Source organism: Leptodactylus fuscus, chromosome 8 (genome assembly GCF_031893055.1).
Source record: "Leptodactylus fuscus isolate aLepFus1 chromosome 8, aLepFus1.hap2, whole genome shotgun sequence".
Taxonomy (NCBI): domain Eukaryota; kingdom Metazoa; phylum Chordata; class Amphibia; order Anura; family Leptodactylidae; genus Leptodactylus; species Leptodactylus fuscus.
In genome coordinates, this window is record NC_134272.1 from 76,462,686 (window position 1) to 76,751,043 (window position 288,358).

Consider the following 288,358-nt stretch of genomic DNA (forward strand, 5'->3'; position numbering starts at 1 on the left):
TGGTCAGGGGCCCTGGTTGTCAGAACCATCCTAAGGATAAGTCATCAATTTGTTTTTTTTCTCCAGAAAACCCTTTTAAGCCGTCTGTACATCTGAGACCTTTATCGTTTCTGATCCACCCATTCATATGAAGGCTAGGCTGGAAAGGGGAACAAGAAGAAGACACTGTCTTCTGAGAACGAAATGATCGGGCATGTTGTAATCGAACAGCCTGATCCGTTTACTCCATAGTAATGTTTGGCCGCATTCAGCAAACATTAATGTACCATGTATAGCCAGCGGTCATGAACCCTTCCCTATACAATGCAACGAGGAGCAGCTAGGCAAGAATGGCGAACCTTCTGCAAACTGGCTCAGTAATGTGAAGCCTCTTCCAGTCACTGGAACATGTCCGGGCAGCCCCAGACATTCCTGATTTATACACCCGGGTGCAGGCTCTTAGATCAGTGGTGGGCGACGTAGAGACCCCACATCACCGCTTACCATGTAGTAATGGAGACAACAGGACAGGGGTTGGTGCAAGGTTTTTGATCTCATGCACCAGTTGTATAGCATCACTGGCGTCAGATGAATATATGATCTTAAGTGAGCAGAGTTTCACGGAGCGGCACCCAAAATAAATCCAACCCGTATTTCCATGGCGGAACTTCTTGCATTTCTTCTGAGGAGGCATCGCTGGGTGGTCATAGGAGAACGTGTCCCATTATCATTCTATTCCTTGTATTTTCCAACCCGAATCCACACACTACTTATTTCTACACTTGGTTTATTTTTCTTTGTAGCACGGACAAGGATCCTTAAAGGGATTGTCCAGTTTCTAGTATTGACATCCTATCTTTAGAATAGGCCATCGATAGAAGATTCGGAGGGTCTGACACGTAGGCCCCCCATAAATCGGCTGTCCTGGGACATTGCACTTCTCTGGATCACTCACCACACACACACACACACTGTAGGTACAGTAGGGCGGTCATACACTACTATGGGGCTGGGCCTACCTCCCATCATTTACCGTCAAGGCCAACCAGGAAGTCAAAATCGGGGAGAGCCCTGAAATTACCAGAACAGGCACCGTGAGACATAGATGCCGATCATTTTTTAGGACACTGACGCTTTTTGCAAAATATTTCACCTGTTTACAGTGATAACATACAGGACTCGTGGGGGCGCAGCTGGCTCTTCTGCAAACTCTTAGGCCAGGTTCACACCTGTGCGGTTTTGGTCCATTGTAGGAACAGAAGAACAAGATCAGACAACAACAGATCCCGAGGGACCAAGCGGATCACAATGGAAGCCATCAGGTATCTGTTTCGGCCTGGAGTCTAGACCCTGCCCCAGATGTGCACATACCCTTAGCTGTGGCACCTCGGTTTTGCCCCACCAGCCCTATGATGGGGTAGAAGGGGAAGGGGCAATCATCAGGGATGTGAAGCTGTGTTCCATATGTGTCTAGGGGGCGGTATACACCGACACAGCCCCTATAGTAGCAGGTACTGACATCCAGCCCGCAGCCATGCTACACCCAGTCTACAAGGAGCCTCATCTGGCTATGGAGAGCCAATCACACCTACACAAGCCCCTGCTGGGGGCCCCCAGTCCGCCATGTGGCCGCACAACTCCCCCCCGCCGCCCATCACTTACTCCTCCATATCCGGGATAGGCCATGATGTAGTCGCTGTGGTCGCTGCAGTCGGGGCCGCTCTCCGTTATCTCTCCGCTGCACTTACTACGTGTTATCTCCAATCTGGGAAGTGCACGGAATAGAACACAGCAGCGACTGTCAGAGCTCGCCTCTGATTGGTCCACCTCCTCCCCTGGGTGTGGCGGGGCCTTTTCCGATTGGGTAACCCCCTCCCCTAAGGCGTGGTCTGTAGCTTTCCCTAGTGTAAAGCTCCACCCATCTGCCCGGTGACGTCATTCCCCCCCACCCGCTCCGCTCTCAGCATCTTTCTACCAGTGTAAACTGGTCCTGCAGCTGCTGCTCTGCTATTGGCTGCCGGGAGATCACGTGACGTCTGTGAGCGCAAAAATGTCTCTGAAGTGGTGGCTGCGCTGACTGACGTGGTGTCCGGTTACCGGAGTGCGAGGGGCGGGGAGAGGCCTTGTGTCCTGGTAACCGGCGACTGCGGGAAATGTGCGCGCTAAACAGACATGAAGGAGTGTGTGTAATGTCAGTCAGGGGGGGCTGTAAGGCGGTGGTCACATGGAACGTCTTACAGGGGGAACATTACAATATCACTTCTTCAGAAAAATTAGGAAATCTGCACAATCAGTTTGGCTACAAGTATTTTTATAGTTGTATCTTTTTTCCCATTGAATCATTGTAGGAAACTTAGATGTGTGTGAGCTGTGATAGCGCCAATGTCTGACGCACAGCACACCACAAGTCTCAGCAGACCCAGGAACTGGAATCACTTACAGGAAAACCTCCAGAGGCAGGAGAAAGGTCTAAGCGTGCAGGAGGTGACAACAGTACAACAATAGAGTAGGTGGTCAATCCTAGTCATCAGCGCAGTACAGAGGGGTAATCCAGGAGAAAGGCCAAAGAGAGTAGAGCAGGACCCAATCGTAATCAAGGAGCAGGAGTTTAAAGGGATTCTACTAGTAAAACTTTTTTTTGTGGATAATGTCGGAATAGCCTTTAGAAAGGCTACTCGTCTCTTACCTTTAGATGTGATCTTTGCCGCACCATTCCTTAGAAATACCGGTTTTTATCGGTATGCAAATGAGTTCTCCTGCAGCGATGGGGGCGGGCCTCAATGCTCAAACAGCGATGAGGGCGTCCCCACCGCTGCCAGAGAAGTGTCTCCAAGCGCCGCCTCCTTCTTCATCTGCCACATCATCTTCAATGTCTTCCGGCGCAGGCTCGTAACTTCGAGCAGAGCAGACTGCGCAGGCGCACAGTATTGTTAGCCATTTTCCCGTGGCCTGTGCGCAGTCTGCTCTGTTCTGCTCGAAGTTACAAGCCTGCGCCAGAAGAAGACATTGAACATGACGTGGCAGACGAAGAAGGAGGCGGCGCTTGGAGACACTTCTCTGGCAGCGGTGGGGGGTGCCCTCATTGCTGTTTGAGCACTGGGACCCGCCCCCATCGCTGCAGGAGAACTCATTTGCATACTGGTAAAAAACAGTATTTCTGAGGAACAGCACGGCGGAGACCACGTCTAAAGGTAAGAGACGAATAGCCTTTCTAAAGGCTATTCCGACGTCTTATCTACAAAAATAAAAAAAACAAAATTTAATGGTAGAAGCCCTTTAAAGGCAAGCAGAGGTTTTAACAGAAGGAGGTACAAAATCAGGAGACGAGGGCAGTCAGGGACAAAACCAAGAAGTCAGGCAAGAGATACATGGAACACAAGAGAGGAGAGCTAACATCAAGAAAAGACCGAATAGCCAGTGGTGAATGGGAGCGGAAGGGAAAAATAAATAGATTCCGATAACACCAACATTAACCCTTCACCGGAACCCCTCGGCATCCATTAGGAGAAGACCGCCAACCCAAGCATCACTGCTGCAGAAGCTCCGGCCCTACTACCAAAAATAGCAATTGTGTAGAACACATGTAGTGATGGTGGAGAGGACATAGTAATGGAGAAGAGAACAAGTCTAGTAAATTATGTGGAACACGTAGTGATGGTGGAGAAGAGAGCACGTGTTGTAATGGTGGAGGGGTGAACACACGTAGAGATGGTAGAGAGGACATGTAGTAATGCTATAGACCAGACCTGGGCAGTGAGCGGGGCCACATCCGGCCCTCTGACTGCTTCTGTCCGGCCCGCATAACTAGTGGAAGTTTTATCAAGGACCTGTGATGATGTCATCACAGCCTATCACCAGGATAGGCTATGACTCGTTAATGGGCGGAGCCACACGAGACTGTGCTTGCTGCAAGCTGCCGGCAATGGAGGCTGCAGGATGATAAAGAGAGAAGAGACAGCATGTGTGAGCAAGAGGGGGGAACTAGGGGCAGATGTTGGGGGGCAGTTAAAATGAATGCAGATGGAAGGGGGACATTAAACTGGGGCAGCTGGAGGAGGATATTAAACCATGGGGGGTAGCTGGAGGAGGATATTAAACCATGGGGGGTAGCTGGAGGGGGACATGTCTACCTCTAGTTGCCACCAGTTTAATGTCCCCCTCCAGCTGCCCCAGTTTAATGTCCCCTCTAGTTTCTGCTGGTTTATACTGGGGCACCAGGAGAGGGACTTAATACTGTGGGATATTTGGAGGGAAACGTTATAATGTGGGGGTGTATAATGTTAGGGTGACTGTAGGAGGATTTTACTTTGTGGGGCACATGGAAAAATGATTGAGAATGGGCGGAGTCAGCGGAGAAGTGGGTGGGGCTAAATTTGCAGCGGCGCACATGGCCCTCTAGAACCGTTACAATTTCTCATGTGGCCCCATGGGAAAATTAAATGCCCACCCCTGCTATAGAGTATAGCATGTTTAGTAATGGTGAAGAAGAGCGCACATGTAGTGATGGTGGAGAGGACATGTAGAAATGATGTTGAGGACATGTAATAATGGTGGAGCGGAGAGCACATTAAGAGATGGTGGAGAGGACATGTAATAATGGTGGAGAGGAGAGCACATGTAGAGATGGTGGAGAGGACATGTAATAATGGTGGAGAGGAGAGCACATGTAGAAATGATGTTGAGGACATGTAATAATGGTGGAGAGGAGAGCACATGTAGAGATGGTGGAGAGGACATGTAATAATGGTGGAGAGGAGAGCACATGTAGAAATGATGTTGAGGACATGTAATAATGGTGGAGCGGAGAGCACATGTAGAGATGGTGGAGAGGACATGTAATAATGGTGGAGAGGAGAGCACATGTAGAGATGGTGGAGAGGACATGTAATAATGGTGGAGAGGAGAGCACATGTAGAAATGATGTTGAGGACATGTAATAATGGTGGAGAGGAGAGCACATGTAGAGATGGTGGAGAGGACATGTAATAATGGTGGAGCGGAGAGCACATGTAGAGATGGTGGAGAGGACATGTAATAATGGTGGAGAGGAGAGCACATGTAGAGATGGTGGAGAGGACATGTAATAATGGTGGAGAGGAGAGCACATGTAGAGATGGTGGAGAGGACATGTAATAATGGTGGAGAGGAGAGCACATGTAGAAATGATGTTGAGGACATGTAATAAGGGTGGAGAGGAGAGCACGTGTGGAAATGCCAGTCACACAGGAGCCGTTGTAAGGTTTTGCCCACGGATCAGCTCTTAGAAGCGGCAGCCCTTGCACTTGTCAGGCCATGTGACGTCACGTTCATTATTCACATGATGTGATTGCAGCTCAGCCCCGTTGACGTGAACGCCATGATATTCAACCAATTCAGAAGGCGGTATGTGGGGCGCGGCAGTGCTGAGCTCTATAGCAATGTTCACACGTATACTGGTTATATATAAATGCTGGCAGTGTTCAGAGAATGTGAAGCGCGGTAGAGAGAAGCTGACAGACTGGCTGTGCGAGTTATATCGGGATAGACGCTAAGGATTTCCTGTAACTTCCCTGACAATGCGTCTCTGAAAAAAAAACAAAAAAAAACAGTGCTCCGTCGTATGGGTAATGTAAGAACGCAGAGAAATAGGAACTCTGTGTCCGGTACGACAGTGACATAACTGTGCGCTCCAAGTGCATTGGCCCCCTTTTTTCGCTGACCTGTGGGTGTCCCGGGTGTGTCGGACCGTTCCCTGGTACACAGTGATGGGTTATACTAACGCGAGACCTCCAATACACATTCCTGGAGAATCCCTTTAACTCACAACTTTCCTTATTAATTCAATAAACTCTGGAATCTGTGAGCAGTAAGTGTGGTTTCTTCTGGGACCCCCCCTCCCATACATCTTTGTTGTCCGATTTATGAATAAACCTATCACATGACCTTTACCATCAGTTATGTCATTCACCTTTCCTGATCACTACAACACAACAGTGACAGCCGCCACCTTTCCCTCTGAGTCAAACCTCGCAACCCTGACATGTATCTGAAGCTTCCCTTTATACATCTACTGTTACCGTTCTGTTACTAGGACGTTGTTGTCACACGGGTTCATCTGGTTTTGTAAGGGCCTGGCCCAGAAGGTAAAGAATCCTGTTGGAAGATACGCCAGTGTTCACACTGACACAAACTTGATGTGGAGGTTATAATGGGATTGTCAGAAGAATTTACTACACAGTCCAGTCATATTAATGTGACCACCGCCTACTTTTGACGTCAGCGTTAAATAACCAATGGCAGAAGGCACGTGTCATCAGCCATTGGGTGCACTCATCATTGTGGAAGGCACGATGGATCAGCACAAGTATGCATCTATCCTAGCGGACCATGTTCACCCCTACATGCGAATTGTTTTTCCTCAGGATGATAGCATCTACCAGCAGGACAATGCGACGTGTCATAAAGCTCGCAGTGTACGTGCGTGGTTGGAGGAGCACCAGGATGAGTTTACCGTACTCCTTTGGCCAGCAAATTCCCCAGACTTGAATCCAATTGAGAATCTGTGGGACCACCTCCATCGGGTTGTTCATGCCATGGATGCTCAACCGCGTAACCTAGCGCAGCTGGCCACGGCACTGGAGTCGGCATGGCTCAACATCCCAGTGATCATCATCACAACATCCCCTCTCTCCCTGCACATCTCGCAGCGGTCCGCTCTGCCAAAGGGGGTTACTCTGGATTTTGACAGGACTGTGTATAACTTCCCTGACAACCAGTCACTCAAAGGAAAAGAGAAGATGACAACGCTACAAAGTGTGGATAATGTAGGAACGCAGAGAAACTGCTCACCGGGTGAAACAGCAGAGCGAGCACAATATGGCGGTCGGTCTAGTATAAAGCCTTAGTCAGGATTCCACCACTGCCCAATGTAACTGAATATGTTTGTGGACCTAATAGCCAGAAATCCCAGGTCACCGCCAGCATTGATTGGTAGAGAGGTATAGACCAACATGGTGACATTAAAGCAGACCAAACCTTTTAGAATTTTAATAAATGTAATACACACTCATTGACAACAAAATAGTACACCAAGAAGACGATGGACTCGAATAAAACTTTATATGTGTGACTAATGATGATATACCGCCACAGTTTATTGGGGAAAACTACAAGTGAGTGCAGACTTTAGGACCCTGTTGGCGCCTGGTAGTCTGGATACAAGATGAGATACGGCAGGACATGGAGGTATATACAGGTTCTGTAGCTAGGTTCACACCTGCGTTCGGGTTTCTATTCTAGGTCTGCTTGGGGACCCTCCTCCATCTGCCTCAGCTTTATGGACCTCCCCCGCCCCCATTTTAATGTCCCCCCTTTCATCTGCCACCAGTTTAACATAATAAGTGCATGATACTCACCTCTCCTCGCTCCCCTGCCACTCTGAAGTGTCTTACAACAGGTGGAGTCTCATACTAACTGTCACAGTAGGCAGCGCCACCTACTGGATCCACAGCATACAAAGCAGCGCCTGATTTTAACCCTTCCATTCTAGCATCTACCAAACATCTTGTTGATGTGGCTTTTTACATAGCTTCATGTACTCTGGGGAGCCCTGTAGAGAAGTCCCACACTGGACACTCGGGAGGGCCAAATAGGACATCCGAAATGATGAGGGATTGGCTGAGCAGTGTATCAAGGGGAGCCAGTATGCAGAGCCTGGAGGGAAATCTGCTCAGTAGGGCGACAGGCACAATAGTGTCAGTAAGATATGAAGGTTTCAATGTTTTTGCAGTATTTTGAGCCTGTTTAAAAAAAAAATGTAGACAGAAAACTCCTATATCTAGATAGTCCTGACCCGTTTATTCCTACGACAGTACGATTAATATAGCATATCTCCTGCTGGGGGGAGGAGGGGGCTACTGGAAGGTCAACACAAGCAGTCTGGAATTTCCTTTGTGGTTTTTTTTTTTGATGAGATAAGGTGAGGCGCTCCAGAGATACACGCCTGACAGTCCCTTAAATCATTAAACACGTGCACATACTCCACAAAGGACCAGCTAACACTAGGGATGACTACGGGACGTCATCTACTACAGAGAATTTGCCCCCAATTGTCATCGACTACAACAGAACTCGTGAAAATAAAGGTGATCCTGCTAGTAAGTCGTGGGATCCAATTGGGATTTCTCTATGAGTGTCTCTGGGGTCACGTCCATTACACTATACAGTATAGAGGTCCGCTGTTCCCTTCACATCTCATGTTCCAAGGCGTGTACACCCAGGCCCACTTAAATTCTCAACCCCTGGGATGAACCTAGCCTTTTTGCCGCCTGAGGCGGACGACAGAAAGCCTCCACCCACCACCCGCCGTCCCCAATCCCCGCCCCCCCCCCCCCCCACGGCAAAAAGGCTAGGTTCACCCCTGACTACACAGCATGTAGTCCAAAAATTGTTTCAATTTTTGGACCCCTTGCTGTGTAGTGATTAACCCCCTTCCCCCCGCCGGTGTCCGCTTACCTGCAGCTCCCTGTTCTTCTTGGTCCGGTCCTCTGTCCGGTCTTCAGAGCGCCCCCCCCCCCTCCCGTGTAGGAGGCAGGCACATGTCGGGTGCGGGCCTGATTACGTAGCCACGTCACTCGGTGTGTGGGGAGGAGGGGGCGGCATTAGTAGGCAGGGAGTGGACCTGCTAAGCGTGAGGGGCGGCCGCTGGGGCAGCGCTGCTAATATGTAAGTTAAAGCAGCACTGCGTCCACAGGGCCTCCCCAATCTACCGCTCGCTTCCCGTGCCGGGCTGCTGAGACGGTGAAGCTAAGCCAGTCCAGGACAGCTTGTCCTGGACTGGCTTAGGCCAGTAAAAATGCTGCCCCCTCGGGGCCCCGGCATAGGGCCGCCTGAAGCGGTCGCTTCAGGTCGCCTCATGAGAGGTGCGGCGCTGCCTGTGCTCCAAATGTGGTTGTCCAGAAGCTGGACCTTTGGGAGCCACTGTAGGATCCTCTGGTAGCTTCTGTGCAGGGTTATAATGCAGTATTTCTTACCACTGAGAACCATACAATTTACTGCAAATCCGTCTTGGCACATGCAGGCTCCAGCCCAGCCTCTTCATACAAGCATACGATTCTTATTCCAAGGACTCATGCCACTGAAGTCTATGAGAGATCAGTGAAATCAGGTCCCAGACAGGTACAGCCATTTCTCTCCACAGTAATATAAACATAGCCTTAGACCAATGGTTTTATTATCGTGGCTGGTTACTACATATCCCACTCATACATGAAATAAAAAGTTGCACATGTTACATCAATCTGCCCCATCAACATGCATTGAAAGAATTGTCCAGGTTTAGAATGAGTGGTCTTATTTTTCCCATAAACAGCGCCACTCTTGTCCATGGGCTTAGTCTGTTATTGCAGGACAGCTAAATTCACTTGAATGGTGAATGACTGTAACTCCACATACAGCCTATAGACAAAAGAGAGGCAGTATATGGTAAAAAAAAGAATATAAAAATCACATTCCTTTTATTTATTTCTGGACAATCCCCTTAAAGGGTTTGTCCTGGACTAGAAGATAATAGAGACCAATGAATTATCCAGTTGTCTTTGGGCACTGGAAGCTATGAAGATGGAAAGAGCCTTGATCGCAGCCTCACAGCCCTGTGCACGTCCCTTTACAAGCGATTCTTACAAGTGATCCTCCGCATGTCCCTTTTCCTTCTCTTGAAGACACAGAGTACACCATAGGACACCCCGAATATCCACAGCAGGACAACCTCGGATATCAGGAGATATCAACCAGTGGTGTAACTAGGAATGGCGGGGCCCCGTGGCGAACTTTTGAAATGCCCCCCCACCGACGCCGAAGACCTCGACCGACCCCCTCCCCATAGTGGCCCCTTCACACAGTATTATCCCCCATAGTGGCCCCTTCACACAGAATTATCCCCCATAGTGGCCCCTTCACACAGAATTATCCCCCATAGTGGCCCCTGCACACAGTATTATCCCCCATAGTGGCCCCTGCACATAGTATTATCCCCCATAGTGGCCCCTGCACATAGTATTATCCCCCATAGTGGCCCCTGCACACAGTATTATCCCCCATAGTGGCCCCTGCACACAGTATTATCCCCCATAGTGGCCCCTGCACACAGTATTATCCCCCATAGTGGCTCGTGCACACAGTATTATGCCCCATAGTGGTTCGTGCACACAGTATTATCCCCCATAGTGGCTCCTGCACACAGTATTATCCCCCATAGTGGCCCCTGCACACAGTATTATCCCCCATAGTAGCCCCTGTACACAGTATTATCCCCAATAGTGGCCCCTGCACACAGTATTATCCCCCATAGTGGCCCCTGCACACATTATTACCCCCCATAGTGGCTCCTGCACACAGTATTATCCCCAATAGTGGCCCCTGCACACAGTATTACCCCCCATAGTGGCTCCTGCACACACTATTATGTCCCACTGTGGACACCCATAAACACTGAGCATGTTGTCTAGGACACGGATCACCTGAAGTATTTTTCAGACCCAGAGTATAATAATCGGAGACCCGGGGGAATAAAAACATAAAAAACCTACTGTTTCTTACCTGTCCCCCGGCTCCTACGCTGTCGGCCTCCGCTGCCGTCCTTGTTCAATGACGTCGGCCGTCACATGACCCGGGACACAGGCTGGGTTCATATGACGTCAGAGACGTCAGGAAGGAGGCCTGGCAGGATCGTGGAGAGGTAATTAACAGTGGTTTTTATGTTTCTTACCTCTCCCGGTCTGAAAAGACCCCCGAGTATAATGATAGCAGCGGTAGCGGCTGTGACCGGGCCCCTAATGACACGGGCCCTGTGGCAGCTGCCTCTGCTGCTATGGCGGGAGTTACGCCACTAATATCAACCTGTATAATGTCCAGCTTCAGACCATAAAAAGTTCCTGCATTCATGGTCGGATTTATTGGTGACCGATCAAGACAACAGACTAATGGTCTGAGAAAATTTTTAAAACTCTGCAAAATGTATAATTATTTATATTTGCAAAAATGTTTAACTTTTACTTGTCAACAAATTGCCATAAGGTGATGTTCATGGGAAACCCCTGGAAACTATCAAAGGACTTGCATAATATCTGTTGATTAGAATAGAAACTGCGCTTCCCTGACACACTTTTAGTTTCCAGCTTGTGAGTCAGCAGTCAGTGACAGCCCTGGCTGAGAACAGGGGGCAGGACTTCAGAGGAAACGTAACAGAGAAACGAAACTGAAAATCAAGATTCCTCTTCCATATAAGCCGGGAGGTGGGAGATCAGAAACAGAGGCTGCAACATTGCCGCAGATGCATTGGACTGGACTATCTGCACAGCAGGACTCTGCAGAAGCTTTGACAGTATCTTATACAATTCATAGCTATTAAGACGCAGCCATGCAGCAAGACAACAGCGAGGAAATCCATGTCAACATGGTAGCAATATTCAGATCCAGGATCTGCAGTCACATGCAAGTGATCCCTGTCCTGGACAACATGCTCAGTCTGGATCAGGAGTTCAAAGAAGTATTAAGTGCTAAAGCCGCCACCGAGAACCAGGCGGCAGCCAGAATGCTGCTCGATAAGATCACATCAGAACCCAGGAAGCTCGGATGGTTTGAAGAGTTTGTCAGTGCTCTTAGGGCCGCAGAATGTACCCAAGCTGCCATGTATCTGAGCCCTGAAAACCTGCCGTCCACCAGGGAAGATGTCAAGCACGACCACTGTGAGCAGCTGATAACTCTGTTATATCCGCAGCTGCTTCAAAAACTAGATTCCAGAGATACGACGGCAAAGTGCCATAGCAAAGGAATCATCAGCAGGGAGGATCTGGACGTTGTGAGTATAAGGGCTAGTTCAAACAGAGTTTATTAGCAGCGGATTTTGACGCGGAATCCGCCTCAAAATCCGCTGCCAAAAACGGCATTGATTTCAATGGGAGTCGCTAGCTAGTAGAGGAAAAAAAAGCGACGTGTCCTATCTTACCGCAGATTCCGCAGCGTCAGACTCCCGATTAGGCCCATTCATTCAGGCCTAATCCGTAGCTGGATGCCGGTGCACTGCATCAGTATACCATGCAGCTAGCTGCCACAGAATGTTCACACCCGGAATCCATTTTCCACCGCGTGAACATACCCTAAGGGGGCATTCACACGGAGTAACGCCGGGCGTGTATCACAGCCGTACACGCCGGCGTTACGGCAGACTGCCAAACACTTCCCATTCACTTCAATGGGAGAGCTCGTAACAGCGGCGTTTACGAGCGCTCCCATTGAAGTGAATGGGAAGTGTTCGGCAGTCTGCCGTAACGCCGGCGTGTACGGCTGTGATACACGCCCGGCGTTACTCCGTGTGAATGCCCCCTTATAGGAAAAAGAGCACCTTATATTTTGGGGTTTTGATCCAGGACTTTATTCCAGTTGGAAGAACTATTATTCTCTTAGGCTAAGGCCCCACGTAGCGAGCCGCAACTAAAAATCTCCGCAGAAAAGATCGCTGTGGCTTGTTTTCCGCAAAGTTTTTCACAAGAGTCTGCAGAGGTTTCCTCTGCAGACTTCCTGCTTCTATTATGCCTATACGGAAAACACCAGCGTTCCCGCAGGTATAATTCACATGCTGCAATTCCCTCACAGATCTTCAGTTGATGACTGATCCTAAGGATCAGTCATCAACTGCAGGGTGGAGAGTGTGTGTTTGTGTTGTACTGTTTGTGTGAGTATCATTATCCTGGGGGCAGAGATGGAGAGAAGGACATGAAACTGGGGGGCAGATGGAGGGGGATATAAAACTGGGGGAGAGATTGAGGGGGAGATGAAACTGGGGGTAGATGAAGGGGGGTACTTAAACTGGGTGGACATTAAACTTGGGACAACTGGAGGGGGGCTTTAAACTGTGGGAGTAGCTGGAGGGGGACCTGTCTGCCTCTAGTTGCCCCCAGCCTAATGTCACCCTCCAGCTGCTAGAGTTTAATGTCCCCCTCTAGCTGCCCCCAGTTTCATGTCCAACTCCAGCTGCCATTAATTTATTGCCCCCTCCAACTACCTCCATGTTTAATGTCCCCGTCTAGCTGCCCCCAGTTTCATGTCCCCTCTAGTTTCCCCCAGTCTATACTGGGGCACCAGGAGAGGGACTTAATACTATGGGGCAGTTGGAAGGGGACATTATAACATGGGGCATACAGCCCTATGAAAAAGTTTGGGCACCCCTATTAATCTTAATAATTTTTAGTTATAAATATTTTGGTGTTTGCAGCAGCCATTTCAGTTTGATATATCTAATAACTGATGGACACAGTAATATTTCAGGATTGAAATGAGGTTTATTGTACTAACAGAAAATGTGTAATATGCATTAAACCAAAATTTGACCGGTGCAAAAATATGGGCACCTCAACAGAAAAGTGACATTAATATTTAGTAGATCCTCCTTTTGCAAAGATAACAGCCTCTAGTGGCTTCCTGTAGCTTTTAATCAGTTCCTGGATCCTGGATGAAGGTATTTTGGACCATTCCTCTTACAAAACAATTCAAGTTCAGTTAAGTTTAATGGTCGCCGAGCATGGACAGCCCGCTTCAAATCATCCCACAGATGCTCAATGATATTCAGGTTTGGGGACTGGGATGGCCATTCCAGAACATTGTAATTGTTCCTCTGCATGAATGCCTGAGTCGATTTGGAGCTGTGTTTTGGATCATTGTCTTGCTGAAATATCCATCCCCGGCGTAACTTCAACTTCGTCACTGATTCTTGAACATTATTCTCAAGAATCTGCTGATACTGAGTGGAATCCATGCGACCATCAACTTTAACAAGATTCCCGGTGCCGACATTGGCCACACAGCCCCAAAGCATGATGGAACCTCCACCAAATTTTACAGTGGGTAGCAAGTGTTTTTCTTGGAAAGCTGTTTTTTTGGATGCCATGCATAACGCCTTTTTGTATGACCAAACAACTCAATCTTTGTTTCATCAGTCCACAGGACCTTCTTCCAAGATGAAGTTGCCTTGTCCAAATGTGCTTTTGCATACCTCAGGCAACTCTATTTGTGGCATGCTTGCAGAAATGGCTTCTTTCTCATCACTCTCCCATTCAGCTTCTCCTTGTGCAAAGTGTGCTGTATTGTTGACCGATGCACAGTGACACCATCTGCAGCAAGATGATGCTGCAGCTCTTTGGAGGTGGTCTGTGGATTGTCCTTGACTGTCCTCACCATTCTTCTTCTCTGCCTTTCTGATATTTTTCTTGGCCTGCCACTTCTGGGCTTGACAAGAACTGTCCCTGTGGTCTTCCATTTACTTACTATGTTCCTCACAGTGGAAACTGACAGGTTAAGTCTCTGAGACAACTTTTTGTATCCTTCCCCTGAACAACTATGTTGAACAATCTTTGTTTTCAGATCATTTGAGAGCGGGCTGTCCATGCTCGGCGACCATCAAACTTAACTGAACTTGAATTGTTTAGTAAAGAGGAATGGTCCAAAATACCTTCATCCAGGATCCAGGAACTGATTAAAGAGGACCTTTCACCACTTTTGGGCACATGCAGTGTTATATACTGCTGGAAAGCTGACAGTGCGCTGAATTCAGCGCACTGTCGGCTTTCCCGATCCGTGCCCGGTGTAAAGAGCTTACGGTGCCGGTACCGTAGTGCTCTATGGTCAGAAGGGCGTTTCTGACCATTAGCCAGGAACGTCCTTCTGCCTCGTGGCGCCTATCGCGCTGTGCTGTGGAGCGGGGAGGAACGCCCCCTCCCTCTCCTGATAATGCTCGTCTATGGACGAGCTGTGTGAGCAGAGGGAGGGGGTGTTCCTCCCCGCTCCACAGCACAGCGTGATTGGCGCCGCGAGGCAGAAGGACGTTCTTGGCTAATGGTCAGAAACGCCCTTCTGACCATAGAGCACTACGGTACCGGCACCGTAAGCTCTTTACACCGGGCACAGATCGGGAAAGCCGACAGTGCGCTGAATTCAGCGCACTGTCAGCTTTCCAGCAGTATATAACACTGCATGTGCCCAAAAGTGGTGAAAGGTCCTCTTTAAAAGCTACAGGAAGCGACTAGAGGCTGTTATCTTTGCAAAAGGAGGATCTACTAAATATTAATGTCACTTTTCTGTTGAGGTGCCCATACTTTTGCACCGGTCAAATTTTGGTTTAATGCATATTGCACATTTTCTATTAATACAATAAACCTCATTTCAATCCTGAAATATTACTGTGTCCATCAGTTATTAGATATATCAAACTGAAATGGCTGTTGCAAATACCAAAATATTTAGAACTAAAAATTATTAAGATTAATAGGGGTGCCCAAACTTTTTCATAGGACTGTATAATGCACAGGTGACTGTAGGAGGATTATACTGTGTGGGGGCACATGGTAAATGAATGGGAATGGGCAGAACTAAATTTGCGCTGCACATTTGGCCCTCTTTCTGTTCTTCAAAAGTTGGGATGTATGTATGGGGGTTATGTTTTTTTGTTTTTTTTTCAGTATGATAGTCTGCAGTAATCATGATGACCAGCAGATGCCGCTGTTTCCAAATAGATTCTGCAGTCTGCACTGTTGCTTTTTTTTCTCAATACACACGAGGGTGCGTTCACACAGTGCTTTTTTTTGCCACAGAGCTGTGTGTCATTTTTAATTGCAGTAATGAGTAGCACAGGTTACTCTGCATTGCTTCCGTGTGATAACAGCCATTAAGCTGAAATCTGCTCCATTCTAGCACCAGGTTCTGTTTGCAGTGGTCTATAGAGTATATCAGGGTTTGGTGAATGGCGGTCTTAGGCCCCCTTTGTATGTATACATTCTATATGTATGTATTATTTATGTATATATCATATAAGTATGTATTATTTCTGTATACACTAGATTTGTATATATTCTATATGTATATATTATGTATACAGTACAGACCAAACGTTGGACACATCTTCTCATTCAAAGAGTTTTTTGTATTTTCATGACAATGACAATTGTAGATTCACACTGAAGGCATCAAAACTATGAAGTAACACATGTGGAATTATATACTTAACAAAAAAGTGTGAAACAACTGAAAATCTGTTTTATATTCTCGGTTCTTCACAGTAGTCACCTTTTGCATTGATTCCTGCTTTGCACACATTGGCATTCTCTTGATGAGCTTCATGAGGTAGTCACCGGAAATGGTTTTCACTTCCCAGGTGTGCCCTGTGAGGTTTAATAAGTGGGATTTCTTGCCTTATAAATGGGGTTGGGACCATCAGTTGTGTTGTGCAGAAGTCAGGTGGATACACAGCTGATAGTCCTACTGAATAGACTGTTAGAATTCGTATTATGGCAAGAAAAAAGCAGCTAAGTAAAGAAAAACGAGTGGCCATCATTACTTTAAGGAATGAAAGTCAGTCAGTCCGAAAAATTGGGAAAACTTTGAAAGTGTCTCCAAGTGCAGTTGCAAAAACCATCAAGCGCTACAAAGAAACTGGCTCACATGAGGACCGCCCCAAGAAAGGAAGACCAAGAGTCACCTCTGCTGCGGAGGATAAGGACCGCCCCAGGAAAGGAAGACCAAGAGTCACCTCTGCTGCGGAGGATAAGTTCATGCGAGTCACCAGCCTCAGAAATCGCAGGTTAACAGAAGCTCAGATTAGAGAGCAGGTCAATGCCACACAGAGATCTAGGAGCAGACACATCTCTACAACAACTGTTAAGAGGAGACTTTGTGCAGCAGCAGGCCTTCATGGTAAAATAGCTGCTAGAAAACCTCTGCTAAGGACAGGCAACAAGCAGAAGAGACTTGTTTGGTCTAAAGAACTCAAGGAATGGACATCAGACCAGTGGAAATCTAATGAATCCAAATTTGAGATCTTTGGTTTCAACCACCGTGTCTTTATGCGACGCAGAAAAGGTGACCAGGTGGAATCTACATGCCTGGTTCCCACCGTGAAGCATGGAGGAGGAGGTGTGATGGTGCCAAGCTGGTGACACTGTTGGGGATTTATTCAAAATTGAAGGCATACTGAACCAGCATGGCTACCACAGCATTTTGCAGCGGCATGCTATTCCATCCGGTTTGTGTTTAGTTGGACCATCATTTATTTTTCAACAGGACAATGACCCCAAACACCTCCAGGCTGTGTAAGGGCTATTTGACCAAGAAGGAGAGTGATGGGGTGCTACACCAGATGACCTGGCCTCCACAGTCACCAGACTTGAACCCAATCCAGATGGTTTGGGGTGAGCTGGACCGCAGAGTGAAGGCAAAAGAGCCAACAAGTGCTAAGCATCTCTGGGAACTCCTTCAAGACTGTTGGACGACCATTTCAGGTGACTACCTTTTGAAGCTCATCAAGAGAATGCCAAGAGTGTGCAAAGCAGGAATCAAAGCATAAGGTGGCTACTTTGAAGTACCGAAATATAAGACAGATTGTCAGTGTTTTTTCACACTTTTTTGTTAAGTCTATAATTCCACATGTGTTACTTCATAGTTTTGATCCCTTCAGTGTGAATCTAGAATTGTCATAGTCAGGAAAATACAGAAAACTCTTAGAATGAGAAGGTGCGTCCTAACTTTTGGTCTGTACTGTATATTATATATGCATTACTGTGATTTATTCCAGATTAACGGAAAGCAAAGTAACCACGAAGCCAACAGGGAACTTCTCAGCAGGATCACTAAGAAGAAGAATTGGTTCCGATTCTTTGTGGAGGTGTTACATGAAATGGGAAAGAACAAGCTCATTGAAGAGTTTACAGGAGGAACATATGAAGAGTTTCTAGGTAACCTTGTATTTTATTATGTAGATTGTGAGCCCCCATATAGAGCTCACAATGTACTTTTTTTTCCATATCTTTGGAATATGGGAGGAAATCCACACAAACACGGGGAGAACATACAAACTCCTTGCAGGTGTTTTGTCCTTGACAGGATTCGAACCTGGGACTCCAGTGCTGCAATGTTAGCCACTGAGCCACTATTTTGCCCTGGTTACCTCGTATTTGTAGTGTTTTTATTTTTAGTGTTATCTCGGACCAGCCATTGAGTCACTTTTTCAGACTCTTGATCATGTATAGGGGGTCTCCAGACTCTCCCCCAGTGGTAGATGTCGGAGGAGAGAAGGATCAGGATTGGGCCGGGTGATTTCTGTTTTTTTTTTTTTTGCTTATCAAAACTTGAGTTGGCACAGGAAGGAGTCATATATAGGTGATGGCGACTTTGTCATCTTACCACCTAGTGCAATCAGAATACAAGCCTAGTATGCACAGTGTGGAGTGAGTTAGGAGTAGAGATGAGCGAGTACTGTTCGGATCAGCCGATCCAAACAGCATGCTCCATAGAAATGAATGGATGCACCTGGTACTTCCGCTTTGACGGCGGCCGGCCGCTTAACCCCTCGCGTGCCGGCTACGTCCATTCATTTCTATGCGAGCGTGCTGTTCGGATCGGCTGATCCGAACAGTACTCGCTCATCTCTAGTTAGGAGATGTAGGATCGGAAGCCGCAGTGCATGGAATTGCCACGAGACCAGTAAACCCTCAGCATAGTTATAATTCATCTCATCTAGAGATGAGCGAACACTAAAATGTTCGAGGTTCGAAATTCGATTCGAACAGCCGCTCAATGTTCGTGTGTTCGAACGGGTTTCGAACCCCATTATAGTCTATGGGGAACAGATACTCGTTAAGGGGGAAACCCAAATCCGTGTCTGGAGGGTCACCAAGAACACTATGACACCCCAGGAAATGATGCCAACACCTCTGGAATGACACTGGGACAGCAGGGGAAGCATGTCTGGGGGCATCTAACACACCAAAGACCCTCTATTACCCCAACATCACAGCCTAACAACTACACACTTTACACACTCAATACCACCTCTCTGACAGTAGGAAAACACCTTGAAACATGTGTATTTGGCACTTGCAGTGAGGAGAGCTTGTCACCAGCAGTGAATTTGGCCCTTGTAGTAAGTTGAGGTTGGCACCAACATTTGTTTTGAAAATCAGGGTGGATTGAGCCTCTAACCAGCAGAGTTTGGGCAAATTCATGGTGGAGGGAGCCTCTAAAAACCCCAGTTTGGACCAATTCATGGTGGAGGGAGACTCTAACCAGCCCAGTTTGGGCAAATTCATGGTGGAGGGAGCCTCTAAAAAACCCAGTTTGGACCAATTCATGGTGGAGGGAGCCTCTAACCAGCCCAGTTTGGGCAAATTCATGGTGGAGGGAGCCTCTAACCAGCCCAGTTTGGACCAATTAATGGTGGAGGGAGCCTCTAACCAGCCCAGTTTGGACCAATTAATGGTGGAGGGAGCCTCTAACCACCCCAGTTTGGACCAATTCATGGTGGAGGGAGCCTCTAAACAGCCCAGTTTGGGCAAATTCATGGTGGAGGGAGCCTCTAAAAAACCCAGTTTGGACCAATTCATGGTGGAGGGAGCCTCTAACCAGCCCAGTTTGGACCAATTAATGGTGGAGGGAGCCTCTAAACAGCCAAGTTTGGACCAATTCATGGTGGAGGGAGCCTCTAAAAACCCCAGTTTGGACCAATTCATGGTGGAGGGAGCCTCTAACCAGCCCAGTTTGGGCAAATTCATGGTGGAGGGAGCCTCTAAACAGCCCAGTTTGGGCAAATTCATGGTGGAGGGAGCCTCTAACCAGCCCAGTTTGGACCAATTAATGGTGGAGGGAGCCTCTAACCAGCCCAGTTTGGACCAATTAATGGTGGAGGGAGCCTCTAACCACCCCAGTTTGGACCAATTCATGGTGGAGGGAGCCTCTAACCAGCCCAGTTTGGACCAATTCATGGTGGAGGGAGCCTCTAAAAAACCCAGTTTGGACCAATTCATGGTGGAGGGAGCCTCTAAACAGCCCAGTTTGGGCAAATTCATGGTGGAGGGAGCCTCTAAAAACCCCAGTTTGGACCAATTCATGGTGGAGGGAGCCTCTAACCAGCCCAGTTTGGGCAAATTCATGGTGGAGGGAGCCTCTAACCAGCCCAGTTTGGACCAATTAATGGTGGAGGGAGCCTCTAACCAGCCCAGTTTGGACCAATTAATGGTGGAGGGAGCCTCTAACCACCCCAGTTTGGACCAATTCATGGTGGAGGGAGCCTCTAAACAGCCCAGTTTGGGCAAATTCATGGTGGAGGGAGCCTCTAAAAAACCCAGTTTGGACCAATTCATGGTGGAGGGAGCCTCTAACCAGCCCAGTTTGGACCAATTAATGGTGGAGGGAGCCTCTAAACAGCCAAGTTTGGACCAATTCATGGTGGAGGGAGCCTCTAAAAACCCCAGTTTGGACCAATTCATGGTGGAGGGAGCCTCTAACCAGCCCAGTTTGGGCAAATTCATGGTGGAGGGAGCCTCTAAACAGCCCAGTTTGGGCAAATTCATGGTGGAGGGAGCCTCTAACCAGCCCAGTTTGGACCAATTAATGGTGGAGGGAGCCTCTAACCAGCCCAGTTTGGACCAATTAATGGTGGAGGGAGCCTCTAACCAGCCCAGTTTGGACCAATTAATGGTGGAGGGAGCCTCTAACCACCCCAGTTTGGACCAATTCATGGTGGAGGGAGCCTCTAAACAGCCCAGTTTGGGCAAATTCATGGTGGAGGGAGCCTCTAAAAAACCCAGTTTGGACCAATTCATGGTGGAGGGAGCCTCTAACCAGCCCAGTTTGGACCAATTAATGGTGGAGGGAGCCTCTAAACAGCCAAGTTTGGACCAATTCATGGTGGAGGGAGCCTCTAAAAACCCCAGTTTGGACCAATTCATGGTGGAGGGAGCCTCTAACCAGCCCAGTTTGGACCAATTAATGGTGGAGGGAGCCTCTAACCAGCCCAGTTTGGACCAATTAATGGTGGAGGGAGCCTCTAACCACCCCAGTTTGGACCAATTCATGGTGGAGGGAGCCTCTAAACAGCCCAGTTTGGGCAAATTCATGGTGGAGGGAGCCTCTAAAAAACCCAGTTTGGACCAATTCATGGTGGAGGGAGCCTCTAACCAGCCCAGTTTGGACCAATTAATGGTGGAGGGAGCCTCTAAACAGCCAAGTTTGGACCAATTCATGGTGGAGGGAGCCTCTAAAAACCCCAGTTTGGACCAATTCATGGTGGAGGGAGCCTCTAACCAGCCCAGTTTGGACCAATTAATGGTGGAGGGAGCCTCTAACCAGCCCAGTTTGGACCAATTAATGGTGGAGGGAGCCTCTAACCACCCCAGTTTGGACCAATTCATGGTGGAGGGAGCCTCTAAACAGCCCAGTTTGGGCAAATTCATGGTGGATGGAGCCTCTAAAAAACCCAGTTTGGAGCAATTCATGGTGGAGGGAGCCTCTAACCAGCCCAGTTTGGACCAATTAATGGTGGAGGGAGCCTCTAAACAGCCAAGTTTGGACCAATTCATGGTGGAGGGAGCCTCTAAAAACCCCAGTTTGGACCAATTCATGGTGGAGGGAGCCTCTAACCAGCCCAGTTTGGGCAAATTCATGGTGGAGGGAGCCTCTAAACAGCCCAGTTTGGGCAAATTCATGGTGGAGGGAGCCTCTAACCAGCCCAGTTTGGACCAATTAATGGTGGAGGGAGCCTCTAACAGCCCAGTTTGGACCAATTCATGGTGGAGGGAGCCTCTAACCAGCCCAGTTTGGACCAATTAATGGTGGAGGGAGCCTCTAACCACCCCAGTTTGGACCAATTCATGGTGGAGGGAGCCTCTAACCAGCCCAGTTTGGACCAATTCATGGTGGAGGGAGCCTCTAAAAAACCCAGTTTGGACCAATTCATGGTGGAGGGAGCCTCTAAACAGCCCAGTTTGGGCAAATTCATGGTGGAGGGAGCCTCTAAAAAACCCAGTTTGGACCAATTCATGGTGGAGGGAGCCTCTAACCAGCCCAGTTTGGACCAATTAATGGTGGAGGGAGCCTCTAAACAGCCAAGTTTGGACCAATTCATGGTGGAGGGAGCCTCTAAAAACCCCAGTTTGGACCAATTCATGGTGGAGGGAGCCTCTAACCAGCCCAGTTTGGACCAATTAATGGTGGAGGGAGCCTCTAACCAGCCCAGTTTGGACCAATTAATGGTGGAGGGAGCCTCTAACCACCCCAGTTTGGACCAATTCATGGTGGAGGGAGCCTCTAAACAGCCAAGTTTGGACCAATTCATGGTGAAGGGAGCCTCTAAAAACCCGTTTGGACCAATTCATGGTGGAGGGAGCCTCTAACCAGCCCAGTTTGGGCAAATTCATGGTGGAGGGAGCCTCTAAACAGCCAAGTTTGGGCAAATTCATGGTGGAGGGAGCCTCTAACCAGCCCAGTTTGGACCAATTAATGGTGGAGGGAGCCTCTAACCAGCCCAGTTTGGACCAATTAATGGTGGAGGGAGCCTCTAACCACCCCAGTTTGGACCAATTCATGGTGGAGGGAGCCTCTAAACAGCCAAGTTTGGACCAATTCATGGTGGAGGGAGCCTCTAAAAACCCCAGTTTGGACCAATTCATGGTGGAGGGAGCCTCTAACCAGCCCAGTTTGGACCAATTAATGGTGGAGGGAGCCTCTAAACAGCCAAGTTTTGGGAAATTCATGGTGGAGGGAGCCTCTAACCAGCCCAGTTTGGACCAATTCATGGTGGAGGGAGCCTCTAAACAGCCCAGTTTGGGCAAATTCATGGTGGAGGGAGCCTCTAAAAAACCCAGTTTGGACCAATTCATGGTGGAGGGAGCCTCTAACCAGCCCAGTTTGGACCAATTAATGGTGGAGGGAGCCTCTAACCAGCCCAGTTTGGACCAATTAATGGTGGAGGGAGCCTCTAACCACCCCAGTTTGGACCAATTCATGGTGGAGGGAGCCTCTAAACAGCCAAGTTTGGACCAATTCATGGTGGAGGGAGCCTCTAAAAACCCCAGTTTGGACCAATTCATGGTGGAGGGAGCCTCTAACCAGCCCAGTTTGGGCAAATTCATGGTGGAGGGAGCCTCTAAACAGCCCAGTTTGGGCAAATTCATGGTGGAGGGAGCCTCTAAAAAACCCAGTTTGGACCAATTCATGGTGGAGGGAGCCTCTAAACAGCCAAGTTTGGACCAATTCATGGTGAAGGGAGCCTCTAAAAACCCGTTTGGACCAATTCATGGTGGAGGGAGCCTCTAACCAGCCCAGTTTGGGCAAATTCATGGTGGAGGGAGCCTCTAAACAGCCCAGTTTGGGCAAATTCATGGTGGAGGGAGCCTCTAACCAGCCCAGTTTGGACCAATTAATGGTGGAGGGAGCCTCTAACCAGCCCAGTTTGGACCAATTAATGGTGGAGGGAGCCTCTAACCACCCCAGTTTGGACCAATTCATGGTGGAGGGAGCCTCTAAACAGCCAAGTTTGGACCAATTCATGGTGGAGGGAGCCTCTAAAAACCCCAGTTTGGACCAATTCATGGTGGAGGGAGCCTCTAACCAGCCCAGTTTGGACCAATTAATGGTGGAGGGAGCCTCTAAACAGCCAAGTTTTGGGAAATTCATGGTGGAGGGAGCCTCTAACCAGCCCAGTTTGGACCAATTCATGGTGGAGGGAGCCTCTAAACAGCCCAGTTTGGGCAAATTCATGGTGGAGGGAGCCTCTAAAAAACCCAGTTTGGACCAATTCATGGTGGAGGGAGCCTCTAACCAGCCCAGTTTGGACCAATTAATGGTGGAGGGAGCCTCTAACCAGCCCAGTTTGGACCAATTAATGGTGGAGGGAGCCTCTAACCACCCCAGTTTGGACCAATTCATGGTGGAGGGAGCCTCTAAACAGCCAAGTTTGGACCAATTCATGGTGGAGGGAGCCTCTAAAAACCCCAGTTTGGACCAATTCATGGTGGAGGGAGCCTCTAACCACCCCAGTTTGGGCAAATTCATGGTGGAGGGAGCCTCTAAACAGCCCAGTTTGGGCAAATTCATGGTGGAGGGAGCCTCTAAAAAACCCAGTTTGGACCAATTCATGGTGGAGGGAGCCTCTAACCAGCCCAGTTTGGACCAATTAATGGTGGAGGGAGCCTCTAAACAGCCAAGTTTGGACCAATTCATGGTGGAGGGAGCCTCTAAAAACCCCAGTTTGGACCAATTCATGGTGGAGGGAGCCTCTAACCAGCCCAGTTTGGGCAAATTCATGGTGGAGGGAGCCTCTAAACAGCCCAGTTTGGGCAAATTCATGGTGGAGGGAGCCTCTAACCAGCCCAGTTTGGACCAATTAATGGTGGAGGGAGCCTCTAACCAGCCCAGTTTGGACCAATTAATGGTGGAGGGAGCCTCTAACCAGCCCAGTTTGGACCAATTAATGGTGGAGGGAGCCTCTAACCACCCCAGTTTGGATCAATTCATGGTGGAGGGAGCCTCTAACCAGCCCAGTTTGGACCAATTCATGGTGGAGGGAGCCTCTAAAAAACCCAGTTTGGACCAATTCATGGTGGAGGGAGCCTCTAAACAGCCCAGTTTGGGCAAATTCATGGTGGAGGGAGCCTCTAAACAGCCCAGTTTGGGCAAATTCATGGTGGAGGGAGCCTCTAACCAGCCCAGTTTGGACCAATTAATGGTGGAGGGAGCCTCTAACCAGCCCAGTTTGGACCAATTCATGGTGGAGGGAGCCTCTAAAAAACCCAGTTTGGACCAATTCATGGTGGAGGGAGCCTCTAAACAGCCCAGTTTGGGCAAATTCATGGTGGAGGGAGCCTCTAAACAGCCCAGTTTGGGCAAATTCATGGTGGAGGGAGCCTCTAACCAGCCCAGTTTGGACCAATTAATGGTGGAGGGAGCCTCTAACCAGCCCAGTTTGGACCAATTCATGGTGGAGGGAGCCTCTAAACAGCCCAGTTTTGGCAAATTCATGGTGGAAGGAGCCTCTAACCAGCAGAGTTGTGGGAAAGCAGGGTGGAGGGAGCCTCTAACCAGCAGAGTTGGTGGAAATCAGGGTGGAGGGAGCCTCTAACCAGCAGAGTTGGGGGAAATCATGTTGGAGGGAGCCTAGTATTAGCAGAATTGTGCAACGCTTATGGTGGATGAGTATGAGGATGCGGAGGAATTGGAGAGGTTGAGTACAGACATGGAGTTTCATGTTGGGGTGCTTTACACAGGTGGGCACAAAAATGAAGGCTCTATCCAGTGGTGGTTCATTTTTATCAAAGTGAGCCGGTCGGCACTCTCAGCTGACAGACGGGTGCGCTTGTCAGTGATGATGCCACCGGCTGCACTGAACACCCTCTCAGATAGGACGCTGGCGGCAGGACAGGACAGCACCTCCAAGGCATATAGGGCAAGTTCAAGCCACAGGTCCAACTTCGACACCCAATACGTGTAGGGCGCAGAGGGGTCGGAGAGGACAGGGCTGTGGTCGGAAAGGTATTCCCGCAACATGCGCCTATACTTCTCACGCCTGGTGACACTAGGACCCTCCGTGGTGGCACTTTGGCGAGGGGGTGCCATCAAGGTGTCCCAGACCTTAGACAGTGTGCCCCTCGTTTGTGTGGACCGGTGAGAACTTGGTTGCCTACTGGAGGAACTGCCCTCCCTGCCGCCAACGTCACATGCTGGAAACATCTCCATCATATTCTGCACCAATTGCCTGTGGCAAGCATTGATGCGATTGGCCCTCCCCTCTACCGGAATAAAAGACGAGATGTTGTTTTTATACCGGGGGTCAAGGATAGCAAAGATCCAGTACTGGTTGTCCTCCATGATTTTGACAATACGCTTGTCGGTTGTAAAGCACCCCAACATGAACTCAGCCATGTCTGCCACAGTGTTAGTTGGCATGACTCCTCTGGCCCCACCGGAAAGTTCAATCTCCATTTCCTCCTCATCCTCCATGTCTACCCATCCGCGCTGCAACAATGGGACGATTCGAAGTTGCCCGGAAGCCTCCTGTATCACCATCACATCATCGGACAACTCTTCTTCCTCCTCCTCCTCCTCCTCCTCCTCCATTAAACGCAGTGAAGCGGACAGATGTGTGGACCTACTCTCCAGCTGTGACGGATCGGATGCTATCCCTAACTCCTCTGTGTGATCTGAGTTATCCCTGATGTCAATCAGGGATTCTCTCAGAACACACAAGAGCGGGATTGTAAGGCTCACCATCGCATCCTCAGAGCTCACCCTCCTTGTGGACTCCTCAAAGACCCGTAGGATGTCACAAAGGTCTCTCATCCATGGCCACTCATGGATGTGAAACTGAGGCAGCTGACTTTGTGGCACCCTAGGGTTTTGTAGCTGGTATTCCATCAAAGGTCTCTGCTGCTCAACCACTCTATTCAACATCTGAAACGTTGAGTTCCAGCGTGTGGGGACGTCGCACAAAAGCCGGTGTTGTGGCACATGCAGGCGTTGCTGGAGAGATTTTAAGCTAGCAGCGGCTACTGTCGACTTGCGAAAGTGGGCGCACATGCGCCGCACTTTCACCAGTAGCTCTGGAACATTGGGGTAGCTCTTTAGGAAACGTTGCACCACTAGGTTGAAGACGTGGGCCAGGCATGGAACATGTTGGAGTCCGGCAAGCTCCAGAGCTGCTACCAGGTTCCGGCCGTTATCACAAACGACCATGCCTGGGCCCAGGTGCAGCGGCTCAAACCATATTGCCGTCTCATCGAGGAGGGCATCCCTCACCTCGGAGGCAGTGTGCTGTCTGTCCCCCAAGCTGATCAGCTTCAGCACAGCCTGCTGACGTCTACCAACGCCAGTGCTGCAACGTTTCCAACTCGTAGCTGGGGTCAATCTAACAGCGGAGGAGGAGGCGGTGGCGGAGGAGGAGGCGGTGGCGGAGGAGGAGGCGGTAGAGGAGGAGGAGGAGGGGGGTGTTCTTCTCGTGTCCCTGCCAGGAATGTTAGGCGGGGAGACGAGGTACACCGGGCCAGTTTGGGAAGCAGTCCCAGCCTCAACTACATTCACCCAGTGTGCCGTCAGTGAAATGTAGCGTCCCTGTCCGCATGCACTTGTCCACGCGTCGGTGGTCAAGTGGACCTTTGTGCAAAGCGCGGAACTAAGGGCCCGCCTGATGTTGAGTGACACGTGCTGGTGCAAGGCGGGGACGGCACACCGGGAGAAGTAGTGACGGCTAGGGACGGCATAGCGAGGTGCCGCAGTTGCCATCAGGTCCAGGAAGGCGGGAGTTTCAACAAGCCGGAACGCCAACATCTCCTGGGCCAGCAGTTTAGCGATGTTGGCGTTCAAGGCTTGCGCGTGTGGGTGGTTAGCAGTGTATTTCTGCCGCCGCTCCAATGTCTGAGAGATGGTGGGTTGTTGTAAAGAAACGCCTGATGGTGCCTTTGATGGTGCAGGAGAAGGAGATAAGACAGGACCAGGGGAGGATGAGGTAGAAGTCAACAAAGTGGCGGAGGCAGATGAAGTGGTGTCCTGGCTCGTCCTCTGGAGTGCATCGCCAGCACAGTCAGCAGTGGCAGTGGCAGAGGCAGAGGCAGTGGCAGAGGCAGTGGCAGTGGCGTGAACGGCAGGCGGCCTTTGTCCTGCCGTTGCTGCCTGCCACTGATTCCAGTGCTTGGATTCCAAATGACGGCGCATTGAAGTGGTGGACAGGTTGCTCTTCTCAGAGCCCCTAATCAATTTCGAGAGGCAAATTGTGCAGACAACACTATATCTGTCCTCGGCGCATTCCTTGAAAAAACTCCACACCTTCGAGAAACGTGCCCTCGAGGTGGGAGTTTTTCGGGGCTGGGTACGAACTGGAACATCTTGGGAGATTCCGGGTGTGGCCTGGCTTCGCCTAAGCTGCTGACCTCTGCCTCTAGCTACCCTTTTTGGTGCTGCACCTGCCTCAACATCCACACTACTTTCCCCGCTTGACATCCCCCCTGTCCAGGTCGGGTCAGTGTCCTCATCATCCACCACTTCCTCTTCCAACTCCTGTCTCATCTCCTCCTCCCGCACAATGCGCCGGTCAACTGGATGCCCTGACGGCAACTGCGTCACATCATCGTCGATGAGGGTGGGTTGCTGGTCATCCACCACCAAATCGAACGGAGATGGAGGAGACTCTAGTGTTTGAGCATCTGGACACAGATGCTCCTCTGTTAGGTTCGTGGAATCGTGACGTGGAGAGGCAGGTTGAGGGACAATGAAAGGAGCGGAGAACAGCTCTGGGGAGCAGGGACAGTTTGGGTTATTGTTCTGTAAAGCTTCGGAATTTTGGGAGGAAGGAAGACAAGACTGTTGGGTAATAGGAGGAGAGGAGGCAGAGTCTGACTGGCTGCTGGACAATGTGCTGTAAGCGTTCTCTGACAGCCATTGCAAGACCTGTTCCTGGTTCTCGGGCCTACTAAGGTTTGTACCCTGCAGTTTAGTTAATGTGGCAAGCAACCCTGGCACTGTGGAGTGGCGCAATGCTTGCTGCCCCACAGGAGTAGGCACGGGACGCCCTGTGGCTTCACTGCTACCTTGCTCCCCAGAACCATTCCCCCGACCTCGCCCACGGCCTCGTCCACGTCCCTTTCCGGGAGCCTTGCGCATTTTGAATTCCTAGTTAGAAATTGGCACTGTATACCAGTAGTAAAAATTGTGGGTGCACGTAACCCCAATATATTCTTTGAATTCCCAGTCAGACACTGGCACTATATGGCAGTAGCAAGAAATGAGGGTATTTGTATTCCCAATATACTCTTTGAATTCCCAGTCAGACAATGGCACTGTATACCAGTAGTAAAAATTGTGGGTGCACGTAACCCCAATATATTCTTTGAATTCCCAGTCAGAAACTGGCACTATATGGCAGTAGCAAGAAATGAGGGTATTTGTATTCCCAATATACTCTTTGAATTCCCAGTCAGACAATGGCACTGTATACCAGTAGTAAAAATTGTGGGTGCACGTAACCCCAATATATTCTTTGAATTACCAGTCAGAAACTGGCACTATATGGCAGTAGCAAGAAATGAGGGTATTTATAACCCCAATATATTCTTTGAATTCCCAGTCAGACAATGGCACTGTATACCAGTAGTAAAAATTGTGGGTGCACGTAACCCCAATATATTCTTTGAATTCCCAGTCAGAAACTGGCACTATATGGCAGTAGCAAGAAATGAGGGTATTTATAACCCCAATATATTCTTTGAATTCCCAGTCAGACAATGGCACTGTATACCAGTAGTAAAAATTGTGGGTGCACGTAACCCCAATATATTCTTTGAATTACCAGTCAGAAACTGGCACTATATGGCAGTAGCAAGAAATGAGGGTATTTGTATTCCCAATATACTCTTTGAATTCCCAGTCAGACAATGGCACTGTATACCAGTAGTAAAAATTGTGGGTGCACGTAACCCCAATATATTCTTTGAATTACCAGTCAGAAACTGGCACTATATGGCAGTAGCAAGAAATGAGGGTATTTATAACCCCAATATATTCTTTGAATTCCCAGTCAGACAATGGCACTGTATACCAGTAGTAAAAATTGTGGGTGCACGTAACCCCAATATATTCTTTGAATTACCAGTCAGAAACTGGCACTATATGGCAGTAGCAAGAAATGAGGGTATTTGTATTCCCAATATACTCTTTGAATTCCCAGTCAGACAATGGCACTGTATACCAGTAGTAAAAATTGTGGGTGCACGTAACCCCAATATATTCTTTGAATTACCAGTCAGAAACTGGCACTATATGGCAGTAGCAAGAAATGAGGGTATTTGTATTCCCAATATACTCTTTGAATTCCCAGTCAGACAATGGCACTGTATACCAGTAGTAAAAATTGTGGGTGCACGTAACCCCAATATATTCTTTGAATTACCAGTCAGAAACTGGCACTATATGGCAGTAGCAAGAAATGAGGGTATTTGTATTCCCAATATACTCTTTGAATTCCCAGTCAGACAATGGCACTGTATACCAGTAGTAAAAATTGTGGGTGCACGTAACCCCAATATATTCTTTGAATTACCAGTCAGAAACTGGCACTATATGGCAGTAGCAAGAAATGAGGGTATTTGTATTCCCAATATACTCTTTGAATTCCCAGTCAAACAATGGCACTGTATACCAGTAGTAAAAATTGTGGGTGCACGTAACCCCAATATATTCTTTGAATTACCAGTCAGAAACTGGCACTATATGGCAGTAGCAAGAAATGAGGGTATTTATAACCCCAATATATTCTTTGAATTCCCAGTCAGACAATGGCACTGTATACCAGTAGTAAAAATTGTGGGTGCACGTAACCCCAATATATTCTTTGAATTCCCAGTCAGACACTGGCACTATATGGCAGTAGCAAGAAATGAGGGTATTTGTATTCCCAATATATTCTTTGAATTCCCAGTCAGACAATGGCACTGTATACCAGTAGTAAAAATTGTGGGTGCACGTAACCCCAATATATTCTTTGAATTACCAGTCAGAAACTGGCACTATATGGCAGTAGCAAGAAATGAGGGTATTTGTATTCCCAATATATTCTTTGAATTCCCAGTCAGACAATGGCACTGTATACCAGTAGTAAAAATTGTGGGTGTATATAGCCCCAATTCTATTGCTAGGGGACTTGCAGGGTATTTCTGGGGTGAAGGTGGGGGGGCACACCGTTGGAACGGGTATCGGGGTATATATCGGGTATACGGGAATACACTGACAGTGTATTCCATTCAGGATCCTGGGAAAGCTGGGTTGCGGCGATTGAGCCCGTCAGTGCCACGTTACACTGACAAGCTTCTCCCTGGAATTTAGCTCTTACAAGAGCTGTTGGTTGTCTTCTCCTTCCTATCCTAGCCTGTCCCTGCCTACCCAGAATCTAAGCCCTAGCTAGCTGGACGGAAACCTCCGTCCTCGGTGAATTGCAAGCTCAGAATGACGCGAACCTGGGCGGCGCTGTTCTTTTAAATTAGAGGTCACATGTATTCGGCAGCCAATGGGTTTTGCCTACTTTTTTCAACGTCACCGGTGTCGTAGTTCCTGTCCCACCTACCCTGCGCTGTTATTGGAGCAAAAAAGGCGCCAGGGAAGGTGGGAGGGGAATCGAGTAATGGCGCACTTTACCACGCGGTGTTCGATTCGATTCGAACATGCCGAACAGCCTAATATCCGATCGAACATGAGTTCGATAGAACACTGTTCGCTCATCTCTAATCTCATCCACAAAAATCCTTTAACCGCCATATTGTTTGCTTAACAGAAGGGACTGAGAACATGGAGGACGCCTGTGCAAATCATGAAAGCAACTGCCTGGATGACAGCGTGACAATCCAGCAAAACGGGAGCCCTGAAGTGACCGCCGACAGCAGCTCACCCCACACATCTGCTCAGTCAGGTGAGGAGCGGCTCATACACACACAGCAGTTTTACAGAAATAGGGCAGCGCAGTTTCTAATGCACTTTACTGAACCGTCCCATCCCCTTTAAATTAAAATCCATAGACGGGCGCGGATGTGAACGCAATGGAAGAAGGAAGCTGGAGTGTAGATAGGCAAGCAAAATCCAGATCATGGAGGATTTATGCAGGACTTTATGTTATATTTTAAATACAGAGAGAGAGGGGCACCGAGCCGACCAATGTGTAGAAATGATGGGTGAAAGGTAGGTAAGCAGAAAATTGGCCGCTCACCTGGAAGAGTTGTGTGTGACACAACAACTCTATGACGTATAATATTGGAAGCAACAGGGACACGGGCAGCAGCTGGAAGGAACGCCTGCAAGACGTCAAAGCAATGAAGCGAAAGAGGGACCGTCCTCCTTGTGGAAGATGAAAGGAAAACCGCGAGCGAGCGCGGTTTTCCTTTCATCTTCCACAAGGAGGACGGTCCCTCTTTCGCTTCATTTATGTTATAGTAGTAATATATTGGCGCTATATAAATAAAATGTATTATTATTATTATGATAGGTCTATAGGAACACACCTGGAACACAAGAACTTCACATCTGTCCATGACACAAACCACCTGACACCATTAACCATACTGGGCACCACTGTGTTTCCGTCAGGGAGTCTTGCATTTTACTGGACAACGTTAATGGGATCTGCAATGGAGGCTCCAACATACATGTCAATAAGGCCGCAGATTGTGATATGCAGAAATATATAGACAATATGTAGATAGTGTAATGTACCAGCAGGTGGCGATGTTTCCAAACTTTAGAGGTAAAAGTATAGTCAGACCAGGAGAAGACGACAGCATATAGCATGTGAGCCAATGTATAGATTTTGGGTCACACACAGGTACAGTATACCGTAGTAGTCGGTCGTGTATAACCGGGACCCTGCACCCAGCTGTTGCACATGTCCATCCAGCCTGCCATATATAAAGTATCAGTAGAGGTCTCAGCCCCGCTATCACCCAAGCGATACCCAATAATCTTTATTATAAGTCAATGAGTTATTTTGGGCATTGATGGTGTCGGTCATGTGACAGATCTAGTGATACAGCACAGTCTCCATCAGAAACTAAAACACAGCCTCGACCAGATCCTTAAGAAATAGCAGAAAACCAAATGCATAGTTGTTTCCAGCAGATGGCGCAAGTGTCCATAAAAATGCCAAAATACATCCGTCTACTTTTTTACTGAAAAGTTGATATTGTCATTGATGCACCTCAGCAATATATGGAAAATCTGAGACTCCTCCAATGTCTCGACCTCAAAATGTCCCAACCTGAAGTTAAAGGAAACCTGTCGGGGCAATTTGGGAAACTAAAACATCCACAGGTCCTTATCAACCAGGGGTTTGAATTATACTCTGCTCCTGCACTGCTGGCGCCTGCGCAGCTTCACCGAAGTCACAGGAGGATTTGTCAGCTTCAGTGCGCATGAACTAGACCTGTCAGGATATCAGGATATCATATCATCTCTTCCCCTATAGCGTCTCTTCCCCCATAGTTTATCTTCCCCTATAACTCCCCCATACCTTCTCTTGCCCTATAGTTTCTTAAAAGAAGGAAGACTTCAGGATCATTTAGTTCTCCGTGCGGAGCATAGCTGATCTCTTTTCAGCACTGTCTTTGTCCTTCGTTCTTGTCTTTTACTCTTTAATTGTAACCCAAATGTGTTTGGATTTAGATTTGGATGAAAGTATTAACAAGTCAACGGAAAGCCGAGAACACTGCGGAGACTCAGGTAAGACTTCCTGTCACTACAAGCACATCGACCATTACATAGCAGGGCACGGGGCCAAGAAAATAGTCATCTGAGTTCTCATCATATGGGGCAGAAAAATGGAACTTCTAATAGGGACGTATCCCTTATACATGATATTTATCTATAGATATACAGTATATCAGTTTTCAAGTAATAGCATGCCCTTGTATGCTTATCTTCCACTATAGCTTCTCTTCCCCATAGTATATTTCCCTCATATCTTCTCGTCCCCTATAGCTTCTCTTCCCTCATAGCTTCTCTCTCTTCCCCTATAGTTCCTCTTCCCCACATAGTCTCTTCCCCTATAGTTCCTCTTCCCCCATATAGTCTCTTCCCCTATAGTTCCTCTTCCCCCACATAGTCTCTTCCCCTATAGTTCCTCTTCCCCCACATAGTCTCTTCCCCTATAGTTCCTCTTCCCCATATAGTCTCTTCCCCTATAGTTCCTCTTCCCCCGCATAGTCTCTTCCCCTATAGTTCCTCTTCCCCCATATAGTCTCTTCCCCTATAGTTCCTCTTCCCCATATAGTCTCTTCCCCTATAGTTCCTCTTCCCCATATAGTCTCTTCCCCTATAGTTCCTCTTCCCCATATAGTCTCTTCCCCTATAGTTCCTCTTCCCCCATATAGTCTCTTCCCCTATAGTTCCTCTTCCCCCATATAGTCTCTTCCCCTATAGTTCCTCTTCCCCCACATAGTCTCTTCCCCTATAGTTCCTCTTCCCACATATAGTCTCTTCCCCTGTAGTTTCTCTTCCCCATATAGTCTCTTCCCCTATAGTTCCTCTTCCCCATATAGTCTCTTCCCCTATAGTTCCTCTTCCCCCATATAGTCTCTTCCCCTATAGTTCCTCTTCCCCCACATAGTTTCTTCCCCTGTAGTTCCTCTTCTCCCATATAGTCTCTTCCCCTGTAGTTCCTCTTCCCCATATAGTCTCTTCCCCTATAGTTCCTCTTCCCCCACATAGTTTCTTCTCCTGTAGTTCCTCTTCTCCCATATAGTCTCTTCCCCTGTAGTTCCTCTTCCCCATATAGTCTCTTCCCCTATAGTTCCTCTTCCCCCATATAGTCTCTTCCCCTATAGTTCCTCTTCCCCCACATAGTTTCTTCCCCTGTAGTTCCTCTTCTCCCATATAGTCTCTTCCCCTGAAGTTCCTCTTCCCCATATAGTCTCTTCCCCTATAGTTCCTCTTCCCCATATAGTCTCTTCCCCTGTAGTTCCTCTTCCCCCATATAGTCTCTTCCCCTATAGTTCCTCTTCCCCATATAGTCTCTTCCCCTATAGTTCCTCTTCCCCCATATAGTCTCTTCCCCTATAGTTCCTCTTCCCCCATATAGTCTCTTCCCCTATAGTTCCTCTTCCCCCATATAGTCTCTTCCCCTATAGTTCCTCTTCCCCCACATAGTTTCTTCTCCTGTAGTTCCTCTTCTCCCATATAGTCTCTTCCCCTATAGTTCCTCTTCCCCCACATAGTTTCTTCCCCTGTAGTTCCTCTTCTCCCATATAGTCTCTTCCCCTGTAGTTCCTCTTCCCCATATAGTCTCTTCCCCTATAGTTCCTCTTCCCCCACATAGTTTCTTCTCCTGTAGTTCCTCTTCTCCCATATAGTCTCTTCCCCTGTAGTTCCTCTTCCCCCATATAGTCTCTTCCCCTATAGTTCCTCTTCCCCCATATAGTCTCTTCCCCTATAGTTCCTCTTCCCCCATATAGTCTCTTCCCCTATAGTTCCTCTTCCCCCACATAGTTTCTTCCCCTGTAGTTCCTCTTCTCCCATATAGTCTCTTCCCCTGTAGTTCCTCTTCCCCATATAGTCTCTTCCCCTATAGTTCCTCTTCCCCCACATAGTTTCTTCCCCTATAGTTCCTCTTCCCCCATATAGTCTCTTCCCCTATAATTCCTCTTCCCCATATAGTCTCTTCCCCTGTAGTTCCTCTTCCCCATATAGTCTCTTCCCCTGTAGTTCCTCTTCCCCCATATAGTCTCTTCCCCTATAGTTCCTCTTCCCCCATATAGTCTCTTCCCCTATAATTCCTCTTCCCCATATAGTCTCTTCCCCTGTAGTTCCTCTTCCCCATATAGTCTCTTCCCCTGTAGTTCCTCTTCCCCCATATAGTCTCTTCCCCTATAGTTCCTCTTCCCCCACATAGTTTCTTCCCCTGTAGTTCCTCTTCTCCCATACAGTCTCTTCCCCTGTAGTTCCTCTTCCCCATATAGTCTCTTCCCCTATAGTTCCTCTTCCCCCATATAGTCTCTTCCCCTATAGTTCCTCTTCCCCCATATAGTCTCTTCCCCTATAGTTCCTCTTCCCCCATATAGTCTCTTCCCCTATAGTTCCTCTTCCCCCATATAGTCTCTTCCCCTATAGTTCCTCTTCCCCCACATAGTTTCTTCTCCTGTAGTTCCTCTTCTCCCATATAGTCTCTTCCCCTATAGTTCCTCTTCCCCCATATAGTCTCTTCCCCTATAGTTCCTCTTCCCCATATAGTCTCTTCCCCTATAGTTCCTCTTCCCCATATAGTCTCTTCCCCTATAGTTCCTCTTCCCCCATATAGTCTCTTCCCCTATAGTTCCTCTTCCCCCATATAGTCTCTTCCCCTATAGTTCCTCTTCCCCCACATAGTTTCTTCTCCTGTAGTTCCTCTTCTCCCATATAGTCTCTTCCCCTATAGTTCCTCTTCCCCCATATAGTCTCTTCCCCTATAGTTCCTCTTCCCCATATAGTCTCTTCCCCTATAGTTCCTCTTCCCCATATAGTCTCTTCCCCTGTAGTTCCTCTTCTCCCATATAGTCTCTTCCCCTGTAGTTCCTCTTCCCCCACATAGTTTCTTCCCCTATAGTTCCTCTTCCCCCATATAGTCTCTTCCCCTATAGTTCCTCTTCCCCATATAGTCTCTTCCCCTGTAGTTCCTCTTCCCCCATATAGTCTCTTCCCCTATAGTTCCTCTTCTCCCATATAGTCTCTTCCCCCATATAGTCTCTTCCCCTATAGTTCCTCTTCCCCCATATAGTCTCTTCCCCTATAGTTCCTCTTCCCCATATAGTCTCTTCCCCTGTAGTTCCTCTTCCCCATATAGTCTCTTCCCCTGTAGTTCCTCTTCCCCCATATAGTCTCTTCCCCTATAGTTCCTCTTCTCCCATATAGTCTCTTCCCCCATATAGTCTCTTCCCCTATAGTTCCTCTTCCCCCATATAGTCTCTTCCCCTATAGTTCCTCTTCCCCATATAGTCTCTTCCCCTATAGTTTCTCTCCCCCCATATAGTCTCTTCCCCTATAGTTCCTCTTCCCCCATATAGTCTCATCCCCTATAGCTGCCCTCTTTTCAGTGCTGTCCTTGTCCTTTGTTCTATTATTTTACTCTTTAGTTGCAAATCAAATGTTTTTGGTTTCAGATTTGGATGAAAGTATTAACAAGTCAACAGAAAGCCAAGAAAACTGCGGAGACTCAGGTAAGACTTCCTGTCACTACAAGTACATCGACCATTACATAGCAGGGAAAGAAGCCATAGAAAAGAAGCCAATAAAATAATCATCTGAGTTTCTCTTCATATGGGGAAGAAAAATGGAGTTTCTAATGGGGCCGTGTCCCTTATACATGATATTTATATATAGATATATATCATTTTTTAATTAATAGCATGCCCTTGTATGTCTGGTATTAAAGCTGAAGTCATAGCTTTGTGAATGGAGCTGAGGTGCAATACCAGGCACGTCCTATGCATAATAGTGGCGCTATTTATTTTTTAAAAAAAAGGCAGGTTCTATTTTTTATTATTATGAAACCCCTTAACCTAGCATAACTCCTGTACTCACTATGCTTATCAAAGAAAACTTGTGTCCCTCAGGGCTTGTACCTACCATCACATATTTTATATCAGTTATGTCATGGGCTTATCAGTACCAAAAATAAACCTGCGTATCAAGTGCCATAGAGTGTAAGATCAGATGTGTAGAAATGGAAAGATAGAATAATCTTGTGAATCACTCTGTCACACAATATCTTGAATAATCTTGTGAATCACAGTGCCCTTAATAATTCTGTGAATCACTCCGCCACACAGTACCCTGAATAATTCTGTGAATCAGTCCGCCACACAGTGCCCTGAATAATTCTGTGAATCACACACAGTGCCCTGAATAATTCTGTGAATCACTCTGCCACACAGTGTCCTAAATAATTTTGTGAATCACTCCACCACACAGTGCCCATAATAATTCTGTGAATCACACACAGTGTCCTAAATAATTTTGTGAATCACTCCACCACACAGTGCCCTAAATAATTCTGTGAATCACACACAGTGCCCTGAATAATTCTGTGAATCACTCCGCCACACAGTGCCCTGAATAAATCTAGGGTTAAGGGGATATCGTCACTCCTTAGGGAGAGACCACCAGGTGTGTGGAGTCTTATTAAGCCATAGATGCTCCACTGTGAAGAGGATCATGGGAATAATATGGAAATCTGTTTTCCATGCTGTAAATAGGAAGACAGTGCCTCAGTCATGCAGCCCAATAGAGGGCGCTCCCTTTAACATCATGCCCGACCTTTCCAGAGGCCTTTGCTGCAAATGATGTGGGATTTTACCAAGCCAGTCTTCTCAGCTGAGGACAACTGTTTTGATCTGATTGAATCTCATCAGCCTGAAACAGAGAAGACTGACTTGGCAGAGGTGAGAGGCTTCTAGACAGGGTTAAGGGGATATCCTCTATTCGGCTGCATGACTGAGGCACTGTCTTCCTATTTACATCATGGAAGACAGATTTGCGTCTTCTTCCCATGATCCTAAATAATTCTGTGAATCACTTCGCCACACAGTGCCCTGAATAATTTTGTGAATCACTCCGCCACACAGTGCCCTAAACAATTCTGTGAATCACACACAGTGTCCTCAATAATTCTGTGAATCACTCCGCCACACAGTGTCCTAAACAATTTTGTGAATCACATATCACAGTGCCCTGAATAATTATGTAAATCACACCGCCTCAGTGTCCCAGATAATTCTGTGCATCCCCCAGTGGGACTCATTTTTCGCACAGAGTCCTTGGCAAATGATATAATAAAATAGTAACAATAATATCAATAAACCTTTTTCCGAAATGTTCCAGATCTTCCTCTAGCTGAGGATATTCTGTTATCTTCCAGCTGAATTACACTGGACTATAAATCTATCACCACTTTCTTTCGCACAATGACCCATGGGATTGATGACGCAACGCTTTCCACCAGATTTTCTGCTTGCAATAAATTACTTTATTATATACACATCTTAGCCTTTTGCTTTTGGCTACCTTCATTGGACATGTCAGTGATGTGAACATTATACCCGTCATTATAGAAGGCTGAACCTGTATTAAATGTAGGTTAGCCAGAAATTATGTATATCTTGTACTGCTCCCTCTCCCCTCCCACAGCATACAGTCTCAGACACCCACAGAGAGAAGTGCTGCAGCTGCATCCCCCTCCTTCTCCTCATCATTTTTTTAGAACTTTTTAGCAGATTGATAAATTTTCTCAGTAACAAAGAAGTGTTTCGATTGCCACCAACTTTAGTTGATGGTCGACTGTATAGAACTAATGTTTGTAGGTTTATGTACGAGTCGAATGTTCTAAGTCTGACAGGTCAGTGGTCAAAAGTGAGATGTGTACGGCCAGCTTAAGGGGCAACACTCCCCTAACTTAGGTATTATATATATTTCTGCTTATGTCTTATTAGTTCTAGAATGTTCAGTTTACAATAAGTCATCAGTGCAGAGGTCCGCTGGGCAGAAATATCTGTAACCTCTGGAGAGAATTGCAAAACCACATAAAAATGTAAGCGAGTTAGGAAACAGGAGGAGGTGTATACTGTGCCGTGAAGTGTCCGACCTCAGATCCTCTCCTTATATCCCCGGCGTCTCTTCAGGACGTCTTCTGGATGAAGTTGCTTATTCAGCAATGTCATTTCTTACCTCGGTTTTGCAACAGTAATATCATTTGTTTTCCGGATATTATTCTTTTAAGACCAGAGTTTTACTGCAGATCAGATTATAAAATGGATTCTAAAAATTTACTGAGTCTTCAAAAAATTGAATTCCGACGCGACAGAAAACATCCACATATCCACATGGCATATCTATTGGGTATCTATGGATAAACCCTTGAAGATTATGGGCTAAATCTTGCTGTGGATTTCACACTGTGAAAATCTGCTACATAATAATAAACATGCTAGACGTGGAGTAACAAATCCACCACATGTGAACACGGTCTTAAAGAAGTTTATGAGAGTAGAACTATGTTGGCTTTTTTTTAAAGGAACAGCGCCTCTCCTCTCCATGGACATGTATTGCAACTAAATATCAGTCAATGAATGAGTTGCAATACCATTTACAGCCTGTGAGCTGCACGGTGGTGCTGTTTCCTTATTTTTGTAATGTGAGACAGTAGAGTGTAAGGGTAAGTTCACGCGGGGTTTTTTGGTCAGGGATTTGAGGCTGTATCCGCCAAAAAGATGGCTCCCATTGAAATCAATGGGAGCCAGTCAGGTGCTTCTTCCGGAAGCCAGTTTGTTCCAGCTCTCAGAAACAGAAGCGAGGTGCTCATTCTTCAAGCCGTTTCGCCTCGTGATTCGGCCTGAAGACACTCCCTCCTCCCGACTAGACCCATTCATTGGGCCTAATCTGGAGCAGAGTGCGCAACTGGATGCTGGTGCAGTGCACCGGCATTCAGTCGCGGCTACCCGTATTTTGGACCGGAACCTAAGGCAGCCTCTGCTTCAGGTTCCGGCCCAAAAAACTCTGTGTGAACTTAAGGGTGGAGGTCTACCACATAAATAATCATATATATGGGGTTGTACACAGACTTAAGGGTTCACTGACTGTCGGTGTTCCTTGTTGTATGGATTTATAGGTTAAAAGTGTACCAAGCACCTGGTGTACAATATGGTCACCAGTCCCGCCAGACCTGTTTGATCTCAAAAGAAGTGAATGTGAAGTAGACCACGAGGTCTTGACAGACAACACAGATGTGTGAAGTGTTATCTACATAAAAACACAATCCGTGGCTCAATACTGGATGTGGTAAATAGTGCAGAAGACTATGCGGAGTCCTGTGTGTGTGACTCACGCTCCAGCCCGTGTTGTGGGGGTGATAATAATTCCAGCCCGTCATCTCTGTCCACGTGCGTCCTCTGTAAGGTTAATGTCAATGCACAAGGCGTAAAGCTTGCACAGCCTACACATCAGTTTATGATCCTTCCGCCCTTGTCAATGTTTAGCAGCCGCAACGCTTGAAGATAATGGACAGGTCGTACAAGTGACAGCTCGGTGTGCGGCTTCCCGAAAACTTTAGTATTCAAGATCATAATCTATTAAACCAAGTCGTCAAGTGTCGAAGTTTTTTATTTTATATAAATTACACTAAACTTGGCCTGACACTAGATAGCTGTTGGCTAAATACTGTCAGTGAGCGGCTACGACTTTTTTTTTTTTTTTAATGTAGATTGTGAGCCCCATATAGGGATCACAACGTACATCTTTTTTCTCCTATCAGTATGTCTTTGTAGAATGGGAGGAAATCCACACAAACACGGGAGAAGATACAAACTCCTTGCAGATGTTGTTCCTGGTGGGATTCAAACCCAGGACTCCAGTGCTGTAGTGCTAACCACTGAGCCACCATGTTGCCTCAAGCAGCTACGACTTTCTAAACCCCATGGTACACATGCATGCTCGGCTCAACTAGGCGTGCTTACGTTGTGAATTTGGAGTGGGAGAAATCCTCAGACACCTCTACCTTACCTATCTACCTTGAGGACTAAAGGATGAGATGGATGTCACAAGAGTGTCAGGATGGCCCTAGACATGTTAGATGTAGGGTTGAGCAATAGGGATCAGGAAAGATCGGATCCCGATCGGCAATCGAGCAAATTTCTCGATTGCAATCAGGATTGGCTGGAAAATTGGATTTTGAAACCTTAGGATCAGCTCAACCCTGCTGTGTATATATAATATAAAATTAGGGTTGATCAATCGGGATTGGGAAAGATCGGATCCCAATTGTCGATCGAGCAAATTTCATGATCGCAATTGGGATCGGCTGGAAAATGATCGGAAATCTGGTTTTAAAATCGATCCTGAAATCTCAAGATCGGCTCAACCCTAGTTAGATGCCGTGATGTAATAATGTTCGTTCAGCCATATCTGCTATTACTTTCGATTAGATGTCATGGGTAACTTTGGGACTTTTTGACTTTATAACATCAAATAATTGTCTTTCACAGCAGAGGAAGATGAGCCCAGTACAAGCAAAGACCGAGCCTCTCCAGTTCCTGAAATGACACTTCGAGATTACCAGACGGAAGTGGCCAGACCCGCTCTAAATGGCGAAAATATCATCATATGCTTACCTACAGGAAGTGGCAAGACCAGAGTAGCGGTGTACATTGCAAGGCACCATCTGGATGAAAGGAGGAGCAAAGACCTTCCAGCAAAAGTCATTGTCTTGGTCAACAAGGTACAAAATATTCAAATTTCTTGTGAGTTGTGTACAAAAACCATGATGGATCACCAAGATCATGACTGTGACCTATGAGAAGCTATGTACCCAAACCACTAAGGATATATCTTTGCAGGTTCCTTTGGTTGACCAGCATTTCCGCAGTGAGTTTCATCCATACTTGAAGGATCGCTATGAAGTCACCAAAATAAGTGGAGACTGTCAACTGAAGATTTCATTCCCTGAAGTTGTGGGGAAGAATGATGTCATTATATGCACAGCCCAGATACTGGAAAATTCCTTAATGCAGGCAGAAGAAGATGAAGAAGAAGGGGTCAAATTATCTGGTATGTCAGTAATCTTGCTCAAATTAAAGGAGTTTTCCAGGATATTAAAAGATATAGTGTCCCTATGTGATAACCCAGACATGATGTCCTTATTGTGGTCGGGTTATCTTCTCAGACATGTAGTGTCCTCCTGATAACCAGCCATGATGTCCTTATTGTGGTCAGGTTATCTTCTCATACATGTAGTGTCCTCCTGATAACCAGCCATGATGTCCTTATTGTGGTCAGGTTATCTTCTCATATATGTAGTGTCCTCCTGATAACCAGCCGTGATGTCCTTATTGTGGTCAGGTTATCTTCTCATACATGTAGTGTCCTCCTGATAACCAGCCATGATGTCCTTATTGTGGTCAGGTTATCTTCTCATACATGTAGTGTCCTCCTGATAACCAGCCATGATGTCCTTATTATGGTCCGGTTATCTTCTCATACATGTAGTGTCCTCCTGATAACCAGCCGTGATGTCCTTATTGTGGTCAGGTTATCTTCTCATACATGTAGTGTCCTGCTGATAACCAGCCATGATGTCCTTATTGTGGTCAGGTTATCTTCTCATACATGTAGTGTCCTCCTGATAACCAGCCATGATGTCCTTATTGTGGTCAGGTTATCTTCTCATATATGTAGTGTCCTCCTGATAACCAGCCATGATGTCCTTATTGTGGTCAGGTTATCTTCTCATACATGTAGTGTCCTCCTGATAACCAGCCATGATGTCCTTATTGTGGTCAGGTTATCTTCTCATACATGTAGTGTCCCCTCCTGATAACCAGCCATGATGTCTTTATTGTGGTCGGGTTATCTTCTCATACATATAGTGCCCTACTGAAAACCCATTTTCATATGTTCATCAGGGTATTTGGCATGGCCCATTGGGACCTTTCCTTACTGTGTCAGGCCCAGTCCATATATTACATATTTAGCCTCGGAGTATGAGCAGCACGGTTCTATACTGACATTATGCAGACATGTCCACGCTCCGTCTATACAACATGACAAATTGCCACTTTTGTATTAAGTTCCAGACTTTGTGTTTCAGATTTCTCCCTCCTCATCATTGATGAATGTCACCACACCCAGAAGGGCGGGGTGTATAATAACATCATGATACGCTACATACGACAGAAAAACAAGAACAAAAAGTTGAAGAAGTTGCACGAGTCGGAGGTCCCACTTCCTCAGATCCTGGGATTGACGGCTTCACCGGGTGTGGGCGGAGCCAAAAATAGCAAGAAAGCCGAGGAGCACATCTTAAAAGTGAGTATATGCAGATTGTGTCCACCTTTAAAACAGTTTTCCAGTCTACATATAGAAGGATTCTACATATAGAGGGGAATAAGTTTGTAAATACACATTGGGGCATATAAACTAAAACTGTCTGAGTTCTAGACAGTGCAAAGTTAGACCAGACGGTCTGAAAGTACACCAGATTTTAGAAAGTGTCTGATGCTGTTTGATAATCTGGTGCACTTTTAGACGGTCCAGTCTAACTTTACACCACTAAATATTTGGCTTAGTTTACTTTTCAACAAGCCCCGCCCACATGTCTAACAAGGAGGACAAACTGTTTGAAACACATAGACATTTCTAGACATGCTCTGTGGTTGGAGGGAGGGCAGATAAGTTGTGACATCATCTATAGTCAGTATTGATGCAATGATGGGTCAGTGGTGTTATCTTCCATTGTAATCCTGTCTGTGATGCAAAAAAAGAGGACTGTTAAAAAGAAAACCCCTAAAGAATTGGCAACTTGTCCCTGGCACGGGACTCGCTCACCTCCATAATGTTGTATTATGGCACAAATAAGCTGCCGTCCATCGGTCTACACGTGTAATATATATATATTATCATTTCTTCTATCAGATCTGCGCCAACCTCGATTCCCGGATCAAGACTGTACAAGAAAATATTGCTCAGTTAGAGAACCAAGTGAAACAACCCTACAAGAAAGTGGAGATAGCGGAAGATAAGAACAAGGTGATCCTATGGTCATGGTGATGTCCCAGTCACGTAGATATATACTTAGGGCACGTTCACATTAAAGGTTCTACATCCAATGAGCAGATCCGTATGATGGATGAAAAAACAGGTGCAAAAAAGATGGCCATTCATTTACACATATTATGTAGGTCCCAAAAATGTTTGTGCCCAAAAAATTGACAAAAAAAGAGTCAGTTTGTTTTACATTGATCGCTATGTAAATGGAAGGCCATCTGTATTTACTGAATCCATTTCTCTGGATAAATTCCATATCACGTTTACTCTATAAGGACTAGTTTACACAGAGGTTTTTTGCAGGTGGATTTTGATTCAGAAAAGGCTCCCATTCGTTTCCCTATTTTTTTATTTTTTATATCATCACATTCTATTATTATATTTGCAATTTTTTACAACTTTTTTTGGTCAAACATTCCAAATACCACTTTTACTGTAGAGAATCCTTTGATGTCGTATATAGTGTAGAGCAGCTTAATATACAGTGCCCTGAGTACTTGGACGTGAGGACCGGCCACAATCCAGTTCTCTGGGACTGCTGGAGATAACTGAGCTCTGTCTTGCTTTGGCTTCATAGAGGTGAATGGGGTGGAATGCATAAACCCAAGTGACACGTCATTGCAATAGGACCCCTCAGGACCCCAGTTCATTTGACTCATGGAGATCCCATTGGTTGGACCCCACTGATCTAGCAGCTATCCCCTATACTTACCGGTTACTCTGTTAATCCAGTGGCTTGATGCATGACTTGTTTTAGGGTATGTTCACACTGCTCTTTTGTCAAGCTGAAAAAAACCTGTCTCAATAATTTTCATCACTATTTTGAATGCATTTTTTTAAGTAGTGCATTTTTTCTGGGACATGGCTGTTGCTTCCTATTTATTTCAATGGGAATTTAAGTGCTATTTTAACTCAAGGTAGGGCAGGATGCCTTAAGGTAGGGCAGGATGCCTCAAGGTAGGCCAGGATGCTTCAAGGTAGGGCAGGATGCCTTAAGGTAGGCCAGGATGCCTCAAGGTAGGCCAGGATGCTTCAAGGTAGGGCAGGATGCCTTAAGCTAGGCCAGGATGCCTCAAGGTAGGCCAGGATGCTTCAAGGTAGGGCAGGATGCCTTAAGGTAGGCCAAGATGCCTCAAGGTAGGGCAGGATGCCTTAAGGTAGGGCAAGATCCCTCAAGGTAGGGCAGGATGCTTCAAGGTAGGGCAGGAGGCCTTAAGGTAGGGCAGGATGCCTTAAGGTAGGCCAGGATGCCTCAAGGTAGGGCAGGATGCCTTAAGGTAGGGTAGGATGCCCCAAGATAAGGCAGAATGCCTTAAAGTAGGGCAGGATTCCTCACGGTAGGCCAGGATGGCTCAAGATTATGCAGGGTGCCTCAAGGTAGGACAGGATGCCTACATATAAGGCAGGATGCCTCCAGATAAAGCCCAATGCCTCAAGGCAGGCCAGGATGCCTTCACATAAGCCAGGATGTCTCAAGGTAGGGCAGGATGTCTCAAGGTAGGCTAGGATGCCATCACATAAGCCAGGATGTCTCAAGGTAGGGCAGGATGTCTCAAGGTAGGGCAGGATGCCCCAAGGTAGGCCAGGATGCCTCAAGGTAGGGCAGGATGCCTCCATATAAGGCAGGATGTCACAAGGTAGGGCAGAATCCCTCATGGTATCGTAGGATGCTTTTCTTCAGTTAGCAAAAAAAGCCCAAACTTCCGCTGTTCTTATTTATTAACACCACATCCTGAAGCTCCCTAAGGCAATCCGTTTGTCTATGTAATGTGTTATAAAGTCTGAGATGTCACATTGACATTTTTATGTGGATTGCATTAAAAAAATCTCTGCAAACTTGGATTCTGTATATATGAAAAGTGCAGGATGAATGTGACTGAGATCCAATAATCCTTCCATAATTCCGACCATCTCCAATGTACTATTACCAGGCCACGGTTACCTGCGCCGTGGAGCTCTGTTTCTTTTTTATTTTCTAGTTTCTCAAACTGAAATCTATGAAAGTTAGATATCAGCTGTTTATCATAAATATGAGGCAGAAAAAGGCTTAAAATTCAGCAATAAAAACACAGTGTGAACATATCCCTATGACATGTAGTGCAGACAAGAGATTATTCACGGTAACCAGTCAGATCCCGGCTTTACTTTTCTAACCTGAGCTGGAATTGGATTGGCCACAGTGGGTAGCACAACTGACTTTTTGTCGGAATTTGTTATACTTTGACACGTGCACGGTCCGGATCCTGCTTCATGCGCCTTTATTTTTTACAGAGCCCATTTGGTGATAAGATCAAAGATATGATGATAAGTATTGAAGGTTTTAGTGGCTTGTACCCACCAAATGATCACGGATCCCAGTCTTACGAGCAGTGGGTGGTTCAGAAAGAAAAAACTGGTAAGTGCTGTGGAATAAGAGAGACAATATTTCTCGTTAAATGTTATTAATTATTATTATTTTTAATATTTTGGGTTTTAAAGGTTTTCTTTAACCATCTTAGTGGTGACATCTGTTTTGCTGTTCGGAGGGTTATTTAGTGTCCTCCTGATAACCAGCCATGATGTCCTTATTGTGGTCAGGTTATCTTCTCATACATGTAGTGTCCTCCTGATAACCAGCCATGATGTCCTTATTGTGGTCAGGTTATCTTCTCATACATCTAGTGTCCTCCTGATACCCAGCCATGATGTCCTTATTGTGGTCAGGTTATTTTTTCATACATGTAGTGTCCCTCCTGATAACCAGCCATGATGTCCTTATTGTGGTCAGGTTATCTTCTCATACATGTAGTGTCCTCCTGATAACCAGCCATGATGTCCTTATTGTGGTCAGGTTATTTTCTCATACATGTAGTGTCCTCCTCATACCCAGCCATGATGTCCTTATTGTGGTCAGGTTATTTTCTCATACATGTAGTGTCCCCTCCTGATAACCAGCCATGATGCCCTTATTGTGGCCAGGTTATCTTCTCATACATGTAGTGTCCTCCTGATAACCAGCCATGATGTCCTTATTGTGGTCAGGTTATCTTCTCATACATGTAGTATCCTCCTGATAACCAGCCATGATGTCCTTATTGTGGTCAGGTTATCTTCTCATACATGTAGTGTCCTCCTGATAACCAGCCATGATGTCCTTATTGTGGTCAGGTTATCTTCTCATACATGTAGTATCCTCCTGATAACCAGCCATGATGTCCTTATTGTGGTCAGGTTATCTTCTCATACATGTAGTGTCGTCCTGATAACCAGCCATGATGTCCTTATTGTGGTCAGGTTATCTTCTCATACATGTAGTATCCTCCTGATAACCAGCCATGATGTCCTTATTGTGGTCAGGTTATCTTCTCATATATGCAGTGTCCCTCCTGATAACCTTATTGTGGTTGGATTATCTTCTCATACATGTAGTGTCCCCTCCTGATAACCAGCCACGATGTCCTTATTGTGGTCAGGTTATCTTCTCATACATGTAGTGTCCTCCTGATAACCAGCCATGATGTCCTTATTGTGGTCAGGTTATCTTCTCATACATGTAGTGTCCTCCTGATAACCAGCCATGATGTCCTTATTGTGGTCAGGTTATCTTCTCATATATGTAGTGTCCTTCTGATAACCAGCCATGATGTCCTTATTGTGGTCAGGTTATCTTCTCATATATGTAGTGTCCTCCTGATAACCAGCCATGATCTCCTTATTGTGGTCAGGTTATCTTCTCATACATGTAGTGTCCTCCTGATAACCAGCCATGATGTCCTTATTGTGGTCGGGTTATCTTCTCATACATGTAGTGTCCTCCTGATAACCAGCCATGATCTCCTTATTGTGGTCGGGTTATCTTCTCATACATGTAGTGTCCTCCTGATAACCAGCCATGATGTCCTTATTGTGGTCGGGTTATCTTCTCATACATGTAGTGTCCTCCTGATAACCAGCCATGATGTCCTTATTGTGGTTGGGTTATCTTCTCATACATGTAGTGTCCTCCTGATAACCAGCCATGATGTCCTTATTGTGTTTTTAATGGGCTTGTAATGAAATCTCAATATCTCTTTGTAATTTTCTATGTAGCTGCCAAGGAAGAGAATCGTAGGCAGCATGTCTGTGCCCTGCATCTGAAGAAATACAATGACGCCTTGCAGATCTATGACACAATCCGCATGAACGACGCATTAACCCATCTGATGAAGTTCTATGATGAGGAGAAGAAAAAGGCACTTATGTTGAACGAGTCTGATGGAGGTCCTCTCTCTGAAAAAATTGATGAGACGGATAGATTTCTGATGGAATTATTCTTTGGTAAGCCCCGAGCTGCCTGTTTGATCTATATCGGAATGGAAAGTACAATGGTGGGTCAAGCGAATATTGTAGCTAATGCAGATAACACCATCTTGGCTGTCCTGTGCTGACTGAGTAGTGGTGTTGCCCCCTAGGGACAGCCCCCCTAACATCATGCATGACTCAGTTAATAAGCCTACTGACATGATGCGGGGTTTATTGCCAAATTAGTATTTCTATTCCAAAAGGAACAGATTCCCAGCTATGGACAGCGCTGTTTCGGTCTTTTGGACCTCCTCAGCATAGCGTAGGGATACTGATTTGGCAGAGTGAGAGACTATAGACCAGGGGATAATCATACACATCAGGGAGAGTATGTGCTTACATAGGCATACTGAGACTTACAAATCATTCCTGCTCCGCTAGGGATTCTGGGTAAAAAATATGCAAATCTATGCTCCAGGATGTAATTAAGAGAATAATCTCCTAATTACATACTGGAGAATAGGCACACACTCTCCCTAATGTGTATGATTATCCCCTGACCCTGAGTAGTGGTGGTTTAGGTAAGTGCACCTTAAAGGAACACTAAACCTAAATATAAGAACACCATTGAACAGGAGATACTTGTGTCCACGCTATACACTCATCGGCCACTTTATTAGGTACACCATGCTAGTAACGGGTTGGACCCCCTTTTGCCTTCAGAACTGCCTCAATTCTTCGTGGCATAGATTCAACAAGGTGCTGGAAGCATTCCTCAGAGATTTTGGTCCATATTGACATGATGGTATCATACAGTTGCTGCAGATTTGTCGGCTGCACATCCATGATGCGAATCTCCCGTTCCACCACATCCCAAAGATGCTCTATTGGATTGAGATCTGGTGACTGTGGAGGCCATTGGAGTACAGTGAACTCATTGTCATGTTCAAGAAACCAGTCTGAGATGATTCCAGCTTTATGACATGGCATTGCATTATCCTGCTGAAAGTAGCCATCAGATGTTGGGTACATTGTGGTCATAAAGGGATGGACATGGTCAGCAACAATACTCAGGTAGGCTTTGGCGTTGCAACGATGCTCAATTGGTACCAAGGGACCCAAAGAGTGCCAAGAAAATATTCCCCACACCATGACACCACCACCACCAGCCTGAACCGTTGATACAAGGCAGGATGGATCCATGCTTTCATGTTGTTGACGCCAAATTCTGACCCTACCATCCGAATGTCGCAGCAGAAATCGAGACTCATCAGACCAGGCAACGTTTTTCCAATCTTCAATTGTCCAATTTCGATGAGCTTGTGCAAATTGTAGCCTCAGTTTCCTGTTCTTAGCTGAAAGGAGTGGCACCCGGTGTGGTCTTCTGCTGCTGTAGCCCATCTGCCTCAAAGTTCGACGTACTGTGCGTTCAGAGATGCTCTTCTGGCTACCTTGGTTGTAACGGGTGGCTATTTGAGTCACTGTTGCCTTTCTATCAGCTCGAACCAGTCTGGCCATTCTCCTCTGACCTCTGGCATCAACAACGCATTTCCGCCCACAGAACTCCGCTCACTGGATGTTTTTTCTTTTTCGGACCATTCTCTGTAAACCCTAGAGATAGTTGTGCGTGAAAATCCCAGTAGATCAGCAGTTTCTGAAATACTCAGACCAGCCCTTCTGGCACCAACAACCATGCCACGTTCAAAGGCACTCAAATCACCTTTCTTCCTCATACTGATGCTCGGTTTGAACTGCAGGAGATTGTCTTGACCATGTCTACATGCCTAAATGCACTGAGTTGCCGCCATGTGATTGGCTGATTAGAAATTAAGTGTTAACGAGCAGTTGGACAGGTGTACCTAATAAAGTGGCCGGTGAGTGTATGTCCATTGGCAGGACTTGAAACATTCTTGGAGAAAGCCTGCAAAGAATAAAGCTATTTATTATTTGCAGATCAGTGTCATATTAAGATTGTAAACTGGATTGGCGGGCTTTAGCAATCCATGGATCTGAGGCACAGAGGGGAGGGGAGGCTTCTGCTGCAGCCAGTTGTCTTACGCCTGGGCTTCACAATTGTGTGGTTTCTAAGTCCATTTTCATAGAACGTGGTTCAGATTACTTATCCCCAATTCATTCAAATGCCGACTCTTCTGCGGCTCGCCCAATTTCCCCATCAGCAATGCCAAGAGGTGCAAGGGTCCCTAACAGGGAAAAGCATGACAGCCAATACCAGAAACCTCTGGCAGTATCTTATCTCCCCAAAAATAAGAGGATCTCCCCCAAACATATGACACCGGTCACCTTTAAATGGTCACGTCCAGCAAATAATAAACACATATATTTATCCAGAGCGCAAGAAAGAACTAGAAGAACTGTCCGAGAGAGAAGAATACGAGAACGAGAAGCTCACTAAACTACGACGAGCCATAATGGAAGAGTTTACCAGGAATAGCAAAGCCAGAGGAATTATATTCACCAAGACTCGGCAAAGTGCTGTTGCTCTCTGTCAGTGGATTGATGACAATGAAAAATTCAAAGAAGTCGGGGTTCGGGCTCACTACATTATTGGAGCGGGGTCCAACAGTGACATCAAATCCATGACTCAGGTAATGGTCCAGTATGGAGATGTTCAATGCCATGGACACAGTTTACGAGGTCGATTGTCCTTTCTACAGGTCCCTAGTCAGATGTGGCAGCCATGATTCTGGGATAGCCAAATGACAACTGTTAACAGTATTGGCAGCCATATTGGTTATCCTCCACCTAGAATAGAAAGTCATAAGAAAAAGTAAAATGAGCCGTATTGCTTGACTCACTACACAACTTTAATGAAATCCCAGAACTGTGGTGATGCGTCAGATGGTGACTTTATAATTGTCCAGCTGTTTTATAAGGTACTTGGTCTGGTTTGAGGTGTGAGGTTCCCTTTAAATATAGACAGAGATATGGAAATATCTATCTATCTATCTATCTATCTATCTATCTATCTATCTATCGATCTATCACTCTCATATCTATCATATCTATCTATCTATCTATATCTATTTGTCTCAAAACATGTTGTTAATTTCAGAATGAACAAAAGAAAGTGATTCAGAAATTTAAAACCGGAGAGCTGAACCTTTTGATTGCAACAAGTGTGGCGGAGGAGGGGCTTGATATCAAGGAGTGTAACATAGTTATCATATATGGCTTAATCCATAATGAAATAGCAATGGTGCAGGTAATTAATAGTATATACATACAGTATGTGTATTCATTGCAGATGTATCTGTATACAATGTATACTGTGTAAAAAAAATAATTCCATTTTTCTGTATAATCTAATTCTATTTGTTTATCTATTTCATATCTATTTGTCATCTATCTATCTATCTATCTATCTCATGTCTATCTATCTATCTATCTATCTATCTATCAATCTATCTATCTATCTACATGCCTACTACTATCTATCTGATCTATCTATCTATCTATCTATCTATCTATCTATCTCTCTATCTACCTACATGTATCTATCTATCTATCTATCTATCTATCTACATGCCTACTACTATCTATCTATCTATCTATCTCCTATCTATCTATCTATCTATCTATCTATCTATCTATCTATCTATCTATCTATCTATCTATCTCTCTCTCTCTCTCTCTCTCTCTCTCTCTCTCTCTCTATCTATCTATCTATCTATCTCTCTATCTACCTACATGTATCTATCTATCTATCTATCTCCTATCTATCTATCTATCTATCTATCTATCTATCTATCTATCTATCTATCTATCTAGTAAGTATAACGTCCAAGTACAAGTTTAGTTACCTAAGTGTTACCGTGATACTAACTTCACCAAAATGGACCAAAGTAACCCCTGATGCTTTATGTTTTTCTATACAAGTTTGTTCTTCATTTGGTCATTGTATAATTTGGGCTTTGTTCTTCCTGTGACCACTAGGCCCGTGGCCGAGCCAGAGCTGATGAGAGTGCCCTTGTTTTGGTGGCTTCCAGGTCATCCGGGGCTATCGATCACGACACTGTTAACGTTTACCGAGAAGGCTTGATGCACAAAGCTATCCAAAAGGTGCAGAATATGGATCCCTATATGTTTGCCGAAAAGGTAATTTGCAACTTGTCTATGCAGGGAAATGCGATTCTGTTTGGTGACCCTTCGTGACCACGGGGTCTTCATGGCTTTGTTTTGTTTCAAAGATCCAAGAATTCCAGAAACAAACGATTGTAGAGAGAAAAGTGAGGAAGAAGAAAGACCTGCAGAAAGTCTACCAGAAGAATCCGTCCAAAGTGACCTTCTTGTGTAAAAAGTGTCAGAGCCTTGTTTGTTCTGGACTTGACATTCGTGTGATAGAAGACATGCATCATGTTGTTCCCAACCCAAAGTTCAAGTACGTATGTTCTACATCTCTTGTGTATCATCAATTTCATTAGGGGTCTTATACAATGGGACAGACTAGCGGCCATAAAAGCTTTTGTTCCCCATCGGCAGAAAATGACCGAGCATAACCTGGGGATGTGTTGGCAGTAGAGATGAGCGAACACTAAAATGTTCGAGGTTCGAAATTCGATTCGAACAGCCGCTCACTGTTCGAGTGTTCGAATGGGTTTCGAACCCCATTATAGTCTATGGGGAACATAAACTCGTTAAGGGGGAAACCCAAATTCGTGTCTGGAGGGTCACCTAGTCCACTATGACACCCCAGGAAATGATACCAACACCCTGGAATGACACTGGGACAGCAGGGGAAGCATGTCTGGGGGCATAAAAGTCACTTTATTTCATGGAAATCCCTGTCAGTTTGCAATTTTCGCAAGCTAACTTTTCCCCATAGAAATGCATTGGCCAGTGCTGATTGGCCAGAGTACGGAACTCGACCAATCAGCGCTGGCTCTGCTGGAGGAGGCGGAGTCTAAGATCGCTCCACACCAGTCTCCATTCAGGTCCGACCTTAGACTCCGCCTCCTCCGGCAGAGCCAGCGCTGATTGGCCGAAGGCTGGCCAATGCATTCCTATGCGAATGCAGAGACTTAGCAGTGCTGAGTCAGTTTTGCTCAACTACACATCTGATGCACACTCGGCACTGCTACATCAGATGTAGCAATCTGATGTAGCAGAGCCGAGGGTGCACTAGAACCCCTGTGCAAACTCAGTTCACGCTAATAGAATGCATTGGCCAGCGCTGATTGGCCAATGCATTCTATTAGCCCGATGAAGTAGAGCTGAATGTGTGTGCTAAGCACACACATTCAGCACTGCTTCATCAAGCCAATACAATGCATTAGCCAGTGCTGATTAGCCAGAGTACGGAATTCGGCCAATCAGCGCTGGCTCTGCTGGAGGAGGCGGAGTCTAAGGTCGGACCTGAATGGAGACTGGTGTGGAGCGATCTTAGACTCCGCCTCCTCCAGCAGAGCCAGCACTGATTGGCCGAATTCCGTACTCTGGCCAATCAGCGCTGGCCAATGCATTCTATTAGCCCGATGAAGTAGAGCTGAATGTGTGTGCTTAGCACACACATTCAGCTCTACTTCATCGGGCTAATAGAATGCATTGGCCAATCAGCGCTGGCCAATGCATTCTATTAGCTTGATGAAGCAGAGTGTGCACAAGGGTTCAAGCGCACCCTCGGCTCTGATGTAGCAGAGCCGAGGGTGCACAAGGGTTCAAGTGCACCCTCGGCTCTCCTACATCAGAGCCGAGGGTGCGCTTGAACCCTTGTGCAGCCTCGGCTCTGCTACATCAGAGCCGAGGGTGCGCTTGAACCCTTGTGCACACTCTGCTTCATCAAGCTAATAGAATGCATTGGCCAGCACTGATTGGCCAGAGTACGGAATTCGGCCAATCAGCGCTGGCCAATGCATCCCTATGGGAAAAAGTTTATCTCACAAAAATCATAATTACACACCCGATAGAGCCCCAAAAAGTTATTTTTAATAACATTCCCCCCTAAATAAAGGTTATCCCTAGCTATCCCTGCCTGTACAGCTATCCCTGTCTCATAGTCACAAAGTTCACATTCTCATATGACCCGGATTTGAAATCCACTATTCGTCTAAAATGGAGGTCACCTGATTTCGGCAGCCAATGACTTTTTCCAATTTTTTTCAATGCCCCCGGTGTCGTAGTTCCTGTCCCACCTCCCCTGCGCTGTTATTGGTGCAAAAAAGGCGTCAGGGAAGGTGGGAGGGGAATCGAATTTTGGCGCACTTTACCACGCGGTGTTCGATTCGATTCGAACATGGCGAACACCCTGATATCCGATCGAACATGTGTTCGATAGAACACTGTTCGCTCATCTCTAGTTGGCAGCAATGATGCAAATTGTAAGGGGACTGCATGTTGTTAAAGGGGTTGTTGGACCTCTACCAATGAAATATTTAGGATAGGCCATAATTAAAAAAAAAAAATTGATGATCCCTTTAATTAAAGAGCCAATGTAAAGGCCCTTTTAAATTTAGCTCTGACCAGCTTGTTTTATCGTTGATCTTCACTTGTTTTTGGCATAAATTGACCTTTACTTTGTGAAATATTCAGTTTGTACTTCCTGAGCCTGGCATACATGTGGCTTTCCTAACTTGCTTCTAAATCAGAATATGTTGGACTCATGGCTTAGTGGCCTGTGAATCAGGCACATGTCCCCATTATCCATTACATGAGGGGACGCAGTACTATCTGCTCCCACATTTACAGAGAAGGGCAGGTAAGCAATACTGTCTGATATAGGATGACAGTACTGTAATAATATAATTTACAGTAAGAGACAGGACGGCATTACTACCTGCGCCTACAAAATTAATAGGTAGAGACAATGAGCCAGTACTATCTGTGCCCACATAAAACAAGGAGAGACAATGAGACGGTTCTATCTTTTCCTATAACATTATATGGAGAGACAGAGAGGCAGTACTATCTGTGCCCACATGGCTTACAGGGAGAAGTGTCATGGCATGTTTAGTCAGAAAGAAGGGTTTCTAATGAGTCTCTAGAGATCTTCTTAGGCTAGGTTCACACCTGCGTCTACATTCTGTTCAGGACAGCGCCGATCAGATTTTGTATGTCATTGGGCTTATCACACCTGGTGACAGCGCCAATCAGATGATGTATGTCATTGGACTGTTCATACCTGGTGACAGCGCCGATCAGATGTTGTGTGTCATTGGACTGTTCACACCTGGTGACATCACCGATCAGATGATGTATTCATTGGACTGTTCATACCTGGTGACAGCGCTGATCAGATGATGTATGTCATTGGGATTATCACACCTGGTGACAGCGCCAATCAGATGTTGTATGTCATTGGGATTATCACACCTGGTGACAGCGCCAATCAGATGTTGTATGTCATTGGGATTATCATACCTGGTGACAGCGCCAATCAGATGTTGTATGTCATTGGGATTATCATACCTGGTGACAGCGCCAATCAGATGTTGTATGTCATTGGGATTATCACACCTGGTGACAGCGCTGATCAGATCATGTATGTCATTGGGATTATCACACCCGGTGACAGCGCCGATCAGATGTTGTATGTTATTGGACTGTTCATACCTGGTGACAGCGCCGATCAGATGATGTATGCCATTGGGATTATCATACTTGGTGACATCACCGATCAGATGATGTATTCATTGGACTGTTCATACCTGGTGACAGCGCCGATCAGATGTTGTATGTCATTGGGATTATCACACCTGGTGACAGCGCCGATCAGATGTTGTATGTCATTGGGATTATCACACCTGGTGACAGCGCCGATCAGATGTTGTATGTCATTGGGATTATCACACGTGGTGACAGCGCCGATCAGATGTTGTGTGTCATTGGACTGTTCACACCTGGTGACATCACCGATCAGATGATGTATTCATTGGACTGTTCATACCTCGTGACAGCGCCGATCAGATGTTGTATGTCATTGGGATTATCACACCTGGTGACAGCGCCGATCAGATGTTGTATGTCATTGGGATTATCACACCTGGTGACAGCGCCGATCAGATGTTGTATGTCATTGGGATTATCATACCTGGTCACATCGCCAATCAGATGTTGTATGTCATTGGGATTATCACACCTGGTGACAGCGCTGATCAGATTATGTATGTCATTGGGATTATCACACCCGGTGACAGCGCCGATCAGATGTTGTATGTTATTGGACTGTTCATACCTGGTGACAGCGCTGATCACATGATGTATGTCATTGGAATTCTCACACCTGGTGACAGCACCGATCAGATTATGTATGTCATTGGGATTATCATACTTGGTGACATGTCATCAGGCTTTTCTGACCTGGTCACGGGACCTCATTAAAAGTGTTGGGTCAATATAGGGTTAAAAGTCACAAAAATTTTATATTTTTAATTGCCTCTTATGGAAAATCTATTATTTTTCTTTTAGGGAACGCTACAAAAAAGGAGAAAATAAAACTCTTCAGGAGAAATTTGCAGATTACCAAACAAATGGCGAAATCATTTGCAATAACTGTGGTCGGGTAAGTTATTTCTGGTGTCCTTTGAATAATATTCAGGATGTTTGACAATCATTTCTATTAATCACATGAAGATTTCCACATTTACAAAGTCCCCAATATGGTGATCTATAACGGTGTAATCTGGAACTTAAAGGGAACCTGTTACATAAATGTGGTGGCGGGTGATAGGGCTGGGGGCACTGAGTGGATTGAGGTATAGCTGGCTGGAAAGAGTAACTTGTATATTTCCATATTCAGGAGTCCAGTGGGCGGTCCTACATGGTAACTGACAACTATCTCTGTATGCACAGTGAGGCAGGGGAGTCTGTCAATCCCTGATGGGCCGGTCTGTGTACTGAGGGTACTCCCTTCCTTCTGTCTAACCGCACTCTTTGTTTTTGTTCCACAGACATGGGGCACTATCATGGTGCACCGGGGCTCCGAGCTTCCCTGCCTAAAAATCCGTAACTTTGTCATCAAATATGAGGATGAGAACATGACCAAGGCCACTTTGGATGTTTGGAGAGATCTCCCCATAAAGTTCCCTGCATTCACCTATCTAACTGACGATGACAGTGACGATGATTAATTTCCCAATAACATAAGACTGATGAATTGTTTCTTCTTTTACTTGTCCATTTACCCACAAGACGGACTCTATGTGAGAATATACATATATATATATATATATATATATATATATATATATATATATAGTGTGTGTGTATATATATATATATATATATATATATATATATATATATATATATATATATATTATTTCTTATAAGATGATGGATTCCTGCTTATAGAGCTTGAATTGACTGGGAAGAGGAAAATTATTAGGTTAAGAAGTGGATGCCCAAAGTGGGGGTTATATGCTGGTTTCTGGTGACAGACTCCCTTTAAATTACACATACATTTGCTCTGAAGCTACTACATCGTGTATAGTACAGTATATAGTCATTTGTCACACACAGTATTTTTGTGATTTTCCCAAATCTAACTCATCACCCTCGGATACAGAGGACAAATCCAGTTCAGGCCGTTACTCTCTGTCTATATTTCCGTCATTAACATCATGCATATTTGGGTATAGGGTGACATCAGTGACCCCAGCTGTGATAAAGTTGTTTTGGTTTATTTGGTATATGGATTGATTTATGGCCTTTTTTGCACATCACCCACTAATACCGGGTGGAGCCGGAGGAATCTGCCGCTGATTTCATAGCCCTGCGGCCATCAGTTATCAAAACAGGAAAAAACTGTCTTGGTTACCCATAATAAGGTAATAGAGCGTAGCTTTCATTACTTATAGGGTTGTCCTCAGATTAACCCCTTACATTATTTTACCAGATCACACAAAACAGAACATTCTTCAATTGCATTCACTGCTATAAACTTGCTATGGCGCCCCCCGGCTCTTCCGTTCAATCCTTCTTTGAACCTGATGTGTCCAGCACTGGTGAGAAGAAGAAGCTCCTAGTGCACTGGTTCTTATGGTCGGGCCTGTACTTCTGTATAGAAGAGGATCCGGTGGTACTGAGCATGTGTGACCACCAACACTGGACATATTAGGTGCAGGATCTGATAGGGCAGTGGTCCTCAACCTTGTTTGCATCAGGGACTGGCTTCAAGCAAGACCATTATTCCATGGCCCGACAGGGTGGGGTGGGACTGGACTTTGGTCACATTGGTGCAGGGTTATCGGCAAACTCCACCATGTGGATGGGAAGGATCTCTGCTGGGATGCTCTGCGGAGCATGACATGGCGAATCGCTAGACACCAAGGCTGGATATTTTGCACTAGGCCGCATTGCTATCCTTAGCAGCTACAGGACACCACACTACTCGATAGTTTACACATTACCACAGCAATGTGGCCTAGCACAATGTATCCCGCTAAGACTGAGCCCTGTCCTGGACTGGCAAAATACCCCCTAAGGCCTGATCCTGGTCCTTGGAACGGTGGTAGGGAGCTGAAAGAACATCAGGGGCTGCCATAAAAATGATATCTAGACAGAGGGGCATTGTTATGTTTTGCATTACAGGACTATAGGATGGTTACTCATGAAATAGCCCTTTAAGGCCTGGGCCCCATGTAGCTCACACACCACACCGTTTTACAGTACCGGCAAAGTGGAAGCGAGTCTGGCTAATCCCATCCACACATTGCAGACATGCTACGATTTTTGGAAAATCCAATATGACATTTATACCTACGGAAACGCCGGTGTTTCCCTATAGGTGTCATTGAAGCTGAAAGCCTATAGACGAAAATCTGCAGATGGCCTTAGCCCTAACTAGAACTTTCTGACTGGTGCTATACTACGGGCCTGACAAATGATCCGGATCCTTCGGATAACATTGACTACTAGTTTTGGTAATACAATCAATACAATTAGGACTAATTTTAGCAATCCCTGTTGTGTCTCATCGGCCTGAATGTGATGTCCTATAAGTTATTGTGATGAATTATTGTATTATATGCTTAATAAAGTTGATCTCGGATCTGTTTACAATTTTACTTATGGAAGAGATCAATTCTGCTCCGTCTATGAACTGGACGATAGGACCAAGATGGTGGAACTTCAACTTTACTGGTACTTTAGATCACTGGAGTTATCACTGAGACAATCTTAAGACTTCTGTACGTTCCTTCTATAAAAATGGACTCAATAATAAGAAATATGTGACAAGATTACAACAACTCTTGGATTTTTGTTGCGTTGGGAGTCGGGGATGAGGCAGACGCCGTATTCACTGACAGATGGTTTTCTACCCTTCATGACCAGATCAGTTTTCACTTTGTCAAACAACCAGGAATAACTTTATTTCATAACCTTCCCAAATTTATTAAATATTGTGTTCTTTGTATATTTAATGGAATCGTATCCATTCCCGAGACTTCTCCAAGCACTGACCAGTTGACTCATCTCATCTTCTGTCTGTTCTCATTCCTTGGTTGGACTTATTTGTATGTGGATAGTAGATATGGAGGCAACTCTAATGGGAATCTATCCCCCCGCCCCTGATATACCTTCTGAACCACCTATATACTGCTGTAGGGCTGGTTAGGGACATAGTCAACATGACCTGTATGGGTTCAGTCTGGCGCTCCATTAGGATTAGCATTGACAGGTCCCGAATTGCAGCGAGCCAAGGCAAAACCAGGAGCTCTGACCGATACGGCGGCATCCCCTAAATTATTACATTAGAACTAAAGGTGGATTTTCTCAATAGTAAGATGGCACTTTTGGCGAGTCTGGATTCTCTTTAAGCTTTTATGTTCAGCATACTTTATACTCTGGGACAATATACAGATATAGGCAGCCATCATATACACCTTAAATACACAAATGTAATCTATATATTTGCAATTGTCACATATAGGCCGCTACTGTAAAATAAATATCCAAGAGTCCATGTATAGGGCCCATGGTGTGGAAACATTTCCTATTGCATGCACCAAAGATGAAATGGCCATACACCTTAGCTGAAGGGCAAATTTTTTTTGACAGCTATTCCTCCTGATCCCACATACACATGCACACTCAGCCAAGCATGCATGTGTTCTAAATGGGGAGGGTAATGGGCAGCTGTCAGACACTTTGGGGCAGCTTGTTTCTCTTAATTAAGGGATCAGACATGTTCATATTCCTTCATTGCCTCGATTTCTAAGGTTGGGGGAGTCAAGACACATTAGATAACCATCCATTCTTTATATATATATATATATATATATATATATATATATATATATATACACACACACAATGATGATATATACTGACATACAGATTATGTAAGAATATGGGGAGCTAAGTGTGCTTGTGCATATACGAATAGGGGGAACCAAGGGTGCAGGTACACAAGAATATGGGGTGCCAAATGTGTTAGTGCATACACACACACACACGTATGGTAAGCCAAGTTTGTCAATGTAAACACACACGAAACTATGGCGAGCCAGTGTGCTGGTATATACACACAGAAGAATATGGGGAGCCAAGTGTGCTGGTATGTACACACACAGATGAATATGGGGAGCCAAGTGTGCTGGTATATACACACACAAGAATATGGGGAGCCAAGTGTGCTGGTATATACACACACAAGAATATGGGGAGCCAAGTGTGCTGGTATACACACACAAGAATATAGGGAGCCAAGTGTGCTGGTATATACACACAGAGAAGAATATGGGGAGCCAGTGTGCTGGTATATACACACACACAAGAATATGGGGAGCCAAGAGTGCTGGTATATACAGACAGAAGAATATGGGGAGCCAGTGTGCTGGTATATACACACACACAGAAGAATATGGGGAGCCAGTGTGCTGGTATATACACACACAAGAATATGGGGAGCCAAGAGTGCTGGTATATACACACACAGAAGAATATAGGGAGCCAGTGTGCCTTCCTATACATCCACCTTCCATATGGTCTGTGACCTTAACTGTCCACTGTGCATTATTCTGTGCTCATTCCTTTGCAGTATCCTATGACATGCAATCCCTTTTCTTGCAGGAAATGAATCATAAAAAGAAGCAGACACAAACTTTTTCTTCTAAAGTGCAGGCCACTTGCTGGGATTTCTCAGGTTACCTTTTGAAGTCGCACTAGACCTTGCACATTTGTGTGGTAGATTTCATCTACTTGCACATTTTTCGGTAGGACTTGTTGAGTCACACATAGGTGGACGGGAAGTTTAACGTGACTTGTGCTGGACGCGGAGGTTCAGATCCAGCCTGGAGCCACCCCCTGTTCTTCCAAAAAGCAAAATACGCCCAGAAAATCTGGTTTCAATTCCTTTTTTTTTTTTTTTTTAAATCTGCAAAGGTTGCCAAATGTTTCAAAGTATTGAGCAAAATCTTCAGTGTTTTGAAGGAATTCTGAATCAAAAGAAAACTTCCTGCACTTTGGCACTTCACAACCATTCAGAAGCTGTTCTCAGCAGCCACTGACCTTCCTCTAGTTCTAGTAAAGATGAAGGTGAGTCCTACAAGACAATACTTTTTTAAGGATTGACCTCTTTACTGCTGGTCTTTGAGATTTGTAAATTTCTAGAATTACTTTTGGAAAATATTAATGTAAATCAAATCATTCTAGAGGGAATTGTATCTGAATCAATGGCAGATGCCGAGCACTTGACTTTTTAGATACTTTATGTGGCTTATTGTTTCCTTGTAGCTGATTTTAGGATTTCTTTTTGCAGCCTCAATTAAAGGTGATTATTGTCATCGCCGCTGCTATCGTTCTGATAGTGCCCATCATAATGATTGTACTTCTGAAACCGGGTAAGTGGTTTTATGATGTATAACATTTTATATACAAAATAGATAAATAGATAGATAGATAGATAGATATAAATAAATAAATAATACAGATATGATATAGATTGATAGATAATAGATAGATAGATACATTTGATATAAAGATACAGATAGATAGATAGATAGATAGATAGATAGATAGATAGATAGATATGATATAGATAAATAGATAGATGATAGATCGATAGATAGATACGATTGATATAAAGATAGAGATAGATAGATAGATATGAGATAGATAGATGATAGATAGATAGATAGATAGATAGATAGATATGAGATAGATAGATAGATAGATAGATAGATAGATAGATAGATAGATAGATAGGAGATAGATAGATAGATAGATATGATATAGATTGATAGATAATAGATAGATATGATATAGATAAATAGATAGCAGATAGATAGATAGATAGATAGATAGATACATTTGATATAAAGATAGAGACAGATAGACAGATATGATATAGATAAATAGATAGATGATAGATAGATAGATAGATAGATAGATAGATACGATTGATATAAAGATAGAGATAGATAGAGAGATAGATATGAGATAGATAGATAGATAGATAGATAGATAGATAGATATGATATGATATAGAATGATAGATAATAGATAGATATGATATAGATAAATAGATAGCAGATAGATAGATAGATAGATAGGAGATAGATAGATAGATAGATAGATAGATAGATAGGAGATAGATAGATAGATAGATAGATGATAGATAGATATGAGATAGATGATAGATAGATAGATAGATAGATAGCAGATAGATAGATAGATAGATAGATAGATAGATAGATAGGAGATAGATAGATAGATAGATAGGAGATAGATGATAGATAGATAGATGATAGATAGATAGATAGATAGATAGATAGATAGATAGATATGAGATAGATGATAGATAGATAGATAGATAGATAGATAGATAGATAGATGATAGATAGATAGATAGATAGATAGAATAAAATTATTCTTTCATCATTCCTTCTTCATTACATAATTTGGTTGTACACATGAGACATTTTTAGGCTGATGATCTTAAGATTTTATTTGTTTGGCTCAGACATGTGCGTAGTAATTCCTGTGACGCAGGGAGTCACCATTTTCATCTGTCGTCACTTCTCGGGGGAACACAATAGAATCAGCTGTGAAATTGACCAATCCCTCCTCCGTCAGGGGTCTGGCAGACCCTGGATTTCCAGCAGCTGGAAGGATTGTGAGTCTTCACAGCACTGCAGTAATTCAATACCCTGGAAATATTAGACTAGAATTATAGCTCTACAACCACATTGTATCTGCCGCTACAGACATAATAGGGGATGTATCAAGAACACAGCCTGTTCTACATGACTTATTAGACTACATGGACATCATAGGGGGGTCTACCACTGCAGACCCCTGCTATGAACAAGACTAGACGGTGGCTCTGTAATAGCATCTCCCAATCTGGAGGACCCCAGCTGTTCTTGTATTATTATCTGAATGACCGCCATGTCATACACATTAGCTGTAAGGCCCTGGTGCTGCTATCATGTAGGGTCTTCAGGGGCTGCTGCACGTTACGTCCAGACACTAACAGGTCAGACCATCATGTGTCATCTCTGGGGACATGCTTTTCCTTGGGTTGCATGTTGGGGAGCGGCACCCCTGACTTTATACAATGAGTTCTGCTTCTGGAACCTTCTGTGATCCTTAGACTAATGTGGTCACGTCTTGTAATAAGATAAGTAGGGCTGGGACCCCTTTCTACAAAGGTCCTACTAACAAGAATGTGCTGCATGAAGGACAATGGAGAGGAGAAGTCCACCTGGCCCAGGAAGTGGTAGTGTTACCCAGCACCAGCAGGGGGCACTGTTATAACCGTTGCCATATCACTGCTGATATACTGTATGAATGAAGCTGAATAATAATGTCGTATGTCCGTCTCACAGCGGGGCGAGGTAGGACATAGTATATATGAGTTCTTGGATATTAGAGAGCTCAGACGAAGGGACAATCCCAGACAGCAGTTGTTGTTAAGGTTTTACTTCTCTTCTCTTCACACAGTCTCCACAGCTATCACATACAGTACATGAGTCTTTCATAACAGATATCACTGTATACTGGCAGTTGTACTTATCACTGGGAAAGATGGATGTCTCAATCAGTTCTGGCCTTCAGCTGCTCAGCTAAACTCCCTTCTGTTATCACTGTTCTGTTCTACAGTCCAGAGTTTCTAGCTTTGCTTCAGGACCAACATGGTGTCTCTTCCCTTTTCCTATTTACTCCCCTGGATCACTGTCTCCCTCCCAGCACACCCTGCTGTGTCAGTGACCACTTCCTGTGTCTCTTGTTAGAGCTTTAACTCCACAGGTGCTGGATGATTTTACATCACGGCTGCAGTCTGTCTCTACCTGCAGTCTGTCTCTACCTGCAGTCTGTCTCTACCTGTCACACTCTCCCCCGCTAATTTCATGTCGTCCCTGACATTGGCCCATAAATATGACCTACGTATGGTTAATTTGGACCCAATTGGAACTGTCCTTAATCAAAGGTCAACACCCATTTTTCCCGATTGTAGGACGTCTCCCACATCCAGGATCCCAGTATCTAACTGGTGGATGTCTCCATTGTCCCTTCTACTGTCCTTAGTGAAGAGATGTGAGACAGTGTCTATAGTACTTCCCTCAACATTAACACATCAATGATAACCATAACCTGACTAAACATAACATTAACAATAACCTTTTTTTCATTCTTCAGCTGGAGCTCTTCCTCCGTCTTCAACCAGCTCTGAACAACTATCCTCAAAGTAGGTTGACTCTAATCACAATAACCAAACCAGTCTATTCATCACAGTTAAAGTCCTCAGTAAAGTAGATTGTTGGTAGATACCACTCTGGTCGGTTTACCTGATCCTTAGGTGTCCACACCTTTCTGAACTGGACAGTTCTTGGTACTTCTCTTGGTTCTCCTAGAGTGTCATACGTCAGGATCACCGGTTTTCTTACTTCTCTACTTGATGCTTTCCTGCTGGGTAGTTCTCTTGATGATTCAGTCCTAGCAGCTCCAATAGTCTCTGCTTCCATGTCGCTTGTTAGTTCATTCTCTGATGTGTTCGGAACTGCATCTGTAGGTCCTTGCTCTTCCATTGGACAACCTATTTCTGCATCCTCTAGGGGTTCCTCTGCTCTTACCTCTTCAACCATTTCTTCAGTAACTGGTGACGGATCATCTGAGACCATACAGTTATTGGGTGCATTTTGAGGTACAAACTCAGGAGCCTCAGGACATAACTCACTTTGTTGAGGAATGTTGGTTCCGCATCTGTTCGGTATACGGAATACAAGGGTTTGATTTTCCTCATCTGAACTCTCACTGTCATCACTTCCATCAATAACTTCCTTCCTACGTCGTTGTCTGAGAGGTTTTGATCGACGTTTATCAACTTCCTGAATGGCTTGCTGTGGTGGCAGGTAATCACATGGTAGGAGTAGATTTCGGTGCAATATTCTTGTTTTATTATCTCCTATTTCTGTTCTTACTTCATAAACAGGGCTGTCATCAGATTTTCTCCTCACAACCACATAAACCTTCTCTTCCCAATATGATCGAAGTTTTCCTGGACCCCCTTTCTCTCGTAGGTTTCTGACTAACACACGACTTCCCGGTGTCAATTCTGCTCCATGACATCTTCTGTCATAGTATTCTTTGCTTTTTTTCTGCTCTTCCGCATTCACTTTTGATGCTATGTTGTATGCTTCATTCATACGTTCCCTCCATACCCGGACATACTCAGGATACGTCTTGTATGTTTCTGAAACTGGGGTATCGAACATAATATCAATGGGTAGCCTTGGGGATCGACCAAACAAAAAGGAAGAATGGCGAGTAACCTGTTGCTTCACTCTTGGTGCAGTTATAGGCATGTACCATTTTTGTTAAGGAATTCTTCCAATCTCTTTTCTCAGCAGTTGTCAGAGTCCTCAACATTGACAGTAATGTCCTATTGAAGCGTTCTACTTGTCCGTTTCCTTCTGGGTGATAGGGCGTAGTGTGCGATCTTTGGATTCTACAGTATTTCCCTAACTTGGCAAAGAGTTGGTTCTCAAACTCTCTTCCTTGGTCATGATGTAACTTGGTAGGAAATCCAAACTTCAGAGCAAAATCATTGAAGATCTTTTCTGCTGCTGTCCTGCCTGATTTATTAGTAGTGGCATACGCTTGAGCAAATCGAGTAAAATGGTCCATTACCACTAGGATGTATTCATATCCACCCTTGCACTGCTCCAGGTGTAGGAAGTCTATTGAAACCATTTCAAACGGATAAGTAGTTTGGATGTGGCCCATGGGTGCTCTGGTCGCCTTGTTAGGATGTTTGTCTTTCAAACATCCACATTTTCTGGTCACAAAACTTTCGATATCTCTTTGCATATAGGGCCAGAAGAACCGTTCACGAATTAGGTTCACCGTTCTTTCTACTCCCAGGTGTCCCATTTCCTCATGGAGTTCTTTGAAAGCCAATCTGTGGTATACTCTGGGTAACACTAACTGTTGGTTCGGTCCTCTCTGACGGTATAAGATACCGTCTGAGCTGAAGTATAGCTTTGACCATTCTCTCAGTAAAGTAGTTACTTCTGGTGATTCTGACTCCCTCTCTCGTCTTCCTGGAACCCTGTTCTGGTCCATATACTGGAGGACTCTTCCAATTGTTTCATCTTCTTGTTGCGCTTTCCTGATAGATTCTTTTGACAGTTGTTGGAGGGACATGGAGGTATAATCTTGTTCCCTCACTTCCATAGCGCTTGCTACTGTCAATGGACACCACAGTGGTGTATATTCCTGCTTCTGAATTTCTATCGTCTGAGTGGTGCTCATAATGGTTCCCGGGCAGATTTCCTCTGAGCAAGCTTGCATAAATTCTTCAGGCTCTAACGGCATCCTAGACAATCCATCTGCATCAGCATTGCATCTTCCTGGCCTGTACTTAATACTGAAGTTGAAGTCAGCCAGTTCTGCTACCCACCTCTGACCAGTCGCGTTCAGTTTTGCTGTCGTGAGGACATAGGTCAAAGGATTATTATCAGTGTAGACCTCAAACTCTTGACTGTAATACAGATAATCCCTAAATCGTTCGCAGATAGCCCACTTCATTGCAAGGAACTCGAGTTTCCCAGAATGCTTTCTCCCAATTAGTGTCGGCTGTTCTCTCTGTCAAAGATGATTTGGTGTGCACCGCATGTGTAGGAGAATCTTCTCGCCTACCTTCCGGCTGATCACTAGACATATTCATTTTCAGCTGGCTCAGCTTGGTCATTTTAGTTATAGAGCCCTTCTTTAACTTTTGTTCACTCTCTGACTCTAAGCTAGCTGCCTCGTTCATCTTCTCAATTAAGATTTCATCTGGAATGTTAGGATCTTCCAGGTACTGCTTCATTTGCAACTTTATGTCTTTACTTATTAACCCGGTTCCTAAAGATCTCAAAAACTTCTTCTGTACTAGTCCTGCATCAAACCTTTCCTCTGCATCTACTTCGCTGGATGCAAACAACAGCTTGTCTTTGAGTTCTATGGCTCTGAACAAGAAGCTTTGAGGAGATTCCTTGGTATCCTGAGAGATGTTGATGAGTCTATGGAACAGCTCTGAGGTGTTTTCTTCTTTGTAGTGCCCTTTTAAGATCATTTTCAGTTGTGGTAAGGTCAAGTGACTTTTCATTTCTAGCATGTTCCGCAAATTCAGTCCTGGGCTGATAGCTTTTACCACTGCCTCGATAATTTCTTCCGGCAGATAGCCTTTCTGCAATCCTGCCTCTATCTGGTGCATCAGGTTTGTGTAAGACAGTTTCTCTTTTTGTTCACATTCTCCAATCTGTCCCAGGATCTTGAAATCTTTCCTGATGGTGATTTGTGATGCTAGAGAGGTCTGTTGTCTTGACTTCCCTAACCTGGGTGGGCTACAAGTTCTGCTGGGTTCTGCTGCTTGTTCAGGGGTTTTGGTAGATTCTTGCACAGCTCTCTTCAATGCTACCAATTGCTCTTTCAATTCCTGCAGCTCAGTCTGTGGGAGGGATTTCTCCCTCTCAGTGTCCTGCAATGCCTCTTTATACCCCGGTCTCAAGCTGGTGATGAACTTCATTAAATCATTAAGGAATGTGCACAAGACATCCTCCTCCTCACTATCCCCTAGCTCATCCATCTGCTTGTTGATGGCTGTTAGGAGCTGTCTGTGGTTGCATGTCTTAGAGACCTGTTCTTCTGACACTTTCACATGTGCAGCTACAGCACCCAGTTCCTCATAAGTCAATTGAAGGAGCAACTTACTGATGCTGTTAAGCCGTGTCTCAACATCCATAGCTGTCTGTTTGATACTGAGTCTTTAATTGTTGTGGCAGTCTTTACCCAGAATCCCACTGCTGGCAGTCTGATCTTGTCTCTAAATATCCCCGTACGGGCCACCAATGTCGTATGTCCGTCTCACAGCGGGGCGAGGTAGGACATAGTATATATGAGTTCTTGGATATTAGAGAGCTCAGACGAAGGGACAATCCCAGACAGCAGTTGTTGTTAAGGTTTTACTTCTCTTCTCTTCACACAGTCTCCACAGCTATCACATACAGTACATGAGTCTTTCATAACAGATATCACTGTATACTGGCAGTTGTACTTATCACTGGGAAAGATGGATGTCTCAATCAGTTCTGGCCTTCAGCTGCTCAGCTAAACTCCCTTCTGTTATCACTGTTCTGTTCTGTTCTACAGTCCAGAGTTTCTAGCTTTGCTTCAGGACCAACATGGTGTCTCTTCCCTTTTCCTATTTACTCCCCTGGATCACTGTCTCCCTCCCAGCACACCCTGCTGTGTCAGTGACCACTTCCTGTGTCTCTTGTTAGAGCTTTAACTCCACAGGTGCTGGATGATTTTACATCACGGCTGCAGTCTGTCTCTACCTGCAGTCTGTCTCTACCTGCAGTCTGTCTCTACCTGCAGTCTGTCTCTACCTGTCACAATAATTCTCTATAAATCCAGCATTTCTTCCTTTTCACACAATGGCCGTTCCAGGCTGATTTCTGTGGCCGAGGTTCTGTCAGCTCATAAAAATGTTGGAATTTACCCAAAAGACATTTTACTGTAAGCCTTATGTTAATGATTATAGGGAAAATCAGCCTGAAGTGATGCGTGATTCCTGGGCCAAGGACAGAGCCGACCCTAGTGCACACAATAGATCGGGGCGTTTATATGGTGCACACAATAGATCTGGGGGTTTATATGGTGCACACAATAGATGCGGGGGGTTTATATGGTGCACACAATAGATCGGGGCATTTATATGGTGCACACAATAGATCGGGGCGTTTATATAGTGCACACAATAGATCTGGGGGTTTATATGGTGCACACAATAGATGCGGGGGGTTTATATGGTGCACACAATAGATCGGGGCATTTATATGGTGCACACAATAGATCGGGGCGTTTATATGGTGCACACAATAGATCTGGGGGTTTATATGGTGCACACAATAGATGCGGGGGGTTTATATGGTGCACACAATAGATCGGGGCATTTATATGGTGCACACAATAGATCGGGGCGTTTATATAGTGCACACAATAGATCAGGGCATTTATATGGTGCACACAATAGATGCGGGGGGTTTATATGGTACACACAATAGATCGGGGGGTTTATATGGTACACACAATAGATCGGGGGGTTTATATGGTGCACACAATAGATCGGGGGGTTTATATGGTACACACAATAGATCGGGGGGTTTATATGGTGCACACAATAGATCGGGGGGTTTATATGGTGCACACAATAGATCGGGGGGGGTTATATGGTGCACACAATAGATCGGGGGGGGGGGGGGTTATATGGTGCACACAATAGATCGGGGGGTTATATGGTGCACACAATAGATCGGGGGGTTTATATGGTGCACACAATAGATCGGGGGGTTTATATGGTGCACACAATAGATCGGGGGGTTATATGGTGCACACAATAGATCGGGGGGTTATATGGTGCACACAATAGATCGGGGGGCTTATATGGTGCACACAATAGATTGGGGGGTTTATATGGTGCACACAGTAGATCGGGGGGTTTATATGGTGCACACAATAGATTGGGGTGTGTATATGGTGCACACAATAGATCGGGGGGTTATATGGTGCACACAATAGATCGGGGGGCTTATATGGTGCACACAATAGATTGGGGGGTTTATATGGTGCACACAATAGATCGGGGGGTTTATATGGTGCACACAATAGATCGGGGCATTTATATGGTGCACACAATAGATTGGGGGGTTTATATGGTGCACACAATAGATCGGGGGGTTATATGGTGCACACAATAGATTGGGGGGTTTATATGGTGCACACAATAGATCGGGGGGTTATATGGTGCACACAATAGATCGGGGGGTTTATATGGTGCACACAATAGATCGGGGGGGTTATATGGTGCACACAATAGATCGGGGGGTTTATATAGTGCACACAATAGATCGGGGGGGTTATATGGTGCACACAATAGATTGGGGCGTTTATATGGTGCACACAATAGATAGGGGGGTTTATATGATGCACACAATAGATCTGGGCTTTTATATGGTGCACACAATAGATCGGGGGGCTTATATGGTGCACACAATAGATCGGGGGGTTTATATGATGCACACAATAGATCGGGGGGTTTATATGGTGCACACAATAAATCGGGGGGTTTATATGATGCACACAATAGATCGGGGGGTTTATATGGTGCACACAATAGATCGGGGGGTTTATATGATGCACACAATAGATCGGGGGGCTTATATGCAGCACAATTTCTGCTGTTCCTATAATGAATTCGCGCTGCGGAATATGTTGGCGCTATATAAATAAAATTTATTCTTATTATATTACTATGTTCTAGTTCTCCAGTGTCCATCTACAGGATCTTGTCCTCACTAAGAGGTCATTCATGATGCCTGATGTCATGGCAGGAAAATCTTACTCATGTAGCTACAGCGACGTTAGTCAGTGAGTGCGAGCGATGAATAACATTATGTTTAGTGTAAAATAAATTACTAATGAATAATGGAGAACTATTGTTGTGTGTACAAGGTCTGAAAGGCCGAATCTGCGACTAGGGATGTGTGAAAAATAGTAAGAAGGCTTAGTAGTGTATTTTATTAAGTGAATGAAGAAAAGAGAAAAGTAAATCCCATCAATATTTGGTGTGACTTTCCCCCTTTGCCTTCTTCTCCGTACGGACAGGTTTTCACAGAACTTGGCAGGGAGGTTGTTCCCGTCACCATCTTGGAGAACTAAGCCCAGATCTTGTGTGGATGCAGGCTTACTCCAATCCTTCTGTCTCTTCATGTCATCCCAGACAGACTGGATGAGGATGAGATCAGGGCTATATCTATGGGGGCCGGATCATCACTTTCAGGACTCCTTATTAGAGATGAGCGAACACTAAAATGTTCGAGGTTCGAAATTCGATTCGAACAGCCGCTCACTGTTCGAGTGTTCGAATGGGTTTCGAACCCCATTATAGTCTATGGGGAACATAAACTCGTTAAGGGGGAAACCCAAATTCGTGTCTGGAGGGTCACCAAGTCCACTATGACACCCCAGGAAATGATACCAACACCCTGGAATGACACTGGGACAGCAGGGGAAGCATGTCTGGGGGCATAAAAGTCACTTTATTTCATGGAAATCCCTGTCAGTTTGCGATTTTCGCAAGCTAACTTTTCCCCATAGAAATGCATTGGCCAGTGCTGATTGGCCAGAGTACGGAACTCGACCAATCAGCGCTGGCTCTGCTGGAGGAGGCGGAGTCTAAGATCGCTCCACACCAGTCTCCATTCAGGTCCGACCTTAGACTCCGCCTCCTCCGGCAGAGCCAGCGCTGATTGGCCGAAGGCTGGCCAATGCATTCCTATGCGAATGCAGACTTAGCAGTGCTGAGTCAGTTTTGCTCAACTACACATCTGATGCACACTCGGCACTGCTACATCAGATGTAGCAATCTGATGTAGCAGAGCCGAGGGTGCACTAGAACCCCTGTGCAAACTCAGTTCACGCTAATAGAATGCATTGGCCAGCGCTGATTGGCCAATGCATTCTATTAGCCCGATGAAGTAGAGCTGAATGTGTGTGCTAAGCACACACATTCAGCACTGCTTCATCACGCCAATACAATGCATTAGCCAGTGCTGATTGGCCAGAGTACGGAACTCGACCAATCAGCGCTGGCTCTGCTGGAGGAGGCGGAGTCTAAGATCGCTCCACACCAGTCTCCATTCAGGTCCGACCTTAGACTCCGCCTCCTCCGGCAGAGCCAGCGCTGATTGGCCGAATTCCATACTCTGGCCAATCAGCACTGGCTAATGCATTGTATTGGCGTGATGAAGCAGTGCTGAATGTGTGTGCTTAGCACACACATTCAGCTCTACTTCATCGGGCTAATAGAATGCATTGGCTAATCAGCGCTGGCCAATGCATTCTATTAGCTTGATGAAGCAGAGTGTGCACAAGGGTTCAAGCGCACCCTCGGCTCTGATGTAGCAGAGCCGAGGGTGCACAAGGTGTAGTTGAGCTAAACACACACATTCAGCACTGCTTCATCACGCCAACAGAATGCATTGGCCAGCACTGATTGGCCAGAGTACGGAATTCGGCCAATCAGCGCTGGCCAATGCATCCCTATGGGAAAAAGTTTATCTCACAAAAATCACAATTACACACCCGATAGAGCCCCAAAAAGTTATTTTTAATAACATTCCCCCCTAAATAAAGGTTATCCCTAGCTATCCCTGCCTGTACAGCTATCCCTGCCTCATAGTCACAAAGTTCACATTCTCATATGACCCGGATTTGAAATCCACTATTCGTCTAAAATGGAGGTCACCTGATTTCGGCAGCCAATGACTTTTTCCAATTTTTTTCAATGCCCCCGGTGTCGTAGTTCCTGTCCCACCTCCCCATGCACTGTTATTGGTGCAAAAAAGGCGCCAGGGAAGGTGGGAGGGGAATCAAATTTTGGCGCACTTTACCACGCGGTGTTCGATTCGATTCGAACATGGCGAACACCCTGATATCCGATCGAACATGTGTTCGATAGAACACTGTTCGCTCATCTCTACTCCTTATCCCTTCTATTTCTGAACAGGTGCAGGATTAGGGAGACAGAGCGGAGGAAAAACTCATAGTTTTACAAGTTCTCAGCTAGGGAGTTAAACAGCTGATGCAACAATATAACACAAATAATTCTGGCAAACTCAGAAGGGTCAGCTTCATATTTATTTCCTTAATATAACGGGATAATACACACAGTGATGTCACAGTACAGGATAATACACACAGTGATGTCACAGTATAGGGATAATACACACAGTGATGTCACAGTACAGAGATAATACACACAGTGATGTCACAGTACAGAGATAATACACACAGTGATGTCACAGTACAGGATAATACACACAGTGATGTCACAGTATAGGGATAATACACACAGTGATGTCACAGTACAGGGATAATACACACAGTGATGTCACAGTACAGGGATAATACACACAGTGATGTCACAGTACAGAGATAATACACACAGTGATGTCACAGTACAGGATAATACACACAGTGATGTCACAGTACAGAGATAATACACACAGTGATGTCACAGTACAGATAATACACACAGTGATGTCACAGTACAGAGATAATACACACAGTGATGTCACAGTACAGAGGTAATACACACAGTGATGTCACAGTACAGGGATAATACACACAGTGATGTCACAGTACAGAGATAATACACACAGTGATGTCACAGTACAGAGATAATACACACAGTGATGTCACAGTACAGGGATAATACACACAGTGATGTCACAGTACAGGATAATACACACAATGATGTCACAGTACAGGGATAATACACACAGTGATGTCACAGTACAGAGATAATACACACAGTGATGTCATAGTACAGAGATAATACACACAGTGATGTCACAGTACAGATAATACACACAGTGATGTCATAGTACAGAGATAATACACACAGTGATGTCACAGTACAGGATAATACACACAGTGATGTCACAGTACAGGGATAATACACACAGTGATGTCACAGTACAGGATAATACACACAGTGATGTCACAGTATAGGATAATACACACAGTGATGTCACAGTACAGAGATAATACACACAGTGGTGTCACAGTACAGAGATAATACACACAGTGATGTCACAGTACAGGATAATACACACAGTGATGTCACAGTACAGAGATAATACACACAGTGATGTCACAGTACAGAGATAATACACACAGTGATGTCACAGTACAGGGATAATACACACAGTGATGTCACAGTACAGAGATAATACACACAGTGATGTCACAGTACAGAGATAATACACAGTGATGTCACAGTACAGAGATAATACACACAGTGATGTCACAGTACAGGGATAATACACACAGTGATGTCACAGTACAGGGATAATACACACAGTGATGTCACAGTACAGGGATAATACACACAGTGATGTCACAGTACAGGATAATACACACAGTGATGTCACAGTACAGAGATAATACACAGTGATGTCACAGTACAGAGATAATACACACAGTGGTGTCACAGTACAGAGATAGTGCACACAGTGATGTCACAGTACAGGGATAATACACACAGTGATGTCACAGTACAGGGATAATACACACAGTGATGTCACAGTACAGAGATAATACACACAGTGATGTCATAGTACAGAGATAATACACACAGTGATGTCACAGTACAGATAATACACACAGTGATGTCATAGTACAGAGATAATACACACAGTGATGTCACAGTACAGGATAATACACACAGTGATGTCACAGTACAGGGATAATACACACAGTGATGTCACAGTACAGGATAATACACACAGTGATGTCACAGTATAGGATAATACACACAGTGATGTCACAGTACAGAGATAATACACACAGTGATGTCACAGTACAGAGATAATACACACAGTGGTGTCACAGTACAGGGATAATACACACAGTGATGTCACAGTACAGGATAATACACACAGTGATGTCACAGGATAATACACACAGTGGTGTCACAGTACAGAGATAATACACACAGTGATGTCACAGTACAGGGATAATACACACAGTGATGTCACAGTACAGAGATAATACACACAGTGATGTCACAGTACAGGGATAATACACAGTGATGTCACAGTACAGAGATAATACACACAGTGATGTCACAGTACAGGGATAATACACACAGTGATGTCACAGTACAGGATAATACACACAGTGATGTCACAGTACAGAGATAATACACAGTGATGTCACAGTACAGAGATAATACACACAGTGGTGTCACAGTACAGAGATAATACACACAGTGATGTCACAGTACAGGGATAATACACACAGTGATGTCACAGTACAGAGATAATACACACAGTGATGTCACAGTACAGGGATAATACACACAGTGATGTCACAGTACAGAGATAATATACACAGTGATGTCACAGTACAGGGATAATACACACAGTGATGTCACAGTACAGGGATAATACACACAGTGATGTCACAGTACAGGGATAATACACATAGTTTCACGTCATCCTAATCCCAATTGCACCCCTGATCTCAGTAGAAGTGGGTGGGCCATTTTAGCTGTATCTATTACATTGGTAGTTACACCCAGGGTTACAAGCTGGTTTATAGAGTAAATTTTTGTATCTAGGGGAATCGCTGACCCAGGGGGTTGAATTACCACAACTTTACAGAAATGTTATTCTTCTTTACCGCCAGAACTTCTCTCTCATAAATGACAATACATTTCTCACGCCATCAGGCTATGTTCACATCTACGTTGGATATTTTGGCGCAGCGTGCGACCAAATTCACAGAGGAACAATCTGAAGCTCCTGAGCCCCAGGACAAAAACTGTAAGAGGGTCTCCTGAGGCCCCAGAACCCGGGGGTGACTATTACCTCCCCACCCACTATAGTTACATCCCTAGATAGCAACGCTCGGTTATTGGTCCTGTTGCCAAATGTTTTGCGCCTCTCTGTCCAGCTGTCGCTGTCGTTGTCACTCGGCAGACATGTTGGAAATATCGGATGCTCCTTAGCAAGTCCTATTTCCATGGAAACTGACAGTGGTGTGAAGTAGCGGCTCGCTGGTTATAGATGATGATCAGACATGTCAGATATTTACAATGTGCCTGCCAAATGACAGCGAGCGGCCTGACTACATCTGTCGCCTGACATTTTTGTGTAGCCGTTCTATTTTCGGTAAGATTTGCTATTCCAGTAAGGAGTGGTAATGATTTTAATTACGGGGATATTTCGGGCCCTTTTTCGCGGAGTCATCCCACAGAACGCTGCGTCTGACAAATGTGTTTAGTCTACAATCAATCAACGTGAATAACATCAGATCCAGTCGCTGCTGCTTCACATCCCGGCCTTGTCCTCCATTGATTTCAGCGCTGTATAGTTGCAGTCACCTTTTACACATCGGGGTGCTGATAGGATATAGCGCCACCCACAGTACCAGCCCTGTACTAACCGTCCATGCACCATGTACAAAACATTACAAACTTGACTGGAACAGATATGTCTTCAGTCACGAGAAGGGTCACCCCCTGCAACCCCCATCCTGCCAAAGGCATTTTTCGATTTTCGTTTTTGACTAGACTCCTTCCATCCCCCATAACTTTTTTAGCTTAGTGTTTGCAGGTCACATTGTGATTCATAGTGGTACCATTTATTATTCGGGAAGCTGGAAAAAAAATCAGAATGGGGTAGAATTGGAGAAAAATTGCATTTGTGCGACGTTCTTACAGGCTTCGTTTTTATGGCGTTCACTGCGCAACCAAAATGACATGTCACCTATATTCTATGTTTCGGTATGAATCCGGGGATACCAAATTTAGGGTGCGTTCACATGGAGTAATGTGCCGCGTGATGTGGCACGTATACGGCGTGTGAGACTTTGCGCTCCGTATACGCTCCCATTGATTTCAATGGGAGCCAGGATCGTATACGCCGTGTTATTTTGCGGCTGTGATTTTGCGGCTGCAAAATCACGGCCGCAAAATAACGCGGTGTATACGATCCGAACTCCCATTGAATTCAATGGGAGCTTTTACGGCGCGCAAAGTCTCACATGCCGTATGTGTGCCACATCACACGGCACGTTACTCCGTGTGAATGCACCCTTATATAGTTTTATTTACATTTTAACCCCTTAACAAAAATCCAAAACTTTGCAAAAAAAAAAAAAACTAAATAAATTCTTAACGTCGCCACATTCCGACACGCATAATTTTTTTCAATATTTCCGTGGACGGGAATACATAGGGCATCTCTTATGCAATACCAGGTGTACTTTTTCGTGTTTTGGGGAATGTCCATGGCTTTCACCACTTTTTATTCAATTTTTTTGCAAAAGTGAAATAGCAAGAAAAAATTTAAAAAAATGGCTATTTGACACTTTTGATTTGTTTGTTTTTTTCTCCTGCAAATGTATGGGAAAAAAGATCCGGCAGCTATGGTGGTCGCTCAGCTCCTGAGTCACCGCCATATTTAAATACTAGAGATGAGCAAACACTGTTCGGATCAGCCGATCCAAACAGCACGCTCCCATAGAAATGAATGGAAGCACCTTGCACGCAGACTTTGCCGGCCGCTTAACCCCCTGCGTGCCAGCCGCTTCCATTCATTTCTATGGGAGCGTGCTGTTCGGAACGGCTGTTCCGAACAGTGTTCGCTCATCTCTAATAAATACCTATAGTAGTACGACGGATGTCAGGAAAGGGTTAAATAGAACTGTCACTCAATTCTTATTGGATGTCCATTATTAAGGTCCCTTAGATCCGCCAAAAACATCAGTGTTGTGTGAATAAGGTTTAAGTCTTTGGGGTTTTTTTCTTTCAATTCGCCCATTTTTATCACCTGTGAAACTAAACAATGGGCGTTGAAAACTGACGCCATGGTCAGTGAGGCCATAAGAACAGACAAAGATAGGACGTTTGGCAGGAATAGGAAACGGAATTCATTCTCAGTTAAATATACAGACTTATGTATGTCCCCATTGATCCTCATGAAGGTGTAATGGACGTTAAAAAACTTTCAAGTCGCGTGCTTGGGGCCTCCTACTGAATGTTCTTCCCTTATGACCTCCATCCAGCTCCTCTCGCTCCATCTTATACATACAGGTCCGTCACATTTGCTCTGGATTCTTTACTCCAACTACAATGGTGAACGTACTGTATAAGTAAGTTTTTAGAAATCTGCAGATTCAATTTGTTCTAGGAACTGGGATTACCGCAAGCACCGTGGTGGAATTCATATGTGACCTCAGAAAATGTGCTGAAGATAGAAAAGTTTCTGTGGTCAGGAGTGCATGCACAGGCGTACGAGAATCCCCCCGAGTATTGCACTACTAAGAGGAAAAATAATAAGGAAGCTCCGGGAGCAGAAAACTGGATGTTCCAGATTAAAAAATAACATGGCTGCTTTCTTCCAAAAACACCCTCGTTGCCACCCTTGTCGCAAGGCTATGCCTAGTACTGAATATTCGGCCTAATTCACCTGTACGGCCAGACACAGACCTGGGACATGAGCGCTGCTGTTTTTGGAAAGGAGTGACCAAGTGTTTGTGACCGAACAAAAGACCCTTTAGGCTGCGGGAAAAAGCACAGTGGCAATGCATCACGGTTTTTACCGCAGCGCTTTTCACAGAAAGTCCGCAGAGGTTTCTTTACTTCGTGTTTCCGTAGGTATAATTGACATGTTGCAACTTCCAAAATCATGCTGGAATTTTTTCCATATTTCAATATCCTTGGTGGTCTATTGTAGAGAAAGTGTTAAAGGGGCTTTCCAGGGGAGTATTTGTTATTTTCTCACTGGTCGGGTTCTTTATATATGGAACCTCGAGCTTCCGGATTGGCTCGGACGCCAGGTCATGTGATCAGATTCAGCACCCAACTTCCTCCTCATCTGCTCTCCAGTATGTGCATATAGTTAGTAAACCCCATATAAATGTCATATCATTCATAATGGAGCGGAGGGAGGAGAAAGAGGCAGTCGGTGCGGGCTCTGATCATATGACCTGGTGTCAGAATCAGCCCCGAAGCTCAAGGTTCCTTTCATAAGGAATCAGGGCAGTAAATAAGTAAACCCCTCTGATCTAGGGCAGTGAAGGGGTCAATGATACATACCCTTTATTGTAGCCAGTTCTCAGTATGTGGACTACCCCTTTAAATTGTGCAGGCCGTGCTCTGGAAATATATTTTTGTGGGGAATATAAATAGACAAAACGATTTAATAGAAACCACGAGACGTAACCGCGTAACCACAGCTCTTCCTCATATTGTGTGTCACCGTAGACATGGAGAAGGTTCCTGCCAGTAGTAATAAGCAGAATGTAATACTATGGCGGAGACGTCTTCAGCTCATTCTCTTCTGGTATAAACTTCAGGTTATCATTAGATACAATGTCACTGATAAGTCTTATAAACTCTGACTCTTATGTATCGTGTCTGTAGAGATCCTAGTGTAAGCATGCCTGATGTTCCATGAGGTTCGCCAGGGTGTAACCACGAGGCACAAAGAGCAATTTCCAAATAATGCCCGGTCAAGATTATTCCTAGAACTCCTAAGCAGTGCACTCGTGTGTTAGGGTTACCTTCACAACTGATCTCTCCTTTAATCCATATACTGAATCATTTACCTGCTTATATCTCCTGTCCCTCAAAAATATTTCCCAAATCTGCCATTTTTGCAGTGTGGAAATGGACAGACCCCTTACTGTTACCCCAATTCATTCCCAGCTCAGTTAGTGCAACTAAGATCTTATCGGTCTCCATTTATCCAATCTTCTGAATCTAGACGGCTGCAATCAGCAATCTTCTGTCCACTTACTTTAGTGATTTCTCGGCTCTGTGCCGGTCCCTGCATTGGTCGTTCGTCCAATATAGAATACAATAAAAATTTTTGTCTCACCCGAAAAACTTTCCACCCTGCGTCACCCAACTCATCTCTCCCGACTACTCTGAGCTCTATGTTTGGCCAATGATTTGGAATTATCCTTCTCCTCGATCCTAACCTGCCATCTCCTCTCCTAGCAGTGACTTACCCACAGTGACCTACAGGTAATGATTGAAGCCATTCTCCTTACCTCTCTTCTCCAACTTGTCCAGACCATCTTGACGACTCCTCCCAGCAGAAACAGATCAAATACTGCCCAGATATCTTTGCTTCCTCATTTTTGTAGCACACCGTACCCCTTACCCCTATTGTAAGTGCTATACACAATGTCCACACTGAAGAGATAATTTGCCATACTATGCACCCTGAAAAAAATTAATTGCTCTGTGCCCCCTCAATTGCTCCCTCAATAATACGTCATCACATTGTGTCCCTCAATGTAACAACTCCGACGCCCCAGAATATTTACCGCCCTCCAGCCGCTGCATTAGGCCCCTGCAGGACAACACATGTGGTGCGACGACACCGATTTGTGGCTGTCAGAATTGGTAATTGCACAAAACTGTCGTATAATTGCGGGTAATTTGGTGTTTGGGTTCGGCGGCTTTACTAATTTACACATAATTACTTGTGCCAATCAGGAGCCAGCGTCATAAATCTCAGTTATACAATGTATCACATTTCAAGTAATGGAGGTGACTCGTAAATAAGGATTTACAGTATAGACACTCAATGAGAGAAAAAATAACACGCTAAGAGACAGCTGCCGTCCTGTCCTCCGTGTGACTGTGATGGTGATCTAAGGAAGGGATGACAATATTACAGCCAAAGGACAAGGTTATTGGGCAGACTGGACTACTGGGCACAGGCTCTAGGACCCTGTTGGCACCTGGATACAAGATGAGATACAGCAGGACATGGAGGTATACTGTACAGGTTCCATATGGACAGACAGAAGAAATTACCTAGGAACCATTGGATCCTGAGCTGAAAATTTGAGAGTCAAATAGAATTTCTAGTAGCCAAATTTAAATTTGAATTTGAATATGTGTAATATAATATATATGCTGTATATCATATATCACAGCTGATTATATACTTGGCAGTACTGTATATATATATGAAGTCAAGTGTATCCATAACGCAGGAAACCTCTGTAGTAACTTATGCCTCTGTAGGGCGTAATGCCAAGGCCCGGGGGCCGCAGCTCCAAAAGTAAAGTTTGGGACCAATAGAAGCCGCAGATGTGGGGGAGGGTAAAGTATAATAATGGAGTACCCCGGAGTATAATAATTGGAGGTCCAGCAGAGGTGATGACACTTGTAGAAATGTCAGCAGGCAACAAATCTTTCATATGTGAATATACCTTTACATGACCATGTGCGAGAGAATTGTAAAGTCTTCTAGGAATGTGTGTAGATGTTACTGACAATGGATTGACTGACGGGTCTAATGAGAATGTTGGGTAATGTCTTATTACTAATAATTACACATTTCCAGAATTGTGACTGATCCGGTATCAAGGGCAGAGATTTTCAGACGGTGCCTCCAAATTACTAATGAAATGACAAGATTTAATATAGTCACAATTTCTGAGCCGCACATCACGCTGTCACATTCCTCTTAATCATGACTTCCCTCCAAAAAGAGGATATATGGGTCATGGAAGCGAGGAAGCGTCAGACACAAGCGAATTATATCTGCCGAGTACCAAGAGACGCAAGAAATACTGTAGACCCATAAAAATCCTCCAACAGAGGTCAAAGCAAAAGATTCCTGTTATCTGGGGCAAGATTCAGGTAACTGCCCTAGTATTGTATCTAAATACCCCACCCAAAGGTCAATCTCCTACCTAGTAGCTAGATATTGTAGCACAGACCCTTGGGTCAAAGTGATGAGGGGTCTTACAGATCATATACTAAGCAGGTGACACATGGCAGAATTTGGTGTCCAATTTGGAGGTGAATTCTGTCCAATTTCCCTCCAATTCTTCTTAATGTGAGGCAGAGATTGAAGCAAAAAAAAAAAAAAAATTGACCTGCTCACTCTTAGTGTTGATTCCACAGTGCGAGCCACTACAAAGAGTGTGCCCATTCGTGTAATCCTAATCACCAAGGGCAAGCCATGGCGGAACTCTGTTGTCTTCATTGGTTACCAATGGATATGACCATGAATGCAGGAACTTTCTTTGGTCTGGGTCGGGAAGCAGCCATGATGCCTTTTTTGTGGTCACATTATCTTCTCATACATGTAGTGTCCTGATAACCAGCCATGATGTCCTTATTGTGGTCAGGTTAACTTCTCATACATGTAGTGTCCTCCTGATAACCAGCCATGATGTCCTTATTGTGGTCAGGTTATCTTCTCATACATGTAGTGTCCTCCTGATAACCAGCCATGATGTCCTTATTGTGATCAGGTTATCTTCTCATACATGTAGCGTCCTCCTGATAACCAGCCATGATGTCCTTATTGTGGTCGGGTTATCTTCTCATACATGTAGTGTCCTCCTGATAACCAGCCATGATGTCCTTATTGTGGTCAGGTTATCTTCTCATACATGTAGTGTCCTCCTGATAACCAGCCATGATGTCCTTATTGTGGTCGGGTTATCTTCTCATACATGTAGTGCCCTCCTGATAACTAGCCATGATGTCCTTATTGTGGTCGGGTTATCTTCTCATACATGTAGTGTCCTCCTGATAACCAGCCATGATGTCCTTATTGTGGTCGGGTTATCTTCTCATACATGTAGTGTCCTCCTGATAACCAGCCATGATGTCCTTATTGTGGTCAAGTTATCTTCTCATACATGTAATGTCCACCTGGTAACCAGCCATGATGTCCTTATTGTGGTCAGGTTATCTTCTCATACATGTAGTGTCCTCCTGATAACCAGCCATGATGTCCTTATTGTGGTCAGGTTATCTTCCTTCTGATAACCAGCCATGATGTCCTTATTGTGGTCGGGTTATCTTCTCATACATGTAGTGTCCTACTGATAACTAGCCATGATGTCCTTATTGTGGTCAGGTTAACTTCTCATACATGTAGTGTCCTCCTGATAACCAGCCATGATGTCCTTATTGTGGTCAGGTTATCTTCTCATACATGTAGTGTCCTCCTGATAACCAGCCATGATGTCCTTATTGTGGTCAGGTTATCTTCTCATACATGTAGTGTCCTCCTGATAACCAGCCACAATAAGGAAATCATGGCTGGATTTCTGACAAGTCCCAGACCAAAGAAAGTTCCTGGATTTACTGGCAACCTATCAAGACAACAAGATCAGTATAGGTTGTATAATGCTGCATGAGTATGAGTTGCAGGATAACATTTGGGCGACACTAGTCAGGTGATAGTTGTGATCCCTGGAATGCTTTCAGTTGAAATCTACTAAAATTGTTCCCATCTTTAGTTCATTCTACAAGCCAGTATATAACACATACCCCAGCCTAATCTACAAGTCACCATTCTGCCCAACCACTGGTTACCGTAGACTTGGGCAGCATTCATATGACTCCCATTTTGCTTTATAGGTGTATAATGATGTCGCCATCTTTTTCTCCACTATATAACCTAATAATGGACCGTGTTTAATAAACGCTCATAATCTCCTTCTCAGACTTCTCTTTTTCCATAGTACGGAGGCAAACAAGCATGAATAGTGACAAATGTAAAAGGCTTTTATCTCCTTCCTGGACGGCTTGGATGTGATGGGGTTTAGCTCTCCGCCCGAGTGACTATTACTTACAGCACAGTTCACATGTCAGCTCCACTATTGATACTGGTCAGTGCCAAAGGAAACTGTCAGGCAGATTAAGTGTGAACGACTGTAAATAAATATCCATTTCAAAGCAAATATTTACTGTGGTGACACTGCCGAGCGCTCTCTGCAAAGTTCACGCAGGAAAGATCTGCTCTGAATTCTGCAGGAACATGTGAAGCAAAGGTATCGAAATGTGGGGAATATAAGACTGTATAAAGCTGGTGCTAGAGCAATTCTCTATAGTCCTGAGCATGTCTAGCTAGAAGAAGGCCACGGCAATAAAGACGCTTCAAAGGCATCTTATCTGACCAGTTACTGGATGGGTTGAGAATTGACAATATGTCGGAATACCAAGGGACAGCCAATTTGTGTATTAGTCTATTGACTCAATGCATCCTAAGACTGGCCATACACAAGAGAGACCTGTTGTGAATTGAGAGAGGGGTGGTTATATGTTCGCCAATAAAGGCACTGGACATGTTGAGTGAGGAGGCCCCATAAGCATTAGGTGGACAGTAAGTTCCAACAAAATCAACAAGTTCGGTCAATAAACATCTAATGTATATGGCTACCCTTAGAGCTCATGCACACAGGTGAATTATGACCCCGTACAGTTATAACAAGGTTTGGCTGACACTACAGGATGTGTTCACACCTGTGTTGCGTCATCCATTGCTAAGGGCGGGTTCACATCTGCGCCCAGTCTCCGCTTTCGGGTTTACATCTTCTGCCAAGAGAAACTGGACAGGAATCGGAAACCCGGCTGTCAGTTTACAAACCCATTCACTTGAATGGGTTTGCAAAGTGACCGCCCATGAGCGTCTTCTGCCTCTCTGCGGCAAAACCGTTGTTTTTTAACTGGACTCACCTACATGTCCGACTTTGTGTCCAGTAAAAAAAATGGTCTCGCCGCGGAGAGGCAGAAGATGCTCATGGGCAAACTGAATGCGTTACAGAAAAGCAGCTTTTTTTTGTTAAAGATTTTGCTGCGGTTTTTTGAGCCAAAGCCAAGAGTGGATTGAGCAGAAGGGAGAAGTATATGTACTTTTTATATATTTCCCATTCCTTTTGTAGCCATTCTTGGCTTTGACTCAAAAAACCGCAGCAAAATCTGCAACAAAAAAAGCTGCATTTCCGCAATGTGGGGCCTTGACTTAAAAAATGCAGGCAGGACTTTTCTCTCCGCATTTTTCCACCTTGTTCACCTAACGAACACCATTATAGTCTATGGGGATCCGCAGGATTCTACAGGTAACTGCTTTTTGGGCTGGGCGTTTTACAGTCACAGTAAAGTGGATGAGATTCCAGAAAATCCCATCCGCACTTTGTGTTAAAATGCGCTCTGTAGACACGCATCAATTTCCAAAACTGTCACGGTTTTGGAAATCGAAGTATATCCATTATACTTACGTAAACACCGGCGGTTTCCCTATACGTATAATGGAAGCAGAATGTCCGCGTAGGAAAACTCTGTCAAAAGCTGGACGCCACATGGGACGTAAAGTGGATTAGGTTTACGGATACCAGAACGTACATGTGAACCCAGCTTCCGGAGTTTAATATAATAAGCTGTACTTTACTATATACGAAAAATAAACATAAAAAAATCAAAACCTATTAAACAGTTTTTTTTCCCCTTGAGCATAAAAATACATTTGTACGTAGCGCGGGGTATCGGGTGACTCACGGCGCTGTTTTTCTGTTTTCATGTTGCGCTTTAATACACATTCCATATGCAGTTTGTTCCCTTGCAGTTGACAGGAACAGAACTCCTGCCACCCAGATGGCCAGTGCCTACATTTTATATCATGATTTTTTTTTTTGCATAGCCAGCCCTAATATTTCACTTTCTGACGCTTAACAGATGGGGCCAATCACCACCTTTACTGACGGACAGTCACATGGAAAAGAGCAATATGGAACATTTAATTAATTGCCACTAATAGGAAGATTGAACAAATGCCAACTATAAAATTATTTCCATTGGTGTTAGTCTGAGATGATACCCGAGAATCAAGGCCTGATACTGAAGATGAGGTTTCTTGATTTTTTTTTTTTCTTAAGCACAGAGATTGAACTCTTCATAAGTCATACAAGTTTGTAATGGTGTCTGTACAGAAGACGCTCAGGCGGAAGAAAAAAAAAAAATCTTTCCATGTTCTGCTTGACTTGTTTTGTAGCTATATTACGCGATACATTATGTTCTTACAATGTCGTCTGGAGAGTGAAAAAGCAGACGCTGACAGAATATTCCAGCCCGGTTTTTTTTTTATTCTTAGTTTCTCTCCTGTCTGTAAGAAAATTAGCAAAATATTTTAGAATCATTTCATATTCCGAAATTTGTTAAAAGGAACCTGTCTCGTTGAAGAAGAAGCTCAGTCAGCAGGAAGTGTCATAGAGAAGATTAGTATATGCTTTCACGGGGAAAAAAATAAGTGCAAGGCTCCATGTAGCGGGCCGCAACCAAAAAGTGTTGCGGGGAAAACTGCGTTGGCATGTGTAAAGGGCTGATATCCGCTGTACTATTACATCAGATTTCGGCAAAGGGTTAAATCTCTGCCCATTCTTGGAATGAGGGGATATCATCACTCCATAGGGAGAGAACCACCATTTAGGTGTGTAGAGTCTTATTAAGCCTAAACCTATGGTGGTCTCTCCCTATGGAGTGACAATAATCCCTCAACCCTGTCTAAGCCTCTCACCTCTGCCAGATCAGTCCTCTCTGCGCCAAGCTGATGAGATGCAAATACATCGAAACGGCTGTCCTTGGCTGAGAGACCGTATCTGGTAAAATCCCAACATCATTGCAAACAAAGGCCTCTGAGAAGGTCGGCATGATGTTAAAGGGAGCGCCCTCTATAGGTTTGGTTGACTGAGACTCTGTCTTCCTAATTACATCATGGAAGATAGACTTGCACATTCTCAGTTAGCGCCCTCTATTGGTGTGCATACTTGAGGCACTGGCATCCTAATTACATCATGGAAGTCAGATTTGCATATTCTTCCCATATTCTTGGATTAGAAGTCCTATTCAATGATTGACAGTCTTCCCTAGATAACTTTACATACAGAGATCATTGTCAGTCATTGAATACGACCGCACACCGGACTGCAACTCCAAGGATGATATTGTATCGAAACTCTAATAACAGAGCTGTCTATCAATATGCACCGCTCCTCCTGCTCTATAACAGGCCGATCACACTGTATCTACAATGCGACAGGGTTTTATTTTAGAAGTAAAATTGCAGTTCTGTGTATTTGTATCCAAACCTAAGGCAGATAATAGCTCAGATACACTTTATAGAATTAGCTTAAAGGTGTTCTAGGACTATTTGTTGTATTGGAGATGTCCTGAGTATGTACAGGAATAATAATATGAGAGCTAGAGCCAAGGAGTCTGATGCCATATATGTCTTGTATTTCAGGTCCTACGAAGAGAAATGACGGCCTGCGCACCTTTACATTTGAAGATGTGTTCAATAGTACATATTACACCCAGAGTTATTATCATACATGGATTTCAGGTGAGAATTATTAGCAATATTATTACTGTTATTATTATCATCAGTATTATTACTATTAGAATTATTGCCAAAATTATTATTATTATTATTAATAATAATAATAATAATATCAATATTATCTATCAATCCATCTCACTGTCTATCTACAGTATGTATCTAACTCACATATACTCTATTTACAGTATCTATCTATCTATATATTAATTAATATATCTATCTGTCTGACTGTCTGTCTGTCTATACAATAAGGACGACAACACAGACTGGGATTTATCTATTCTATTATCTATCTATCTATCTATCTATCTATCTATCTATCTATCTATCTATCTATCTACAGTATGTATCTATTTATTTACAGTCTATCTATCTATCTATCTATCTATCTATCTATCTATGTATTATCTATCTATTTATTTATCTATGTATTATCTATCTATCTATTTATTTAATATCTATCTATCTGCGTATTATCTATCTATCTATCTATCTATCTATCTATCTACAGTATGTATCTATTTATTTACAGTCTATCTATCTATGTATTATCTATCTATCTATCTATTAATTTATTTAATATCTATCTATCTATCTATCTATCTATCATCTATCTATCTAGGTCTATCTAGGTCTATCTTTCTATCTACAGTATCTATCTATCTATTTACAGTCTATCTATCTATCTATCTATCTATCTATCTATTTATCTATCTATAGTATGTCTTTCTATCTGTCTATCTATCTATCTATCTATCTATCTATCTAATATCTATCTATCTATGTATCTATCTATCTATCTATCTATATATCTATCTACAGTATCTATATATTTACAATCTATCTATCTATCTATCTATCTATCTATCTATCTATCTATCTATCTATAGTATGTCTTTCTATCTATCTATCTATCTATCTAATATCTATCTATCTATCTATCTACAGTATCTATCTATTTACAATCTATCTATCTATCTATCTATCTATCTATCTATCTATCTATCTATCGTATGTATTTCTATCTGTCTATCCATCCATTAATATATCTATCTATCTACAGTCTTTCTTTCTACCTGTCTATCTATCGGTCTGTCTATCCTTCCCTATCTCTGTTTCTCACTTGTATCCATCAATCCTATTAGACAATAAAGGCGACATCACAGACTGATATCGATGTAAAGTGTAAACTGTTTTCTTTTATAAACCTGGATTATGTTCAGATTTATTTTTGCAGATTTCTGACACTAGCAGATGTTCAGTTTGATGAAGTAGGTGCTAATAAATAGATGAACATGTCCTTCTAAAAAGTTTCACAATAAATACTTATTAATCTACATTATAGAATTTCCTGGGTAAATACATATGTTTTAGGGCAGTTAGCACATGTGGAAAATTCTCTGGCACAGAACCAAAGTGAGAATTTACATCTGTTCTTTAGGCAGCGGATAAATATTGGTTATTCCGACAAACTAATGAAAGTCTTTTGGGAGCGCTCCCTCCCTTGCTTACGTTGGGGACACTCTGTTTTGGGAACCTCTACAAAGTGTTTCACGTCTTTCGGTAAAGAGCATAAAAACGAGATATTCTGTAATAAAGTGGCGATATTACAAGTCCTGTTGAGTCGTAGATTCTCTAGGATGTGAAATTTTATTCATTTCCTGCACCTGTTATACCGGCGATACCCAAAAGTTTGGATGAGGGCTAGTAACCTGACTGGTTGTTGTAGGCAACTCTTCCACGTTTTTGATAACTCTCAGTTTTCTCCCTTCTGAAGGTTTCTATAAGTGTTGACATTTTTGTGCCACATCCTGAACATAGACAATTCTTGTTTAGGCAGATGAAGATAACAGGACATAGGATCAAGAAGATCAGAGAGGACATTTTTGGCTCAAACCATAAGACCTTAGTAGTAAGTGAAGCCAATGGCAGCTTCGTTGGTGGATCCTCCAATAATCTTCTACAAATCATCACATATTAAGGGTATTCACAATTATAGGCTTTTAGGTATAATCCTACAGATGGAAGCTTCTCCCATTGGTTTCTCATTCATGTACATACTCCAAAAGCACTGCACCGGCATCCAGTCGAGCAATCTGCTCCGGATTAGGCCCAATGAATGGACCTAGTCCAGAGGAGGGAGCGTCTTCAGGCCGAATCGTGAGGCAAAGCAGCCTGAAGAATGAGCATCTCACTTCTTTTTCCGGGAGCTGGCACAAACTCCTGAGCGGCTCCCATTGATTTCAATGGGAGCCATCTTTTAGGTCAGGATTTTGAGATGAATACAACCTCAAAATCCTAACCAAAAAACTCTGTGTGATCTTACCCTTATAGGAAGGAGACGATGAAAGGGCAGGAGAATATTTGCATTCAATAACAGACATATTGAAATCCAGCATGTTCAATATGTCTTTCTCTCAATATCTGCCATTGGGGGAAATCTGCAAGATGGTCATACACATTACATCACTGGGCAATTCCCCTGGAACCATCAAGATAGGAAGAATTTGTGTGGTCAACTTTACTCTTCTATAAGGAATCTATAAAGACAGAACCTACCAAACTAAGGCTCTGTCCACATGTGTATGATAGATGGAAACCACAGCCAGATCACCAGTGATGGACAAAGTCTATGAGGTCCATTTGGGTTTTCTTGTGGTATCCATAGTTTTGCATGCAGTGAAATATGATGGAATCTGCAATGGTAGTGGAGTTGTGAACATCTAGATGTGAACATAGCCTAAATAAGACGTCCCAGAGGACATAGAACTTAATACTAGGTGGAGAACAAGAGTTTCTGTAACCTAATAACATTTTGACTGAATTTGGTATCTCGACAGAGACTTCATTTAGCCCCAAATATACAAGATTTAGATTTGTTTTCATATTTGTTCTTTTTCTGGTCTGTGTTCTCTGGGTGTGTGATCGCTCCATCCCCTCCTAGTCCCCCTGCTCTATACATACTTCACATTCAAGATTAATGACATCACATTACAGAACTCGCTTCAGTATTACAATTCACTATCTTACACTTGTATAGTAGGCAGCTGCAAAAACATTAAGGGAACCCGTCAAGGTAAACCTATAGGCGTATCTGCCGGGCGCCGGTTATAGAGCAGGAGGAGCGGAGCAGATTGATATATAGGACTGTGGGAAAGATTCAGTAGAATTTATTGGTTGAAATCTTCCAGTTCTTGGGAGTCCAATGGATGGTTCTCACCTATTGCCAGTTGTCTGTGTGTCTATTCTCATACAAGGATGGAAGTTGGTCATTGAGTGAAACCGCCCACTGGACTCCTAAGCAGAATGAGCAGGGATTCAATCAATAAGTTACAGGTTATACTGAATCTTTCCCAAAAACTATATATCAATTGCCTGAGCTCCTCCTGTTCTTTAACCTGATGATAGGACACTGTCACCTGAAGATATTACTGTGTTTTTTAAAACAGCACCACACTTGTTCACAGGTTGTGTGTGGTATTACAGCAGAGCCCCGTTCACCTAAATTAAGCCAAATTGCAATACCAGACACCATTTAACACAAATATAATCTGGTCTCTGGAAGAAAACATCCATGTCCTCTTAATGTTGAAGAACCCCTTTCAGACAAGAGCCACCATCCTTGATTCATCCAATCTGAGCCATATTATGGATACATGTAAAGCTTCTGTATCACTCATGTACAGTCTCATAGAAGGAAATTCACAAGTATTGTTTTCATTGTGTTTTTCTAATGCAATTTGTCATCTTTTTCAAACAGAAAATGAATATCTTCACAGAAATGAAGATGGAAATGTCTTACTTTATAATATGGACACTGGTAGGGCATCTGTAATTCTGAAGAACACAACATTTGTAAGTATGCAGATCGCAGTAGTCAGGCCAGATTTCTTTCCTGGTCTATCTATCTATCTATCTATCTATCTATCTATCTATCTATCTATCTATCTATCTCCTATCCTTTCTCTCTCCTATCTATCTATCTATCTATCTGTCTGTCTGTCTGTCTGTCTGTCTGTCTGTCTGTCTGTCTATCTATCTATCTATCTATCTATCTATCTATCTATCTATCTATCGTATCTATCTCCTATCCTTTCTCTCTCTCTCCTATCTATCTATCTATCTATCTATCTCCTATCCTTTCTCTCTCCTATCTATCTATCTATCTATCTATCTATCTATCATCTATCGTATCTATCTATCTATCTATCTATCTATCTATCTATCTATCTCTCTATCTCATATCTATCTATCTATCTATCTATCTATCTATCTCCTATCTATTTATCTATCTATCTTCTATCTATCTATCTATCTATCTATCTATCATCTATCTATCTATCTATCTATCTATCTATCTATCTCCTATCCTTTCTCTCTCCTATCTATCTATCTATCTATCTATCTATCTATCTATCTATCTATCTATTTCCTATCCTCTCTCTCTCTCCTATCTCTCTATCTCATATCTATCTATCTATCTATCTATCTATCTATCTATCTATCTATCTATCTATCTATCTATCTATCGTATCTATCTCCTATCCTTTCTCTCTCTCTCCTATCTATCTATCTATCTATCTATCTATCTATCTATCTATCTATCTATCTATCTATCTATCTCCTATCCTTTCTCTCTCCTATCTATCTATCTATCTATCTATCTATCTATCTATCTCCTATCCTTTCTCTCTCCTGTCTATCTATCTATCTATCTATCTATCTATCTATCTGTCTGTCTGTCTGTCTGTCTGTCTGTCCGTCTGTCTATCTATCTATCTCCTATCTATCTATCTATCTATCTATCTATCTATCTATCTATCTATCTATCTCCTATCTATCTATCTATCTCCTATCTATCTATCTATCTATCTATCTCCTATCTATCTATCTATCTATCTATCTATCTATCTCCTATCTATCTATCTATCTATCTATCTATCTCCTATCTATCTATCTATCTCCTATCTATCTATCTATCTATCTATCTCCTATCTATCTATCTATCTATCTATCTATCTATCTATCTATCTATCTATCATCTATCTATCTATCTATCTATCTATCTATCATCTATCTCCTATCTATCTATTTATCTATCTATATCTGTCTATTTCTCTATATCTAAAGATATAATAAACTAGTAAATCAATCTTCATGTTTTTTTCAGGACGATGTGAATGCCACAAATTATTTTTTATCACCGGATAGAAAGTTTGCTGCCTTCGAAAGCAATTACAAAAAAGTAATTTTATTTTTGCAATTCAATGTCTCTCACCAGATTTACATAATCACTCTGCTACTTGTGACTCAATACCGACGTATTGTATCCATCTATAGCAATGCCTTGGGACCTTTATTAGCACTTGAGATGTCACTAGTAATATTATAGTAAATGCATAGAGATTATATTTTTCCCTGGGCCCTCACAGGTCTGCTGAAGTGCTGTCTATATAAAAATGTCAAATTTTCCTTTGTTTCATGTTGAAGCTTTTACTAATGGCGACTATTGCAGATTTGCACATTCTGAGAGTTTCTGGTATGATGGCGGTCACTAGTCCGGCCAGTGGCGAACCTAGCCCCTCTGCTGCCTGAGACGGTCGATCAAAAGACGCCCCCTCCGGACTGAAGACCGGGGGGGGTGGGGGGTGGTGGAGCGATTAGGTTTTTCTTTTGATCATCCGCATCAGGTAGCGGGGAGATAGATAGACAGATAGATAGATAGATAGATAGATAGATAGATAGATATGAGATAGATAGATAGATAGATAATGTAAAGATAGATAGATAGATAGCTAGATAGATAGATAGATAGATAGATATGAGATAGATAGATAGATAGATAGATAGATAGATAATGTAAAGATAGATAGATAGATAGATAGATAGATAGATATGAGATAGATAAATAGGAGATAGATAGATAGATAGATAGATAGATAGATAGATAGATAGATAGATAGATAGGAGATAGATAGATAGATAGATAGATAGATAGATAGGAGATAGATAGATAGATAGATAGATAGATAGATAGATAGGAGATAGATAGATAGATAGATAGATAGATAGGAGATAGATAGATAGATAGGAGATAGATAGAAAGATAGATAGATAGATAGATAGATAGATAGATAGATAGATAGATAGGAGATATATAGATAGATAGACAGACAGATAGATAGATAGGAGATAGATAGACAGATAGATAGATAGATAGATAGATAGATAGATAGATAGATAGGAGATAGGAGGTAGATAGATAGATAGATAGATAGATAGATAGGAGATAGATAGATAGATAGATAATGGATAGATAGGTAGATAGACATATTTAGAGAGAGAAAGGTGAGGTTGTTAGATCTCCACATGCCCTTCTAATGTCTATGATGGTGTCCCGAATTTCTCTTGACACTCTGGGTCAGGGACAGTACAATGTTACATGAAGATTCAGGAATTTCCAAAAAAATTTCAATTCACATCTAATACCCAAGTGTAAGTGAAAAGCAGCAAAACTCGTGTTCAGAATCTCAAGGATTAAGAAAGGATTTGGTAGCTTTGAGAAGGCAGTAAAATCGTTCCACATAAAACATTCAGAAAGGTAGAATGACCTCATCACGGCTCATCTCAAGGAGGTCTAGAATGCATTTTATGAGAGGCGTAACCTCTGGCCCACAATGGGCCCTCTGTCAGTAAGGGTGGAGTCGCTTGCAGGACTTTAGCCAATGATGGAGTCAACTAATGCAATAGAAATGTGTCGTCAATAGACAGCGGCTTGTGGAGATGCCAAGGCTGCACATGTAGATGGCACAGAGTTCACGTCATGTAACACTGGACAAATCTGCTAGAAAATAATCCTGTAGAATTAAAGTATCCTGACAACTGCTTTTATAGAAGGTACAGGCTTCAGTCGGCCATATTAATCTCGAACTCCACCACTTGACTGTCCATTTTTTTAAGTGGGAAATTTACATGTAGGAATCCAGAATGCCCAATCCTTTCTGCCCCCGATATCTGAACTTCAAGGAAAATCAAGAGGTTCCCATATGTATTAGATTGTTGAACCCACTAAATTTGGTTGTTTTGACTGCTTTATCCAATGGGTATGGCCTCTTTATGTGTGCAGTCTCTGCCATCAGAACGTATGTGCTCATTATAGTACCACAGCCCATGGCTTCAATAAGTTGGTAGTAGTCCAAACCCATGGATTCCACCAGCATGAACTTCTGCCAGGTATCACGTAGCCCGCCCTTTGGAGCCTCATGGGTTTTTTTGCCTTCCCTGGATAAAAACAGTAGGGGATTGTAGGGTTATAGGTTGGACTTGATGGACTGATGTCTTCATCCAACCTCATCTACTATGTAACTAAACTTAGATATACATGAGGTTCTATAAGATATTCCTTTAATAGTCCCACAATGGGGAAATTTCAGTGATACAGTTTCATAGATGGTACAGTAGTATATAACAAGAGAGAAACACATAGAAGCTCATGGCAGATAGAGAAATCCTAGGAATCATAGCAACTAAAAAAGAAAGAAACACAGACACACTGCAGGATCATTTAGTTCTATGTGCAGATTGATGTTAATAATAATAATAATAATAATAATAATAATAATAATAATAATACAGCCGACTTGGTTGTAGGACACGAGGAGGGGGGTCACAGCATGTGGATATAACAAGCAGAAATTTTTGCAGAGGTGGGGGACATAAGCAGCTATCATGATAACATGTGGCAGTTCCTTTGGTAGGTGGTGAGATCTCCTGCTCACAGCTGATAGTTCGGTATCTTGCATCAGCACTATTGTCCTTTTAACCACAAAAAATGCCCCAAATGTCCTTCATCACAAGCCCTCCTCCTCCTCCTTACCACAGTGTTCTACTGCCCCAAGGAAGTCAGAGACCATCCAGGTATACATGGTGCTGCTCTCTTGCCAAGCTTCCATAACTCCTGGGGTAGGTGGGTGATGTTAGGTTCCCAGGTTGTAACAGTGTCCCACGTGTCCACAGTAATAGAAAGAAATACCAGTCAGCTGTAGCATCTTCACACATCAGCAATTGACGCCAGAAATCATCTCCTTGAACGAAGAAGTCCGCATTTCCATGTAGGTTTTCCTCCATGCCGCATGTTGAGCCATGCTGTCCTAGCTGGGGGGGATGGTAACAGGCACATGTGGAAACCAGCTGAACCAGGTCTTGAGTCCATGCTTTACAATGGAAACAAAAGGAACAAAAAACTCCACAGGGTCTTCCATTCGATTTATAGTTGCTAAATTCATAGTGCTAGATTGCTTGGTTACCGGATTCTTGAAGATATAGAGAAAAAGAGTGAAAAAGGAAAGAAAAAGTTTGCTCCCAGCTTGGAGCACTGCATCAAGGCAGCCAGCCTCTCAGGGAACGGCGCCAAAAAAAAAAAAAAAAAAAAAAAAAAAAAAATGGTGATCTAAGTTCAGTTCAGCCCCATGCCTAGGTGTTGTGATTGTAATTAGTGTCGGACTAAGGATCCTTGGACCTACCATATAATGATCTTAGGTACCCACTTTCCACAACCCCTAGAAGAAAGAAAATTGTCCTTAAATTTTGACAATTTAGGTGGACCATTATTGTGTTAGAGAATGAACCCCTGGAGGATCCTCTGTTACTCTGGTGGGCCAGTCCTACACGGATTGTACTATGGATCTAACATTCACCTACCTAATGGTCTGTAGATCATTAAATTTAACGTAAGGGTGACAAAGTGATATCAACCTGGCCAAAACCTGGCCAAAGCTTCCCAGCATGAGGTCAAATAAGCTAGTCAACAAGTCTGATCCAGAACATAGTACTAGACGAGAACAATGAAGTGCTTTACCAACTCTGGACATCCTTAAGGTAAGGGTGAGACAAAGTTTTAACATCTTCAACATAGTAATTGTAAAATTTGCAAAATTTTGTAAAAATAAGTCATATTCTAAAAATATACCTTTACCCTCTTTGTCTTTTCAGCAATGGAGATACTCTTATACGGCAACCTACCACATTTATGATCTAGAAAACAGGTGAGCGCTGATACCTTCTACTCTCTAGAGACATATCATTACTTTGTATATCTTTGTCATTGACACAATTTTTGATTTATTTACCAGAGTATTTATAAGAACAAACGAACTACCTCATAATATTCAGCACATATCCTGGTCTCCAGCCGGCCACAAGTTGGTAAGTAGAACTTATGTTGCCCAATTTAGGGACCAACCCTGTGGACCCTCCAGTCCCTTATTTTCTTTTAGGTTTCCGATCTGGATAATAATACTTATTTCTCGTCTTTTTAGGTGTATGTTGTGGATAATAATATTTATTTAAGACATGAACCTGGACAGTCGTCCATTCAACTAACAAATGATGGGAAAGAAAATGAAATATTTAATGGAATTCCAGATTGGGTCTACGAAGGTGAATTTAGATACAAATTATATCTTGAATCGCAACAATTGTATTCATTACCACCTATATGCCAGACTTTACCTTCTAAAGTGAGGCACGCTCTATGGAAACTGTATATGGGCTCCATGGAGGCAAGTGAGATACTTAAAAGGGTTGGAGTTATCTCCTGTGGAAAAATTCATGATAATAGGGGGTCCAGCTGACTCAGCTACCCCCGGCGCTCCCGTAATGGATGAAATGAGCGGCAGGGCACATGCTCAATCTGGCACACCATCAGGATGGGGAAACCAGGCCCCTATTCTCAGTGAGATCCCAGTGGTCAAACCCCAATCAGTCATAAGGTTATTCCCTATCCTATCTATAGGAGATAACTTCAGCCCTTGGTGGGTGATGGAAGACTACTGTCAAGTATACACCAGTGCTATGCTGTGTAATAGTCAGCAGAAGCCAAAAATATCTAGAAAATTATATTATTGGTGCCGTGGGCAGATATCATAATCCTCATATAATCCTGATAAAATACCATGAATATTTTTTCTTTATTTTAGAGGAAATGCTCGGATCGAAATATGCTCTCTGGTGGTCCCCAAATAGCAAGTTTATTGCCTACGTTCAGTTTAATGATAAAGATGTACCGCTAATAGAATATTCTCTCTATGGTGAAGACCAGTATCCAAAAACTGCCAAAATACCGTATCCAAAGGTATAAATATATATCTATATAGTGTATGGACAGCATCGTCTGATCAATACATTGTGGATCATAGTTTTCTACTATCATTTAATACAGGGAATTATATCTATCTGCCTATCTATCTATCTATCTATCTATCTCCTATCTATCTATCTATCTATCTATCTATCTATCTATCTATTATCTATCTATCATCTATCTATCTATCTATCTATCTATCTCCTATCTATCTATCTATCTATCTATCTCCTATCTATCTATCTATCTATCTATCTATCTATCTATCTATCTATTTATCTATCTATCTATCTATCTATCTATCTATCTATCTATTATCTATCTATCTATCTGCCTATCTATCTATCTATCTCCTATCTATCTATCTATCTATCTATCTATCTATCTATCTATCTATTATCTATCTATCATCTATCTATCTATCTATCTATCTATCTCCTATCTATCTATCTATCTATCTATCTATCTATCTATCTATCTATTTATCTATCTATCTATCTATCTATCTATCTATCTATCTATCTATCTATCTTTCTATCTATCTATCTATCTATCTATCTATCTATCTATCTATCTATCTATCTATCATCTATTTATATCTATCTATCTATCTATCTATCTATCTATCTATCTATCTATCTATCTATCATCTATCTATCTATCTATCTATCTATCTATCTATCATCTATTTATCTATCTATCTATCTATCTATCTCCTATCTCTCTCTCTATCTATCTAATATCTATCTATCTATCTCTATCTTTCTCTCTCTATATCTATCTATCTATCTATCTATCTATCTATCTATCTAATATCTATCTATCTATCTATCTATCTATCTATCCTGTTTTAGTAAAACAGGCTGGGAAAAGTTATCCATATTGAACATTGGGTAAGTGGTAGACATACAATATACATAATATGTGAACTACAGATGGCAGAATTATGTTTCGATGTGTTGGAATTATTTATATTTTTCTACTTAAAAGGCAGGAGCGAAAAATCCAACAGTAAAGGTTTTTATTGTAAACATTGAGGACCCATCATATGCCAAAATCGAAGTGCCCGTCCCTTCACTCATTTCTTCAAGGTAAAAAGATACAAAAAAACTATCATTTCATATTTTCATATCATCTAATGGGGGAGAGTGTCAGGTGTCAGCCCCCCACCATCCTGATAGTGAGGACCTATCCTTACAATAGCTCATCTATATTTAAGGTTCCAGACTTGCAGCAGGTTACAATACCAGAGAAATGATGGATATTTTACTCAGACTCATCCACACACTGCTGAAAGAATCTGAACCAATATTTGCTATGCGGTGCCGGTGTGGATTATTACTGCTGATTTCACCAGTTGTACTGCACATGCACAAGTTGGCGGAGTTTTTTTTGCTGAGATATGATGTGCATTTTCCATGACTAAAAATCTGCAACATATCAGTCCTGTGTGAACATATCCAAAAGTTATGACACCCGCTGAGTAACTTTACATCTACTCCAGCAGCAATAATATAATAAAGCATCCTAAATGCAATATACAGGTGGTTACTATCAGGTGCCGCACATGGTGTGAACCAGGCTATATACATTACAGGATGTCGTCTAACAACGTCCTATGTGCTTCATCCACAGCGACTACTGCTTCAGCTGGGTGACATGGATACTGGATGAGCGTGTCAGCGTACAGTGGGTGACCAGAATACAGAACATTTCTATTATATCTATATGTAACTATGAGGAGCAGAGATCTGATAGATGGAACTGTCCAAAGGTATATCATGTCTGTCCGTCTCTATCTATCTATCTATCTATCTATCTATCTATCTATCTATCTATCTATCTCCTATCTATCTAATTATCTATCTATCTTCTTTCTATCTATCTATCTATCTATCTATCTATCTATCTATCTATCTATCTATCTATCTATCTATCTATCCATCCATCCATCCATCCATCCATCCATCCATCTATCTATCTATCTATCTATCTATCTATCTATCTATCTATCTATCTCCTATCTATCTATCTAATTATCTATCTATCTTCTATCTATCTATCTATCTATCTATCTATCTATCTATCTATCTATCTATCTAATTATCTATCTATCTATCTATCTAATTATCTATCTATCTATCTAATTATCTATCTATCTATCTATCTATCTATCTATCTATCATCTATCTAGTTTATGCTATATTTCCTATAAATTAACTTTCAGTACATGAATGTATTTTCTAAAAAATTTTTTTTTTCTTAAGAATCGTCAGTTTGTTGAAGTCAGTAACACAGGCTGGGTTGGTGTGGTAAGTATTGTATATCATGTATGTAAGAATAAATCCTTCATCCTACATAAACAGTAAGGCTGGTCTTACACAACTGTAGTGGTTTTTGCAGTCCACAATTTGCGGATCCGCAACACAAATTTCCCTCTAAAAACTCATTCCGCAGACGTCCGTGCCCAACCACAAAGTGCATCCGCAATGCTCCGTGTGTATCAGTATTATGCAGATCCGCAAAAAACAAAACACACCCAACCCACCCAGCGTCGCAATGTTGACATCCGCTGATGCGGATATACACTGATGTATGTTGAGTGTATAAACGCATAACTGCACGCGCCCATAGACTTGTATGGGACAGTCCGTGCCGTAAAAACACGGCCATTACGGACATGCGGTATACTATCCGGACCACGGAAAAAACCTACGGTGGTGTAAGAGGCCGCATAGAAAACAGTGGGTCCACAAATGGTCCCTAATTTAAAACCCACAATTGCGGACCATTTACGGTCTTAAACTATAGTCGTGTAAGACCAGCCTGATGTTACTGGGAGGTCCAGGCTGAATCTACTTGGAGATTGGAGGGGTTCTGCTGGCGGAATTTTCACAAGAAAAAGAAACATCTGTGGTGGATTCCGCTGTGTGAACTTGGCCTTACCTCTGAATATGCCCCAGATGTTATCACAGTGGCTGATACTTGCTGATAACACTGGTGCATCTTCAGACCATGTGGTCTATGTTTCTACCACCATTACGTGGCCCGTCATGCCCTTTACTTTACCCTAAAGCCTTCTTGTCTAGTGTGAAAAATTTTGCCTAAAAATAGATGCTGAAAAACTTTGCCCCATTTTACTCCATAGGTTAATAGTAAATGTGCCCCATTGTGAAAGCAGCTTAATTTGGGCATATATGGCACGCCATAAAGTGGGGGGAGGGGGGTGAAAGCGCATTACGGCCCTGGGCACCTCTGCTATTAACCCTTTGTGTTCCTGTGCTGTATATGTCACATTTTATACTGTTCCATTCTATATTCTCCAATGACAAGGTCGGCCATCTCCCCCCCATCGATGACCGTAGATCTCCTATGCCAATTGTTAATTTTCTGCCCATGTACCCGTTTGTCACTCAGAGATAATTGCTGTCTGTTCGTCGCCGCTACGTGCTGAGGGGACTTTTTTACACTAATTAGTGCAATTTGCAAATACTGGTCTAATGACTTGTCTGAACAGCGCTAGAGACATAAACTTAATTATCGCCGTGTTAGCATGGGCTGCGTTCAAGTAAATTGATCATTTGGCGTTGGGAATGTCTTGACTCATGATCCTCGCATACCGCAGATACAAGCGCGTCTACTAAGTGAACATCTGTGTTTTACTTACTCATTCTGCTATTTAAGTAGAAGACGAGTGAATCTTAATACAAAATATTCTGGAAATAAGGAGCGATGAGAACTCATCAATATAATTGTGGCTTATTAAAATAATTCTAGATTATTGCTTCTTGCCGTGCGCTGATATAATATATGCTAATATATGGATTTCTAATTGCCTGTGTTTGGAGATGTATATACAGCAAGAAGCCCATCCAGAGGCTTCACTATGGCCGGGGTCTACAGTTACCTTGTTTTGTTAATTAGCTTATTAGGTTTCTTAATTCTGTCATGAAATTGAGGTAGATATCTTAAAGGGAACCTTTCACCATCTTCACTTGCATCCTTCCATAGACTCCACTGATTCCAGCACAGTTGGATTTTTTTCTCTACCCCTTCCGTTCCTGAGCAATCAATGCCGTTAGTGTCATCACTCAATGTACTAATTAGACTCTTTATTCTTAGGTGGGCGGTCTTGAGTTGGGGTAGATAGACCACCCACCTGACATTAGAGAGTCTAATTAGCATATCGGCATAACTCACAACTTTCAAAGAACAGAAAGAGGGAGAGAATGGGTGTCCACAGACGGCAGGGGCTGTCCACGGATGGCTCCTGCTTCACTGCCGTATTTAACTTATCTATGTCCTGAGAGAACGCAGATAAATTGAAGCCGGGACATACTGCCCGCCGATCGGAACAGCGGGACGGGACCCAGAATCCGAGGCTGTCCCGCTGAATCTGGGACAGTTGGAAAGTATGTATTGGGTGCCAAAACTGACTGCACTAATTGCTCAGGAATGGTGGGGGTAAAAGAACACTAAACACAGAAATTCACAAAAAGCATGCAACATTAGTAAAAATGTCCACCCTTAAGCTCTCACTTTGGTCCTATTTTATGTTATACTACAATTCCTGCTCCTCCCTGTGCTGTGTCTGGCCAGAACAGGAGACTCCCTGCTGTGTCCTGGCTGCATTAAGACAAAAGCTCCATCCCCTCTAACAGGCAACCCGAAAATCAATCAAATTAATAGATTAACCCTTGTATACTCAGCAGCATTTCTACAAACTGTTTGTTTCAGGATCATGTAGAAATTCCTGCAGATTGGCAGACAGAGCTTCCATATTCCTAGATTAGTTTTATGATTCGTTTCCATGTTCTAATTTTTTGTCAATTCTCTTTTCCAGTTCTTTCCTTCTCTTCCAGTTTTCACATCAGATAGTATATCCTACTACCAAATCCTGAGTGACCCGGAGGGCTACAAACATATCCATTATATCAATGACACTATGGTAGGTGACGCTGCTTATACTCGTACATACAATCATACTGCTAGGCCTACTCTATAGCACCCAATGTCCAGTCATACAATATTATGTCATATTTAAAAATTTTATATTAAAGAGAGCCTGTCACCCAGGCCCAATGACATTCATCATCTGATCGGTGCTGTTTCCCCAGAGGATTTTGGTGTTTTGTTTCTCCCAAATCCATTCAGCTATTCCTAAGATATAAGCCCTGCTGTGTTAACAGAATACACCTAATCTAGCAGAACGGGAGTCAAGGGCTCCCCAATGATCCCATAGTTGGGGATTCCAAAGCTGTAATGGTTTATACAAGTGTCAAACCCTTCAATGGTTCAGAAGTTCAATGACAATAAGGTTTTGTGGGTGCTCCATGACTCAAATCCGGGATCAGATTGGCCGCTCAGCTTTTATTAACTCCACTATCTCCAGCATCTGACCTTTCAATTTCACTTTATTCCCTGATAGGACAATGCTATCCAGATTACGAGAGGACGCTGGGAGGCGGTTTATATAATATATGTTACGGACAAAGCTATGTAAGTGGATCATGTATATTTCTTCTATGGGTTACGCTATACTAGAGCTGGACGAACCTCTTAGGATTTGTTTCATTTTTAGGCAATTCAGTCCCAAAATTTCTTTCAGCCAGAATAAATGTATTCCAAATCTACAGCAAACCAGCCGGGGGTGTAACAAGCAACCCCGGAGCCCAATGCCAAAATTTGTATTGGGTCCCCTTTACACACAGGGGTAAAACACATAGTGATTCACAAACAGTGGTGTCCCAGTACAGGGATAATACACACAGTGATGTCACAGTACAGGGATAATACACACAGTGATGTCACAGTACAGATATAATACACACAGTGATGTCACAGTACAGGGATAATACACACAGTGATGTCACAGTACAGGGATAATACACACAGTGATGTCACAGTACAGGGATAATACACACAGTGATGTCACAGTACAGGGATAATACACACAGTGATGTCACAGTACAGGGATAATACACACAGTGATGTCACAGTACAGGGATAATACACACAGTGATGTCACAGTACAGAGATAATACACACAGTGATGTCACAGTACAGGATAATACACACAGTGATGTCACAGTACAGGATAATACACACAGTGATGTCACAGTACAGGATAATACACACAGTGATGTCACAGTACAGGATAATACACACAGTGATGTCACAGTACAGAGATAATACACACAGTGATGTCACAGTACAGAGATAATACACACAGTGATGTCACAGTACAGGATAATACACACAGTGATGTCACAGTACAGGATAATACACACAGTGATGTCACAGTACAGGATAATACACACAGTGATGTCACAGTACAGAGATAATACACACAGTGATGTCACAGTACAGGAGTAATACATCAGTGATGTCACAGTACAGAGATAATACACACAGTGATGTCACAGTACAGGATAATACACACAGTGATGTCACAGTACAGGGATATAATACACACAGCGATGTCACAGTACAGAGATAATACACACAGTGATGTCACAGTACAGAGATAATACACACAGTGATGTCACAGTACAGGGATAATACACACAGTGATGTCACAGTACAGGGATAATACACACAGTGATGTCACAGTACAGGGATAATACACACAGTGATGTCACAGTACAGGGATAATACACACAGTGATGTCACAGTACAGGATAATACACACAGTGATGTCACAGTACAGGGATAATACACACAGTGATGTCACAGTACAGAGATAATACACACAGTGATGTCACAGTACAGGGATAATACACACAGTGATGTCACAGTACAGGGATAATACACACAGTGATGTCACAGTACAGGGGTAATACACACAGTGATGTCACAGTACAGAGATAATACACACAGTGATGTCACAGTACAGAGATAATACACACAGTGATGTCACAGTACAGGATAATACACACAGTGATGTCACAGTACAGAGATAATACACACAGTGATGTCACAGTACAGAGATAATACACACAGTGATGTCACAGTACAGAGATAATACACACAGTGATGTCACAGTACAGGGATAATACACACAGTGATGTCACAGTACAGGGATAATACACACAGTGATGTCACAGTACAGGATAATACACACAGTGATGTCACAGTACAGGATAATACACACAGTGATGTCACAGTACAGAGATAATACACAGTGATGTCACAGTACAGGGATAATACACACAGTGATGTCACAGTACAGGGATAATACACACAGTGATGTCACAGTACAGAGATAATACACACAGTGATGTCACAGTACAGGGATAATACACACAGTGATGTCACGGTACAGGATAATACACACAGTGATGTCACAGTACAGAGATAATACACACAGTGATGTCACAGTACAGAGATAATACACAGCGATGTCACAGTACAGGGATAATACACACAGTGATGTCACAGTACAGAGATAATACACAGCGATGTCACAGTACAGGGATAATACACACAGTGATGTCACGGTACAGGATAATACACACAGTGATGTCACAGTACAGAGATAATACACACAGTGATGTCACAGTACAGAGATAATACACACAGTGATGTCACAGTACAGAGATAATACACACAGTGATGTCACAGTACAGAGATAATACACACAGTGATGTCACAGTACAGAGATAATACACACAGTGATGTCACAGTACAGGGATAATACACAGCGATGTCACAGTACAGGGATAATACACACAGTGATGTCACAGTACAGAGATAATACACACAGTGATGTCACAGTACAGGGATAATACACACAGTGATGTCACAGTACAGGATAATACACACAGTGATGACACAGTACAGGGATAATACATACAGTGATGTCACAGTACAGGGATAATACAAAGTGATGTCACAGTACAGGGATAATACACACAGTGATGTCACAGTACAGAGATAATACACACAGTGATGTCACAGTACAGGGATAATACACACAGTGATGTCACAGTACAGGGATAATACACACAGTGATATCACAGTACAGAGATAATACACACAGTGATGTCACAGTACAGGATAATACACACAGTGATGACACAGTACAGGGATAATACACACAGTGATGTCACAGTACAGGGATAATACACACAGTGATGTCACAGTACAGAGATAATACACACAGTGATGTCACAGTACAGAGATAATACACACAGTGATGTCACAGTACAGAGATAATACACACAGTGATGTCACAGTACAGGGATAATACACACAGTGATGTCACAGTACAGGATAATACACACAGTGATGTCACAGTACAGAGATAATACACACAGTGATGTCACAGTACAGGGATAATACACACAGCGATGTCACAGTACAGGGATAATACACACAGTGATGTCACAGTACAGGGATAATACACACAGTGATGTCACAGTACAGAGATAATACACACAGTGATGTCACAGTACAGAGATAATACACACAGTGATGTCACAGTACAGGATAATACACACAGTGATGTCACAGTACAGGGATAATACACACAGTGATGTCACAGTACAGGATAATACACACAGTGATGTCACAGTACAGAGATAATACACACAGTGATGTCACAGTACAGGAGTAATACATCAGTGATGTCACAGTACAGAGATAATACACACAGTGATGTCACAGTACAGGATAATACACACAGTGATGTCACAGTACAGAGATAATACACACAGTGATGTCACAGTACAGGGATAATACACACAGTGATGTCACAGTACAGGGATAATACACACAGTGATGTCACAGTACAGGGATAATACACACAGTGATGTCACAGTACAGGGATAATACACACAGTGATGTCACAGTACAGGATAATACACACAGTGATGTCACAGTACAGGGATAATACACACAGTGATGTCACAGTACAGAGATAATACACACAGTGATGTCACAGTACAGGGATAATACACACAGTGATGTCACAGTACAGGGATAATACACACAGTGATGTCACAGTACAGGGGTAATACACACAGTGATGTCACAGTACAGAGATAATACACACAGTGATGTCACAGTACAGAGATAATACACACAGTGATGTCACAGTAAAGGATAATACACACAGTGATGTCACAGTACAGAGATAATACACACAGTGATGTCACAGTACAGAGATAATACACACAGTGATGTCACAGTACAGAGATAATACACACAGTGATGTCACAGTACAGGGATAATACACACAGTGATGTCACAGTACAGGGATAATACACACAGTGATGTCACAGTACAGGATAATACACACAGTGATGTCACAGTACAGGATAATACACACAGTGATGTCACAGTACAGAGATAATACACAGTGATGTCACAGTACAGGGATAATACACACAGTGATGTCACAGTACAGGGATAATACACACAGTGATGTCACAGTACAGAGATAATACACACAGTGATGTCACAGTACAGGGATAATACACACAGTGATGTCACGGTACAGGATAATACACACAGTGATGTCACAGTACAGAGATAATACACACAGTGATGTCTCAGTACAGAGATAATACACAGTGATGTCACAGTACAGGATAATACACACAGTGATGTCACAGTACAGGATAATACACACAGTGATGTCACAGTACAGAGATAATACACAGTGATGTCACAGTACAGGGATAATACACACAGTGATGTCACAGTACAGGGATAATACACACAGTGATGTCACAGTACAGAGATAATACACACAGTGATGTCACAGTACAGGGATAATACACACAGTGATGTCACGGTACAGGATAATACACACAGTGATGTCACAGTACAGAGATAATACACACAGTGATGTCACAGTACAGAGATAATACACAGCGATGTCACAGTACAGGGATAATACACACAGTGATGTCACAGTACAGAGATAATACACAGCGATGTCACAGTACAGGGATAATACACACAGTGATGTCACGGTACAGGATAATACACACAGTGATGTCACAGTACAGAGATAATACACACAGTGATGTCACAGTACAGAGATAATACACACAGTGATGTCACAGTACAGAGATAATACACACAGTGATGTCACAGTACAGAGATAATACACACAGTGATGTCACAGTACAGAGATAATACACACAGTGATGTCACAGTACAGGGATAATACACAGCGATGTCACAGTACAGGGATAATACACACAGTGATGTCACAGTACAGAGATAATACACACAGTGATGTCACAGTACAGGGATAATACACACAGTGATGTCACAGTACAGGATAATACACACAGTGATGACACAGTACAGGGATAATACATACAGTGATGTCACAGTACAGGGATAATACACAGTGATGTCACAGTACAGGGATAATACACACAGTGATGTCACAGTACAGAGATAATACACACAGTGATGTCACAGTACAGGAGAATACACACAGTGATGTCACAGTACAGAGATAATACACACAGTGATGTCACAGTACAGAGATAATACACACAGTGATGTCACAGTACAGAGATAATACACACAGTGATGTCACAGTACAGAGATAATACACACAGTGATGTCACAGTACAGAGATAATACACACAGTGATGTCACAGTACAGAGATAATACACACAGTGATGTCACAGTACAGAGATAATACACACAGTGATGTCACAGTACAGAGATAATACACACAGTGATGTCACAGTACAGAGATAATACACACAGTGATGTCACAGTACAGAGATAATACACACAGTGATGTCACAGTACAGAGATAATACACACAGTGATGTCACAGTACAGGGATAATACACAGCGATGTCACAGTACAGGGATAATACACACAGTGATGTCACAGTACAGAGATAATACACACAGTGATGTCACAGTACAGGGATAATACACACAGTGATGTCACAGTACAGGATAATACACACAGTGATGACACAGTACAGGGATAATACATACAGTGATGTCACAGTACAGGGATAATACAAAGTGATGTCACAGTACAGGGATAATACACACAGTGATGTCACAGTACAGAGATAATACACACAGTGATGTCACAGTACAGGGATAATACACACAGTGATGTCACAGTACAGGGATAATACACACAGTGATATCACAGTACAGAGATAATACACACAGTGATGTCACAGTACAGGATAATACACACAGTGATGACACAGTACAGGGATAATACACACAGTGATGTCACAGTACAGGGATAATACACACAGTGATGTCACAGTACAGAGATAATACACACAGTGATGTCACAGTACAGAGATAATACACACAGTGATGTCACAGTACAGAGATAATACACACAGTGATGTCACAGTACAGGGATAATACACACAGTGATGTCACAGTACAGGATAATACACACAGTGATGTCACAGTACAGAGATAATACACACAGTGATGTCACAGTACAGGGATAATACACACAGCGATGTCACAGTACAGGGATAATACACACAGTGATGTCACAGTACAGGGATAATACACACAGTGATGTCACAGTACAGAGATAATACACACAGTGATGTCACAGTACAGAGATAATACACACAGTGATGTCACAGTACAGGATAATACACACAGTGATGTCACAGTACAGGGATAATACACACAGTGATGTCACAGTACAGGATAATACACACAGTGATGTCACAGTACAGAGATAATACACACAGTGATGTCACAGTACAGGAGTAATACATCAGTGATGTCACAGTATAGAGATAATACACACAGTGATGTCACAGTACAGGATAATACACACAGTGATGTCACAGTACAGAGATAATACACACAGTGATGTCACAGTACAGGGATAATACACACAGTGATGTCACAGTACAGGGATAATACACACAGTGATGTCACAGTACAGGGATAATACACACAGTGATGTCACAGTACAGGGATAATACACACAGTGATGTCACAGTACAGGATAATACACACAGTGATGTCACAGTACAGGGATAATACACACAGTGATGTCACAGTACAGAGATAATACACACAGTGATGTCACAGTACAGGGATAATACACACAGTGATGTCACAGTACAGGGATAATACACACAGTGATGTCACAGTACAGGGGTAATACACACAGTGATGTCACAGTACAGAGATAATACACACAGTGATGTCACAGTACAGAGATAATACACACAGTGATGTCACAGTACAGGATAATACACACAGTGATGTCACAGTACAGAGATAATACACACAGTGATGTCACAGTACAGAGATAATACACACAGTGATGTCACAGTACAGAGATAATACACACAGTGATGTCACAGTACAGGGATAATACACACAGTGATGTCACAGTACAGGGATAATACACACAGTGATGTCACAGTACAGGATAATACACACAGTGATGTCACAGTACAGGATAATACACACAGTGATGTCACAGTACAGAGATAATACACAGTGATGTCACAGTACAGGGATAATACACACAGTGATGTCACAGTACAGGGATAATACACACAGTGATGTCACAGTACAGAGATAATACACACAGTGATGTCACAGTACAGGGATAATACACACAGTGATGTCACGGTACAGGATAATACACACAGTGATGTCACAGTACAGAGATAATACACACAGTGATGTCACAGTACAGAGATAATACACAGCGATGTCACAGTACAGGGATAATACACACAGTGATGTCACGGTACAGGATAATACACACAGTGATGTCACAGTACAGAGATAATACACACAGTGATGTCACAGTACAGAGATAATACACACAGTGATGTCACAGTACAGAGATAATACACACAGTGATGTCACAGTACAGAGATAATACACACAGTGATGTCACAGTACAGAGATAATACACACAGTGATGTCACAGTACAGGGATAATACACAGCGATGTCACAGTACAGGGATAATACACACAGTGATGTCACAGTACAGAGATAATACACACAGTGATGTCACAGTACAGGGATAATACACACAGTGATGTCACAGTACAGGATAATACACACAGTGATGACACAGTACAGGGATAATACATACAGTGATGTCACAGTACAGGGATAATACACAGTGATGTCACAGTACAGGGATAATACACACAGTGATGTCACAGTACAGAGATAATACACACAGTGATGTCACAGTACAGGAGAATACACACAGTGATGTCACAGTACAGAGATAATACACACAGTGATGTCACAGTACAGAGATAATACACACAGTGATGTCACAGTACAGAGATAATACACACAGTGATGTCACAGTACAGAGATAATACACACAGTGATGTCACAGTACAGAGATAATACACACAGTGATGTCACAGTACAGAGATAATACACACAGTGATGTCACAGTACAGGAGAATACACACAGTGATGTCACAGTACAGAGATAATACACACAGTGATGTCACAGTACAGAGATAATACACACAGTGATGTCACAGTACAGAGATAATACACACAGTGATGTCACAGTACAGAGATAATACACACAGTGATGTCACAGTACAGAGCTAATACACACAGTGATGTCACAGTACAGAGATAATACACACAGTGATGTCACAGTACAGAGATAATACACACAGTGATGTCACAGTACAGAGATAATACACACAGTGATGTCACAGTACAGGGATAATACACAGCGATGTCACAGTACAGGGATAATACACACAGTGATGTCACAGTACAGAGATAATACACACAGTGATGTCACAGTACAGGGATAATACACACAGTGATGTCACAGTACAGGATAATACACACAGTGATGACACAGTACAGGGATAATACATACAGTGATGTCACAGTACAGGGATAATACACAGTGATGTCACAGTACAGGGATAATACACACAGTGATGTCACAGTACAGAGATAATACACACAGTGATGTCACAGTACAGAGATAATACACACAGTGATGTCACAGTACAGGAGAATACACACAGTGATGACACAGTACAGGGATAATACACACAGTGATGTCACAGTACAGAGATAATACACACAGTGATGTCACAGTACAGAGATAATACACACAGTGATGTCACAGTACAGAGATAATACACACAGTGATGTCACAGTACAGAGATAATACACACAGTGATGTCACAGTACAGAGATAATACACACAGTGATGTCACAGTACAGGGATAATACACAGCGATGTCACAGTACAGGGATAATACACACAGTGATGTCACAGTACAGAGATAATACACACAGTGATGTCACAGTACAGGGATAATACACACAGTGATGTCACAGTACAGGATAATACACACAGTGATGACACAGTACAGGGATAATACATACAGTGATGTCACAGTACAGGGATAATACACAGTGATGTCACAGTACAGGGATAATACACACAGTGATGTCACAGTACAGAGATAATACACACAGTGATGTCACAGTACAGAGACAATACACACAGTGATGTCACAGTACAGGAGAATACATACAGTGATATCACAGTACAGAGATAATACACACAGTGATGTCACAGTACAGGATAATACACACAGTGATGACACAGTACAGGGATAATACACACAGTGATGTCACAGTACAGAGATAATACACACAGTGATGTCACAGTACAGAGATAATACACACAGTGATGTCACAGTACAGAGATAATACACACAGTGATGTCACAGTACAGGGATAATACACACAGTGATGTCACAGTACAGGATAATACACACAGTGATGTCACAGTACAGAGATAATACACACAGTGATGTCACAGTACAGGGATAATACACACAGCGATGTCACAGTACAGGATAATACACACAGTGATGTCACAGTACAGGGATAATACACACAGTGATGTCACAGTACAGGGATAATACACACAGTGATGTCACAGTACAGAGATAATACACACAGTGATGTCACAGTACAGGAGAATACATACAGTGATATCACAGTACAGAGATAATACACACAGTGATGTCACAGTACAGGATAATACACACAGTGATGACACAGTACAGGGATAATACACACAGTGATGTCACAGTACAGAGATAATACACACAGTGATGTCACAGTACAGGGATAATACACACAGTGATGTCACAGTACAGAGATAATACACACAGTGATGTCACAGTACAGAGATAATACACAGTGATGTCACAGTACAGGGATAATACACACAGTGATGTCACAGTACAGGGATAATACACAGTGATGTCACAGTACAGGGATAATACACACAGTGATGTCACAATACAGAGATTTTCATTGTATTTACCAATTTGCTGTTATGAAGAAGCGCTCTCCCCATCCCCCGGTATATTTACATGGCTGATGACCAAGTGATTTTCTGTCTTTGTCCTCCAGATATTACACAAGTAATGAATTTGAAGGATTTCCCGGAAGGAGGAATGTTTATCGGTAATTTCTCACGCACTCTCTTCTGTATCAATATTTCTTGTGCAAAAATCACAATAATTTCTATTAGAAATATCCATTGATAAGCTAAATGTAGGGGTCCTGCTGTCTGGACCCCTAAAGGTCAACTGTAATTTGTAAGATTTCAGTTTGCCTGCAGCACCTCCACAGGACAAGTGAAGTATTGCACAGTTGTCATTGAAACCAATGCGTTGCCTGTACAATGCAGGGACATGGCAGGTCCTCCAGCGATAGAAATGCTCTTTGTAGCTGCTTTCTTGAATGGAGGGTCTTCCACTACTACACCAGAGAACCTATGTAAGGTATATATTAAATGATTACAAAAAAAAGTGATTTCATTGCAGAATATCCCTCCAAGGAAACCGAGAAAAGAAATGCCTTTCCTGCACTTTAAGGAAGGATCGGTGCCAGTATTACTATGCCAAGTTTAGTACCAATGCTAAGTACTACACCCTCAGCTGTTATGGTGAGACCATCAAACTGTCCACTATAGAAATGATATTGACCATTAGAATTTGGGAAAATAATTCATTGTTTCGTTTTGCAGGTCCGGGCCTTCCCATACATACAATTCACAATGGTGCTACTGATAAAGGTATTACTAGTCCATTCCTTTAGTGCGATGATTCCTTAGTGTCCTGCTATACCTTTCTTGTTAGCACAACATAGATGGGGCTGGATAACCAGCTTTGAAAATAACCTGATTTTGTGATACTCTGTGGGGAGATGGATACATCTCTGGGTGGCCGCCCCCAGTGGTTGTGTTGTGAATTGCAGCCTGTCTTTTGTAATGTATTCCATGTATGGACACTTCCGTATAGCCTGCAGCATTCCTTCTTTCCCCATTATCTGTATGTTTTGTGGAAAATACTTATTATTACATTTGGTTTAGAACTTCAGATCCTACAAGACAACGCCAAACTGGAATCCAATCTTCGCCCAATACATATGCCAACAGAGAAGATCGGGAACCTTAAGCAGAATGGAATGAGTATGATCCGATTCTTTATCAATCTTATGTTTACCCAAGATAATATCTTTATTGGTTGTTTCGCATGTTATATTAGAAATATTCTATCTTTAGACTTTGATAACAAGTACAGATGACATTTAATGGGTTCCATGACTGATGGTTTTATAGCGGTGACACATTAATAAAGTGGGGTAATAAGAGAGGTTATAAAATTAAGAATGGAAAATCCCTGCTATAGGCACATGCACTCTCCGTACTGACCCCTAGGTGGCAGTATAGACTGAAACAACTATAAGGGTGGATTCACACATAGAAGGTTTTGTTGCAGAAAAGTTGCAACTGGAAGTCCATTCCATTTAACTTAATGGGGTGATAAGTGCAGAGGTGACAATTGTGGGGACAAGTGCAGCGATTTCTGCAAGTTCCGTTTAGATCAATATGACATTATATTCTACTTCTGAATTCCTGCTTCTACAAATCTCGCCGTACAGCGCCATGAATTCATATTTAGTATCAATATCCAGAATCTGGTCCTGTCCTTGGTTCTCTACATGAGGCTACAGCCATGGGAACTCGAAGAGATAACAAATCTAATATCCACGTGTCCATTATGCATCTATATGTCAGCCATAGTCACAGATCCGTATAAAGACTTGGATGATATCATACACTGGTATAGGCGAGTCTGTACATATAGATATGAACAGGACATGCTCCATATTGCCTGATGGTTCTAGTCTTAGACACTGATCGGTACCGTCTACAGATGATGGTATGGGGCCCTAGGAATGGATAGGCTCATATACTATCTACCATTGTGGGTCTGTAATTGTGGATAGAACAGGGACAACTATGGTTGTGTATGGGGGACTCTACTGTTAGTCTCTTCTTTGAAAGACAGGGACCGTACCATGCAGCCATAGAACTGCTCCAACTTTTATTTCCTGGGGGATTCTGTTTATCCTTGAGACGTAACACGTTGGCTTAGGGAGTTTTATAGGCCCTTCAAATATAAAGGATTCGGATTTGTGCCCCACCACGAGCAAGTCTGACTTTCTAGTGCCACCTTTCAGAGACTACTACCCTATAAGTCAATGCCTGAGCCTTTAACAAGTCTTGCAACATGACTAAGAATATTAGACGAACCAGATGGGTCTTTATTCTATTTGGAGAAGGCTCTTATCCATTATGACTTACTTGTAATACGTAGGGTTGAACTGATCTTGAGTTTTCAGGATCGATTTTAAAATCTGATTTCCGATCATTTTCCAGCTGATCCTGATCGCGATCATGAAATTTGCTTGATCGCCGATCGGGATCCAATCTTTCCCGATCCCGATCGCTCAACCCTAGTCAATGCTTCTCTATGGGAAAGGTCACTTTTAGGGTTGAGTCGATCTTGAGATTTCAAAATCCAATTTCCGATCATTTTACATCTGATCCCGATCGCTCAACCCTAGCATTATGTTATAGCTGGCGGGTTGTACTTTTTGTTTTTACTATATCTATGCACAGCCAAAGCTTAGGTCCGGTTTGCATCTGCGTTGTGGCCATTCCATTCCCCTCTCCTGCAAGCAGTAGCCACACGTACCCATTATAGTCTATGGGGTCAGTGGTTTTCCAGAAGAAACTAAATCCAACAGAAAAAGCAGAAGAATCATGTCTTGTACCCTTCCCTTGTAATTCTCATACACATCTTACAGATCCTCAATGTTACTTGACTTTGGTTTGTTACTGGGATGTTATTTAGCTAAAATGTTACATTTATCTTTCTTTCCTTTCCTAGCGTTCTGGTACAAGATGACGTTACCTCCACGCTTTGATAAATCCCGGAAGTATCCCCTTCTCCTCTATGTGTATGTACATAACCAGACATGACTTATACTGCTCCTGACTCGGGTGTCAGAAATTATGGCCCAGGGGAAAATTACATCTTTTTGGCCTCCAAGAAGAATTCAGCTTCAATTTTCTAAAATTCATTAGAGAAGGATAGAAAGGAATCTGATCAGTGTGAATAACAAGGCACGTTCCATCTATGGGGGGTGGTGGGTGGTTCACGCTAGTTTTATGGTGTACGAGTGGCACATTCGTAGCACATTACCCTGATTTTAAAGGTAGGTCCTGTCCCCATTACTACTACATGGTAAGAACCTGTCTAGAACAGTCCTCTCTAGAGGAACGAGCAATGGGTTGGTGAATTGGTCGAAGAGTCAAGTTGAGGGTGAAACAAACCCCAGACCCTTCTGTCTCCATTGTGACGTCAATTGTTCAGTTTAGTTAAAAACAAAACAATTTGGAATATCCATGTCGAATACAGCTCGGAACAAATCATTCACCCATCCCTACCTTCATGAGTAGCAGTATATGTGTAGCTGTAACTGTATATAGCAAATTTAGTCAGTCACTGGGTAGAACCTCTCATTGGACTCTTAAAGGAATCCTATCATTGGATACCCTTTTTTTGGACTATCACGTAGGAATAGCCTTAAGAAAGGCTATTCTTCTCCTGCCTTTAGATGTCTTCGCTGGTCGGTAGAAATCTGGGTTTTCTTCGGTATGCAATGAGTTCTCTTGCAGCACTAGGGGTGGTCGTCAGCGTTCAAACAGCACTAGGGGCGTCCCCAATGCTGTGAGAGAACTCTCCAGTGCCGCCTCCATCTTCTTCTGGAACGGCCTCTCCCTGCGTCTTCTTCCATCCCGGGTTTCAATCTTCTAGGCCTTGGGCAGAGCCGACTGCGTATGAAGCCATTTTCTTGTGGCCACTTACACATTAAGCTGGTGTAAGCGGCCATTTTCTGCTTAATTTCCATATTATGACATATCGCAACATTGTATACTATAGAATGACATTTTATTAACACGACAATCACTTTCTGCTATATTATTATCACCTCTGTCGTCCCGGCAGCGTCTAAGTTCTGTCTCTCTCTCAGGTATGGCGGCCCCTCCAGTCAGGAGGTACAGCACACATTTTTTATTAGCTGGAGAACCTATTTGGCGAGTACAGAGGACATCATTGTCGCCTCAGTGGACGGCAGAGGAACGGCGTACCAAGGGGACAAGTTCATGCACGCTGTGTATAAAAAGCTCGGGACGCTGGAGATTGAAGATCAAATATTTGCAGTAAAGTGAGTGCATTAGGTTTGTCATGGGTCAATCCTTTTTGTCACTTTGCCACTACAGATTCATCCAACAGAAGATTAAAGGGAGTGTCAGCAGTAAAGAGAGTCTGTCAGCATTAAAGGGAATGTCAGCAGTAAAGGGAGTCTGTCAGCAGTAAATTCATCATAGCCCTAATCCTAGTATCTAGTAGACAATGTGATTCTTGCGATTCTTCACTTTCACCGTTTTGTCTGTGTTATGCATATTTAGCCCCATTTTCTTGCAAATCGCTGTTTTACTCATATGTAAATGAGGGATAATGGTATTTGTCTAGGAATCTGAGACCAAAGCCCGGGCAAGCTAAGACGCCCTGAAAGCACTTTTCCCCCTCATTTGCATATGACTAAAACAGTACCATGGCCAATTCATTCTTCTGTATCAGTGGGGTAAGAAGGGTTTGACCCCACTCACTGATAAAGCATTCAAAGGGCAGGTCATGTATGTTCATATACGTCCAATATGCTTCTGGGCCCCAGCCGATTCCCAAAACAACCCCGTCCTCCATATCAGATGTCATGCTCTCTGTTCATTGACTACTGGGATTTCCCATTCCCCTTGTCTATACACAGACACTGTCCAGCCATTACTGGTAGTATCTCACTGAATAAGGACACTTCCTAGTAACAAGGGAAGAGCTAAGACCAACTTGTCAATTAGATCACCTCAAAGTGCCCTGGACCCAATTTTGTTAATTAATATTAGGACTCCATTAATAATAGGGCCCTCGTTCAGGTCAGATGGGATGGCTTCTGGATTAGGTGTAGGTTTGACCCTGTTTCGGGCCCCTGACAGCAGTAGCACCTGTACACCCCCCCGATGGCGGCCGCACCTATATGCGTACCAGGCAGTAACGTGCAGATTCTAGATATATAATGAAATATGTCGCTCTGTACTTTGTCACAATTATGTAATTGCATCGGTTAAATATTACAGCTTCCTGCATCATCATCCTTTTGCAGCCCTGGTGATGGGAAGCAATAAAAATCCTCATCAAGTGTAACAACGTTACAAGGATTAACATTCAGGCCAATGTGTCTAATAAAACGGAGCCTTCAGCACTAAATGCCTGGAGAAATCAAAGTAATTCTCTATATTATAGGATAAAATATCACCAGCCCTTTAATTGTTCTCTTAGGCAAGTTAAAGATTCTGTTCAGATGTGTTTTTATGCCCCGCCCTGCGGGGGTTCGGTTGGATTTGCTGTCACTTTGCAGCCATTTTTTGATCTTAAGGTGGACTTTGCACAAGTTGTTCAGACCTGCACGTACCTGTAGTACCTGCAAGTACCCGCAAGTAGGGGAATCTTGAATGTCAACATTTATACATCTATTTCCACTTCTATTCCATAATACAGATCAAGCCGTCTCTGGTGGGGGCTTCCGACAAACCCTGTGCTGCAGATGTGAATGTAGCCTGCGTTACTTATACGAGTATATTGCAATTTGCTATTTATTGTCACTTTCCACAATCCGTTTCTTGCATTCGTTCTAGTTTGCTGGAACTCTAAGAAATCTTTTAACACTTGAAATTTTGTGGTGGTTAAAATTTCACAATTTAAATAGGGAAGTTCAGAAAATATTCTCCATAGCCGAGGCTGCCAATCTTTATTAGGCGGCATCCGGGCTGAGGTTTCAGGGGTTGTATCAGATAACGGTTGGTCGGGGTGAGGGATTTGTGGAAAGGTGGGGAAGATTATGGAGAATAATACTGGATTTAGCAAAGTTTCCACTCAGCCTAAGTGGAATTATTTTTTCCAGGAAATAGAATAAGAAGTGATTTTGTTTTTTTTTGGGAATCCAATAGCAGATCGGTGCAATGTGCCTAAGTGATATAGCGGTCAGCTTTTAGACCTTAATTCCAGGGAATCCGTCACATTCGCTACTGAGAACCTCAGTGCATGAAGTTCAGAACATAGTGGTTCAGGTTGGATGAAGACGCAGGTGCATCAAGTTTAAACTATAACCCTATAGTGTTGATCCAGAAGAAGACAAAAAATTCCTTTCCAGTTCCAAATCTGGCAATCGGTATAAAACCGATGAATTGGCCTAGTTGGGAAGGGAGTGTCGCGCCGGGGACTCTGTGGCGGATTCCACAGCTGAATCTGTGGCAAGTAAGGGCAGGTTTCTTCTTTATTCCACGATCAGGAACAAACCACTTGCGGAAAAAGAAAGTGAACGGCTCCCATTGAAGTCAATAGGAGGTGTTTTTTTTGGACCAGATACTGAGGCGGAGTCCACGACAAAATCCGGTCCCAATATCCCCATGTGAACCCAGCCTAAGAGTCCAGTGGGTGGTCCTACTCAGTAACTGCCTGCCTCCCAGCATGAGTGTTCTTACAAAATAGCTGTCAATCTTGTATAGGACCGCCCCCTGGACTCCGACACATAGAATGGAAGTAGAGAATGAATAAGTTACAAGTTATACTGAACCTTTCTGCTCCGCTCCCCCTGCGCTATAACAGGCTGCCTATGAATAGACATCCTCATTGTGACGGGTTTCCCTTTAACCTCTAATTGAATGGAAACCCCTTTAAGAAGTGTTTATTATATATCAGCAATGTCAGCAAGTGAGAAGGAATACGCTAATAAGTAACATATTTAATAACCGCTTATAAAACAGCCGATCCGACTGTGAGTACACGGATTACGTGAGCGGGCTGTATAATCTCAAGTGTGCAGTAGAAGTGTCATAAGAGTTCCTTGAAGATTAGGGGGATGAGGTGTTGTGGAAGAGCCCGCAGTGCACACCCAGCACTATACAAGTGACTATGACATAGATAGGATAAGGGAAGACAAATACCCATAACCTTAAACTCTTTACATCCTTTGCTGCTCCGCTGATTCCAGCACAGTTGGGATTTTTTCTCTACCCCCGTTCCTGAACTATTGGTGCTCTTAAATTCAGCATCTAAGATGTTAACTAGTCTCTCTACTCTCAGGTGGGCAGTCCTGGACTGGAGCACAAAGTCTGGGGCTACCCTTCTGACAGTTGACAGTCTAATAGGATATTGGGTGCTGAAACCCTTTAGGATTGCACTGGAAAGGTACAGGATACAGAATCAATGGAGTGGCACCTATTATAGGATGGAAGCACGTGAAGTTGGTAGACATGGTGGAAAATCTACTTTAAAGGGATTCTACCATTAAAATCGAATGTTTTGTCCCTAAGACATAGGAATAGCCTTAAGAAAGGCTATTCATCTCCTACCTCCCAGTTTTTGCAGGTATGCAAATGAGTTATCTCCAGCGCCGCCACCATCTTCTTCAGGAACGGGTCTTCCTTGCGTCTTCTGCTGGCAGTGGTTTCAAACTTCTAGGCCTCGGGCAGCCGACTGCGCATGCCTGCTGGCCACAAGAAAATGGCCGCTTACAATACTGTGTAAGCAACCATTTTCTTGTGGTTGGCGGGCATGCACAGTCGGCTAGGCCTAGAAGTTTGAAGCCAACCCCCAGAAGAAGCTGCGAAGAAGACCCATTCCAGAAGAAGATGGAGGCATCACTGGAGAGTTCTCTTGCAGCATTGCGGACGCCCCCAGTGCTGTTTGATTGCTGGGGCCCACCCACAGTGCTGTGAGAGAACTCATTTGCCTACTGACGAAAACCAGGATTTCTACGGAACCGCGGGGTGGAGAAGACATCTAATGGTAGGAGATGAATAGCCTTTCTTAAGGCTATTCCTACATGTTAGGGACAAAAAATTCTATTTTAAGGGTAGAATCCCTTTAAGTAAAGCATCTAACAATAGCAGGGAGAAAGTAAAGGGTTGCAGTAATTCAAGGCTCCTCCCATTGTGCCCCCATATTCATATGAATTGTGTGTACTCTGCAAGTAAATGACTCTAATAAGCAGCAAAGAACACAAATCTTAGACTAGAACATGAATTTAGACACTATGGTCCATATTCTAAAAGGTTTTTGGAGAAAAATTATATATAAACTGGAGGGTGCAAGGTTTAGATTTTTACATGTACGTGTAGCTTGCTGTATACAGGGAGCCGTGTGCTATCCATATGTTATCCATCATCCAAATATTTGGCCTGTCCCTCATTATCAGACCCTGTGTATATAGTAAATCCACACTTTACCTTAGGAGTAAGAAGAAGATATTCAGCTGTGCCGATGGTCCCTCCAATGAATACCGCTCTGTTCTCCTCTAAATCTGATACCGCTCCAATGTTCTTAAGCAAACTGTAGAGTTACATTAAGTAACCAACATTTCAACACTTGGGTGTTAAGATCAGTAAGGTCACCGGATCGCTCCTCAGTAAAGTGTAATGTAACGTTGAAACATATGGACTCCATTTACGATTTGGAACGAGAAGATTATAGAATAACAAAGTAACAACGTCATCCAAACAACATCCAACATCATAAAATACGTCACCATGTCATTAATATACAATTAATACGGACATACACGCTACAATGTATCACGTTAGGAACAAAAATGTCCAACTTTTTCCAAACTCGGTGTCATAAGGAAGGTGTTGTTAGAAACTGAATGACACTTCAAAGGAAATACAATCGGGTTATGTATGAAGGAATCTGCGTGTCCTGGATCTGATATCAGTAGAGCTCCGATGTGCTAAAGGGCTGTCCATGAGGGGATTGAGAGGGGAGGGGGGGGCAGTATTTTTGGATATTTTATGTTCCATGACTTTCTTTCCTTTGGAAAGATATTTCTTTGTAGTTTTCCATCTATGTGGAATATGATATATAATATTCCCACTGTATAGATTGTCAATCCGTGTAAATGTGATGCAGATGATAACGGCAACCTTATTATTTTAGAAAATTCATTGAAATGGGATTCATTGATGAACAACGGATTGCTATTTGGGGCTGGGTAAGTCAAATTCTACAATATATAACACTTTCGCTTTATTGTTTAAGGAGTTATCCAAATTTGTAAAGATGATCTTAAAGGGATCCTATCATACAAGCCCATTTTTTTCTGAGTAACATGTAGGAATAGCCTTAAGAAAAGCTATTCTTCTCCTACCTTTCGTTGTCTTCTCCGTGCTGCCGTTCTGTAGGAATCCCTATTCTTGTCGGTATGCAAATGAGTTCTCTGACAGCACTGGGGGCGGGCCCCAGCGCTCAAACAGCACTGGGGGCGTCTCTCTCCAGTGCCGCCTCCATCTTCATCAGCAGTGTTCTCTTCATCCTCTTCTTCCGGTGGTGGCTTGTAACTTCTAGGCCTCAGGCAGAGCAGACTGTGCATGCCCACAGGTCACTAGAAAATGGCCGCTTACACAGTATTCCAGGACCACCCACCTGACAGTATAGAGACTAGTATATGGTTGAAAACTAGAGATGAGCGAGTACTAGTTTCGAATAGCACGCACCCATAGGAATGAATGGATGCAGCCGGCGGGCAGATGGTTAAGCGGCAGGACGCCGGCCCCGTCTGGCCGGCTGGCTCCATTCATTGCTATGGGTGTGTGCTATTCGAAACTACTGTTTCGAATACTACTCGCTCATCTCTAGTTGAAACTAACAACATGGATTGCTCAGGAATGGTGGGGGATAGAGAAAAAGTTCCAACTGTGTCAGAATCAGAGAAGTGGTGCCTAGTGAAGGATGAAAAGAGTTAGGAGGTGGCGAAATGTTCTTTTTAATCGAAATCCTTTTTTTTTTTTTTTACTGTGCAGCCACTAATGCAGAATAAATATTCCACTCCATATCAGTTATTTGCAGAGAACATATAATATATAGAGATGAGCGAACAGTGTTCTATCGAACTCATGTTCGATCGGATATTAGGCTGTTCGGCATGTTCGAATCGAATCGAACACCGCGTGGTAAAGTGCGCCATTACTCGATTCCCCTCCCACCTTCCCTGGCGCCTTTTTTGCTCCAATAACAGCGCTGGGTAGGTGGGACAGGAACTACGACACCGGTGACGTTGAAAAAAGTAGGCAAAACCCATTGGCTGCCGAAAACATGTGACCTCTAATTTAAAAGAACAGCGACGCCCAGCTTCGCGTCATTCTGAGCTTGCAATTCACCGAGGACGGAGGTTTCCGTCCAGCTAGCTAGGGCTTAGATTCTGGGTAGGCAGGGACAGGCTAGGATAGGAAGGAGAAGACAACCAACAGCTCTTGTAAGAGCTAAATTCCAGGGAGAAGCTTGTCAGTGTAACGTGGCACTGACGGGCTCAATCGCCGCAACCCAGCTTTCCCAGGATCCTGAATGGAATACACTGTCAGTGTATTCCCGTATACCCGATATATACCCCGATACCCGTTCCAACGGTGTGCCCCCCCACCTTCACCCCAGAAATACCCTGCAAGTCCCCTAGCAATAGAATTGGGGCTATATACACCCACAATTTTTACTACTGGTATACAGTGCCATTGTCTGACTGGGAATTCAAAGAATATATTGGGAATACAAATACCCTCATTTCTTGCTACTGCCATATAGTGCCAGTTTCTGACTGGTAATTCAAAGAATATATTGGGGTTACGTGCACCCACAATTTTTACTACTGGTATACAGTGCCATTGTCTGACTGGGAATTCAAAGAATATATTGGGAATACAAATACCCTCATTTCTTGCTACTGCCATATAGTGCCAGTGTCTGACTGGGAATTCAAAGAATATATTGGGGTTACGTGCACCCACAATTTTTACTACTGGTATACAGTGCCATTGTCTGACTGGGAATTCAAAGAGTATATTGGGAATACAAATACCCTCATTTCTTGCTACTGCCATATAGTGCCAGTTTCTGACTGGGAATTCAAAGAATATATTGGGGTTACGTGCACCCACAATTTTTACTACTGGTATACAGTGCCATTGTCTGACTGGGAATTCAAAGAGTATATTGGGAATACAAATACCCTCATTTCTTGCTACTGCCATATAGTGCCAGTTTCTGACTGGGAATTCAAAGAATATATTGGGGTTACGTGCACCCACAATTTTTACTACTGGTATACAGTGCCATTGTCTGACTGGGAATTCAAAGAATATATTGGGGTTATAAATACCCTCATTTCTTGCTACTGCCATATAGTGCCAGTTTCTGACTGGTAATTCAAAGAATATATTGGGGTTACGTGCACCCACAATTTTTACTACTGGTATACAGTGCCATTGTCTGACTGGGAATTCAAAGAGTATATTGGGAATACAAATACCCTCATTTCTTGCTACTGCCATATAGTGCCAGTTTCTGACTGGGAATTCAAAGAATATATTGGGGTTACGTGCACCCACAATTTTTACTACTGGTATACAGTGCCATTGTCTGACTGGGAATTCAAAGAGTATATTGGGAATACAAATACCCTCATTTCTTGCTACTGCCATATAGTGCCAGTTTCTGACTGGGAATTCAAAGAATATATTGGGGTTACGTGCACCCACAATTTTTACTACTGGTATACAGTGCCATTGTTTGACTGGGAATTCAAAGAGTATATTGGGAATACAAATACCCTCATTTCTTGCTACTGCCATATAGTGCCAGTTTCTGACTGGTAATTCAAAGAATATATTGGGGTTACGTGCACCCACAATTTTTACTACTGGTATACAGTGCCATTGTCTGACTGGGAATTCAAAGAGTATATTGGGAATACAAATACCCTCATTTCTTGCTACTGCCATATAGTGCCAGTTTCTGACTGGGAATTCAAAGAATATATTGGGGTTACGTGCACCCACAATTTTTACTACTGGTATACAGTGCCATTGTCTGACTGGGAATTCAAAGAGTATATTGGGAATACAAATACCCTCATTTCTTGCTACTGCCATATAGTGCCAGTTTCTGACTGGGAATTCAAAGAATATATTGGGGTTACGTGCACCCACAATTTTTACTACTGGTATACAGTGCCATTGTCTGACTGGGAATTCAAAGAATATATTGGGGTTATAAATACCCTCATTTCTTGCTACTGCCATATAGTGCCAGTTTCTGACTGGTAATTCAAAGAATATATTGGGGTTACGTGCACCCACAATTTTTACTACTGGTATACAGTGCCATTGTCTGACTGGGAATTCAAAGAGTATATTGGGAATACAAATACCCTCATTTCTTGCTACTGCCATATAGTGCCAGTTTCTGACTGGGAATTCAAAGAATATATTGGGGTTACGTGCACCCACAATTTTTACTACTGGTATACAGTGCCATTGTCTGACTGGGAATTCAAAGAGTATATTGGGAATACAAATACCCTCATTTCTTGCTACTGCCATATAGTGCCAGTTTCTGACTGGGAATTCAAAGAATATATTGGGGTTACGTGCACCCACAATTTTTACTACTGGTATACAGTGCCATTGTCTGACTGGGAATTCAAAGAGTATATTGGGAATACAAATACCCTCATTTCTTGCTACTGCCATATAGTGCCAGTTTCTGACTGGGAATTCAAAGAATATATTGGGGTTACGTGCACCCACAATTTTTACTACTGGTATACAGTGCCATTGTCTGACTGGGAATTCAAAGAGTATATTGGGAATACAAATACCCTCATTTCTTGCTACTGCCATATAGTGCCAGTTTCTGACTGGGAATTCAAAGAATATATTGGGGTTACGTGCACCCACAATTTTTACTACTGGTATACAGTGCCATTGTCTGACTGGGAATTCAAAGAGTATATTGGGAATACAAATACCCTCATTTCTTGCTACTGCCATATAGTGCCAGTTTCTGACTGGGAATTCAAAGAATATATTGGGGTTACGTGCACCCACAATTTTTACTACTGGTATACAGTGCCATTGTCTGACTGGGAATTCAAAGAGTATATTGGGAATACAAATACCCTCATTTCTTGCTACTGCCATATAGTGCCAGTTTCTGACTGGGAATTCAAAGAATATATTGGGGTTACGTGCACCCACAATTTTTACTACTGGTATACAGTGCCATTGTCTGACTGGGAATTCAAAGAGTATATTGGGAATACAAATACCCTCATTTCTTGCTACTGCCATATAGTGCCAGTTTCTGACTGGGAATTCAAAGAATATATTGGGGTTACGTGCACCCACAATTTTTACTACTGGTATACAGTGCCATTGTCTGACTGGGAATTCAAAGAGTATATTGGGAATACAAATACCCTCATTTCTTGCTACTGCCATATAGTGCCAGTTTCTGACTGGGAATTCAAAGAATATATTGGGGTTACGTGCACCCACAATTTTTACTACTGGTATACAGTGCCATTGTCTGACTGGGAATTCAAAGAGTATATTGGGAATACAAATACCCTCATTTCTTGCTACTGCCATATAGTGCCAGTTTCTGACTGGGAATTCAAAGAATATATTGGGGTTACGTGCACCCACAATTTTTACTACTGGTATACAGTGCCAATTTCTAACTAGGAATTCAAAATGCGCAAGGCTCCCGGAAAGGGACGTGGACGAGGCCGTGGGCGAGGTCGGGGGAATGGTTCTGGGGAGCAAGGTAGCAGTGAAGCCACAGGGCGTCCCGTGCCTACTCCTGTGGGGCAGCAAGCATTGCGCCACTCCACAGTGCCAGGGTTGCTTGCCACATTAACTAAACTGCAGGGTACAAACCTTAGTAGGCCCGAGAACCAGGAACAGGTCTTGCAATGGCTGTCAGAGAACGCTTACAGCACATTGTCCAGCAGCCAGTCAGACTCTGCCTCCTCTCCTCCTATTACCCAACAGTCTTGTCTTCCTTCCTCCCAAAATTCCGAAGCTTTACAGAACAATAACCCAAACTGTCCCTGCTCCCCAGAGCTGTTCTCCGCTCCTTTCATTGTCCCTCAACCTGCCTCTCCACGTCACGATTCCACGAACCTAACAGAGGAGCATCTGTGTCCAGATGCTCAAACACTAGAGTCTCCTCCATCTCTGTTCGATTTGGTGGTGGATGACCAGCAACCCACCCTCATCGACGATGATGTGACGCAGTTGCCGTCAGGGCATCCAGTTGACCGGCGCATTGTGCGGGAGGAGGAGATGAGACAGGAGTTGGAAGAGGAAGTGGTGGATGATGAGGACACTGACCCGACCTGGACAGGGGGGATGTCAAGCGGGGAAAGTAGTGTGGATGTTGAGGCAGGTGCAGCACCAAAAAGGGTAGCTAGAGGCAGAGGCAGAGGTCAGCAGCTTAGGCGAAGCCAGGCCACACCCGGAATCTCCCAAGATGTTCCAGTTCGTACCCAGCCCCGAAAAACTCCCACCTCGAGGGCACGTTTCTCGAAGGTGTGGAGTTTTTTCAAGGAATGCGCCGAGGACAGATATAGTGTTGTCTGCACAATTTGCCTCTCGAAATTGATTAGGGGCTCTGAGAAGAGCAACCTGTCCACCACTTCAATGCGCCGTCATTTGGAATCCAAGCACTGGAATCAGTGGCAGGCAGCAACGGCAGGACAAAGGCCGCCTGCCGTTCACGCCACTGCCACTGCCTCTGCCTCTGCCACTGCCACTGCTGACTGTGCTGGCGATGCACTCCAGAGGACGAGCCAGGACACCACTTCATCTGCCTCCGCCACTTTGTTGACTTCTACCTCATCCTCCCCTGGTCCTGTCTTATCTCCTTCTCCTGCACCATCAAAGGCACCATCAGGCGTTTCTTTACAACAACCCACCATCTCTCAGACATTGGAGCGGCGGCAGAAATACACTGCTAACCACCCACACGCGCAAGCCTTGAACGCCAACATCGCTAAACTGCTGGCCCAGGAGATGTTGGCGTTCCGGCTTGTTGAAACTCCCGCCTTCCTGGACCTGATGGCAACTGCGGCACCTCGCTATGCCGTCCCTAGCCGTCACTACTTCTCCCGGTGTGCCGTCCCCGCCTTGCACCAGCACGTGTCACTCAACATCAGGCGGGCCCTTAGTTCCGCGCTTTGCACAAAGGTCCACTTGACCACCGACGCGTGGACAAGTGCATGCGGACAGGGACGCTACATTTCACTGACGGCACACTGGGTGAATGTAGTTGAGGCTGGGACTGCTTCCCAAACTGGCCCGGTGTACCTCGTCTCCCCGCCTAACATTCCTGGCAGGGACACGAGAAGAACACCCCCCTCCTCCTCCTCCTCTACCGCCTCCTCCTCCGCCACCGCCTCCTCCTCCGCCACCGCCTCCTCCTCCGCTGTTAGATTGACCCCAGCTACGAGTTGGAAACGTTGCAGCACTGGCGTTGGTAGACGTCAGCAGGCTGTGCTGAAGCTGATCAGCTTGGGGGACAGACAGCACACTGCCTCCGAGGTGAGGGATGCCCTCCTCGATGAGACGGCAATATGGTTTGAGCCGCTGCACCTGGGCCCAGGCATGGTCGTTTGTGATAACGGCCGGAACCTGGTAGCAGCTCTGGAGCTTGCCGGACTCCAACATGTTCCATGCCTGGCCCACGTCTTCAACCTAGTGGTGCAACGTTTCCTAAAGAGCTACCCCAATGTTCCAGAGCTACTGGTGAAAGTGCGGCGCATGTGCGCCCACTTTCGCAAGTCGACAGTAGCCGCTGCTAGCTTAAAATCTCTCCAGCAACGCCTGCATGTGCCACAACACCGGCTTTTGTGCGACGTCCCCACACGCTGGAACTCAACGTTTCAGATGTTGAATAGAGTGGTTGAGCAGCAGAGACCTTTGATGGAATACCAGCTACAAAACCCTAGGGTGCCACAAAGTCAGCTGCCTCAGTTTCACATCCATGAGTGGCCATGGATGAGAGACCTTTGTGACATCCTACGGGTCTTTGAGGAGTCCACAAGGAGGGTGAGCTCTGAGGATGCGATGGTGAGCCTTACAATCCCGCTCTTGTGTGTTCTGAGAGAATCCCTGATTGACATCAGGGATAACTCAGATCACACAGAGGAGTTAGGGATAGCATCCGATCCGTCACAGCTGGAGAGTAGGTCCACACATCTGTCCGCTTCACTGCGTTTAATGGAGGAGGAGGAGGAGGAGGAGGAGGAAGAAGAGTTGTCCGATGATGTGATGGTGATACAGGAGGCTTCCGGGCAACTTCGAATCGTCCCATTGTTGCAGCGCGGATGGGTAGACATGGAGGATGAGGAGGAAATGGAGATTGAACTTTCCGGTGGGGCCAGAGGAGTCATGCCAACTAACACTGTGGCAGACATGGCTGAGTTCATGTTGGGGTGCTTTACAACCGACAAGCGTATTGTCAAAATCATGGAGGACAACCAGTACTGGATCTTTGCTATCCTTGACCCCCGGTATAAAAACAACATCTCGTCTTTTATTCCGGTAGAGGGGAGGGCCAATCGCATCAATGCTTGCCACAGGCAATTGGTGCAGAATATGATGGAGATGTTTCCAGCATGTGACGTTGGCGGCAGGGAGGGCAGTTCCTCCAGTAGGCAACCAAGTTCTCACCGGTCCACACAAACGAGGGGCACACTGTCTAAGGTCTGGGACACCTTGATGGCACCCCCTCGCCAAAGTGCCGCCACGGAGGGTCCTAGTGTCACCAGGCGTGAGAAGTATAGGCGCATGTTGCGGGAATACCTTTCCGACCACAGCCCTGTCCTCTCCGACCCCTCTGCGCCCTACACGTATTGGGTGTCGAAGTTGGACCTGTGGCTTGAACTTGCCCTATATGCCTTGGAGGTGCTGTCCTGTCCTGCCGCCAGCGTCCTATCTGAGAGGGTGTTCAGTGCAGCCGGTGGCATCATCACTGACAAGCGCACCCGTCTGTCAGCTGAGAGTGCCGACCGGCTCACTTTGATAAAAATGAACCACCACTGGATAGAGCCTTCATTTTTGTGCCCACCTGTGTAAAGCACCCCAACATGAAACTCCATGTCTGTACTCAACCTCTCCAATTCCTCCGCATCCTCATACTCATCCACCATAAGCGTTGCACAATTCTGCTAATACTAGGCTCCCTCCAACATGATTTCCCCCAACTCTGCTGGTTAGAGGCTCCCTCCACCCTGATTTCCACCAACTCTGCTGGTTAGAGGCTCCCTCCACCCTGCTTTCCCACAACTCTGCTGGTTAGAGGCTCCTTCCACCATGAATTTGCCCAAACTGGGCTGTTTAGAGGCTCCCTCCACCATGAATTGGTCCAAACTGGGTTTTTTAGAGGCTCCCTCCACCATGAATTGGTCCAAACTGGGCTGGTTAGAGGCTCCCTCCACCATGAATTGGTCCAAACTGGGCTGGTTAGAGGCTCCCTCCACCATGAATTTGCCCAAACTGGGCTGGTTAGAGGCTCCCTCCACAATTAATTGGTCCAAACTGGGCTAATTAGAGGCTCCCTCCACCATGAATTGGTCCAAACTGGGTTTTTTAGAGGCTCCCTCCACCATGAATTTGCCCAAACTGGGCTGTTTAGAGGCTCCCTCCACCATGAATTGGTCCAAACTGGGCTGGTTAGAGGCTCCCTCCACCATGAATTTCCCAAAACTTGGCTGTTTAGAGGCTCCCTCCACCATTAATTGGTCCAAACTGGGCTGGTTAGAGGCTCCCTCCACCATGAATTTGCCCAAACTGGGGTGGTTAGAGGCTCCCTCCACCATTAATTGGTCCAAACTGGGCTGGTTAGAGGCTCCCTCCACAATTAATTGGTCCAAACTGGGCTAATTAGAGGCTCCCTCCACCATGAATTGGTCCAAACTGGGTTTTTTAGAGGCTCCCTCCACCATGAATTTGCCCAAACTGGGCTGTTTAGAGGCTCCCTCCACCATGAATTGGTCCAAACTGGGCTGGTTAGAGGCTCCCTCCACCATGAATTGGTCCAAACTGGGCTGGTTAGAGGCTCCCTCCACCATGAATTTCCCAAAACTTGGCTGTTTAGAGGCTCCCTCCACCATTAATTGGTCCAAACTGGGCTGGTTAGAGGCTCCCTCCACCATGAATTTGCCCAAACTGGGCTGTTTAGAGGCTCCCTCCACCATGAATTTGCCCAAACTGGGCTGGTTAGAGGCTCCCTCCACCATGAATTGGTCCAAACTGGGCTGGTTAGAGGCTCCCTCCACCATGAATTTGCCCAAACTGGGCTGTTTAGAGGCTCCCTCCACCATGAATTTGCCCAAACTGGGCTGGTTAGAGGCTCCCTCCACCATGAATTGGTCCAAACGGGTTTTTAGAGGCTCCCTTCACCATGAATTGGTCCAAACTTGGCTGTTTAGAGGCTCCCTCCACCATGAATTTGCCCAAACTGGGCTGTTTAGAGGCTCCCTCCACCATGAATTGGTCCAAACTGGGCTGGTTAGAGGCTCCCTCCACCATGAATTTCCCAAAACTTGGCTGTTTAGAGGCTCCCTCCACCATTAATTGGTCCAAACTGGGCTGGTTAGAGGCTCCCTCCACCATGAATTTGCCCAAACTGGGCTGTTTAGAGGCTCCCTCCACCATGAATTTGCCCAAACTGGGCTGGTTAGAGGCTCCCTCCACCATGAATTGGTCCAAACTGGGCTGGTTAGAGGCTCCCTCCACAATTAATTGGTCCAAACTGGGCTAATTAGAGGCTCCCTCCACCATGAATTGGTCCAAACTGGGTTTTTTAGAGGCTCCCTCCACCATGAATTTGCCCAAACTGGGCTGTTTAGAGGCTCCCTCCACCATGAATTGGTCCAAACTGGGCTGGTTAGAGGCTCCCTCCACCATGAATTTCCCAAAACTTGGCTGTTTAGAGGCTCCCTCCACCATTAATTGGTCCAAACTGGGCTGGTTAGAGGCTCCCTCCACCATGAATTTGCCCAAACTGGGGTGGTTAGAGGCTCCCTCCACCATTAATTGGTCCAAACTGGGCTGGTTAGAGGCTCCCTCCACAATTAATTGGTCCAAACTGGGCTAATTAGAGGCTCCCTCCACCATGAATTGGTCCAAACTGGGTTTTTTAGAGGCTCCCTCCACCATGAATTTGCCCAAACTGGGCTGTTTAGAGGCTCCCTCCACCATGAATTGGTCCAAACTGGGCTGGTTAGAGGCTCCCTCCACCATGAATTGGTCCAAACTGGGCTGGTTAGAGGCTCCCTCCACCATGAATTTCCCAAAACTTGGCTGTTTAGAGGCTCCCTCCACCATTAATTGGTCCAAACTGGGCTGGTTAGAGGCTCCCTCCACCATGAATTTGCCCAAACTGGGCTGTTTAGAGGCTCCCTCCACCATGAATTTGCCCAAACTGGGCTGGTTAGAGGCTCCCTCCACCATGAATTGGTCCAAACTGGGCTGGTTAGAGGCTCCCTCCACCATGAATTTGCCCAAACTGGGCTGTTTAGAGGCTCCCTCCACCATGAATTTGCCCAAACTGGGCTGGTTAGAGGCTCCCTCCACCATGAATTGGTCCAAACGGGTTTTTAGAGGCTCCCTTCACCATGAATTGGTCCAAACTTGGCTGTTTAGAGGCTCCCTCCACCATGAATTTGCCCAAACTGGGCTGTTTAGAGGCTCCCTCCACCATGAATTGGTCCAAACTGGGCTGGTTAGAGGCTCCCTCCACCATGAATTTCCCAAAACTTGGCTGTTTAGAGGCTCCCTCCACCATTAATTGGTCCAAACTGGGCTGGTTAGAGGCTCCCTCCACCATGAATTTGCCCAAACTGGGCTGTTTAGAGGCTCCCTCCACCATGAATTTGCCCAAACTGGGCTGGTTAGAGGCTCCCTCCACCATGAATTGGTCCAAACTGGGCTGGTTAGAGGCTCCCTCCACCATGAATTTGCCCAAACTGGGCTGTTTAGAGGCTCCCTCCACCATGAATTTGCCCAAACTGGGCTGGTTAGAGGCTCCCTCCACCATTAATTGGTCCAAACTGGGCTGGTTAGAGGCTCCCTCCACCATGAATTTGCCCAAACTGGGCTGTTTAGAGGCTCCCTCCACCATGAATTTGCCCAAACTGGGCTGGTTAGAGGCTCCCTCCACCATGAATTGGTCCAAACTGGGCTGGTTAGAGGCTCCCTCCACCATGAATTTGCCCAAACTGGGCTGTTTAGAGGCTCCCTCCACCATGAATTTGCCCAAACTGGGCTGGTTAGAGGCTCCCTCCACCATGAATTGGTCCAAACGGGTTTTTAGAGGCTCCCTTCACCATGAATTGGTCCAAACTTGGCTGGTTAGAGGCTCCCTCCACCATGAATTTGCCCAAACTGGGCTGTTTAGAGGCTCCCTCCACCATGAATTGGTCCAAACTGGGCTGGTTAGAGGCTCCCTCCACCATGAATTTCCCAAAACTTGGCTGTTTAGAGGCTCCCTCCACCATTAATTGGTCCAAACTGGGCTGGTTAGAGGCTCCCTCCACCATGAATTTGCCCAAACTGGGGTGGTTAGAGGCTCCCTCCACCATTAATTGGTCCAAACTGGGCTGGTTAGAGGCTCCCTCCACAATTAATTGGTCCAAACTGGGCTAATTAGAGGCTCCCTCCACCATGAATTGGTCCAAACTGGGTTTTTTAGAGGCTCCCTCCACCATGAATTTGCCCAAACTGGGCTGTTTAGAGGCTCCCTCCACCATGAATTGGTCCAAACTGGGCTGGTTAGAGGCTCCCTCCACCATGAATTGGTCCAAACTGGGCTGGTTAGAGGCTCCCTCCACCATGAATTTCCCAAAACTTGGCTGTTTAGAGGCTCCCTCCACCATTAATTGGTCCAAACTGGGCTGGTTAGAGGCTCCCTCCACCATGAATTTGCCCAAACTGGGCTGTTTAGAGGCTCCCTCCACCATGAATTTGCCCAAACTGGGCTGGTTAGAGGCTCCCTCCACCATGAATTGGTCCAAACTGGGCTGGTTAGAGGCTCCCTCCACCATGAATTTGCCCAAACTGGGCTGTTTAGAGGCTCCCTCCACCATGAATTTGCCCAAACTGGGCTGGTTAGAGGCTCCCTCCACCATGAATTGGTCCAAACTGGGCTGGTTAGAGGCTCCCTCCACCATGAATTTGCCCAAACTGGGCTGTTTAGAGGCTCCCTCCACCATGAATTTGCCCAAACTGGGCTGGTTAGAGGCTCCCTCCACCATGAATTGGTCCAAACGGGTTTTTAGAGGCTCCCTTCACCATGAATTGGTCCAAACTTGGCTGTTTAGAGGCTCCCTCCACCATGAATTGGTCCAAACTGGGGTGGTTAGAGGCTCCCTCCACCATGAATTTGCCCAAACTGGGCTGTTTAGAGGCTCCCTCCACCATGAATTGGTCCAAACTGGGTTTTTTAGAGGCTCCCTCCACCATGAATTGGTCCAAACTGGGCTGGTTAGAGGCTCCCTCCACCATGAATTGGTCCAAACTGGGGTGGTTAGAGGCTCCCTCCACCATTAATTGGTCCAAACTGGGCTGGTTAGAGGCTCCCTCCACCATTAATTGGTCCAAACTGGGCTGGTTAGAGGCTCCCTCCACCATGAATTTGCCCAAACTGGGCTGGTTAGAGGCTCCCTCCACCATGAATTGGTCCAAACTGGGGTTTTTAGAGGCTCCCTCCACCATGAATTGGTCCAAACTGGGGTTTTTAGAGTCTCCCTCCACCATGAATTGGTCCAAACTGGGGTTTTTAGAGGCTCCCTCCACCATGAATTTGCCCAAACTCTGCTGGTTAGAGGCTCAATCCACCCTGATTTTCAAAACAAATGTTGGTGCCAACCTCAACTTACTACAAGGGCCAAATTCACTGCTGGTGACAAGCTCTCCTCACTGCAAGTGCCAAATACACATGTTTCAAGGTGTTTTCCTACTGTCAGAGAGGTGGTATTGAGTGTGTAAAGTGTGTAGTTGTTAGGCTGTGATGTTGGGGTAATAGAGGGTCTTTGGTGTGTTAGATGCCCCCAGACATGCTTCCCCTGCTGTCCCAGTGTGATTCCAGAGGTGTTGGCATCATTTCCTGGGGTGTCATAGTGGACTTGGTGACCCTCCAGACACGGATTTGGGTTTCCCCCTTAACGAGTATCTGTTCCCCATAGACTATAATGGGGTTCGAAACCCGTTCGAACACACGAACATTGAGCGGCTGTTCGAATCGAATTTCGAACCTCGAACATTTTAGTGTTCGCTCATCTCTAATAATATATACTGATAACCAGACATGGCACTAAGTTACTGAGTCTCCGCTTCCCATACCACATCACACTGAATCCTCATGTGATTGTCATATTTCATGTTTGTGGCCAAGTGCCTTATGATATTGCGGTGTCTATGTCTATTATTTTCCCAAGCAGCTTTATGTTATTTGCTTTGCAGCCTTTATTGACTAGGCAGGAAGTGAGATCAGACCTGAGATCTGCACTAATGTATCGGTGACAGCTGTCATGTATTGTATGTGTATGTGCGCCATGAACCTGCTGTACATGTCTGCTTGTCACATGATATGGCACTTCTGGCAAAGGTTCTGTTAATATATTGAGTTGTCTATTGTGCCCAAAACTGGATTACAACCATTGTCGTGTTTTAGACACTTTTTTTGTGGCTCGCTAGAAAACGAAGGGTGGCTCAGTGGAAAAGTTGCATGGATTAGCAAAAAGATTGAAGTTAAGGGGAGTCTGTCATCAGAATCAAGCATATCACCCCAGCCCTGCAGATAGATAGGTTAGTGTCACCAGAACCAGTATATTACCCCAGCCCTGAAGATAGATAGGTTAGTGTCACCAGAGCCAGCACATCACCCCAGCCCTGCAGATAGATAGGTTACTGTCACCAGAACCAGCATATCACCTCAGCCCTGCAGATAGATAGGTTACTGTCACCAGAACCAGCATATCACCCCAGCCCTGCAGATAGATAGGTTAGTGTCACCAGAGCCAGCACATCACCCCAGACCTGCAGATAGATAGGTTAGTGTCACCAGAACCAGCATATCACCCCAGCCCTGCAGATAGATAGGTTAGTGTCACCAGAACCAGCATATCACCCCAGCCCTGCAGATAGATAGGTTAGTGTCACCAGAACCAGCATATCACCCCAGCCCTGCAGATAGATAGGTTAGTGTCACCAGAACCAGCATATCACCTCAGCCCTGCAGATAGATAGGTTAGTGTTACATTGGAGAGCTGAACAAGCTGGGTATGGCTCAGGGCTAGGAGTATGTATATGTTTGCCTGCACATTCACAGCACTTTTGCCCCTTTATCTTAGCAATTGTTGGGATTCTCAGTACCCAACCTCCACTTCTAAGACGCTAGTATGACATATGAAAAGTTTTGTGACAATGTAATCAAACATTAAATATTTTTATTAATCATATTTTATTCAGGAATTTTTTGCCCCCTCTTGCACAATACACTTAGACATGGAATAAACATATCATTATCGTCTTGGTCTTGTTTCCTGTGTTCAGACTTTTCTTGCTTTTCCAAAATGTTTATTCTTCATATCTATTAGTTTTTGTGACTGTTCAGTTTCAAAGCCGATGACTCTCATGTTACATTGTATCTATTTATCTACTTTATGATTAATCTGAACCATCTAAAAATAAAAGCTAATGTAACACCAAATTCCTGAGGCTTACAAACCCATTATTGCCTTGAACAAAGTGCGAGGATTTACTACTCCTTCATTGTATGTCATGCAGTAAACCAAGTAAAACATTGTTAATCTCACAGCGCTGCAGCAATCCTCGAGGCCTTTGGCACTCATACATGAGAGGAAGGATAGTCTTTACTAGAGATGAGCGAACACTAAAATGTTCGAGGTTCGAAATTCGATTCGAACAGCCGCTCACTGTTCGAGTGTTCGAATGGGTTTCGAACCCCATTATAGTCTATGGGGAACATAAACTCGTTAAGGGGGAAACCCAAATTCGTGTCTGGAGGGTCACCAAGTCCACTATGACACCCCAGGAAATGATACCAACACCCTGGAATGACACTGGGACAGCAGCGGAAGCATGTCTGGGGGCATAAAAGTCACTTTATTTCATGGAAATCCCTGTCAGTTTGCGATTTTCGCAAGCTAACTTTTCCCCATAGAAATGCATTGGCCAATGCTGATTGGCCAGAGTACGGAACTCGACCAATCAGCGCTGGCTCTGCTGGAGGAGGCGGAGTCTAAGATAGCTCCACACCAGTCTCCATTCAGGTCCGACCTTAGACTCCGCTTCCTCCGGCAGAGCCAGCGCTGATTGGCCGAAGGCTGGCCAATGCATTCCTATGCGAATGCAGACTTAGCAGTGCTGAGTCAGTTTTGCTCAACTACACATCTGATGCACACTCGGCACTGCTACATCAGATGTAGCAATCTGATGTAGCAGAGCCGAGGGTGCACTAGAACCCCTGTGCAAACTCAGTTCACGCTAATAGAATGCATTGGCCAGCGCTGATTGGCCAATGCATTCTATTAGCCCGATGAAGTAGAGCTGAATGTGTGTGCTAAGCACACTCATTCAGCACTGCTTCATCACGCCAATACAATGCATTAGCCAGTGCTGATTGGCCAGAGTACGGAATTCGGCCAATCAGCGCTGGCTCTGCTGGAGGAGGCGGAGTCTAAGATCGCTCCACACCAGTCTCCATTCAGGTCCGACCTTAGACTCCGCCTCCTCCGGCAGAGCCAGCGCTGATTGGCCGAAGGCTGGCCAATGCATTCCTATGCGAATGCAGACTTAGCAGTGCTGAGTCAGTTTTGCTCAACTACACATCTGATGCACACTCGGCACTGCTACATCAGATGTAGCAATCTGATGTAGCAGAGCCGAGGGTGCACTAGAACCCCTGTGCAAACTCAGTTCACGCTAATAGAATGCATTGGCCAGCGCTGATTGGCCAATGCATTCTATTAGCCCGATGAAGTAGAGCTGAATGTGTGTGCTTAGCACACACATTCAGCTCTACTTCATCAGGCTAATAGAATACATTGGCCAATCAGCGCTGGCCAATGCATTCTATTAGCTTGATGAAGCAGAGTGTGCACAAGGGTTCAAGCGCACCCTCGGCTCTGATGTAGCAGAGCTGAGGGTGAACAAGGGTTCAAGTGCACCCTCGGCTCTCCTACATCAGAGCCGAGGGTGCGCTTGAACCCTTGTGCAGCCTCGGCTCTGCTACATCAGAGCCGAGGGTGCGCTTGAACCCTTGTGCACACTCTGCTTCATCAAGCTAATAGAATGCATTGGCCAGCACTGATTGGCCAGAGTACGGAATTCGGCCAATCAGCGCTGGCCAATGCATCCCTATGGGAAAAAGTTTATCTCACAAAAATCACAATTACACACCCGATAGAGCCCCAAAAAGTTATTTTTAATAACATTCCCCCCTAAATAAAGGTTATCCCTAGCTATCCCTGCCTGTACAGCTATCCCTGTCTCATAGTCACAAAGTTCACATTCTCATATGACCCGGATTTGAAATCCACTATTCGTCTAAAATGGAGGTCACCTGATTTCGGCAGCCAATGACTTTTTCCAATTTTTTTCAATGCCCCCGGTGTCGTAGTTCCTGTCCCACCTCCCCTGCGCTGTTATTGGTGCAAAAAAGGCGCCAGGGAAGGTGGGAGGGGAATCGAATTTTGGCGCACTTTACCACGTGGTGTTCGATTCGATTCGAACATGGCGAACACCCTGATATCCGATCGAACATGTGTTCGATAGAACACTGTTCGCTCATCTCTAGTCTTTACCTTTATCAAAAAAAATGTTCTTTAGTTTAATGAACAGTAATATCTGTCAACCCCCAAGTGGTAAATGTTAACCTGAAATAATAACATAGACCAAGGGGCTATTGGACATTAAAGAGGGTTTTCAGGAGCGTAATGGCATACCCCACCGACATATGACCATGTCAGGCAATCACTGGTCCTGTATCCAGTCTTTGTAACAAGAACCAAGAATCTGCAGGGCTGGGGTGATATGCTGGTTTTGGTGACACTAACCTATCTATCTGCAGGGCTGGGGTGATATGCTGGTTCTGGTGACACTAACCTATCTATCTGCAGGACTGGGGTGATATGCTGGTTCTGGTGACACTAACCTATCTCTCTGCAGGGTGGGGGTGATATGCTGGTTCTGGTGACAGTAACCTATCTATCTGCAGGACTGGGGTGATATGCTGGTTCTGGTGACACTAACCTATCTATCTGCAGGGCTGGGGTGATATGCTGGTTCCGATGACACTAACCTATCTATCTGCAGGGCTGGGTTGATATACTGGTTCTGGTGACACTAACCTATGTATCTGCAGGGCTGGGGTGATATGCTGGTTCTGGTGACTGTAACCTATCTATCTGCAGGGCTGGGGTGATATGCTGGGGTCTGGTGACACTAACCTATCTATCTGCAGGGCTGGGGTGATATTCTGGTTCTGGTGACATTAACCTATCTATCTGCAGGGCTGGGGTGATATGCTGGCTCTGGTGACACTAACCTATCTATCTGCAGGGCTGGGGTGATATGCTGGTTCTGGTGACACTAACCTATCTATCTGCAGGGCTGGGGTGATATGCTGGCTCTGGTGACACTAACCTATCTATCTGCAGGGCTGGGGTGATATGCTGGTTCTGGTGACACTACCCTATCTATCTGCAGGGCTGGGGTGATATTCTGGTTCTGGTGACACTAACCTATCTATCTGCAGGACTGGGGTGATATGCTGGTTCTGGTGACACTAACCTATCTATCTGCAGGGCTGGGGTGATATGCTGGTTCTGGTGACACTAACCTATCTATCTGCAGGGTGGGGGTGATATGCTGGTTCTGGTGACAGTAACCTATCTATCTGCAGGACTGGGGTGATATGCTGGTTCTGGTGACACTAACCTATCTATCTGCAGGGCTGGAGTGATATGCTGGTTCTGGTGAGACTAACCTATCTATCTGCAGGGCTGGGGTGATATGCTGGTTCCGATGACACTAACCTATCTATCTGCGGGGCTGGGGTGATATGCTGGTTCCGATGACACTAACCTATCTATCTGCAGGGCTGGGTTGATATACTGGTTCTGGTGACACTAACCTATCTATCTGCAGGGCTGGGTTGATATACTGGTTCTGGTGACACTAACCTATCTATCTGCAGGGCTGGGTTGATATACTGGTTCTGGTGACACTAACCTATGTATCTGCAGGGCTGGGGTGATATGCTGGTTCTGGTGACTGTAACCTATCTATCTGCAGGGCTAGGGTGATATGCTGGTTCTGGTGACACTAACCTATCTATCTGCAGGGCTGGGGTGATATGCTGGTTCTGGTGACACTAGCCTATCTATCTGCAGTACTGGAGTGATATGCTGGTTCTGGTGACAGTAACCTATCTATCTGCAGGGCTGGGGTGATATGCTGGTTCTGGTGACAGTAACCTATCTATCTGCAGTACTGGGGTGATATGCTGGTTCTGGTGACACTAACCTATCTATCTGCAGGGCTGGGGTGATATGCTGGTTCTGGTGACACTAACCTATCTATCTGTAGGGCTGGGGTGATATGCTGGTTCTGGTGACACTAGCCTATCTATCTGCAGTACTGGGGTGATATGCTGGTTCTGGTGACACTAGCCTATCTATCTGCAGTACTGGGGTGATATGCTGGTTCTGGTGTATATGCTTCTAAAAAACTTCAACATCATTATAGTAAGAGGATTATCTCACAACTAGATAGTAGAGCATATGGGCACAAAGTCTCCCCCACCCCCAAGACGTCATGGAGCACATAACCCTCCTATGTATTACATGGACAGCAGTTTATCTGATTGATTGACATTTCCCCTAAAATCTTTGACACTTGGTATCAAATATGTCCCAATGTCATTTACAGACTAGATCACATGTCCATACATTCCAAGTCTCCTCGTAGCAATTTATGTACATTATGTCTATCATGCTGGATATTCCATCTGGATCCAGATAGATTTCTGAGAAGATGCCTTTTATAATAAAATCTGACATCTCCATTTCATCTGCTCCTGGTTCCAAGAAGTCTATGTGTATTTCTACTATAATTTTGTCCAGCTGCCTCTTAAAATACTATCTCAAGCTGGCTTCATATTACACGGACAATCCTTCACCAACTGTGTGCCAGGACTGGGACCAGGGGCGATCGGCTGATCACTCCAGGGACCACATTTTGGATTGGGTTGTCTCTAACGGAACGAATTATCCTTTAACCTATTTTCAGAATGTGTATACAGCACATGTATCTGATAGATGGGCAACAAATTTCAAAGTAGAACATTATAGATTGCCATGTCTCTAAATAGAAGGAGATGGGGTGATATGCTGGGTCTTCCTACTATGGGGTTGAGTTCTCCGGCCTTAGGAGATTCTTGTCTTGAGGTGAGATGTTTCCTATACTGTATACTCTCTTGGAGCGTCAGCATCTACTCTTAGAAGCTTTGCAGAATTATACGTCGGGACTTTATAATCTGCAAGCGACAAGTTCTACTTGCGTTCCCTTGTATGTAATCTGGGCCAAATGAAATAGATGTCTCCAACTTAGATAATGTGTGACTTCAGTGGGCGACCTTCATTAATACGATGGAGGATGTCGGAGTTGCACTTGTCCCCTGGTTGGATATGATAGAACAGCCTTGCCCCATCCAATTCAGTGGTCCTGCATTCAGATACCAGACATAACCCGTGAACAGGTCTGTGGTTACTGCTACAAAATACGGTACATTGGACAACCCCGTAAGAACATCAGGGCACTTGTACCATTGCTATTTCTCTAGGACTTATTCCTTATTATTTACTGTCAATTGTACTAACTAGTGTGTGTTTCCCTCTTCAGTCCTACGGGGGTTATGTCACATCCATGGTCCTCGGCCAAGGTACCGGCCTTTTTAAATGTGGGATGGCTGTGGCTCCTGTTTCTAATTGGGAATATTATGGTAAGTAATATATACTGTATGTAAATCACCTACAAAACCTTTTAGATCCCATACACATTATGCAATCTTTGGGATTTATTGCTGATTTACAGATTCTGGATAGGTATTTATCCTGCATGTCAAACTAGGTAGAAAGCAGATGTATATAATAGGTGCATATAACAGGTATACAGTATATTGCAGATGTATATAGCAGGTGTAGACGTTCGGACAGTCACCTTCGGACAGTCCCTCCTAAATATCAGCTAATCCCATAGATATAGAGCACTGGAGAGACCACAAATGGAATACTGTGTTCAATTCTGGAGACCCCATTTACAAATAGACATAGATGAAATGGAACCAGTGTAATGGTGGGCAGCCTAACTGGTGGCGATCATAAGACACATCTTGCAGCCTCAAACTACTCACTAAACATTCTTCTCAACCTCGCCCAAGATAAACAAATATGCCATCTTTGCACTTGTTCACCGACATGATAGCACGTGCTAAGGTTCCCACCATACCTGCCGACAAGGGGAAGTCAGGATTCCACCCATAAACATTAGATGATCAGGTGGTCTCCATGAAATTGGTGGTCTCCGCAGACCTTACTCTAACTTATAGAACCAGAAATACTTTGTTTGGAGTTTTTACTCATCCTCAGTATTAACTCTTTATTCCTTGCAGCATCCATCTATACAGAGCGGTACATGGGACTTCCGACAAAATCAGACAACCTTCAAAATTATCAGGTATCAGGAAATAGTCATTGCAGTGTGTGAGGCTGTGCCATGTCTCCAGATTGTCCGGGTTATGCTGCATGGATCAGATCTTGTGGCTTCCTACGATGTCTTGGCCAGCCAAATTCTGAAAGTGAAATAAAAGTTTGACAACAGTGCTGAAATTGTTACAGATGAAGAATAAAACATTTAGATTCGTGCCTGCATAGAGAGAACCGAGTCACCACTAAGACCACCAGTATAAGTATGTAACTATGGTTTAGTTTTAGCCATATGTTAGTTATACAGGGGTCTTGTAGTGATCCTGTAAGGGCTAGTGAGGCCTACTATGAAGATTATACAGTCGGAGCAGCTGAGCACATTGCACATAGTGTTGTATCTCCTATCTGCATAGAACTGTTGCATTTTTTGGATATGTATAAGGGCTATACACAATTGTCTTCTTATAACATTAGAATTGTTGCTCACCCTATTCTATTAAACAGAGTTGTGTTGCAGTCCCCCTGTGACTTATCGTCTATTTGCAGGATAGGTGACAAGCATTTATTGTTGCGATCTGACTGCTGGGCCCCTCACAATTATGGGAACAAGGGTCCCAGGTAGGGTTGAGCCGATCTTGAGATTTCAGAATCCATTTTAAAAATCCGATTTCCGATCATTTTCCAGATTGTGAAATTTGCTCGATCGCCGATTGGGATCCGATCTTTCCCGATCCCAATCACTCAACCCTAGTCAATGCTTCTCTCTGGGAAAAGTCACTTTTAGGGTTGATCCGATCTTGAGATTTGAAAATCCGGTTTCTGATCATTTTCCAGCCAATCCCGATCGTGAAATTTGCTCGATCGTCGATTGGGATCCGATCTTTCCCGATCCCCATCGCTCAACCCTAGTCCCGGGGGCTTCATTTTAATGGAATAGTAGCTGCTTGAGCATGACCACTGCCGGAACCATTCAGACCTTATGGGATTGCTAGAGATAGCAGCGTTATGTCCTAAGCTACATCTTCATCACTTCCATAGACCATGAATGGAGCAGCAATACAACTGTGGTTTCCCCATTCTGCTAATTTTTATATCTATGTAATAGTTTCCCATCCAGCCTTATCTTGTCACAATTTTATTCCATTTTTATTGTTCCTGAACAAGTGGCCGGGGTCACCGAGTTGGCTCAGACAGTGGAAAAATTGGAATATTCCGATCCAAAGTTTCCAAAGGCAAACGAAAGCGTAGACAGAAAAGCAATTTTATAGTCTTGTATAAGAGCTAATGCTGTCACCAAACACAAGCCTTTTTATATTAGTTGTGCATCAGAAATCACGTCTAATGAATGACTTCTCCTTCCTTTTCAGAATTCGACGGTGATGTCCAGGGCAGAGAATTTCGGGAAGGTAGATTACCTCCTCATTCACGGAACAGCAGATGGTAGGTGCTATCAAGGGCCAATCTGCAGGGTAAACAACAGGGCAGAATCTGAGAATAACTCCGTGTGATAAGCAATAAGCACACTACTTAGTTTCTGATAGACAATCGTACGTGAAAGTGTGTACGTTGTAGCGCTCCGCCAGCCGCGATGATGCTATCATTTCTATCAATAGGCACTTAAGAGCGTCATCTAAGTCTAATGCATTCTGGCCAAACCGTCAAATATTTATCCATTTTTCAGATACGGTCCACAAACATCTCTCATTATCCGTTTCCTCCTAGATAATGTACATTTCCAGCAAGCCGCTCAGATTTCCAAAGCCTTGGTTGACGCACAAGTGGATTTTGAAGCAATGGTAAATTCCCATGTTTTATAGGGTTTGGTGGCAGATTTATCATTTATTACATGCTAGTCAATGATTGTACGGTATGCCATAAAGTAAGAGAATGGTATCAAGATAAAAGGGTTAATAGATTATTTTAGGAAGTGAATGAAGAAAGGAGAAGTGTAAACGCCGTCAATATTTGATGTGACCTTTGCCCGTTGCAAGTACGGTACAGTACAGTAGTTTCTCGGTACAGACAGTTTTTGGCAGAACTGGGCAGGGAGGTTGTTCCCGCCGCCATCTTGGGGAACCAAGCCCAGATCTTCTGTGGATGTAGGCTTGCTCCAATCCGTCTGTCTCTTCGTGTCATCCAAGATAGGCTGGATGATGTTGAGATCAGGGGTTTTTAATGCATATACTAAAACATGTAATAACACACATGTACCAAAAAGGGCTAAAAAAATTGATTGAGTGTCCAACACCTCCCAGGCCACACCAACTACAACCCCACAGTGGTGTCCACCAGAGTACCAGATGGTTGGGAAACATCAGACACACAGCGCACCACAAGTCACAGTAGAACCAGAAACTGGTAATGGTTACAGCAGACCCTCAAGGTAATGGTGCAGATCTAATAAACCAGAAGGCAGCAGCAGGTGGCAGCAGAGAGTCAAAGCGTAGTCGTTCAGTCCGAATCATCAACAAGAGGGTAGCGCAGTACGGAGGGTAATATGGAGGGAAGGACAGGCCGAGTCGGTAACAGGAGCAGTGGAGCAGTACAAAAATGGGCTCAGGAAGCAGAGGTCTAAAGGCAAGCCGGGGTCGTCAACAGGAGCAGACACAGTACACAATCAGGAGGCAAAGGCAGGGTCAGAGGTCAAAGGAAGGGGTCATAAACACAGTCAATTAGATAACAGGAGAAACACTTACTATCAGGAACCAGGAAAGAACACTGAGTAGCCAGTGGTAGTCTGGAGCCAGAGCCATCCTTAAATAGGCTCCGGCCCGCTGCTAGGCCAAAAAAAACGGAAGTCCCCTGTCCGACTCAGGAGGAAACTGGCAACTCCCACAATCACTGCAGAGGTTGCAGCCTGCCTCCTGAAACCCGGAAGCAGGGAACGCGGGAGCGCAGGGAGGAGAGGGCCAAAAACCACAGAGAGGCTCCGGCCCTACTCCTAACAGCTCACCAGCCATGGCAAGGTGAACTCTCTTAGACTATGCACCTATACAACAGAAGGCTAAACCTGGTCATATCCATTACATGCATATTGGCTGCATTAGTTGATTTTAGTGAGACCAGCAGACCACCTACTGTGTTCAGGGCTCCCCCAACGCTCTTCTATGGGCAGATATTGGGACAGAGATAGATCTAGCTGTTGGATTTCAATATGCCTGATATCTTTGTTCTTCCATCAAACATATTGAGATGGTAGCAAAACACTCAAATATAAACCATATGCCCAATACTGTGCAAGCAGAAGTTACATGATACTCTGACCGTGAAAGATATCATGTAATAAACTGCATGCGTACTAAATCATTTCCATATATTTATGTCCTATTACAAACTGTACGTATAACAGGGAGCTTGATAAATTTATTGGATCCCTGGAGGAATTCCCAAATCACAGGATACAATCAGTATACATATGTATACATGTTACAGGGCTGGGGTATCCTTCATAGTCATAATGTAGATAGATCTAGATGCACCAAACATGGCCTCCTGCAGCAGTAACAGGGTTGTTCTTGTACGTATGACATGTATGGAATATATTATTATTATTATTATTATTATTATTATATTATTATTATTATTATTATTATTATTATTATTATTATTATTATTATTTATGCAAATCGTAATTGTTATTGTTATTATGAATATTATTGTGATTATTCATTAATATATATTGATATTAATTATTATTATTATTATTATTTATGATTTTTTTTTATTTTCAGTGGTATACAGACAAAGATCATTCAATTGGCGGATCTGGAAGAAAACATCTATACAATCACATGACTCACTTTTTAAAGAAATGTTTCTCCCTGTCATGAGTTACAGTCACTGAACTCTCAATATATTATATTTTTTTGACAAATGATAATTCACTGCGTGGACGAATCTTGAGGACGCCTTCCCTGTGTCGAATCTGTTTGTATCTCATTTATTATAATCATGTATATAGTACAAAACTACTATTTCTGCTAAATAAATAAACTTTACAGGTGGGTGTAGACTTGCCCTCTCCTTCTTTGTATTATTGTATTGGCCAGCAATCTGAATGACCGCCATGTAAGGGTAAATTCAGACAACTCTCCTATTCCCATTCTCTTCAATACAAGGTTTGGACAGAATCCACCCAAAGATCAGACTGGGCACTTGTTTTTTTCCAGCAGTGGGAAGTGAAGTTTCTGCCTCCTACTGAACTGAATAAGAAGCAGATTTTTTGCTGTGGATTTTGCAGCAACAATTCCATGGCGTGATCTTACCCTAATATTACACATTCATTGCAGTGGCTTCGGCGGGCCTGTCTCAGTTTCCCATTATCAGGCCATTGTTATATTGGAAAATCCCTTTACATGTCCTGGACTTACTTTATCGACTGGAGCATTGAGTTCTGGGGTAGCCCGAGCATTACATTAGGTGCCCGGCCATGTCACCAGATGCCAGTAACAAGATCCCAGTATGATCAAGTTGTCATTGGAGACCCGCTCAATGAGAACAACCCCTTATATAATATAAATGTATGTGCATTATACAGCAAACAAGGCTCAGATGTATATGCACACCTCATTATACATGAGATAGATAGATAGATAGATAGATAGATAGATAGATAGATAGGAGATCGATAGATATATGATAGATAGATAGATAGATAGATAGATAGATAGATAGATAGATAGGAGATAGATAGATATATGATAGATAGATAGATAGATAGATAGATAGATAGATAGATAGATAGGAGATGGTAGGTAGATAGATAGATAGATAGATAGATAGATAGATAGATAGATAGATAGATAGGAGATCGATAGATATATGATAGATAGATAGATAGATAGATAGATAGATAGATAGATAGATAGATAGGAGATGGTAGGTAGATAGATAGATAGATAGATAGATAGATAGATAGATAGATAGATAGAGCTATACATATAATGAGTCATGTATAATACAAGGGGTTGTCTGGGTCTATACATATATGTAGATAGATAGATAGATAGATAGATAGATAGATAGACTTATTTATACAGTATACATATTATACAGTATACATAGCTCATTTGATATAGACTTATTTATACAGTATACATATTATGCAGTATACATGGCTCAGTATATTTACTATTACTCATAGTGCCGTTGGCAGAAATAATGCCGCGTATGGCTCCCGCACTGTTTAGATGCACTAGTTGTATTGTGCGTCATCAGATACATCTTATTTCAGTTCATTTGGTACAAGCTCACACCGTACACCTTCAGTCCTGTCACCGCTCATATTAATCAAAGCTACAACTCCTCAGGAGATGTGCCGGAGACTCCAATGTGACCCAATAACCAGTCTGCACTTTGTCCATGTGAGACAGATGAAGCCGCTCTGTGCACTGGATTTTGTGCACATTAAGGCCGGGGACACATGTGGGGCGATCGCAGCGGGTTAGCCACCATAAACACTCGACTACCATGGCTGGCCTGTCTGGAAGCTCCTCTGCTGTCTGTATCTGATATACTGTCCACTGGCTGGCATATCTAGTAGGCTCGAGGTGGCTACATAAAGACTGTAATGCTTTCTAGTTTACAATGTAATAATACTTGTGTATAGAACTATTTATCCATATGCTTCACCCTCTGGGCCCCTGTGCAGACACTAAATCTGAGCCCACCAATCATAGATTGACTGGTCAGCGGGGTGCCTGAGGATCTTCTAGTGGAGCCCAGTACAAGAGGAGATTGCTCCCCTAGCACAGCATATACTGTGGGTGTAGTGAGAGCAGTCACACATTCATCATGGTGTCTGAGAAGCCCCAAATATCTGGAAAGACATCAGTGTTATAAATGGCCCATTGGTTGTCCAAGGCTCAATCATTTAGAATAGGTCATCCATATGAGATCAGTAGAGGTCCAACACCCAGCACCCTCAGCAATATGTGCACAGTGTACTGAGCAGGAAGCAGATGGCTCTGAACACTGCAGAGTGACTGTGCTGCACTGTACAGCATGGCCATTATAGTGTGCAAAGTTCCTGTTTAAGGCTCGTACACTGTGCCACGAACAACTGACCGGTGCGAGTGTTGGACGCCCACAGATCTGCTATTGATGACAAATGTTAAGGATATGCCATTCATTTGCAGTCTTGGAGAACCCTTTAAAAAATGCCCCCCCCCCAAAAAAAAATGTAGTGAAGGGAACCTTCTTACTGGTGGCTGCAAACATCATTGCGGTCCTCAGCTGTGTCATGTAACCAGTAATAAGACTAATTGCAGAGCTTCTTAAGTGGGATTGAACGTGTTTCTCTGTTCGTTCCTATGAGACTTTGAGACTATCATAGGAATAAATCGGGAACGGACTTCCCTGCACTACAAATTATATCATATCACTTTCTAACAGGTGCACATGAAAAATTTAGCTTTAAACCCCCTCTGCCTATATATATACATATACATATACATATATACATATATATATATATATATATATATATATATATATAGTATGTTCTAGCACTTTGTGTCCGTAGCCACAAAAGAAGCCATATTGAGCATATTGAGCCCCAGTGCCTGTGTCAGGCCATCTCCATATAAAGCATTGTATTATATGGCTATAGTCCGGGAGCTGTGATTCCTCCTCATCATATTGTGGATAAGCGAATATCCATATTATAGTTTTTTGTAATGGATACATATGACGACCCGGGCTCGGCGCTCAAATACAGATGTCAGTAATTGCGACAATGTTCTTGGAGTCTTCTAATGAAATAGTAAATTACCAGAGTATATTTAGCTCATTGAGCAGCAGAGCAGATTAACATTGTGAGATACATTGACATTCTATATTATAATCACAGACTTCATCCTTAAAGGCAGTGTCACCGGGGTGAAGCATAGTCAGGTCAGGCTCACCTGAACGTGATGCTTTTATGTGCCCTCCTTCCACCCTTTCTTCATTTTGAGGTGTTATTCACATGCAAATGAAGGGAAATGCCTTTCCCGGGAATCTAGATGTAAGATTACAGCCCGGGCGAGCTAAGACACGCCCTCAAAGCACCCCTCATTTACATATTAATAGTAAAAGCAGTTTACATGCTAATGGGGCTCCTAAGCGGTATAACAGAGACATATGTGTGCCCTTCAATAGGTCATAGTAGATGTTTGGGGGGCACTTTCACGTTGATTTACGCTGATACTTTAGGGTTAGGCTGATACATTAGCCCCAGTTACAGGAGGGAGCAGTATCCTTGTATACACTGCAGAGCTGATCTGCGTCCTACTGCAACCCCAGCTTGTACAATTCTCCAAAGTCCTGCAGATCACGTGATTGATAGGCTGCATTAAGGTAGCTTCCATAGCTATATACACAGCAGCCTTTCAGCAATGTATATACAGGGATAAATCCCCCTGGCCTTATCATTGGGGTGTCTGGCCGTCACTGTTTTTATATTATATACTTCTTAAAGATGACCTTTCACCACCTCCAACGCATTGCACTTCTCAATGATTCCAGTGCAGTTGCAATTTTTTTCTCTACCCTCCATCAGTCCTGTTAATTTCAGCAACCAATACTCAAATTAGGTTCTGTACTGTCATGTAAGTGGTCCTTGTCTATCCAGCCTAGGACCACCCAACAATGGACAGACTAATAAGTATACTGGGTATACCGATTGCTCAGGACTGGTGGGGGCAAGAAAATACCTCCAACTGTGCTGGAATCAGTGAAGCTGAGTCTATTGAAGGATGGAAAGTGGTGAAGGTGGTGGAAGGTCCTTTTTTAGGCCAGCATCCCACATGGCCATGGTCAAAAAAACGCTGTAAAGTGGATGGCTATTCCTATTTACACATTGCTAAAAAAAATTGCAATTTCAAAAACGCCCCTGTTTTTGTAAATCACAGCATGTGAATACCTATGCCGCAATTGAGGCAGAAAGTCCACAACGTATTTCTGCTGCAGACTTTTCTGCAGCGATTTCCTACGTGGAGCCTTGGCCTTAAGGCAATGATATATTTGCATAGAGATAAGATATTAAAAATGAAAACGTTGACTATTCAATGATATAAAATGTTTTAATCACGTTAAAGAAACGAGAGCGAATCATTGAAAACCAGTTTGTAAATGGGGAGAATTGAAGAAAACTGCAAAGTGTATTTCCATCTGTATGATAGAGAAGAGAAGATAAGTGAATCAGGACGGGTTCATCTAATCCTCATCGGACATTGCATTATACCTGCACTGAGAAGGAAGCACTTGTACATGTGCGAGGATTCGCCAGCCGTCTCTAATGTGTAAATTAAACAAAAGGCAGTCAGTCATACAAAAGCATCGGCAATCACATAATCATCTGTGTCACAACTAATGCAGATAATGCGTCCTCACTATGCTCAATGAAGCCGAAAAGAGTATAAAATGTGGTGCAAGCAGTGGGAAGCAGCAGCACAAAAGACCTGAAAGTTGCTTTGGTGAGAGCAGCACTTGGTCCATCTTCAGACATACACATCGCAGTAAGTACCATGCCTTACTAGAAGGTAAAGCAAAGCAAGGGGTGTACTGAAATATGTTATTTGGATAGTGCTATATTCTATATTATTATTATTTTATAATATTTTTTTATTATTTTATATTTATTTTTTATAATACTCATTTTATTACATATTGACTTTACAGATATTTTTATATATATTTTTTTTCCTATTTTCCAAAATTTACCAAACTACTAATATATATATATATATATATATATATATATATATATATATATATATATATATATATGGATTTAAACCGTAAAACCTATTTTACGTTAGTTATTTTTTATGTTTTATACTTTTTTATTTTGGATTTTTTTTTAATTTACTTCAATAATGTTGGTTTTAAAATGGACTCACTTTACATCAATTCTACTTATAATTAAATCAGGATATTTCCAAGTACAACCTTAAATTAAACTAAGACTATAAACCTATAAAGTTTCACTTAAATGGAATAAAATAAAAAATAAAATATATATAAATACTTATGCTTACTTTTAATCACCTTCTATCAATAAATTTCTTTCTTTTTTATGTAGATTGTGAGCCCCACATTATTAATTTTTATTATTATTTTGTATTTATAATACTCATTTTATTACAGGGGCTCACAGGGGCCCCTATCAGTATGTCTTTGGAATATGGGATGGAAATCCATGCAAACACAGGGACAACATACCAAACTCCTTGCAGATAGTTTTTTGCCCTTGGTGGGATTTGAACCCAGGACTCCAGCGCTGCAGGGCTGCAGTGCTAACCACTGAGCCACCGTGTGGGCCCTCTGTACAAGTAAAAAAAAGAATATTATAATAAATTGATAATCGTTTTATTTTTATATATTTTTTGTTTTTTTACATTTTTTTTATAAATGTTGTTTGTACAGTTTTAGCTAATAAAAAAATATTAGAATTTACAATAAATGTTTTAAGAGCGTAATGAAATTCTAATTTTGTTTCTGCCTTCCCAATCGAGTCTATTACTTCAGCATTTAGAAAATCACGTAAAAAATATTACATTTTTCTATACAATTTTTATTTCCTACTCGGCTAAAGATAATTCGAATTATACAAATATTTTAAAAATTACAAATTAAAAAAAAGTCAATTGTTGTAAAAAAAAAAATGAAATAAATAACATTCTACATCTTTTCCAGAAAATCATGAAAAGCGTTTACTATATGTTGGGGCTCCTTTTCATGTTACTTCAAGGAAGTTTCCAAAGTCCAATCCAGGAAACAGAAGGCAAATCCAGGTAAGTGCTAAGACTGTACTAGAAAAGGAATTCTCTTAAAACGTCTTATATATGGAAATACACATGAATAATAGACAACACCTTCATAGAAAATGAACCGACTTATTCATTCCATTACAAAAAGTTATGGGATTGATAAGATTTTTGAAACAATTCAATGTTTTGAAGTAAATCTAACTGTAAATCTTCAGAACTCCTAATGGTAGACTCTTCATACTGTGCGGACTCTTTCCAAGGTTTCCACTCTCTGCTTCTGAATTCCTTTATGAAGTGTGAGATGTAGTCTACATTATTTCCATTACGCTATATTAGAATTTTAAGAGACCTTAGCATAACTTTCCCCATTTTTTGTTAAGCTTATTAAGGTTTTTAAAAAAATTTCTATGCTAGGATGGGTTGTCATAAGAAAAAAGTGAGATTTGTGTCACTTACAGGGTCTTCTGGTACACCCAATAATTCTCAGAACTGATCAGAGCTGCTTCTTCACAAATTTACTTTAATGATGGACACTCTCTTGGTAAAAAAATTTTTTTACTAATACCAAGAAATTTTGTGTTCTGTGAAATGTTGGAGTCTGATATCCTAAATGTCAAACATTACCGATATAAAGTTAGGGTATTGCTTACAACTACAACAATCCTCTTTTAAAGGGGTTTTTAGCCCCTTAGGTGTTTTTTTTTTAACACTGATGACCTATCCCCATGAGCTGCATCATCCTACTCTATAGGTGTTACGTTGGGGTATTGCATCTATGCACCTATGACTTCTGGTTTCATTGCCTGCATTGGATTGCTTTGCCCTTGATCAATGTAGAGTTCATATGTTGGACCCCCAACTATGGATAGGTCATCAGTATAAAGAAAACTCCACCTGGTGTCCAGAAGACCCTTTCAATCATGGACAATTTTTTCATAGTTGATCTCATCAAAGACAATGAGGTCAGATTTGTTGTGAAAAGTGACAAAGAACCATAAATTGGGGGTTTTAGTATTATCTCAATGGATAGTGGAATGGAGAGAATTAGGAAGAAAAAAAATCCCATAGGTCAGATTATCTGTTTAATGGAAAAAACATGTGTACCATGTCCTATTCCTATACTGAATGTTCTGAACAGATGAAGTCATGTAAACCACATGTTCTTCGCCCCTGTAGACAAAGCATTTCTGAGAATTCTGTAGATCACTGCAGCATGGTAGCAATAGTCGGGAACGTTAGACCTGTATAACGGGAATCTATAAGGACAGTGGTAACGTCCGTTTAACATCCCAAAAATTAGCTCTTTTCCCGAATATAAAAAGCATCTAAAATATATTTTCCTCCTGCCTATCAAGTAAGAACAGCTCATGGAATATTAATATACATATTCATAATATTTGTAACAAAAATTATTCTAAGTATAATATGTAAACTAATTTATTGGAAATTTTTTTCCTTTGTGTTTTCTTCTACAACCTGTAGTCTTAGGAGTTAGGAGAGGATTGGTAGCTCATTGGTCTACCTGAATGAAGGTACCACACAAGGGCAGGGCTGACAACTTTATAAGACTGCTCATGTTACTGACCAACACTTTTATTCACGCCTCCATTTTTATATAAAAAAACCCATAACCCATAACATATATTAAAAAAGTAACTAACACTTTATACAGGACCTAAAAGTAACTTCACGCAAGTCCAAGCACCAGGTTCTACCAACAAAGGCATCCAAGGAATGACCACATAACCAAACGACTCCTTTATATTTTGGTTTTTGCCCGTGAAATATCACAAGGTGTTCAGTATGGCATACAGGTGTAGACCTCAGCGCAGTACCCCCCTCCCCCCCACAGGTTTTTGATAGATACTTACATCGCAAATTAAAAAATTGTATACGCAGATCAGTCAAAGCTGCAAGGACTGAAGCACTAGATGATTCAGATCACCACAATGAAGTTAAACGTCACTCACAAGGCACATTTACTAGTGATTACAGCAAGTACCTAGACTCCAGGCGGGCTCAAGACTTTGTCCAGTGGTTAATGAACTCAAAAAGGAGCGGGTAAGAAATCCGGAGTCCACGTAGTTTACCCTTTGTTTTAGATAACCCAAATACGAGTCCGTACCCTTGAGTAGTTTTGTATGTTTTTGCCACTCTTCGTCAGTCCTGTTTGTCCACTCAACCTCACCATCAATGTCCAGAAACCCCAACTGTGTCTTCTTGTTTGATTATTTGTCCTTTGTAAACAGTAGTTTTTGTGGTGTTACGTACAATGTCATGATACACTGAAGATATCTCAGCTTGTCCTTCCTTACCTTCCTTCTTCAATTGAGATACCCCGAGATGAGTGAAATCAAAGAAATTTGAGTAATGCAAAAGTTGTTTTTTTTCAAAGATGGTCATTTTGAGATACCTTGAACTAAGAGGAAAGGTAAGGAGGGGCCACATATGTACACGATATTTCGGTGGTAAGATTTTCAATCCATTCTACTAGCATTGAATCTGTTGAGTCCTAAAATCTATCAGCAATAGTAATCTTAAAGTGGGTTTCCATAAGCATTTAAATTTGGGGGAAGAGAAAGATTGAGACTCTGGTGAGATTGAGGTTCTGGTGTGAGCCAAGGTGATACCACAATATAAATGCCTCAGATATTGAGACTGAGATAGACTGGGAGTAACTGGGCTTTAAACTCACTACATGCACCATTTGTCATTTTATTAATGGCAATTAAAAGTTATAGTTTAGGCAAATTATGTTGTATTTAAATTTTCAGACAATTGAAGATTAAACATTTTTGCAAATATCAATAATTTGAAATTTTGCAGAGTTTTATCGATTTTCTCTAACCATCTTGGTAGTGCCATCTGTTGTCTTGACGTGTTTTCATAGGATATGACTATGTATGTGGGAACTTTCTGTGGTCTAGAACTTGTCAATCGATTCTAGATTTTAAGGACACGTTGATCCAGGGTTTTTATACTGACTGCCAGATTGGAGTCGTGAACGATTTTTTCCCCTGTAATGGGGCAATTGGCACGAACCTCTTGGGGTTTTTTTGCCTTCCCCTGGATCAACACTGTAGGGGATTGTAGGGTTAAAGGTTGGACTTGATGGACTGATGTCTTCATCCAACCTCATCTACTTTGTAACTCAGCCATGATTTCTTATTGTGGACAAAACTCTGCATAAATTTTGATTACTTATATTTGCAAAAATATTTCCTCTTAATTGTCTACAGATTTATATCTGGTTATGTTTATGGGAAACCCCTTTAACTACAAAGTTTTTTTCTTTCTGGAACAATTGCTTAGTTGGTCTCTTTTAGGCTGCAGTTGATATTGCCCATTATGGTAAGTAAGTATACCCTGTGGTACAGTAGAAATCACCCCTTGAAAATATAGTTTTTCTGAAAAAAATTTAATCTAACAAGTAAAGAATAAACCACAAATTTTCAAAATTTATTTATGGATGACTTCAACCTATGAGAGAATGTAAGAGTAACCTTTAAAGAATGAGATGCTACATTTCCCTTTTGCACAATCCAAGCACTTGGTTAGTTATCAACAAACCTTAATCACTATAATTACCTGCTAATATAACTAGTTTATGGCATCTGGAATGAGAGAGAAGCTGGTAATGTTTATGGGATGTGTAAAGTTCATAAAACTTGCGATATCCTTCCAGTACGAAGCATGTGATGACCATCCTTTAGAACAGTCCTGCCAGATAGATCCAGTCATTTATGAGCCATTGACTATACCCAGTACTATCTCATCACATCAAATACATATTATTTAAAGAGTTGTTTGTGGTCTTTTTTCCAAAGATAGTGCCACTCTTCTGCATGGACCATGCTGGACCAAAAAGACCAGAGTTCGTTCACTAGAACTTTGATAGTCCATGGAACTTGGCTATGGGTTCACCAGAAGACCTTTAAAGTATGAATAGTCTACTAGTCTCAACCTGACTGTGGATTCTTGGTCTAGGAACAATCAAAGCAGTCAACAAATGTGTCTAGACGACTATAGAGTTAAAAATACTATACGTGTTCTTACACCAAGTATCTTTGAGGGAGGGTTAAGAGTGGAAGTTCTATAGGTGTTACCCCACCAGTTGGATTGAAGTCTTGGCTTTATAACCTGAATTTGTATTTGTTGCCTTTTGCCTAACTTGGTAAATCTGGGATCTTCAGTTTAAGCAAAGGACTGTCTATAAAACTTGACTCTCGATAGTTCTATGACCTGGATCAGGGACGTACATGAAGGTGATAGGGTCCATACTGAAGATTAGAATAAGGTCTTCTTCTGCTACTAGTTAGTATAACCTGAGACTTCTATTTGTCCTATCTCTGGAACATTTTTGTAGGGCTTACTCTCCAATCCATTACTAACTTTGGAGAGGAGACATCTGCACAGGTTCTTATCACCCTATGGTATATACATTTAGGCTTCGGAACTAAGCTCTTATTATTACATGTTTTTTTGAGAAATCTCTCTTTAATATATTGTGTTGAGTGTTTTTTGTTGACCATCCTAGGCGAGTAGTAAAACTTTCACTCTTCCATTTGGTTTTGTAGAGGATTGTCAAGACGTAATGTTCAGTTTGAAAGGCATGCGGAAGGAACCTATACCAATGACGTAACCCAATTCTTGGAAGAAAAGGCAGCCAAAGAATTTATTGATTGGTTGATAAAAGGAAAACCAAAGAAACAGTAAGAATAATATTCAGCGTCCATGACTCATTAAGATTTCTTTCAATTTCAATTTCCAGTCGGCTACTTAGAACCCATGAAAATTTTCATTTCCACTTTTCATTTTTCTAAATTCTGGACCCTAAAATACAAGTTTCTTTATAATAAATAGTATATTAATTTATTGCCTCCTTCCTTAAATCCAATTATTTCTTAGTGTTTCAAATATCTATACAAGGAGGGCCAAACTTCACATAAGCTTCTGGGTGGAAACATAGATATAGAATACATAGTCCAAAAGAAATTCCCTTTATGCCTATCTTTACTGTTTTTTTAACAATCGTAATTCCTCAGCCCCCAAAAAATTACATTTTAAAAAAGTTGCTACATTGAAATTTTTCAAATATTTTCCAAATTAAAGGCATTTTTTATTGTCCAGGAGACTCTCAAGGCACGCAGAGGGAACTTTCACTAGTGATATGACCAGCTTTTTGGAAGAAAAAGCAGCCAAAGAATTTGTTGATTGGTTAATTAAAGGAAGACCAAAGAGAAAGTAAGAATTTAAGATTTTTTTTTTCACGTAATATACACAGAATACTTTACATGAATGATGGCTTACTAGCATTATATCATTACTTTTATCTGTATGCTTTAAAGATAAAAAGAGGAATGGACAAATAGATTATAGCCAAAAATATAGGACAATATTACAAGTTATCGTTATTGGAGCAAGATTAGCTTAACCCCCAGATATAGATAAAGGTATGGTAAAAGAAAGTAAAGGAAGGAACGCGAAAATAGTATTTCAAAAAGTTGGTTCGTTTTCCAAGACTTGGAATTATATGCAGTAACATGAATTAAATTTTTTTTTACATATGACAGACATTACAGTAGGTGCCCCCTTTAAGAAACAAACAACAAACTTATTTCTGGGGATCTTTATCTATATATTTAAGAATGTAGACTTAGCCCGAAGAAACTTGTATTTTTGTTCCGTTACAGTCTGTAAATTATTATCCTGATGAGTATTTGGCAATGTATTCTATGATTTTGCTGTTTTTGATTATTTTAATGGCTTTTTGATGACGCGTTTATTTCTATTTTTAGTTTCGCAGACGTTTCTGATGCAGATGACATGGACAGAAGACACGCCGATGGCAGTTTTACTAGTGACTTCAACAAAGCCCTTGATATTAAGGCTGCTCAAGAGTTTTTGGATTGGATCATCAACACCCCAGTTAAGGAAAGGTAACTCATGGAGACAATTATACAGAATCCACATTGTAACATTATTTACTCTATAATTAACATAAAAAAATAATAAGTTCAACTTTTTAACTTTGTGTTTGATAAAAAATTGGTCAAGACAACTGATCATACTCTGTCTATTTCTTTAAAATTGACTAGAACCCCATTTCTTGCAATGGAAAAATGACTATTTTGACATACATGTGGAAAAAGCAGCCTCAGTTTTTAGATTTCAAGATTCAGCTATATCAGGGTTTAGACCAATGGATGAGAAATGTACATGTACAGCCACCACTCCATTGGCTTGTAGAACTGGGGTTGGTCAACTCTGTTTTCATGATAGTGTTCAGTCCCTGTTTATTACATATCTTGTATGATAATATTTGACCCACTGGGCTGTTCCTGACCTTTAGGTTAGGGGTAAATGTCAAGTTTGGCCTCGACGACCATTGTGCCACCAAAGAACACTATTTTGCCTTTAGACTCTTTCACTCATGTTAATAAATTGTGTAGCATTGCGACCCCAAGGGTGGCAGGACCATGACTTCTGGTCGCAAAGGTTGAAATGCTCAACTATTTTGCAACAGTCGCACCACCCTCAGGTCACATTAAGACTCTATTCATTAACCTGAATGATGGACACCCAGGGCAACATGGTGATCTTCAGTCACACAACAAGAGTCACCATTTTAAGAACCAGATGTACTTCCATCTACAAAGCCAAAAATGTAAGATTTAATTTGTCTACTAAGAGAACTCTTTTTGGAAACAAAGTTTCCTGTAGTTCTTTGGGATGTTCTGCCCCTGTAGTTATAATAGAGATGTCTTCTCATGTGGCAGAGATGTCTTTGGACCTCCTTATTCTCCACTGACTGGATGCTACTGCTATATCTGAACCCACCAACATATCTGATATCCATTTCGATAAGAACATATTTTGCTATATTTGTAGAGATTACAGGTATAGACTATTCAGCAAATATTCCTAGTATTATTGTACTTATGTACTTATGTGATAACACAATGTCACTTGTGTGACCTTTATATGGCACAGCATAGTGCAAAGAACATAACGGGAGCCAATGACATTATTGTAGCAACAAGGGGTTGTCTTACACAATATCTGTTCCTAGGAATCATATAATTGTATCAGTCACTTACTGGATTGTTTAAAGGAGAACTCTGGCCTTGTCCTGCCGGTATTAAAATAAATATTTCTGGACCATTTCTTCTCCTTTCTACAATTCGGAAGTTCCTCTGTTAGGCTACATGCACCCAACTAACCATAAAAATGGATGAAGTGGTCCATCCAAGGGGTAGATGTTTTTATGGATCCATCAAGAGACAAAAATAGGGCAAGTCCGATTTTATCACAATGCATTAAAACGGACTAAACCAAATTTCAAAGCAGTAGCTCCATTGGATTCAAAGGGTTGACTTTATTAACCCATCTCCACCCATTTTCTGGCAAAGATGGGTGTTAATGTGGGGCATCTTTGGCCTATGGTCCTTTCTTGTACCAAAGATGCACCACATTCTTCATTTTATGTCATTTTATGTCTTGCTCATCACTTTTTTGAAAAAAATGGGTTTCGCTGGATGGCCCGTGAACATTTATCACATCTCTCACCAAAAAATTGGAGCCATGACGGTTCGTGCGAACAAACTACAGAATGAATAGAAAATCTGGAGATTTTAGAGGAATTGTTCATCATGACCCCTCTTTCTTTGTCTTTAAGGGATTTGCTGGATGAACAATAGGAAAACTGAAGATCTTCAACAAGGAACCGCCCGGCCGTCACTTGAAAATGATGAATTTGTGTTGTGTAAATTGAAGCAGGTGTATCATAAAGCCATACAGTATAGCTTTGCATGCAAAGTCAATGAAACTTACAATAGTGTTTTCTTGTTGGGGAATGACACTTTGAGCAGATTCTACTAAAAAAAATACACGTCAACCATAAAAGGTTTAACACTTTCAGCAATGGCTGGACTAGTATTGTACTAAGCACAGATGCTTTGGCTGTCCTTCCAGAACTGTCAGGGCTTAAATCCAAAAGTGCCATTTTCGTGTCCAATTATTTCAAGAAAAAAAAAAAAAGATGAAAAAACCAAAAAAAATATATAGTTCTGAAAAAATATAACTTGTTTAAATGAAAAAAGATATAACTTATTTTTCTATGAAGATAAACTGTACATAGAACTTACTCCAATCGTGTCAGGAAAGGGTTACCCTGTTGGAAATGTTTATTACGGAAGTGATAAAGCTTCTGAGATATTAACTAGCAGCCTTAAATAAAGTTTTTCAAGCGTCATCTTATTGTTTATGGATTTGTAATTCTCTGCAAACAACTGAGGACACACGTTGGGGAAAAAAAATGGTATTTGTGTTGCAAAATTTTCTGCAGTCAGGGGCAGAAGGGAGAAGTCTAAGAAGGTTCTTATAGATTTCCCAGTCATTTTGCAACCACTCTTGGCTTTGGCTCCAAAAAAATCACAGCAAAAAACTCTACAACAAATGAGATTTCCAGTAATGACATCAGCCATCCATGTTCCAAGAGTTGAGTCGATCCCTTGTACAGGAGCTCCTTCGTATCCCATCACACGGGTTATTCAAGTCTGTTTTGGTTCACCCGACAGATTAAGATGAAGCCCCTCTTGGGTTTCAAGGCAGTCCAGTGTACAACATCTTGTCATCTCAACTTTTTTCTGTTGATAAACCCATATTCCGTCACTGGGTCCAACTATTGATGCCTGTTTTACTGCATTCAACTTCCTTATCCTCTATCGACAAACAATGGTCTTCTACTCTGCTGCTGTCTTGACCTTTCTTCTCCACTCCTCCAATGAAGAGACCAAAACCTCTGCCCCTGGACTCTCTCCTCCAACACTTGCAAAGATCCCTCCTGAACTTTTGTCTGGGACAGAGTTCTTTTATCACATTACTTGGTTCTTCTTGGCTTACTCCACCACTGTCCTCACCCATAGAGTCCTGATGACTATTCCATTTGTAGGGTGGTGTCGCACAAGTAGTTCCTCTTTTAGAAGACTAGATTGTTTAACTTTACTAAACACAACTGCAAACACATTGGTGCAGGATCATAGCTGTTACTATCACATTTAGGGCCCGTTCAGATTCCTCTCCGTTTTCTGGCTTTCACTTGATGACTAGCCCCAGATAGATGGCCATAGTCAAGAAATTGTCTCACACCACCTCAAAACCAGAAACAAACTCCAAAAGGTGAACATACCCAAAAATGTCTCAATCCAAACTGTAATGGTACAGTCACACACAGGGAGGCGCTATTACTTAAATGTTTAGCATAAATAGAATATTCCAAAGAACAGTGATTTTGTAAGTGTCAGAGAAGTCGATATATGGAGGGCAACAGAGGACAACCGGCCTAGGGCCTCTAAAGAGATCCATTACTGGGGATGACCATCCATTCCCCATGACACTAGTGGCAGCCTCATGTATCTAACTCGTGAATCCATTCCCAAAACCACATAAAAGTCAATTGAAAAGGGCCGTGCCACTTTATAAAATGCTTTTTTTAATACACCAATGTAAAACCCGCCTGCACCTCGCTCAAAAAAGTGGGAAGATGGTTTGCAAATTGTTGACCAAGATATTTGCCAGAGGCTTATAATCGAGATTAAGCAATGATATCGGCCCTTAGGATTGGACCAACAAAGGTTCTTTATCTGGCTTTGGCAATACTGCCATCCGGGACTCAGCAAATCTGTGAATCTCCCCTCCAAATATAGTATTACACAAATGAGTGAGGAAAGGGACCAACTAATATTTGGAGGAGTAACCACCTGGGCCCGTTGATTTACCATTGGATGTAACAGTAATTACCTGAAGGACCTTCTTTCAGTCCAGGAAGGTCCTACGAGAGTGTAGGTAAAGCCACAGAGTCCAGAAAAGAGTCACTATCCGCAGGATTGCAGGGATCAGCTCTATAATATATCCTCATACAATTTATTAAACAAGTAATGCATCTCTGGTCAGTGGTGACTGAATCCGTCTCCGGATCCTGTAAAGACAAGACGGACCTGGACTAATATGGGGAATAATTTTTTTTACACAGCAGCCTATTTTTTTTGCACAGTACTGTAGATACTTCTATGTGTGCCTGTCTGCTTTAACAACATATAGTTAACTTGACACTACACAGTTAATGGCCATTGAATTGATAAAATCGACATCCTGGTGAGAATAGGAACAGGATCCAGCTACAGACATTAACTTGATAATCTCCTCATGTCTTTGTTTCTTTTGTTTCTGATTCTTTGACTTCCCGGTCCTGGATTTTCTCCCCTGCATTGTATAGGAGGAGAGCAGTCCCATCTGGTCCTTGGTGGGTGACAGTGCCAATGGTTCCTCTGCCCCATAAGAAGACATCGCTGATATAAATGCCACTTGGTGGGGGGGTTGCATTGGAGCTTTATTTATAGGCTGAGTATCCAGAGAGCTTTTCCCATCCTAAAAGTTATCAGTACTAACCATCGGCGCACAGCACAAGTTATTTTCTATCTTTGTTCTGTCCCTACTTGACATTTATAGTCCACCCCACAGCACACGGCACCCAAGGGACACATCTTTATAAGTTGCCAACGTAACAAGCTGAGTTTTCTGGGTCATATGCTGATGGCTCATGATTGTTACATTCTTTCCACAAAGGGTGAAGCAGTTCACGACGGTCATCGCGGCAGCGTAGAAATACTGAGTAAACTTTCCCTGGTCGTGTCAGGATTATTCAGAACATAACATGTGATATTCATATAACAGATGACGTAGTAATGAAGGGGGGGGGGGGGCATCCAAACTCAGAGAGATGCTGTCCTGTTCATTGGCGTAACTAGCAAAGACTGGGCCCCCCAGCAAACTTTTGACTTAGTGCCCCCCCATGGCATAACACCCCCTTTCCTGGCCACCACACAGCATAACACCCCATTTACCTCCACAAAGTATAATGTCATGGCCCCTGCACACAACCTATTATTCCCCATAGTGGCCCCTGCACACGCTATTATGACCCATAGTGGCCTCAGCACACAGTATTATTCCCCATAGTGGCCCCTGCACACAGTATTATGCCCCATAGTGGCCCCTAAACACAGTATTATGCCCCATAGTGGACCACCCAGACCCCAGGGTATGATTGGAGACCCAGGGGAGGATACTAGCAGAAAAAAAACACTGTTACTTACCTCTCCTGGGCTCCAGTGCACTCCCCGCTACTTTCTGCCCTCTTCAATGTTGGTACAGATGTCACGTGAAACAGGCTTGCATCGCAATGCATAATGATGCTGGCTTGGCCCACGTGACGTCTGGGACGTCACAGAGCGCAGAAGAGGTAAGTAACAGTGTTTTTATGTTCCCTCAACTCCCCTGGCCCTCTGATGATTATACTTGACCATGTGAAAAGAGCCCAGAATATAATGATAGCAGTCTTTGTTAGGGTATGTGGGCCTGTGGCCTCACTTACCGAGCCCCTGCTCCTTCTCACAGCTGCCATGAGCAAGAGCGAGGATCAACAAGTAAAGAGCGCCCGTGACCTGCTTGGGGTTACTTTGGCAGGTAATGGCCTATTAAAAAATTTTTTTTTAAAAAAGCATCAGGGGCCCGACAAGCCCTCTAATGTCCTGGGCCCTGTGGCAGCGGAGAGGAAAGTAGTTCTTAAAGTACTTTTCTCTCTGCAGGACTGGTGCGGACACCACGCGGAAAACACACAGACCTCATTACAGTCTATGGTGTCCGTGTGCTTTCATTGCTCACCGCTTGTCAATGCGTTTGGTATTCCATTCGGGTTTCTGGAGCCAAAGCAAAGAGTGGATTGAGCAGAAAGGATTATAAGTAGAGATGAGCGAGTACTGTTCGGATCAGCCGATCCGAACAGCAAGCTTGCATAGAAATGAATGGACGTAGCCGGCACGCGGGGGGTTAAGCGGCCGGCCGCCGTCAAAGCGGAAGTACCAGGTGCTTCCATTCATTTCTATGGAGCGTGCTGTTCGGATCGGCTCATCTCTAATTATAAGCGATGTATAAGCTATATATTTCCCATTCCTTCTGTATCCACTCCTGGCTTTGGCTCAAAAAACGCAACAAAACCTGCAACATAAAAAGCAGCTTTTCTGCAACGTGAGGCCAAAGACAGTACTTTTTTTTTTGTACAAGCACGTGTATTTTTTTTTTTAGGTATATGTTTTGTGGAACAAATCCCTATGTCCACCCCCCTCAGGATACTGCCGCATGGGGTCCTTGGCGCAGCAGAGCTGCAACAAGTTCGGCGGCCCGGGGGGCTGGTTACAGGTATAGTCGCCTCCAAGTACAACATATGGCACCACCTTTAGGTAGGTTTATTCACTAAGTTACACACTAGCATTGGCTTCTCTTCATTGGTGGCCGCAATACTGACTATGAGCCAGAACCCAAACAAGGAAAAGCCTGAAGACTGCCATGTTCTAAGCAGCAGAACAGGTTTGAGGAGTTGGGCTGAACCTTGCAACAGGTGCTGTCTGAATCAATCATTGCTCTCATTTCAGCATGTTCCCAACGGAGTCTGCGGCAGAGCTGGTTTAGCTCCAAATTTTGGGTCAGAATGGCTTATACTCCACTCAACAGAGATCCCCTTGGCGAGTATGGTGAGTGAACCCAGAAAACTCCAGGGGTATTGAGCTGGTTTCCTTGTATTAGTCTGTGTTTATACTGATGCTTCTAGGTCAGGACTCTGCTTATGTTGCACAATGTCGGGACCTGAAGCAAACTCAGGAAAGACTTTTTTTTGTTTGTCGCAACTTGCATTGGATAGAAGCCCAAATAACAGGTCTAGCCTGTCATATGTACCAGCCCTGTGATGTGGATGGGATTAACCCACGGTGTGTGAATATCTATAGACTTATAAGCCCCATTGCAAAATCACTAACTCGATCTCATAGTTGCTGTGTGTCATTTATAGTTTTCTTATGGGGCAGAGCCATCTTTGGGTCCCGGATGTCAGGGCCCAGGCGTGCCTGCTACCTGTGCGCTCCCCTCTAGCTACATCCAGAATAAAGGTTCATTAGGGCCCCTTCACATGGAGTTTACGCTCTGTGTATACTGTCTACGCGCTGTGTATTCTGTACATTTTACACGTGTAAAAATAAAATAAAATGTAGTTAGCCATTGAGTTCAATGGCATTTTCGTATAACGCGTGCACGCAAAAAGACGCGCGTTATACTAACATGCCATTGAACTCAATGGCTAACTACATTTTATTTTATTTTTATACGTGTAAAATGTACAGAATTCATGGGGAAGTATAAGGGTATCTACACACGTAGGAATGGGGCCACATGGCAGTGGATCCTACCCTCAAATCTGCCTCTGATTGTTTTCAATGGAATACAGGGATGGACGTAGCTTGGCTCCTGCACAGGAAGCACACGGACCCCATTATAGTCTATGGGGTCTGTGTGCTTTCACTGCACATCACTTGCCAATGCGTTCAGTAGCTCATTTGGGGGGGTCCACCTGTGGACTCCCTGAACAAATTACCGAACACAGATGTGAACCAGGCCTTAGGCTTCACATTGTGGAAATGCTGCTTTTTTGTTGCAGATTTTACAGCGGTTTTTCAGCCAGGACCAGCTACAACAGTAATGGGAAATCTATAGCGAGCTTCTTATATTTCTCCCTTCTGCCAAATCCACTCCTGGTTTTGACTTAAGACTGCAACAAAATCTGCTCTAAAAGCACAACTTTTCTGTAATGTGTGCCTGAGCCTTGCAAGAAAGCCGCTTTTTTTGTTGCAGATTTTGCAGCATTTTTTTGAGCCTAAGCCAAAAGTGGCTACAAAAGGAATGGAAAATATATAGGAAACTTCTTACAGTTTTCCCTTCTGGCTAATCCACTCTTGGCTTTGGCTCAAAGACAAGCAGCAAAATCTGCAACAAAAAAGCTGCATTTTCACAATATGAGGCCTCAGCCTTAGGCCCCACGTTGCGGGCCTCAGAAAAATCTGCAGCGGGAAAAACTCCATCAGCAATGCATGGCAGTTTTTCCCGCAGCACTTTTTACAGAAAGTCTGCAGAGGTTTTCCATTATACCTATACGGAAATCGTCAGCGTTTGTAAAGGTATAACTCACATGCTGCAGCGAAACTGCGGCGTTTATGTCATGTTCGGCCCTGGCCTTAAGCAATTTTTTAAAAATGTCTTCAGTATTTGTCCAATTTTGTCACGCAGCTTTTTGAGCCAAAACCAAAGTGAATTCAAAAGGGATAAAAAATCTTAAGTAATGATGTCTACTTCTTCTTCGTGCTGGCTCAAAAACTGCAGTAATGTTTTTCCAAAAACTGCACTGTGTGAAAGTATGTCAACCGCAAAGGTTGAAAGTCGGGGCCAGGTGCCTGGAAATCACAGCTGAAAACCACGGCGAAAAACAACTGTTTTGTTCAGAGGTGGATATATCAAAGTGCACATAAGCGTGTATGCGTCACCTGGTCATGGATGGCACATGGATGGTATTTGTGTGCTGCCTGTGCCTCCATGGCACCATTCACTGAGGTCGGTGAGCTCGGGCTGTAAGGGTCTGTTCACACAGAGTTTTTTTTGTCAGCAAAATCCACCTCAAAATCCGTTGCCAAAAACGGCCATTGACTTCAATGGGAGCCACTCGCTGCTTTTTTCCGCTAGCTAGTAGTAGAAAAAAAGAAGCGAGCTGCCCTATCTTGTGGCTGACTCAGTTACAGCGCGAGGCTCCCTCCCGATTAGGCCCATTCTTTGTGCCTAAACCAGACTGTAATGGCGTGACGGTATGCCAGTGCTGCAGCTAGCCGCGCGGAATGTTCACACGCGGAATGCAAATTCCGCCGTGTGAACATACCCTAAAACAGGCAGGATCTATTTCCTCTAGGCTCATGGCCCCATACCCGAGACATTGAAAATACACAGTCGTGTATATATGGCCACAGAAATGAGTGGTACAGCTCACCGACAATACATATGGTCATGTGCATGAGGCTTTAGGCTAAGGCCACACTTTGCAGCAATGCAGCAGTTAATATGATGTGAGCGACTCCTCGTAACTTAGGTGCAGTGCAGAGTCCATGTGCCAAAACATAAATCTATACTAGCGCCTTTCTACTGAACATTTATGGCATAAATCTGGCGTTAAGTGATGATAAACTTGCCAAGGCTGATAGTCCTGTCCCACCATGCCCCTTATGAGGAATGTGTCGTGCATGGGGGGAAAATACTCCAAAAAGTACAAAATTTGTACAATATTCCTACTTGTGCAAAACATCTGTGACCGGTTACTCAGCTCGTGCACTAGTTTCCTGGCACACAACCGTGATCAGTCCGCTCCTGTGTCATTAGACTGACCCGCAAATTTGCACCAAAAGCCACAATAAAAGCTAAACTGTTGTGACACCAAAATTGCAGAAAAATACATAAGTGAGTGGCAGCAGATGTGGCCGAAGACCTCACCACATGACTAGACATCAGAGAACGGAGACAATGAAGCTGGTCAGGGACTGGAACTGGAGTAAGGGTGGCTGTAAGGTGGAGAGTGTGACTTATAGTTTTACACCACCCCCAGAACAAATGCACTGCAGCCACGAGACCCTTCCACCTTCTAAACTATAAGATCTCATTGTCCATTACTCCGACCTCAGTCCTCAATTTAATCTGTAACTTGCAAGTTCATTCTAAACTTTAGGCCCATGAAAGGAGCGGAGTTGGAAATATAACGTAATCGGCTGTCCGGCCAAGTGGCATTGTGTTTTACTGTGCTGGGAAGGAAGGATTCGAGGTTTAACCCCAATGTTGCCAGAAACCATTACACTAAATGGAAGCGTTCCCTGTTCAGCTCAGACCAAATAGAATTCAATAGTATTAATAAATATATATATATATATATATATATATATATATATATATATTCTATGGTTATTTTTTTTGTTTTTTAGCATGATGATGTATTTCCTGGCATACTGAGTCATAGGCAAGAGTAAGGTTTACAACATGATATTTATACAAAAAATGGCGGACATGTTACGTGAGTGGGTTACAGTCAAGTTACATTGAAATCCCTTCGAGCAAAGTTGCTTGCATCTGGCAACCCATGACCAAAAATTTAGGATTTCTTGACTCTGTTGAATGTCACAATGGCATTCATTACATCTTCGTGTCACCGTTTACTATAGGGGTAAGGCCGCCTCAGGTTCCGGTCCAAAATACGGGTAGCCGCGACTGAATGCTGGTGCACTGCACCGGCATCCAGTCGTGCACTCCGCTCCAGCTTAGGGCCAATGAATGGGCCTAGTTGGGAGGAGGGAGTGTCTTCGGGCTGAAACGGCCTGAGGAAGGAGCATCTGGCTCATGAAGAACTGCCCGGCTCCCACTGATTTCAATGGGAGCCATCTTTTTGGTCAGGATTTTGAGGCTGATACGGACCTAAAAACCCAGTGTGAACTTACCCTTACAGCGCGCGGGGTTTCGTCTACTTCAATGAACACATTAATCCGATAGCATCAAACCTCCTCCAGACTGGTACATGTAACATTGTCCGAATATATCATAGTCAGAGTCAAATTTTTGTTGTCACATTTTTAATTTTCCTCCTAATTTGTGGTTTGCACAACTTCCTTCCGTCAGTTTACTTGGTGACCACATCCCATGAACAGGCGGTTAACGTTCCCTGCACTCTGATATCTGTCACCCCTCCCCCTCCCCCAACCCAATGTGGGTGCAATATATAGAAATCCTTGCAGTGGTCTTGTTGAGGGCTTTGGGGTGAGCACATCCCGTGCACCACCTGTAGTTATACCCCGGATTATACTAACATTGCAAGTGGAATAAGAGGATTATGTACATTTTATGGACAATATTCTGGATGGTTAGTTGAGATGGAAAACAGAAGTTAAGTTTCCACCCTTGACGCTTTGCCAGCTGCTTTATGAACGAACATGACGACGTGCCAGGAGTTGGAGGTGGAGGAACAGGGTATCCTGAAATTGTCATCTGATCACAGCGTAGAAGGGTTTGTTATTTTAAAGAAATTGTTCACGCAGACACTTGTGGGAGTCCTGGACACGAGACGTTGTGAGCGGCGGAGGATCGGGGAGGTGAGTATATTAACTATAGTTTTACAGCCTGGTCAGCTAATATGGTTGTAAATAATATTGGCTCAACTGCCAAACCCTCCGATGAATTCAAAGGGAGTCTGTCAGCAGGAAAATTGGGATCAGATTTCGACACTTTCCATAGGTACCTTTCTTATTCTGCATTGCAGCTCCATTTACATGAAAATCAGGATTCTATTCTTATGCAAATTAACTGAATAGGCCTTTAGGGTCGTGACCTCTCCTGCTGGGTCTTCGCTCTCCGCTCTAGATAATGGCCCCTCGGTACTGCCCACCTCTTTCCCTTTCCCCCCATTGTTTGAGTGACATCTCCCACTTTATCACACTTTGTCTGGAGAAAGGGACCATCTATCTAGAGCACCCCCGTAGTAGAGGACTCACCCCTAAAGCCCTTTTCAGATAATTTGCATACGTATAAGAATCAAATTTTCAAGAAAATGGAGCCTCAATGCAGAATAAGAAAGACATCATTGGAAAATGTAGAAGCCGCCTACAAGGTGCTGTCATTAGTTTAGGATCAAATTTTCTTTTGACAGATTCCCTTTAAACATTAGTCTGATCAGCAAGCAACTCTAAGATGCTTGCTTGGCTGAATAGGTTTGCAAATTTTCCATCCTATTCAGTAGTGAGGTGGGAGATATAGAATTAAGCAATGTACACACTACCCATCTCGCTGGTGACTACTGGTCGGCTGCAAATCTGAATTAGCTGCGGCCTGAAAGGTGAATGGTGGGGTAGTGAGCCAAAACTGAATAGCTGATCGTGTAATGCACAGATGGGCCAGAGCCGGAGCTGATCGTACAGGCGTCCCTTTGTTCTGCCATTTAGGGGGGTCCAGGGTGGGGAACTCTCTTTGACAGCTGTTTGTGTTAAAGGTGCAAATAAACCAAGTCTGTCCTTCTCAGACTTCCCCTTTAAAGATCGATCATATACCCGATCTCCTTCTTATGTGCTGTGTCTGGTATCGCACATTAATGCTGAGGCCACACATTACGGAAAAATTCAGTTTTGGTTTTTTTTGTTGCAGATTTTGCTGTGTTTTACTAGCCATATCCAGGAGTTTATTTAGCAGAAGGATTCATTCTGGTTCCTTTATATTTTCTGTTCCACTTGACGTCCCTCCTGAGTTTAGGGGAAAAAATGAAAATGCAGCAGAATCTGCAGTAACCAAGACAGTTATTCCACAATGTGTGGCCTAAGACTGGATTCATGTTATGTGCTGCTCTGAACCTGGCTTAACTGAGCTCAGCTGACCTGCCATTAAACCAGTGCACGGCCCAGCTCAGCAGTGTGAATGCAGTCTTACGTAGGGTAAGTTCAATTCTTGATAGTGCAGCAGCGGTAGAACTAAAAGTTGTAAACCAACACTGCAGATTATTGCAATCGGTGATGCACTTGCACCCTGACTCAAAATCTGTGCAACAACCCCCTAACCCTACCTATGTTATATCATTAACTTCCTTATATGAATCAGAGGGGCCTTTTTTGGCCCACTCAGGCTCGATGATACTCCTTGGGCACCCACCATCTGCACCAGGGGTTAGCTCGTACTTGCCAACTCTACCAAAACATCCAAGAGGCTTCCAAAAAGAAGGGCAGCCTCTCGGACTCCTGGAAGAATGAGCCTATCACAAGGGGCTGGCAAACTACTGCCACATCATTCATCTACCAGTGATTCAATACAGGACTTAGACACTCACGTGCTGTTCACATCCTGGGGTATGGCCAGGGGCGTAACTTGAGGGGGTACAGAGGATGCAGTCACATCAGGGTCCAGGAGCCTTAGGGGGCCCATAAGCACTGGCATCAATATTTAGATTGCAGCTAACCCCCCTTAGCACCCGTAATCTGGATGAGGTAGGGGGCTGCAGACAAAAAAATTGCATCAGGGCCCACAAGACTTTAGTTACACAACTGGGTATGGCCAGCACAAAGAGTGTCAATATTACAAAAGTGGATGTGTTGAGGTTTTGTCTCCCCCCTAAAGGTGGGTAGTGAGTAGGGTCTCACCCCAAAAATGTTGCATTGTGCAGAGTTTGATGTTCTCCCGGCATCTTCTCTGTGAATATTGGGTGTAGCTTTTGATGGGTAAACTGTAGCAATTGCTGTGGGTTCTGGAGCCTGAGGGGGCCCAAATTTCTCTCTGCAGCACAAGTATTCTAGATAAGATCTGGTCGGTGTGGCCCCCTCTGCTCTGCATTCTCTATAGTTACTCCCCAGACCGCAATAAACACTGGACAGTTCACACCTGTTGCATTTTTCCCTCACAATCGTTATGATAAATCCCCTAAAGTTTTCAATGCTGTGACAGGTGTGTGCGTGTGAACTGCATCCGAGCACTGTGCAGGTGTCTGACATGTAATAATGAAGCGTCACATCTTACAATGGCGGAATTTCACCCATTAGCTGACCCCTTATACAATGTGACCCACCATTACATGGGCAACAATCTGCAACACAATGTATCGGCATGTACTTTATAAATAGATACACATGTGCGACAAGTTTATGCCCCCCCGCCCCAACTGTTAGCCACCATAGGAACAGGTGATAACCAGATGTTGTGCAAGTATGGTGCACACATGAGCCATGTTCTACCCCATAGTACGGTCTGCAGCACTTTGTATGACTGTGACCGTTATTCTTTGCAGCTGGTGATGATCTTATAGACAGTCGTCTCTCTCGTGCTCTGCTCTTTTTTTACAATCTTAGTCCATCTTTGCGCCTTGGTCTCCTATATCGAGCACCTTAACTTCTGAGTATAACTTTTTATGAACTTTCCATTCTCATTGGGCTTGTGCTTGCTCTCCTCGCACAGTCTCATTCATCCCCCCCCCCCCTTCACAGTCCAAAACAGCTGGCAGAAACTTTCTCTATCTCTTCCTTGTTCTGTTTGAAGCTGATCCTATTACAGCCTGCACTTATTATATAAGCTGCCTGCAGCGCGGCTCCTGCTGCAGGAGTAGTAGTACCGAGTGCCTGCGCCCAGGACTATGCCCAGCCTCACCTCTGGATTTGCTCTACTAATGTTTAACTATTTGGACTGGAGCTGTTGACTGGTCACGAGATAAATAATATTTAAACTTTTTTCTTTTTTGTCTTCATTGCTTTCCTTCACCCTGGATCAGGGGAATACGTTCCTCTGGAGGAGCCAGCAAAGATGAAGGTGAGTACATTGATTTTTAGATTATTTGGTAACCTAAAACCCAATCTGTATCTCTATCCTATATAGATCTATAGCCGTGGAGGGGGATCTGAATTTTTTTTTTTTTTTGCCTTCACCCCCAATTACTAGGTTCAAATTTGACCATTGAGTGTTCAGGAATGTATCAATTTAATGGGATGTCTTCTATAAGATTCTTCTGCTTGCAAAGAGTTACTAGCTGATGGATATGGTTGGATGCAAGAGGGTGATTATGTCCATGTGTTTTGCAGACATGGGTGAAGTGGTTGATCGGGCTGCTGGTCGGGGTAGTTGTTGTGGTTGCCATAGCCGTTCCTGTTGCTCTGCTGGCATTTAAAGGTAAGGACACCTGATGTATGTCAGATTACACCTGTAGGAATAGAGGAAAATCTGAATCATATACTTTGCAAATTTCCAAGGATCACACTGTATATTACAGTGTGATCCTTGGAAATTTGCAAAGTATATGATTCAGATTTTCAATGTGCGGAACAGAAATCTCCACTTAATAATATCTATTGGAGCAGGAATCTTAAGAACTAACACATTTTTAGCTCATCTCTCATAAGGATCATGTTGAAATCACATTATGGGCAACGGTTTATCTTGTTTTTCATCCTTGCAAATTCTAAGATAGTCTAAACCCCCACAATTGTGCCTTAAGTGAAAGACTTGTAGTTGGTCTTTGCTCCATTATTTGCATTCATTTATTCTCTGCTGTGTATATTGTACGATTGGCTAATGCTGATGACTTGGATGTTGCACTGTAATGCTAGGTTCATACTAACGTTGGGGCACTCCATCCCAGATTCCACTTAAAATTGGTGGAGAGAAAAGTCCTGCAAGTCTTTGCTGGTGGAAACCCAGCGGACATCTTAATAGTCTATGGGGTCCATGGGTTACTGCATGTAACCACTTTTTAAGCGGACAGGGTTTCCGTCTTTTGGGTCCCCAAATACACTAATGAGCTTTTAAGGACAGCAGAGTCACCCTGCGAATGTGATTGAACACATTTCAAAATTTAAATGCCCAATCCCTCTTTCTGACAACAGATGGTAATGAGAAGAGTCAAGACATCAACATACATACAAGAAAGTCATTTAGCAGAGCCAAAATCAAATGTGTATGGGCACCTTAAAGGGCGTTTGTCTCAACAACCCAGCATATCATCCCAGCCCCGTTTAATTCTGGTGACACTAACCTATCTATCTGCAGGGCTGGGGTGATATGCTGGTTCTGGTGACACTAACCTATCTATCTGCAGGGATGGGGTAATATGCTGGTTCTGGTGACAGTAACCTATCTATCTGCAGGACTGGGGTGATATGCTGGTTCTGGTGACAGTAACCTATCTATCTGCAGGGCTGGGGTGATATGCTGGTTCTGGTGACACTAACCTATCTATCTGCAGGGCTGGGGTGATATGCTGGTTCTGGTGACACTAACCTATCTATCTGCAGGGATGGGGTAATATGCTGGTTCTGGTGACAGTAACCTATCTATCTGCAGGGCTGGGGTGATATGCTGGTTCTGGTGACCCTAACCTATCTATCTGCAGGGCTGGGGTGATATGCTGGTTCTGGTGACCCTAACCTATCTATCTGCAGGGCTGGGGTGATATGCTGGTTCTGGTGACACTAACCTATCTATCTGCAGGGCTGGGGTGATATGCTGGGTCTGGTGACACTAACCTATCTATCTGCAGGGCTGGGGTGATATGCTGGTTCTGGTGACACTAACCTATCTATCTGCAGGGCTGGGGTGATATGCTGGTTCTGGTGACACTAACCTATCTATCTGCAGGGCTGGGGTGATATGCTGGTTCTGGTGACACTAACCTATCTATCTGCAGGGCTGGGGTGATATGCTGGTTCTGGTGACACTAACCTATCTATCTGCAGGGCTGGGGTGATATGCTGGTTCTGGTGACACTAACCTATCTATCTGCAGGGCTGGGGTGATATGCTGGTTCTGGTGACCCTAACCTATCTATCTGCAGGGCTGGGGTGATATGCTGGTTCTGGTGACACTAACCTATCTATCTGCAGGGCTGGGGTGATATGCTGGGGTCTGGTGACACTAATCTATCACTCAGACATGGGTTAGGATCACCTGTGATCAAACAGTGTTGTGCCCTTGTGAATCGCTACCTCCCTTGCTAAGATATTGCTGTTTTTGTGAATATGTAAATGTGCTCTTTGAGGCAAAGAGGGGCGTTACCATTACACCAAAGAGGTAAGCGAAAACACCCTTGATGCTCCAAAGAGCACTTTGCACGTGACCACCAGTGAGTGCCACCAACTCCAAAACAGTGTTGGTGAACCGCATCTTTATTCTCAAGATCCATAAGGAAGGAGGTTTAACATAATGTGATGGCAGATCCTAAGTTGCCTCTCATAGGAATGCAGTATGGACTGTTATCAAACTACCACAATAGGGCCACATTTTAATGCCACAAGATATAGACTAATCTACTAAATCAATCTTAGATTATTATAGGGCCCGATCTAAATTCCAGTCAGTAGCACCGCGGGGGCGGATCTATGTGTTATGGTCACAGATATTAAAATTCAACAGAAGATATGAAAAAAGAATAGATGAGAATAGGATAGAACATGTTTCAATGTTTTTTTTTTTTTATAAAAACATTCAGCCTCCTCTTAGTATAAATAGTGACTAATGGGGCTTGTTGTCTTATGTAACACGTGTTCCCGTGTGATGTTCTTCCTTGCATTCTGGCTTTGTCAGATACAATGTGTTATCTCTCCATTATAGAATTTATCATCGGTCGGTATTTTGCTAACCCTGTGCTTAGTCATTCATTACATGTAGGAGAGAAGTAGCGGACCTAATTGACCTGCAACTTGTTTTCGTTCCGATCTGACTGTGAAGTTCGACCAAAGTTCACACATGCTTTCTGTCACCTTTACTTTTTTTGTTACTTTGCTTGTAGTCAATATTTCCTAGACTTTTACACCAATTTTTACACCACAATATCTACATTCTGAGCTTTCTCCCATCAGCGGGCTAGAGGGTCATCTTGTTCTACAACAGAATACACGAGGTTGAATAGAGGATGGCCCCATCTCTGGAGTCTGAGGACCACCTCTTGGGTCTTCCCCAATTCTGGATTATATTACATTGTATAAATAATTTCTCCATTTTAAGATGACCATGCAGATCAGATTAATTTTGGCGGAAGCCAATCATATCAGGACTGGTTGACCCCCCCCCCCCCCCAACTGGACCACCAATAAAGCTATGTTCTACTAACACTGGCAGCGTCTGAGCCTGGGATCTCAGCCATGTTGAGACTTGTGTTCCTTCATATGTTCTAAGATGGACCAGGCACTTGCAGCCTATGGTCACCCAATAGACATGTAATACAGGGGCTCGGCGCCCATTGGCGTACTAACTTTCCCAGCAGACACAACTGCTAGGTGACTTCTACTACACTCTATGCAGTTCCTGTCCCTCCATGCTGCCATGCACTTCCAATCCGCCATCCATTATGATGCACTATAGTTGTTGTGGCTTTTTACAACAACGCCAGCTCAATATTACAGTATATCCAACTCTTCTCGTCATAACTGGAAAATTTGGACCTGTTCATACTATAGTACATGGTCACTAATTTCAGCTGACATCTGATGTGTTTAACCACCATTGGAGATGTCCTCAGACATCTCCTGGAACATCTCACCTCAATGTACAGAACATGTAGACCAGATGAAGACTGGCCCATCTTGATAAAAAAAAAATTCCCCACTTTGTCTTTAAGTCCAGGATTTCCTGGACAACTGGATGTATGGTCTCAGAAACCACAGTGGAGAGAATAAGTGAGGAGTGCTGATGGACATGTCCTCAGTTGTGCTCTTCAAGGAAATCCCAGCTGGTGTCCATATCGTAACCTACAGCACATCCCTATCCATACCTTCCAGTAATGAGCTATGAGTTCTTTTGGTTTTGGCTGACTCTGGCATTTTTTTTTTTACTTTATCATTTGTTTACCTTAAGACAGTACAAGGGGAGGTAGATTATTCTGGAAGCAGCCCAAGGACAGACATGACCAGCTGTTCTATAACTCCTCATGTACCAAATAACATATCTCTATCTCTAGTGTTTACTAAATCGGGATATCTGGAGATCTGAAGAGATTGTACGAGTTTGTGCTCTGCTTTGAAAATTGTGGAAAAATCCATATTTATGGTTGAAATAAAGGTTGGAACGGTCGGCCGGGGGTTAATTCTCCCAGCAGAAACTTCTCCTCCTCACAGATAGTATTTGCAGACATGTCATGAGAGAAGTACATTGGGACATTATTAGTAATAAAAATACTTAAAAATACTTAGTTAAATAAAACAATATTGTAAAAATAAAAACATTATGAAAGTTGAAAGACAAGTTGCGTAATAATAATTGATAAAACATCCATAGACAGACACTCCGTTGTTCGGGTCCCCAAACGATGGAAAGCCCGATGCAAGTGTGAACCTAGCCTTACCTGAAAGCACTTTTTTTTTTTTTTTTTTTTTTTAAAGATTCTTTTTTAAGATTTCCACTAGCCTACCAAATCAGGTTAGATGGACAGCTCTTTGTCCATCTAACCTGACTTGGTAGGCTAGTGGAAAAATCTAACAAGTCGTAGGTTGACAACAGATAGTAGGGAAATTATTAGAACTGGCGTTTCCCCTGACATGAATCTATTCCCCCACTGGATCCAGGTGCCCTTGAGAATCCGAGACTCAAAATTTTTAATATTTAATATTATAGGTGTCATGTGCCAAAACTGAAATGTACCCTAGTCAGATTTTAGGGATGACTCTCACCAGTTTTCTGGAATATGCTATAGTAAATTTGTTGGGTCGAGAGGTCCTTGTCTTGATTTCCACCTACTTGATGGTGAGCCAGTTGGAAAGTGAAGAAAGTGGCCCAATTTTTTTTTTTTTTTCTTCAGACCATATTGGTGCCAAAAAAAAAATGAGTGTGCCTATTTTACTAAGTATTCCCATTATACCCATTTAATATAATTTTTTGCTGACTTTACCTTGAGCCTTGGCTGTTTCTATAAATCCTTTAAATTATGGAGCCCTCATTATATCTACGGGTCTCGATATCTCAAACCAATTTTCTGAGGAGTAAACGGTAAATTCACCTGATTCTACCTCAAGAAAACCCATATTTGCCCTGTACAGTATCACCTATCACCAAGGTTAAGGACATCCTACAAATGACATCATTTTTGGCCAGCAATCCTTTTATAAACTGTGGATCTCTATAACCGATTTCTAAAAGGGTTTGTACAGGTCAAGATCCGAAAAACGCAAAATATCCACAGTGCCCAAGTCTACAGGTTGCATTTGGTATCGCATCTCTGACCCATTTCCTGATCGGTAATGCGAGACATAAGCCATGGACACGTGCAGTGATGTTTTTGGAAGAAAGCCGCCATGTTTTTCTAATCTCGATCAAACACTTGTAATTCACTTCTGAACTCCATTACACTCTTTTAATTTTGGCAGTCGTCCGATGTCCGTGCCGCAGTCTCATTCATTAGTCCGGCTTTTTATTCCGTTCGTTACGGTTGCATTCGTTTTTAAATGAAACCACAATAGTTTATGAAAAGAACCCAAAACTTTCATTCCATATTGTTAGCAGCGGTCCGTCACTTCGAGGATGTTGTCTGTTACTCTTTAATGGTTGTCCCCCGGGGCTGTATGGAGAGCAGATGCTGTCGGGTTTATAATAACCCAAACATTAACATAATAACTTTTACCATTGCGCGGCTACAAGTTCTTCGAGATGTTTCTCCATTGCCAGGGGAACGGAAATCTATTGCAAGAGTCCAAGCAATCTCAGACTTAATAAGGATCACTTCCTTTCTCAGGGATTGGGAAGTTTTTACAGCTCAAACTCGAGGACAATTTATAAGGAAAAATATTGGCTCGGAGCGGTCTGTAGTAAAAGTTACAGCGAACTCGAGCGCTATTGATTTATGTGGACGTCAATGCTACAATACACAAAAACTCGCCAGTAATATGTGTCGGACTACGTTTCTCTCTTCTTCATTTGCAAAAATAAACTGATCCCTTCTATTTCTTACTACATAGCATTTTTCCACACCTGCCTAAAACCTTTGCACAGCCCTGTATATAGATAGATAACACAGGATCCATCGCTCACAATAGGTGATGGTCACGGCCATGGTGGACATGAAGATCTGTGTGGGCGTTCCTCCTCTTCTATAATCGGGATGCGTAAATCCTCCCATCCTATAGCTCAAATGTAAAGTGAACCCAAGTAACCTTTAAGGGAGTCGAGATGGATTTTCTGGATTGTGCGGAGCTGTTATTCTTGTGTGTTTGTATAGGGCTAAAGTATGTGCCCCCTTAAAAAATTTAATAGGAGATAAAACAACTGGTGTTCTCAGAAAGGCACTCGGGATCAGGACTCCCCAATAGAAATGAGCGAACAGTGAAATATTTGAGATTCGATATTCGTTTTGAGTAGAGCCTCAATATTCGACTACTCGATCGAATATCGAATCCCATTATAGTCTATGGGAAAAAATGCTCGTTTCAGGGGAAACCACTATTCGACTAAAGGAGAGTCACCAAGTCCACGGGTAGCAGGAGGAGAGTGTTTAGGAGGAGCGCTGTGCAGTTAAAGCGCACAAACCCCATTATAGTCTATGGGGTCCGTGCACTTTAACTGCACAGCGTTTGCAGTTGTGCTGATAAAAAGTAAGCTCCCTCGTAACATCAAGCTGCCAGCTCTCCTGACTAGAAAAGATGAGCCTGCGGCAAATCAACACTGGTTCTGCAGCAGGCTCGTCCTTGCTAGTCAGGAGACCTGGCAGCTTGCTGTTACGAGGGAGCTTACTTTTTTGTCATAGGAATGAATTGACCAGAGTTGATTGGCCAGTGTACAGCATTCGGCCAATCAACATTGGTTCTGCCGGAGGCTTGTCTGTGAGGAGGCGGAGTCTAAAATCGGACCACAATGGAGACTGCTGTGGTCCAATCTTAGACTCACAGATGAGCCTCCTGCAGAACCAGCGTTGATTGGCTGAATGCTGTACACTGGCCAATAACGCTGGTCAATGCATTCCTATGAGAAAAAGTCAGCTCCCTCGTAACAGCAAGCTGCCAGCTCTCCTGACTAGCAAGGACAAGCCTGCTGCAGAACCAGCGTTGATTTGCCGAATGCTATAGCATTCAGCTAATCAACGCTGGTTCTGAATCGAAATATTTACTGCAAATAGCTAGTAGTATTCAATCGAGTACGAATATTTTGAATACCATAGTATTCTATCGAATACCTACTCGCTCATCTCTACTCCCCAATAAAAATAAAAAAAATATCCCCTTTTTGGTTCCCTGTTTTGTTTTGTTTTTTTTTTTTATCATCCAGTACATATCTAATTTAGAGGAAGTACAGGGTAAAGCAGTTCCCTTTCAAGAGAATGATCTATGAACTTTTCCAGGCCAGTGATTTCAGACAGTGCTTGAAGGAAACGATTCAGACAGTGCGGGTTCATACAAGGTAAATGTGAAAAGGTCATAGGTCTGAAAAAACAGACTATTTAAGGAGGACCTTTCCCTACCTCGAATAGATCCAGCTCTTTACATCCACTAATAGCTGATATTCTGCCGATTTTGGCACAGTAGGAATTTTTTTCTCTAGCCCCCACCATTCCTGAGCAATCCGTGCTGTTAGTTTTGGTACCTGATATGCTATTTAGACTCTGTACTGTCAGGAGGGCGGTGTCAGGCAGGAGCAGATAATAGGGTGTGATTCTGAGCTAGGATATTGGCTGCCTCTGATTGGAGCTCTGAATCACTCCCTGCCCAAAACCTTTGCACAGTCTTGTATATAAGACGGATAACACAGGATCCAACACTCCACGTAACCTGTTCTTTATTTTTTAGGATAGAATTTAAAAAATTATGTTGTCAGCCAGCAGTAGAGGAGGCCATTAGGTTGTGCAAGATCCTTCTCTTTTCTCTTCTGTCTGCATTCAGGAGTTTGGGCCCTTTTTGGTCCTCATACACATTAGATGGTTGGAATGGCCTGATGAAATCGGCAAGTACGGTGCCATCTATGCCCGCCAAGCTGTTCTTCCTAGCTGTGGTGCTATGGTCCTTGGCTGGCTATTTAAGAATATGTAAACTTCACAGTTTTATCCTATATAGTCTCATGCACTTGTGGGCTATTAAAGGCACCTTCATCCACATTAATGTGCCTGAGCAAAAAGGTTCCTAGCTTGCTAGTCTACTGCTATGGTGTTACTTTATGCTCTGCCTCTTTACCTATTTTTTTGTATCTGAATCTGTGCCGCCTGCGCTGACACTACACTAACTCTGAACCCATGCCACCTACCCTGACCTGCCTTACCTCTGTGCTGAACATACTCTGCCTGTCCTCTGACCACATTTCTTGCCTGTGAATTCAGTGCCACATAACAATGTTTCTTAACCTTCCTGGGTCAGTTGTCAGGGGGTGAAGGGTGAACATCCACAGGACCACTTAGACAATGCCATCAGGAGTAGCCTCGAGCCAAATGTGTGTGTATGGGACATAATACTGTGTACAGGGGCCACTAAGGGACATAATACTGTGTACAGGGGCCACTATGGGAGATTATACTGTGTGCAGGGGCCGCTGAGGGACATAATACTGTGTGCAGGGGCCACTATGTGGGATAATACTGTGTACAGGGACCACTAAGGGACATAATACTGTGTACAGGGGCCACTATGGGAGATTATACTGTGTGCAGGGGCCGCTATGGGACATTATACTGTGTGCAGGGGCCACTGTGGGACATTATACTGTGTGCAGGGGCTGCTATAGGACATTATATTGTGAAGGGGTTGCTATGGGATATTATACTATCTGGAGGCCACTTTGTGACATTATAGTATGTGTGAATGGGATGTTATACCATGTGGGGGCCAGGAAAGGGGGTGCTGTGCGGAGGGTGGCCCAAGTCAAAAGTTTGCTATGAGACCTAGTCTTTTCTAGTTACACCCCTGTTTGCATATGCTCCCCTGAGTGTATGCTGGGTATTTACATTCCATAGTGGTAAAATATGGTGAGTCTTTTATCTATGAATATATCTATTATAGGTTTTCAATTTATTGTCATCGTCACTATCCCTTTAACAAATGCATCCCTTTAAGAAATGGTAAGATGAAAGGTGTCATATCCATCTTGTTAGTGGGGGTGCAGTCATGTCCTCTCCAGCAGTTGCCGGACATAGGAATCCTCTCATATAGTAAAGTTTTACTAGCAGTGAATAAGAAGGTCAGAGTCAAATGCTTTACAGTGCTGCTTATCTTTATTATAGTCGCTATCATCCTAATCGGTGCATAGTACACGGCGCTGTCACTGAGTCAGTGTCTTTCATGCTACGCCAGACTCCTAAATGGTGCTTAGGGGTGATTTACTCTTGTTGGCACAGCTTATCCTTTTAGGGATAGCCAAAAAAAAGAGAAAATCATATAAAAGCAAACTGCATGTCGTATCAAGTTGTCAGGACTACATAAATCTTCTATGTAGCGCGACATGGCTGAAAGCTCTTGTCAGGCCTAAAATTTAAAGGGGTTGTCCATTTTTGATGACACTGACCATAGGGTGTCCTGTTCCTGAGAACGAGCAAACCTCTGTAAATCCAAGAGCACTCAGCAGCTAGTGTTCATGTTTTCTGCAGCGCCCCTACAGGGAAGCAGAAGTATTACATGATTCCCATGGGAATCAATACACTACACACATAATACAGGAATGTGCTAGGTCCTCCACCGTGAGAGACAATAAACTGGGGGTCCATATTTAGGGTTATTTAAGTCAAAAATGGGGTTTTCTAGACCAAACTTTTTACTGTTGATGTGTAACATATGAGTAATAAATATGTGTATGACTGAGTGACAGATGGCGGCACTGGAATACTGTAATGTAGGTTTTTTTTCTGGATCCTGATTATTAAAGGGATCATTAGAATCCTTTTTTTTTTTTTACCTAAGTGCACATAGGATTAGCCTTAAGAAAGGTTATTCTTCTCTTACTTTTATTATTCTGATCCGCGCCGCCATTCCTGAGAAGTATCTTCTTTCTTCCTTATGTAAATGAGTTTTCAGACAGCCCTGGTGGTGTCCCCTGCACTCAAACAGCACTGGGGGCGTCTCCTGTGCTGTCTGAAAACTCTCCAGCACCGCCTCCATCTTCTTCTTCGCCTCTTCTTTCTCATCACCATCGCATCTTCATCTGCATATGTTCATCTTGAGTCATCAACGATCCTAACAATACACAGCAAACACTTTTATTGTAACAGCACAAGTAAAGGCACATAATGGTACAAGCCCTATCCTGAGTGTACGCAATGGTGCAATCGTTATCCTGAGTGTACAGAATGGTGCAAGCCCTATCCCGAGTGTACACAATGGTGCAAGCCCTATCCCGAGTGTACGGAATGGTGCAAGCCCTATCCCGAGTGTACGGAATGGTGCAAGCTCTATCCTGAGCATACGCAATGGTGCAAGCTCTATTCCAAGTGTAAGGAATGGTACAAGCCCTATCCCAAGTATACGCAATGGTGCAAGCCCTATCCCGAGTGCATGCAATGGTGTAAGCCCGATTCCGAGTGTACAGAATGGTGCAATCGCTATCCTTTTTTCTTTTTTGGTAGAGTTGGAAGGGACCTCAAGGGCCATCGGGTCCAACCCCCTGCGAGTGCAGGTTTTCCTAAATCATCCCAGCTATATGTTTATCCAGATTCCGCTTGAAGATTTCCATTGATGGAGCGCCCACCACCTCCCGTGGCAGCCTATTCCACTCTCTCACTACCCTCACTGTCAGAAAGTATCCTGAGTGTACACAATGGTGCAAGCCTTATCCCGAGCGTATGCAATGGTGCAAGCCCTATCCTGAGTGTATGCAATGGTGTGAGCCCTATCCCAAGTGTACAGAATGGTGCAAGCCTTATCCCGAGCGTATGCAATGGTGCAAGCCCTATTCCGAGTGTGGACTCATCAAACTTAATTCTATATCTGTGGAAAGGACGACCTTCATCACCCTTCAGTCAGACGATCAGCAAAGCCAATTTTTTCCAGACCCAGAAAACCTGTTAAACATGTTTGCCCAAAGTTTGCTTCTCACAAAATGCTTTTGTTTTGTTTTTTTTTCACCCTGGAATATGCGAATATTAATTTCTGTCTTAGACCATCTTAGCTGGTTACTTTCGGGTACGTCCGGCGCAGCGCTCCCTAATCTCACTTTCATGTCATGTTTACAAATTCAGCCAAGTTTTTTTGTTTGCTAAGACAAATAATAGCATCTTTTTATAATACTGACTGCGGGGATTTTCATGTTTTCTAACAGATGTTAATATTTTTTAATAACTGAATGAGTCATTGTAATAAGAGACAGGTTTGGGTTCCAGGGAGTGGCGAGCAGTGATGATTTTAGCATTGTATAAAATTGTTTGTTTTTCAGATTTTTTTTTTTTTTTTTTTTTTTTTTTTTATATAATTTAGAATTTTTTACCCACTACTTATTCCCATTATGTGCCAGAAGGGAGGTCCTAAGACTTGCTATTTGGGTTTCTATGAGTCATATAACTTGCTATTGTTGTTTTTGGATTGTCATCACATCCAGTTAGCATTGGCTCATTGTGAACTTGCGGAGGCGCACAAGCAAGACCCATGACTAGTAAAGTAGAATAGACCGTGCTGAAACATTACAGACTGTGCTTGGGGCACCTTCTAGAGAATTCAGTAATTGACAGAAGATGTGAGAGTACAAATCTCTTCTGTCCGTGTTTCTTTAACATGGGCCTGGGTTTTATTGCCGGAAATCCACAGCTTGGAATGTTGTAGGAATTCAGACGACTAATGCACTTAGATTAAAAGAGTCCATGGGAATCTGATCATCTGTCGCTCGATATTCACGTTGCATTTGGAGCATAAGTAGGTTTTGTTGGATGTAAAACACTTGTTATCTGATAATCTGCAACTACCAACCCCAGTCTGGTGCAAATAACTCGTAATATCCTTCGTAGGAGCCAAGGTAAATATAGTTGTGATTGTATTGTCAGATAAGGACATAAATACTTCTCCAATGCTACCAGTTCATTCTAACCATCATGGCATCCCAGGTGATCGTGATTGGGGTGGCCCGGACCAGAATTTACCCAAATTCCCTACCTGGACTAACTTTTTAGTCTAAAGTTGATCAAAGCAGATGCTTTCATTGGTAGAATTCTTCAAATGAACTGTCATTTTAGCCCAACCGTGACCGAGCGTTCCCAGATAAGATCCTTCATCTTTCACCCAGTGATCTTGAACATGTATGGCCGGTAGTCTTCCATGACCTTCGGATACCGGTGCTTCCCGGATAAACCATTTTGGTCTTCACTTGAGTGGCCACAACCTGACACCTTCTCTCCAGGCCCAAGTGATGCACATGAGGCAGAGAGAAGATTGTGGCTCCGCCATATTACGTTGCAATGTTTGCTAGGACATGTCTAGTTTCTCAAGAATGAATTGTGAATCCACCACCAACTGTTTTGGAGGATAGCAATTTCTGGTTTCATCTTAAGGCACGGGGCATGCCTAGAACTCTCTCTTAGACTTCAATGATCATCTCCAGCATAATTTTTTTCTTAATGTAGATTGTGAGCCCCATATAGAGATCACAATGTACAATTTTTTCCTATCAGTATGTCTTTGTAGAATGGGAGGAAATCCACACAAACACGGGGGGAACATACAAACTCCTTGCAGATGATGTTCCTGGTGGGATTCGAACCCAGGACTCCAGCGCTGCAAGGCTAACCACTGAGCCACCGTGTTGCCCCTTAGCTCCAGCCTATTATGTCCACATAGTTGCTGTAAAGTATATCATTAAATACTCTTACCATTGGATCAAGCAAGATGGCCACCCCATAAGCATGTACAGAAAATAGAATTTAAAAAATCTACAATCAAAAAGTTAAAACCGATCACAAAAAAGAAATGATTATATGATTTTAATCTAAAAAAGACTGTCTATGGGATACTGTACATTCCCTTTACGTATAGACACGTCTGTATAAATTCTTCTTGTATCCTTCCATTCCTTGTGAATCCACTTCTGCCTTTGGCTCAAAAACTTGCACTCTTACTATCACAAAAATGTGCAGAAATTTCTAAAAACACCATGTAAAGCTAGCCTGGGTCCATAGATATGCGTAGTAGTAATAGTAAGTAGTCTCCCGGTCCTATAGTCCCTATAGAGCATGCTGTGTGCCCGTATATATTACTATAATGCTAGCATTCGGTTTCCCCGAGCAGGTGTCATGTGTCACACTTGTGCACGATCTCGTAGTATCGGAGGAAAATATATGGACTTGTGGAACAGAGGGACATTCATCTGTTTTTAGCGGGCATGTGAGTTGCAGAACAACTAAGAAACATATGGTATTATTAACAATTTTCTAACTTTCCAACTTGTTCAAAAAGTTGGATTTTTTCCAAAGGCGCTGACAGCTTATACAACATGAGATGTGAACCCCGGAAGAGACCAGGGATACACAGAATGTTTTGTGCTCTCGATGAATATTCCATCATATTTGAGATGGTCATCTCTTTTATTTATGTGAAATTTTGGAACATGTTATATAATTTTATGTATATATGAGAGATGCGTGAGTGTCCAAGGAAGCTGAATATGGCTGGAGAGGGGACGTAGGGGAATTGGGGTGAACACACTGCAGCATGGCCATCAGGGAATTCTGCATCATCTTTCTTTGCGAGCCACAATGTTAGAAACTAGCGTAAATAGAGCGGTTTTCTGTGTCCCACCTGGAAGCTTTCTCTCTGGGCTTCCTGCAGGTGTATTACAGTCCCAGCAGCCCCATGGAAGAGACTAGAGCATCGGTCATGCAAGTGCACTGGTACACCATTCACAAGGAAGCCCTGGGGAGACTTTCATTCCCTGTCCTCCTACGTATTTTCCTGTGACTATTACTCTGAACCATTGCTTTGCATTGTGATATCTTCCACCTCTGCAGTTGATGGTTTGTCGCCATATGGCAACGTGTCCTGTCCATGTGATGCCATCTAGAGTCCGCAATAGGAAAAACATTGCTACGCTGTTTTCATTCAAAATCATGCTGTAAAGGTTTACATTAGTTTATCATGGATGTTTTTTTTTAATTTTTCTGCAGCAATCTACTGTGCCTGGTATTTGTCCGTTGTGAATCCATATTAAAAAAAAAAACAAAAAAAAAACATGTACACATGTTACACAGCGCACACCATACTCTATTTTTGGATTTGTTTTTTGCCCCTGTCGTCTTCATTCTTCTGAGCATGTGCAGAGAAGAATGAAAAAGGGAAGACTGATTACAAATCGAGTGCACAAACTGGTTACTATCCATTGGTAATCCATTTGTTTCCACCTTCCATAGAACTCAATGTTTAATAAAATGTTTTGGACAGACTGAAAGTGATGCAAGTCTCCATCCAAAAGAGAGAATATATGGCAGAAATGCTCCAAATGCACACCGGGGGATGGCTTTAAAAACCCATTGAAATTGACGTCCCCTTCTAATTAGCTTTATTCTCTTTCGACTCTAGATTTTAAAGCGATATTCCCAGGTCGCATACTCGCCAGTCTTCACTCCTGTAAAATCTTCTTCCTTCCTGGTTTCTTGCATCATTTGGTGGGCGGGGTTTCACATGCAACCTGCTGTTTAGCTCTGTCCCCAAATTAGCGTGTAGCTCCGCTCACCCATATTGGACTATGACGTACAGGCAGCAGCCACTCCATTCTGTGTTACATACAGAGGCTGCCTGTCTCTGCCATAATGAACACACAATTGAATTAGCTAACCTGATAACTGGGAGAACAGAAGAAATGAAAGCAGCTCCTCTCCTCTATCTGAGTGCAGGACCTAGGTCACGTGGTATAGACACAGGAATAGCTAGATACACAGACTCTCTCCCCTGCACTTAGCCCTTCCTCCCTGCCCCCTGAGAGCAGCAGATACATCACTTGACTTTTGAGCAGATAAGTCAAGGGCTGTGTCAACAATGAATTGAATAAAGTAAGATAGTGGACAAACAAAGCAGTTTTGCTGAAGCAATGTATTTAGGAAAAGTCTTACATCCACATTAACAAGCAGTATAGATAGGATCCTTGTGATGGGACAACCCCTTTAAGGACACGCTGATCCAGGGTTTTATACTGACTGCCAGATTTGGAGTCGGGAAGGAATTTTTTCCCCTGAAATAGGGCAATTGGCATGAGCCTCATGGGTTTTTTGCCTTCCCCTGGATCAACACTGTAGGGATTGTAGGGTTATAGGTTGGACTTGATGGACTGATGTCTTTATCCAACCTCATCTACTATGTAACTATGATGGATCACAAAAGCTGGTAAAGTGCAAAGACTCCAACGCAGCCTTAGTGACACGCCATATTAGTCATCTTTGATCCAACAGCCCACATCGTCCACCTATAGTCGTCTTATCAATTTCATTTGCATAAAAGTAATTAGAGAATAGAACTGGCGATCATTGCTCAGTTCAGGGTGTGAAGATTTTTTGTTCTTTCTCCAGGGGACGAGAAGGCAGACGGTCGGCGGACGTACACATTGGATGACTATTTTGGTGACCAGTTGCGGTATAAATCCTATGGACTGCAGTGGCTTTCAGGTAACCTTTTCCTTTCCGTGGCCATTTTCTTAACTTTTTGGCCGTTAAATGGCTCCTTGGATAAAGTGGCAGAGGTCTAGGGCTACTACTGGAAAATAACATGGGGTGTTCAGTGGTGTGACCACTAGATCATGTTTGTTCAGGGGTAAACTCAACATGTAGATCAGCGGTAGGCAACCTTCAGCACTCCAGCTATTGTAAAACTACAACTCCCAGCATGCATACTTGCTTTGCTGTTCTTGGAGCTCCCATGGAAGTGAATGGAGCATGTTGGGAGTTGTAGTTTCACAGCAGCCTGAAGGTTGCTCGCCCCTGATGTAGACAAACCCATATTTGATATTTTAAATTAATTAATTCTATGTCATGATCAGTTATGGGTTTATCATTATCATGGATGGGTGACATTTTCCCAAATCTCATGGGAAATTGTATTTTAATAACCCAATGTGTCAGACTCCTTGATAACCACTTGTTTCCTGTGTGAGCATGTTGAAATCCGGAACGCTGATACATCTTTCTCCTACCACAGCGAGTCAGGACATCTACCTACATGTTAGATAGTTGGCTTCTCCCACCAACAAAATTCTGGTGGTTTGTCCAAAATTCCTCTAATGTGTATGGGCCGCTTAGAGTATGTCTATGTTATATAGTTTACTTAGCAAATTTTTAGAGGAACCTCCTTGAAAAAAATCACTCGACCACTTAATTGCGACATCACCCATAGACCACAGACATGGGATCCCATCGGATTATTTATATTGATTTACATAGATTTATACATCCATATAGAACATTAGTTCCTTCAGTCTTACGAAGTGATTTTACTTTTGTCATTTACCAGACAATGAATATCTCCATCGGACACGAGACTATAATGTGATTGTACATAACGTGGACACCAAAGAGACAACGATACTCCTATCCAACACCACAATAGTATGTCATGACTTTAACCTGTTCCATGTAAAGTAGACCCGTCATGGATGTGTCTTACTATTCTATTTCATGTATCCTCAGGATAGAAACAATGAATCATTCTACGAACTATCAGCAGATCGGAAATATGCCCTACTGCAGTACAACTACGAGAAGGTACGCCCAGTATTACCCTACACTACTCTAGATCATTGTTATTATGGATTGGATTGGGTTCACATCCACGTTAGAGACTTTGTTAGGAGCCCCCGTCATAGAATGTGTCAAAAAAGTCCTTATTCAGTAGAATTATGGACACCATCATAGGAAGACACGACCCTCATTATAGTTGGTGGTGTCCATCAGGTGCCGTTAGTGTCCATCATGTGATGTGATGGATTCGGCATTGCTGTTATTTTTTTTAATCTTTTTGTTCCCGTAAGAGAATTGTGGGTTCCAATGGCTCGATCTGATACAAACCTTAAAATAGTCATTTTACACATGCGCTAAACTGGCCTAAGAATGTTTTGAACTGTGGAAGATCTTATTGTCCACTGAAGGAATCGCTAAGCAAATGCTGACCTGAATACACTTATCGATGAGTTGTGTTGGATACTACAGCTCCGTCTTATTCACTTTGATGGAGCTGAGTTGTGATCCTATACATAACCTACTGTATGGACAGTGGTGGGGTGGAAGGTAGTAGCAATGTTGAACCCAACGGCAAATAAAGAGCAAACCACACAGAGAAAATTTATATACCAGGGAGTTGTCCTTCTAGGACTTGATCAATGGCTCCAACAATAAAAGAATGATGGCAGCAGTCATATAGCCAGATATCCTAAATATAGGCCACCCATTTTAGATAGGAGCAGACTCTAGGATCCCCTGCTGATCAACTTTTTGATGGCACCATGGCAGAGACGTCAGTGACACCCGATGTACCTAATGAGCTGTACATGCAGAAGCAGTACATTACCTTTAACCCCTTTAACCAAACAGTACATGTTCCAAAAAATCTTTTTGTCTAACACAATAAATATTATTTATCATGTACTGAAATATCTTCATATTTCCAGGTCTGGAGACATTCATACAAAGCTTCTTATCGGATCATTAATGTGGAAACTAAGTAAGTCATGTCATTATACGAAGGTGAAGAGGGATAGAAATTATATAAGATTTTTACTGCACTTAGACATTCTTACACATTACTGAACAGAAATAAAATGTGACCCCTATAACTATATAGGATGTTGTCTATCATGTGCCTGATCCTGATCAATGACTCCTTCAACACCCCATATCAGATCCAATGTATAAGTTGCTTTTGGGAGATACACAGGATGCTCTTATATTCTATTGTTATCTCCGCTCCTGTGCCAATATAAATAGCAACTAAACTAGCTGTTTACAATGTTTCTAACTATTTAAAACAGCAATGTAAAGATAGCAGAGTGCACTCTGTACAGAGATAATACACACAGTGATGTCACAGTACAGGATAATACACACAGTGATGTCACAGTACAGAGATAATACACAGTGATGTCACAGTACAGGGATAATACACACAGTGATGTCACAGTACAGAGATAATACACACAGTGATGTCACAGTACAGGGATAATACACACAGTGATGTCACAGTACAGAGATAATACACACAGTGATGTCACAGTACAGAGATAATACACACAGTGATGTCACAGTACAGAGATAATACACAGTGATGTCACAGTACGGGGATAATACACACAGTGATGTCACAGTACAGAGATAATACACACAGTGATGTCACAGTACAGAGATAATACACACAGTGATGTCACAGTACAGGGATAATACACACAGTGATGTCACAGTACAGGGATAATACACACAGTGATGTCACAGTACAGGGATAATACACACAGTGATGTTACAGTACAGAGATAATACACACAGTGGTGTCACAGTACAGAGATAATACACACAGTGATGTCACAGTACAGAGATAATACACACAGTGATGTCACAGTACAGAGATAATACACACAGTGATGTCACAGTACAGGGATAATACACACAGTGATGTCACAGTACAGGGATAATACACACAGTGATGTCACAGTACAGAGATAATACACAGTGATGTCACAGTACAGGGATAATACACACAGTGATGTTACAGTACAGAGATGATGCCCTCTATAATATCCTCACACATATATTATACACACACAAAATGATCACTGTCTTCCACATCCCCTTCCCAGTTATCAGTAATTGCACCCCAAGTCTAGGTTCATGGTCCCCCTTTGTTGTTGGGCCCTATGGTAACTGTCCTGTTTGCCATCCTGGTAACGCCCATGCATATAAGAAATTACAGAAAACATCGGAACGTCTCTGCGCTCGCCGTGTAATAGATGGTTTACCTTTATTGTATGTACATAGGTTAATGATGAGCGTTCTGTCTATAGCCTTCATTATACAGTCACTTACAATATAATTTACAGTTGTATTACATTAAATCCTCCATAATGAGTTGTCATAAAGACACAAACAAGTGGCCATAAAGTGCTAATGTGTACAGCGCCTCATCGGATCCATTACCTGTGTGGATCGGGTTTATGATGTCGGTATATTCTGTATTTAGTGACGACTTTATGCTCATGGCCTATTTTTATATTTTTTCTTAGACAGTATGTAACGGCACATGAGCTACCTCAGAAGATTCAGTATATTACATGGTCTCCTGTAGGTCATAAACTGGTAAGTCCATTCCTCTGCCTACACACAAAATTACACGTGAAGAGGATGACGACGGAAAAGCTAATGAGTCGTCCTATCAAGTTCAGTATGGCTGTAATATTTGCGTCAGTCACCATATACATGTAGCTATACACTGTGTGATCTGTAAGGCCTTGGTGTATGGCGATATGAAGCCTCCATATGGCCCGGCCTATATTGGGATTGTCACTTCTTGAACCATTTTCCAGTGGTCAGGACACTTGGGCACTAGCCATTCCGCCTAACGTGCCATGTTTAGTGTCACATTCGCTGGTACTTTTCAGATCACAAATGCAACAAATGGATTTTATGAAAGTTTTCAGACACTTTCACAGATGAATAAGACTTCCATTGCCTTCCAGGTTCTGGATGTTACTAGGAATGGGTAGAAGTTGGACAATGTTTAGGAGGATCTCAAAGGCTTTGGTATTGATGGCCTACTGTAAATCTAGGCTATGACCAATGTTTGATCAGTGGTGGTCCAACCTCTAAGACTTTCACTGGTCAGCCCATGCACGTCCACCGCATCACCAACACCTTCTCCACCATATGGGCCACCTAAATTAAAATCCTTGAAGGAACCTCTTTCTTTATTCTACATTCCTGATACATCTTGTACCTTCTTATCTAGTTAACCTCCTCACCAAGTTATTTAGAGGGGTTTTCCTGTCTTAGGAATTTCCAAAATTCTATATCCCATGGATCGGTCTGATTGGTGGATCAGTTCTACCACTTTATGTTCTATGTAGATATTAAAGGGATTCTACCATTAAAACTTATTTTTTTGTGGATAAGATGTCGGAATAGTCTTTAGAAAGGCTATTCGTCTCTTACCTTTAGACGTGGTCTCCGCCACGCTGTTCCTCAGAAATACCGTTTTTTAACAGTATGCAAATGAGTTCTCTCGTAGCGATGGGGGCGGGCCCCAGCACTCAAACATCAATGAGGGCGTCCCCACCGCTGCCAGAGAAGTGTCTCCAGCGACGCCTCCTTCTTTGTCCGCCGCGTCATGTTCAATGTCTTCTTCCGGCGCAGGCTCATAACCTAGCAGAGCAGACTGCGCAGGCACACAGGCCACGGGAAAATGGCCACTAACAATACTGTGCAAGCAGCCATTTTCCCGTGACCTGTGCGCCTGCGCAGTCTGCTTTGCTCTGCTAGAAGTTACAAGCCTGCGCCAGAAGACATTGAAGATGATGCGGCGGACGAAGAAGGAGGCGGTGCATGGAGACACTTCTCTGGCAGCGGTGGGGACGCCCTCATCGCTGTTTGATGGTAGAATCCCTTTAAAGTAACACATTATACATCTGCCTTATACATTTGTGGTTTTATGGTTTATTCCTTTATCATTTTAGGTATACGTCTGGGAAAACGATGTTTACATCAGACAATCTCCGGAACTGCCGAGTGTTCGGATTACGTCTAACGGTGAAGAAAATAAACTCTTGAATGGAATCCCTGACTGGGTGTATGAAGGTAATGATCCATCATGTGGCCGTGCTGTGACCTTCACCATAGAGATGGTGTGTCAATTATACCGTGACATTTATCTATATATAGAGATTTTGCGGTGAGGTAGAAACATGGAAGCTGTAATTATAATGTCCGCATGAAATGTAGGTGAGAGGGAAAACCAACGCCAACCACAGATCTGCTGACTGAAGACCAGACCGGTTTAGTGAACTGCAGTAAGTTAGAACAAGGAAAGTGTCAACTACTAAACATCGCAACAGTCTACCAAATAATACCGCCTAACCCTTCATTCATCTAATGCATCCTGGAAGTTATGGAAACCAACAAGAGCTTCAGTCCCTTGTTTCATTAAAAAAGACATCTGGTGATGTGAAAGTTCTCCAAAGCATGACTCCTGGCACCCATGGTGTTGTCTATTGACTACTATAAATGGTGGAATGGCTCCATATTGAGTGGCTTTGTTGACTATGCTATTGATACAGTTAATCGAAAAACAGTAGGAATTTTTTTTTTTACCTATACCAGGTCCATGGAATGCTATAGATATGTGTAATGTAACTTATCCTGCTCATATGCCAAATGTACAATATGTAATTTCAGTGTGAACTCAGCCCTACAATACATGACGGTCTAAGTAAAGATTGGTTGGAGGTCTTTGTCAATATATATATAGTGAGGACCATCCCAACTCCTCGGGCCCAGGAACCACCTGACCCTTTATGGAAGCCACATGTAGCAGAGATAGCTTTACATGGACATTGTCTACCACACTGTAGTCCATAGAAATTATTAGGACAATCAAGCAAGTGACTTCAAAAGATCCACAAACAAGCCCGGTCACCTCTACGTGTAGCTAGGATGGTCAGATAGTCTTATAAGGACCCCCATTTTCTTAAGAGGTGGCGGTCCCAAGGGTGAGCAATATATATGATAAAAGGTGTAAAACTAGAAACTGTGGGATGACTGTGCCCTTCCTAATATCCACATGCTATAATACTGACGGCATTATAATGCTACCCATTATTTATAAAATATATTACAATTTACCCATTTTGTATACTATAATAATATATATATATATATATATATATATATATATATATATATATATATATATATATATATATATTTTTTTTATTTCCAGAGGAAATGTTTTCTACAAATAACGCTATATGGTGGTCACCTAATGGACAATACCTAGCCTATGCACAATTTAATGAAACAGACGTTCCAATTATAGAATATACATTTTATGGAGATGAATCTGAAGTTTATCCACAGACCATACATATCCCATATCCAAAGGTAAGTCATCTGAATAGTGACCACATTATATGACATGTATGCTAATAACTGGTAAAATAAAATCCATATGAGACGATGACTCGTGCTAAAAATATTGAATGATGGCCTAGCCTAAAAACTGATCACTAATATAGTGTCTGTCATCACACCATCACCATCTGAATTGCTTCTACCTCCACCTACTGCATCTATCCCTCTTCCGGCATAGATTGTAAGCACTTACAGGCAGGGCCCTCTATCCCACTGGGCCAGTTGGTTGCTGTATCCTATCTATTTTGTATATTGTATATAAATCCTCTAATGTGCAGGACATGGGATTAATATAATAATGTACAGCACTATGTAATTAATATAGTAATGTACAGCACCATAACATTCATATAACAATGTACAGCACCATAGAATTAATATACTAATGTACAGCACCATGGAATTAATATAATTTATAGCCCCATGGAATTAATATAATAATGTACAGCACCATGGAATTAATATAGTAATATACAGCACCATGGAATTAATATAACAATGTAAAGCCCCATGGAATTAATATAATAATGTACAGCCCCATGGAATTAATATAACAATGTAAAGCACATTGGAATTAATATAATAATTTATAACCCCATGGAATTAATATAACAATGTACAGCCCCATGGAATTAATATAATAATGTACAGCCCCATGGAATTAATATAATATTGTACTTCCCCATGGAATTAATATAATGTACAGCAGCATGGAAGGCTTGTGGGAAGATGAGAGGCCTCATGTAGATCCTCGAATCCCAAGCATACATGCACACAATGAGTTACAAATTTTTTCCCTAAACTGCTGCCATAGACTGTATTGATTTTTAACCCCTTCAGCATGCTTGATGTATCTGTGACATTTACATAGTGCCAGAAGCCATTGTAATTGATAAAACACGCATACACTTCATTATATAGCTCTGAGTCCTTCCTTACAGTCTTTTGTGACAGCTTTGACAACTTAAAAATATATCCGCCCAAATGTTTGACTTGCTTACACCACAATTGTGCGGGCGCTTCTGCCAGGAAACAGCCATTGCACATTTAATGCCAAGTCAGGTTCCTCTGCCAAATAAATGTTGGCACACGTCCCCCATTCTCTGCAGAGGTGATAAAACGTCAGGCATATGTTTAAAGCGTCTGTATAAAGAATCTAACAGCACATGGGCATTGTACGTCCCCACCCACAATCCCGTGCGGGCGCAGAGGGGACCGTATGCTGTCCGAATATGTAGAAAAGCAGCTTTTAGGATGGTTTGGAGCATTGAGACATTGTTGGCCATGGTCTCTTCTGAGCTGTTGGTGTAGATTACAACTTCTATATAATGCCATTTCAGTTGGGGGTACAATTGCACCCACTAAATGGCATTACAATCCCCAAACAGGAGATCAAAAGGGATGAAACTATTTCAGGGTAGCAGAGAAGTGACCGGTTAGATCCCTACTGCCGCGGATAGGGTTGAGCCGATCTTGAGATTTCAGGATCGATTTTAAAATCCGATTTCTGATCATTTTCCAGCCAATCCCGATCGTGAAATTTGCTTGATCGCCGATCCGGATCCAATCTTTCCCGATCGCTCAACGCTAATTGTATATTATTTATACAGCAGAGTTTTGCTGATCTTGAGATTTCAAAATCCAATTTTCGAATATTTTCCAGAGGATCCCAATTGTGATCGTGAAATTTGCTCGATCACTGATCGGGATCCCATCTTTCCCGATCGCTCACCCCTAGTCACGGAAGGTTCTCAAAATATATTGTATGATCATCCTCCAGGAGACCGTACACAGTGTAGTCGTAGTCACACCGCTTTCCTGGCAGACTGCTTTCACTTTTTGTGTCCATGCAGCAATTTTCCAAAATTGTTGCAGAAACAATACTTGTATTTTTGAAGCCATTTTTATGGGACACGAGGTAGGGTGTCACAACTTCTTACACAACTTTCATGGGATCTGATGTGTGGACATTGAATCCAGTGGACACCAGAGGTCATGTGAAGCAAGGAGCTGGGCTTGAGGCCATCACTTAATATCATTTAGAAGACAATTGCTGCTTATTATATTACCGAGCCATCTATTCTTACATATTCTACTTCTTTAGACCGCATTATTGATGATACTTTTTTATTCCAGTCAGGAACAAAAAATCCCACCGTCCGGTTGTTTGTTGTCCCTACGGAACCACTGAACAATTTTACGTCCGTGGAAATTTTAGCACCAGAGGAAATAAGATCCGGGTAAGAAACAACAAAGGCTGTAATTTATCCAAATATCTTATTAGAGGACTATATATTGACCCATACATAAGATAGGTGATCTATAGGAGATCGGTGGGGTCTGACACTTAGGACCACCATTAGTCAGCGGCTCTAATGAGCATTGCTTCCAATTCACAAGTCATGTGATGTCGCTTTTATTGGTCACATGGCCTGTTTGCATGGCCATAGATTCTATAGCCACCGTACAGGGTAAGTAGTCAAGAAGCCACAATTCTTATCCAAACTTGGTGGTCTCTTCGCTGGAGATGCCAAGGGTCAGGCCTTCACCAATCAGATAGTGAGAACCTATCCTTAGGATAAATCATCAGATTGATCCTGATTTTGAAATGTAGGAAAGTTTTTGACCACAATCCTTTGCCGGGTCCAGGCACTAATAATAAATCGGAAAGGGTATTGTGGTGTATTTTATAGGATTTGTTGCAGTGTAGGCCCCTAGAATCTCCTCCTTGCCTTGATTTTTCAGTCTGCATTCAGTTTTCTAATCTTTCCCTCTTTAATCCACAATGATCACTAACTACTTCTATCCTCTGGGTAAAGGAGACCCCTACCAGCTCCGTCATCTTCTACCCAGGTAGTCCTAAATATGTGATACCAACCATGTAAGATCTGCCTCTAAAAACATAACGTCAAAAATGATAGACATGTCTGAAATTCAATGAAACAGACCCAAATCCCATCACAATCCAATAGACGCTGCAGATACAAATGCGGCATGACTGTACGTAGTTAATATAGTTGCATTGTGCCCTCTGCTGGTCAGCATTGTAAAAGCAGACACAATCTGGCAAAAATAAAGTAGAATGGGAAAATGAATAAAAGTAGGGAGCATGCATATGTAGATGTCATAATCTTTTACCAAAAATCACAAGAATACCCCATGGTTCTGCAAAATTAGGCAATATGACCGTACTGTGTGAAGGTAATCCCTTACAAGGGTGCAATTTTGGATGGGTTCAGGCTCTAACACCATAGTATTACATGGGGTCAGAGAGATTTACAGCAGATTGTCCAGTTCATCTCCAGGACACTAACAACATAAAATGTCCAGACGTCTGATAACTTATAGACCGATGTATTTACTCCTGATTTTCTTGCGATAGAGACCATTACTTGAGTACCCTCACTTGGACTACTGTAGACCAAAGATTCGCCGTCCAGTGGCTCCGAAGGATTCAGAATACTTCCATCATCACAATGTGCACCTCACTCGACCTCTCATGGCGCTGTGACATAGTAAGTTGATTTACGTTCTTGTTCTGTTTTTGTTGAATTTACTTTTGCAGATGTAACCCTAGCCCTAACCCTGCTGAGGTTTGGTCAAGATTCTTTGTGATCTTGTTTTACTACATCTATCACAAGGCCACATTCACATTACACGTGGCACAACACGGTATATCTTGTATAGGGGTTGGAGCTCAATTGTTTCAGTCCAGAGCTCCACATCCGCTTCCCTACACACAATCTCATTGAACTACATAATAAAGTTGACTTCTGAAAGTTTCCCCTAGTAGTGGCTGCAGGCAACCAAATTTTATGACATAAAAGGGGTCTTCCAAGATTTTATATGGGTGACATCCTTAGAATAGACTAAATCATTGGGGGTCTGACCCCCAATAACCGACCATTCAGGTGCTTAGGTGAGCACTGTGACCACTTCATTGTATACCAGACACATCACTCTACATTGTGTCGTAGTATGGCAACTCACTCCTATTCATTTGCGCACTGCCACCCCTATAGTTAGCAGATTGCCATGGATGCTATGGTGCTGATCTGGTATCCTAAAAATAGGCCAGTCATTTAAGAGTCTTGGGAAGCCCCTTAAACCCATTTCATATTAATGGCCAATCCTTTGGATAGTTAATCAACATCAGCTAAGTAGAAGTCTGACTCGCAGCACCCCCACAGATCAGCTGCTTTAAGGGGTTACAGCAGTAAAGGAGAAGCTATAATAGCGATTAAGGTCTGGTTGAGTCAGAGTCAGCCCCTCGGAGATCTGATAGGTCATCAATGTAAAACCCCTGTAACTCTATGGCTGGGTGAAGGGAAAATGGCAGCTCTGCAGCAAAAAACAGGACCCCGATCCCTATACAGGTGTGTTCTGGCATTAGTCGGTACAGATAGGTGAAGTGCATGCATATACCATGTTCTCCTGATGATCTTATACTTCAGAAAAGTGCAATGCTACATATAATCTGCCCTAGTAATGTGTATGGCTACTTATTATTGTGTGGTTTTATCTTAAATCATTCTTATTTTTTTTCTTTTTCCGCAATACAGAATGCAAATGAACAAAGCACAACTGGATGGGTTGGAAATGTAAGTAATCCTATACAAAACCTATAAAATAGGGGGTAGGTTCAACTAGGTCTCCGCTCTTGTAGCCTCTTCATAATATATTAGGAGTTCTATCATTTCCATATCATGTTCCCAGCCCTGCTATAAATTTACCATCCATATTAAGTCTTACATCAGTGTTGACATAGAGGTATTTGGGGGGCCGTCATTTGGGGCTCAAAAGATTAGTGTATCCCCAAATGAGCAGAAACTGGTCAGAGGACCCTCCTCCTTAATACTCTTAATTTTGATGTTTTTTGACATTTTTATTGACTGCAGTCAGTCACTTTTATTCTTTTTTTGGCCCAGACCACCATGATGACTACTTCCAGTTACAACTTGTCATCTTTTAATTCCTCAATTTTGGTATCTTCCGTTTTCCACCCTATTACTACCCTCATTGCTGTGCCTGTTGCTGACCTTATTTTGCCCTGCTATTGTGTCTGCTTTATTGTATTGTGTCCCATAAATGCTATAACTTGGAAACATTGTAACAATTGAAATATTAGTGTTGTATAACTATAGTTACTCCAAAAGCAACAGTGTCAGATAAGTGGTGACCTAAACGGTAATAGTGTCTCAGGTACATGGGTGCCCTACACAATAATAATGCATCCCTTTTGTGCCCTATTTACAGTAATATTGCACCTTTTACGCCCCATTTATGCACCCTTTGTGACCCGCACAGAGTTAATATCCCCTTTGCACCCACACAGAGCAGTAATGGACCCTTTGGTGGTAGCCCTGAAAATTCTGTAGCCCTTTCTACCTGTACTTTGGATCTTCTGGCCTGTTCTAATACAGTAACATCAAGGTGCAACCTGCACTGGACAACTGACAGACAATACAATGGCTGCCCAGCTAAGAGTTTGGCACAGCCATGTAATTGGGTTGCAGGTACCGGCCGATCCCATTCTGTGCTCTCAATTGCTCGGTACTGACATAGTGCCGTAGTGACATCAGAACATCTCCCTGCCTGTGCTGGGCCTGAGGCTTGTGGCCTACTACATAGAATGGCAGGATGGTGAGCCGATGGCTTCCTGTTCCATCCTGAAGAAGACCATACCGTTGAAAGTGGTGCCAAGAACAGGTGCCCGGGAGAATAAAGTAACTCTGTCCAAGCCTTCTTGCTGCAAGATACTGGGGTATAGTTAGAACCAAGAAAGAAGGCTATTTTATATTTTTTGCTTTGGCTTGCCACGACCTGGGATTAATTTTTTACCTTCTCTTTCTAGTTTGGACCCAGTGATCTATACTTCACCTCCGGAGTCAGATATTATAAGATCACCAGCAACGACCAGGGTTACAAACATATATATTCCTATGGTACAGGGGTAAGTACTCAGGCTCCATAAGAATAACTCCTGAAGTGACATAAAGGCTACAATTTTACAAAATCAACTTTTTTTTATGACTATCCATATAAAACGCATAAGAATACCTTGTAGTTTTCACACTTTCCCGTCTGTCTTCCTTTTTAGCTACCAAATGCAGTAACAAATGGAAGTTTTGAAGTTACCAGCATCGTGAAAATAGTTGAAGATGATTTGTGAGTACCGGGCCTGGGGCTTCTTTCATTTGCTGGAAATATATTCTATGGTTTGTTTCCAAAGCCTCTTCTTAGGCTATTCTGGAGGAGGAGACAGTCTAGTTTTCTCCCTCGTAGGGTCGAACAAGTGGGTGTTAGGTTGACCGTCTGTTACAAGTCTGCTCATGCCAAGGTTACAGTCTGGAGATGGTCCAAATTACTACTTCCATCCTCCACCCTAAAAGCTAGAAATTTGCCACAATAGGGCATTCCACCACCTTCCAGGTGGATTACAGGGAACCTATTGACTTGATACCTTATTTTATGACAAAGGAGGCGACAGTCAGTAACCAATGTGTTTTCTTCCTTTAGGTATTTTATAAGTAATGAAGGGGCTCCATCTTTAAGACATCTCTACAGGTAAGACTTGAAGAAGTCAATAATAACCAGAACAAGGTGCATAAAGTTTTCGTACGGAATGAACTGGAAACTTTCATTAGTTTTCTGGTCATAAAGCTATGGACATGGTCAGGGATTGCAAACACTACTCCGGCCAAGCTCTTGTAATGATCTTTCCTCTACTTCTTGCAAATTTTAAGTGAGAAATATGTTGGGGATTCATACCATATATGATGCACAGAAGGATTTATGACTGCAGGATCAGACTACATAGGACTTGTTTGTAGTCTGAGATACATAGGACTGAATAGAAGATATAGATACAAAGCAGTAAGGGCGGGATCACACCCACACCCGGTCTCCGCTTTGTGGGTGTCTGACTTCTGGCGACAGGAGACGGAAACCCGGCAGTCAGTGTCCGTCTGTGAGCATCTTCTGGTCTCCGTAGCGAAATTGTGTTTTTTTTTTTTAATGGACACAAAGTCCTGCATCTCCAACTTTGTGTCCGGTTAAAAAAAACGATTTCGCCGCGGAGAGGGAGAAGACGCTCATGAGCAGACACTTTGCAAAATGGGTTAGCAAACTGACTGCTGGTTTCCGTCTCCTGTCCAGTTTCTTGAGCAGAAGACATAAACCTGCAAAGTGTAGACTAGGCATAGGTGTGAACCCGCCCTTACCAGGAGCTGCGCTGTCTCAGTACAGCTGATCTGTAGGGGGTCTAAGATTAGGCCATCAATAGTAGGAACTGGATTCACACCTGTGCTTGCATCTCATTTCCATCCCACATTCCACTTGAACAATGCAAGCATGACTTCTCTCTCCACATCTATCAGGCGGAAACCCTATGGACCCCATTATAGTCTATGGAGTCCGCAGGTATCCACTTTTTTTAGCAGTTTGGGCTTCTGTTTTTCTAATCCCCAAGCAGACTCGAAGAACAGAATCCCGAGCGCAGACATAAACCTAGCGGAAGATAAAATGCAAAGAATCTTGATTTTTTTATTTTTTTATTTATTTTTTTTTTTTTTTAAATTTTACATACAATGGAGAAATATAAAATGGATTAAAATATGGACATTGCCCATAGTACATGTGTGATAAAAAAAAAAATATTATAAAAACAGTCAACTCAATTGTCTCTTTGCACTTGTGTCCATATAACAATCAAAATGGCTGTGCATGGGGCAATGCAGTGGCTCAGTGGTTAGCACTGTAGCCTTGCAGTGCAGGAGTCCTGGGTTTGAATCCCGCCAGTAACAACATCTGCAAGGAGTTTGTATGTTCTCCCTGTGTTTGCATGGATTTCCTCCCATATTACAAAGACATACTGATAGGGGGAAAAATGTACATTGTGATCCCTATATGGGCCTCAAAATCTACAATAAAAAAAAAAATGGTTGTGCATTGGCTGCCTGCTGCAATGTGTCATTTTTGCAAAAAATCTTCTTCACAGGTTGAAGTTGATTTACCCATATTCCAAAGACTGTATTACCTGTAAGTTGCGATCTGACAGATGCCAACATTATTCTGCGTATTTTAGCAAACATGGAAAATACTATTCCCTAAACTGCAACGGTGAGTATTCTGAGTGTGCACCTCCCAGCAACGTCTGTTATTGTTAGTTCATTTATTGATTTTATGTTTTGTTTCCAAAAAAAAATAATTTTTTTTTGCAAATTTGGAAATTCCATTTTACTGGTGTCATTTTTTTCTACTCATAATGAACATAACACAAGCCTGCATGTATTACAAATACATAACTTCTCAAATGTAAAATTATTTTTTGGGCAAAAGATTCATCTCTCGAAAATATTACTGCCAATGGATAAAAAAGCAGTCCATGGTCATGTGATGTGCAGTCCATGGTCATGTGATGTGCAGTCCATGGTCATGTGATGTGCAGTCCATGGTCATGTGATGTGCAGTCCATGGTCATGTGATGTGCAGTCCATGGTCATGTGATGTGCAGTCCATGGTCATGTGATGTGCAGTCCATGGTCATGTGATGTGCAGTCCATGGTCATGTGATGTGCAGTCCATGGCCATGTGATGGACACACAGGTGCTCTAGGCGATAAAGGGAAGAGATTAGAGATGAGCGAGTAATATTCGATCGAGTAGGTATTCAATAGAATACTACGGTATTCGAAATACTCATACTCGTTCGAATAATACTCAATATTCGCAGTAAAGATTCGATTCAGAACCAGCGTTGATTGGCCGAATGCTATTCGTGCGTGTAGTGCACTGCAAGCACATGGACCCGTTATAGTCTATGGGGTCCGTGCGCTTTAAATGCACAGCGCTCCTCCTCAACACTCCTCAACTGCACTTTGCTCTTCCTAAACACTCTCCTCCTGCTACTCGTGGACTTGGTGACTCTCCTTTAGTCTAATAGTGGTTTCCCCTGAAATGAGCATTTTTTTCCCATAGACTATAATGGGATTCGATATTCAATTGAGTAGTCGAATATTGAGGCTCTACTTGAAATGAGTATTGAATCTCGAATACTTCACTACTCGCTCATCTCTAGAAGAGATAACTTGGCAACGGCAAATTGCACCAAAATTATACTTCCAGGACATTTGATCAATTTTATTCAATAGGTGACATCTTATAAAATGATTGACAGTATTGACGAGTACAGTATTGACCATTCAGTATAGTTGCGTCCATTATAATAAGTGTATTAAACTATGGTGCTGAAATTGTTCTCTTCTTACTGGATTGAAAGTGGACAAAAAAATCAATTTATTTCAGTTCTATAAATTGCATTTAAATAATTGCTAGATGGATTAGATGAATACACTGGGATCTGTCTAATGATAAGACTCACCCAAATATCCATCATATTTGTAACCTCCGTATTTTATTGGCTCTCCATTCAATAGGTCCAGGAATCCCTATCTACACCCTTCACGACACCAGCAACGATGCAGGTAAGGAACATTTATCTATTCATCTATGGCTCTTATCTAGTCATGTGCAGGAGACATTACTGCCTGAAGACCAATAGATCATGTTATCAGGTCAAGTCAACAAGATCTTCTTACCCTGTTCTAAAGGGGTTGTCCAGGAATTTCATTACTTGGGCAGGAGGCTGGGAAGGTGCACCATAGACACCCATACTTGCCTGTCCCTGGCACTCCCCTGCCCCTGCATGGTCTAGAGGGCACCAGTGGAAGTCCTTACCACACGTGATTGGTCTCAGCAGTAACAGGTAAGGTATTAGTGACATCACTCCAGCACGTGCTAGGCCAAACAGCGACAAGGAACACTGCAGCATTTCCAGTCTCATGCATGAAGTTCCTGGACAACTGCTTTAATCTCGACCTTAGATCCCTGCAAAAATATGTATTTAAAATTTCAATCCCTGTCCTCCTCCTTCTTTCCTCACCCTCCTCTTCATCACCTTATTTTCTTTAAGAAATAAGAATTTTGGAAAGCAATGAAGAATTAGGAGTCTTGCTTGAAGACATCCAAATGCCTACAAAAGAAAGGAAGTCCATATCACTTCATGGGTTTGGTAAGTCTCCGTATCTGCAGTTTTGTCCCATTTTAAGTCTTTTATCCCCATGATTAAAGGGTTTGTGCAGGATGAGAAATACATGAGGTGGGGGAGCAGTGTCATACTGGGGTTCCTTGGTCCCACCATATAAAAGGGATGCTGGGGGAAGGGGGCATACTACAACAACTTCCCGGAAATACACCACAGTATCCTTCTAAATTGGGTGCCTCCCGCTGGACCCACCATAGGATCGTCTGGTATTCTGGTAATGCTCTCTAGGCCTAGCCTTGATGTAAGCTCAGATATATAGAAATCTTTCTTTTCTCCTTTCAGAATTGTGGTATCTGTTGACTTTACCTCCTCACTTTGATAAATCCAAGAAATACCCTCTACTGATTGATGTGTAAGTATCCATGGAATAGATTCTGTCTATGTGCTTGGACTACTCAGGAGTGAACTCTAGACACGGCCAATACTGGAAGACTGTCCAAGATACCTGAAGTGTTTGCACATTCCTTGATATGAATATTGATACTCTCGTAACAAAAGTCTTTCTCGGCAGATACGGGGGTCCCTGCAGTCAGAAGGTTGATCAATATTTCAGACTTAACTGGGCCACCTACCTTGCCAGTACTGAGAATATCATTGTGGCCAGTTTTGATGGCCGAGGGAGTGGATACCAAGGCGACAAAATCTTACACCAGTTATATCGAAGACTTGGAACGGTGGAAGTAGAAGATCAGATCGAAGCCGCCAAGTGAGATTTTATGTTCTGTTAGCGTTATTGGCATAACGCTAGCTTAAAGGGGATGTGTCAGGAGAAAATGACCACATTTTTTAAATCAAATTTTTATCCATTTTTCTAAAGAATTTTTGGTTCAAAACAAACAATTCAACTTCTATAAAAAGACAAAAATCCTAAAATCCTGAAAAATACTGTAAAATAGGAGGAAAACGCTAGCTCTTCAGTCCTTTGGTCATCCAATGCAGATACTCTGGAAGACCCCTGTAATATTGTTGACAAGCAGCCAACATGTGAGCGCTACTAGTAGCCACGTGTCACTCATCAGTCATTATGCCGATAGTATGGCACATGACCACTGAGGCCACTAACTGACTGCTGTGGCCACATAACAAAGATGGAGGACACGTCAGGAGCATCTGAGCGGGATCGCCAGGTGGATTGAAGAATTGAGTATTGTTAATCTTTAATATAGTGTAGCGTTCTTGCTATTTTTGTGTCCCCCTTGCCCAACAGAATTGCTTGGTTAGTGCAGTCCGCTGACTTTAATCCGTCCCCTGACTCTGCCGTTTTTTTGTGTTTGACTATGTCACCGCTACTTTTTTTTTTTTTTTTTTTCTACCTTATTCTTTTCCTTTTTTCTTTGAATTGTGCTTTGTACTTTCTCATTTAGGCATTTCAAATCTCTGGGATTTGTTGATGAGAAAAGAATAGCTATTTGGGGATGGGTAAGTTTCTTCTAATACCCTTTTCATAGTACTGATGGTCAATTTTACTTTTGGACAGAGAAGGTAAGACTATACAGGATAGTGCAAAGGTTTTAGGCGTGGGAAAAATACTTGTTAAATCCCATCAATAGTTGGTGTGTCGTTTGCCCTTTACCTTCTTCTCGGCACAGCTTTGGTAGACCTGGGCAGGGAGGTTGTTCCCAACGCCATCTTGGAGAACGAAGCACAGACCTTCTGTGGATGTTGCTTGCTCCAGTCCCTCTGTCTCTTCATATCATCCCAGACAGACTAGAGAATGTTTAGATCAGGACTAGATCTGTGGGGGCCGTATCATCACTTCCAGGACTCCTCCTCCAAAGGGCAAAGGTCACAAATGTGTATGGAGTTACATAGTTCTGTACATACATTGATATGATGAGTTAAGATGGTTAAATTACAGTAGTAGTAATACAATTTGATACAATGATATCCTATAGCATCTGTGATCCGTATAAAAGGGTCTTATGGAGTCCTTTGTTTTTGCAGTCCTATGGTGGTTATGTATCGTCAATGGTACTTGGCAGTGGAAGTGGCCAGTTCAAGTGTGGAATATCAGTAGCCCCGGTATCCAGCTGGCATTATTATGGTAGGTTACTGATTTTTCTAAACTTGATCTCAATGTAATAAAAAATTATTTAGTTTTTTTTTGTGTAGTAAATTCATCCCATGAGATTTTTGTAGCTAAAAATTTAGGAGAAGTTCAATAATATTAATATCAACCGCTAGTTAGAGAAAATCTGACAATTAGGTCCTTCCTTGGTCAACCAAATGGGGCTCTGGTGGAAGAGTTGAGCACTGTAGTGGATGCAAACTCGAGAGGATACTCCATTCAGTGGGTATACAGAATGTGAGTCTTGTTATTTGCAGAATACCCCAAGGACAACGTAAAAACACCACAAATATTGTTTCAAGTGTTGTTCGCAATTTCCAACTTTATTAAGCCACAAGCATGTATCCTGTGTAGTCTATATACACATCCCCTAGGAGATCTAAACAACGGGTAATAGAAAGCATGTGGTTAAAGGGGTTGTGCAGGACTTTGGAACATGACTGCTTTCTTCTTCTCAGGAAGTGACATCATGTCCGATGGTCACATGGCAATGCCACATCTCCATCCTATTAAAATAAATAGGACTGAGCTGCAGAATGGCCATGTGACCAATGGACATGATGTCTCTTCATGAGAAGAAGAAAAGAGTCATGTTTTTTCGAAATCCTGCACAACCCCTTTAAGGATTATGTAGGAGCCCTAGAATGACCATGTCTTATATCCCCAGTAGAGATCATTTGTATGCAAGTGAACCAATTCTAATTTTTGTATCAGTTCTATCTTTCCCCTGTAAGACTGCCTTATAATTGCTCTCCCCTATAATTGTGTTTAGATTTGGTAATCCTTAAAGAAGTGGTAACCATGTTATTTGACGTCCTCATGACTCCTATACTCTGGCCGTACCTCACATTATATATACTCTTCAATTTAGATAAACAAGTTAAAAGTTGATTGTATAATCTTTCCATTGTAGACTCTATTTATACAGAGAGATACATGAGTCTTCCTACACCAGAAGACAACCTGAAGAATTACGAGGTAAGAGAGACCGAACGAATCGCAGAAGGATTTCTGATGGAATTGCTCGTTTCATTGATCTGATTTCTTTACTTCATCCTGTGGGGTGACAAATGGTCATATAATGGTTTATTCTCATCATCTATTCCATGTGAGAAGTGACAATGATGACTACGTTGAGTACATTGTCAGAGGAATCCATCTCCATGGTGATAAATAAAATTTGCAAAGATTCTACATTCAATCAAAAAAGGATAAACCAGAACATGCGCCCAATATTCTATCCCCTCTCAATAGAGCAGCCTTATAGAGGTTCTTCATCTATTCTCCATGATAGTCACAGCACATGATCCTGACCTTCTTCCAGATGAGGACAGACTAACCTGTTGACCACGTTACCCTCCTAGGCCCTGTCTTGTGATCTTCTGCCTTCCCAGCTCCTTCGCTCCTCATTGCTTGTGTAATATATATATATATATATATAAATTTTTTTTTTTTTTTTTTTTTTTTTAATTTATCGTAGTTAGGGTTGAGCGATTGTGTTCGGAAAAGATCGGATTCCAATCGGTGATCGAGAAAATTTCGCGATCGGAATTCCGAACCCGATCTTTTCAGCTGGGATCAAGATCGGTGATTATTTCCCACAATGCTTTGCTACTGGCCAAGCATTGTGGGAAAAGCTAACAATGTTAGCCTTCAGAATGAGCGGAGCGTATACTCAGTGTGAAGGCTCCGCTGCGGTTCCATAGGAATGAATGGAAGCGCCAGCACACAGCCTTAACCCCCTGCATGCCAGCTGCGTCCATTCATTCTAATGGGAGACTAGCTAACATCTCTAGTAGCTACTTACCTGCAGAGATGGCTGGTCCGGTGCCCGGTGTTCTCGTTCTTCTTTGTCTCGCTGCCCCCGCCTCCCAGGTTAGTGTTAAAGAGCTAGGAAGAAGGCGGGTTTGTGGTTTAGAGTGTGGGCGGGTACAGGGCGGGGAGACGTGACTTCTCCCCTCCCAGTACCCGCCCACACTCTCCTAACCTAGGGGGCAGCGAGGCGAAGAAGAACGAGAACACCGGGCACCGGACTAGCCATCTCTGCAGGTAAGTGGACACCAGGGGGGACTAAGTAGCCAGAGGATTAAAAAAAAATCCTCTGGCTACTTAGTGATTAAAAAAAAATCACTACACAGCATGGGTACTAACAATTAAAGCGTTCAATTGTTAGATTCCATGCTGTGTAGTGAATAGGATTGTTTTTAAAATCCGATCTCCGATTAGTAAAAAAATCCCATTGACCTGCATTGGGATCGGAATTGGGATCGAGATCGGGTTCGAATGAAAAATGATCGGAAATTGGATTTCAAAATCGATCCTGAAAAGTCAAGATTGGCTCAACCCCAGTTGTAGTAACAAAATTTGCAAAAAGCTGCACATCCATGGAAAGAAAATTGTGGTTCAGTCCGTGTATATTACAAGATCTATGATTTTATGTCTCCGAGAGATGTTAATTAAATTGTAGCAGAGCCAAATTCAGAGGAAAGAGTTTATTGTTTTGCAGAGTTCAACGGTCATGGCTAGAGCAGCGAAGTTTAAGGACGTGGGCTACCTCCTAATCCACGGCACGGCAGATGGTGAGACTCCTCTAATTAGTCTTCTAGTACCCGTGACAGATTTCTAGCATCAAAACTGACAAAACAGAAACTTGATGGCCAAATGTTACATCGTGATGACCGAGACAGAACTCTTTATTTTAACACTAATTGTCTGCAAATGTAAATTATTAGCAATGTAATTATTTCATGGGAATCAAAGTCTGGATCTACCATGACGCCAACACATGTTCACTATTAACCACTTTTGCTCCTCACAAAGATAAGTCAAAAGTGATTAAAATACAATGAAACCCCTTTGAGACATTGTAATTCAGTCTTGTGATGGGCGGTCCTCTCTAAAGAAGTAGCCCAAGATCCAGTACGGAGGCTATAACACGACCGAAAATCTGTCATGGTGGTTTAGATCCAGGATTGTCTTCTAGAAGAAGTTTCAATTGGTGGAATTTCTTGGAAAATCCATCAATTTTGATATCTTTGACAATATTTTTAATTATTATTATTTTTTTTTTAGACAATGTTCACTTCCAACAAGCAGCACAGATATCCAAAGCTCTTGTTGATGCCGGAGTGGATTTTGATACCATGGTAAGTGAATTCTCTTTTCCACCTTGAAGGTCCTAGTAATGGCAGTCATGCATCATTGGAAGGGTATTGGATTATCTTATTGATGCTTATTAAATGATCTTCGAGTATGAAGGAACCATATCCATGTAATATGCACCAGTGAAAGAGACACTTACTGTCCATGTTGGTCTCATTGGAATGGTCAAAGAATCCTCTACGATGTTCTTCTTGACAACTATAATGGGAAAGCTACCTCCAGCCTTAGTTTTTATGAATAATAAGACACCTCTGGGCATGGGCTTGGGATGGAACTCTAGTAATTCATCAATTTGTTAATGTTTTTGGTTACTTATATAGAGGCCGGCTGATCTGGTGGCAGAATGGGGTTGGGCATTAGAGCGCCAGCTGGTGGCACACAGGACCAGATCTGATTTACAGTCACTGCAGTTGTGTATGTCAGTATCACACCTAGTCTGTTAGCAGCTTCAGCTGGGCAGCTTCTTATATTCCTGTAGGTCAGCAGTACACGCAACGTCTTAGTGCATTCTCTTCACTGGCTAAACATTCTTACTCTTATAAATGAGGGTCCCCGGCATCCAACTTTTTAGATTTGCAGATTACAGCAGGGACTGCGAAGCTTGTTTCTTTGCTGACATCACATGACTGACTATGCTCTACTCTATGGGAAAGCGAATGGAGTAAAATGAGCTAGTGATGTCACAGAGAGCTGGAGCGATCGGGATCGGCTGGAGAATGATCGGAAATCGGATTTAAAAAACTCAAGATCGGCTCAACTCTACTCTATATATAATATGCAATTAGGGTTGAGCAACCAGGATCGGGAAAGATCGGATCCCGATCAGCAATTGAGCAAATTTCACTATCGGGATCAGCTGGAAAATTATTGGAAATCGTATTTTAAAATTGATCTTGAAATCTCAAGATCGGCTCAACCCTAGTAAGAATGTTTATCCAATGCAGTAAATGCTTTGAGAATATTTTTATCTCCCCACATAACAATTTTACTTTCATGCTGATATGTATAGCTTTTCTCAGAGGTTTCCTTGGCTGGTAGGCTGTTTGGTCCTATCACTTAGGCCCGATTCACATCTGCGCTCGAGTTTCTGGTCAGGGGATCCGCTTGGGGACACCCGAACGGAAACCTATACGCATTAGAAAGTGATTATCTGGGAAACCTATGGACGCCATAAACTATAATGGGGTCCATGTGATTTCTGCTCGGTTTCCGCACTAAACATGCGGAGAGAAAAGTCCTGTAAGCAGCATTTTTCTCTCCGCATGTTTCATGCGAAAACCACACGGACCCATTACAGTCTATGGGGTCCGTGGGTTTCCTGAAGGTAACCACTTTTTAATGTGTATGGGTTTCCGTTCAGGGGGTTCCCCAGGCAGATTCCCCAAATAGAAACCTGTACGCAGTTGTGACCTGGGCCTTAGGCTGGTCTTATATGACCGCAGTGGTGTTTGCGGTCTGCAATTTGCTGATCAGCAACACTTTATTACACTCCACAAAGTCATTTCGCAGACGTCCGTGTCCTGCCACACACGCCCATAGAGTTCTATGGGACAGTCCGTGCTGTGCCGTGAATTCACAGCCTTTGCGGACCTGCAGTATTCAGTGTGGACCTCGGTCACGGCACACCACGGATAAAATATCCGGTGGTGTAAGAGGCCGCACTGAATACAATGTGTTCGCAAATGGTCCGCAATTGAGACCCCACAATTGTGTACTACACTTACTGTTGTGTAAGACCAGCCTTAGTCCTACAGACTTCTCCTGATGTAACTGAATATACTCTGTGCATTATACCGTCCCTATATAAATAACCTCTTACAACTATATCCATTTTCCTCTTCAGTGGTACACCGACAAAGACCATGGAATCGGAGGGCTGGCCAGCCGGCACATCTACACCCACATGAGCCATTATCTCAAGCAATGTTTCAATCTGCAATAACAAAGGACAAATCCGATATTGGAAATCGACCTTCACACTGTGACAAATGAAAGGACACTTTTTCATTTTTTTGTTTTAAATGATCCACAAATAACCAAAGATCAGTAAATTCCAAGCCAAATACCGAAGCCAAGGACGTCACTTTTATAGCTACCGCATCAATCAATAAAACTCACGGTCTATTGGCCGCACGCTCTTGAGTAGTATATATGTATTTAAAGAGTTAAGATCTTATTACCTAATTTATAGCGGATGAATAATTAGGAGGATAAACTATTTATATGTTGATGTAAACTCCTGAAATGACAGGAGGAATTGGCGGCATTAATATACATATTCCGTTATACCGCGCAAGATGTGATCTCGGGGGAATATCAAACACTTGGAATTGTTCCTCATGTTTATGAATTTTTAACTTGTGTCTAATTAAAACAGAATGTCCTCAATAATATTGTCTTAATTAGCAAACCTATTAAGCTTGTCTGAAATTCAAGAGAAATTCAATCGGGTTACGGGCCGATCTTTTCAAAGGGACGTTTAACCCTTTGCTGAACAATTTGCAAAAATAATAATACAAAAAAGAACAGGAAGACTCAATAGTTGGGCCCGCACAAACCTCCGCTAGATCTTGTATATCTGGCAGTAATTGCTCATTTTTGGGGGATTTTTTTAGCTTGAGATTTCTGTCATTTTGTAAGTTAACCTTCCTCTCTGCATTGAAGAGATTTTGTAGAAATGCCAAACACTTTACGTGACTATATTTTTGGATGTTCTGTTTTTGCTCTGAATAACACAAAGGAGAAGGTCAACGTGTTGTACACAATTATTTATAGAAATGGGGATGATCCATTAACTAGGAACTTACAACATCAATTTTACAGGAAGCGTTTCATTCTCTCGACTCATAAATTCGGGTTATTTTATTAAAGGGACTCTGTCAGGTGCTAAATGGCTCCCAAATAGGGTTGAGCCGATCTTGAGATTTCAGGATCGATTTTAAAATTCGATTTCCGATCATTTTCCAGCTGATCCCGATCATGAAATTTGCTTGATCGCCGATCGGAAACCGATAGTTTCCAATCCCGATCCTCAACCCTAGTCAATGCTTCTCTATGGGAAAAGTCACTTTTAGGGTTGAGATAACCTCCGACCTCGAATTTGCTGGAAAAGATCGGGATCGGAATTCCGATCGCGATCGTGAAATTTACTCGATCGCCGATCGGAATCTGATCTTTTCTGGTCCCGATCGCTCAACACTACTCCTAAACCATTAATAGCGTCATGTAGGGGCCTTTTATAGGAGCAGAAACTTACCATTGTAACCAGAAACTGATGAAGCAACGCAGAGAGAATCATTTTATGCATATGCAAATTAGTTCCAAGTGCATTAGGGGAGGGCCCGATTTGCAAAAGTTGCCATCAGACCGTGGTGATGCAGACTATGGCTGAAAATGTAATTCACTGCTAAAGGAGAAAAATTGGATAGCAATTTTATAAGATATTTAGAACACTAGTGGCTGTCTGTAGGCCAATTAGGCCCTGCCCCCAATGCACTTGTGGCTGATTTGCATATTCATAAAGAGATGAATATTTCTGCATTGCTTTAATGATGTGTGGTCACAGTGTTTCTGCTCCTATTAAAAGTCCCTACACGGCAATATTATTGGTTTGGCATTTTGTACCTGACAGACTCCCTTTAAGACAAGGCCCTTTTTATGAAGGGTCTCCAGGCAATAAGCTGATTATCCAGGTCCAGCTTCAGACCCAGGGCAGTCAGCTATCACCCGGTCAGGTTAGGCTAAAAGCAAGGGATCCTCTCTGACATGTAAATACCCCAATAGGGTTGGCCTCATGGGACAACCCCATTAAAACAAGCAAGTGACAGATGGCAAGATAATAGAACGCTAAGCCATCTCATGCCCCCAGCATGTGCCCAATATATGATATTAACAGCATATCAGGGATGTTGAATTTTGCCAATGTTGAACTTTGACCAATTGGACAAATTGGTTTCCATGGTCCAGGCGCACTCATATTCCACATACTCGAACACTAGATAGGAAGTCACACTGCAAAGTAAATGTTGCACTCTTTCAATCACGTGACTGTCGGGCTGAATCCCAGCTGCAATTGAAAACCAAGTGTACTTTGTAAAATTCTTCCACAATATCCTCAAAAACTTTTGCTCTACCTCTTTATCAGACTGGAAAACCCTTTAATCCACAGATTATGAGAACTGTTGCATCTTAAACGCTTCCATTTCACCAAGCAATGGAAGAATATTATGGAAAGACTCTTCCCATTGGCCAACGAAAACCAAATGATGAATAATAAACATTTTATTGTCCTAATGATTATCAATACAATAAAAATACAACAAAAAAGTCAGAACCCAATTTGTTTTTTTTGTTTTTTTTCCTGTTTGGGTTGATCTAGACCTGGGGTAGGGAACTTTGGCTCTCCAGCTGTTGCAAAACTACAACTCCCAGCATGCATACTTGCTCCGCTGTTCTTGGAACTCCCATAGAAGTGAATGGAGCATGTTGGGAGTTGTAGTTTCACAGCAGCTGGAGAGCCGAAGGTTCCTGACCCCTGGTCTAGAGCTTTAGGACATGGAAGCAGATGTTGAAGTCAAGAAGGTCACGACACACCGTAGATAGTTCTACTAAATATTTATTGTCACATGACAGAAATGTCTATGCAAAAAGCACACGATACAGAAACATTTGTAATAAATTACATCCAAATCTGTGTGATTTTGACAAAGTAATAGAAAACTAAAAAGTTATTAAACGTAAGTTGGAATCAGCTTTTCGTTTTTCTTTTTTTGTTTTTTTTTTAATGCGATTTTACACGACTGAAACAAATGGTGAAAATGTACTTGAAGCTCACACTATTCTAGAAAGAAAAGAAACATTCCATGAACAATGCAATGACTTCTATATATACTGTATATCGCCCTTCCCAGGCTTTAAACCTAGCGAAAGGTTTGTCTGATCTTTCAACATGACCAGATTTTTATTTTTTTTTCCAGATAAGACGTTATGAAAAGTTATCCATGTTAGAGGTCGTACAAGGTTAGAACAACATGGTTGTTATCATTCCAAAAACAGCGGCAACACTGATAGGCCCCATTCACATCAACGTTCGGGTTTCCGTGCGGGGAGTCCGCTTGGGGATCCCCTGAATAAAAAAACCTATATGCATTAAAAAGCAGTTGCCTAAGGGTAAGTTCACACGGGGTTTTTTTGACTGGAAACTGAGGCAAAGGCCGCCTCAGGTTCTGGTCCAAAATACGGGTAGCTGTGACCGCAGTGCATCGGCATCCAGTCGCACACTCCACTCTGGATTAGGCCCAATGAATGGGCCAGGTCGGGAGGGAGTGTCTTGAGGCGAATGTCGCGAGGCGAATCCCCCTGAAAGAATGAGCACCTCGCTTCTCTTTTCCGGGAGCCGGAACAAATGAAAAAAAAACTCCCCAGCTCCCATTGAAATCAATTTGGTCAGGATTTTGAGACAGATATGGCCTCAAAACCCTGACCAAAAAACCCCGTGTGAACTTACCCTTAGGAAACCACACGGACCCCTTTCTACATGAAGAGAAAAGTGCTGCTGTTCTCTCTGCATGTTTCTCGCGGAGACCACACGGATCCTATTATAGTCTATGGGGTCCACGGGTTTCTCAGGTAATTGCTTTTTAATACATATAGCTTCCCATTCCGGGGGTTCCCCAAGTGAACTACCTGAACGGAAATCTGAATGCTGATGTGTATGGGGCCATAGGGTGCGTGTAGTATTCTAACTACTTTTTAACGGAGCTAGGTTACAATATCTAAGACAACCTGTGGACAGTCGTGGCATTGCTTCCAGAGGAAAGTAACCATGTTTATCCAATGCTGTACAACTCATTAGGACCGGGTTCACCTGTCCCACCCTTGTTTTTGAGTGGACATGTCCAAACAATGTATAGGAGTTAAAGCCTGTGAGTGAGATCTTGGCCCTCCACCTATCTGACTCCTATGAAACATCATTGCATAATGTCATGTCTTTTTTTTTTTTGTTAAGGGATCCTTTAAAAGGGGTTGTCATGCAAACAGTAGTTATCACTGGGGATTCCACCATTGGTTCCAGGCTTGCATGTCTATTGATGATCCATTGAACTTTCACTTATTTTTGGCAGTCCAACAAAGCTAAATGACGTGGCAGCTAACACTCCCTCAAAGAGGAGGACGCTGCACCCTAGGTCTAATAATTTGTGGGGGATCCCAAGAGTGGAACCCCCAACAATCACACTCAACCCCTATCCTATAACATGAGATAAGTGTGGGACAACCATGAGACAACCCCTTTTAAACCTTGTAATAATGGGAAAATCACTGAGCCGATCAGTAGAGAATTTAGTGCCGAGTGAGTCATGTTGGAGGGCCAAGCTATGAAAAACAATTTATAAATAGTCACATGTAAGATTTTACAGATAGCATCTTAACAACTAAACGCCCCCCCGACCGCTGGTAAAATATGGTCATCCCATTCATATTGTACGTTATACCAAAAAAAAATGAGGTTGTACTAAAAAGTCGATTTTGCTGGAGTTGTTCGTAGATAAATGCACTTTATTTTCTTGTAGCTAAACAAATACATACAACAGGTTATACAATGATGACATCCTTATAAATTATCTGTGATATTGGCAAATCTGGACTCATTTTAGAAAAAGGAAATTCATCTTTGGGACTAAAAATTATAAAAAAAAAAACAAAACTCCAAGCTGAAGGATAGATCTCCATAAATAAAATAAAAAAGTTACCTATGAGCCCCAATCTCTGAGCCCTTCAATACCATCATTTGCAAGAGAAAAAATCTATGGGCAGCCCTTATGGTTAAGGTAGGGAATCACACGAGCGTTGGTGTCCGCTCAGAAGGTGTTTTAAAAAAATAAATTAAAAAAATGGACACCTATCATAACATAGCTATCAGTTACATTATATGTCCGTTGCCCATAGATCTCAATGTTAAAAAAAAAAGGACAGAAAAATCCTGCATGTAAGATTTCTTTGTCCACTTGAAAAAACGGACATGGGTGTAAACAGACACTAAAGGAAACAAACTGACACTAAGGCCCCGTTCACACAGGGAGCAGATGGGTGGATTTTGGCACAAAGAGTGACGTGTCACTCTCAGGCCAAAATGCGCCTGCCACGACTGTCGCGGCTTCTCCCTCCGGAGTAGGTTCAAATGAATAGGGCTACTCCGGACGGTGCCATCGCGAGGCGGACGCCGGGGCTGAATCAGCCGCGGAGTCCGCCTCAAGAAACAGCATGTTGATTGTTTTTTCCATAAGTGGCAACATGCCGCTCACGGAAAAAAGTAGCTTGGTGGTCTACATAGACCTCTATTGTGAGGGGGCGGATTATGGCGTAGATTCAGCACCATAATCCGCCCCCTCTTTGCCCGTGTGAACTAGCCCTCAAGGACACAAGATAAAATCCCATCTAGTGTCCGTTGTTAAAATCTTGTACGGACAATAGCCACGGACACTGCTGAGCGGACACCAATGGTAGTGTGGACGCCCCCCTAATGATCTCCATCTGATCTGCACCACAGCATTGAGGCCCGGTTGTGCCCTATGTAGTCATAATCTTATGGGCTCCCTAGTGCATAAAGAAAACGGGAAACTGGAGTGGCCATTACATTTTTTGGAAATATGAACACACAATTCTTGGTGCTTTGTTTAATACACTTGGACCCAAAAGCAACCATCTGGGATTCTGACACCTGATATTATTCTAAGAAGACAAAATATATCTTCAAGGGATTGTCCAGGTTTGAAAACCCATTTCATACACCCTATAAAAGATCTTAATAGGAACGGATCCTTCTCCCTAGTTTTATCTCTAGATGAAAGGATGAGGGTAAGAAATGTTGAACGACTGAATGTTTCTACATAAAAAAACTAAAAAAAAAAACCTTTCATTATTGGCACCATCTTGAAGGGATATTCCATCATTTACCACCTGTCTACCGATACCAATATATAATATATTTTCTTTTATTTTGGCCTCAATTTTTTTTTTTAAATTTGACAACAATAATAAATAAAAAATACATTTAAAAAACAGTAACAGTGAACATTTCAGTTGACGCAAATTTTTAAAACCGATTCAACAAATCTAAGTGAAATCTAGAAAGGGAACTGAAAAAAGTAGAGCGTAACACTATTGGTGAACCATAGTATATACATAGATCTTTATCTGAGATTTAGTTTTTGCTTTACCCGTGGATATAAGTTTAGATTTGCTAACTATTCGTATATTTACTAATGAATTTTCAGCTAAAATCTTAAAAACATCATTTTGTCTGTTCATGTCGGTAAATCTATTCACAGTATACATGATAATAAACATATTTGGTCTTTATATATTACGGAAATGTGATATCTTTTCAAAAATGTTGTATTTTAATATTTTAATTTATAATATAATATCAGTTATTTAATCATTTAAAAAATTTTCAACTCTTCCACTGAGATACAACGAGTGGCTGTATATTGGAATTGTAACGTCTTTATAGACTAGGACTTAAAATAGAATTATAAAATACAGATTTTAATAGATAATATATATTCCGGAAAAAAAATCATTAAAATCGGAAATGAAGTTCTGAGTGTACAGAATGGGCGAAAATTAAAAGATGGAACCAAAATATTGTTCTTTGTGTATATGTATATTAATAACTTACCACCTACACAGCCAATCCATTACCCAGTACATGAATAGTGAATACTAAATGTCCTATGGAGGTGCACAAGAACACATTTTGACTTTCTACTTTTTCAAAAATCCTAATGCCCCACGTTGCATAAACAAATTTTGTTGTGTTTTTTTTAACCCAAAGCCAAGAATGAGCACAAAAGGAATGGGAAATGTATGCAAAGTTCTTATACTTCTACCTTCTGCTCTATCCTTTCCTGCAGAAAAATCTGCAACAAAAAAAGTTGCATTTCCGCAACGTGGGGCCTCAGCCTTAAAGGGATCCTATCATTCTGATCAAATTTTTTGTTGCTAACACATAGAAATAGCCTTAAGTAAGACTATTCGTCTCCTACCTTTAGGTGTCTTTTCCACACCGCTGTTCTGTAGAAATCCTGTTTTTCGCCGGTACGCAAATGAGTACTCTCACAGCACTGGGGGGGTCCCCAATGCTGCCAGAGAACTCTCCAGCGCTGCCTCTATTTTCTTCAGGAACGTCCTCTTCACACCTCTTACACAATAAGTAAGCGGCCATTTTCTTGTGGCCTGTGGGCATGCGCAGTCGGCTCTGCCGGAGGCCTACAAGTTTCACCGCCTGCGCCAGAAGAAGACACGTGAAGAGGACGTTCCTGAAGAAGATGGAGGTGGCACTGGAGAGTTCTCTGGCAGCATTGTGGACGCCACCAGTGCTGTTTGAGTGCTGGAACCCGCCCCCAGTGCTGTGACAGAACTCATTTTCATACCGGTAAAAACAGGGATTTCTACAGAACGGCAGTGCGAAGAAGTCATCTAAAGGTAGGAGACGAATAGCCTTTCTTAAGGCTATTCCTACGTGTTAAAAATTTGATCTGAATGATAGGATCTCTTTATGCTTCTTTTCTTGATTTTTTCCCCCCAGACAACACCTAATAACAGATTTTCACATCTTTTCTTAAAGGCTAAAGAAGTGACTGTACTGTATGCTGAATTGACATTGCTTCCAAAGGTCTCCCCCACTTTCTCTGCTGCATTTCTTCATTTTTTTTTTTTTTTGGATCTAGATTAAAAATGTAACAATTTTTTAAAATTATCTAAAAATTCAAATGACCAAGAAGTTTGATTTATTCTTTTTCTAGGTTGATACTAGTTTTGGGGTCCACTTATGGACCCAATCCGCTTAAAAAGAGATCACAAGCGGATACTATATGTAGACTATAATGGGGTCTACCGAGTTTTCACCCCTCGAAATCAGCGGAGACAAAATTCCTGCTTGCAGGACTTTTCGCTCTGCATATTTCGAGTGGAATTGAGGACACATGCAGATGAATTATAACTAAAAAAATGACATAGAAGAATCTTCTGATACCATCATTATTAGCTATAAATATCACTTCTATAAATATTACTAGTGATACTTTATATCTTTACAATGAATTTCAGGATTACCTGTCCTTACAAGAAAAAGCGATTCCTAAGTCAGTTGTGCACATACATTAGATGTAGCTACAAATATTATGTCTAATCTGCATATGTTGGGTCCTTTTTTTCTTGCTTTTGCTGCAGATGCAACTCCCTCCTCTCCCCTCCAGCCGGTTTCTATTTGCTGTTTTACCATAGTTGGAATTTCTTATCACTAAGATGGTTTATACATATTTACTGAGCGCCTACAGGCATAGAAATTGGAACGAAAGGATGGTTTATATAAAAAAATCAATATATAATAATCATAGTCAATACAAATCAGATGGATCCATAACATTCCTCCAGAGATTAAGTCACTTAATCTTTTTAGCAATCACCTCAACACTGTAAGTAACAAAGGAAAGCATAAACTTCACAGCGAACGATGCAAAAAATAGTAGAGCCGGCATGTATCCTCAGTGGCATGGGGCAGATTGCATAGGTGCTGCAGACTTTGCGCTTCCATACAACATTGTGTGTATTTTTCAGCATCTTACAAATACAAATTTCAATACAAAAAATGAACAAACAAGCAAGAAAGCGAGGCTTAGGAACAAAATTTGGGAAATTCAAAAAGGAGCAAATGTGCTTTTACCATAATGCATTTCACTAAGTAGCCCAAAAATAAACCTGACCACAGTGACCACCCATAAGGTATGTCGGGAATATATGAACATAGGAAATACAGTGTATCAGGCATACAATAGTACATGGGCAGCCAAAGATTTTCAACACTCTTCCTTTCTGATTCTGGAATAATACATTTTTTTTCCCTCGAAATATATACGGAACAATAACAGAACATAAAATACAATCAAATTTATACACAGATTTCTAAATAAATAAAAATAAATTAAATTGAAGAGCTTAAGTAACTTTCACTAGTGTAACAAACATGATAGTTCCCCTTTAATGAATATGCTTTGGGTAAAGTTGATGGATGTAGCAGAGGAGGATGAGTTCATGTGTGTAGTAATGGCAGAGAGGACGACAAGTCTTCCTAAAAATATTCGTAATTTTTCTTTTAATTAAAGGAGGTTTTGCATGTGAAGAATCGGAAAAAACATTTCTCCCCACTGCTGCTTAGGAGAAACTATTACATCTGTGTATTCGGTGGATACCCATTAGGCTGAGTTCAGACGGGGTATTTTGGTCAGGATTTTGAGCCGGAATCTGCCTCAAAATCCTGACCAAAAAAATGGCTCCCATTGAAATCAATGGGAGCCGCGAGGCGAATCCACCTGAAGACACTCCCTCCTCCCGACTAGTCCCATTCATTTGGGCCTAATCCGGAGCGTCGTGCCGCGACTGCCGTGTTCTCGGGAAGTGACATCATATCCGTTGCTCCCTTGGCCAATTGAGCCGTAGCATTGCCATGTGAACAACAGACGTGATGTCACTTCCTTAGAAGAAGGCCGCCATGTTTTCTAATCTTAGATAGCACTTGTAACCTGTGGCATGAGATATTTTTTAGGTTAGAAAACTTTTTCTGTAAAAGATGGGAGTCAAAGATGGGATTCCTTGAAGGATCCCTACAGTTCATTGATTTAAATGGGAACTTTGCAATGCTTCATTTTCCTTAAGGTGGTGCTGCAAGAAAATTGAAGCCCAGTAAGCAGCTGTCAGTCGTAGTCCCCCAAAGTAAATGAACCCTTTATGTAAAAGGTAACTATTATCATTTTAACTCTTTGATGTAATTGTCTTCTTCACTTCAATGGGTTCTTGGCCTGCTGTACTATAAATGAAGCAGGTGTTGGGCTTATAGAAACACACCATTATATATAGAGGGCAAGACTGACATTGGAGAACCTCCTGTATATATGAGATACAGACATGCAATATAGACGCATATTGAGGCCGAATATCCCGACCACAAGTCTAATGACTTAAAGGTGCTATCCGTTTACGTCTGTAGAGCTGTTCTCCATCCAGGACACGTTACCACTTCCATACTCTTTGTCCTGACCTCTACCACATATGGAATGGACTCGTATGTAATAACGTACAGTAAGAAAATTCCCCGTTCAAACATTACCCAAATACTCAGTAACCTACACAAATGAGGCAGACATTTTATTCCATGCAAAAGCCCAACAGAGGGACATGTGACATCTGTAAGCCAATCGTCTCATTCCCGGATGATGTCACTTCCCAGAAGTGCTTTGATTGGCTCCCTCTTTGTTAATATCAATGCCCCAAAATGGCTGCCTGCATTGCGTTGAGGTGTCACATAGAAAATGTTCATTGACTTTGATATGGATGATAAGAATGTAAAAATGAGAACAAGCCTAAGTCTTACACAAAGAAGTAACTATGAGATCCATACAGCAGTTTCTTAAAAGAAAGTTACAGTCATGAAATCCCCACCTGCCGGGAAGGCTTTGGTGCCGAGTCCTCTGACAACAGGTGAGCTAATACATTTGTTAAAAAAATATTGCACTGCTATATATTGCACTGCTAATGGACGTGATGATTTACAGTGTAAGAACCCACATAGAGCGACAAGTATATTCTTCAAATTTGCTTGTAAAAATAGACTGAAGAGCAAGTCAGAGACATGTCTCCCTGTCGATACCTTTCCCTGAGGCAGCTTTCTTCTCTGTCTTGCTTTCAGAGCTGGAAACAAAGATAGAAAAAAAAGAGACATATTAGTCAATTATGAAGTCATCCCTTTAAATGACATGTCATGCAGCGGAGGAAGCCATTTTCTGGGCTGCACCAATCAGTGCCGTTGGGATTGATGACATCACTGTCACTTTAAATGAGTCGTTGGCCATGGTCTTGATCAAAGGTGGCCACTAGGGTTCAGATTTCAGGATCGATTTTGCTCGATCGCCAATCGGGATCCGATCTTTCCCGATCGCGATCACTCAACCCTAATTGTATATTATAGCCGATCTTGAGATTTAAAAATCCAATTTCCGATCATTTTCCAGCCGATCGTGAAATTTACTTGATCGCTGATCGGGATCCGATCTTTTCCAATCCCGATCGCTCAACCCTAGTGGCCACAAATAATCAATAGCTGGCGACTCCATGTGGGTGCATGTCTTCAGGTGCCAAATTATTTTTTTCCCCTATACCTAACCCAATTACACATTGGCAGGAAACTTCATACACGTTAGATGGTTGGCTTTCCCCACCATTGGGTTAAGCTGAAACAAGTTTAATGTGTATGGCCACCTTAAAGAGATTTTTGGGACTTACACAATGGTGACCTCTCCTTAGGATAGGTCATCAGTATGTGGTCAATGGGGTCCAACGCAGATCAGCTGTTTGAAGAGACACAAGTGTTGTGGCCTCTTCCCCGTGCAGATGATGTCACATTTATCAGTGATGCGGTACAGCAGTAGCTCAGTCCCTTTCAAGTGAATGGAGCTGAGCTGCAATACCAAGCACAGCCACTATATAATGTATGGCGTTGTGTTGTATTTTCAGTAGAGAGGCCGTAGCGCTCACGCAAGTGCTGCAGCCTCTTCAACCAGCTGATCTGCGAGGTTCCTGGATGTCAAACTCCCATCAATCACATATTGATGGCCTAGTCCAGGAAAACCCCTTTAATAGCAAGTCTTAACCACTGCACTATTTAGACTTAAGGCACCCTGATCCATAGTTATGGGGGATGTCGTTTGTTCCTGTCCCTATCCTGCATTTCCATATTGATTCAGGACACAAAATGGCTTCCCTTATGGTATATGTGACATGACATCTCAACAGCTTCACTGGCCACAGTAGACTTTGATTCAATGTTACGACAACATATGTATTAGCCATGCGATGCAAGACAGCCTGCAAACAATCAGCATGGAAGCTGCAAAGAAAGCATTGTAAGCATTTGCATAAGATGTTAGGCTTTTGTAAGGCAACTGCAGCATGCAGACAAGCAGGTACATATATTTTATTTAAGAAAGTCAAGCTGGTCGACATCCATAGTATTTCTACATGCGTATTGTTAGCACTGAGATTGGTTTAAGCATCTTGAAGATATTCCTCCTGTTAGTTTAGTGCTACACAAACGTACTGGTATTCCTGGTGGCAGCATGGCTCATATTCACCCACCGTGCTTTGACTGTGCCATGGTGTGTTGTCCACATTGTACTGGATTGTTTAGTAGAGGCCATAGTCCATAGGTGAGGCCAATGGTCTCCATCCAGTGACTCTTCAACTGCTACAACTGGGAATGGATGTTTGGGTCTGCCAGGAGTTGTGGTTTGGCAACAGGTGGAGAACCACAAGTTGAAGACCACTGGGTTAAGGTGCACATAGACCTTCAATTGCCCACACAATGGCCACTGAGATGTCCATCAAGCTGAGCATGCATGAGCATGTGTTCTTAAGGGAGAAAGGGGAATAAGCCAGTGACAGACTAAGATAAAATTCAACATGTCTACTTCCACAGCTGGACTACGCTACCAGATAAAATGGTTTAGGAGGCCCAACCCACCAACATCCCTTAGGAAAGGCTATTTCAATAGCTGTTTTAGAGCCTGGCTTCTCCAGAGGATACTCCGGTGGGCCAGTCTGACATGGCCTCCTTCCCTGACACTAGCTGTACACATTAGCTGCTCCCCTATAAATAGGATAGTTGGCCAATCCTGCCAAGATCTGTAGGTTCATACAACTATTTCGTTATGGGTGTGGGGACTTTTAAGCTCTGGACCTCATTCAGATTTGACCCCGTCATATGCTGTCACCATGTCACCCTACCATTCATATCAGAGAACCATCTTATGGGATATCCTCAGGACGTCCACATGTTGCAGCCTTATCATTTCGTAATGTTAGACCTGGCCATGCTATTGATATAAAGTCTATAATAATGATTTGCTTAGGTTTACATACAGGAGTTTGGTTAATGGTAAGACAACAGTTAATATCAGGAGAAAAACCACAGTAATAGATTCAGGTATATAAAAAAAAAATAGACAACATTTTGGATCACTATAGTAAAGGGTGGGTCTAGCTCAGTCAACCCCTTACTACAGGTTTAATGTCCCCCTAGCGAGAGTCAATGCCTAGAGCTTCTCTCTGCTTCGAGGGCCACCAGTTGTCCTCTGATACAATGGACACCCAATTTATGGCCAACCACTGTGGCAGGTAAACAGATCTCCCTGGTACTTTGGGGCCACCGGCAAGTCCACCTTCACTCTAAGGGATCCCTTTGAGATAATTTGTTTGCAGTAGTTTTATGGTCTCTAACATCCGACTTCCTTAAAACAGTTCATACTCTTTGTGAATCATTGCAAATATACAAAGATCCCAAAGAAGTTTGTAGACCTTGAAATGGAATCTACAGGCTGTGAGGATTATTGAGTGATAATAGTTGTGTTCTAATGGTTAAACCGATTGGAATATTCAGATCTAGGGCCGATCTTGAGAATTCAGGATCATTTTTAAAATCTGATTTTTGATCACTTTCCAGCTGATCCTGATCGTGAAATTTGCTCAATCGCTGATCAGGATCCGATCTTTCCCGATTGCTCAACTCTATTAATGATATATAAATGAATAGGGTTGAGCCAAACTTGAAATAACCTCTGACCTCGATCCCGCTGGAAAAGATCGGGATCTGAATTCCGATCGCGATCGTGAAATTTACTCCATCGCAGAGCAGAATCTGATCTTTTCCGATCCCGATCGCTTAACCCTATTCAGATCTAATCTATCACTATATTAATATTTATCACAGAACACAACAAAGGTCATTGATAGAGTCTCTGACCTATTTTTCATGGCTACCAAAAATGGAGAGTTGCTGTGCATGTGCAGGTCTCTCCATTCATCTGTATGGGAATTCTGAATATACTGGAGCCGAGATGGCCTGCTTGGCTATTTTACAAACTCCCATAGACATACATGAAGTGAGCTGTGCGGGTGCAACAAACTCTCCATTGTGGCTTTGAGACAGGGGGGGCAAGACCATTTTTTTAAGATAGAAAAGTCAAGTTAAAGTTTGCTGCTTCTCTGTGACCTGACTAGCTTTCGATTTGATTAAGAACTAGACAGGCTTTGACAACCTGGACATACAGGGCTACATACACTCAATGTTACTCATCTTAGATAAGAGCATACGCCACTTCCACTATTTTGTTTCATATAACGGAACGCTATGGGCAGTTTTATAAGGTGCATTTTACAACCAACATCAAAAGTGGATCTGAAACAGAGGAGAAGGTCTTTCCTAAATGTAATTACCCCCTTGGTCTGTAGGACTGATGGACAAAGCCAAGGGCTGTGCTCAGTTATCATCGTCAGTCCTATTTGTGACCATCGCACTATTCAGCCCTCTCCGATATGGGGGCTCAGGACCCCCATTGTATTGGTCAGCATGGGTTCCAGTAATGGACTCCGATGATCTTACATGTATCATCTATCCTGTGGATGGGAATTAAATGTTTTTCATGGGGTATGACTAAACATAGAAGGGAATCATAAAAGTAAGAAAGAAATCTAGCTGACCTCGCTTGTTGCAGAATTTTCTGCAAGATCCTGAAACTAACTTATTGAAATCCTGCAAAGATCACAGGGGTGAATCTCCTACTAATCCATTCCATCTTCAGCTGCTTTCTGGCAAAGAGGGCGGAGTTTTATCTATCACTCTGCGCAGAGGGGGAGGCTCCTGCTGCAGCCAGTTGTCTTATAGCACAGTACAGAGGAGCAGATGGACAAGATCTGATCTCCTAAGACACATATAGTAGATTTATTTTTATATTTCTTGGATATAATTGTACTTATGGAACATCAGGGCACTTACCAAATGGCCGATTCATTTTTTTTTTTGGCTATATATGCTCATTTAAAACTTAAAAAATGGGTTTTATTAGTAACTGTAATTGTTAGAGCTGCCTTCAATTATTACCACGCAGAATGTTACCATCTACAGACAAGTACAGATATATAGAAGTAGCATGCTAATTTCGGGACACAACAAAAAAGAAAGCAGATTTTTACAAATTCGGAAATCAATAGGTGACACATTGGTTCAGCGATTTTGTCACTGGACTTTAGTGAAAGTATTTTTTTTAGAGAAGCAATTTTTTTTAGTCTGTGCTTGACAGGGCCAAATCAGAATTTTACCAGACATCATTGACATCTCTACAACAGTCTTGTTGTAGCAACTTTCCCATTTTGAGCATTTGGCCGATTTCCTTTTTGCAGTCCCAGTGGTAACCCATGATATCAGTGCACATGGAGGCAGGCATCGCATACTCAGCGGTTATCAGAAGGGTTAATCTGATGCCGTGCAGGCGCAGAGAGATCTTACCTTTAGGGATCAGCTTCTACAGTGATTATGAAGGGGAGCTTATGGTAGAAATGTAATAGGTAATACATTAAATATGGCAGATCGGACACAGGAATTCAGATAGTGCTGAGACTATTAGGTAACATGCATGTCAGAGATGGCGTTAGATGTTTTATGAGACATATTAGTAAAAATTTTAGATTTTTTTGGGACACGTGATCTTGGAGAGGTTTTTACAACTCATCAAGTGACCACACATCTCACGCATATCACCAGCATATGCCATAGTTGACTGGTACGGCTCCACCAATATGGGGGTGAAACATTGGTGTAGTGATATGATGTAGCCCTGGAACACTTACACTGTTTTTCACTTTTTCTTGCTGTTTTTCACAGTCAGTGGTGCTAATTACCTTGTGGTTGTGCAGAGAATTGCAGCTGGTCCCAGGGGCTGGCCATTGCCATGCATGGAAAACCATAGAAGGGCAACTACAACTACCCCAGCACTGTGTCCATTTGTACACATTGGGACGCATTTTGTATTTAGTTTTTAATGATTTTTCAATAAATATAACTGAATTTACAATGTTTATGCAGTTTTTGCTTCCCCTGTCTTTAAAAACATTAACCTATCTTTGATGACACCCAAGACCCCTGCTGATTGACTGCTTTCACTACTTACCAAGCATAGCCCAAATACATGTGCTTAGTATCACACCTCAGCTCCATTCACTTGATTGTGACTGAGCTGGGATCGATGAACAGTATGTCGCATGTTCTTCAAAGCAGAGGTAGCGCTTAGAGAGTGGTTATGCTTCAAACAGCTGATCTAGAGGAGTCCTGTGTGTTGGACCCCTGCTGATCTTCATTTGATGACCTATCCTAAGGATAGGCCAATTACTAAGTCCTGGAAACCCCCTTTAAAGGGGTTGTCTAGTTTAGAAACCCAATTTCCAAATACTCTGCTAGAGAATTCTGAATTAACAGAGGGGGGTCCCCAGTGGAGAGAAACCAAAATGAGTGATTTTTGCTCTGGAGGAGTCCAAGTATTACTGCAAAGTGTAATACTTTATTGTACCTGTGGGGGCAGTATAGGCCAAGCTAAACACTTGATGATTAAAGCTGGTCGCTTATTAGATTGGTGGGGTGTACATGACTGCAACTCCATTTAAACTTGAACAACCCCCCAGTTTTGCATCCAAAACTAAGAGTGGATCCACAAGAAATGGGATCCATTGCAGACTCACTTACCGATGCATCCACTTCAGGCTCTGGTTAATAAAACTGTATCAAAAACTACAATTCCAGCCTTAAAGGGAGTCACCAGATAGGTCATACTGACTTCTTAGAAATGGTGAACCTGTTCAGCCATTCCAAAGATATAAACCCTGTTATAGTGTTGATCCAAATTAGAGTCTAGTAGAGAAGTAGGTGGTGACACTGTGGCTCCTCTGGGGCGGGGTCTTTGTATGTTTCATGTCATGGGATTTTCAGACTCCTTAAGTTGGCCCCCTTCTCCTTACACAGAGCAGATAAAATCAGGATTCACAAGGATTATTACATGGCTGGAAAGACATCAGGGCGACTACCACTGACTGGTCCATTATTAACCAATTAGTAACCTTCAATAACTGAAATACAATATAAGGGCGTGTATTGTGACTAGTATGTCCTTCAGGCCCCTGACCACGTGGTATTATCTAAACCAGCTAGACTCACTATTGGGATTGGGGAAGGGTCCTCTCTAATGTAATAATCACAGATTGCTTAATAAAAATAGCAATTTAGTTTATTTCAATTTTTAGTTTTACAATAAGTCGATTGAAATTTAGACAGACTATAACTTAACTATTATGTGATTTGTATTTTACACCAGTGTCCCACATACAATAAATGACCACATTGTCTTAAAGGGGTTGTCTGCTTTTCCCCCAGAAATAACTCCACTGTTCATGATCAGGATGAGTTGTAATACCAGACATTGACTATGGACAAGCGTAGCGCTCTTTCTGGAATTTAAGAGAAATGTGTACAATCCCTTTAAGAACATAAGATTTTTCATTTCATACATGCAATTATGTTTCCAGTCTAGAACAAGGTAAATGATCCTTATAATGGACAAATACGTGAAATGAAAGACGAGGAAGAATCACTGACAAACAACATGTCAACCATGGTCATGAAAATGTCATGATACGGCACGTGATATATCGCCTTTATGTCATACAACTCGCTTATAAGATACAACTAGTCGTCATGAATTACAATACGAAATCTCTACATTGTAAACTAAACCGGATTATTTCATTTACTAAGACCAGAATGTCTCCCTGTATAGATTGCTGCAGATTCCATAATGGAATTTTCTGCAGGGCTGTTACCCACCTATAGAGGGAGCCATTCTGATAATAGAGGCATGGAATTCCTATTTATGCAACTCCCTAATAAAATCAATAAAAGTGCAAGAGAAAATCTGCTCAGGCTAGGGCCCCACGCAGCGAATCATTGGAGAAAAAAATAAGACCGCGGCGAAAACCAGTCATGTGTTTTTCCGCAGCATTTTTCACCAAAAGTCTACAGAATTTTCCTCTGTGGACTTTCTTCCGCTACTATACCTAACAGAAAACGCCAGCATTTCGGTAGGTGATATTGACATGCTGCGATTTGCAAAAATGTTTGTGTTTTTAAAATCGAAAGAATTTCCGCTACGGATTTTTTTTTCTACAATATGTGGATTAGATTAGCCAGAATCCTATCCAGTGCGCAGGTAATGTAAAACGCAACGTGGGGCCCCACTCTTATGCTTGTTTCACATCTGCATTGGTATTCGGTCCAGGGGAGTCTGCAATGGACCCCCACCCGTATGGAATGTAACTGCAAGCGCTGTGCGGTGAAAGCCCACGGACCCTATAGACCAGACCTGGGCAATGTCCGGTCCAGGGGTCACATCCGGCCCTCTGACTGCTTCTGTTCGGCCCGCATAGCTAGTGGAAGGTTTTTCAAGGACCTGTGATGATGTCATCACAGCCTATCACCAGGATAGGCTATGACTCGTTAGTGGGCGGAGCCACACGGGACTGTGTGCTTGCTGCAAGCTGCCGGCAATGGAGGCTGCTGGATGATAAAGAGAGAAGAGACAGCATGTGTGAGCAAGAGGGGGGAACTAGGGGCAGATATAGGGGGGCAGTTAAACTGAATGCACATGTAGGGGGGACATTAAACTAGGCGGCAGATGGAGGGTGACATTAAACTGGGGCAGCTGGAGGAGGATATTAAACCGTGTAGGTAGCTGGAGGGGGACATGTCTGCCTCTAGTTGCCCCCAGTTTAATGTCCCCTCTAGTTTCTGCTAGATTATACAGGGGCACCAGGAGAGGGACTTAATACTGTGGGACATTTGTAGGGAAATGTTAAAATGTGTGTGTGTGGGGGGGGGGGGTATAATGTTAGGGTGACTGTAGGAGGATTTTACTTTGTGGGGCACATGGAAAAATTATTGAGAATGGGCGGAGTCTGCGGAGAAGTGGGTGGAGCTCAATTTTCCGCGTTGCACATGGCCTTCTAGAACCGTTACAATTTCTCATGTGGTCCTATAGGAAAATTAATTGCCCACCCCTGCTATAGACTATAATGGGTTCCGTGTGCTTGCTGCCCGAACGAATCATGTGAATAGGAAAGTGGATTGTGAACTACTTTCCTGTCCGCGTGATCCCTGCAGAGATCTGGCGGCAAGCACACGGACTTCATTATAGTCTGTGGGGTCCATGTGCTTTCTCTGGCACACCGCTTGCAGTTGCGTTCGGTATTCCGTTCATGGGTGTCCTCATGCAGACTCCCCCAGACGGAATACAAACGCTGATGTGAACGATGCCTTAAAGAGGTTCCCATCTGATGCATTGAGGGCATATCCACAGGATATGCTATAAGTGCCTGACAGATATGGGTCACAGCTTTGTAACTCATTGGGAGAACAGATATATTCTGACATTCAGTCACAAGCTGCATCGACGTTGATGGATATATGGCCATACCCTACTGAAGTCTGCAGCAGTTATGGAAACCATGCTGTTTGCTGACTCTTTCCGCAACACAATAGTCCTCAATGGAGATATCATGGTCACCGCTCTGATGAAGTCCAAGCTACCAGTGACTTCTGGTGACCACTTTGCATCAGTAAATAGAAGTCAAGGGACCCTTGTTATCCTGAAAAGTGAGGTCCAAAGAGGAGACCCCCACCCATCAGGCATATATGGCATATCTTGGGATGGAAATGCCCCTTTTAAGATATGTTTAAAAGAAAATTGACTTCATTCAAAAAAATGATACCCTGGATCTATTACAGAAAAATATTCAACTCTACTAGAATTATACAAAATGAGGAATGAAATTACTAAGAAAAAAAAAATTAAAACCTTTTAGAAGAAAAGCTGGATTCCTTAGTCTTTGCATTTTCTGAGGTTATTAGCAGGGTCTTCCACACAGAGGTTTTTGCCATTTCATCAGAAATGTTTATTACTGATGGGTCCTCTCTAGACAGAATTAACACAATAATGCACACAATGAATAATCGCACCGGCTCGGTACAGAGCGATCTCCCAGAATCACCAGGTCAAAACGTAAAAGATTTGCAAAAGGACAAAAAAAATGTATCTACCACTCCCATACAGATAGAGGAATATAAATATTATATAATAACAAATAAGTCCTCCTTGATGGAAAAAGGAAGACATACTCTAGCACCACCTTTTGGAACGTAGCTCCCTATAAATCAATGCCTGGTTGTCTAAGAAATCTAGTGACGTTATCTGGGATTAAAGCCGAACCAGAATATCTCCTTCAAAAGAAAGAAAGACTCATCCGTAGATTGTTGTTTTGGGGCCACTGCCCCTCATCAGTGTGAACCAGGGTACTGGTTTGGCTAGGTGAAAGGTCAGACATGGGTCAGAAGGGATACTACAGCCCCTTAAGGAGACATTGTGGTTTTGCTATAATCCCAGTCAATATCATGAGGTTTCTTGGAAAACCAGGCATTGATCTAAAGACACTAGAGTGAGATTCCTTTTCCCATCAAGGAAAGCTTATTTGCATATTACTTTCCCAGAATCCTTAGTAGGGCAGATGCAGTCTGTGAGACCATGTGAGACATTGCAAAGGTGACCCAAAAAGGCGACATCACCTGAAGGAGACATAATACTCTTTCTGTCTCATACTCAACAGGGCAGCAGTGCCATCCTTTTTTCATTTTTGCAGTCTTTCTGTACACAGATTTGTATAACTCCATTAAATGAGCTCCCCCTAGTGGGGACCGTGCACAGCCAGAGTCAAATGGTGTTTTCTACTTGTGAACTGCTGCCACCATTACTAAGAAATTGCAAGTTTTTGTCACTATGCAAATGAGCTCTTTGGAGCAATAAAGGCGTTGCCATTGCTCCAAAGAAGTAAATGGAATCACCTTCATTAGTCCAAAGAGCTAATTTTCACATTGACAAAAACAGCAATATCTTGGCATCAGAGACACCAATTCACATGGAGGAAACTATTGGATAATCAATTGGGCTCGGGTGATATGCTGGGTTCTGGTGACAGTCTCCTTATAAGAAGCACTAAAGTGATTTTTTTGTCACCTTCATTTTAAAATAAGACTGTGTGTAGTGTGAAGACACTGAACAACTTACTGACACCTTTATTGTAAAGTTATGTGCTCCCCGCTGGAGCACTGATCTCCTCTCTTCTGTACACATTCTACCTCCTGTTCAGACAGAAACAAGTGATTATGAAGATAATCTTGTTTCCCTTAGTCCTAACAGCGGCACAATGTGGGGTATTTCTGCCCCTGTGTGCTGGTAGGACAGGCGGATTTTTAATTAGCCAATCAAAAGCGTGGCTGGCCCTATAAGAGGGCACAAGAACCTCCCCTCTGCGTGTCAATACAAAAGTACCTCCATATTTATACACAGTTTTATACATAAGATATGATTCCCAGGGTGGGAAATCTTGTGCCGCTGTTAGGACTAAGGGAAACAAGATTATCTTCATAATCACTTGTTCCCTGTCGTCCGTACCAGCGGCACAATGTGGGGATATAGCAAGTAGGCCCAAAGATGGGCGGGATTACTCCATGACAGAGCTCAAAATAGTTTGGGCAAAGGCAGAGGAATCGGACACCCGGTCCCTCAGGCGGTAATGCCGAATGAACGTGGACTCAGATGCCCAGGAGGCAGCTGCACAAATCTGATCCAAGGACAACGCACTCCTCTCGGCCTGAGAGGTGGACACTGCCCTGGTCGAGTGGGCATGAAGAAAAGATGGGACCGGACGCCCTTGGGCGGTATAGGCGACTTTTATGGTATCGGAGACCCAGCGGGATATCGTGGCCTTGGCGGCCTTGGCGCCTTTATTCTTCCCCGTATAACTAATTAACAGGTTTTCGGCCTGCCTAAAAGGGCGAGTACGCTGCAGATAAATTTGCAGACATCTGATAACATCCAGCCTGTGCCATCTTTCCTCTTCAGATGAAGAGGGGAAGGGAAAAAATGCTGGAAGAGAAATAGTTTGGTTCCTATTTGCAGCAGATGGAATCTTGGGACGAAATCCTGGGAGGAACCTAAGCTGCACATGGTCCGGAAAAAATATAGTATATGGCTCCTCGGCAGACAAGGCTTGTAGCTCACTAACTCTTTTGGCAGTTGTAACTGCCAATAGTAGAGCCATTTTGCCAGTTAGTAACTTAAGTGAGACTTCTTCCAGGGGTTCGAATGGTTGGTTGCAAAGAGCGTTCAGGACCGGAATCAGGTCCCATTGGTGGACAGGGGTGTTCACCACCGGTCTCAGCCTAGTTGCCCCTTTAATAAAGGTGCTCACTAAAGGATCCTGAGACAAACGCCTCCCCAGATAGGCGGACAGGGCCGCTACGTGTACTTTGAGTGTGGCCGCAGCCAGACCTCTGTCTAGTCCGTCTTGAAGGAAGTCCAGGATCGCCTCAGTCGGGGGACCAGTGGAGTCCACTTGATGCTGCAGACACCAGGCATTAAAGATGTTACTAATTCGACGGTAATTCCTGTTAGTCGAATCCGCTCTGGCGCTGGATAGGGTCTTCAAGACGGCTTGTGACAGTCCTCTATTCCTCAATAGGGACTGGTCAACCTCCAGGCTGTCAGGTTGAGTCTCCTCAGATCCTGGCATCTCAGCTCTCCTTGGGTTACCAGATCTGGGAGAGGGGGAAGCCTCCAATATATGCCCTGACTCATTAGTATGAGCTGAGCAAACCAAGCCCTTTTTGGCCAGAACGGGATTATGGCTATTCCCGAGGCTTGGTCCTGTCTTATTTTGATCAATACCTTCGGTATGATTGGAATTGGAGGGAATATGTAAAACAGCCTGAACCTCCATAGGATGGACAGGGCATCCACTGCCAAGGGATCGTCCTCCTGGTATAGGGAGCAGAAGGTCCCTACCTTGGCATTGAGTCGGGTAGCCATTAGATCGACCTCCGGGAGACCCCATCTCTGGACGATCTGTTGAAAAACGTCTGGATTGAGAGACCATTCTCCTGATACGATAATACCCCGACTCAGATGATCCGCTACTATGTTCAGGGAGCCCTTTATGTGAACAGCGGATAACTGGGCTAGGTTCTTCTCTGCCCAGGCAAATATAAGATTCGTCTCTCTCAGTAAGGTTGGTGACCTGGTGCCCCCTTGTTTGTTTATGTAAACAACCACCGTCATGTTGTCTGACCTGATCTTGACAGACTTGCCTCTCAACTCCGGGGCAAAGTGCACTAGGGCCAAGTACACAGCTCTGAGTTCCTTGAGATTGGAAGATCCCAGCTCCGGACATCTCCATCGTCCTTGTACAGTCCTGTCCTGGCAATGGGCTCCCCATCCCCACTGGGATGCATCTGTTGTCAACAGGGTCCACAATGTTGGGACCGTGGACCTTCCGTCTTTCAGGTGTATCCACCATCTGAGGGAAAGACGGGTAGCGGGAGAAAGGCAGATCTTCTTGTGCAGTCCCCGTGGAGACCTGTTCCAGGTTGTCAACACTTCCATCTGCAGGGGACGCAAATGCCATAAAGCCCAAGGGACTGCTCTGGCCGAGGATGACATTAGGCCGAGGACCCTCATGGCGGTGCGGATAGTTACCCGCCGGGTGTGTAATAGAAACCGTGCACCGGCCTGGATCCTTTCCTTCCTTGGGCTGGAGAGGAAGATCTGCATCGTTTCTGAATCCACTATGAACCCGAGGAACTTCCTCCGTGTGGAAGGAACGATTTCGGACTTCTCCCAATTGATGATCCATCCTAACTCTTGTAGGAAACTGATGGCAAGGTTGAGCTGCTGGAGGAGAGCAGCCGGAGACTGAGCTTTCAGAAGCCAGTCGTCTAGGTAAGGAACGATGAAGAGGCCCTGTAGTCTGAGGGCCGCAGCAACCGGAGCGATCACCTTGGTAAATACCAGGGGGGCGGATGTGATGCCGAACGGCAGAGCTGTGAATTGAAAGTGCTCCCTGTGGCCGGCCATAGAAACGGCAATCCTGAGGAATTTCCTGTGGGAGTGAGCAATAGGGACATGAAGGTAGGCGTCCTTCAGGTCGAGGGTAACCATCACGTCTCCTGGCTGGAGAAAAGCAGACACGGAATCCACGGTTTCCATACGGAATGACCTCTTCTTGATAAAGCGATTGAGATACCTCAGGTCTATTATCATTCTCCAGCCCCCGGTGACTTTGGGGACCAGAAAGACGGGGGAGTAAACTCCCAGACCGAGATCTGAGGCTGGGACCTTCTCCAGGGCGCCTTTGATGACATACTCGGCGACCAAGGCCTCTAAACTGGCCTGTTGGGAAGGTGGAAGGGTTCTGGTGACAACAAACCGATCTGGAGGTGGAAGGTGGAATTTGATAAGATAACCGTGCTGTATAATTCTTAGCACCCATGGATCTTGAATATGGGTGACCCAAGCTCTGAAAAAAACCGAAAGACGTCCTCCCACAGGAAGGGGGGCCACAGGGAGCTGCCCCGCGTCAAAATTCCGGCTTCCTCTTGGTGTCCTCCCTGGAAGCACCACGTCCGGAACCTCTAGGACGATATCTGGGACGCCTTTGCTGGGTTGGGCGTCTATAATTAGAGGCGGAACCTCTGCCTCTAGAGGGGGCACGTCTGCCCCTGGCAGCTTGAGGTAAGGACTTCCCCTTACCTTCAGCTAATCCCTCTATGATAGTATCCAAGCCTTGCCCAAATACTCTTCCTGGCTCAAAAGGGAGCGCGCAAAGAGCAGCCTTGGATGCAAAGTCTGCACGCCAAGGCTTTAGCCACAGGGGTCTGCGGGCCGCGGTGGACAACGCCATCGACTTGGCTGAAATTCTCAACTGATGGCGAGAAGATTCTGCCAAAAAATCTGCGGCCCTATGAATATTCTTCATGGAAGCCAAGATGTCATCCCTGTCCACACCGGAATCAATATCCCGCTCCAAGGTGGCTAGGCGGTTACGAAGAAAATCGCCCACAGTGGTAGAGGCTATGGCTACTGAGGCTTGGGCAGAGGAAGCAGAATAAACCTTCTTTAGGGTGGCGTCAGCCCTGCGATCCAAAGGGTCCTGAAGATTTGATCCATCTTCAAGGGGCACCAGGGTTCTACGAGACAACTTCGCCACGGCTAGATCCACCTTCGGGGGAGGCCCCCAGGAATCCCACTGAGTTGAATCCATAGGGAACAGGTGCTTAAAGATCCTGGATAATGAATGTCCTTTTTCTGGCTGCTTCCACTGCTGCACCATGAGGTCGGTCAGCGTGGCGTCCGCATGGAAGGCAATATGTCCCCCAGAGGCAGACGTGGAGGCTTCCCCGTCAACATCTCGGCCCACTGTAGACCGGATGGACTTCAGCAGCCTGCCTGTTTGTTCATAGTGGAACACAGGTCTGCTGGAAACTACAGAGTCGTCCTCGGAGGAAACATCCTCTGCCACCCGTAGATGTTCCAGGGGAGGGAGGGACGAGGAACGATGCTCTGTGCATGGTCTCTTGGCGAGCTGAGACAAGGTAGACTGTATGCCTTTGAGGGAATCATCCTGCAAAAAATAAAGAGAGAGTACAAGCAAGGGAATTATCCTTACCCAAGCGATGCCCAACTCACCATCTCCTTGACCCAGGCCATCATATCTCTAGGAGAAGGCTCCTCAGGTGGGGGGCCTCTGCAACCACGACAACGGGCCCACTCATAGCCTAAAAATAATAGGCGGGTTATAGGGCCGGTAGTACCCAGAGGGATAACCTCTTAAGCCGCTACCTACCATCAGGGAGCGGTGTGTCACAGTCAAAACAGGAAAGGTGCTTCCTTTTAGCAGTAGATTTCCTCCTATAATCCCCAGGGGGGGGTAGTAGAGGAAGACATATCCTACAGAGAGACCATAGACCATGCAAAATTGTCACCAACATATTCTACCAAATATCAAAAGAAGGGGTAGATCTTACCGTGTCCTAGACCCGGACAGCAAGGTGACAAGAAACTGAAGATTTGGTTTGGAGGCAAAAAGAGACCTGAAGCTAAGCAACAACCTCTGATGCACAGCCTTCCGCCTTAGAAAGGAGAAGGTAACTAATAACCGGCCGGCCTGACCTTTAACCCGGCCGGCCGGAAATGGGAGGGGCCATAGTCACATGAACCCTCCAGGAAAAGAAAAAGGTTACCCCCCCCTCTTCATACAGCCCCAGCAGGGGCGCCTACCCCCTCAATTCCTGGCCCGGACGTGCGTGCAGGCTAGATTCTGCAATAAGCAGAAAGCCGGAGAAAACATCCTTCGCCGGCGCCAGGACCTTCAATGGCGCCGCTATACTTCCGGGCACAACAGGAAGTGTGCGCCCGGCAAATGCGGACACAGGAAACTCTACGCCGGGAACTTTAGTTCCGGCAGAGCACGTCCGCGAGCGACAGCGAGAGAGCCCCGCGGCAGAGTGCCAGGCCAACTCACCAGCACGAGATGTGCTGACAGGTGAGCCAGAGGGAGAAGGAGGGGAGGGGGGGGAGGGAGGGAGGAGGGAAGGAAAGGAGCCACGCAGGCTAAAGAGAAACTTTTTTTTTTTTTTTTTTTTCCCAGACAGGGGAAGGGACCTTCAATCAAGAAGGTCAGAAACTGAAGAAAGAAGAATTATGCTCCAAAGGTAGGTAACCCATAGAGCCTAAAATAAGAGGACACAAGTCCTCCCCACCTGTCCTTGACCACACAGGACAGAAAAAAACACGCAGAGGGGAGGTTCTTGTGCCCTCTTATAGGGCCAGCCACGCTTTTGATTGGCTAATTAAAAATCCGCCTGTCCTACCAGCACACAGGGGCAGAAATACCCCACATTGTGCCGCTGGTACGGACGACAGGGAAACACTGTGTTCATCAGATTTGCATAGTGGCGATCAGCGCTCCAGGGGGGAGCACATGACTTCACAATAAAGCTACCAGTAAGTTATTTAATAGCATCACACTACTGAATTCCCAGGACACCTGGGCTAAGATGTTTCCTTGCTAAGTAACAAAGAGACTTTGGTTTTCTTAGTTACTGACATCAAAACTTGACTGTTGTGTAATACAATTACATAGTAAAGTGCACTGAATCTGAAAGTGAAAACAACAACCACTAAGCGTTAGATCAGAGTTATATAAATTAATTCTATAATGATAATAATATGCAGTACAAAAACAGAAACATAAGCGAATCACCCCAACAGAGGGCAGAAGCACAAATATGACTATGTATGGCAAATGTACTGAAACCTTCCCAGTGGTAGACCGCACGTGTTTATATACTGGGACATGAATACGGCCTCATCATGTCATTTTTATCTTACCATTGTTCTCTGCAATCTGAAAAATTCTGAACTTGGCTTTGGACATACATTGGACAGGGAGGAAAGCATTTTGTAAAGCAAAATCAATACAAAATATAAGTAACAACAAGTAATTGTTGCGGTCTTAAAAGTGGAATTTATTGACTGAGCGTAGGCAATGTGTGTCCCTGGCCTGAGATTTAGAGAGGACCTTTCACCTCCTCCATCTCCATCCATAATCACTGCCCCACTCAATTTTTTCTTTACCCTCATTTTTGTTATTTTCAGCACCCAATATGTTGATCGGACTCTCTATTGTCAAGTGGGCGGTCCCAGACTATCTGCTCCAGCCCAGGACCATCCACTTTACAGTAGAGAACCTAATTAGCATATAAGGTGCTGAAACTGAAAAAAAATGATTGCTCAGGAATGGTGGGGGCTGGAGAAGAAATTCCATCAGTGCCAGAATCAGCAGCACACAAGCTATTTGAGGAGGCAAAAAGTTGTAGTTGGATGTGGTGGTGAAAGGTCCCGTTTTAAAAAAATTCCATGCCCACGGTTCAAAGTATCTTGAGTCAAAGGCTTTGAACATGTAGGTAGACTTGTTACTGCACATTCACCTGTGTTTTTCTATCCTTCCAATTCAAAGGCCGGGGCCAGCTACTAAGAAACTCTGGCTGAAAGCCATGGCAAAACTCAGCTGCTTTTGGATGTTTTTTTGATCTTCAGAAGACATGACACATGTGGTCTTAGCCTCAACAGGGTACCCATAGAGGGTCATGGAACGTAACTGTACCTTTGTAAGCCTCTGATTTAATACAGAGACATATGTAGGTTTCTTTCAGTGGGATTAATATGAAATCCCACGTAAAATGCCATTGTGCCATGCTTGGTCATACATATCTAGCGTAGACATTGACAGGGCACCCTCGCACATGGTGGCTCTATGGTTTTGTAATACGTTCCTGCAGAGCATATGTAAGGTTGGTCATGGTAGCTACAATGATACCAACTTATTCCCAAAGGGGTTTCAGCAACTGGACCTGTTAAGATCCATTTAGAAATAGGATACCTTATAGGACAACCCCTCTAAAGGGAACCTGTGACAAGGCTTTAGGACCACTAAATCACTGGCTTGACCTTATGCAGTTAGGGACTACCATCCCAAGCCTATGTATATCAAATCCAGATGTCCCTGAATTTTCAGGTTGGATAGCATATACCTTACCTGCAATTCCCTTCCATTGGTAACTGAACTGTTGCTTCATCTTCCAACACAAGCATACTTTGTTCTTCCTAAAAGCACATAATACAGAAATAAGGTCATATTGAATATTGTCCCACGTAGGGCCGATCAGATGGTACCAAGCTGGCCACATTTCCGAGACGGAGGCAGAATTGCATTGTTATAGACACCCCACATATTATCCGGATTAGCTGTGTTCCCCATTTCTGACCTCCATGTTACTGGCTTACTAGTATCTCCTGCAGTGGATTCCAGCCTGTGCTCCTCTGCTTGTTCAAAAACTACAACTCCCATCAAGTCCTGATTCTGCATTTGGAAGTTGCAGTTTTGCTACAGATAGAAAGCCACTGGCTGAAGAGCATTGCTTAAAGTATTACATAGGATCTATTCAAGACCAGCATATTATTCACCAGTCTTGATGGTCCCTGCGATCGTGGGGGATTTGTTTGATGTACTAATAGCTGGTGCTAGAACAGTGGCATTAGTGTTGAATGTGGTCCTGTCCTTGTCCCGCACCACATGCACAAAAGTGGCAAAGGAAGCGTAAAAAGCGCTGCAGATTCTCAATCCAGATACAAAGATGATGTTTGGTGCAACCAGGGGCCGGCCACATCTGTTGGAGCACACGTCCTCTTCTGGGGTCACTTGTTCTGTTATGTTAGATGTTGACCCTACATAAACCTGGGTGCTCTGGCAGGTGCGGCCACACCCCGGGTGCACCAAAAAGCTCATTTGCATACAGATTAAAAGTTTATTACATTCCGCACTTACCTCTTTTTCTGCATCTTCCAACTTCTTTTTCTTACTTTCAGGCATTAAGTCATCTAACCAGCTCAATTCCCGTTTCGTAAAGAAAAAGTCCATTAGTTTCCTTACAAACACCAATGCCAAGACCTGGTCAAAAAAGCAAATGACTAAAGTAATGATGGAGACTGTAGATCAACAATTTTAAAGAGCGACACGATACAGAATATTAATGACTAATATGATATAAAGGGGTCCAGGGTGACAATCTGATTCCTATCTCATGAAAAGAACATCAGTATCGGATCAGTAGGGTCTGATAGGGTTGTAAAGCTCCACTGACCACTACGTCCCCTTCATTGTTTTCCAGGTATTGCTCCCTATTTTTGGTAGGGAGCCCTGTATTGTATCCCATTGCAGCTTAGTCCCATTTAGTCATCTCAATGGCAGGGGTCTATCTACTCCATTAGGCATATGGATAAGGACTGTCCTGATTGATCAATAAAGTCTGAAGCAATTTCTCCTAAATAGCTAGTGTATCTCTATATTCTACTATAAAGGGGCTGAAAATTATGACCAATACAAAGAACAGTTCATCAATATCAGATACGGGACTCAGTACCCCCATCATTCAGCTGTTCTAAGTATCTGATACACAGAGGACGGAGCAGGAAGCAGACAGCTCCATTCTCTGTGTAGTGGCAGAACAGAGTCACTGCAGCTTAGCCCCCATTGAATTAAACAGGAAGTTATCTGCAGTACCAGGTCCAACCACTACACAGTGAACAGCACTATCTGCTTCCTGCTCTATCCAACTGATCCAGGGTTTCCAGTTTTGGACCCACTGCCCTTAAAGACAGCATTATTATCGACAGGTCAGAAAAACAGACTTGAAAAAGGAGCTCAGTGCGGTTATTACATCTCTTCTCCCACATCTCTTATAAACTGCTACTCAACTAAACTATTTATTTTTTTACCTTTTTTTTTTATTTACTACACTATTGATGTAAATGATAGTTGTGGCTGTAATAGTATTTTACATCTACATTACACTACATCTCTACGCATTCTCACTTCTCACCATCATAGGAAATACAATGGCCGCCCGAGACGCTTTGATGACCCAGAGCAGTATAAGACAGCTCAGCTGCAACACGGTGAAGAGGTGAACCTTCCGCAGGGGGACATGTCTCAGGTAGATGAAGTCTGGCTGATGTTTTGCTGGCATCCAGAATAACAAGATTCGATCAAAGAACTGGAAAAAAAGAAAAGTTTCACACATTCACGTCACTCAATTCAATATCTACTACATGTACCAAAAATAAGACTTTTAGGCAGCCTGTTAGGAGTTTTAACCCTATAAACTATTTGGACATGCCTTGGTGGATGTTCCTACGTCTTGCAGGAGCCATCACGCAACGCAAAAGAGTGAACACAGTACAGAGGGTCCGAGACACTGCACATGATGTGAAGACCCCTCCAAGACACGAGTGATTTTTTTTATTTTTTTTTTAAACGTAGATTGTGAGCCCCATATAGGGATCATAATGTACATTTTCTTTTTCCTATCAGTATGTCTTTGTAGAATGGGAGGTAATCAATGCAAACATGGGGATAAAATACAAACTCCTTGCAGATGTTGTTCCTGGCAGGATTCAAACCCAGGACTCCAGCGCTGCAAGGCTACAGTGCTAACCACTGTGCCACCATGTTGCCCCCTAGACACGAGTGATTGTGATGCTTGAAGGATTGAAAATTCTCCTTCTTCATTATGCAAGAAGCATGAGTACCCTCAAAGATATGTATCAATCTCCTTAACCCTCACCTATCTACCTCTGCCAGTGTTCCTGAGGGGGTTAAAAAGGTTGACATTTTCTCTTTGTCTAAATTCAGGGGTTTAAATGAGGGTGAACGTCCACTTCCTGCTGAGATAGATGAAAGGGCATGGTAGAAGTGGGGATAGTTAGACAAGGAGTGTTCAGAAATCAATGGCTGGGATGGATGATACCTAAGTATAAGTCCAAAAATTCTTGATACAGCTGCTTAGTCTACTACTACCGAGGATCCAGCACTTGCATTACATAATGCAATATACTCCAGTTGGACAAAGATACTAAACGACCATGACAACATTCTAACATGAATGTCCGAGAAAACTAATAGAAATAATCGACATTACCTGAATTCCCTTTAGTGACGAGGCACCCATATAGAGAAAGACGCCATAAAGAACAGGCATAGGAATAAACTAGAAGCCAAAAAAGAACAAAAATGACATGTAAGAGAAGTGAAGGCATTCGGGTCTAATCATGATTTGATGTCATAAAAATGAATTGTTAGAAATCTCTTGTAATTCCTTCTGTCCTATTTATGGAAATGACATGGCGCCATCTCACCCTGGCATCTATCGGCGGCTGTATTGAGTTTGCAAGGTCAACATTTCACCTGGATATACTGGAATATACACTCACCGGCCACTTTATTAGGTACACCATGCTAGTAACGGGTTGGACCCCCTTTTGCCTTCAGAACTGCCTCAATTCTTCGTGGCATAGATACAACAAGGTGCTGGAAGCATTCCTCAGAGATTTTGGTCCATATTGACATGATGGCATCACACAGTTGCCGCAGATTTGTCGGCTGCACATCCATGATGCGAATCTCCCGTTCCACCACATCCCAAAGATGCTCCTCTATTGGATTGAGATCTGGTGACTGTGGAGGCCATTGGAGTACAGTGAACTCATTGTCATGTTCAAGAAACCAGTCTGAGATGATTCCAGCTTTATGACATGGCATTGCATTATCCTGCTGAAAGTAGCCATCAGATGTTGGGTACATTGTGGTCATAAAGGGATGGACATGGTCAGCAACAATACTCAGGTAGGCTTTGGCATTGCAACGATGCTCAATTGGTACCAAGGGGCCCAAAGAGTGCCAAGAAAATATTCCCCACACCATGACACCACCACCACCAGCCTGAACCGTTGATACAAGGCAGGATGGATCCATGCTTTCATGTTGTTGACGCCAAATTCTGACCCTACCATCCGAATGTCGCAGCAGAAATCGAGACTCATCAGACCAGGCAACGTTTTTCCAATCTTCAATTGTCCAATTTCGATGAGCTTGTGCAAATTGTAGCCTCAGTTTCCTGTTCTTAGCTGAAAGGAGTGGCACCCGGTGTGGTCTTCTGCTGCTGTAGCCCATCTGCCTCAAAGTTGGACGTACTGTGCGTTCAGAGATGCTCTTCTGGCTACCTTGGTTGTAACGGGTGGCTATTTGAGTCACTGTTGCCTTTCTATCAGCTCGAACCAGTCTGGCCATTCTCCTCTGACCTCTGGCATCAACAACGCATTTCCGCCCACAGAACTGCCGCTCACTGGATGTTTTTTCTTTTTCGGACCATTCTCTGTAAACCCTAGAGATGGTTGTGCGTGAAAATCCCAGTAGATCAGCAGTTTCTGAAATACTCAGACCAGCCCTTCTGGCACCAACAACCATGCCACGTTCAAAGGCACTCAAATCACCTTTCTTGCCCATACTGATGCTCGGTTTGAACTGCAGGAGATTGTCTCGACCATGTCTACATGCCTAAATGCACTGAGTTGCCGCCATGTGATTGGCTGATTAGAAATTAAGTGTTAACGAGCACTTGGACAGGTGTACCTAATAAAGTGGCCGGTGAGTGTATAAAGACAAGCAATGGGCACAGAACATATCTAAAATACATTGTACACACCTGAAGAATCCTTGTCATGAAAACGGACGACCCCATGAGAACAAAGATCATGAGTCCCGTCACCCTTTGTTCCCGGATTCCTAAAAACTTAGGCTGCTCTCCTGGAGCCGAACACTCCGATTCCAGTTTCAGGCTGTTGACATGTGTGATAGACAGGACCGTGGCAGCGACAAACCAGGGCAATCCCATCACAGAGCACACGCCAAGCATGACCCCAACCATGAGAAGATCGAGATGGTAACCGCAGCCTTTCTGTAGAAGCAATGTACGAACATAAAACGAAAAAATTCATAAATTTGTGCAAAAATTTTAGTCTGTTTTTAGCTTTTATTCTTATCTATTTTGAATAGATTTTGCCTTTTTATACAGGTAAGTTTGACTAGTATGTGAACTGAAAGAAACAAATTGTAAACTGAATGTATTTGAATTCCAATGGTCACTAAAATGTGGTCTAAATTGGAAATGTGGTAGTCACCGGCCGCTATAAAAATTGCTGCTTTTAAAGATATATTAATAATACTTTTACCTTCAACTTGTGTTCTTTTCTGTTAATAATGACGGCTGTGATTTGTTGGTCCATGAAGATCAAAATGGTGCAGAGAAGAGACGGAATAACGGCCGCAACCACCGTCCACCAGGGATTTGGTCCTAGAGGATTCACAAGCCAGCCCCGATCGTCTCTCGTCGGCTGAAAAAGTGAGGAGGAGTTTTATTTAGTCATTACATGGACGACTGTTTCCTAATCTACATCATCCAATTTGGGATACCTGCTCAGTATTAGTTATCACAAGTTTGTTTTTTTGGTTTGGAATGGAATATGGAATACAAAGGAATTTTGTAAATAGATTTTGTATCTTTTTCAGCTCCTATACAGAGCTATGTGTCTACATAGTACCAGACTACAAAACAACGACGTGTAGTCCGACCTTGGAGTCACATTGCCTTCCATTTGTGTGATACATCTTGACATTGCCTTGGTGAAGCTGTTGGCAAAACACGTGTCAGGTTTTCTCATGCTGTGGCTATATGTTGCCTCCTTTTTCCTATGTCTGCTGCTTTGTAGGAACTTATTAGCTCCTAATAGAGGATATATGTCTGATCTCTGTATTGCTGTAGTTTATATAGCGCACAATTTTTCTAATTTAGTGGTGCTGAAAAAACAGATGCATCCTGCCTAGGCTTGAGATTTCAGTATCGTTTTTAAAATCCAATTTTCGATCATTTTCCAGCCGATCCCGATCGTGAAATTTGCTCGACCACCGATCAGGATCCAATCTTTCCCGATCGCTCAACCCTAATCCTGCCCCATCTTGCTGTGGTTTCAGGGCTGCATGGTGGGGTGCCTCAAACTCTTTAACCTCATTGAATGGAGCAAATCAGCTTTCCAACCCAAAAACTTGACCTAAGACCTCATTCACATCAGCTTTTGGATTCCGTTCGGGGAAGTCCGCATGAAGACCCCCCGAACGGAATACCAAACGCAACTGCAAGCGGTGTGCCAGTGAAAGCACACGGACCCCATAGATTATAATGAGGACTGTGTGCTTACCGCCAGATCTCCGCAGGGATCATGCGGACAGAAAAGAAATTCACCATCTACTTTTCTGTTCGCATGCTCCGTGCAGAGATCTCGCAGCAAGCACATGGACCCCATTATAGTCTATGGCACAAGCCTAGGGACGCCGGATCCGAGTTGAATACATTGCGAGATGATTATATCCACTAGCCGCTACGTTCCGGCTAGTGGACATATAGGCGCGATGTGATGACGTCACATCATCACATCGCGCCTACAGGTTTATTAGTGAAACTGCAGAGCGCAGCGGGGGAGCGTTGGATGGTGAGTATAAGTGTTTTTTTGTGTGTTAAACATTGAGGTGGAATGAAGGGGCTCATGACACTGGGGGCAGACGAAGGGAGGGGGGAGAACGGCATGACACTGGGGCAGAGATGGAGGGACATGAATCTGGGGGCAGAGATGGGGGGCATGAATCTGGGGGCAGAGATGGAGGGACATGAATCTGGGGGCAGAGATGGAGGGACATGAATCTGGGGGCAGAGATGGGGGGACATGAATCTGGGGGCAGAGATGGGGGGACATGAATCTGGGGGCAGAGATGGGGGGGACATGAATCTGGGGGCAGAGATGGGGGGACATGAATCTGGGGGCAGAGATGGGGGGACATGAATCTGGGGGCAGAGATGGGGGGACATGAATCTGGGGGCAGAGATGGAGGGGACATGAATCTGGGGGCAGAGATGGGGGGGACATGAATCTGGGGGCAGAGATGGGGTGACATGAATCTGAGGGAAGAGATGGGGGGACATGAATCTGGGGGCAGAGATGGAGGGACATGAATCTAGGGGCAGAGATGGAGGGACATGAATCTGGGGGCAGAGATGGGGGGACATGAATCTGGGGGCAGAGATGGGGGGACATGAATCTGGGGGCAGAGATGGGGGGACATGAATCTGGGGGCAGAGATGGGGGGACATGAATCTGGGGGCAGAGATGGGGGGACATGAATCTGGGGGCAGAGATGGGGGGACATGAATCTGGGGGCAGAGATGGAGGGACATGAATCTGGGGGCAGAGATGGAGGGACATGAATCTGGGGGCAGAGATGGGGGGACATGAATCTGGGGGCAGAGATGGGGGGACATGAATCTGGGGGCAGAGATGGAGGGGACATGAATCTGGGGGCAGAGATGGGGGGACATGAATCTGGGGGCAGAGATGGGGGGACATGAATCTGGGGGCAGAGATGGGGTGACATGAATCTGGGGGCAGAGATGGGGGGACATGAATCTGGGGGCAGAGATGGGGGGACATGAATCTGGGGGCAGAGATGGGGTGACATGAATCTGGGACAGAGATGGGGGGACATGAATCTGGGGGCAGAGATGGGGGGACATGAATCTGGGGGCAGAGATGGGGGGACATGAATCTGGGGGCAGAGATGGGGGGGACATGAATCTGGGGGCAGAGATGGGGGGACATGAATCTGGGGGCAGAGATGGGGGGGACATGAATCTGGGGGCAGAGATGGGGGGACATGAATCTGGGGGCAGAGATGGGGGGACATGAATCTGGGGGCAGAGATGGAGGGACATGAATCTAGGGGCAGAGATGGAGGGACATGAATCTGGGGGCAGAGATGGGGGGGACATGAATCTGAGGGCAGAGATGGGGGGGACATGAATCTGGGGGCAGAGATGGAGGGGACATGAATCTGGGGGCAGAGATGAGGGGGACATGAATCTGGGGGCATAGATGGGGTGACATGAATCTGAGGGAAGAGATGGGGGGACATGAATCTGGGGGCAGAGATGGGGGGACATGAATCTGGGGGCAGAGATGGGGGAAATGAATCTGGGGGCAGAGATGGAGGGACATGAATCTGGGGGCAGAGATGGAGGGACATGAATCTGGGGGCAGATGAAGGGTGTATATGTAACTGGGGGAGAGATAGAGGGGGGACATATAGTTTACGGGTGACTGTAGGAGGATTATACAGTGTGGGGGCACATGAAAAATGAATGAGAATGGGCGGAGTCAACATAAAAGTGGGTGGAGCTAAATTTGCCGCGGTGCGGCCCTCCGACTGGCTGGGATCTTGCTCTGCGGCCCACATGCTGAGATGAGTTTGAGACCCCTGGTCTATGGGGTTCGTGTGCTTTCACTGCACATCTCTTGAAGTTGCATTCGGTATTCCGTTTGGGAGGTCCTCATGCGGACTCCCTCGGACTACCAACGTAGATGTGAACCAAGCATAAGAGGGTATCGTGCTGTCTCAGAGGCACATAGAGGGCATTATACCAAATGTGTGGCAATAAAGGGGCATTATAACTGGTGGGGCACTATGTAGAATTAATCGTGTGTGTGGGCACTAAGAGGAACTCATTGTATAGGGGGCTTTAAGCGAAAATAATAGTGGGGACATTGTGAACGGCATTAAGGTGGATTCATTGCTGTGTGGGGCCACTTACTCTGTGCCACACCAGCAAGGCACTATGAAAGTGTGTTGGACACTACAGGGGAGCCATTACTATAAAGTATGTTTCATACAGAAGGGCACCATTATTCTTTGGCTACAAAGTGGACTGGGCACACTCAGGTTACCATTCTATAGGGGTGAATCTAGGAATCAGGTGTAAATAAAGAAAAAGTAACTATGAGGAGAGAAGGCTTCTTAATGGCCTCTGTGCAGATTATACGGGAGTCATTTTGATCCTCTCTACTTAGAGCTTGCCATTTCCCAATGTCTCCATGACTTCACAGCTTATTTATTACATTTATATATTATGTGTCCGGTCTGATGAATAGTTCCCTGCAGGAGATTTCAAATAAGCTTGGTATAAAAGCAAATTGATGCAGAACTATCTACAGTGATGGGGACTTTATATATTCATGTTCCAGGATGGAGTAATCCGCACTCGGAAGACAGAATTCATTATTATACTAAACTAAAGGCTCCAACTAAGCAACAGCCCGTCAGTGTATTAATGAGACGAAACGCGGTGCAGAAAACTTCACTCTTATACTCAGAAGTAATGACAAGAACAGGGATGTTTTGTTGGTTCCATATATATCTAAAGAGCACCTGTCACCAGGTGAGAGAAGCCCAATGATATACATCATCTGATCAGCGCTGTCACCAGGTGTGAACAGTTCAATGACATACGTCATCTGATCAGCGCTGTCACTAGGCGTGAGAATCCCAATGACATACTGTATATCATCTGATCGGCGCTGTCACCAGATGTGAGAAGTCCAAAGACATACATCATCAGATCGGTGCTGTCACTAGGCGTGAGAATCCCAATGATATATATCATCTCCTGTGCTCCTCCTGTTCCTCCTTGCACAAAGGCAGAGGTAGAGGTCCTGCTGCTAGGTTGTTGCCATCCAACGGCCCCCTCCATGTCTCCTGGTGTACTGACCTGTCCCCTGGTAGCGCCTCCAGCGTGTCACGTTGGAGACTGTCCAGGAGTTGGCAGATGCTTTAGTCCAGGTCTGGGTGGAGATCCCTCAGGAGACCATCCACAACCTCATCAGGAGCATGCCCAAAGCATTGTAGGGAGGTCATACAGGCATGTGGAGGCCACACACACTACTGAACCTTATACTGAGATGTTTTAAGGACATTACATCAGAGTTGGATCAGCCTGTAGTGTGTTTTTCCACTTTAATTTTGGGGGTGACTCCAAATCCAGGCCTCCATTGGTTAAAAATTTGATTTCCATTGATGACTTTTGTGTGATTGTCATCACATTCAACTTTGTACAGAACAAGGTATTCAATGAGAATATTTCATTCATTCAGATCTAGGAGGTGTTATTTGAGTGTTCCCTTTATTTTTTGAGCAGTGTCTATTATCTCTTCATTGCTCTTTATTGTCACCTTGAAATCGCTGGGAACCTGAAGCTTCGGAGAGGGGATTCCAAGGCCATAATCTATCAGAACCATTGACATAATGGTAAGGAACACAGCAAAGTCGCTGATAATTGAGCGAACCTATACAAAAAAATAAAAAAAGGGTCCATCATAAAACATTATAACAATGTACTGAAATATACTGAACAATACTGAAATACTCCGCCATTGTGGCAATAACTCCAGGACTGTGGTGACGTGTCTTTACCTTTGTCGGGAAATATCTGCTGGTTTTGAACTGTTTCAGGGTTGATGAGAGTATCACAGTCGAAAAGAATAAGATGATGGACCAAAACAGGACGTCGGGCACATATGGGCCTTCATGTCCACAGGCGCTACCCACAAAAACTCCTTTATACTTCTTACATGCCTGTGAAATTACAATGTTACATGTTAACATTTAGAAAATAAAAACATCCTAATAATACCGGCATATAACCTATTAACAGGGCGCTCAGATCTGAGCCCAAGGATCTGACCAGAGTATCCCCATGTATACAGAATAGGTGATGACCCCTAAATGAATTTACCTTGCTGATAGTAAACCATCTGTTATATCAATGGCCCTTAAAATATGGCAAACATATTAGAATCTATGACTTATCCCTGTCAATTGTCGAGTGCTGGGGGATATGTTGGCACTATATAAATAAAATATATTACCATTAATACTATTTGAGAACTGTATGGCGGTATTATTTATGCAAGCTATGTAAGCTGTGCATTGTATAATATGGAAGTGATATGTAGGTACTATATAGCAACTTTACTTAGTTATCATACTCAGGTAGTTGAGATGGAACGTGGGCGGAACATTTATTTAGGTACAGCAGTTTTAACTGGGAATGGTCATGCAGTATTATTTCACTATATCAAATGTCTCCAGTTCCTTGTACCACTCAATAGGCGCCTCACCACTGATTCCAGCACCATTTGAATTGTTCTATAGCCCCCACCGTTTCGGCGTAATCAATGCTGCTAGCTTCAGTACGCAATATGCTAATTAGACTCTCTACAGTCAGATGGGCGGTCTTAGACTATCTGCTCCCACTAGACCTGCCCTAACCGTATAGCCTAATTAGCATTTCAGGTCCCAAAATTAACAGCACTGATTGCTCAGAAATGACGGGGGCTAGAGATAAAGTTCCAAGTGTGTGAATCACTGGCGGGGAAGTTATTAAAGGGGTTGGCCACTTTCAGACCAATATTGACAAACAAATGTACAATAGAAAGATATACAATTTTCCAATATACTTTCTGTATCAGTTCCTCACGGTTTTCTAGATTTCGGTTTGCTGTCATTCATTCTGTTACTCTAGACTAGAGGATAAAACTCTGACCATGGTCATGGTCATGTGCACATGTGCACATCACATGACCATACCTCCCAACCGTCCCGATTTCCGCGGGACAGTCACGATTTGGGTGACATGTCCCGCGGTCCCGGTTGGAGGGAGGTATGTCCCGATTTCAACTCAGATCTGCGTCCAGAGGACGCAGATCTGAGTTGAACACATATGCGGCTGAAGCAAGGAGCTGACACAGGTCAGCTCCTCGCTTCACCGCTGCCCGCCTCTCTCCCTGACACATGCGGCTGAAGCTGCTCGCGTGCTCGCTTCGCCGCTGCGTCTCTCTCACTGACACATGCGGCTGAAGCGAGGAGCTGACCTGTGTCAGCTCCTCGCTTCGCTGCTGCCGCCGGCTCCTGGCTTGTAGACGCGATGTACAAGCCAGGAGCCGGCGGCAGCGGCGAAGCGAGGAGCTGACACAGGTCAGCTCCTCGCTTCAGCCGCATGTGTCAGCGAGAGAGAGACGCAGCGGCGAAGCGAGCACGCGAGCAGCTTCAGCCGCATGTGTCAGGGAGAGAGGCGGGCAGCGGCGAAGCGAGGAGCTGACCTGTGTCAGCTCCTTCCTTCAGCCGCATGTGTCAGCGAGAGAGGCGGGCAGAGAGCGGCGAGGGAGCGGAGGAGAAGGTAAGTTTAATGTGGAGGTGGAACGTGAATCTGGGGGCAGATGAAGGAGAGGACGGCATGACACTGGGGGCAGAGATGGAGAGGACATGAATCTGGGGGCAGAGATGGGGGACATGAATCTGGGGGCAGAGATGGAGGGACAGGAATCTGGGGGCAGAGATGTGGGACATGAATCTGGGGGCAGAGATGTTGGGACATGAATCTGGGGGCAGATATGGAGGGACATGAATCTGGGGGCAGAGATGGAGGGACATGAATCTGGGGGCAGAGATTGGGGGACATGAATCTGGGGGCAGAGATGGAGGGACAGGAATCTGGGGGCGGAGATGTGGGGACATGAATCTGGGGGCAGATATGGAGGGACATGAATCTGGGGGCAGAGATGGAGTGGACATGAAACTGGGGGCAGAGATGGAGGGACATGAATCTGGGGGCAGAGATGGGGGACATGAATCTGGGGACAGAGATGTGGGGACATGAATCTGGGGGCAGAGATGGAGAGGACATGAATCTGAGGGCAGAGATGGGGGACATGAATCTGGGGGCAGAGATGTGGGACATGAATCTGGGGGCAGAGATGTGGGGACATGAATCTGGGGGCAGAGATGGAGAGGACATGAATCTGGGGGCAGAGATGGAGGGACATGAATCTGGGGGCAGAGATGGAAGAGGGACATGAAACTGAGGGCAGATGAAGGGTGTATATGAAACTGGGGGAGAGATAGAGGGGGGACATATAATTTACGGGTGACTGTAGGAGGATTATACTGTGTGCGGGCACATGAAAAATTAACGAGTGGGTGGAGTCAACACAAAAGTGGGCGGGGCTAAATTTGCCGCGGCGCTCTACGCGCGCCGAACATTTTGTCCCTCTTTCGGTTCTTCAAAAGTTGGGAGGTATGCATGACCATGGACTGTAAATCACATGACCATGGTCAGACTTCTATCCATTAGAAGTAACAGAATAAATGACGGCAAGCCAAAATCTAGAAAACCGTGAGGAATTGATACAGAAAGTAAAGGGGAAAATTGTATATCTTTTTATTGTACATTTGTTTGTCAATATTGGTCTGAAAGTGGCCAACCCGTTTAAGGAATACAAAGAATTGGAGGAAGTGGTGAAAGGTCCTCTTAAAAGTTCATTAAACTAAATTTCTCTTTTTACATGTAAGCTCCTTCTCCAGAACTGGACAGTCAACACAAGGACAAGATCTCCAAAAATTAAGGAACAGGAAGAAGACCTTTTTATAATCTTAGAAACAAGAAACAAAAACTGTTATATTTCAGCAAGTATCCTGAACAGCTGGAGAAAAAAATATTATAGAGGAAGTACGAGCTTTTGGATACATTTTAGTAGTCTGACTGTGCCATCTGTCACGCATCAGCAAAAATCCTCTTTGTTCGGTGATGTTTTTAAGTTGGTTTTGTAGAAAAAAAATAACAAAAAAACAAAAACAAAACAGATTTTATTGGTGCGACGTTCTCCGTATCTGGAACTGGAATGCCATAAAATGTGAAGCATGAGATATGTGTGGTTATTAGTTTTATGGGAGCCGCACAAGATGAGGGTGTCATTGACCTGGACACCAAGTGAAAATCTCAGATAAATGACGTCTTAAAGATCATCAGATATTAGACATTGAAAGCGGGATTAAGGAGCAATTCACACTTGTCTTCTTTGTTAAAGGGGTGACTTGGAACAACCAGTGTTGAAACCGAGAAGGTTTAAAATAAAAAAATAAAGCATACTCACCTATCCCTGACTCTGTTATCAATGCCTGGATGCCGGAAGTCCTCAGCCTCACATGGCCACTGAGACCAATGAATGGCCTTAGAAGATGCTGGAGAAGGACCGGTTGTCCGATGTCACTAGTTCCATGCCAGTTCCGAGGCCACTGATTGGTCTCAGCAGTCGTGTGAAGCTGAGGACTTTCAGTATCCAGGCACTGACACGAAACCAAACACACACTGGTGGCAGTCACTGGAGCACCATGTACAGGGGAGTATGCTTGATTTTTAATTTAACGCCTCCATTAGCGTAAAATAATTCCATTGAATAATTAGTCTTAGGCTGAGGTCTCACGTTGCAGAAGCACAATTTACTTTGTTGCAGATTTTGCTGCATTTTTTGAAGCCAAAGCCAAAAATAACTACAAAAGGAGTGGGAAATACATAGGGAGTACTTACTGTATATATTCGAGTATAAGTCGACCTGAATATAAGCCGACCCACCTAATTTTACCACAAAAAATGGGGAAAACTTATTGTCTCGAGTATAAGCCGAGGGGGGGGGGGGGAAATGCATGACATTCTGTTTGTGCTCATGTTAATCCTAGCTGGTTTCAGGACTATATGCTAATATCCCAGATGTCACGTGGTCTGGGATATTACCATATAGGCCCAAAGCCTGTGGTAGTAGTAATAGCCTGTTACTGCTAGCACAGGCTTTGGACCTGTATTGCAACAGGCTGCTACTGCTACCATAAGGCTTTGGGCCTGTATGATAATGCCCCAGACGTCTGGGGCATTATCATGCAAATCCACTCCTGGCTTTGGCTCAAAAAACCACCACAAAATCTGTAACAAAAAAAGTTGCGTTTCCACAACATGGGGCCTCAGCCTTAAAGGGATTCTACCATTAAAATCAAATTTTTTCTCATTGACACGTAGGAATAGCCTTAAGAAAGTCTATTCTTCTCCTACCTTTAGATGTCTTCTCCGCGCCACCGTTCGGTATAAATCCAGGTTTTCGTCAGTATACAAATGAGTTCTCTCGCAGCACTGGGGGCATCCCCAATGCTGTGAGAGAACTCGCAGTGAGTAAGGGGCCATTTTCTTGTAGCCTGTGGCATGCGCAGTGGGCTCTGCCCGAGGCCTAGAAATTTGACCGCCAACGCCGGAAGAAGACGCGTGAAGAGGCTGTTCCTGAAGAAGATGGAGGCAGTGCTGGAGAGTTCTCTCACAGTATTGGGGACACCCCCAGTGCTGTTTGAGCACTGGGACCCACCCCCAGTGCTGCGAGAGAACTCATTTGCATACCGACAGATTATATACCGAACGGTGGCGCGGAGAAGACATCTAAAGGTAGGAGAAGAATAGCCTTTCTTAAGGCTATTCCGACGTGTCAACGAGAAAAATTTGATTTTAATGGTAGAATCCCTTTAACGGGTTTTTCCAGTTCCGATAGCATTTTTTTATACTAAGGACCTATCCACAGGATCTGATCAATGTGGGTTCAACATTCAGGCTCTGCACCAATCAGTTGATCTTGCAACCTAAGTCTCTGGAGACTACTGCTGCGAACAGGGCTAGACGCAAATGTATTCAAGTAATAGTCATAAAGCTGCAGCCCCGTCTACTGTCTAGTGGAGGCGCCGTAGAATTGTAGCTCTGTGTCCTTTGGATGCGATTCCACCACAGTAACTGGATCACAAACCATCTCCACTTACACTAACAGTCAGGTTATTCCAGGTGATATCTGACGTGGTTATATTTTCGTCATTCCAATATCGCAGTGTCTCATTACTAGGGTTACTGGGCTCCGCACAACTGCATCTAAAAAAGACACAAGACAGAGGAAAGATCTTTGGGAGATAGTCAGACCCTGGTGCGGAGGTAAAACACTTTCTAGCTGCTTCTAACACTTTTACGTATCTGAATTGATTCGCTCAAACTAAACCTTACATAGTAAAAAACAGTAACATACTGCGGCGAGCAGAGCTGGGAGTAATGTGCTGCAGTGTGACATATGTTCTGCTTGTTTTATTTTGGGTTTTCATTACTCCGGGGCTATTAATTATACCCATATACCATATCACATGACCTTGTAATCACACAACATATTTCCCAAAGCACATGATGAACTACTAATAAGAGCATTTCTAATTATCAAAACTGTAGAAAAAAATCCAAAATTAGATTAGATTATGGAAATTTACTAAAGTCTGAACTGAAAACCTGTAATATAGTCCCTGGAATATTAACATATACGTGGATTTTGTCAGAGTACCAATGCTCTGGGATACTTCATGTATACGTGTAGGTGCTAGAGATGAGCGAGTAGTATTCGATTGAGTAGGTATTCGATAGAATACTACGGTATTCGAAATACTCGTACTCGATTAAATACTACTAGCTATTCGCAGTAAATATTCAATTGAGAACCAGCGTTGATTGGCCGAATGCCAACTTTAGAACATAAGTAATGAAAATAAGGGAACAATAGAGGTTAATGTAGTATAATCTGCTAGGACAATGAAACTAACTTTAGAACATACCTCTAAACCATCCTGGATTCAGTGGGACAGTCCCAGATGTCAGATGTAGAGATGAGCGAGTAGTACTCGATCGAGTAGGTATTCGATCGAATACTACTGTATTCGAAATACTCGTACTCGATCGAGTACCACTCGCTATTCGAATGTAAAAGTTCGATGCAGAACCAGCATTGATTGGCCGAATGCTATACAGTCGGCCAATCAACGCTGGTTCTTCTCCTACCTTTAGAAGTCTTCTCTGTGCAGCTTCCCCGCTGGCGTCTTCCGGCTCTTCATTCACTCTGCCAGGCAATGGGCCTGGGCACAGCCGACTGCGCATGTCTGCTTGTAGTGCGGGCATGCGCAGTCGGCTCTGCCCAGGCCCGATGCCTGGCAGAGTGAATTCAGAGCCGGAAGATGCCGCGGGGACGCTGCACGGAGAAGACTGCACGGAGGATCCAGCCCGACCCTCACTCTTGGACTTGGTAAGTATAATTTAATCGAATGTTGCCTACCCCTGAAACAAGCATTTTCCCCCCATAGACTATAATAGGGTTCGATATTCGATTCGAGTAGTCGAATATTGAGGGGCTACTCGAAACGAATATCGAACCTTGAACATTTTACTGTTCGCTCATCTCTAGTCAGATGCTGTCCCATTTCCCTAGATGGTAGGGGAAAGTTTGGGTTGTCCAGGTCCAGATCTGTATCTGGAGCACACAGATAGAACTAAGTACAATGGTGAAACATGAAGCTGTCTGCGCAAGACTCCACCATTCAACCACCATCTCTGCTCCTGGCAACTAGGGTGCAGACAGGGGTGGTATAGTGACGTCACTACATTGTGCCTGCCGCATCCAAGCTGCTGGTTGCAGAGACTGGTGTGGAATGGAGGGGAATGGGACAAGGGGGTAGTACTTTTCTCTTGTAGTATTTGTTCTTTTTACTGTGGGGATCACAAGGAAGGGCATTATTTATACTGTGTGGGGGCCACAATGAGGGGTATTATTTATACTTTGTTCCTATTATTTTACATTATCGCAGTTCAGACTTTAATAAATCTGTCCCTTGTGCATGGGGGGGCCATTGTTTTCAGTGATAACAGGTCAGTGATTTTTGGGGTACTTATTAAATGATGAACTAGGTCTATGAAATGGACAGATTTATACTACAGGCCTCTAAAAACCTCTCCCTCCCTCTGGAATACGTAACTTAGAGGAAAAAGATTCTGTACTTACGAATACTGTGTTAGTAGTTCCAAATTATTATTCATGTTGATTGGATAGTTCTCACCTAGATGAAACAGCTTTTCTAAGGCCTCGTAAATGAAAATGATGCAGATGAGCGCCGCAAACGCTTCCTCAGTAAACCGTGTAATGTAACACACCAGGGAACTGGCATCGGTGGCCACCAGGACTATACAATTAAAAGCCGTCCAGAGACCTATGCTTGCCCTTAGCGAGAGGTACGAAAGCCCATATTCCCTAAGAGAAGAATGAAAGATAAAATGAGAACGTAACTTTACGAGATAAGTAGATAGATAGATAGATAGATAGATAGATAGATATGAGATAGATAGATAGATAGATAGATAGATAGATAGATAGATAGATAGATAAAGTTTTATCACTTACTTGCAAAATTTGAACAGGATCTTTTCAAACACCAGCACTGGTCCCGTACTGCCCAAAATGGTGAGAGGTTGTCCACCAAACAGAGAAAATGCTATCCCTGTCATTGAGGCTCCAAACAACGACTCTATTGCACTCTGGGAAGAGTACAAAGAAGCACATAAAGGATCATTGGTCAAATGTACAGGCAGAACATTGATGGATCAGAAAGAAAACCATAGAAGGTACAACACCTACTATACGACCTTCAGTCGCCTCTCCGAGAAGACCACCAAATGTGATGACGGGGGACATACATGCACAATACAGGAACAGAAATGACGCTAAACACTGCAAGCTAAAAGCATCCCTGAAGTCACTCCAGAAGAAAGGAGCTTTCCTCTTGACATCTAGGACCAAACCTCCAAAGAACCTGGAATGAAGAGAAAAAACATAGGAACTAGGGTTGAGCGATCGGGAAAGATCAGATCCCGATTAGCGATTGAGCAAATTTCACGATCGCGATCAGGATTGTGATCGGCTGGAAAATGATCGGAAATCGGATTTTAAAATCGATCCCGAAATCTCAAGATCGGCTCAACCCTAATAGGAGCTGAACAGTCTGTCAATTTCATGAGCAAGACCAACCTCTTATCTGTCTCTACATTAACATATATGGTGACCTCTACTGGCTTACCTATAGATGTAAGGCAGCAATTTATCTTCTATCTCATGGCTAGATGATACATTTTTTTTCATGGCTTAGAGACCCTTTAAGAAATGAAAGGGGTAATCCTATCTAATAAAATGGTAGTATACTGTTGGGATGTAGTATAATTTGTTGATCAGTTTGGGTTAGACTTCTGGGACCCCCAACGATCATGAGAGTAAAAGGGCTTACAGCACCAATTCAGCGGCCCCAACACAGTCTTTCTGGGGACCATTACTGTGTCTTATTTAAATAGGCTCGTATAGATTTAGAATCCTGGTCACATGACAACTCATGATTCCATCCTACAAGACATTTGTTCCATCAGGTTTCCTATATAGTTTAACATGATAAGTAACCAACCTTCCAGTCCTCTGTAGCTCAGGCCCACTGTGACCCCCATGGTCTTCTGGATCCCCTAGTGCGGCTGTCCCATTAGGCACACCAGGAGTTTTTCTCTTTTCCTAAATGGAATTGCAAAGGGATAAGTTTGATTTTCGGGAGGTCTGATTCAGTCAAGAGCGTTGGAGTCCAGGAGTTTCCCTTAGCAAAAAGTAGATCACTGTGTTTATTTTACATAATACAGGCAAGCGAAATCGCTGTCCCTAAAGGGAAAAGCATCTGCCCCTGTACCCCGTACTGTATCTCTGTGTGATTCTAAACTCATATGACGGATCCTGTGAATACTTAAAGGGGTTGTCCTATCTCAAGGATCCTATCTATACTGCTAGCTTATGTGGATTTAATACTTTCCCTAAATACATTGCTTCATCAAAACTGTTTTGTTTGGATGTTATCTTAGATTATTCACTTCACATTGTTTACACTGCGTTTCCATAACCACAGACCTGGGGTGATCTTATTTCTCTGCCCAGGACAAGTGACGTAGCTCCCTGCTCTCAGATAGGGGAGGGGGAGCTGAGTGCTCGGAGCAGCTTGTATTTCTGGGCTGTTTATCTCTCTCTTCAAGTTATCAATTGGATTTTGCTGATAAGGGCTGAGACAGGGAGTCTGTTACCTCTGTATGTAACACAGGCCTAAAACTGAGTTTATTGCAAGCTGACTCTTGTTCCTGTAGCATGTAAATTTGGGATTCTCATCACCTATCAAATCCAGCTCTGCTACATCAGCTTCATATCGTGCATCTTTCAGTAATACTGTGCTAATTTATGTACAACCATCCCTCATTACTGACTGCAAACATGCACTGCTATGAAGAGAGATAGCAGAGCTGGCTTTGTCTGGGAGACAGCAAGTGAAACCCCGCCCACCAATGTACCGAGATAACCAGGAAGTGAACAGAGCAGACAGCATGCAGGTTGGTTAACCCGCCAGTTGGAAATCCCCCTTTAACATATCACTAGATCAATATTCATAAAACAATACTGTGATGTGTCGAGCACCACCGTCTTTAGTACCACTGCTCCTTCCATCAGGTCACCTGGGGTGCCAGTAGGTGGAGCCCCACAATCTAATACTAATCACCTCTTCAAAGATATGTTCACAAGTCACAGATTTCAACATATCACATCTGATGTGAGTTCTGACACTCAGATTTCTGCAGTGGATTTGCATTTGATGTGTCATGTGACCTCGTGAAGATTTGCCACAAAATCTGCCATTTTTCTGTGAGATTTCCAAGAAGAATAAACTGCTCATAACATGATCTTCATCTCACTTTCCCCTTAAAAGTAAGTATCCTTGTTCAGCCTGGTGAAATCGCGGAGACAACTATTGGCAAAATGGGCCAACAGCAATCTGATGTGTATGGCAGTACATCTTTGCAGTGGTCATTTCCAGCGTTGAAAGGGTTCATGACAACGATGGAAGGTTTTTGCACCGATTTTCTGATATCAATATGAAAAAAACAGCCCAAATATCATGTAAAAGTTCTTAAAATACTTGACTCACTTGCGATGGGACATTTTTTGGTGGTTCAATGCGGATTGATGGATCCCATTCCCCCGGAGGAAGAACGGTCACCTGGTCAAGAAATTCATCGATTCCGGAGACCAAATCATTCCGATCTTTAGCTTTGTATGCAACATCATGAAATACCTGTTGCAGAAAAATAGAAAATTCAGAATTTACAGATGGATGGGATAGAAATAAAAAAAAATACTCAACAATAGTCATAGAAAAGTTTTAACAGCAAAAAAAAAAAGGATTGGGATTCATGCTGCAACTGAGGTGACGGAGGTCTCACCTGTAGGGCACCACCATTTAGAGCAGGGGTAGGGAACCTTCGGCTCTCCAGGTGCTGTGAAACTACAACTCCCAACATGCTCCATTCACTTCCATGGGAGTTCCAAGAACAGCAAAGCATGCATGCTGGGAGTTGTAGTTTTGCAACAGCTGGAGAGCGGTACGTTCCCTACCCCTGATTTAGAGTATCATGGCTGTCTTATAGCAAGGTACTCCTGCTGCTACCTGTACAATGAGGTGCAATGCAAAGACTCAAAGCTGTAGCGGGCCTGCAGAGTAATCCCCGGGGGTACCACACTCAATAACACCTCATTTTTCAGGAAACATTGCAGAATTGCCCAGTGGATATTTGCCAAATAGCACCGGGCCCATGTCTACCATGAAGAGAAAGCATAGCAGCTTTATTCAGTAAGAGGAAGGTGCAAGCCTGAAAAAGGCTTTGTTTCACAACACACAGCCGCTGGAGCCGGAGTCCGTGTATCGGTGTTTTTTAATGGAATCGATAGAGCTGTATGATTGACGGAGCGGCTGAGAGGCCGATGATACTTGTGTCTATATAGAAGACTCATGTGTGCACTAGAAACCTGCGGCAAGCAAAGAGTTACAGACTCCATTATGAGAGTTACTAATAGTCCTCGGCCTTGGTGCCGTCGTTCTCCTGTGGATTTGGGAATACGCGGCGTCATTTATTATTAATGAGGATGATTCTTAATGTATTTACAGCGGAGTGCGGCGCCTCATATCGCCTTAAATCCTTTCATATTGCCTAATATCACCTTATATCTCCTCAAATCACATTGCCTTGTATCACCTCATATTGCCTTATTTCACCTCACATCGTCTCATATTGCCCCACATCGCCCCATGTCTCCTCATATCGCCTCACATGGCCTCATATCACCTCATATTGCCCCATAAAGCCTAATATTGCTTCACATCACCTCATATCACCTAATATAGATCCATATTGCTTCATATTGCCCCATATCTCTTCATATCACCTCATATCACCTTTTATTGCCTTATATCACCTCACATCGTCTCATATTTCCCCACATTGCCCCATCTCCTCATATTGGCCTCATATTACCCCACAATGCCTAATATTGCTTCACATCACCTCATATCACTTCACATCGCCTAATATAGATCCACATCACCTCATATTGCCCCATATCTCTTCATATCACCTCACAGGGCCTCATTCACCTCATATTGCCCCACATTGCCTAATATTACTTCACATCAACTCATAATGCCTAACATAGCCCCCCATCACCTCACATTGTCCCATATCTCCTCATATCACCTCACATTACCTCATATTGTCCCATATCTCCTTATATCACCTCACTTCACCTTACATCACCTCACAGGGCCTCATATAATTTCCTATCGCCTCATATCCGCAGAACCATCGATTTATTTCCTCACATTCCTCATATCACCTCACAGGGCCTCATATCACCTCATATTGCCCCACATTGCCTAATATTGCTTCACATCACCTGATATAGCCCCAAATCACCTCACGTTGTCCCATATCTCCTCATATCACCTCACGTCACCTCACATTGCCCCATATCTCCTACATGTCGGGTTTAGCTGTCCACTTGAAAAGTCGGACATCTTTGGGAACGGACACTTAAGGACACCCACGGACAGTAAAAGAACGCACCCAATCTCCGTTTAAATCAATGCAAAATGTCACGGACACAGCTACTGTCTGCTGCTAATGTCCGCGCAAGATTTTGAACAGACATTAGCAGCGGACACTAGCTGTCGGACATCGACGGTAGTGTGAACGCCCCCTAAGACCTTATCCATACATCTGATAATGGGGTCCCCTACTCAACAAACCCCTCTTTTAGCCTAGAATTAAGGCTTCGTCCCTGGCACAGTCCAAGTGACTTTGAGTTACACGGTCACCTTGTAATACTGCATTTGAACAGTAGTGGTCGCTGCAGAAAAACAATATCTGAGTAATAATCACCTCGTCTGTCATCAACGTAGCAATGGAGCGTCCGATCTCATGATATTGCTGTCCCTTTCCCAGTGGCCCCAGGAGTATGAACAAAAATCTGCAGAAAAGGCAAGGACAAGACCAAGACAACAATTAAAACAACCTGAAATTGTAGCGAGTCGGGGTTATTGGGAAAAGCATATGGTATAAAGAAGTTACATGGAAAATGGAAACAGTCAGCAAGCTGCTCATGGATCTGGTTAGTCCTCAAGGTACACCAGTGTATTGTACATAGTCACGGCTCAGCTCAGATCAGGTTCTGTGCAAGACAAGATATACACTTATTTTATATTAAAAACTTATTTGGCCATTTCTGTATTAATTATGTGCTAATGACGGGTAGACGTTTATTATTAGAATATATATTCATAAAAAGATCCATCCGTGTTGTGCATGCTTGTCGATGGTTTCCAGGCAGTAATATATTCTTCTAGGTTACATAATGTATGCAATATATCCCAGTTGAGTAGGGTTGAGCTGATCTTGAGGTTCCAGAATCGATTTTAAAATCCGATTTCCGATCATTTTCCAGCCGATCGCCGATCTGGATCCCGATCGCTCAATCCTAGCCAATGCTTCTCTATGGGAAAGGTCACTTTTAGGCTTGAACAGATCTTGAGATTTCAAAATCCGATTTCCGATCATTTTCCAGCCGATTGTGATCATGAAATTTGCTCGATCGTCGATCGAGATCCGATCTTTCCCGATCCCTATCGTTCAACCCTACAATTGAGCCATCTAGGAGTTGGTGCTTCAAGCAACTAATGATAAAATCAGACACACAAATGTACTTCGCAAGTTAAGTAGAACACTGCAAAAGTTTTAGGCAAGGGAGGCTGGATGCATTCAGAAATAGATTAATTTGTGAAGTGAATGAAAAAAAGAGAAATGTAATATTTGGGGTGACCTTTGCCATCTTCTCGGTACAGACAGGTTTTGGCAGAACTGGGCAGGGAGGTTGTTCCCGCCGCCATCTTGGAGAACTAAGCCCAGATCTTCTATGAATGTAGGCTTGCTCCAATCCTTCTGTCTCTTCATGTCATCCCAGACAGACTGAAGGATATTGAGATCGGGGCTATATATGTGGGGGCCATATCATCACTTCCAGGTCTCCTCCTCCAAAGGGCAAAGGTCACCAAATATTGATGAGATTTACGTTTCTCTTTTCTCACTGCGAAGCATTTTTTCCAGACCTGTCTGAAACTTTTGCACAGTTCTCTCTCTCTCTAAATAGCTATTTAATACCTGGATGGAATGGGAACTTCTGTAAGGCCAGAAAGCAGGACTGCAGGAGAAAGCCGAACAAAAGCAACCACAGCGCGGTCTAAGAATTCCAGTTCGCCAACTAGGATGTTCGATGCTTCTGCGCCAGGAGGGATCTTTTTCATGAAATGTAAGTCAAACTAAATCGGGGTAGAAAAAGGACAAATTCAGTAAAAACGCATTCTATGTAACATCTCGAGTGTGTTACCCTAGAATCTTGGTGCGGGTTACGTTATGGTGACAGCCGACAACCCGTTTGCATCACTTTGCTTATCTTGTATCTCTATTACAGTCCTGAACTGCATTCACAATTCTGAAGGCTCAAGAGCTGAACTCTGAAGTTGACTTTCCTCCAGGATGAACATGTTCTGTAGTAAAGGTACGTGTAGACGTTTCTTAAGACTCTGCCAAGTATTGGGGGTGGTTTAGTTTGGCTCCACCATCTGACAACTCTGGTAAACACAATCTAATGTGTACTAAAAATATCAGCGACGAACCTGAACTCCATAATCCTCCGACATCATAAGAGACGCGTCAGTGATGTCATCCCCGCCAATAAGTATATAACAAAGTTCAAAAGGGCGTCCTGCGATGGATGAAGCAGACGCTGCAGTGACCGGATTCCCAGATACATTAGAAGAACGGACATTATGTTTAGAACATTCCGGCAGCCATCTGTTTACTTAGATACCCGCACACATTCTGTGTTAACATTTACAAGATTAGCCATGCAAATGTAGCTGGCATCTCCCCAGAGTTTGTGAATACGGCACCAGAGATTTCTGGATTTTGTCAAATATTTATACATTTGGTGTTCCAAAAAGATAAAACAATGTACACATAGCGGAGATAGACACAAACGTAAGAGTGAAAACTCCTCAAATGTATTACAAATTGGGATTGTTACAGAAATAAGGGAAGTGGATTGTGTCTGATACTGCAGCTCATCTCTATGTCATGTGAATGGAGCTGAGCTGTAATTTCAGAGGCTGCCTATGGAAAGGAGTGGCGCTATTCCTGGGGGAGGGAGTTAAGAGTGGCAATATTGCTTTTGGGGATAGGAGTGGTGCTATTTCTGGGGGGATAGGAGTTTGCTCTTCCTGGGGAATATAGGAGTGTTGATATTCCTGGGGGGATAGGAGTGGCACTATTCCTGGAGGAGGGATAAGAGTGATGCTATTCCTGGGGTGGATAGGAGTGGTGCTATTCCTAGGGGGGGTGAATAGGAGTGGTGCTATTCCTGGGGGGATTGGAGTGGTGCTATTCCTGAGGGAAATAGGAGTGGTCTGTTCCTAGGGGGAAATAGGTGTAGTGCTATTCCTAGGGGGGGAAGGGAATAGGAGTGGTGGTATTCCTGGGAGGATAGGAGTGGTGGTATTCCTGGGAGGATAGGAGTGGTGGTATTCCTGGGAGGATAGGAGTGGTGGTATTCCTGGGAGGATAGGAGTGGTGCTATTCCTGGGAGGATAGGAGTGGTGCTATTCCTGGGGGAGGAATAGGAGTGGCACTATTCCTGGAGAGATAGGAGTGGTGCTATTCCTGGGGGAGGGATAGGAGTGGTGCTATTCCTGGGGGAGGGATAGGAGTGGCACTATTCCTGGAGAGATAGGAGTGGTGCTATTCCTGGGGGAGGGATAGGAGTGGTGCTATTCCTGGGGGGATAGGAATGGTGCTATTCCTGGGGGAGGGATAGGAGTGGTGATATTCCTGGGGGAGGGATAGGAGTGGTGCTATTCTTGGGGGAGGATAGGAATGGTGCTATTCCTGGGGGAGGGATAGGAGTTGTGCTATTCTTGGGGAGATAGGAGTGGCGCTATTCCTGGGGGAGGGATAGGAGTGGTGCTATTCTTGGGGGAGGATAGGAGTGGTGCTATTCCTGGGGGGGGATTAGGAATGGTGCTATTCCTGGGGGAGGGATAGGAGTGGTGCTATTCCTGGGGGAGGGATAGGAGTGGTGCTATTCTTGGGGGAGGATAGGAATGGTGCTATTCCTGGGGGAGGGATAGGAGTGGTGCTATTCTTGGGGGAGGATAGGAATGGTGCTATTCCTGGGGGAGGGATAGGAGTGGTGCTATTCTTGGGGGAAGATAGGAGTGGTGCTATTCCTGGGGGGGGGGGGGGGATTAGGAATGGTGCTATTCCTGTGTCTGGCATTACAAATAAATAATTCTGCAATACCTACAATACCAGCTACAACCCATAGACGCATGTGGTGCTGTTTCAGGAACGGCTCATCCACGTCATGTATAACTCTTAGAGATGTCCGTGGCTCTTGAGATGAGAATGTCTTACATCTCGCTGATTTTCCTCGGATCACTCACCTTGGAGACATCTAAGGTGCTGTTTTCTCTGCTGACGTCATTCTTATTTTCGATGCAGGATGGGGCGGACTGCGGGGAGACGAGCTGACCTGCTAAAGGACAAAAGATGTTATTTTCCAATTTGTGGCACTGAAACCCTTTCATAAAAAGCCGTCTGCATAGAGATCAATGTTCCTTTATGTTCTGTGCTATAAAAATCTTACAGGGCGAGCACAAAGCACACAAGCAGCAAGAAACAAACAGCAGCTCAATCTCTGTTAACCTTTAACCTTACCTTAGTTAAAGGGGTCATTTGGGACTAAGACATTGATTTCAGAGGCCTCTTCACTACTTACCAAGCACAGCGCCATACATATTATTATGTGGCTGTGCTTGGTATTGTAGGTCACCTCCATTGATTTGAATCGGACTGAGCTATGGCGTGTCAGTGTGATAATTGAACATGATATCACTGGTCTGAGAGAAGTGGAGTTCATACAAATACTTGAATATCCCTTTAAGGATTCCAAATTCCAAGTTCTTATAAAAACAAATTCAAGACAATATTGTAACATGCAATCAAAACCCCTGAAAAGTTGCAATTCAAAATACAACCACTGGGTGGCAGCACACACACATATATACTGTATATAGCGCAGACATCTTGTGGCAGAATCATGTTGTTTTGAAAAGCTGCTCATTCTCAGAAGAACATGTGGACATTTCCAGCCAAGAGGAACAGTAAGGAAGGACATCTGTACAGTGTCGGACTGGAGCGCCAAATATTGATGGGATTTACATTTCTCTTTTCTTCAATCGTTTCATTTTGTTAATTGACAAAAATAAACTATTAACCCTTCTATTTCTGGAAGCATTCTTACTGTGCAGCATTTTACCCCCACATCTGCCTACACTACGTACACATTTCATATCTTTAAACGTTGTACTCTGTGCCTGTAGTAGACTATGTAACCACCAAGCTTGGCACCCATTTGTGCCTGGCCATTTTCTGTAGCTGCCAAGCTTAGTACCCAGTACTGTAACCATGAAGCATTGTATCTCGTGTTGGACTAAAGGTAATGACGTCTTCACCACTACGTGGGGGCCTCTTCACTGAGTCATTCTCAAGTGGGGCCACATCCTAGGGCCGTGATGGTGAACTTATGGCACAAGTGCCAGAGGTGGCATTCAGAGCCCTCTCTTTGGGCATCCATCCGTGGAAGAGATTATACTGTGTGGGGGCCACTGTGGAGCATATTATACTGTGTGGGGGCCACTGTGCAGCAGATTATACTGTGTGGGGGCCACTGTGGAGCCTATTGTACTGTGTGGGGACCACTGTGCAGCAAATTATACTGTGTGGGGCCCACTGTGCAGCAGATTATACTGTGTGGGGGCCACTATGCAGCAGATTATACTGTGTGGGGGCCACTGTGGAGCCTATTGTACTGTGTGGGGACCACTGTGCAGCAAATTATACTGTGTGGGGCCCACTGTGCAGCAGATTATACTGTGTGGGGGCCACTATGCAGCAGATTATACTGTGTGGGGACCACTGTGCAGCAGATTATACTGTGTGGGGACCACTGTGCAGCAGATTATACTGTGTGGGGACCACTGTGCAGCAGATTATACTGTGTGGGGACCACTGTGCAGCAGATTATACTGTGTGGGGACCACTGTGCAGCAGATTATACTGTGTGAGGACCACTGTGCAGCAGATTATACTGTGTGGGGACCACTGTGCAGCAGATTATACTGTGTGGGGACCACTGTGCAGCAGATTATACTGTGTGGGGACCACTGTGCAGCAGATTATACTGTGTGGAGGCCACTGTGCAGCAGATTATACTGTGTGGGGGCCACTGTGAAGCAGATTGTACTGTGTGGGGGTCACAGTGGAGCAGAAAGCTCTATAAAGCCCCATTCGTATGACCATATTTTGCAGGTCTGTAATTGTGTATCCGCACATTAAGGTTAAATTGCTGTGTTGGCACTTTGTGATAAATTAGCGGGTTTTGGGTTGCAGTTTGGGCACTCGGTCTCTAAAAGGTTCACCATCACTGTCCCAAGGTAAAGGGTCACAAACACAGAGTGGACTCTCTTAACACACTGATGTTCCTTGAAACCTCAATATTAGGGTAAATGAAGCTTGAGCTGGACATAGGGCTGGTTGAGAGGTGGAAGATGCTATTCCTGTCTCCATATTGAGTACCTAAGAGGTAGAAGTAGATAACGTCCCCTTTTAGGTGGCAGTGGGGTGTTCTACAGGTAGGGAACCACAAACTTGTTTTACTCTATTTTACATGACCTTTCATGGAGGTTTTAGGTGGTGTTCACAAAGAGTTGATGTTCTGAAATATCAGTAGCCTCGGGATTAGATTTTCCTATATATACTGTTACACATACGGGGGTCACATGTGCTCTATTCTTCATAATAGAAGCTCAAAATATCAATGAAATAGTTGACATAGACCAGACAAGATGACATAAGGCAGACAACAACAACATGACTTGTGTTCTCTATATGTTAAATTCAGGTTCAGATAGGTAGAGTATCCAAAACTAGAAAGTTTGTACATTCTTTTTTTAGATTACCATCAATATTATTATTTCAGTCCCCCAATTACTCTCCATTCCTATAGACCATAGTGAAGGCTGATAGTGTAGACCCAAAGTGTAGACCAATGGGACCAGATATCGACCACAGAAGTTACAAAAGCCTTTGGCTATCGCCATGTAACATTGCTGGACCCATCTCTACCGATCTGTCTCTGAAGAATGAAACATCTAGTTATTGGCATGCAATACACATATAGCAAGAGCCATCTAGAGTGCAAATGTGTAGTTTTTACACTACCTCAGAGGCCAAGGGGAGGAAGATGAGAGAGGAACAGAGATGAGATGAAGAGCCTGTTAGAGACACATACAACAAAGACAGAAGAACGATGAATGACAGAAGACATAACACATTACATACATGACCTGACAAGTTCTACTCTATAGGTCACGCCATGACATTATACCTATTACAGATCTATTTTTATATTACATTTTTGATATGATAAGATTAAGGTAAAGCTGACCCAGCAAGTCATCCAGGTAAATGCTAAATCCTGCCCTATTTGCCTTCACATCCCTACATGGCACATCCATAGTACAGACATGTCCTTCTTTTACTTTCCTCTTGGTTTCACATATCCCTAGATGAGCAACGCAAGATCATCGGCATCAAAGAAGAAAGGTTTACGCTATAGGTGTCTATAGGTGACCATCCGGTAGTGGTGAGCTACAATCTGTGTGTATTTTTGCTTTCATGTCGTGACAATTAGAGATGAGCGAGTACTGTTCGGATCAGCCGATCCGAACAGCACGCTCGCATAGAAATAAATGGACGTAGCCGGCACGCGGGGGGTTAAGCGGCCGGCCGCCGTCAACGCGGAAGTACCAGGTGTATCCATTCATTTCTATGGAGCGTGCTGTTCGGATCGCTCATCTCTAGTGACAATGTACTGTATTTGGAGCATAAAATGGAAGTCCTATATGAAAAAGGTAATGGTGGTCACAAAGTTGTGTCTGTATACAGTACTGTACAGAAGTTTTAAGCAAGAGTACAAAATTACTGCAAAGTAAAATAAAAGGGTTCATTGTTTTCAATGAAGATAAGAGAAATGTAAATCCCATCAATATTTGGTGTGACTTTTCCCCTTTGCCTTATTCTCCGTACGGAAAAGTTTTGGCAGAACTGGGCAGGGAGGTTGTTCCAGCCGCCATCTTGGAGAACTAAGCCCAGGTCTTCTGTGGATGTTGCTTACTCCAATCCGTCTGTCTCCTCATGTCATCCCAGACAGACTGGATGATGTTGAGATCAGGGCTATATCTGTGGCGGCCGTATCATCACTTGCCGGACTCCTCCTCCAAAGGGCAAAGGCCACACCAAATATTGATGGCATTTACGTTTCCATTTTTCATCATGCGCGTCGTAAAATATACTATTAACCCTTCAATTTCTGGAAGCATTCTTTCCGCACTCAATTTTTCCGCACATTTGCCTGACACTTATGCACATGAAGAATTAATAAACTTTAGAAGGGTTTTCCAGGAACTGACTGCTGAACTTTGTATCCTTACAAAACGCCATCAATATCTGAGAGGTATAGGTCCAACCCCCAGGACCCCCACAGATCAGCTGTTTGAAGAGATGGCCTCTTCACTGAATGCCACTGAATGTATGGTGGCTGAGGGTGATAGTATGATGTGACTGTCCCATGAAGAGGCCAGAGTGGTCACCTAAAGAGCTGATGTGTGGAGGCCCTTGGTGTCGGACCCCTATGATCTAATACTGATAATGACCAACCCTAAGGAGAGATTATCAATATGTAGCTCTCAGAAAACCCCTTTGATACAGACTAGGTTTAGATAAAGTTTCATGGGGAAGAAACTATGGAGATGGTGACTACATCTTGATTATTTTCACGCTAGGAGTTTCTTCAAGTCTTAAATATCAAAGGCTGTACTGGCCTGAGACAACTGAAGAGGGCGCTGCAGCCACAGGAGGCAAATCAAGACATAGTTTAGTGCGGCCTCAGGTAGTGGCTCTGCTATGTCCATGAACCGTTATGGCACTACATGAGAATTATGGGACTATAGTACTGTCTGTGCCGCCATACAGAGCCCCAGTGAGAATCTGTAGAACTTCATATTAGGTCTATGGAGAAACAGTATGGAAGTGGTCACCTACAAAAACGATCAGGATGCTGATCCTTAGCAAAGCCTATAATATTAGATCTGTGATAGTCCCACACCTGGCACCCCAACAGATCAGCTATAATCCTGGAGGTGGGTGTAGGTACTGCAGCACAGCCATATAGATTTTAATGGGGCAGTGGTAAAGCCCCGCAGCTACAGTCTGTATGGGGAGTGAGCTGTGTAAACAATACTAGGAATGGTACTATCTGTTGTACAGCTGATCTGTGGAGGTCCCACACAGATCTAATATTCAAATCCATGAATAGTAGAGACTGGATAACCCCTTTAAGTGTATTTTATTATGGAAATAGAACTTTGATCTATCTGTGATCCTTAGGTTTTATTAATACAAAGTTTCCTGTGCTTTATCCGCAGCGATCATTAACAAGAGGCGCGTACCCCAAGATATAATATCCGTCATCATTCAATGACCCGCTTGGCTGAGTATTCCCGTCCATCCATGTAGAGATGTAATGAAATCTAATACTAGAGACAGCAATAATACAATGTGTGACGTTCACCGGGGATGAGATTTCCAGATAAATCTCCTGTTCCTAAGACCTGATCTGATACCTCATCTTAGTTCTGCACGACCTCCCATTGTTTATGACGCAGGCTCCGCGTTATATCATGTCGGTGCGTTATAATGAGAGAGAATATAAATGGTTCAGTGGTTTATGGTGGACACGCCGCGGTCTTAGGACAACGACTTAGCACATTTATTACTCCTTGTTGTAAAGCACAAATGTGGAAGATAGATAGTAGCGCCTCCAATCAATAAACTGATCACTGCTGCTCTATGGAAAAACGTGGCAACAAGTATTCAATCTCCTGCAGCACCCTCACAGGTGAAATAAAGTATTACACGTTAAATACAATGGATGTGCCGGGCCCTCCATAGCGAGAGGCTGAATTCTGCTCTGGCTAATAGAAAAAGTTCCTCCTTCTATTAACTCAGGAATCCTTAATAGGTTGTTTGACAATGTGTTTTGTAAACCAGACGCCCTTCCCCCCGAGGGAGCACAAAATAATAAAGCAATTAAATAGCACCGTCATATCCAGCCGCACCGCGCTCCGTACACACATAATATTTGCCAATTATATCTGTAAGACGTCCTGGCAGCGATCGAGTCATTAATCTCATCACCTTGGGGAGACGGATTCTCCAACTCACCGAAGATTAATAAAAACATACAAAATGACACTAACTCCAAGGCAATCTCCGCCAACGAGGAAGATGGAAATTCTCGGAGTGTCGGGGGGGAGGTCGGAGTAAATTTAGTCTGTGCAATAAGCGGCAGGTGCAAAACGCAACGCACTGAAGAAAGGATGTATAACAGTGCGGGAAGGATGGGAACCTGACACGGGTGTCCTAAAATCTGCTCTAAGATTGAGGAAAAGACAAAGTATAGACGTTGTACCACCAGTGAGCAGCAGGTGGCGCTGCAGAGGAGCGATTAGACTGGAGCAGATTTCTTTATACACTGATATTCTAGTAGAAGGAAATATGGCAGTGGGTATTGGGGCTTATTATGTACGTAGCATTTCCATAGGTATAATTTACATGGTGCAAGTTACAAAAACACAAGCATTTCTGAAATCGCAGCATTTACGCTGCTGCTATTTTTCTGCAAGGTTTGGATGGGATTAACCAGAATCCTATCCACTTTGCAGGTATGTTGTGGAATTTTTTTTTTTTTTTTTAATGTAGATTGTGAGCCCCACATAGAGCTCACAATGTACATTTTTTTCCCTATCAGTATGTCTTTTTGGAATATGGGATGGAAATCCATGCAAACATGGGGAGAACATACAAACTCCTTGCAGATGGTTTTTTGCCCTTGGCAGGATTTGAACACCAGGACTTCAGCGCTGCAAGGCTGCAGTGCTAACCACTGAGCCACCGTGTGGCCCCTCGTTGCAGAAAAATTGAGGCGTTTACACTAAGGATCCCTAGAAGAGGTGAGGGAAGGAGAGTCCAACTATTCTTTATGTTTTACCCTCCATCTATTATACTCTGGGATCAGAAGCGATTGCACTTCCAAGTCTATCTGAACAAGTTTAGACCAAAACAAAGTGTTGATTCGTCTGAACCAAAGACAAAATGAAGGCTCGTCCGGCTCTACTCACAAGGTCTCCTTCTTTGCTCTGTTCTTCACACAATCACCTCCAAGACGTCTCCCGCGTGTCCGCCATACTCTGGAACTCACTACCACGATATATAAGACTGCTCCCCACAATCACAACCCACTACCGCCACCATCTGAACATCTTCTACCCCCACCAATGGTCTCCATCACTGGGTCAGAGTCCTCTTTCCAGTTGGTCATGCTGTCATGTCTATTATCCTCGGAACATATCAAGCCATGATCTGTAAGATCCTATTATTTGTGTCCTCAGAGTAACCGTATTCTTTTACTTTTCCCTCAATTGAATGACTCATTTTTCTTTGCACATTAGCATCGTACCCTGAGAGCACAACCCATCGTTCATCATTGTAATAGCTTGATTCAGCGCGGTGACCTGTAGATCAATCCTGCTGGGGGCGCCGTGACGTTTCATTGCTGCTAATCAGATTTAAGAAAATGTCATCATCTCATTCACTTTGTATAATGTGGACGGAAATGCCACAGGACAGTAATGGAGGGCAACGTGATGTCATGTGATACATGAGCGGCTTAGATACATGTATCCACAGTAAGTGCTAAAGCTCCGTCCATTATAATGCATAGGATACAAAGCGGACTGTAAAACATAACAATGGCCTCATCTCCCCTTCTTGACCATCAATATAAGAAAACGATTTTCTGACTTAATTATTATTTTTAATGTTATTTGAGATGAGATCCTACAAGAAACAATTCATTTTACTGGAGAAAAAGCTTCTCAAACGCCGAAGCTAAAAATAAAGCGGGATGTGCCAGAACAGAAATGCGCTGAAAATGTCAATTTGTCTTTACATTTACATATAAAATCCCTGCAAAAGCTAAAAAGGATCATTGTCTATAATTATAGCAAAGCTTAGCAAAGAGTGGAGTTACTAATGTGAGTGTGTAGTAGCGGCGGTATTATTAATGTGATCATATAGTAATGGTAGTAATAATATGAACCTGTAGTAACGGTGGTATTAATAATGTGATCGTGTAGTGACGGTGGTATTAATAGTGGGAGCCTGTAGTAATGGTGGTAATAAATAATATGATCGTGTAGTAACGGTGGTAATAATATGATCTTATAGTAACGGTGGTATTAATAATGTGATTGTGTAGTAATGGTGGTATTAATAATGTGAGCGTGTAGTAATGGTGGTATTAACAATGTGATCCTGTAGTAACGGTGGTATTAATAATGTGATCATATAGTAACGGTGGTATTAATAATGTGATCATATAGTAACAGTAGTATTAATAATGTGATCATATAGTAACGGTAGTATTAATAATGTGATCATGTAGTAACGGTAGTATTAATAATGTGATCATGTAGTAACGGTGGTATTAATAATGTGATTGTGTAGTAATGGTGGTATTAATAATGTGATTGTGTAGTAATGGTGGTATTAATAATGTGATTGTGTAGTAATGGTGGTATTAATAATGTGATCCTGTAGTAACGGTGGTATTAATAATGTGATTGTGTAGTAATGGTGGTATTAATAATGTGATCCTGTAGTAACGGTGGTATTAATAATGTGATCATATAGTAACGGTAGTATTAATAATGTGATCATGTAGTAACGGTAGTATTAATAATGTGATCATGTAGTAACGGTGGTATTAATAATGTGATCATGTAGTAACGGTGGTATTAATAATGTGATCATGTAGTAATTGTGGTATTAATAATGTGATCATGTAGTAACGGTGGTATTAATAATGTGATTGTGTAGTAACGGTGGTATTAATAATGTGATTGTGTAGTAACGGTGGTATTAATAATGTGATTGTGTAGTAACGGTGGTATTAATAATGTGATTGTGTAGTAATGGTGTTATTAATAATGTGATTGTGTAGTAATGGTGGTATTAATAATTTGATCATGTAGTAATGGTGTTATTAATAATGTGATTGTGTAGTAACGGTGGTATTAATAATGTGATTGTGTAGTAACGGTGGTATTAATAATGTGATTGTGTAGTAACGGTGTTATTAATAATGTGATTGTGTAGTAATTGTGGTATTAATAATGTGATCCTGTGATAATGTCTCCACCAAGGCAGGATCCCCTCTTCACAGTGACCTCAGTAAACTCTCCTCTATAACATGCAGTCGCACTAATAAGACATATGGACAAGATAAGTGAATGTGGCTTTGTGGAGAGGATGGTCCATGACAGTGGCGGATTGTCCTATCAATGTGACATTACTACAAATTGTGGAACCAGCACAGCAGGTCAGCACACAGGGAAGAACAGAAAAAAAAACATCTCTGCGGTGAATATATACTTAACCCCCTTAGATGGAAACACAGAACCCCTGATCTGGTGCACGACTTAATGCCTTTAGCAAATCACAGCGTCATTGATACAAAGCCAAGGACTGACGCCTTCGCCCACACACAAGGAGCGCGCCATGTCGCAGCGCTTGTTTTTCCAGTTATTAGCTCGATACTCCTGATGATTTTTTAAGTTGTTCGCCCTTTAAATTGTTCTTACATTCAGAATATAAAAGAAATCAGATGATAACAAAGAATTGGGAAATTATTATGTTCAATGTTTTATACTTAAACAAGTTGTCTAGACGTGAATAGCCTACTGTATCACTAGGATTCAGTACAATCCAGATCCCATGGGTGGCGGTCTGACCGCTGTGACCCTTGACAATCATTAGAACAAAGTGCCGGCAGCCAAACACAGTCATCTCCTGTTGTGTCTGCTTGACTTGTTCCAGAAGCCACAGGATAACAAATGATTATCATGGACAGACCAGGCCATGACCAGAGAGGTTGATGGGAGATGACGCAGCACAGTGCACCCGCGAGCAGCACTCACTGACACCTTACACTACACCAGGACACTTAGACCGGATCTACTGTACGCAATTCATTACCAAAACACACCAGTATAACATCTATGTCCAACTATTGCAGCACTAGACATGGCATGTCCTGGCTCTAGAGCATCAAAGTGGATGCGTCAGATGACTATGAGACTATGACCGTGATAGGTCTATTCTCCAACAAGTCGAAACATCACAAAATGACTGGCTCGCTCGGCTAATGGGAATGATCAAACAATACGGTGGACTCCTAGTTGGGAGTCTGCTATATTCACGAGGAGGGCATTCCTCTGTTATCCCTGACCCCTCTCTACAGTCAGTCAATGAGTAGGACCGCCCACTGGACTCTTAAGCACAAAATGTACAGAAATTTAAGGGATGAATTAAACTATACTAAAAACAATTTTATATATATATATATATATATATATATATATATATATATATATATATATATATGCTCAGCTCCTCCTGCTCCATATATCATGCTGCTGGCAGATTGGACAACAAGGTCACTCTAAAGTGTAACTCCAGCTATAAGGTAACTTTTCATCAATACATAGTACAGATTAATATAAGAAACTTTGAATATATCTTATTAAAGAAAAACCTCTTTATCACCATTGATCAGGTGCTTTCCTTCTCACTTCACTCAGTTGATCACTATTACAAGAAAAATCCAGAGGGGAGGCCAGACTGTAAGATTCTCAGAGATCAAGTTAACCCTAGAAGTCTATGGAGAGAAGGCCAGCGGAGGAAGAGTCATACACATTGCTGCTGTAGTAAGTGATTTATCTCACTGTACAGTTATCTTATTAAGCACAGTAGACGTTGAAGCTGTGTGTGTGTGTGTGTGTGTGTGTGTGCATGTTTGTGTCCGTGCGTCTGTGTGTGCATGTATGTGCATGTGTGTCCGTGCGCCTGTTTGTGCATGTGTGTGCGCACGAGTGCCTCTAGCAGCCTACTTCTCCCCCTCTCCATAGATATCAAAGTTAAGTGTAGCCTGATCAGTAGGTGAGGCTGACTGTACATCTCCTAAGGGCTCGTTCACACAGGGCAAGAGGGGGCCAATTCTGACGCGGAATCCGCCTCAAAATCCGCCCCCTCAAAATAGAGGTCTATGTAGACTGCTGGCGTTCTTTTTATTGCTAGCGGTTAGTTCCCGCTCACGGAAAAAAGAAGCGACATGCTCTTTCTTCAGACGGATTCCGCAGCTGATTTATCAGTGGTGTCCACCTCGCAACAACACCCTCTGGACTAGGCCCATTCATTTGGGCCTAATCCGGAGCGGAAAGCCGCGACAGAATGCAGCTACACTGGCAGCCACAATGGAATGTGTTCACGCAGAACCCTGTGTGAACCAGGCCTAATTTTGATAGCAGACTGACTGAAAGGAGTAAAAGATGAGGAGAGCAACCTAGTAAATGGAGAAAGAAGCATTTTTCCTTAATAAGATATAATACAAAGTTTCTTATACTCACCTGAACTATTCATTTATGAAAAATTCTATTATGTCAGGTCAACTTGAAGTCGGCACAACTATCGCTTAAATATATGGAAAGACGCATAACACAGATATAATCTAATAGCACCACAGCCAGACTAGAATTCCAATAACACGAGGGGCAGATTTACCATTTTTGTCCATGGAGTGGGGCTCTGACTGCTTCTTGCCAATGTCAGCAAAGGAGCGTACAATGGGGATTCTGTTGCTGAGCTTCTTTTGGTTTTGATGATAGTGTTTCTTCAGAAGAGCTTCATGAACTCTATGACGGACGTCTTCGCTGAGCTGCCCAGAGGCGACCTGCTGATCCAGGATCATATCTGACGGAAATAAAGTTGGATACGTGTTAGGTATGTCACGTCACATGTATGTTCTAACGGCCATGTTATGGGGAGCATGATGGTGCTCGCTGTCCTCCAGTAGAACCCTGATAAACCAATATACTAAAAGTACAATTGCCCTGACTGAACAAACCCAATAAGGATACATTTTTTAAAATTTTGCAAAAAAGTAACGTAAAGTACAATAATATTATGTATCATCTAATCTTTGACCTGTGTTAAAAATTCTCCTTCTGAAAATGTCACTTTTTTATTGCAGATTTTGAATTTATGACTCAAATACCTATTGCAGATACACGACTCCGGTGCCTTATGTGGAATATTGCTGAATATTTTAACCCATTAGTAACATTTCAGTCTTGTAACATTGTATCCTTTTCTGCATTCCATTTATGAACTTTGTGATCACTTTTTATTACTTTTTGAGAAGGGAGATGAACAGAAAACATCAAATCTGGCATCTGAATTTTAAGGTTGATCACATTTATCATGTACCATAAAAGGGGCCATATGGATAAAAATTGTTCTCCTCTCCCTGCACACTGATTAAAGGGATCCTATCATTAGAATACTTTTATTTCTAACTAACACGTAGGAATAGCCTTAAGAAAGGCTTAAGAAATAGCCTTAAGAAAGGCTATTCTTCTCCTACCTTTAGATGTCTTCCCTGCGCCGCCGTTCAGTAGATATTCTGTTTTCCGTCTTTATGCAAATGAGTTCCCTCACTCGCATAAGCGGCCACAAAAAAATGGCCGCGCGCAGATGCATTCGGCTCTGCCCGAGCTCTGCTGGCAGAGCCGACTGCGCATGCATAGAAGATTGAAAGCCAGGCCGGGAGACGACGCGTAGAGGCCGGTTCCTGAAGAAGATGGTGGCGGTGCTGGAGAGTTCTGTCGCAGCATTGGGGACGCCTCCAGTGCTGTTTGAGCACTGGGGACCACCCCCAGTGCTGTGAGAGAACTAATTTGCATAAAGACGGAAAACGGAACATCTACCGAACGCCGGCGCGGAGAAGACATCTAATGGTAGAAGAGGAATAGCCTTTCTTAAGGCTATTCCTACATGTTAGTTAGAAAAAAAAGGATTCTAATGATAGGATCCCTTTAAAGTGAAGTTGTGAGTATATGTAGCTCCTCTTTAACCAGTGATATCTCAAAATCTTTGCTTTAAACCAAGATCGTGGCTCTAGCTCCCAGGTCTCCAGAGCCTTTTCAAGTGACTGCTCCCTCTACAGTTTCAATGAACATATCCTGCCCAGGGTAAACTTTAATGCACATTGCTGAAACCCTGAACAGGAGATGTTTAGAACTGTGTGTGTGTGTGTGGGGGGGGGGGGGGGGGGTGGCGAGGGTTAAAGGCAGGGTTACAATAGGTAGAGAATCTTAGGGATTTTGATAAAACAGTTTGCAGTGTGAGAGCCATAAAATCATAAATGTTCTGAATTACCTAAATTGCCGCGGTTGCATTTTGCCCTGGGAACTACAGGAGCTCCATCTGGTCACATTTGGATCAAGGCCAGTGAATATTTAGATGATTTTTGTGAATGCAAAACTGCAGCCTAGAAAGCTTTTGCAAGAAACACAAAGAGTTCTAGGATGGCAACATCCTCGGTTATACAAATGACTCCCCAACACCACCATGGCCACCCTACTGCAGCAATGAAGAATGGTCGTCCATTTCTTGTACACAGTGAGATCTACAAGTCATGGAGAGAAACCTGTCCACGCGACCACGACTTTAGACAGTGATTCTTCCATCGGTGACCTGAATTCCATGACGGTAAAGAAGGAGTTTCGTTTCCCAAATTGTACAGATGACGACTAGGAGACCTTATTTTCACAAAGCCTTCTTATGCTCTGGAGCTCACACTCTACTGGAGTCAATTATTTTATCGTCTGGTAGCTGAATCCAGTAACGCAGGTAAATGTGTGATGTTCCCACTAATCCTGACAATCTGATTCATCATGGTTCTGAGTCATGAGAAAGAAAATAGAAGCCTGATTTTTTTATAAATAGGAGTGTTAACATTACAATCTTTTCATTTCATTCATATCATTGAAGATCACTGCGCTGTACCCATCTTCAATATTGCCCCTTGTATGCCAACCGCATGGGCTATGCTAGTGAACTTAAAAGTGAGTGCGATAAATAAGGTTTCCCGGGCCTTGGCTTGCTTACATTGGTGATGCTCTTCTCTATCAATGGTCACTAAGGCTCTATATATCGTGAACCAGTCAATTTTGGCAAGTTGAGTTTCAATGTCTCCTCCCTACAGTTACTAAGGGTGTATGGGAACTTTTAGGGTCCACACATGGTGGACTAGCAGTAAACTTCATCCATTACATTAAAGTCAACTTTTATGTATTTTCAATACTACTTTCCCAGGCCTCTGATATTTTCAACAAAGGGATGATTTTGGTTCCTCTACATATGGATTCTGTAAGTCTTTAGCCCCATATAAGATGTCCTCTACAGGTCTAGAGGACCACAATAGAAGATGTGTCCTGGCACTCCATTTTAAGCACATGTTTACTTTGCTCTACTCCTGATACAACATAATGGGGTATTCCTATCTCCAGGATCTTATTAAAAGCAGTAGGTTAACCTAAATAAAGTGTTTTACCCAATAAATTACAAATTTATCTTATCAGACACAGCAGATTATGCCTTCTCGGGGTTTACCGTTTTTTGACTAGGCTTGAGACCACCTCTACTATCTATTAGCAGTGGCCAGGCTGGTGACATCAGTCCCTTTTCCCAGCCACCTCTGTTCTCTTCCCTTCACTGCGAATTACAACTAATATTGCCTTCTGCCAACTCCGCAAAGTGAATGTAGCTGCAGAGCCCTGGTAAGGGCTAGAACAGGGGACTTGATCAGTGCTCTGTTATTTGTATATGTAAGTCCAGAGCAAATATTGGAAGCACATGACCAGCCTGAACTATCCATCACTTGTCGCTGAAACCAGGAAGTGGAGAGGAGAGGAGAAAGGAGAACAAGTGAAACCCTGAGATAGTAATACCCCTTTAGGAGCTAGCACTGATATAGATGTAGACCTGAAGAACCTATTTTTTGTCAGACCAGGCTTTGACAACCCATGTCGATTAGAACAACCTCTGAGGTCAGACTAACCCATCATAATGTGCTTGAAAGCTCCAGGAGAACACAATTCTTTGCTATTATAGTCTGACTGTTTTTGATTCACAAAAGATATACTTGACCTTCATACAAACATATCTATTGGATTCTGAAATATCTAGTAGTAGAAGTAGCAGAAGAAGAACACAATGCAAAGTACCGTATATACTCGAGTATAAGCCAAATTTTTCAGCACAAAATTAGAAAATTACTGTGAAACACAAACACATTAGGTAACTCTGTGTCTGACTGCCCGGTCTACTGAATATAGGGTATCTGCAGTGCTCTTGTTCCATCGGGAAGGGGTTAATAGGAGAACTGCAGATACCCTATATTCAGCCAGACTGAATTCCAAGTGGGGGACAAAAAAACAGTCCTCAAGCTCAGGGAAGGGGCAGACAGACAACCAAAACACCCCCTCCCCTTCCCCAGCACTCATCAACTACTGCACCCAAAAACTCCGACCATTTTAATTTTTTAAATTTTCCAGTAGCTGCTGCATTTCCCCCCCCCCCCCCTCGGCTTATGCTCGAGTCAATAAGTTTTCCCAGTTTTTTGTGGTAAAATTAGGGGCCTCGGCTTATACTCGAGTATATACGGTAAGTAAAGACGGTTCATATCACAGGGAATACATTTTTCTCTCTAGTGACATATGGACTGGATGCTTCAATACATAAACAGCCTTAAAAATATCACTAATGGATTTCACTAGCTAAAGAGCTACTGTCCTGAAAAAACCGGGACACACGATAGCCCAACCCTAGTTAATCCGGGCTTGGCCACAACATTGCAGTCATGCCAGGTCTCCCTGGTATAGATGATAATAAGGAAAATCAAAATGGATTTTTATTAAGACTTAGCTTCTTTTTTTTCCTAAATGTATGCAAAAATTTTTTATAAAATGCAAGTTGTGCAAAAAATAAACTACATAATGTGATTTGCATAATGCAAGGACTATTATTTTGATCCACGACATTGAATATGGAGATTAAAGAGAAACCCTGCTACGTGTCAGCAGCGAACCTGAGCACAGATGACATAACATGTGTTGTTCCACCGCAGAGGTTCATTTAGGAGGCCTGTCAGTTTTCAGTGATCTTATTTGGAAGGCTCGGCCTACAGTGTATTTCATCCCACTAATCTCCTTCCAGCAAATTCACAATGTTTCATTTATTAAAACTTTGAATAATTGTAAAATATCCAAGCCGCATTTAAAGCGCACAGTGGCTGCTGGCACACAAAGCCGAGTCCAAATTAACTCTTAATTACACATATAACACGAGCCGTAAACATTGGAGCAAACAACTGGAATAGATTAGGGATATAAAAAAAATCTATTTTTACATTTTGAATGGGTCCAAAATTCTGAGTTAATTAATTTTTAATACACAATAGGCTTAGAATTGCATCTGGTTGCCTAGACCTACCTCTAGGGGAGCAAATGTATATATGGTTAATACACTGGAATCAATGGCAGCAAAAAAAAAAAAGATAAAGGATAGAAGATCATCTGTGTGATATATAGGGTTATATGCTAGAGGAGAGAAGCTGAGCTCTGTGATATATAGGGTTATATGATAGAGGAGAGAAGCTGAGCTCTGTGATATATAGGGTTATATGATAGAGGAGAGAAGCTGAGCTCTGTGATATATAGGGTTATATGATAGAGGAGAGAAGCTGAGCTCTGTGATATATAGGGTTATATTATAGAGGAGAGAAGCTGAGCTCTGTGATATATAGGGATATATGATAGAGGAGAGAAGCTGAGCTCTGTGATATATAGGGTTATATGATAGAGGAGAGAAGCTGAGCTCTGTGATATATAGGGGTATAGGATAGAGGGGAGAAGCTGAGCTCTGTGATATATAGGGTTATAGGATAGAGGAGAGAAGCTGAGCTCTGTGATATATAGGGTTATATGATAGAGGAGAGAAGCTGAGCTCTGTGATATATAGGGTTTTATGATAGAGGAGAGAAGCTGAGCTCTGTGATATATAGGGGTATAGGATAGAGGGGAGAAGCTGAGCTCTGTGATATATAGGGTTATATGATAGAGGAGAGAAGCTGAGCTCTGTGATATGTAGGGTTATATGATAGAGGAGAGAAGCTGAACTCTGTGATATATAGGGTTATATGATAGAGGAGACAAGCTAAGCTCTGTGATATATAGGGTTATATGATAGAGGAGAGAAGCTGAGCTCTGTGATATATAAGGTTATATGATAGAGGAGAGAAGCTGAGCTCTGTGATATATAGGGTTATATGATAGAGGAGAGAAGCTGAGCTTTGTGATATATAGGGTTATATGATAGAGGAGAGAAGCTGAGCTCTGTGATATATAAGGTTATATGATAGAGGAGAGAAGCTGAGCTCTGTGATATATAGGGTTATATGATAGAGGAGAGAAGCTGAGCCCTGTGATATATAGGGTTATATGATAGAGGAGAGAAGCTGAGCTCTGTGATATATAGGGTTATATGCTAGAGGAGAGAAGCTGAGCTCTGTGATATATAGGGTTATATGATAGAGGAGAGAAGCTGAGCTCTGTGATATATAGGGTTATATGATAGAGGAGAGAAGCTGAGCTCTGTGATATATAGGGTTATATGATAGAGGAGAGAAGCTGAGCTCTGTGATATATAGGGTTATATTATAGAGGAGAGAAGCTGAGCTCTGTGATATATAGGGATATATGATAGAGGAGAGAAGCTGAGCTCTGTGATATATAGGGTTATATGATAGAGGAGAGAAGCTGAGCTCTGTGATATATAGGGGTATAGGATAGAGGGGAGAAGCTGAGCTCTGTGATATATAGGGTTATAGGATAGAGGAGAGAAGCTGAGCTCTGTGATATATAGGGTTATATGATAGAGGAGAGAAGCTGAGCTCTGTGATATATAGGGTTTTATGATAGAGGAGAGAAGCTGAGCTCTGTGATATATAGGGGTATAGGATAGAGGGGAGAAGCTGAGCTCTGTGATATATAGGGTTATATGATAGAGGAGAGAAGCTGAGCTCTGTGATATGTAGGGTTATATGATAGAGGAGAGAAGCTGAACTCTGTGATATATAGGGTTATATGATAGAGGAGACAAGCTAAGCTCTGTGATATATAGGGTTATATGATAGAGGAGAGAAGCTGAGCTCTGTGATATATAAGGTTATATGATAGAGGAGAGAAGCTGAGCTCTGTGATATATAGGGTTATATGATAGAGGAGAGAAGCTGAGCTTTGTGATATATAGGGTTATATGATAGAGGAGAGAAGCTGAGCTCTGTGATATATAAGGTTATATGATAGAGGAGAGAAGCTGAGCTCTGTGATATATAGGGTTATATGATAGAGGAGAGAAGCTGAGCCCTGTGATATATAGGGTTATATGATAGAGGAGAGAAGCTGAGCTCTGTGATATATAGGGTTATATGCTAGAGGAGAGAAGCTGAGCTCTGTGATATATAGGGTTATATGATAGAGGAGAGAAGCTGAGCTCTGTGATATATAGGGTTATATGATAGAGGAGAGAAGCTGAGCTCTGTGATATATAGGGTTATATGATAGAGGAGAGAAGCTGAGCTCTGTGATATATAGGGTTATATTATAGAGGAGAGAAGCTGAGCTCTGTGATATATAGGGATATATGATAGAGGAGAGAAGCTGAGCTCTGTGATATATAGGGTTATATGATAGAGGAGAGAAGCTGAGCTCTGTGATATATAGGGGTATAGGATAGAGGGGAGAAGCTGAGCTCTGTGATATATAGGGTTATAGGATAGAGGAGAGAAGCTGAGCTCTGTGATATATAGGGTTATATGATAGAGGAGAGAAGCTGAGCTCTGTGATATATAGGGTTATATGATAGAGGAGAGAAGCTGAGCTCTGTGATATATAGGGGTATAGGATAGAGGGGAGAAGCTGAGCTCTGTGATATATAGGGTTATATGATAGAGGAGAGAAGCTGAGCTCTGTGATATGTAGGGTTATATGATAGAGGAGAGAAGCTGAGCTCTGTGATATATAGGGTTATATGATAGAGGAGAGAAGCTGAGCTCTGTGATATATAGGGTTATATGATAGAGGAGAGAAGCTGAGCTCTGTGATATATAAGGTTATATGATAGAGGAGAGAAGCTGAGCTCTGTGATATATAAGTTATATGATAGAGGAGAGAAGCTGAGCTCTGTGATATATAGGGTTATATGATAGAGGAGAGAAGCTGAGCTCTGTGATATACAGGGTTATAGGATAGAGGAGAGAAGCTGAGCTCTGTGATATATAGGGTTATATGATAGAGGAGAGAAGCTGAGCTCTGTGTTTTGATGTGGATCCCAGGTGACTGGGCAGTTCATTCCTATTTTCTAGCGTTGCTACCATATTTATTATAAGGTAAGTTTTATATAAGTTTGCACTGCTTTGCTAGATTCCTTATTCTTGCGCCTCTTTTGTTGGGCTACTTCCTAGTCCAATCCTACATTTCTGGTTATTTTGATCAAACCCAAACTTTTTGGGGTTCGCCTCCCACAAATCATTGGTATACTTTGGTGGGTGTGGAAAAATAATACATTGTCATCAGTTCTGGATCATCACTTAGGCTTCTATTTGGGCCTCAATGGTCCCATGGGGGGGCATCGAGTCTGGGACACCTGGTGGGCCTAGTTGGTCACATAACCTCTCCAGACACATGACACACACTAACTTTTTGTGCCAAAATATCTACTTGGAGCAGACTTTTCCCAGTAGTTACAATGGTGGACTTTATAAGCCTCACCCAAGAATCCCCATCACTACAATTACATCACAACTAGTAACAAAACAGTCTCCAGTCCTTTATATACATACGACTGTTCCAGCCATTTATGCCCAACACATTTCCTAATCTACATCTGTATGATGCGGCCATTTCCCTATGGACATCTTTATAATCTCTTCTATTTCTAATTCCACATAGTAACCGACTAAATTCCCGAGAATTAGTAAATCAGTACAAAAGCAGGATCGGCTATAGAGAGCTATTCGGACCCCCTGTGTAATAGAAACCAGGGCAAGATACGGATGATAATGGAAGAAAACGTTCAGTTCTGTTTCTATGGCTAAAACCTAATTATAGCAAAAATCAAAGCATTGTCCTCATTCCTTCCAATTTTCCTCAATATTAAGCCGATCACAGATGACACGACTCCCAGACTTTGATGTAGATTACAAGGTATTTCTGGCCTATTAATAATTCACTTTTTTTTTTTGGAAATAACTTTTTTTTAAATTATGTTTTATTCTAAGATTGTTCGTTTGAAGTTCCTCATTAAAGGTGAGTGGGGACTTAAAGGGGGCGTCTGTTGTGTCACTTGGGCATGCTTTTCGGCAAACTCTCTTTGCCCACCATAGTTCTTCCTGGAAGTAGGCACTGTGTTTTAGTCTTTGACTGTATTGTGTGCTCACCCTTTAAGAAACTATAAACCTTACAGTCTGGTCCTGTACCTATGGGAATCCCACTTACAATGGTGTGTGTATTTTGCCGTTCTTGAGGGTGGTAACTAGACATGAGCGAGTAGTATTTGATTGAGTAGGTATTCGATCGAATACTACGGTATTCAAAATATTCGTACTCTATCGAATACTACTCCTATTCGCAGTAAATATTCGATTCAGAGCCAGCGTTGATTGGCCGAACGCTATACAGTGTATAGCATTCGGCAAATCAACGCTGGTTCTGCAGCAGGATCGTCCTTGCTAGTCAGGAGAGCTGGCAGCTTGCTGTTACGAGGGAGCTTACTTTTTCTCATAGGAATGAATTGAGCAGCGTTGACTGGCCAGTGTACAGCATTCGGCAAACAACGCTGGTTCTGCCGGAGGCTCGTCTGTGAGAAGGCAGAGTCTAAGTTCGGACCACAGCAGTTTCCATTGTGGTCCAATCTTAGACTCCGCCTCCTCACAGACAACCCTCCGGCAGAACCAGCGTTGATTGGCCGAATGCTGTACACTGGCCAATCAACGCTGGTCAATTCATTCCTATGAGAAAAAAGTAAGCTCCCTCGTAACAGCAAGCTGCCAGCTCTCCTGACTAGCAAAGACGAGCCTGCTGCAGAACCAGCGTTGATTTGCCACAGGCTTGTCTTTGCTAGTTGGGAGAGCGGCAGCTTGCGGTTATGAGGGAGCTTACATTTTAACAGTGCAACTGCAAGCACTGTGCAGTTAAAACGCATGGATCCCATAGATTATAATGGGGTCTGTGCGCTTTAACTGCACAGCGCTCCTCCTAAACACTCTCCTCCTGCTACTCGTGGACTTGGTGACTCTCCTTTAGTCGAATAGTGGTTTCCCCTGAAACAAGCATTTTTTCCCATAGACTATAATGGGATTTGATACTTGAATATTGAGGCTCTACTCAAAACGAATATCGAATCTCGAATATTTCACTGCTCGCTCATCTCTAGTGGTGACCTCTAGCATGAGTTGGAACTTGAACCTTCTATACTTTATTTAGGCCATAAATGTCTAAGATAGGGATACCCCTTTAAGTTTCAGCAGGTGGGATGAACAAACTCCATTTTTGTCTTGGGTGAAGAAGAGCCTAGCCACGGGTGATTGTTCTAATATAATGGGACAGCCTAAAGCAGGGGTAGGGAACGTACGGCTCTCCAGCTGTTGCAAAACTACAATAATACACTTAAGTATAACATCTGTGGTTTTGTCCTGTTATGGACAGAAGTTGTCAAAGCAGGAATTGCTGACATTGTCGAGTCCCATTAATCGGAGGCGTAGATTCTCATCTCGCCTCTATGAATTTACCAAACAGATACAGAATTGAAAACAGTGACAAAAAAACCCAAGAAGTTAACATCTGCAGACAGCATCGGAAATAAAGGAATGAATATGGAATTTGTGATTTTGTAATTTACTT

At 43.3% G+C, this 288,358-nt stretch overlaps 6 protein-coding genes across 15 annotated transcripts in view; 4 read left to right on the forward strand and 2 right to left on the reverse strand.

Annotated features, from left to right (window-relative positions):
* Nucleotides 1–1,784, reverse strand: part of GCA (grancalcin) — a 20,946-nt gene extending 19,162 nt beyond the window's left edge. Inside the window, exon 1 of the mRNA XM_075284243.1 lies at nt 1,642–1,784. Within this exon, the coding sequence (XP_075140344.1) occupies nt 1,642–1,665 (24 nt within the window). The 5' untranslated portion in view covers nt 1,666–1,784. The remainder of the gene's footprint in view (nt 1–1,641) is intronic.
* Nucleotides 1,785–11,195: 9,411 nt separating this feature from the next.
* IFIH1 (interferon induced with helicase C domain 1) lies at nt 11,196–57,278 on the forward strand. Of its 2 annotated transcripts, none has more exons than XM_075284244.1 (17): nt 11,196–11,815; nt 17,576–17,735; nt 31,088–31,222; nt 32,965–33,021; nt 36,432–36,488; nt 41,307–41,539; nt 41,658–41,868; nt 42,908–43,125; nt 43,732–43,845; nt 46,135–46,258; nt 47,932–48,159; nt 50,473–50,729; nt 51,197–51,346; nt 52,078–52,239; nt 52,332–52,522; nt 56,545–56,638; nt 57,027–57,278. In XM_075284244.1, exons 1-17 carry the CDS (start codon nt 11,375–11,377, stop codon nt 57,204–57,206), a joined length of 3,012 nt encoding a protein of 1,003 aa, XP_075140345.1. In that variant the 5' UTR covers nt 11,196–11,374; the 3' UTR covers nt 57,207–57,278. The 2 variants fall into 2 exon arrangements, with proteins under 2 accessions (XP_075140345.1, XP_075140346.1); XM_075284245.1 differs by having other exon boundaries at nt 41,310–41,539.
* A 4,295-nt stretch (nt 57,279–61,573) lies between these two features.
* On the forward strand, nt 61,574–146,480 carry LOC142216436 (prolyl endopeptidase FAP-like). Its single transcript, XM_075284247.1, has 26 exons — nt 61,574–61,617; nt 61,841–61,922; nt 87,207–87,305; nt 91,063–91,157; nt 92,473–92,547; nt 96,294–96,346; nt 96,434–96,506; nt 96,620–96,740; nt 97,280–97,434; nt 98,434–98,534; nt 99,079–99,217; nt 99,711–99,755; nt 102,287–102,391; nt 102,872–102,942; nt 112,876–112,929; nt 113,292–113,413; nt 113,495–113,542; nt 113,840–113,938; nt 115,707–115,776; nt 116,854–117,048; nt 121,872–121,926; nt 141,701–141,800; nt 142,470–142,534; nt 143,871–143,943; nt 144,226–144,299; nt 146,235–146,480. Exons 1-26 carry the CDS (start codon nt 61,612–61,614, stop codon nt 146,331–146,333), a joined length of 2,274 nt encoding a protein of 757 aa, XP_075140348.1. The 5' UTR covers nt 61,574–61,611; the 3' UTR covers nt 146,334–146,480.
* A 4,463-nt stretch (nt 146,481–150,943) lies between these two features.
* Nucleotides 150,944–160,500, forward strand: GCG (glucagon). 4 transcript variants are annotated; one of them, XM_075284248.1, is made up of 7 exons: nt 150,944–151,001; nt 152,182–152,279; nt 154,155–154,316; nt 156,833–156,967; nt 157,386–157,499; nt 158,054–158,194; nt 159,934–160,500. In XM_075284248.1, exons 2-7 carry the CDS (start codon nt 152,188–152,190, stop codon nt 159,953–159,955), a joined length of 666 nt encoding a protein of 221 aa, XP_075140349.1. In that variant the 5' UTR covers nt 150,944–151,001; nt 152,182–152,187; the 3' UTR covers nt 159,956–160,500. The 4 variants fall into 4 exon arrangements, with proteins under 4 accessions (XP_075140349.1, XP_075140350.1, XP_075140352.1 ...); XM_075284249.1 differs by lacking the exon at nt 157,386–157,499; XM_075284251.1 differs by lacking the exon at nt 154,155–154,316.
* Nucleotides 160,501–164,795: 4,295 nt separating this feature from the next.
* On the forward strand, nt 164,796–212,431 carry LOC142216435 (dipeptidyl peptidase 4-like). Its single transcript, XM_075284246.1, has 27 exons — nt 164,796–164,845; nt 172,459–172,496; nt 172,766–172,853; nt 188,116–188,211; nt 189,053–189,147; nt 189,229–189,303; nt 190,206–190,258; nt 191,808–191,880; nt 193,254–193,374; nt 194,516–194,676; nt 196,843–196,946; nt 198,089–198,221; nt 199,269–199,307; nt 200,561–200,659; nt 200,807–200,874; nt 201,226–201,273; nt 202,706–202,827; nt 204,143–204,190; nt 204,679–204,777; nt 205,093–205,162; nt 205,322–205,516; nt 206,175–206,229; nt 206,755–206,854; nt 207,792–207,856; nt 209,385–209,457; nt 209,951–210,024; nt 211,884–212,431. Exons 1-27 carry the CDS (start codon nt 164,803–164,805, stop codon nt 211,980–211,982), a joined length of 2,334 nt encoding a protein of 777 aa, XP_075140347.1. The 5' UTR covers nt 164,796–164,802; the 3' UTR covers nt 211,983–212,431.
* Nucleotides 212,432–221,855: 9,424 nt separating this feature from the next.
* SLC4A10 (solute carrier family 4 member 10) overlaps nt 221,856–288,358 on the reverse strand; it is a 143,577-nt gene continuing 77,074 nt past the window's right edge. For 2 of the 6 annotated variants that reach the window (XM_075284465.1, XM_075284468.1), the window contains exons 6-26: nt 278,118–278,306; nt 266,759–266,850; nt 264,420–264,577; nt 263,145–263,232; nt 260,858–261,004; nt 259,310–259,410; nt 258,496–258,670; nt 258,262–258,395; nt 257,866–258,111; nt 255,821–255,926; nt 250,607–250,768; nt 250,366–250,479; nt 245,488–245,649; nt 244,962–245,213; nt 243,399–243,467; nt 242,301–242,474; nt 241,247–241,369; nt 240,458–240,525; nt 231,826–231,942; nt 222,138–222,787; nt 221,856–221,929 (exon numbers count right to left, since the gene is read on the reverse strand). In XM_075284465.1, coding sequence (XP_075140566.1) covers nt 222,721–222,787; nt 231,826–231,942; nt 240,458–240,525; nt 241,247–241,369; nt 242,301–242,474; nt 243,399–243,467; nt 244,962–245,213; nt 245,488–245,649; nt 250,366–250,479; nt 250,607–250,768; nt 255,821–255,926; nt 257,866–258,111; nt 258,262–258,395; nt 258,496–258,670; nt 259,310–259,410; nt 260,858–261,004; nt 263,145–263,232; nt 264,420–264,577; nt 266,759–266,850; nt 278,118–278,306 — 2,744 coding nt within the window. In that variant the 3' untranslated portion in view covers nt 221,856–221,929; nt 222,138–222,720. Of the gene's footprint in view, nt 221,930–222,121; nt 222,788–227,435; nt 227,474–231,825; nt 231,943–240,457; nt 240,526–241,246; nt 241,370–242,300; nt 242,475–243,398; nt 243,468–244,961; nt 245,214–245,487; nt 245,650–250,365; nt 250,480–250,606; nt 250,769–255,820; nt 255,927–257,865; nt 258,112–258,261; nt 258,396–258,495; nt 258,671–259,309; nt 259,411–260,857; nt 261,005–263,144; nt 263,233–264,419; nt 264,578–266,758; nt 266,851–278,117; nt 278,307–288,358 lie in introns of those variants that run through there. The other 4 variants (XM_075284469.1, XM_075284467.1, XM_075284470.1 and 1 more) reach the window with 4 other exon arrangements.

Bases quoted from the DNA above. Each gene is read 5' to 3' on its own strand.
- IFIH1 (XM_075284244.1), top strand. From the start codon at position 11,375: ATGCAGCAAGACAACAGCGAGGAAATCCATGTCAACATGGTAGCAATA. The intron at 11,816-17,575 runs GTGAGTATAAGG...GATTTATTCCAG, and splicing joins GCAGGGAGGATCTGGACGTT to ATTAACGGAAAGCAAAGTAA. The intron at 36,489-41,306 runs GTAAGACTTCCT...TGTCTTTCACAG, and splicing joins AGAAAACTGCGGAGACTCAG to CAGAGGAAGATGAGCCCAGT.
- GCG (XM_075284248.1), top strand. From the start codon at position 152,188: ATGAAAAGCGTTTACTATATGTTGGGGCTCCTTTTCATGTTACTTCAA. The intron at 156,968-157,385 runs GTAAGAATAATA...TTTATTGTCCAG, and splicing joins AAAGGAAAACCAAAGAAACA to GAGACTCTCAAGGCACGCAG. The intron at 158,195-159,933 runs GTAACTCATGGA...TTTGTCTTTAAG, and splicing joins AACACCCCAGTTAAGGAAAG to GGATTTGCTGGATGAACAAT.
- LOC142216435 (XM_075284246.1), top strand. From the start codon at position 164,803: ATGGCTTATACTCCACTCAACAGAGATCCCCTTGGCGAGTATG. The intron at 194,677-196,842 runs GTAAGTCATCTG...TTTTTATTCCAG, and splicing joins TACATATCCCATATCCAAAG to TCAGGAACAAAAAATCCCAC. The intron at 205,163-205,321 runs GTAAGTATCCAT...CTTTCTCGGCAG, and splicing joins TACCCTCTACTGATTGATGT to ATACGGGGGTCCCTGCAGTC.
- LOC142216436 (XM_075284247.1), top strand. The intron at 112,930-113,291 runs GTAATTTCTCAC...ATTTCATTGCAG, and splicing joins GGAAGGAGGAATGTTTATCG to AATATCCCTCCAAGGAAACC. The intron at 117,049-121,871 runs GTGAGTGCATTA...TTATTATTTTAG, and splicing joins GATCAAATATTTGCAGTAAA to AAAATTCATTGAAATGGGAT.